We start from the raw sequence: 288,358 nt of genomic DNA on the forward strand, positions 1-288,358 counted from the left end.
AGAAGGCAGCCAAGAAAATGCATCCATATACTTTCTGCACTCTGCCTTGAAGGTAAGTTGAGAGTGTGTCTCACAGTTCCATTGAATGCAAGGAACAAACTGCAGGTACAATAAGTTGCCTTGATGCTGTTAGGCAGAGCTCTTCTCTATCGGATGCATCTCTTGTACAGTGGTAACTACTTCCGGAGCAGGTCCCCCCCCCCCCAGGAAGTTCCCACTCAGACAGCCCTGTTGCTGCTTGGTATACTTTCCAGCCATCTTGATGTCACTGGATATCAGTACTGCTGCATCACACAGAACATGTATGTGACAATACAAAATGCTTAGAGCTCTGCGAAAGTAGACTAGACTTGCTGGAACAAATGTATTAAACCTCTTCCTGCGTTGTACCACTTCATACTACAAGTGGGGGGGTGTTCTATACTGTATGCACAAAGCCACATGCAGAAAAATAAATAAATCCCTATAATGAGGAGGAAGCCCAGAGCTGAGGCAGCTAAAAACATCCATCATACAGTGACCACGATGTGGATGCTGCAGTTTTTGTACAGTGGTACCTCGGGTTACATACGCTTCAGGTTACATACGCTTCATGTTACAGACTCCACTAACCCAGAAATAGTACCTTGGGTTAAGAACTTTGCTTCAGGATGAGAACAGAAATCGTGCTCTGGCGGCGTGGCAGCAGCAGGAGGCCCCATTAGCTAAAGTGGTGCTTCAGGTTAAGAACAGTTTCAGGTTAAGAACGGACCTCCAGAACGAATTAAGTACTTAACCTGAGGTACCACTGTACTATGCAGAAATAAAATGCTGGCTGTTCTTGGTAATATATAGGACCTGCTCCCTGAACTTTGTGTGCATCATATATTAAAAAACGGGATTTGGCTTACTGTGTCAAATTTCTAGTGAGGAGCAGAGCTAAGAGGAAGATGCAGAGATCTTCATGCAGCTTCTGATGCTCTACTTCCTACGCAAGTCAGAGAACTTGTGAGCAAGGTCAGGTCAGCTCCAATACATTTTGCTGGCTGAGGCCTCAATATGCAATGCATTTAAGGCATGCAGACTAATCCTTTGAATGTTTACACAAGAGCAAGACCCCATGAGTTCAGTAGGCTTTCTTCTAGGTAAGTAGTCAAGTAGCTTTATATCCCTTTCAGCTCAGCTTAACTTACTCCCAAGTAAACTTGCCTAGGGTTGGGTTGCAAAATGTCCCACTCAAGTCAGACATACTTCTTAGTAAACAGGCTTGATATATAGCCATGTGTTTAAGACAGGCATCCCCAAACTCAGCCCTCCAGATGTTTTGGGACTACAGTTCCCATCATCCCTCACCACTGCTCCTGTTAGCTAGGGATGATGGGAGTGGTAGTCCCAAAACATCTGGAGGGCCTAGTTTGGGGATGCCTGGTTTAAGAGCTCAGGGATAGCATGAAATGTTAAGAGTGGGGTATAGTGAATATATAGTGATTGCCTCAAAATGGAGAGGCATTCAAATTCAGCTGTTGTGGGAAATTAAAGGAGCATCCAGCTGCAGCAACGGTTGTGATTATATGCGCAGTTACTTGGGGATAAATGCTTCTTCTTCTTACCTTGCTTTTCTGTTAAACACACACAAAGCGACTTCCAAGAGTTAGCAAAACAATAAAATAAGGAAATGGTATGGAAAAACAGAAATTTAAAAGGATTAATAAGCAGATAAAGAACAATTCTGCAAACAAAAAATTAACACTTTTTTTTAAACGGCAAGCACTGCATTGAAATATAAAAGCTCTTTAAGCATAAAGCTGAAAGCTAGAAGAGGAGGTGCCTAGTGGATTTCTGCTAGGAAGGTATTCCACAATCTTGCTATCTGGACTAAAAAAAGACCTGTCACTGTTTGATGTCACTTAGGTGAGACCAGCCTTCCAGAAAGGAGCAGAATCACTGCAAGGGGCAGCTAGTATTTGTGACTGGTGCATATGGGGATTATGTCCTATCAGTGCTGTGCATTTTTGGTTGTGGGGCCCCCTCCACATCCAGAGAATCCACAGAAGGTTCTCATGCTGGCATACACATGGCCGCCAGATGGGGCAGGGGCCTGAATCAGGCCCAGCCCATTATTTCCTTTGGGGTATGTCCATATATGCCCCTCCTTTGGATAGCATGGATCTGCCTGGCTGTAATGACATGGCAGCAGTCTGAGCAGGATTTACCGTAAATATGTATGTATCCTTCACTCCTGTGCATGCTGCATCCCCTTCATGTCTTCTTGTTTTGGACATTAATCCAAGCAGATCAATGGCAGGCAAGACTTCTGTCTGCCAGTAAGTGAATGGATTTCTACATTGTGTTTTCCACTGCTAGGGTGAGGGTATTTCTGCCAGTGGGGGCTCCCCATTGCCAAGGGAAGGGGTGGTTGCTCCATAGCCTAATCCTCTCCAACCTGGTGGATTTGGGGTTTGGACTGCATAGTAATTAGAAGGCAAGTGTTAGCTTATTAGTATGGAGTAAATCTCTATATACTCAATGGGACTTACTTTTGAGTAACATGCTTAAGAATGCCCTGTAACAAATCTACTAAGATGGCATACACTTTAGTGGACTAGAGCCAACTTCCTGAGATATATGAAATATTATCTCCATGAAGCTGAAATTTTGCAGAAACTTGCCCAGATCCAGTTGAAGTTAACATTTCATGTAACTGCTTAAAGCTGACTCTAACAGGTTTATGAAAGCATCCCCCACTCAAAAGACTGCAATCCTAAATGTACTTGGGAAATGAATTTTATTGGAACTTATTCCTGAGTAAATATCCTTAGGATTCCACTGTAACAGAGTAATACTATATAACCATGTATACTCATAAATGCCACTGTTTTCAGTAAAGCTTAAAGGTAAAGGGACCGCTGACTGTTAAGTCCAGTTGCAGACAACTCGGGTTGCGGCGCTCATCTCGCTTTACTGGCCGAGGGAGCCGACGTTTGTCCGCAGACAGTTTTTCCGGGTCATGTGGCCAGCATGACTAAGCCGCTTCTAGCGAACCAGAGCAGCGCATGGAAACGCCGTTTACCTTCCCACCGGAGTGGTACCTATTTATCTACTTGCACTTTGACGTGCTTTCGAACTGCTAGGCGGGCAGGAGCAGGGACCGAGCAATGGGTGCTTACCCTGTCGCGGGGATTCAAACCGCCGACCTTCTGATCGGTAAGCCCTAGGCTCTGTAGTTTAACTGCGCTGTAACCTGAAGCGTATGTAACCCGAGGTACCACTGTATAGGGTGCCTACATTCTGCATGTGTAAACGGCTTTAGATACCTATTAGGTCCGTAAATGACCATATAGCATATATTCAACACAAAAAACAGCGACAATTTGTTGTTGACAAATGACAGCTGGATATATAAAGGGCCCCATTACCTTTAGCAGCTCAGGGCCTCATCAAACCTAAATCCAGCCCTGCTCTTGGAAAGGATGCATCCGAGAAAGGATGCAAACCGAGGCTCGCGATGCAAATCTGCGAAGCCTTTTCTCAATAAACACAAAAACAACACCCCACCCGCAGGTTCTTCTGTGTTTCTGCGGGAGGCCGGACTCGGCCAGGGAGCGAGCTGCCCGGGGGTGAGTGAGGCTTCTCCTTCCTCGCCTCGGCCCGCCGACACTTCGCCCGCGCGGCCGGTGGGAGGCAGCGCGCGCCCACGAGAGAGCCGCCCGGCGGCCGCCTTCCCTTTCTCCGGCGCCGGCTGGTACCCACAATGCACGAAGAGCCCCTGCAGCCGGAGCGGGAGGAGGAGGAGGGAGCCGGCTGCGCGCCTGCATCACCCCCATCCTCCCTGCCCTTCCCAGGTAGCAACATGGCGAGGCCAGCCCAGCCGCCTCCTGAGGAGAAACGGCAGCCGTGAGCGGGGCGCCGCGGCAAGACGCCTCGCCTCTCTCGGCGCGCGCCCCGCCCTGCGCCCCGCCCCGGCCTGGCTGGCTGGCTGCCTGCCTGGCCGGCTTCCCTCCCTCCCTCGCCGCTTCCCTCGCTTCAGCCCGGAGGCGAAGAGCCGCTGCCATCGCGGCCGGCCGCCTGGAGCAGCCCCTGCAGCGCCGCTGCAGCCATGGCAGCGTCCGAGCTGTACACAAAGGTGAGCAGCGGGGGGGGGGGGGGGGAGAAACGGGCTCCAACGCGGCCTACGCTTTTCCCCTCAGCTTTGCAAAGGCGGGAATGAATGGCAAGGGGAGGCCGAGGCCGTCGCAGGGTGCTTGGCAACGCCGCGGGAGGGGTGTGGGCCTCGTTGCCAAGGGGACGGGTGTGTGTGTGTGTGGGGGGTGTGTGTGTGTGTGTGTGTAGTGAATGGGGCCAGGCCTTTGACGAGCGATGGTGGTGTCTATGAGTCACACACAGCAGTGATGGAGGAGACGGGACTTGGTCCCTATGAGCCATTTCTCTCCCTCATCTCTCTTTCTGCCACCCCCACCTTTTTTTTATTTTATTTTAGGATGTTGGGTTAGGGAAGGAGGAGCTGGCCTCCCTCACCAGCAGAGAGGTTGGGTGCTCCACCTGTCATGGGCGAGCTGGATTCCTGCATTGCAGGGGGTTGGACTAGATGACCCCGGGACCCTTCCGGCTCCCTGATGCTATTATACCTCCCTGTACATCCCGGGGGTGGCGGGGCTGGGATGGGCCGGTTGTCACCTTCCTGTCAGGGCCTCTGTGGCTGAGGAGCATCTCCCTTGCCTGCGTCTCCTTCCTCTCTCCTTCCTGGTGACCTGAAAGTGAAGAAAACAAAGGGACTGCTCCTCATTTGGAGCAGCTCGCTCACATGTTACCTTGTTTTATGTCCTCTTCCTCAGCTATTTCTCTCCACCCCCCCCCCCTTTAACATTTTCGCCACATGCTGTCATCTTGTGGCACCTGAAAGCCTAGCATCGTTTATTGCGGCTGGAGCTTTGGGTGGTGGAGGAGAGTTTGCTTTGTCGGTTGTATTGCTGCTTGCCTGATGAGGAATTCTGCTCATAATAATCCCAGCTACGTGCTCGCTCTCAAACCATTGCATTTTTACATCTTCTGTTAGATAAGCATGAGTCACGCTTGATTTCCTTACAATCAGACGGTGTTTGTTTTTGCACAGTAATGAAAACACTTGCAGTTTGGAAGGAAATAATGCAGAGTGCAGTCCTTGGCAGTGGTGGTTTTTAGGTTCCCTTGTTTTCCAGGGATGCGCAGCTGGTGGTGGATGAAAGCTAGGTTATGCCAAGGGAGGGAAGGGCAGGCGATGCAAGCTCCTTGTCTCTTAGCAGCCTGACTCGGCAGCTCCCTTGGGGAAGCTTCAGTGCTAATGAATTGGGCTGTGTGATGTGTTGGGATAACTCATACAAAGAACACTCTAATTGCAGCATGCAGCATCACGCTTGGTTCCCAAGCTAAACTTTAATTATGGCCATAGCTATAGACATGGAGCACACACATTGACTACATGTGTAGCCAAACCTCAGTCATGTGCCTCATGCTGTCGTTTGGAGGTTCTTTTTATTTATTTAAAAATGCCTGTGAGGAGGGAGATAACAGTTCCCCAGCTATTTCTCTTGTTCCATACAAATTGATGAGGGAAATATGCTATACAGAATAAGAGGAAAAGGGCTTGGTAGATGCATCATATGTCTCCGGTGATCACATTAGATATCATGATATGTGAAATATCAGCTTTTCAATATGTATAGATGTGGTATTGTCACAGAGTTCTCTAGCTCAGGGTGTTGTGGCCATGCTTCTTGAATATGCTTCTTAAATTAATCCCTAGCTTTGCTACCGATATTTTTTGTTTCTAGGCCTGATGGGGTTCTGTGAAGCCCAGAGATTGAGAATGTCAAATTCTCATCGCTAATGCATTTAAATTAATATCTATTTTAATCTCATTTATTGCATTCATAAGCTTGAATTCTAAGCTGTGTCTTCTGGCAAAACTTCACTGGGTCTCTTTGTATAGTCAACTTCATCTTCTGCTCTAATAACAAAGACAACTGAGCTAGCTAGGTAGTCATCAGGCCAGCCATACAATGCAATCCATTTCAATTTTTCTGTGAACAATATAGGTAGCATAGAATTTGGGTCTTGCCATTCAAAACAAATAACCTCTTATTCAATCTATGGAACATCATCTGAATGTTTTTCAGTCTAGGTTCTTCTTTTAATTCTGCTTGGTGGAATTCAGTTCGGGTTCATAAAGCTTGCAGTACAAGAACACAAGCTTTTTGTAAGTGTATATATTAATATTGTGTTTACCGTATTTTTCGCCCTATAGGACACACCAGCCCATAGGATGCACCTAATTTTTTGGGGGGGAAATAAAGGGAAAAAAAATTATTCCCCACCCCAGCCGCGGGGGAAGCCCGAGCTTTTAAAAACGCACCTACCGTAGTTTTTAGAGGAGAAAAGGATATCTTCCCGAAGCGCGGGGCGTTCTGTTTCAGAGCGCCCAGTGCTCCGGGCGGCAGGCTGCTATCCGCAGCCTAGGGAGCCTTGCGGGAACTCCCGCAGGGCTCCCTAGGCTGCGGATATCTGCCCGAAGCGTGGGGCGTTCTGCTTCAGAGCGCCCAGCGCTCTGGGCAGCAGGCTGCTATCCGCAGCCTAGGGAGCCCTGCGGGAACTCCCGCGGGCTCCCCAGGCTTGCTGATAGCTTCCTGAAGCCTGGAGTGCGAGAGGGGTCGGTGCGCACCGACCCATCTCGCTCTCCAAGCTTCAGCGAAAGCCTGCATTCGCCCCATAGGACGCACACAGATTTCCCCTTCATTTTTGGCGGGGCAAAAGTGCGCCCTATAGGGCGAAAAATACGGTACTTTTTAGCTTTGGGGTAGAGTCTGTACTTTTAACTGTGTGTGTTCTTGAACTAGCTATTATTTTATAACTCATTTTGGACACAATTTTAATTAGTGTTTGGCTTCTCTGGAAAAGCTTATCTCTGGTGCATGTGGAATCATTTGAAGTAGAAGAATAACAGTCCAGTGTAAGTAGGGACTGGGAGGTAAACTTCATGCTGAAGGTCTATAGTGATCTTATGAAGCCCATTCTTTTTGGGGGAGTGGAGAAGAGACTAACTATGCAATCCTATACATGTCTATTCAGAAGTAAGTCCAATTGAGTTCAGTGGGGTTGTTGTTGTTGTTTAGTTGTTTAGTCGTGTCCGACTCTTCGTGACCCCATGGACCAGAGCACGCCAGGCACTCCTGTCTTCGACTGCCTCCCGCAGTTTGGTCAAACTCATGCTGGTAGCTTCGAGAACACTATCCAACCATCTCGTCCTCTGTCGTCCCCTTTGCCTTGTGCCCTCCATCTTTCCCAACATCAGGGTCTTTTCCAGGGAGTCTTCTCTTCTCATGAGGTGGCCAAAGTCTTGGAGCCTCAGCTTCAGGATCTGTCCTTCCAGTGAGCACTCAGGGCTGATTTCCTTTAGAATGGATAGGTTTGATATTCTTGCAGTCCATGGGACTCTCAAGAGTCTCCTCCAGCACCGTTACTTTCATGTAAGTGCAGTTGAGACTTTTTGTAATTAAAAGCAACATTAAAGGACTTTGTGTGTTGGATTTATCTGAGCACCTGATTTTCCTGGATTGAAGGAGTCATAAAAATATGAACTGCCCGCTAGTGTTTTCTTTTTTGATACTATGAGCATGTAAGGCTTCATTTGTGTTTAAATCATACGAGAAATGCTAATGTGGAGATTGTAATTTACACAATTTGGTAATTGGTACAAAAGAAAACAAGGCATTATAGCATCCGGATCTTTTTTTTACTATAGTGGGCATTTATGCGTAAAGTGTTGTCAGACATGAATCACACCAGGAGCTATGCGCTAGCTGGAGTTGGCACTTTCTACAGACCAAGCAAACTAATGTTTGTGTGAAGTGATTATGGTGTATAGAAAAATATTCACATGTCAAAGAAGTTCCTCCACTCTTAGACCATATTCTATTTCCTAGGAATTACCCAGAAGAAAAAGCAAAGTGATCTAAATGCAGATGAATCAATATCTGAGTGTGTCTACAAGTCATATTTGTGTTTTTTCTGCAGAAAAGTACCTAGGCCTTATTTGTAGCCAGCAGGAGACTTAGTTAAAACTCCAAATAAATATAATGGGCTTCTCACTGAGATAAGTGTTCACATTAATGACATCATGCATTGACTTCAGTGGTGATAGATGCAAGTACAGCCACGAGCAAGCTGTTTAAAACTCATCATTTTCTAAAACAAGTGGTAGGAACCTTTGCTTACATTTTCTCGGGTAAGCACATCTCAAGTTGTGCTTTTCTAACTTCTCCCTACTTTTAAAAGACAATTTCTGTTTTTCTTTTAATAAGATGCTGCCCACTTCTGTGCTGTATCATCCTTCCAATAATATTAAATAATAAATAAAATATCATAAAATAATAGTAATAAAGGGAAGATGCTTCACTGTGTTTCTGCATTTTATTTTATATATGCTTTCAATGCTTAAAATGTATTAAGTTCTTGGATTTTATGTGTTGAGCTGTCCAGCATTTCCTGCGAATATATAATTGGAAAATAGTGGAGTTACCGCCCCACTGAATTTTGTATTTTTTTCAGACACCAATTAATAAATGACACTTTTTAAAGCAGGCTTTTAGTGGCTGATGAGTTCAGTCCTTTAATAGTATATTTAATTTTGCTTTTTATGTAATTAAATATTTTATGGAAATAATATAATATAATATAATATAATAATATAAATGTGTGTGTATGTAACCACATTGATAATTTTCAGTAAAGGATGGTATGGAAATCTATGTTATGCTAGCATTGGAAATAAATAAAGCTACTTTCAATTTACTGAAGTAAAGTAGCACTAGTCCACCATCTCTGTTAATTCAGTTACTGAAAAATGAAACACTTCTTCAAAATTACTATATGTAGTGCTTTTTGGAAATTTGATTCCCAGTCCCTGCAAAAAGATCTAGTCACTGCTACCCAATTCTTCTGTCTATCTTTTCCTTCCTGGTGGCTAGAAATACTTCATCATCACAGTTTTCAAGCTCAGTTATATGACAGCAGGAGCTGGTAGCCTAGAGAGAAACAGTTTTCTTGGAAAAACTTGCCATAAAATTGCAATAGCACAGCAAGACAGAAACAGGTTTGAGTCTTCCCAATTAAACCCAGACACTGTGTAAACAGTACCTAAGCTAACGGAAAATGTGAACTAAGCGAAAGAGTTTCCAATCAGCTTTGTAGACTGACAAGTCTGAAGCTGTGAAAAATTTGAGCAGATCAACTGCTAAATAGTGGTTTAGAGCGCTTCATCTGAACACTGAGTTTCTTCTGAGGAAATGAAATCAGCCTGGGCAGGGCTGCCTACTCTGGGAGATGGAGTTCTGTTCCTGGAAGTGTGTTCTTGCTCCACAAATCGGTCATAGGGGATGTATTTTGAAATGCATGTAGACTTGTACAGTTCAAAATTAAACTTATAATTTTTGCTCCACGAATAATAACCGTATTTTTCGCTCTATAAAACGCACCAGACCATAAGACGCACCTAGTTTTTGGAGGAGGAAAACAAGAAAAAAAGTATTCTGAATCTCAGAAGCCAGAACAGCAAGAGGGATCGCTGCGCAGTGAAAGCAGCAATCCCTCTTGCTGTTCTGGCTTCTGGGATAGCTGCGCAGCCTGCATTCACTCCATAAGACGCACACACATTTCCCCTTACTTTTTAGGAGGGAAAAAGTGAGTCTTATAGAGCAAAAAATACGGTATTTATTCATCCGGAGTTAATTAGTTGGGCTGTTTTTCACAGAGCAAGAAAAATGCAACAAAACCTCCCAAACACCCTTCAGAACAAACACCCTCACTTTTGTATTTAAAGCGGCTTGCTTAAATGACACTAATAAGAGCAGACATCCAGCAGAGCCAATTTAAATACGGCAGAGTGACAGCAGTTATTTCTTGTGTACATCTTGGGGTTATGGTGTTTCAAATGCACGCAAAGTAACAAGGAGTAAAGAAGGTTGTAAAGTCAATCATGGCTCTGTCCAGTATGGTTAGGTGTTCCGTGAAATACAATATAGAATCATAGACTTGTAGAGTTGGAAGGGACTCTGAGGATCATCTAGTCCAACCCCCTGCAATGCAGGAATACACACCTGTCCCATATGGGGATCAGACAAGATGGGTGACACCTGGCTTGAGAGCAGTACGTGTGAAAAGGATCTAGGAGTCTTGGTTGACCACAAACTTGACATGAGCCAACAGTGTGACGCGGCAGCTAAAAAAGCCAATGCAATTCTGGGCTGCATCAATAGGAGTATAGCATCTAGATCAAGGGAAGTAATAGTGCCACTGTATTCTGCTCTGGTCAGACCTCACCTGGAGTACTGTGTCCAGTTCTGGGCACCACAGTTCAAGAAGGACACTGACAAACTGGAACGTGTCCAGAGGAGGGCAACCAAAATGGTCAAAGGCCTGGAAACGATGCCTTATGAGGAACGGCTAAGGGAGCTGGGCATGTTTAGCCTGGAGAAGAGGAGGTTAAGGGGTGATATGATAGCCATGTTCAAATATATAAAAGGATGTCACATAGAGGAGGGAGAAAGGTTGTTTTCTGCTGCTCCAGAGAAGCGGACACTGAACAATGGATCCAAACTACAAGAAAGAAGATTCCACCTAAACATTAGGAAGAACTTCCTGACAGTAAGAGCTGTTCGACAGTGGAATTTGCTGCCAAGGAGTGTGGTGGAGTCTCCTTCTTTGGAGGTCTTTAAGCAGAGGCTTGACAACCATATGTCAGGAGTGCTCTGATGGTGGTTCCTGCTTGGCAGGGGGTTGGACTCGATGGCCCTTGTGGTCTCTTCCAACTCTATGATTCTATGATTCTAGGATTCTATGATTCTATGACTTGCAACCTTGGCGTTATCAGCACCATGCTCTAACCAACTGAGCCTGTGTGTTCCTTACCCTTGACACAGTTATCAGTCAGGCAATTTTTGGCCACGTCTATCCACAATTTAGGATGGAAAGCATGTGGGTGTTCATATGTGACATGCTTTTGGACTTTGATACCCACATTAGAAAATCATGTTAAGTCTTATAGCATGTGTCTGGCTTCATCCTGAAAGGCTTCCTTAACAATTTCCTAACAGTGGCACTTGTGCTTTGCTCTTAAATTCCTTTGCCACTTAAAGCAAAGCCAATTTACTCTGGGGTGTGGCAGATCGTTAGTAGATAAATGCTGAATAGGCTCAAATCTGAGAACCACTAACCACTCCCAGTATTCTGCTTCTTTGTGATGTGACACAGTACATGAATCAGCACTTTGTGAGATGGTTCAGCAGAATAGCTTAAAGAGGATTGGAAATGGAAAATTCCAGAGTTCTACTGCTGTGATGCTAAGTGTGGATTTGCACATACTGTACCTTTACAATGCAGATTTTTGAGTTTCTTCCGTATGCAGCATTCCCTCCACAATGTGTACCGATGCACATCTAAAAGGCTTAGTAGCAGTAACTTGTAAAGGTAAAGGGACCCCTGACCATTAGGTCCAGTTGTGACTGATTCTGGGGTTGCGGTGCTCATCTCGCTTTATTGGCCAAGGGAGCCGGCGTACAGCTTCTGGGTCATGTGGCCAGCATGACTAAGGTGCTTCTGCCGAACCAGAGCAGCGCACGGAAACGCCATTTACCTTCCCGCTGGAGCGGTACCTATTTATCTACTTGCACTTTGATGTGCTTTCGAACTGCTTGGTTGGCAGGAGCAGGGACTGAGCAATGGGAGCTCACCCTGTCACGGGGATTCGAACCGCCGGCCTTTTGATTGGCAGGTCCTAGTCTCTGTGGTTTAACCCACAGCGCCACCCGTGTCCCTTCAGCAGTAACTTGTACTTAGCTGTTATATGATAAAAAGCAGGTCCAAGCCAGGTACACCCTTGGCTACTTGTGTTCTCCTAAATCATTTATCATGGGACTATTTATTAAAATGGTAAAAAGTGTGCTATAAATGTGAAGTAAGTGGGAATATTATAGCAAGCAACCTCCTAATTTAGTCAAGCAACCTCCTAATTTAGGTAGGTTATAGAATACAAGCACTTAAAACAGATCAATCTTGTTTCTGTATCTTGAGGTGGCTTTTCTTAGCACCTTTCATAAATATTGTGGAGTCTTGCCTGTGTTTCTCTAGGTATGTTAGAACTGGAGAAACAAGATCCACGAAAGGCAGGTGCCTGGGAAATATGTTGTCTAAAGGTCTTGAGCTTTAAGCAGGGGAACAGTACAGTGGTACCTCGGGTTACAAATGCTTCAGTTTACAAACACTTCGGATTACAAACACCGCTAACCCGGAAGTAGTACCTCGGGTAGAGAACTTTGCCCCAGGATGAGAACGGAAATTGCGCACCGGCAGCGTGGCAGCAGCGGGAGGCCCCATTAGCGAAAGTGTGCATCAGGTTAAGAATGGTTTTGGGTGTAGAACGGACCTCCGGAATGAATTAAGTTTGTAACCCAAGGTACCACTGTATTGGCATTAAATGAATATGTAACTCTGGAGCTGTCGCATGACTAAAGAAATCTTTGTTCAGTATACATGTGGATTTTAGTAATTTGACATATGAGAAAACCCGTTAGTTCTAAAGAAAAAGCATGGTACTTTTGTTTTTAGATGATGGATGCAAGTGTTTGTAAGCGGCATCATCTTAAACGAGGTTACCTCCTTCCCTCCCATGTAAGAGGGAATTATTTCATTAGTATTCAATGCTAAAACATGATTTTGTATCACTAGGTAGAGCTTGCACACTTCTCCCTCTCTTCTGGTGCAGCTGCGAGATGTTCAGAATCTTTTGCTTCCGCTTTCAACTTATTGTCCTAACCTGGTCATAGTATTCTCCGTGGATAGTGGAAAGAAACCGACTTCAAACAATAGCTCACGAAGCTGGCTTGTTTTCACTAACCAAAGTTAAGACTAACCACAAGACCGCATGCTAAAGTGAGGTTCATCTAAAAGAGAACTTTCCTTATCTTCTCACAGCTGTACTGCAAGGAGAAGGAGGTGAGCCCAAAGTTCACTGTGGTTCATCTTTGTAATGCTAAACCATGACTCCATCGGACGTCAAGGAGATCAGTAACAATCAGTATAAGTATACAGTATTTAGAAGACATCTGAAGGCAGCCCTGTACAGTGGAACCTCGGAAAGTCGAATGCCTATGAAGTGGAATGTTTCGGCTCCTGGACGATCAAAAACAGGAAGTGATTGTTCTGGTTTTTGAATGAATTTAGGAAGTCGAATGTCTGGTGCGGCTTCCGATTGGCTGCGGGACGCTCCTGCAGCCAATCGGAAGCCGCGCCTTGGAAGTCAAACGTTTTGGAAGTCGAACGGACTTCCAGAATGGATTCGGTTTGACTTCCAAGGTACATCTGTATAGGGAAGTTTTTAATGTTTGATGATGTGGGAGGAAGCTCTTTTTAGTCTTGGTTCAGACCTGGTTTGTGGACAGAATCAACCTTGATCACCCTGATAGATGCTTTGCTTCAGCAGAGGGTTGGGTGGAGTATTACCTTGTTGCTTTTGCTTGATCTTTCAGTGGTTTTCAATACCATGGACCATGGCTTCCTTCTGAGCAACCTCCAAGAATTGGGAATTGGTGGCACTATATTTATTGCAGTTCCACTCCCTATTTACGGTGCTGTGTTCAGATAATAGCTTTGTGGCATTATGTATCTGCCCCTGGCAGTTTTGCTGTGGGGTTTCGCAGGGTACTATTTTGACCCCAATGTTGTTTGATATCTAGCTGAAGCAACTGGGAGCACCCATGAGGAGACTGGGGGCACTGCTCTATCAGTATGCAGATATTGCCCAGATTTGCTTCTCTGCTAAATCTGAATCATGAGAAGCTGTGGTTATTTGAACTGGTGTCTGGATGCAGTGGTGGGCTGGATGAGAGCCAAAAAACGCCCCCCGATCCTGAATCCTGGTAAGATGGAAACACTTCTGAGGTTTAGAAGTTTGGGAAATTCTGGATGAGGCTGTACTCCCTCTGAAGGAACGGGTATGTAGCTTGGGGGTGCACCTATATTTACCTTTGCTACTATTCATAAGCTGGTTTTGTCAGGGTATGGGAGCTATTCCATGCTAATGCCCCTATCTACCTGAGGATACATGTGTATCGTTTACTGTATCAACAATTTGGGATATGAATCTGATATGCAAATGTGCATCAGAATGCACATTGCAGTTTCGGTGCTGCTCTTTTGCGCTGTGTTATTTTACAGTGGGATGTGCATTCTATGGGATGTGCATTCTGTGAAGCATCCTCATCTATGCCCTGGCACAGCTAGTAATCTTTTAACCATTTTGACCGTTTTATAGGCGTGAATATAGATTTCCGGAATGATAGTCTTGTTGATAGCAATAGTGACTTAGTAGTCCTTTTGCAGAATTTGGGGTTGTTGTTGTTTTTTGCATATAATGGATGTAAGCAGGAGGTTAGAGAGGCAGGCCTGAGTGTGGGAGAGGTTGACAGGGGCTGGAAATAAAGAGTAAGAGAAACAGGGGGGAGGGCAATCATGAAGCCTTAACTTTTTTTTAAGCATCAGATTTTACTTCATGGTGCAAATTATGGAATATGAATATCCCTGTGAGCTTCCCTGTCTGTTAAATTATAATTTTAATGGAGGAAGTAATTGGGAGCCCATCATTTGATAAGATGTAAGAGCACTTAAAGCTCTCTGCTTACTCTAAATGGATAGAGGAACTTTTTTTTAATTGTTTTAAAAGTAATGTTTGGAGGAATGTTTTTGAATATCACCATTTGATGACTATCACAAGACAGTTGGGTTTTATCATTCTTCCAAGTGGCACGGAAAGAAAACACTCTCGCTCTTTGTGCTGCAAAGGAAGTCAAATTGCCCTGACAATGAAGGAATTCAGTGATCTGACATGGCTGTCAAACGTTGCCCTTTACAGGGGCGTTATGGTTGGTTTTTCTGTTGCTTTGAAAGTGGATAATATCCGTCTTGCAGACGAGCTGGGAGACGCCTGCTAGAGTCAGTCTGAACTGTGTGGCTGATCAGTTTGCCCACTCTCAGAAATACGTCTTTCTGCGTGGAGGACATATTGCTTGTGAAGGCGAAAATGCTTGCTGTTCAGATTACCAGGAGTTTGCACCACCAGAGATACTGGAAAAGTGGTGATGATTTGGACTATATGTATGTTAAAGTAAGTTTATCTTCTCTTCTCACACATAACTCAGCTGTGAATCTAGCACCATTATCTATGCTTGCTAACTTCTTGCTACTTTATCTAACATGGCCGCTATCCTATGTCCAGTTACACAAGAAACTTACTGGCTTCAATTGTAATTGGATACAAGATTGCATATAAATATACATTTTACACATATTGTGGGCAAGCCATAGGGCGTATGGTTTAGTTGTGTAAACAAGGTTAATAAGACTATATTAGGATTACTTTTATAGAGTGAAACTGTCTTTGGTATGTGTACTTTCTTCTTGTCGCTATACTATGTTTGGAATTGTCATGGCTTTTGAGGGAGGTTTCCCTCCCGCATGTTGTCAGTGAACTAATACTAAAACAAGTGATAAAATAAGCTTTTCAGCTTTGGAATGCTGATTTGCATTCTAATTATTTGCTTTTGGATAGTTCTGTAACATAATCCTTTGTAAGAAGGGAAACTTATCTAAGTATATGGTGATCAGCTAAGCTTTGAGAAAACTGAAGAGCAAGTATAAACAATTTGTTAGGTATTTTTCTATTTAAGCATACCTGAAGAGAGATTTAAGCTGCAGTCCTGTCCACATATACTTAGGCAGTGGTTCTCAAAGGGTGGGGCAGGAGAGGATGGAAAGTGTGGTGGGAAGAGTCAAGAACAACATTATATTTTGGGAATGATTCATGCGGCTGTGTTGTTTTATACTTTCTGCATGTCCCATGATCATATTATAGTTGTGTTCATGTTGTAAATCGAGCGTTGCTAGGAGTTGTTTCTTTTTGTTTCCCCGTGTATTTCTTACCAAGAAAAAAATTGGTGCGGCACAAGAAAGTTGTTGTTCTGAAAGTGTGGTCCAGAATACTTGGGTGTAAACCCGATAGAACAGCTAAGCCAGGGGTCAGCAAACATTTTCAGCAGGGGGCTGGTCCACTGTCCCTCAGACCTTGTGGGGGGCCGGACTATATTTTGAAAAAAATAATGTACGAATTCCTATGCCCCACAAATAACACAGAGATACATTTTAAATAAAAGGACAAGTTCTACTCATGTAAAAACACGCTGATTCCCGGACTATCTGCAGGCCAGATTTAGAAGGCGATTGGGCCGGATCCAGCCCCTGGGCCTTAGTTTGCCTACCCATGACCTAAGCTTTTCTTCTGAGTAAGTATTTGTAGGATTGGAATATAAGTCTCTCTGGCTTTTGAGCTGATCTTTCTCACTCGCCCCCATTACCTGCTATATCTTCCCTTTCAGCCTTGCAATATTTTGGAGGCTATAATCTGATTAGGTTATTGAATCTCCTGTGATTCTGCTTACTAACAGCTGAACTGAACTGAAAAAGAAGGTTCTCCAGAATGTGGTATCAGGCAGAACTTCCTGGTTAGACAACAAAGCAAACAAGTTATATTCCTCAGGGGTTTCTTCTCAGGGTGTGCCTGACTAAGAATGTGGAGAGAAAGTAATGGTTTTAAAATGAAGGTGTTCTAACAGAAAACACGCTTGTAGCTTCTGGGCAAGGACTCCTGTTTCCTTAAGAGTTTTTCCCAAGTCTGCTAATGAGCTATTTAATAGAGAGGTTCTCTGGGACTTCAAGCAGCAAAATGAATGTTTCAAAAACAAAAACGACTATCTACTTTCAAGTTCTGCTTGATACAACCGGGCATTTTGAAACATGATACACTTACAGTGGTACCTCAGGTTAAGTACTTAATTCGTTCCGGAGGTCCGTTCTTAACCTGAAACTGTTCTTAACCTGAAGCACCACTTTAGCTAATGGGGCCTCCTGCTGCTCCCGCGCCGCCGGAGCACGATTTCTGTTCTCATCCTGAAGCAAAGTTCTTAACCTGAAGCACTATTTCTGGCGTAGTGGAGTCTGTAACCTGAAGTGTATGTAACCTGAAGCATATGTAACCTGAGGTACCACTGTATTTGATTTAGTTTATTTAAATATTTTGCTCTGCTTTTAGGCCTCCAGAAAAACTCCCCCCCCCAATAATTTTTCATTGTTTTTCATTTAAATACAAGAACAACATAGAACGACAGTAACTTGTCCAGTGGTACATCCTTAAGTGTAATGTGCCATAGATGATCTGTGAGATTATGTTGATTATATTCTAAAACAGGATGAATGGCATCTACCTTTAAAGTAACCCTAATGGGATTGCTCCAAGAGCTGTCTAGCTCAGGAAAAGCCGGGGATAAGGATTTATTCTGTAATTTGAGTACGGCTGGACACACTTCAACCAGGTCAAACTTTCTGGTAGATGCCAGATATAAGAATCAAAAGTGTAATACTTGTCCATTTCCAGGTTATGATCAAGCTGTGGTTTTTTTCTGACGTATATCTTATTTCCCATGTTGGGAAAAGCAATATGAGAGATAGTCTCAAATGAGTGGTTTCAGTTCTGTTTAATGTCTTTTGACCTTTATATTTGTGATAATTAATTTTACCATTAGCTCTGTTTCCAGATGCTTTCATGGGCTCTGTTCTTTTTGAGAAGGCACAAATAACCTAAGCATATAATGTAAACAAATGCTACAAATACTGGTATATTTTCATAATTGCATTATATGATGTATTGGAATGTATTGGAATTCTTGAAATTGAGAGCTACCGTTGTGTATAGTCAAATCTTCTATATCCAGACATCTCGAGGGTGTATGTGGTTTATATAGCACGTTGTCAGGAAAAAGAGGAGAGATCTTAAGAATTGAACGGAACAGAGAAACTGTTTATCTAGCATTTGTATAGAGAAGACTAATTAAACATCTGGTCAGGAAGAGAGATGTGCAGTGTATTCAGCTTTGATCTCTTTGGAGTACCAGAGACTGGAACAATTAATGCATCATGAGATTCAAGTATTTGCATTTTGTCCCATGTATCAAAGACTGCTTCTGGAGACTTGCATTCCCAAAGAATTAGATATTATGAAATGATATTGCTGGATTGTTCTTAACTAGAGGTGTGGTTCACTTTCCCGCCCTTTAGTCTCTTTTTCTTTGGGCCCAGTAATAACTTCAGTGAACACGTGAACAGATAATAGTCAGAATTTGCTGCTTTGCCGCTCTTGAATGAAGATATTGTTCCTCCTTTTGTTACATGATTTCCTCAAAAACATTACTTCCGTATTAAATATATTACTATTTACTGAAAGAAGACATTTGGGAGCAAGATGGGTAAAACATTTTTTATCTCCGTTTTCAGTTGAAAAAGTACCTTCAAAGTACCTTACAAATATTGCTGATAAGCTGCGAAACACAAAATGAAAAGGGAGGGAGGACGGTAAAAGCAGACTCCGTCACTAAATCTTAGTTACAAGATTCATATAAAAACAAGCTGGAATTGAACAACTTGGAGAGCCAAAAGTTGCTGGTCTCTTAACAGAACTGCTGTATGGCAGTATGGTGTAATGTAATGACGATTGTGTGTGCAAATAAAGTATCCTGAAATAGATGTCAGATTCTTCTGACTTTTCTTTTAATGAGACAATAAAATCATCTTTGCACACTACAAAACTATTTGTAATGCCTCTCATTCTTTGTTGCAGCCAAGAGGGTTAGTGTGGCATTCATCTGTTACAAGGCAGTGTTAAGTTTGTAAAAAGGTGTTTCAGCAAGGTGTGGCTTCCCCAATCCTCTAAATCAGGCGTGTCCAACAGTTAGATCATGATCTACTGGTAGATCACTGGTGTTCCTCGTAGATCTTTGGCACCTCAGTTATCTCCCCCCCCCCCAAAAAAAAAATTGTGGGGTGGGGGGGGGGACTGCGGCTTCCTAAAAAAGCTCAACAACTTTGGTCCATCCAACAACAGTGGATAGATCACTGCCATTTTTTTAATGCTACGAGTAGATCACAGTCTATCTGGAGTTGTACGTCGCTGCTCAGAATGTATTAGGTACATTGAATAATCATTGCTGATTTCTACCCTTGCACTTCCTTCAGTGGAAAGTAAGCCAGGGGAAACGAGAGATAGACGCCAGGTAATAAATAAACGGGCTCAGGGGATTGGTCAAGAGTATAATTTGCTCTTTGTAATAGTTGCACTAGAGCCCTTCCATTAAGGCATGTCTTCCTTTTGTGCATAAATTTTATGCTGTAAATTGAAGAGGTTCGATTTGGCCCCTTGGATAATTTATAGAAAGGCGGGATATAAATCTTGATAATAAGCAAACACATGTGTGCTGCTTTGATCCAAGGCAATACCGTACTGTACTGTATTCAGCTGTTGCTGATGCAGTGATCACAGAAGGTGGAAGGGATTTACGTTAAACTGAGATAAATGCATAGGAAGTGTTTAAAAATGAAAACAAAACTAACCTCAGCTATATGGTATGTAATGTATGCTTGATGGCCTTTTGCAGTGGAGAGTTCTGTTTTAATGGCAGCTCTGTAAATACTGACTTCTCTCTGTTGACTTTTCTGCCAATGCATTCTTGGGAAACTAGTTTCAAATTGCAACCATAAATCATTGCTCCAATTTCTTACCATGAGTCTCCTTTAACTGTTTATGTTTTCCTATTGTGCCTATTACATCACAATGTGCCTATTACTAGTGCTCCAAAGTAAGCCCACTTGAGTTCACTTCTCCTAGAAAAGTGTGTATATAGTATTGCAGTCCAGCTGCAGGGTGACTTTTTGGGGGTCTTCTTTCTATTTTTCCTGTAAAAAGGTTAAGCGATCATAGCATTACATTGATGTTTCATTAAGCTACAAACACCAATATAAAAGAAGCTTCCTTTTTTGTAATTAGGAAACTAGTAATAACAAACAATTGCATTCATGATAGTCTAGCCTTTGCTCATATGTGGAATGCCTTTAAACATCTTATTGGGTCACTGCCTTTTTCAGCATAGGTCAGTTGAATTTCAAGTGGAATGTGATCTTCATCAGCCCATTTATATGGGGATTCTTGGCATTTTTTTAACTATTTGGTACTTTAAAAATCAGTAGTAAATGTGAGTAACTAAACTTGGGAGGGTCAGTTAACTTGAAGACTTTTAAGCGTAAGAAAAGCCCTACAGAATCAGACCAAATGTCCATCTTGCCACTTATTCTGTTTCCAACAGTGGCTTGCTGAATGCTTCTGGGAACCTCACCAGCAGGGATGAAGGCAACATCCCTTTCTGTTGTTTCTTCCCCAACTCCTGGAATTCAAAAGTAGACTTTCTCTGAGTTTGGTATTTCCATATTGCTGTCATAATGAATAGCAGTTGATAGAATTATAATTCATGGATATAATCTCCATTTAAAGTCATCTGTGGCACCATTACAAACCTGTGGCTGTCAAATTCTGTATGTCAGTTGTTATATATGGTATGAGAAAGTCCTTTTATTTGTCTTTTCTGAATTTGCTACCCATCAGTTTCACTGTACGTTTCCATATTCTTGTCTTATATGAAAGGGAGGGAAAATGTCTCTCCGCACTGTGAGACTTCTTAATATTTTTAACATTACACAAAACCAATGGGAGGTGTCAGTCAGAGAATTGGAGCACAATGCCACCAGTATGTGGACACACCCAGCTCTATTTCTTCATACCATCTGAATCAGGAGAGTGCAAGTACTGAAACAGTGCCTGGAGGCAGTGATGAACTGGATGAGGAACAATAAACTAAAGCTGAATCTTTATAAGTCTGAGACTTGTTCTTGGGCTTCCAAATTAGGCAAGCAGCCCATTCTGATGGGGTAGCACTTCCCATAAAAGAACAGTTCTCAGAGTGCTCACGGGCCACTGTGGCTAGGAGTGCCTCTGCTCCCCTGGTTCACCAATTATGGCTCCAGTTGGCTGCAGTTGCCCATGCTTCCATGAGCTCCCAATTTAACTAATGTAATACATTCTATGGCAGCGTTCGAAGTTCCCCAGGCGCTACTGACATGGGTCCAGTTGCAACTGTATGGAGATTTCTGGGTGCCAGGATGGTACCCACAGTTTAAAAACCTCTGCCTTAGTCCTTAGTTAATACCATTTCCACTTCCGCTGTGTGTGTTTCTCTTTCTTGCATACTGGGACAAGTGAATTGTTGTAAGAACAAGCTACAGTCAAGCAATGTAGTCGAGATCATTGAATTGTAATGTTGGAAGGTACCCTGAGGGTGATCTAGTCCAACCCTCTGGCGAATAGATAATTCTGTTGCAGCAATGGTAACCTACGTTTAAGCTGTCATCTGGCACGTGGCTTATATAAGTTTCTAACACTGCTCTATATGGGGCTTCCCTTGAAGATGAGCTGGCACAGAATGCTTCTGCTTGGTTGTTGTGTAAGGCATTGATATGGACGCACGTTGCACGGATTCTGAAAGCACTATATTGGCTGCCACTGAACATCAAGCCCAATTCTGGGTGCTGGCAGTAGCATACAGGGGAAGCCTGACTTGTGCTGCCTTCAATGAATGTGATCTAGACAGGTCACTTTATGAAACGGGGCCTTCTCAGTGGGCTAAGGCCGTGGAACTCCCTTGCTGCTGAAATTGGACTGTTCTTCAAATTATATGAGCTCAGGTAGCAATTCAAGTTGCTCCAACCAATCGTTGGAGCATAATAACAGTGACATCATCTGTATTTCTACTTGCATTTCTTTAATTAAATTTAATGCTGTCTGCTATACTTTTGGACTGCACCTTTACTTTGCTTTTAATTATACACCTTTTTGTTAGCAGCCTCGGGCTTGTGAGAGGTAAGGGGAAATATAATAGATAAAATAATGATAATGCTGTGCATTTTGATTCATTTGCCTAAGCTGCATGCTGTGCTATGGCCTAGCAAAGAGAGCAAATTTTCAGTCTTCATACATTCACCTTGAGGTCTCTGTTGATAGCAGAATCTGCCAAACTCTTACTGTTCATCAGTTTTCTTTCAGGAGGTGGCACTGGTGAAATAGATGAAATGTGTGTAGTTTAGTCATGCACAGAAAAACTAGTATGGGAGTGTTATGGAGACTGCTTTTTTAAGTATAGAGGAGTATCAAAAATATTATTCTCCACCTGCAGTCTGAAGTGATACAGTAAATTCAAGAACAGGCTAGTTAGAACCTTCTCTCTGCTGTGCTACAGGAAAGTGTTACAAAGCAATGTTAGCATTCTGTCTCTTTTCGCCTCCCTTCTTTCCTTTCTCACACTCCAGAACTTGTACAGGCACTGTAATCTTCCTTTCTGTTGTCTTCTTCCTGCAAATGTAAGGAAACTATCGGTTTCTGAATAATACAGCTAGAGTCTCTGGTGTCATCATTTTGTTAAGGTGCACTAGCCAATGCACCAGTGTTGTCACAAACTTGTCAAGGCAAAGGGCAAGTAAGCCTTTCCAAAATGCCTTGTGCTATTTTTGTTGTGGTCAGAAAAGCTCTGCTTTGTGTTTCTGTTGGGGCAGTGCTTCGCTACACTGTATTCTCTCACTTCTTTGATTGCATTAAAAGAAATTCTGTCCTGGCTGGGAAGAAGCATCATTATATTGTCGCATGTGGCTGCTGCTGCTCTCTGATGTTTCTTTTTGTGTCATTGTTTCTGCTGTGGAAAGCAACATGGGGCCATATACAGCTGAGTCCTGCACAGCGTAGACCCACTGAAAATTAATGGCCCTAAGTTAGTTGTGTTCATTTAATTTCAGTGGGTCTACATTTGATACAACCCACATAATCCAGAAACTGTATGAAAAGCTGTGCTGGGGCTCTGTCTCCAATGACTAGAAAGAAATGTGCTGTGGCATTCTGGGTGTTCAGCAGTCTCTGCCCTTTCAGCATGCAAAAAGCATCCTGGGCTCTGAGCTTGCACTGGATGGAGCAATAGCTAGTGGAGAGAAAGCTTGGCGAACTAGTGGTTAGAGTGCTAAAGGAGGACTGGGAAGACGTGGATTCAACCCCCAGCTTAGCCATGAAACTCACTGGGGGGCTTAGAGTCAACATTTATTAGCCTATAGCTAACCTTCTAGGGTGGTTGTTGGGCGGGTGTTTGTGTGTGAGTGCCGAGAACTATGTATGCCAACTCAGTGGCCTTGGAGGAAGAGTGGGATGAACTGGTAAATAATGGGCAATTGGGAAAGGGGCCTGGTACTTTCATGACCACCTCTGAATGGGTGAAAGCTGTAGCTGTGGGAGTGGCATCATTCATTCATTCATTCATTCATTCATTCACCCATCTATCCATTCATTTACAAACAACATTTATATGCCACCCAAAAACTTAAAAGCAATGGCTCGGGCAGGGGGGAACTATAGAACCAGCAAAACTCTCAGGAGGCACCGAAAATTTCCCAGCTCTTGAAAGATCAAAAATAGGCAAATTATTAAAAAACCTAGGGAGAACCCCCCCCCCCTTTATTTTAGTTCCAGAAAGAGCACTGTAGCTTCTGAGAGTAGTAGAGATGTGTGAGTTTTATGTCTTACAAATAGTACTTTGACATGCTGCACTGCTAAGTCTTGGAGCATATAACAGTTTCACTTCCTCGCCCAGAGAATTTAAAAAAGCTAAAAATAAAAAACAAGCCAGCTGCTAAGAAAAGGGATGTGCTAATCATGCTAAATAGCTGAAATATTTACATATTATGGAAATTGCCTCAGGACTGTGACCTGTGAGAGGAATTGAAAAGCACGTGGTAAATTTTGGCAGCTCAGTGTTTGAATTTCACCATTGCTTTTTAGAGCCCCAACTTCCTGCACATATGAATGTAGCAACCACCACCAAATCAGGAAGACTTGAGTAAAATGCAGGGAATTCATGTCTTCTGATAATATTCGAGCATGCACTCACCTGTGCTCCGAAATGATGCTGTCAGAGGAAGATTGCACCATATGCTATTCAGGACTTACAGATTGACTCTAAAATCATCTCCCTTAAAGAACGTGTACATATTTGGCCTAGTTTGTGCTCTGTGCTAAACCATAGTTTGTTTAAATGTCTAAACTCAACCCTGCAGACCAATTATTGCTTGTTTTCTGGCAACAAACAATGGTTTGCTTTTGGCTTAAGAATCATCCCTTATTTTAACTATAGTTAGGTGTTAATGTCCAAACTCAACAGCCATGCTTAACCATGGTTTCTTGGACTACTCCACCTCAGACTCTTGCTAAGCTGCAAAAGCATGAGACAAAATACCTGGAAAACAAATAAAGTTTTGGAGAAACAAGCTGTGGCTTTTTCTTCATTGATGAAAAGAGTCTTCCTTTGATGGAGGAAGACCAAGGTCATCTCATGTTTTGCCAACTGAGGCAAAGGACAAGACAGTCCCCTCTTCATTCCTCATTTTCCCTGTAAGATTTTATTAAAGGTTTTTCATAATACAATAAGATTAAAAAAACCAAATAAAAACAAAAGCAGAGAAAGCTCTTAACACTTGTCTCAGAAAGTGGTGGACCCTCCCATCTCTCACCTGGGAGCTTTCCTTTCTTTTCCCAGTCTCTCAGCATCCATCCATCCATCCATCGCCTCCATGTGTGTGTGATCCTTGGACCCAACATACAGAAGCCTACTATATTGGCAGCTGAATCTTACTTCAGTGCTGCTGATGGAATAGTATCGTGTGTGTGTGTGTGTGTGTGTGAGAGAGAGAGAGAGAGAGAGAGAGAACTGTTACTGCTACACTCCAGCATCTGCCACCTGAGGCAATTGCTCATTCTACTACCTAACAGTAGGTCTGACCCTGATGAAGACATTGGAGAAAGGGCATCTTTTTAGATTCTATGCACTGAGAACAACAATCCATTCTGCCATTACTTCCTTGGTAAAAGGATTAGTGTATAATCTGGCACTGGCACTTCATTTGTATGTGTGTCTGTGGTATTCTAGATGTGTGTTTTGTAGCTGAGGTTCAGTTACTTTCTGAAGAATAGATTTGCCTGTGTTATTTGGATGTCTATACTGTTATGTAGGCTGCTGTCTTCATTTCATATGCTCAGATATTCCTACATCACTGTAAGAAACTGAGTAAGCATTATTGAGGAGTCTGTTCTTTGGTTACTCCTTGCTTGAGTATAAAATGACAAAATGCTACTGTGAAATGTACTTATATAATTCCTGTGCATATTGATTGGAGCTGAGACGTTTCCAGGGCATTGTTTCCTAGGTGTACATTTTTTTGTTTTCCTTTTGTTGGTTTTCAGAACTTTTTTTAAAATTGAAACTTGGTTTCAAGCATTCACAGTCACAAGTAACAAGAGGAATGAACTTATTAACAATTTAACAGTAGTTTCCATATCTGTACAGTACATCCAATTTAAATAAAACACCCAACACATAGAAAATAAAGAAATACACATCCTAGGTGTTTGTTTTGAGAATTCCTGATGAAAAGCCAGCTTATTTCTAGTCATCACTGATGTTGTCAAGAGGTGAATGCCTCCAGTACATCTTGTGATGTGAATGTTTTGGTAGTTAATATGGTCTGATGATTTGTTCATGTGATCTCTGATGGTATCATAAAGTACAAGAGGAATCTTGCCCTAGTTCATGGTGTCTGCTCTTTCTGTGAGATAGAATTCCATCTATGCCTCATTCTGCCTCTCCACTATTTTTTTTTATTATGTTGTGTGCAAAAGAAAGAGTTGGGAAAATGTACTTGTTAATTGTTCTGCATAAATCTTGTCAAGTGTGTCTATGAGTGTTGCAAGGAGAAGCAGCAAAATTAGTTTAAAATTATTATTATTATTATTAGCCACTTCAAGTCAAAGTGACTTAAACAAACATTAAATAAGCACAAATGTACAAAAGGCCATAGATAATTAGAAGTCAAAGGCATGGTGAAAAATGAATGTTTTTGTCTGGTGCCTAGAGATAGGTAATGATGGTGCCAGGCAAGCCTCCCTGGGGAGAACATTCTACAAGCAAGGCGCCACCACTGAAAATGCCAACCTTTGGACCTCCTGTTGAGTGGGCACGTGAAGAAGGGCCTCAAATGATGATTGCAGGGTACAGGTTGGTTCATATAGGGAGAGGCAGTTCTTGAGGTGTTGCAATAATATAATAGATGCTATTTAGCAGTATCTTGGAATAAACAATTCATTTGTGTTTAATTTGTGGAAAACGTTCCGGCTTAGGGATTTCTTCGCAAAGATATCTCACGCCTGCCCAGTATTCAGCCAGTGAAACAGTCTCAAGTGAATCCTTGTGCTGACACTGTGTGTTATTTATCCTTTGCTAAAAAGAACCCCAACAATCCATCACCCTCGATCTGAGACCAGTGTATTATATTCATGGATGGTAGGGTTGGGGTTTTTTTTGGTAGCAGCTGCTGCTTTCTTCTCTATTCTAGACCAGCTTTAAGCCGTGCAGAACATCTGTGCTACTTTCCAGCTGCCATAGAATGTTTCCAAGAGTTCTCTCTTAGGTCTGGGTTTCAATAGCACATACCCTGGTGTGGAACTGCTAGGACAGTGTCACAGATCTGTAGCAGGGCATTACTACCCTGCTAAGCTTATATAATAAATACTACAGATTGCATGTTTGATATGAGTCGGTGTTCTGATTCTTCAGAATAGAGCTGGCTGTAATTCAGAATAAATGAGAGCAACATAATGTACAGCTTGGCCACCTCATGCAGCTTTATTATTAAAACAATTCTCTTTTGTGCTGTCTTAAGCAAGGATTGAAGTGTTATCTGTACTGTTGGTAAAACTACAGATGATCAAGCATGCATGTTTAAAACTACCATTTTCTGGTTGTGGTAGCAGGATCTTAATATCCCTTGAACTATCTCACGTGGAAGGCTCAGCTGGCTCTGGCAGTCTGGTTTCTATGGTGATCTGCAATCTGGTTTCCCCTTCTCTCTGTTGTTGCAAGGAGATAGTGTTTTGGTTTCGCAAGCAGAGATTCGAAAGGTGCTCCTTATGATATTGTGGCACGGCCTTATATATGAATGAGAAATGATACCCAGCTCCTGTTTTTATTTTTTAAAAGCATTCATACCCTGCCCTTCAGCTGAAAAGGCTCTCAAAACAGCTTACAAAAATCAGTACAAAGACAGTCTGTGACCTCAGGTACATTCTTAAAAATACATGACACATAAGGAAAAAGGATTGGGGAATAAATAAAGTTATAGTTGTTATACTGCAGTTATACAGTTCAGTCGGTGCAGATTCTGGCTGTCTAAATGAACAGCCCCTCGCTGATGTCATTGGTCTGAAAATATCAGACTGGGTGGCTTACAGTACATATAAAAACACAGTAAAAAGTCAAATATTTAAAACTTCCTGATACAGGGCTGCCTTCAGATGTCTTCTAAAAGTTGTGTAGTTCTTTATCTGCTTGACATCTGAGTAGAGAGCGTATTAAACAAGCCTTTCTGTGGAGTGTGTACTGCAGTGGTGCCTTTTCCCCAGTTTCCCCAGGGCCGGCCCATCCATGACCCAGCTGAGTCGGCCACCTCAGGCGGCCGGATCCACAGGGGTAGCAGTTCCCAATGTAGATCCACTAATCAGAATGCCAAAGCAGCAAAAATGTGCGCTCAGCTTCAAGCAGCTTCCATAGGAAAGGCACCAATATTAGTTTATTTTGCACAGAAATGTGGAACTTGCGGCTCTCCATATGTAGTTCAACCAAACCTCCCACCATCGCTGACTATTGGCCATACTAGTTGGGGCTAATGGGAGTTGGAATCTAACAACTGGAGGGTCACAAATTCCCAATCTCTGGATTAGCAGGTGCTGGTAGGCATGGTGACCTAAGTCTATATTTGGGTTTAAGATTGGGATGAGGGAGCTGTGGTTAGAGAATAAACTTCACATCTATTGGTGCTTCTGAGGCACATTTTTCTTCTTCCACTTCATTTTTCTTCTTGTCTCCAGCTGTCTCCATTGTGGAGGGCAGCTACAGAGTCTTGTGCTTGGCAGGCTGGGCAGGCTGTGAAACAATGAATCTTGAGTTCACTGAAGCTCCCTATTGTACTTGCATGAGAATACAGTAGACCCTCAACTTATGTACGTTTAACTTGTGCACATTCAGCTTCATCTGAAGATCATAGGATGGTTCGCCACAAAAAATACAAAATGAAAACATGGAATGCATACAAAACAAACCATTAACCCCCCCTCCCACAAATACATTTAAAAGCCCATATTCTATTCTATTGTTGTGGTGTGGTTCAATGCATGGCTTTCAGTTAGATGCTCTAAGTTCTGCTATGGAACACAATGGGTTTTTTATGAATACAGAAAAAGAAAACAAATGCTTGCTCTGTATTTGATGACAAGTAGTTCCTGGTTTTGTCTGCCATAAGCTTGTCCATTAAATCACGTGCAACCACTTTAGAAGTGGTTCCAAGAGTCATAAAGCTTCATAATTGTGGAGGAACTGTCTCTAGGTTATAGGTCCAGTTGTTCTTTTTTCTCTTTAGTGTGGTTAGCATTTATTTGACCCCCTTCCAGGATTACCCAGTCTACAGGCATTTCATAAGACTTCAACATCTGCTGTGCTATGTTTGAAGAACAGAAACTTTCCCTCCCAGTGCTTCATAGATATAACAGAACCCTTTTGCAATACTCGTATTCACACCAAGGATCACTTATCCTCTTCGGTTAGGGAACTGAAACCACCCTTTCGCCAATGATTTTCGACAACTCTGGTTTCAGCCAAAAAAGGCTCCCACAGTGGCTTTCAAAGATCAGGAAAGACACAGTAAAAAAAGGAAAAGGGATTGGGAAGGAAGAGGAAGAAGGAAGACTCAGACACTCGTTCTTAATTGTAGAGTTCTTACAACAACCAGCTGGGATGGAAAAAGTTAAAGATGAGGGGAAGCCAAAAGTTGCTTGTTTCTTGGTAGAGCCAATGGAGTGCTTCAGCCTGATGGAATGGCTGCTTCCAGATGGTTTCTAAGATTCATAAAGTGTTGGCTGCATAGTTTCAGGCATAGCTGCCTGCATGAATGCCCAGAATGCCACTTCCTTTTTAGTGTAGTTTGGCAAGAGCTATTCCAACTGAATTGCCCTTTTAGTGTAGTTTTGCAAGAGCTCTTCCAACTGAATTGCCTTTTTAGTGTAGTTTTGCAAGAGCTCTTCCAACTGAATTGCCTGCTGCATTTCTGTATTATCTAATCACATTTCTTAAACTGAGGGGTACTTCCTCCCTCACACCCAGGTATGTGCCAGCCTCTCCTCTACTTCCAGACTCAAGTGCAAAGGCACACAGTGGTTGCTCAGTGCAGGTCCATTCATGGGCAAGACCAGCCTGCTTGGCAGAGCACCCTAGGGGTGTAGCAGGAGCTGCCACGTTACTTCAGGAAACTGGCCATTGCACAACCAAGTATGCTTTGTCAGGAGTGCAGGGCTGGCTCAAGACATTTTGGTACCTGGGGTTGCCCCCGTCCCCACCAGGGAAGAAGGGGGGAGGGAAGATCTCATCAGGAACAAGGGAAAGGGGAAGAAAGATCAACATTGGGATCTGCTGCCCTGGTGGATCCTGCTGCCTGAGGCAGTCGCCTCATCTTGCCTCATAGATGGGCTGGTCCTACAGGAGTGGGTTTATATCCTATTGCTTTTGCTGCTATTTTACTAGTTGAATCTATAAAAAAGCGACTGGGGGTCCCAGAAAGTAGAATAGACTAGAAAGGCAGAGCCTCCAATATTTCACAGAAGAAAATCAGAGCTATACATGTGAAAGGTACATTCCTGAACCCACATCAACTCCTACACAGCATTGCATTTAGTCCTCAATAGCCTGTCATCCACTGATTTTAAAGCCAAGATGGCATTTGTTTCTTTTGGTTAAAAATATATTGGAAAATCATAATGGTCTGATAGTACGCTACCGCAGGTCAAAATATTTGCAGTAAGTGAAATGAAAAACTCTTTTGCATACTGCACTGATGTCACAGCGCATGGATTTATATGTGTGTGTTAACCACAAACGGTATGCTCTATCCCCACTCAGTAATGTAAGCTCTAGATTCCCTCGTGGTGGTAGAGTGAGCTGATTCCTAAAGCGTGGCAATTCTAGCAATTCACATTAAAACGATTTCAGCAAGGCAAAAATAGGGGCCATCATTTCTCAGAGACAGGTAACAAAAAATTGGTACTGTCCCTGGTAGGCAGGGACAGATGGAGTATATGGAAAGGCAGCCTTGCCACTTGAGAGTTTGTGAAATACGAGTGTTATCAAAATATCTGAATAGTCCTCTTGTCTGCCATCTGTATTTTCCACAAATTTTTAAAGAAACGTTGGACTCATTCTGATGCAGTGGCAAGCTATGGTTTGCTGCTCCATGACTACTCGTATGCTTAGTCTTCCCCTCCGGCTTCACCTGCTCGCATCCCCTCCTGATTTAGTGGCACAGCTGTTTGTTACAGCCAAATCATTTAGTGCAAAGCTGAGTTTGTCTGTAACCAGGACCTCAGAGCACAGTTTGTAATGATTTTTGGTGATGTTTGAGGTTAGGAAGAGAGGGTGCAACTTTTAAATGAATGACCTTAGTGCAACGTGTGAATTTATAACGGTTGTTTGTGTGGATGCATATGACAACAATGGTGCATTTTGTGGAGGGATGGGCACAATTTGGATTCTGATTTCAAGACCAGGATGTCTTGGACTGAATGTGTTGTATGAGAAAAGTTATATATGTGGGCGGGGAAAATAAATCTTTAGGAGTATGTCTTCTCTTTCCACAAGGAGTTTCCAGTTAGACCACTATATCATCTTTCTTCAAAAGAAAGTGCCTATTGCACTTCTAGATTAGAATCTTCAAATAAAAAACACGATGGATGATCTTCAGTCCTTGCCTTCAAGTCCTTTTGGTGGAGTCCATAGTGTCAGTACTTGGAGGCATTTTCCACTGCAGTAAAACCTAGGAGTCATTGGAGTGAAATTATAACAAAAATTCCCAAGCACTTTTTAATTTCCTAACAATCTGTATAGGCTACATCTGTTAATAAAGTTAAGTCAGTGCATGGAAGTAGTAGTTATTAAGTTAGCATTAATAAACAATTTCAGAAATTCTTCTCAAGTGGTGGTGGTAATAATTCCTGCCTGTCTTTGCCTTGAAGCATTCAATACATACCTGTGGGCATTGCATAATTTCCCTTGAGTTCCCTTGAGACACTTCCTAGATACCTTGTTTAGGATTGCATCCCTGATTTCAAATAAGTCCATAGGATTAACTGGGGATAAAAACTCAGTTCATTGGATTATTTCAATACAGTGTTCTCATTGAATTCAGCTGAAGACCATCATGTTTGCTGTAAATATTTCCCCCCATTACATGGCTGATAATTTTTAAAAGATAATGTTAGTGTGTGTGATTATTCTTATTATTTCAATACAAATTGCTGAGAAAATACAGCTGATCCTTTCTTAATTTTGTTTTGCAGTATGCAAGGATTTGGATACCTGATCCAGAAGTAGTCTGGAAATCAGCAGAACTTGTAAAAGATTATAAATCAGGAGACAAAGTCCTTCATCTTCGTGTTGAGGATGGCAAGGTAATGTTAACTCTTTTAATGTTTTTTTTTAAAATTTGCTATCATTTGCTGCAAAAGGTTACATGTTCATGGTCTTGTTTATTTGTAGTACAGGTGCCAACCATTTTGCACGGGGGTTCCATTTCCGGCCCCCGTGTACGTCGGCAGAGTGCGCTGCCCCGTAAGCTCTGCCCCACCCCATTCTGCCTCTACTCTGCCCTCTTCTGGATTCAAAAGGACCTGCACGGCGGCGATCGCACATCAATTAGACATGCCTGAAATTGTTGCAGCTTTTATTTATATTTTGCCTATTAACCCAAGTGCTCAATGTGGCTTACGGTATATTGTAAATAAAATTGGCAGTTATGTATGTGTACTCAACTATATCCATATACGTTTCTTTTAAAAAATGTATAGTGATGTGTTTGATCATTTTGGATGCATGTAATATATGCTCTTATTTAATTTCCAGGAACTTCAATATAGCCTTGATGCTAAGTCCAAGGAGCTACCGCCCCTGCGAAACCCTGACATACTTGTGGGTGAAAATGATCTGACAGCCCTCAGCTATCTCCATGAACCTGCTGTTCTTCATAACCTGAAAGTTCGGTTTATAGATTCCAAGCTCATATATACATATTGTGGTAAGCACAAAACCAGACTTTCTTATGTGGCTGGGCACGTCAGATAGCTATGGATATATTAAGTTATATGTTGCATTTAGGGCCCGTTAGTTTGTTTTTGGTTTCTTTTTCCAGAAATTTGTATAAATACTTTCTATTTATAAATAAAATCCTATGTAATAAAATTAAACCATAACATCCTGAAACTCATAAAATAGTAGAATACTATAACAGTACAAGACTAAAACAGCAGCACAAAGTAAAAACAAGCAGAACAGTTTAAAAACAGGTATAGAAAAAATAATAAGTCAAACTTCAGAAATTATTACCGATTTGTCACTGAAAATGTTAATCATATATGCAGTAATCCTTGTATGGGTTCCTTAACTGGAAACTGCCTTTCTGAAATGTAGGCTAAAAAACCTTAACAAATGTTTGTTTCCATTGGTTATAGGTAACAATTCTTTTTTTGCAGAAGAAATTCTGCTATTTAAATGTTAACATGTAAAATCAGATTATATGTCAACTACAAAATGACAAAAATAAGGTGTTTGGGAATCCCATAGAAGAGTCTGTTTTTAAAAAGTAATGTATTTAATTTTGAAAACCACTGTGGTATGTAAGCTTAGGGCTGATTCCAATGTTGGCAGAACATGGTAATGGGATAACATCATCTCTGCATGCTCAGGATATAATGTGGCTGTGCAAATGTTTGGCTGCACAGCAGCTTACAGAGCTGTGACACTGATGCAGATTCTTAGTACAGTCTAGCCAATTTACATGGGAAACAAATTTCACCACAACCATGTGGATTTTGAGCAGCAGTCAAGCTGTGTAAATAATGTTTGAAGTGGCCATACTTGGAACTAAATTCTCTTGAAATCTATTTTATTTGCATTCTATAAGTGTAGGATGCAATTCTTCCTTGGTGATGATTAGCACATAGTTGTGTTGGTTTTGCTCCATATAGCTTGACTTTCCTGTGTTCTGCCTTTGACTGTAGTAGCACCTGTAAATCAATATAGCAAATGATATATCTTGGCTAGAAGCCCCTCCATAAAGCCAAATGTAGCAGGGGCTGTTGCATTCAAATACTTAATTTAAACAAATATTATGCTATCACACTTTGGCATCTACTTTTGTAATAATAATAATTATAATAATAATAATTAATTATTTATTATTTGTACCCCGCCCATCTGGCTGGGTTTCCCCAGCCACTCTGTGCGGCTTCCAACAAAGATGAAAAATACACTAAAATGTCACATATTACAAACTACAAAGGTATTTTTGTTTTGATTTTGTTTGAAATCTCTTTAATGTTGTTCTGTAAAAACTGTCACAAGTGACACACTCCGAATTACAAAAATATATTTTTGGCATCAGTTTTTTAAATTCTTGGAGTATTTCTTTTGCAATAACTAGAATTAGAATGTTTTTAAACCACTGAAAGCTCTCATTTTTGGAATTCAGGTGCATATCCTAGTTGGTCATATAAAACTGCAGTGACCAGTTGGTTTTTAATACTGGTAGAGAAGACATGATCTTATCTATGCTGACACAGCCCTGAGCATATCTTGACTAGCAGGGCAAAATGTTAAACTCCTGATCTGCCATAGTAGAACAAAATAAACATAGACTTTTATGTGTTCTTAGGGATTTTATTCCAGAGATATTTCATCAGGCAAAAATATTAAAGTTACAGGTGTGCATACTTGGAAGTTAGTCCCATTGAGTTGAATGTGGCTTACTACCAAGTAATAGAGCAATCCGGAGTATCAGCATGTCACACTCTGAAGGGGTAATCCAAAAGAATGGGACCCTTTGGTTCCTCATATGTTGTTGGACTATAGCTCTACTCAACCTTGATGGTATTGCGCATGTTGGTTGGGGCTGATGCGGAGTGGAGTACAACATCTGTGGGCCACAGACTCCCCATCCCTGGGGATTATTGGAAAAACCAAGAGTTTATTAAAACAGTTCATTTTTCTTCAAGGCCTGAAATACATTTACACTTCCATTCTTTAAGCTATCCTTTGCAGGGAGAATGTTTTGGCTCTCTATCTTCTGAAATTAAAAAGAGAAACTTTTTAAAATGGGTTTTCAGTTTTAAGTGAATCTAGCCCATTCTATTTATAATTAGTTAGCAAGAACATTCTAACAACTGATAGAATTGAAAACTGTTTATTGAGTTGTACATAAAGCTACTTCAGTATATGTGTTCATTTTCACTAGAGCATTTCAAGAGGCCCTGGAGATACTTATTCCCTCTAACCTTTTGCATCTCTGCCTCAGAGCTGCAATCCTAATGATGTTGTTTTTTGAGAAAGGTGGAAGGTACCTGTTCACTGGGGATGCTTCACATGGAGCGGAAAAACAAACACTCTTTTCTTCCCAGGTGAACTGTGCCTACTTGCATGTTAGCACACCTGAATTGGCTCCTGGCATTCTCCTTTCAAATCAAACATTTATTTATAGATGATTGCATACCCTCCAACATTCCTGGGGGAAAAAAAATCAGGATGGTACTGCGTTGCTACATGGCTTGAGTCGGAGCCACTGCCTACCAAGGCTGGAGAAAGACGTTGGAAACAGGGAGCACAATAAACATATTTTGGGGCACAGAGATGTGTCCACTCCTTCCTCTCCGATCCTTCAATTTACCCCAGTATTGCAAGGGGTAAAGGTAAAGGTAAAGGGACCCCTCATCATTAGGTCCAGTCGTGACCGACTCTGGGGTTGCGGCGCTCATCTCGCTTTATTGGCTGAGAGAGCCAGCGTACAGCTTCCGGGTCATGTGGCCAGCATGACTGAGCCACTTTTGGCGAACCAGAGCAGCGCACGGAAACGCCATTTACCTTACCACCGGAGCGGTACCTATTTATCTACTTGCACTTTGACATGCTTTCAAACTGCAAGGTTGGCAGGAGTTGGGACCTAGCAACAGGAGCTCACCCCATCATGGGGATTTGAACCGCCGACCTTCTGATCGGCATGTCCTAGGCTCTGTGGTTTAACCCACAGTGCCACCCGCGTCCCTGTTGTAAGGGGAGCCTATCTCAAATCCCTTCCCAGCACCTGGATGAGTCAGAGCTCTAAGTCCCTCTTACAATGCCTGGGCTGTTCATTCCAAGTGCGGATTCCTCATGAGACTGTTCCCCCCACCATAACCCCCTGAGGTGGGAATTCCTTCAGAAGCACCGTTTGTTGTTTAGTCGTGTCCGACTCTTCGTGACCCCATAGACCAGAGCACGCCAGGCACTCCTGTCTTCCACTGCCTCCCACAGCTTGATCAAACTCCTGTTTGTAGCTTCCAGAACACTGTCCAACCATCTTGTCCTCTGTCATCCCCTTCTCCTTGTGCCCTCCATCTTTCCCAACATCAGGTTCTTTTCCAGGGAATCTTCTCTTCTCATGAGGTGGCCAGAGTATTGGAGCCTCAGCTTCAGGATCTGACCTTCCGGTGAGCACTCAGGGCTGATTTCCTTCAGAATGGAGAGGTTTGATCTTCTTATAGTCCGTGGGACTCTCAAGAGTCTCCTCCAGCACCATAATTCAAAAGCATCAATTCTTTGGCGATCAGCCTTTATGGTCCAGCTCTTGCTTCCATACATCACTACTGGGAAAACCATAGTTTTTACTATACGGACCTTTGTCAGCAAGGTGATGTCTCTGCTTTTTAAGATGCTTTCTAGGTTTGTCATTGCTTTTCTCCCAAGAAGCAGCCGTCTTTTAATTTCATGACTGCTGTCACCATCTGCAGTGATCAGGGAGCCCAAGAAAGTAAAATCTCTCACTGCATTTCTTCCCCTTCTATTTGCCAGGAGGCGATGGGACCAGTGGCCGTGATCTTAGTTTTTTTGATGTTGAGCTTCAAACCATATTTTGCACTCTCCTCTTTCACTCTCATTAAAAGGTTCTTTAATTCCTCCTCACTTTCTGCCATCAAGGTTGTGTCATCTGCATATCTGGGGTTGTTGATATTTCTTCTGGCAATCTTAATTCCGGTTTGGGATTCATTCAGCCCAGCCTTTCGCACGATGAATTCTGCATATAAGTTAAATAAACAGGGAGACAATATACAGCCTTGTCGTACTCCTTTCCCAATTTTGAACCAATCAGTTGTTCCGTATCCAGCTCTAACTGTTTTTATTTTGTGTTTCCCCAGAGTGGCTGGGGAAACTCAGCCAGATGGGCGGGGTATAAATAATAACATTATTATGATTGATTATTATTCTGTGGCTGTTCTGGCAGAATCAGGACTGTTGAACGGTATGTAATTGCAGTCTGTAACAAGGAGGCGTATCCTGTGAAACTGCAAAGCTCCACAGATGCATGGCACAGAGCATTTGTTACTTTAGAAGCTAATATGACTGACTGTTATTAAACACTAAATTTTATTATATATTACCGTATTTTTCGCCCTATAGAACACACTTTCCCCCCTCCAAAAATGAAGGGGAAATGTGTGTGCGTCCTATGGGGCGAATGAAGGCTTTCGCTGAAGCCTGGAGAGCAAGAGGGGTCGGTGCGCACCGACCCCTCTCGCTCTCCAGGCTTCAGGAAGCTATCCCCCCAGCTCGGCAAGCTCCTAGAGCGATGCCGAAGCTGCGTGCAGCTTCGCCATCACTCTGGGGTCGGGGGTCAGGGGAAGCTCGGGCTTCCCCAGCTCCGCGCCTGGGGAAAAAATATTTTTTCCCCCTTTATTCCCTCCCCCCAAAATCTAGGTGCGTCCTATGGGCTGGTGCGTCCTATAGGGTGAAAAATATGGTATTTAGCATTATATATAATTGATTATAATTTAGCCTTTAATGGCATGTAAGTGGCATATAAGTATATATAAAAATTTGCTTGTACCCACTGCATTGCTTCCCTGCAGATGCAATGATGAACAAATGGCAGGCCTCACAAGCCTGGAAGGACAATATGTCTTGAAATGCTCATCTAGATATGGTGTGAGCGTAATGGCAGAGAACCAATTATCTGTAGATGGTGTTCATAGTTACTCCTGTAGAAAACAATGCCAAAATAAACTTGCTAATTTTCTTGGTAATAACTGCATACAATGAGTTTCCAACTATGGGTGACTTTAAGTCGCATCTGCAAAGTGTGGTATGGGGCTGGGTATAGGGAAGAGCCTTAGTTGGTCTCTCTACTAACTATCTGCTGTTGGAAAGCTTCTCCCCACACCTAATTTTGGTGGCTGAAAGGGTACAACAGATCCACCTCATTCTCAAGTTGTTCCTTGGACCACATGAAAGATCATGTGGAGGCAACTATTTGAGGAAACAATGTAGGAAGAAAGAAAACAGTGGAAAGGTTATAAGGCATTGCAGTCAGTTAAGTGAATAAACAGCATTTGAAAAAGGTAGCTGGATCTCTAAAGCAGAGCAGGGGTCATCAAACTTTTTCAGCAGAGAGCCGGTCCGCTGTCCCTTAGACCTTGTGGGGGGCCGGACTATATTTTGAAAAAAATAATGAACGAATTCCTATGCCCCACAAATAACCCACAGATGCATTTTAATTAAAAGCGCACATTCTACTCATGTAAAAACATGCTGATTCCCGGACCGTCCGTGGGCCGGATTTAGAAGGCAATTGGGCTGGATCCAGCCCCCGGGCCCTAGCTTGTCTACCCATGGCTTAGAGCCTGTGGTTTGCTACACTCACTACATGTAGCCACATGCAGCCAAACTCTGGCTGGTGAGAGTTTTGAAGGGAGGCAGGCAGAGAAAGTTAATGGGGATTGTAAACCTAGGGGGAAGCAGGCGTCACCCGCCACTTATCTCCCTCTTTGTTTCTGTCCCTGTATCTCTCTGCGTAGCCTTCCAACTCCCAGGGGAAATTAGCTGGTAAGTGGAGAGAAAAACAGCTGCGGAAGCAAGGTGGTCTGCTGCCTTGTGTGCCTGTCTGTAGAAGAGCTCTTAGAATCAGACAGGCAGAACTTGGCTAAACATGGCTACTTTTGACCTATGAGTGTAGAATGTGCCTAGGGCTCTTGGAAAGGCTGCCTGCATATAGTTCCGATAGCCCCTTTGAAGGCTGACAAACAGGGTGGTTATCTAATAATAATCTATCTGGCAGCACCTCTTGCACAGATCATGGTATCTCTCCTTCATTTGGACTATAATTACATGAGCCTGTCTTACCCTGTGTCATACTGTTGGCCCCTCTAGTCCACTATTGCCTACTGTAGCGTTTAGCCCTGCTTGCCAAGGTCTCAGGCAGACGACTTTCCCAGCCCTGCTGCTTGAGATACTGTTGAACTGGAAATCGGATTCCCTGCATGCTGAGACTCTTCATCTCTCCCCAGTCTGTGGATAAGTCAAAGGTGCTGGAGTAGGCAGGAAACAGAAGGAGGTAATACAGCTCTTTCCCTGCCAATCAGCTACTTGAAATCTTTTTAAGCTGGGTGGGCTGTGACCTACTGTAAGTCATGAAGACTCAGAAGCCAGGAAAATGCTTTCAGCTGACACTCTGCATAGAAATTAGTCACCCTTTGTATGGTTTTCAGAGTGATAAATGGTCACCTATATACCTGTTTAGCTTTATATTCCTCATGACCTCTGTTTTCATGAAACAAATACAAAAGGGAGGAAAACAAGTTTTGGACAATTTCATGCAGAACAAATCTTTCTCTAAAATAGAACCCCCCACTTTCTTTTCTATTTAATATTTGCCAACAACATATCTCATAATTTTTCTCCCTAATTTTATTTTGCAGGTATAGTTTTAGTAGCCATAAATCCTTATGAACAACTGCCTATCTATGGCGAAGATATCATCAATGCGTACAGTGGCCAGAACATGGGGGATATGGATCCCCACATCTTTGCTGTGGCTGAGGAAGCATATAAACAAATGGCCAGGTTTGTGTGAAAGAGGCTTTCTTTCTTCCTGTCACAATAGCATAATTTTCTCCATCTGCGATATGTGTTTTCTGTGCGGAAAGGTTCTGAAAGGATTTTCCTTACATGTATGCTGTAATAAATATCACAGGGTTAACTGTTAATAATCCCAGTTGAAATGTCTGACAGGTTGCCCAAAATTTGGTTGGATACCTTAATAAATGTATAGCAAATAAACAACTTTCAAAAATATGCAGTGTACAGAGAATTAACAGAGAGAAACTCATTTACTCTTGAAGCACTAGAACTTTGGATCATTCAATGTTATTGATGGGTTTGGGACTAACAAAAGCAATTGCTGCTTCACATAATGTATATTTAAATTTTAGGTAGATCACCAGGGTCATAATAAAAATGTAGGGCTGACTAGATATTAGTCATGCAAGTTGAGTAGAAACTCCCGAGTATCTTGATCATTAGGTGAGCAGGACATCAGAGAAAGGTCATTTTTATGTGCTTTACAGGACACCTGGCATGCTGCTATTGGAGACAATGTCAAGAATCAGAGGTCCAGATATCACATAACACACTGCCAAACCATGGCTAAGCATGAGCGCGAGACCATGCAGGTTCTCTGAGGAAAAATCCTGGCTGCTTTGCTCCTCCCCTGACCCTGCTATTCAAAGTGAAACCATAATTTGGCTTAGTGTTACATCTAAACGGAGGCTCATGGCTTGTCTCTCTCCAGACAAACAATAAATTATAGCCAAGGCTTGTTCTTGAGTTATTGCTCATCATTTGTCTGGAGGAGACAAACCATAACCATGGGTTTGAATGTATTTTTTGAGCCATGCCTTGGGAAGTGCATCCAGGACCAGGGGAGAAGTCAAGATTTTTCCTTTGAGTACCTTTACATTCACCTGTTCATGCTTATGGTTTGGCTTGCGGAAGGGTAGGAAACCACACTGAGAAGTAGGACTGATCTGAAAAGTTATCTTACAGGCACCATCCCGGGGTCCAGAGCCAGTGTGGTGTAGTGGTTAAGAGCGGTAGACTCGTAATCTGGTGAACTGGGTTCGCGTCCCTGCTCATCCACATTCAGCTGCTGGGTGACCTTGGGCCAGTCACACTTCTCTGAAGTTTCTCAGCCTCATTCACCTCACAGAGTGTTTGTTGTGGGGGAGGAAGGGAAAGGAGATGGTTAGCTGCTTTGAGACTCCTTAGGGTAGTGATAAAGCGGGATATCAGATCCAAGCTCCTCTTCTTCTTTTACCTTTATCTTTGACCTTTTTATGGTGTAACATCAGGAGCCAGCAAGGCTGAGTGTTGGAGTAGGAGCAGGGAGGCTTAGGTTTGAATATCAATTCTGCCATGAGGAAGGAAAATATGAAATAGGATTTGGCTTGAATTAATCCGTGTTGGAGCAGCAATTAACCCCGCCATTTCAAAGGCCTATCCTGTAATGTGCAATCTTTGTCATCTATTATTTTTCAGTCGATATCCTAGAATTTGATAACTATTGTTGAATTTGACAATTTTCACACATTCCTTCTACCGAGGGCAAAAAGTTATAGCAGCTGGACATGGAAAGCCACTTTTAGCTGGGAATTGTGCCTAAGCTTCAGAATGAAGAGAAAATTAAATGAATTCACAACCATCCATACAATTTGCACTGGGCTAGGACTTCCGAGTTTGCTTTCTGTCTGATTTTGTAGCAGAGATGCTATGCAGACCCCTCATAGCGAGTTGCTTTCCACACAGACTGAGGTCAAATGTGGTTAGCATTGGAGCCTGAAGTTCATATGAGGTGCCCTGCTGGAAGCTGTTCACTGAGAATTAGCAGACTGTTGCAACAGTGACCTCAACGAAATAATCCTCAGGGAGTAACTTTCATCTTGCTGGCTCATTTTTTTTTTTGGTCCGGAATGCAATCTGTCATGATTTTGCAGATACTGATTATTTCCATTTGCATGTGTGCTTAGCTTTGTAGAAAGTGTTTGTACATTATCAGTTGTTCATTCTGCATATTTCAGCTGGGTCTGTGAGTAGAATGTGGGAGAGGGAGAAATGATACATTGCCAAATAAAAATGCATACGGTTCCATAAAATCTCTCTTAGCGCAGCCTTTCCCCAGTGTGGCACTGTCCAGATATTGTGTACTACAGCAACGCCCATCATCCCTGACCATTGTCCATGCTTGCTGGGGCTGAAGTCAGTTGTAGTCCGCAACATGTGGAGGGCACCAGGCTGTGGGAGGCTGGCTTAGAGCTTTTATCAAGCATCTGGTGCATTTAAGCCATGATTGATTAATAGCCCTAAGGAGCTTCAGTCCTTCGTGTTGGAAGGGGCGCCACTAAATCCTCGACAGGTTTGATTCAGAAGCAGCTCTCGCTTGTTGCTCCAGATGTTATCAGTCTTTGCGGTCAGCAGTTTTTCCGGAGGAGTGGGCTTAAAATTAGGACATGTTTTTTTAAACCCGTTACTAATGAAGTAAACCCCACTTATGTTAAGTAGCATGTGCTGTGTTTAGGGTTAGTGGTCCAAGTTTGACGCACCCTTAAATTATTCTAAAGCCCCAATCCAGTGGGAATTTCTCCTGTGCAATCCAGTGGGAATTTCTCCTGTGCAGTCTCCATTGGAACGCTGGGGACAAATGTGGTCTTGCATGGCTCCCCCTTCATTTCAGTGGGTTGTTGCATCTTGAAGAATAAAATCACCCGGGGAAATGTTGAGTGGATGAATCTGGGTGTGTCAGATGGGTGAACTACCCCTTTTGGATGAGGGGTGCTAGCTGCTGCTGGGTGTTTTGTTTTTTTTGGAGGGGGACGGGTTCAGAATTTTTTTAAAAACATCATTCATTCTTTAAATGGAAATGTCACCAATGGAAAGGCTTAAAAAACACACACTTAGACTGGGTGAATAAGTCCTCTAACTGAGGCCGTATATCACCAGCACCAGCCCAGCTATTGCTCAGCAATATTTTTTGCATTCTCCACTATAAAGTATTGCAAAGTTGTGCAGAATATAAGATTAAGGGCAGGCATGATGGTTGACTCTGAATATCTGAACAGTGGTCACACAGAAGATGGAGCAGACTTTAAGGGAAGCAGATTTTGGATAAATCCTAGGAGAAATTTCCTAATGGTATTGACAGGGGAAGAGACTAGATATCTTCAAATTCTGTGATTAAAACCATACTGTAACAAGGCACTCTGATCAGCCTGATCAGAGTCAGCTTTTTTCTGGTCCCCACTAAAAAGGTAAAGGTACCCCTGCCCGTATGGGCCAGTTGTGTCCGACTCTGGGGTTGTGTGCTCATCTCACTTAAGAGGCCGGGAGTCAGCGCTGTCCGAAGACATTTCCGGGTCACGTGGCCAGCGTGACGAAGCTGCTCTGGCGAGCCAGCACCAGAGCAGCACATGGAAACGCTGTTACCTTCCTGCTATAAAGCGGTACCTATTTATCTACTTGCACTTGGTGCTTTCGAACTGCTAGGTGGGCAGGAGCTGGGACCGAACGACGGGAGTTCACCCCGCCGCGGGGATTCGAACCGCCGACCATGCGATCGGCAAGTCCTAGGCACTGAGGTTTTACCCACAGCGCCACCTGCGTCCCGGTCCCCACTAGGTAATGTTAAAATACGTAGAGGCAAGTTAGTCCCAAGTTTGTAGATTTCCATGCTTTCTATACCTTGAATTGTGTGAGCTGTCATGTCTTAATCGGTGTTGTTTAACTGTGAGCTTTAATATCTTTTTAGCTTATTAAATATTAATGGCCTTTACAAAAACGGCACAGAAATTTCTTTTAAAATTCTTTTATATACACCATCCAATAGATAAAAAGAAAAAAATACATGCAAGTACCAGATTGTACCTTAGTTAGGGCATTCATTTTTATACATCACTTCTGGATTGGAGGTGCTTTAGGGTTCTTTAAATTTATTTTTTTGTTAATACTATTAAGCACTTTCTAAAAAGATTAACCAAATTACTTTTTGGCTATTACAGTGGTATCTCTGGTTACGTACTTAATTCGTTCCGGAGGTCCATTCTTAACCTGAAACTGTTCTTAACCTGAAGCACGACTGTAGCTAATGGGGCCTCTTGCTGCTGCTGCGCTGCTGCAGCACGATTTCTGTGCTCATCCTGAAGCAAAGTTCTTAACCCAAGGTACTATTTCTGGGTTAGCAGAGTCTGTAACCTGAAGCGTCTGTAACCTGAAGCGTATGTAACCCGAGGTACCACTGTATCACAATTCTTTAGGTTATTTAAAATACAGTATGACTTGTGGTGCAAGTCTGTCATTCATACTACTTCTGGCCATTAAAAACAATAATATCACATTATACCAAATGCATGGAAATTCAGAAACTTATTCATAGCTGCTTCTAGGAGTTCTACTATGGACATACTTAATCCAAGCTCATGTATAATACCATTATACGTAATACCATTAGCGTAAGATCCTACAAAATACTTTCTTTATTGCTACCAATGATGTGGAGCATAGGTGGCATACATAATTCATTGTTCTGTAGAGAAATCAATTTTGCATCTCCTTTCCTAGACAAGCTGTACATGGCAGTTTTGTGTAAGTGAACTTTATTGGTGGTGTGTGTTCTAGGAAACTGCTGATCAGCTCTGGCCAGTTTGCCTTGCAAATACTTTTTGAATTAATTGAAATGGTGGTTGTAACCTTTAAAACACAACATTAATATTAATATTTAAAAGAGGATTAGACAAATTCATTGAAGACATGTCTATCAGTGGTTCCTAGCCGTGATGGCAACGCTCTGCCTCCATGTTAGAAGCAGTAATAACCCAATATCTCAAAATTAACCTGGCTAATCATAATGCTTACTGAGTGCTTTTGCATCTATCAATCTTATGACACCTGATAGCTAATGCATCCACCCCACATCTCTGAAAGGAAGAGTACAACTTAATTATCCTATTTGGACCACAATTTATTGCACAGGCCAGTGCAAAAGGCAAAGCTTTCTTCTTGCTGTGTAACGACGTGCAAAGATGTGGCTTAGGATCAATTAAGGATCTTAATGGTCAATTTTATGAAGAAAGTAATTGACAAGATCCCAAAAGTACTTTATAAGAATTATGTTCTAGAGGCAGTGGACTGGAAGACAAAGCAAGATAATAAATTGCAAGTTCAGACTTTTTTTGTTTGCAGAATGTTCGTTAAAAACACCAGAAGAAAAGCAAGATGACAGGAGCGGAATGATAAGTGCAAATAACAGATTAGAAAATAGTACATCCTGTCTTCCTTCAAGATAGTAGGCATATAATTTGCTTGTTCATTACATTTTTTAACCCACTTCTTTCCAAGGAGCTAAAAATGAACACACGCTTAAACTCTCGCCTGTTTCATTCTTGCAGTAACTTTCTGAGGTAGCTTAGGCTAAGAGATGGTGACTGGTTCAAGGGTCATCCTGCCCACCTAGCAGTTCGAAAGCACGTCAAAGTGCAAGTAGATAAATAGGTAGCGCTCCGGCGGGAAGGTAAACGGCGTTTCCGTGCGCTGCTCTGGTTCGCCAGAAGCGGCTTAGTCATGCTGGTCACATGACCCGGAAGCTGTACGCCGGCTCCCTCGGCCAATAAAGCGAGATGAGCGCCGCAACCCCAGAGTCAGTCACGACTGGACCTAATGGTCCCTTTACCTTTACAAGGGTCATCATAGTTAAAGCATAAACTATGGAATTTGATCCCACAGGAGATAGTGATGGCCACCAACAAGGCAGTGATGACCTCCTCCTCCATATTATTATTGTTGTTGTTGTTGTTGTTATTATTATTATTGCAATTTATTACCTGCCTTTCACCTTAAGGTCCCAGGGTGTGTTACAAATTAATATTAATATTTAAAAGAGGATTAGACAATTCATGGAGGATAAGGCTATCAATGGGTCCTAGGCATCCTTATGCCCTGCTTCCATGGTCAAAGGCAGTAATGCTTCTGAATTATGAGTTGCTGGAAATGGCAAAAGGGGATAGCGCTCGTGTGCTTGAGTCCTCTTGTGGGTTTCTGCACAGGCATCTGGCTGACCACTGTGAGAACAGGATGCTGAACTAGGTGGGCCATTGGTGTGATCCAGTAGGCTCTCCCGAGCTTTGTAACTGAGTGGAGATTTGAGCCTAGGTCTCCCTGAGCCTAGTCTGACACTATCACCATTGCACCACACTAGGGTTTCACACTCAGGCACTGACCAGCCTCCAAACTGCTTGGTTTCAGCAGTGTTACCACATCATTTGTCTTCAGTTCATAGCCTTTCTCTTCTTCCTAATTTTAAAAGCGACAAGGAAGGATTTGGAAATACTGGATGTCTCAAGACAATTGTGACTTGAAAGGGCTTGAACAGCAGTCCAGACTTCTTTAAAGAGCAGTGCAGTTGCCTTTGTAAAAACCTGTCACTAGATTTTGCATATCTACCAGTTTTTATCCATTTCCTTGCCTGCAATAAAATAAGATTGCTGTCCATCCAGTTGCTAGTTGCACGATTGATGTCTTGCCTAGTCTCGCCTCCAGTCCCCACAGGTTTTGATGCTGGACTATCGCTGCGTGCTTCCCATTGTGCCGAACACCCCTTCTATCAGTAGCTCATTCGTAGCTATCCGTGGTTCTGTAACTCCTGGCCTACCTTTGCTGGACAGAGGTTGAAAGCAAACTGGATCTCTGCCCACCAAGGCTATCTCCCACAGGCTCCACCTCCTTTTGGAGAACTTAGCGTATTTTTCGCCCTATAGGACGCACCATCCTATAAGGCGCACCTAGTTTTTTGGGGGGAAATAAAGGGGGGAAAAATTATTTCCCCCCCAGGCGCGGGGCTGGGTCGGGGGAAGCTCGAGCTTCCCCCGACCCCAGCCCCCAGAACAGGCAACTCTCCGCAAGCCGCGGGAGCCCAGCGCCGGGCTCCCACGCATTGCGGAGAGCTGCGCCAAGCCTGGGCGCGCTGAGCTCAACGCGTGCAGAGTTTAGCTTGCAGGCAACTCTCTGAGCGCCGGGGTTTCGGGATAAGAGGCAGGTCTGTGCAAGCCGGGGGAGGGCTCCCGTGGCTTGCGCACAGCTACCCGAAGCCCTGGCGCGACTGCTCAGCGCGCCGGGGCTTCGGGATAAGAGACAGCTCTGTGCAAGCCGGGGGAGGGCTCCAGCGGCTTGCGCACAGCTACCGAAAGCCCCGGCGCGACTGCTCAGCGCGCTCGGGCTTCGGGGTGCAGGCAGCTCTGCACAAGGCAGGGGAGCCCGGGGGGGGGGGACTCCCGCGGGCTCCCAGGGCTTGCAGATAGCTTTCTGAAGCCTGGAGAGGGAGAGGGGTCAGTGCACACTGACCCCTCTCGCTCTCCATGCTTCAGCGAAAGCCTGCATTCGCCCCATAGGACGCACACACATTTCCCCTTCATTTTTGGAGGGGGAAAAGTGCGTCCTATAGGGCGAAAAATACGGTAGCTTCTTCTGTGCTGCTGTACCTAAGGGGAGATACTGTGAAAGCCAGTGGGTCCCTCAAGCCCAGGAGAAGACACCAGTGAAGTCTCCTGATCTCCAGCAGAAACTGGTCCAGCTCCTTATCTGGTGCCTATGCAACCATTGACTCTGTGTCTAGATTGCTGCTGGGCTCAGGATTCGTGCCACCAAGCTTGGCAAACTATCTATGGCTATGACTACAGGTATTCTATAACCTTAGATACTGAGAGGCACAGTTTTATTCATGAATCAATTCCAAAAATAATCACTTACAATTACAGTGGTACCTTGGTTTAAGAACAGCTTAGTTTATGAACAACTAGGATTAAAAGCTCTGCAAACCCGCAAGTAGGTGTTTTGGTTTGTGAACTTTGCCTTGAAATAAGAACATGTTTTGCTTCCTGTTGAGTGTGTTCCATTTGTAAACTGAGTTCCCCACTGCTATGGGAAAGCACGCCTTGGTTTAAGAATGCTTTGGTTTAAGAACGGATTTCTGGAATGGATTAAGTTAGTAAACCAAGGTACCACTGAATAGTCTTTGCTCTGATAAGTGATTATTAGAATCTGTGTGACATTATATCCTAAATTTAAATATAATCAAATTGCCCTGGATTGTAGAATCATGTTTCATATCACAAAACTAGCTTTCTGAATAAAAATGACACTGAGTCTGGTGGCATGAAGCCTTCTAAGCCTGGACTGGGGGGAAAGTTCAAGTTCAAGCTACGAAAATGCACAATGAATTCCTGTCTAGCATAGAGATTCACTGCAGAATAGACAGCACCAGCTGATTCTGCTTATATAGAGGCTGTCTGTGCCAGGTACTTGCCAGAGGGTGTTATAATAGGCTGCATACAGGGAATTTAATAGTGTATTCTGCATAGCCCTAGTGAGAGAAAGTGTGTGTGTGTGTGTAGGTGGGGTGGGGCCTATACTGATGTTAGTAAAGACTGCTAATGTGCTTTGAAGGGACTACAGAGTGCCTCTCAAATGTTTCCATCAGTAATATATAAATCCTTATCAAAATGACTTTTCAGGAAAGTTGTATTGCATTTAACCTAGAGGAAGAGCCATCTTGGTATACTAGACTTCCCTGTGCCCCAGCCTGTTAAAAACTATGTACTGATTGTAAGCACTGTGTATTCTAATAAGGTTTTGTATTGGGTTTAATCCTTGTCTTGTGTATGTTCTCCTTCCCTTTTTCTCTTCCCCTTTTAAACATGGAGCAATTGTGTGTTTCCCCAGAGCCTATTATAACTAGCTGCCCCTGTTTCTGCATTATTATTACAGTGGTACCTCAGGTTACATACGCTTCAGGTTACAGACTCCGCTAACCCAGAAATAGTGCTTCAGGTTAAGAACTTTGCTTCAGGATGAGAACAGAAATTGTGCTCCGGCGGCGCGGCAGCAGCAGGAGGCCCCATTAGCTAAAGTGGTGCTTCAGGTTAAGAACAATTTCAGGTTAAGTACAGACCTCCGGAACGAATTAAGTACTTAACCAGAGGTACCACTGTATTTTTAACAAATCTGCCCTGGCATGTTTAACTTGAGATTGCATGCAATGTATTAATATGGGAAAAGTTGGAGCTGGTTTCAGACCTTCTGCAAGAGCTGATCTCAGGCTTGAACATGAAGTGGATGTCTTTACAAACCTTCATTCTGAACCCCCAATCTCTTAAGCCTGCATTTCAACATATATTGTGCATTTTTTCTTCCCCCTGCTTGTTGAAGACTTGCAGGAGAGAAGGAGCCATTCACACCTCATGGAAAACTAACTTGTAAAAATACGTGCCATATTTCGCTGAGCTCTCTCCGTCACCAAGTCAACATCACATTGTTGTGTCATTCAGCTTTCCCGGGCTCCATAGAAACAGGTACTGGGGTCCAGCTAGATTTGTCTTTGGCATGCAGAAAGTCCTGAATGGGTATGCCAGTTTCCTTCCTGATGTCTTGCTCTTCAAGGGACATGTTGCATCTTACTTCGCCAAACCTTTATTAGGCATTGCAAGTATAGGCCATCATAAAACATCCATATATAAAAATTTAAAATATATACAAATAAACAGCCATGTAAAATATATAATGATGAGGATTTTCATTGGGATTTCTTCCCGCTCAATAGTGCCATTCACCACGTTAAGAGATACTATTGACAAAAACTCGGCCACCCTTACAGTTACTTCGGGATTAATGTCAGACAGATAAAATCTGATATTTTCATTGTGCCATGATGTTAGGCGACCCAAAAAATGGGATAGCATGCGTCTGCGTAGCTGGTTGTACAATGGACAGTAGAAAATGATACGTTTATTTACAGCTGACTCGATGTTTTGCTTTTCAATGAAAATAAAAGTGAGTTACTGCTGAGGAGATACGCTTTGCCTGTGTTATAGCACATGTGCAATGGTTTGACCAACCTGAGTTGCTCTGGAATAAAATCCCGAGATATCTGTGTATCTTTACTTGCACATTCAAAGAACATTCGCAATGTCTGTCATTTCTGGGGATGTTTACCGTATTTTTTGCTCTATAAGACTCACTTTTTCCCTTCTAAAAAGTAAGGGGAGATGTGTGTGCGTCTTATGGAGCGAATGCAGGCTGCGCAGCTATCCCAGAAGCCAGAACAGCAAGAGGGATTGCTGCTTTCACTGCGCAGCGATCCCTCTTGCTGTTCTGGCTTCTGAGATTCAGATTATTTTTTTTTCTTGTTTTCCTCCTCCAAAAACTAGGTGCGTCTTGTGGTCTGGTGCGTCTTATAGAGCGAAAAATACGGTAAATATCTGCCCTTGACAAAAGCTGAGGGGAAAACGTTCAGTCAGGCTAACATAAAGGTCCTGCATTGGACTGGAATTATTAATTTTGAGATATAAGTGACCCTGTTATCTGTTGTATTTAAACCATAGAACTTGGGGGAGCAAAATTTATTTACAGCTGACTCGATGTTTTGCTTTTCAATGAAAATAAAAGTGAGTTACTGCTGAGGAGATACGCTTTGCCTGTGTTATAGCACATGTGCAATGGTTTGACCAACCTGAGTTGCTCTGGAATAAAATCCCGAGATATCTGTGCATCTTTACTTGCTGGATTTCCTGCCCTCTTATTTTCCATTTCTCCAATTTCCGGGAATTAGAGAAGACCAGAATTTTTGCCTTCTCATAATTTATTGAAAGTTTATTGGCTTCACAATAGGAAACCAGGGAGAGTAAAAGATGTTTCAGACCAATCCTCATCAGAGATAATAAGGCCGCCTCATCCGCATACAGTAAAAGTGGGACCAGACATGTTGCACCATGGTGTGCGGCGTAGGGTCACGCTTAGGGTCAAGGCTTGTCCTTCAGTTGCACACCAATCTGCCTTAAATATGCATGCTAGTTTTAATTAGTTTTAATTCTGATGCCTCTGTGTTCAAGGGGGATATCAAAGTGGATGTGGAAGGTTGAGCTGATACTCTCTTTATTGCTGATTGGCACTTCTTCTTCTAGCTGCTTCTTACATTTTAAATTGCTCCAATTCCCGAGGAAGTCAGTGGAGCATAAACACGCAACTGTCTTTCAGTTACACTTATTTCATTGGGCACCACTGACTTCTGCTGGATTGCACCCCTCCTCCTGCAGTGAATGGACTGGCAAGAAAATAGCTAGCTGTACTTCTCCTCCACTGAGAGCCAGTGTGGTGTAGTGGTTAAGAGCAGTAGTCTCGTAATCTGGGGAACCGGGTTCGCGTCTCCGCTCCTCCACATGCAGCTGCTGGGTGACCTTGGGCTAGTCACACTTCTCTGAAGTCTCTCAGCCCCACTCACCTCACAGAGTGTTTGTTGTGGGGGAGGAAGGGAAAGGAGAATGTTAGCTGCTTTGAGACTCCTTAAAGGGAGTGAAAGGCGGGATATCAAATCCAAACTCTTCTTCTTCTTCTGTGCTCCATCATATTGCTTCATCATAGCCTCATATATCTTCTGAAATATGACAAAAGAATACATGTTGCTGCCCACCTCATTGTCACTAGGGTTGAACATTGGTCCTGCGTGCAGCCCAAATTCAAGGTGAATGGAGGTGATTCTTGTGATGCTTTCACATGCTTGAATCAACTTACACTAAAGTTTCTTGAGTCAGATCAGGGACTTCCTAAAGCTCATCCCTTCACTTCCTTCTCTCCATGGTGGAGGGGAGAAAGAATTTTTGTGGTGGCAGTCTCTGCAGCTGGGGACAGATGTCATCAGATCAAGGTGCTGTTTGCTTTCTCCCATTGATCCTGGCCTGCCAGTGTATATTTCTAATTGTCACACTGGAAAGAACAGTTGCGTGAATTATTTCTACATGTGGGAGAATCTCCCACTGGCCCCTCCTGGTGGTGCAGCAGTTAAACTGCTAGCACAGTTTTATATCTGGTATGGTTTCAAATTTCAGGGACGTGGGTGGCGCTGTGGGTTAAGCCACAGAGCCTAAGACTTGCCGATCAGAAGGTCAGCGGTTTGAATCCCCGCAACGGGGTGAGCGCCCGTTGCTCGGTCCCTGCTCCTGCCAACCTAGCAGTTCGAAAGCACGTCAAAGTGCAAGTAGATAAATAGGTACCGCTCCGGCGGGAAGGTAAACGGTGTTTCCGTGTGCTGCTCTGGTTCGCCAGAAGTGGCTTAGTCATGCTGGCCACATAACCCGGAAGCTGTAGGCCGGCTCCCTCAGCCAATAAAAGCATGATGAGCACCGCAACCCCAGAGTCGGTCACGACTGGATCTAATGGTCAGAGGTCCCTTTACCTTTATGGTTTCAAATTGGATGGGGGACTGACTGCGTGTTGAGATTCCTGTATTGCAGGGACTTGAACTAGATGACCCATGGGGTCTCTTCCAATTCTACGATTTTAGTTGCTTAATAGTAATCAGAATGAGAAGGGAAAACCCAATCTGGTGCAGCGTTTCTCAGACTGTGGGTTAATAGCCCTTGGTTCCCTTTCAGATGGGCTTCAGCATTGCAATCCATCCCTCACCCATGGAATGATAGAATTGAAGAGTTGAAAGGGACCACAAGAGCAGTGTTAAAAAAAGAGATATGAAAGCTAGGAGCTAAATGGCACCTTAGACCTAGGTTATGGGTACAACAACGGAATATCTAGGCACGCTTTTTTATAACAAATATAGGTAAAGGTAAAGGGACCCCTGACCATTAGGTTCAGTCGTGACCGACTCTGGGGTTGCAGCGCTCATCTCGCTTTATTGGCCGAGGGAGCCGGCGTACAGCTTCCGGGTCATGTGGCCAGCATGACTAAGCCGCTTCTGGCGAACCAGAACAGCGCACAGAAATGCCCTTTACCTTCCCTCCGGAGCGGTACCTATTTATCTACTTGCACTTTGACGTGCTTTCGAACTGCTAGGTTGGCAGGAGCAGGGACCGAGCAACGGGAGCTCACCCCGTTGTGTGTATTCGAACCGCCAACCTTCTGATCGCCAAGGCCTAGTATACAGAGCTGAAAATGAATGACCTGCTGCTAAAACATTACGTTCATTTTTTACATGGTCTAGTCCTTCACCTTCCCACTCCCCTAATATTCTTAAGAGGGTCTCTTTTCCAGTCTTCAGAGAGTAGCTGGAAGTGGGGAGGCAGAAAACGGTCCTCCTTTCCTTCCAATCTGCAGTTTATATCTGAAATCTCAGGCGCAGTAGTGTGCCCCGAGCTCAGAAACTGCTCGCACTAATGAAATTCCCGGTCGCAAAATGTGCCTAGAACAGTGGGAGTTTTGAACACTACACAAGGGTCATCTACTCCACCCCCTTGCAATGCAGGATTTTTTTTGGGTTCAAACCCACAACCCTGAGATCAAGATGTTGCATGCTAAGTTGAAGAGGAGGAGAGGGAAAAGAGAGAAGGAAAGAAAGGAAATGGTCAGAGTGTGCAGCCAAGTGTGAGGGAATGAAAAGAGAGAGAAAGAGAAAGATGGCGTCAAAAGGGGCATAATGAGCTGGGGGAGAGGATAAAGAAGCAATTTCCAAAGGGGGATGTCAGTGTTTGCCAACTGATTATGCCACACTCTGCCTCCATCTGTTGCCATTCTTTGACTGGCTCTGCCCTTGCAGTCATTTTATGACCAGTGGTCCTCAGTAATTTTCAGCCCTCTTCAAGTGGACCCTGGGGAGTTTGAGAACCCCTGATATCTAGGATATTGAGGGCAATTGGAATGCAGCTTTTTGTTTTAATGTTGAAATACATATTTTGTTCAAAGATTAGAATACAAAAGTATTCTTTCTTGCATAGCCTCATGTCTTGAATAGGAAAAAAGCTCTACCCCTGCATTTCTTGTAGATTCATACAACTGAGTTACTGATTTGCTTTCTTTGGTGAAATGTTTTGATGCTTTGTATAAGGAACTTTTGAATGCAAAATATTGCTATTCTATGTTCCATATGAAAACACCTGTATATATGTATGTATGTATGTATGTATGTATGTAAACAAGCTTTCTCCTTTAAAGTAACATTTATACGATTTTTAGGCTTCTACTTTCTTAGATTGTGTCTGCTTTGCATGTTATCCCAAACACAATATGCACACCCGAGTCAAGAGGGTTAAACATTAATACAACTGAAACTGATTTGTTTCAATTTCAGAGATGAACGGAACCAGTCAATTATTGTAAGTGGAGAATCTGGAGCTGGAAAAACAGTCTCTGCTAAATATGCTATGAGATATTTTGCCACTGTAAGCGGATCTGCAAGTGAAGCTAATGTCGAAGAGAGAGTATTGGCTTCCAATCCTATAATGGAGGTAAGACCAGGAACATGGTTACTTTAAGTCTCATGGAGGGTTCTTTTGCTAGTTGATTTGCCTTTGCTAAAGTGAAGCCAGGGCTTTGCAGGGAAATGTTGGTTGTCAAAGTAGTTTTATTACAAATGGAATATAATAACCCCACCCTAGCCCTGAAATATGGCGGGTTGAACTGTTGGCCTTTAGCTGGAAGAAAAGGAAATGATAAAAATATTTCAGGCAATATGGTCCCAATTTCTAGAGTGCTTTGCTTCACCGAATAGTATTTCTTAAAAGTTGAACATCACCTTTGGGTGCTCCCCTTTTTCTTGTTCATTTGCATCCTTCTAAAAAGTCGAGAGGAGCAGGTAACACAGTGAGTGACTAATTCTTTCTAATCTGAACTTCAGAGAATGAATGTCTGCTCATATAGTTATCATTTACCAGAATTTGCATGTGCTGTGCAATAAGGAGTGGGTTTGAAGCTTACGCATCGCCCCAACTCCCACTCTGTATTTTATTTGTTTTATTTTAAGATAGGATCTCCCTGTCCCTGGCACTCAAACCTTACTTCTTAGTGTATGACCCTCAGTCCTAATCTTATTATAATCTTGCAGGGTGAATATCCTCTGAATAGCCCTGGAGCTAGACAAAGACATTTTAGGGAGGTACCTAAACAATGCCTTTCACTAATACAATATTTTAGAGTTACACAAGCCTCTGAAAAAGAACCCTATTTAATAGAATGTCCCACTGTATTAAACTTTTATTTGTAGTTCTTAATTGCTTTTCTATTTTAAAAAGACGAAAGTGACATATAACATTAAAATCATGTCCTAAAGCATGTTATAGATGTCTTGGCAGAAAGATGGTATAGATAGAAAAACAATAAATAATAAAAGCATTAAGTAATTGACAACAAGCATCGTGATCATGCTAGTTAAGCTGGAATTCATTCCCTATGGTCTGGTATGGAATTTAATTTAGAGGAATGTCATAATTATAAACAAATTTCATGGGAATTGTTGACGTTGAATGAAGCTCCCTTTCTCCCTTGGTAATTTTTAAAAATATACCTTTTCCTTGTTTTAAGCATTTCTTGAAACAAACAAAAGCGGAGATGACACTGTCTGCCCTAATGCAACTTTGGCACAGTTTTTTTAAGTATTCAGAGATAAGGTAATTTTGCCTGGTTTGCTGTGTTGTGTGACATTACCAAACAATATTACTGAACACTTATCGGTATCAAATGCACTAACAAATGGGCATATATTTTCATTCTTGTAGCGTGATACAGCATTTTTATGGGGATAGTTCTAGGAAACTTGCAAAATGCTGTTTGTAGACCTGTAGAGCTGTTGCTAAATTTTGTCTCCAACATGCAAGGAACCACTGAGAACTATTTTGAAGGTAATTTCTGTAGGATTTGCAGTGTACAATTCCAATTCTCATCTCCTTTACTCTCACTTCTACCCTGTGATATGTTGATTATGTTGCAAGAGGCGCACCCAGAGCTTTGAGCCTGAGAATCGCAACCCTTTTTACTAGGCCAGAGATTGGGGAACTTGTGGCCCTCCTGTTGTTGTTGGCCTTCAACTCTCACCATCTCTGGCCATTGATGGGGCTGATGGGACTTTGTAATACTACAATATCTGGAGGGTTACAGGTACCAAGCCACGGAACGAGTAATCCAGTGCATTAGGAACATAGGAAACTTATACTGCATCAGATCACTGGTTTATTTGTCTCAGTACTGTCTAGACCAGAGCTTTCCAAACTGTGTGTCACGACATGTTAGCGTGTCGGCTGCAGCGTGTAGATGTCACGTGAATGCTTCCCACACTGCTTCTGGGGTTGGAAAGGGGTTAGTTTAACCTCTGGTTTGCTAGTAAAACTGACTTACTGTGTCGCGAAATGATGCATGTCTAAAAGGTGTGCCGCCAACATGAAGTGTTTGGAAAGCTCTGGTCTAGACTGATTCGCAGAAGCTCTCCAGGATTTCCAACAGAGGTCTCTCCCAGTCCTATCCAGAGATAGGAGGCGGAAGGCTGAACTTAGGAGCTTCTGTGTGCAAAGCATATGCATTTCCACTAAGCTATAGTCCTTACAAAGATGTCCCCACTACTTCAAAAGTCTTATATTTAACCAATTTGTGTCATATTATGCTTCTTGTGATATGCTGCCCCCTGCAACTCCGATGTGACAGGTGCAGGAATAAGGCAAGTGGCTTAGAAAGTAGTATTAGTTTGTGGATTTGTGCCATAGAGTGCCACTAACATGCAGGTAGTTGCAACAGAAATACATGTAGGAAACTCATCTTAAGAAAAGGAACTTCTTGCATACTGCTGTCTATATGTTTTTTAATGAATTGCTTTCATATTTACTGCTACTTTATCTTCCCACATAAAGAGGTCTGCTTGTGTCTGTAAATGACATGTGTGCATTTATTAATGTATTTTTGAGGAGAGGAGATATTATTCATGAAATTAGGGCTGCAGACTGAACAACTATTATTATTATTATTATTATTATTATTATTATTATTATTAATTATATCCTGCCTATCCAGCTAGGCTGCCCCAGCCACTCTGGACGGCTTCCAACATATATTAAAACATTACACATTAAAAGGCTTTCCTTTACAGGGCTGCCTTCAGTTGTCTTCTAAAGATTATATAGTTACTCATCTCCTTGACATCTGATGGAAGGGTGTTTCACAGGGTGGAATAATTAGATTAAATTTTCTTAATCGTATGAGTTTAGTCAGTTAATGGAATGATGTACTGATTAAATGTATATATTGGTAAAAACAATAGTTCTAGAGTAAGAAGCATTTCTTTTTAAATAATGCATGCATGTGTCAAAGCAGACTTATCTTGGAAGTATGTTTCTGAGAAAAAAAGGATGGAACCTACAGTTTTCATAAGTACTTGGTGTGTTTTTTTAACTGCTTGATGAATCCGGCACACATTTTTAGTCCATTAAATTAAAATAAGTTTTAGCTAATTAAGTCATGTAGCCAATGATTATATTAAACATCACAGCCAGTGTGAAAATCAATATTTAATAGTCGATAGGCTTCATTTGTGGTTCAGGTAATTTCTTGTAATGTAAATCAGCCACGTCTTCTCTTGTTGCAGGTAGATTCTTAACCGGGAAAGCTAAATAGTGACTGCCTCCTCACCCTCTTTTCCTTTCCCTTCCCCCTTCATTTTGGTTTTATTATTGTTTGGTTTTTTTGTTGTTATTGCTGTGTTTGTTGTATTGATATAAACAAACAACCCCCCCAAAAAAATTCTACAAAATCTTAAATTAAAAAAACTGTGCAAAATAAGGAAAAGTCTGTGCAATCCTTTGTATGTCCACTCAAAAGTAAGCCTCATTGAGTTCAGTGGGACTTACCCTCAGGTAAGTGTGTATAAGGTTGCAGCCTCAAATTGTTAATCCCTTTCTGTTTTCCCTCTCACAGTCTATTGGGAATGCCAAAACCACACGGAACGACAACAGTAGCCGCTTTGGAAAGTACATCGAAATAGGTTTCGATAAAAGGTTTCGAATCATTGGTGCCAACATGAGAACTTACCTCTTAGAAAAATCACGAGTGGTATTTCAGGTAAAATGAATGCAAACTTGTTTTTGCTTGTCCATGTAGGAGTTCCATTGTGGGTCGGTACATGATGGCATGCTTACATAACCTAGCATCCACGGAGGGCAAGGAATGGTGGCTTTGGAAATATTGAACGATAATGTGTCATGTCCAGCTACTTAATGCAGAATCGCTGCACGTCCATCTAGCATACTTAGGAGAAACAATGAGTTCCTTAGAAATGTGATGTTATTGAGAAATAGAGAGAGATCATTGAATCATAGAATCATAGAGTTGGAAGAGACCACAAGGGCCATCGAGTCCAACCCGCTGCCAAGCAGGAAACACCATCAGACCACTCCTGACATATGGTTGTCAAGCCTCTGCTTAAAGACCTCCAAAGAAGGAGACTCCACCACACTCCTTGGCAGCAAATTCCACTGTCGAACAGCTCTTACTGTCAGGAAGTTCTTCCTAATGTTTAGGTGGAATCTTCTTTCTTGTAGTTTGGATCCATTGCTCCGTGTCCGCTTCTCTGGAGCAGCAGAAAACAACCTTTCTCCCTCCTCTATGTGACATCCTTTTATATATTTGAACATGGCTATCATATCACCCCTTAACCTCCTCTTCTCCAGGCTAAACATGCCCAGCTCCCTTAGCCGTTCCTCATAAGGCATCGTTTCCAGGCCTTTGACCATTTTGGTTGCCCTCCTCTGGACACGTTCCAGTTTGTCAGTGTCCTTCTTGAACTGTGGTGCCCAGAACTGGACACAGTACTCCAGGTGACAAGATAACAAGGACTTTACTCCTTGAAAGCTGAACTATTTTGCCAGACCAGGAACTGTGCTTCAGTTCATGAAGCCAGGGGAAATGAGCAGAAACAAGAACATTTTCCCTCCACTTCAGCAATACTACAAGGGGTAGAGGGAGTGTTCAGGCAGTATGTACATCCTGAAAGACTAAGGAAGAGATGGATAACCCGTGATGCTAGATGTTGGTGGACTCCCAATTCCCATCTTGCTTGGGCTGAGGAAGGTTGAAGTGCAACAAAATATGGAGGGCCGCAGGTCCTCCATCCCTGGACTAGGGGAAGGAGGAGGAGGCTTCTGTACAGAAATACTGAGGGTGACATCCCCTCCCTCCCTTTCTCCATCATCTCCAGTTCCTCCATATGGGATACAATGGGAGCCTGATAAATCCTGCAGCTTGTACCTGTTAATCCAGGGAAAAGGAACCCTGGATTAACTGTGATCCTCCAGACGTCGTTGGATTCCAGATCCCATCGGCCCCAGCCACCATTGCCAGTAATCAGGGATGATGGGAGTTGTAGTCCAACAATATCTGGAGGGCTATAAGTTTCCCTACATTACGTTAATTGACAGCTGGTGACCTTTTTCCTTTAGCAGGCTTGCAGAGCAAATGAAATAAGGGAAGTATTTTGCTGAATTAATATATGTTTGTCCCTGGAGCGTTTAACATTATCCCTATTACTCCAGTGTCCATTCAGTTCTTCATTAAAGTACAAAATGGAATCATCTGTGTGTGTGTGTAAAGGTATTTATGTGTTTATAGATATGTTTTATTTCATTTTATTAAAGGCAGAAGAAGAGAGAAATTATCATATCTTCTACCAGCTCTGTGCTTCTGCAACGTTACCTGAATTTAAAACTTTGCGGTTAGGTATGAATGCACATCTGCTCCGTTTAATTATTCACATGACACGTTCCACAGTAGCATTACTATGTTTTGAGTAATGGGTTTTAAATAATTGCTTAAGTTTCTATAAATATGCTTTTTGAAAATAGAGCACACTAAATTGCAAATCTATAAAGGTGAATGAAATTTCCTTCTGGGTGTGTTACATGCTGCTGATATATTTGAGCACACAGTGTTGTAGTTAGTATTATATTGCTTATTATGGCTAAATTAAAACACAGTGAGGTAAAAACAAATAAACCCCTATTCTGTAAGAGAAAATCTTCGTTTGAAACATTGCTTTAAATTTCCTTTTAAAACTTTAGTTGTTGCTACCATTGGTATTACCATTGATTTATTAATTGCCTTCTAAACCATCTTAAGGTAAATCTCAAGGTGATTTACATATAAAATAATTAAAAACAGTTAAAAGCACAAAACAACAAGCACATTTAAAATAAAACCAAAACCCTAGCAAATGAACATTCTTGGTAAATACCTATTTATACAGCTGGATATTCTTATTGGAACAAAAATGTCTTCAATAGCAGACATCTCTTGTATCTTGCCTTCAGCCTACAAAAGGGGGGCATAAATCCTTGTACTAGGTAAACAAAAGTTTGGCTTATCAGTTTTACTAGAACACAGCATTATTCATTTTGCTGGTGTTTCTTTTAGTCTTTTAAGAGTTAAAACATCTTTGTAGAATGCATTTCTTCTTTGTATGTAAAGAAACTTTTGCTTGCTTGTTTATATTAGGAAATGCAAGCTATTTTCACTATACAAAGCAAGGAGGCAGTCCAGTCATTGATGGAATTGATGATGCTAAGGAGATGATGAACACCAGGCGGGCTTGCACTTTGTTGGGTAAGTCCTGGAAGCACATGAATTTCTTCAGGACTTTGAAATGGTGGCTATTGTGCCTAGTAGTACATTATTACCCACAGCATTAACACTTACAAACTGCTGTGTTTCACCATGCCAGTGGCATGCAAGCAGTTGGATGCTTCAGTGGATGTGTATTGAGAAGCCACAGAGGATGTATTTTAAGTAAGTTTGACAATTTCTGCCTTTTTATTGGGTAATTAAAATACCTCTTTATGAAGCGTGAAATTCTGAACCAGCTTGTGGCAGGTTCTGTCTGTCTATCTATCTATCTATCTATCTATCTATCTATCTATCTATCTATCATCTATCTATCTATATCTATCTATCTATCTATCTATCATCTATCTATCTATCTATCTAATTTGTACACCACCCTTCATCCAAAGATCACAGAGTGGTTTACAACATATTTATTGGAAAGCTTATTATCCCAGCTCTTCATACAAAGGTTCAGGGCAGCTTCCAGCATAACCAGCACAATCCTGTATGTTTATGCACCACAGAATTCACTGGGGTTTTCACCCAGATAAGTGGGAATAGAATTGGAGTGCAAAACAGTATTTAATAATAAACAGAAGAAATGGAGACAAATCTTTTTCAGGCATTGGGCTAACCTAGGGATGGAGAACCTTGGGCCCTACAGAAGTTGTTGGACTACAGCGCCAATAAACCCCATCCAGCATGGACAATGGTCAAGGATGATGGGAGTCGAGCAACAGGTTCCCCATCCTTGTTCTAATGATCCTTTCTTGAATTCATTCTAGTATGTGTGTTTAGACTAGAGACCTGTAGCCAATGAATTCGTTAGTTCAAATCCATTTGTAAAATTCAGCCTCTCCCTATTTCTTGGCCTACCTGTCCTCTGTTTCTTGGGCTGTAATCCCATACAGTGGTACCTTGGGTTAAGTACTTAATTCGTTCTGGAGGTCCATTCTTAACCTGAAACTGTTCTTAACCTAAAGCGCCACTTTAGCTAATGGGGCCTCCTGCTGCTGCCGCGTCACCAGAGCACGATTTCTGTTCTCATCCTGACGCAAAGTTCTTAACCTGAAGCACTATTTCTGGGTTGGTGGAGTCTGTAACCTGAAGCGTATGTAACCTGAAGCATATGTAACCCCAGGTTCCACTGTATTTCCCAAAGCAACCTCGTCCGCTTCCTTCCTAAGAAGCGCATACAGCCCTTCCTATTCTTTCATTCTGTGTGTCCACATTCCTGACAGGTTTACCATGAACAGTGAAAATATTTGTGACATAAATGACATCACAGCAAGCCGGCCAATGAGAGACAGGTGACAGACACAGTGTTGTGAGCAATTTGGCCAATTTTATGTATGTAATTTAGTACCTGATAGTCATATCTTCCTTTCCAAACCTCTCGTATTTTAATTAGCATTCAGACTTACTTATTGTATTTCTGGTTATGAGTAAAAAAAAATTGTACTTTTTGTGTTGAGTTTTGATGTCTCTTCTCTCTGTTGTCATGCTGGCTTGCTCTTAAGATCTTCAGGGGACCCTTCTTTTAGTTGCATTTTCTTTTTAAAAAGTTACCTTTTTTATCATACAGGGCCTGGTCTTTAATTTAGGCATTTAATAAATGTAAGACAGTGTTCTGGGTTCTACATGTTAAGTGGGGAATACACATGTACAGTGGAACCTCAGTTTTCGAACGTAATCCATTCCAGAAGACCGTTTGACTTCCAGAATGCTTGAAAACCAAAGCATGCATTTTCGGAAGCATTTACAGTGGTACCTTGGGATGCAAACGGGATCCATTCCGGAGCCCCGTTCGCATCCTGAACAGAACGTAAGACGTGACTGTGCGTGTGCGCAGGTCGCATTTTGCCGCTTCAGCACATGCGCATGACATCATTTTGACCGTCTGCGCATTCGCGAGCGGCGAAACCCAGAAGTAACGCGCTCCATTACTTCCGGTCGCCGTGGAGCGCAACCCGTAAATACTCATCCTGAAGCGTATTTATCCCAAGGTATGACTGTACTTACAGAAAACTCAGTGCGGAAGCCGTGTGGCACATTCGACTTCCAAAAATCGTTCGAAAACCAAAACATTTGACTTCTGAGGTGTTCAAAAACCTAGGTTCCACTGTAGTAGATTTATGCAGCTGGTTTTTTTATGTGGTAAAATTCCCTTTAAAATTTTAAGGTAAACATAGAAAAGTAATATTCTCATATGAACCCTGTCTGGGTGTTCTGATATATAATATGGGTATAACAAGAAATTAAGGCAATTCTCTGAGTAACAACTGAGATGTTAATGCAACACCTTCAGTTTGCACGACAGCTTGCAGCAGTGGCCCAGCATCTGTTGTTGGACCCCACCAGCCCAGGTGGCATGGCCAGTGGCCCAGGCAGATGGGAGCTGTGGTCCATTGAGATCTGAAGGACCACAGGTTTCCTATCTTGGCACTAAATGTGCATTTCAAGATAGTAGCTGATGCAAAAGGAGATACTACCTCACTATACAAATCTCCTTTGGGAGGCTTTTTTACCAATGAGATGCCAGCAGATATTCACTGAGAATTGAGTTTGAATGACATTTTCTCCACACAATGGCTAGTTCTTTTTTGTTGTCCATGTCACTCTTGTTCAGTTGCTTAATTGGACATTTGCATTTTAATCTCCGCAAAAGGAATACTGATTTCTTTTGTCTCCCCCACTCCCACCCAATATGATAGGTATTGCTGATTCCTGTCAGATGGGAATATTTCAGATCCTTGCTGCTATTCTTCACCTGGGCAATGTGGCATTCACATCTCGAGATGCTGACAGCTGTACAATACCAGTAAGTTCCAAATAAGTTCAAAGCAGCAAACATTGTAACATTTCTCATCTTCTTGGCCTGTTTTTGGGTCAGCGTGCTGAACCTGGGAAAATGCAACCAATTTCTGTTTCCCCACTGCCTTTACCTTCTTCTACATCTTCCTTCACACTGGCTCATGATAAAATGTCACAGTTCACATCTTTTAAGGAGCTATGTCAATATGTCTTGTTTGCAAGAGCATTGCATGAAATCGTTCTTTGTCTACCAGCAGTGCCTGTGAAGGAAAACATTTTGCCATGCATTAGGAAGTTTTGCAGAAATTTACTTTTCTTTGTGCAAGGCTGGCCTCAGCCAAGTACAGTGGTGCCTCGCAAGACGAAAAGAATCCGTTCCGCGAGTCTCTTCGTCTAGCGGTTTTTTCGTCTTGCGAAGCAACCCCATTAGCGGATTAGCGCTATTAGTGGTTTAGCGGCTATTAGCGGCTATTAAAGGCTTAAGGGATTAGCGGATTAGCTGCTAAAAGGCTATTAGCAGCTTAGTGCCTTAGAAAAAGGGGGTGGGGAGCGAAAAAAAATCGCAGGAACTCGCAAGACATTTTCGTCTTGCGAAGCAAGCCCATAGGAAATTCGTTCTGCGAAGCACCTCCAAAACGGAAAACCCTTTCGTCTAGCGGGTTTTCCGTCTTGCGAGGCATTCGTCTTGCGGGGCACCACTGTACAAAAGTAACATTGTTTTGCTCTCTGGTAGTCTATAGACATGTGGGATTAGGGTTAAGGAGGGTGGGCAGGTCCCAGGACAATTGTAATGATATCAACTTGTAGTGCTGGCTTCAAGTGCACCACATGATTGGGCACCTGACATGAGCCCCCTGGACTTTATGCCATGAGAAGGTCATCTTTGCTGAGGAAGTACCGTATTTTTCGCCCTATAGGACGCACCGTCCCATAAGACGCACCTAGTTTTTTGGGGGGGAAATAAAGGGGAAAAAATTATTTCCCCCCCAGGTGCGGGGTTGGGGCGGGGGAAGCCCGAGCTTCCCCTGACCCCAGCCCCCAAACAGGCAGCTCTCTGCAAGCCGTGGGAGCCCAGCGCTGGCGGAGAGGTGCCTCTCCGCTTGCGGAGAGGTGCGCGAAGCCTGCATTCGCCCCATAGGACGCACACACATTTCCCCTTCATTTTTGGAGGGAAAAAGTGTGTCCTATAGGGTGAAAAATACGGTAATGTGCGTTGAATTTTTCAACTTTCATATTCAAAAAAATGAGGGGTGCTCAAAAGTTGTAACATGACTTGGGAATTCAAAATATTAGGTAAAATGTGTGCAAAATTGCATAGAAATATGATTGCCAAGTATTTGTACTTATATTACAGTGGTACCTCGGGATGCGAACGGGATCCGTTTTGGAGCCCTGTTCGCATCCAGAAGCAAACGTAACTAGCGACGGTACGTCTGTGCATGTGCACGTCGCTTTTTGCTGCTTCTGCACATGTGCGTGACGTCATTTTGAGCGTCTGTGCATGCGTGAGTGGCGAAACCCGGAAGTAATGCGCTCCATTACTTCCGGGTTGTCGAGGTGCGCAACTCAAATGCGCTCAACATGAAGCATATTCAACCCGAGGTATGACTGTATATACATTCATACATTGGAACTCGAATGGAATCCGTTCCGGAAGTCCGTCCGACTTCCAAAACATTCGGAAACCAAAGCGCGGATTCTGATTGGGCCAATCGGAAGCTGTGGAAGCCCCATTGGACATTCGGGTTCCAAAGAACGTTCGCAAACCGGAACACTCACTTCCGAGTTTGCAGCATTCAAGAGCCAAAGCATCCCAAGTACAATGGTGCCTCGCAAGACGAAATTAATTCGTTCCGCCAATCTCTTTGTCTAGCGGTTTTTTCGTCTTGCGAAGCAACCCTATTAGCGGATTAGCGCTATTAGCGGTTTAGCAGCTATTAGCAGCTATTAAAGGCTTAAGGGATTAGCGGATTAGCTGCTAAAAGGCTATTAGTGGCTTAGCGGCTTAGAAAAAGGGGTTGGGGAGCGAAAAAAAATCTCAAGACTCGCAAGACATTTTTGTCTTGCGAAGCAAGCCCATAGGGAAATTCGTCCTGTGAAGCGCATTGAAAAACGGAAAACCCTTTCGTCTAGCGGGTTTTCCGTCTTGCGAGGCATTCGTCTTGCGGGGCACCACTGTACTAAGGCTTTCGGGATCCAAGGTACAACTGTATTATTATTACTATTGTTTGTTTATTTAGCATTCCCTGACATTTTTCAGAAGGTAAAATTAAAATTATTTGGTTTTGTGAAAGCAGTTTGTGTGCTTCCTCATCAGACATAGACTTGCCAAGCTAAATGTTGTCCAATAATAAAAATAATCGCAGATTTGAATTCCTCACACCCAAAAACATATTTTTAAGACCCCTCAATGAAGCAATGTGCAAAAAATAAGTTTCACTACCTAAAATGACACACCTTACGAGGGAGGGGGGACCCAGGGAAAATGTCTTGTCCAAGAGCCCGCCAAAAACTGAAGCCAGTGCTGTCAACCTCTTAAGCCGACCTTTCTATGCATTCACTAAAAGCAGAGATTGAAGTTAATATGAGATATTTCTTAACGCCTTCTCACCGCAAATCTAGAAAATGGTAGAAGGGTTTCTGCTTGCTTGGGGAGCATTAATGCATGCATTGTCAGTGGTCAATAATACTTTCAAATCTAAGGAGGTTATTGTCCTTGTAGGCCAAACATGAACCCCTCACCATCTTCTGTGATCTCATGGGAGTAGAATATGAACAGATGGCTCACTGGCTCTGCCACAGGAAGCTTGCTACTGCCACAGAGACCTACATCAAACCAATTTCCAAACTGCAGGCCATAAATGCCAGGGATGCTCTTGCAAAACATGTATATGCTAGTCTGTTTAACTGGATTGTCGATCATGTGAACGAAGCTCTTCATTCCACCATGAAACAACATTCTTTTATTGGCGTATTGGACATCTATGGGTGAGTTTCCTCTGAGTAGCTTGATGCAACAAAATGTAACAAAATGAAAAGTAAAAAAAAAAAAACAACCCAAAGAAAAATGCAAAATATAACAATATAACTTGGGTATGGGTATTATTGCCCAAGCTGCTAAGAACATCTGTATTTTAGAAGTATGGCAGTTTGTGTATGTCAACCCACTCTTGTACTATGTTGACATGATTTTTATCTTGCAAACATATACTCCTTTAATTTATGCTGGTGGTTGTCTTTGGTTTCCCCCCAGGTTTGAAACCTTTGAGATAAACAGCTTTGAACAGTTCTGTATAAACTATGCCAATGAGAAACTGCAGCAACAGTTCAATATGGTAAGTGAGAAGCAAGTTTTTCTGTGCTTTGACCCACTGATGGTCCATTTTGATAGCTAGATCCTCTGTGTGGCACTGAACCTCTCTTAAGAGCATGTACTCATCAGTTTCCTGGGATAGGTCCTAGTGACAGCTGGTGGAGTCTTCATTTTATCTTTCGCTAATTAGAGTTCCACTTCTTTTTGTTTTGCTGCTCCTACCTTGGTCTTTCTTGAGTGAGATAGTAATTTTAATCAAAATATTCCTTGGGATAGCTGGACAGACACACCAATAAGGTTAACCAGATTACCGTATTTTTTGCTCTATAAGACTCACTTTTTCCCTCCTAAAAAGTAAGGGGAAATGTGTGTGCGTCTTATGGAGCGAATGCAGGCTGCGCATCTATCACAGAAGCCAGAACAGCAAGAGGGATTGCTGCTTTCACTGCGCAGTGATTCCCTCTTACTGTTCTGGCTTCTGAGATTCAGAATATTTTTTTTTCTTGTTTTCCTCCTCCAAAAACTATGTGCGTCTTGTGGTCTGGTGCGTCTTATAGAGCGAAAAATACGGTACTTGCAAGTTGGATGTCAGCAGCCTGTTAAGCAGTAGACAGGAGTCTCCTAATTAGTAGGTTCACTGGTGGGTAATACAGCATTTCCCCCACCAATGGGTCAGGGTGAGAAGGAGGCAGACCAGTCCTTGCACTTCATCAAATATGCTGGTGGGGCTCCAATCTGTAAGACAGCAAACTGTTAACTGCCTATTGCTTACACATCCACCCATCATTTTATTTTATGCTGCCTTTCCATAGTTCAAACCATGCTCAAAGCAACTTTTGAGATGAAAAATAATAATAATCGCAATATAACAAAAGTAGTCATAAACAATAAAACACCAGTGAATACACAACCAAGTTGAACAACATCCAACTTGCTATTCTGAAGTCATGCCCACCCCACTCCTTTATAACAGGAATCCAGGTGTGGGGAGCATCATTTGCTGGATCAACATCTTGCCTTGCAGAGCCATGTCTGGCAAGCTGCTGTGCCTTCAACCCTTGCCTTGCTTGTGTCATGTACTGATTTGAGCAGTAACGTTTTTGGCAGAAAACATAATCCGATCCCTTCGTCCAGTGAGAGCCAGGACAGTTCCCTCACTATCGTTTGTTATTTAGTTTTATATAGATTTTATACTTAGTACTTGGAAAACTTTAAGTGCTTTACAAATTATGTGGTGAGGGGATGGTGATGATTATGATATTGATGAGAAGGATAAAAGCTTGGGGCATTGTCTATTTCTAAGCTTCTTATTCTGTCTACCTTATTTTGTAATTTTCTTGCTGCTTTCCCCCTACTAAAAGACATATTAATTTTGAACACGTTGTACAGATTCATTTGTCCACTTTGATCTGTACTTAGTAAATGGTGGGTTCAGTTTTAATTTGTGAGCAATTTAGTTAAATGTTTTGGGACGAAAACAATGAACTTTCTCTATTTACTGCTTCCCCTTCCTCTTATAGCATGTCTTTAAACTGGAGCAAGAAGAATATATGAGGGAACAAATTCCGTGGACCTTGATTGATTTCTATGATAATCAGCCCTGCATTAACCTCATAGAGGCCAAACTGGGTATTTTGGATTTGCTAGATGAAGAGTGTAAGGTAGGAGTTCAACAGATCTCACCTTTCTGTTGCATCAAGTTCTGTTGGTTTCCAGCTTCCTCCGTTGACTGTGTTAGTGCAAAACACTCTGCCAAAATGTGTGATAGACTTTAAACAAAACATTCATGCAGTTTGAGTACTCCTGTTTCGCTCTTCCTTTCCTTCAACTGGGAGCAACAAACCAGTTGGCTTAGCATCATGCCAGAAACAGCACTTCTGCTTCGTTTCTCTCCAAACCATGATGTCAAGCCAGTGTACCACACACCTTGGTTTAGTGTAGCGTGCAAAGCATGGGTTATATCCAACTTAAATCCTACTCATTGCAGACCCACTGAAAGGAATGAATCTGAGTTAGTTGTGTTCATTTCATTTAAGTGGATCTGCTCTGAGTAGGATTAACATTAGATATTACCCTGTGAATGCTGTTTTGAGTTGGAGGAAGAGAGAGGATCTCTGTCATGTCAATGTTCCTATGTGTTAAGCTATTATTAGTTTGAAACTATTATTTTCATCTGGACACGGGTGGCGCTGTGGGTTAAATCACAGAGCCTAGGACTTGGTAATCAGAAGGTTGGTGGTTCGAATCCCCGCAACGAGGTGAGCTCCCGTTACTTGGTCCCTGCTCCTGCCAACCTAGCAGTTCAAAAGCACGTCAAAGTGCAAGTAGATAAATACTTCCAGCAGGAAGATAAACGGCATTTCCGTGCGCTGTTCGCCAGAAGCGGCTTAGTCATGACCTGGAAGCTATACGCTGGCTCCCTCGGCCAATAAAGCGAGATGAGCGCCGCAACCCCAGAGTCGGTCACGACTGGACCTAATGGTCAGGGGTCCCTTTACCTTTACTATTATTTTCATCTAGACTCAAAACATGCCAATGTGTAAAGGGGTGTTAGATTACAAGACTATAAATGACCTCTCTTAGGAGGAAGCCCCATGCAGCTCATTGGGGCTTATTTGTGAGTAAATGTTGAAGATTGGATGAAAGCTCTTTCAGGCGCACAAGCATAGCCCCTGTGGGGCAGGGACAGTGTCCAGTTTTTACATCATGTTGAGCATCTAAATTTGATTAGTTTCCCCCCGTCTGAATTATAGTCCCCACCCTCACATAGCTTTTGTCCCCTTGCTCATACGGATAAGAAATGTAGTGTGTGAATCAGTCCAGCCTCAGCCACTTCTTGAGGGGCTTAATTATTTTCTATTTTGTTATTTTTATTGGAGCCTATCCCCAAAACAAGACTGGGAGTGGGTAACTCCTATGAATATGTAAAGTGGTATACAAACGAGGTATTTAAATGAGTATTCTTAGAAACTGATGGCGCATACATTTGTGGCCAACAACATTGTGAGCCATTAACTGCATCCTGGTTTTTTGAGTGGCTCAAATTCAGGTGAATTTTAGATGCCAAAACAAGATTTTCCATTTCTGTTGTAGACTAGCTTTCCTTGTTTCACTTTTTTGTAATAAATCAGGATGGTTAAAATCTATCTGTTCATTTTATCTCTCCGTTCGCTAGATGCCTAAAGGTTCAGATAATAGTTGGGCCCAGAAATTATACAATACTCACTTGAACAAGTCTGTTCTCTTTGAAAAACCCCGTATGTCAAACAAAGCATTTATCATCCAACACTTTGCAGATAAGGTAAGGGTTTCTGTGTTCTGCCTGATTTGGTAAACCTATTTGCTTGTGATGTTCTTGCACTTATCCATTCTGGAGTAATCAGTGGGAAAAATTGCGTATGATCCACAGCCCCACACACCGAGATAACTAAAAAAACTGGTGGTTCTTGCATGGGCTTAACAGGATGCTGCCTGTGAACTATTTCTAGCTGTATTTAAAAATGTCCTGTGGGCTTTTTTTAGTAGCAGTTCATTGAAGGATTTTAAATTTGAGATTGAGCCAGCCAATCTTTTAGTGACTGAGTAACAAATTAAGACACTTCAGATGGTGATCTTTAATTTGTTCACAGTGTGGCTGCCAGGTTAATTACATGCAAAATTGTTTATGGATAGATGTATTCAACTGTAGCCTGTTTTCACATAGCCTGGTCTATTCACAAAGTGCGTTGGAAATATATTGGTGAAGTTTGCCTTTGCATATGTTAAGACATAGGAAAGTGATATAGTCAAGTCTCAGAATCATCATTCCCTGTCTTTAAGTTCATTAAAGGTATAAAAAATCACAGTAGCAAGAACAGTGATTTTTAATACATATTTTTTCTAGATTTTGAGGTTGCAGGATGTATTTTTGCTTAGTGTAATGGTTCTAGGGGTTGCTCGTGCGTAAGCAGGTACCTATCTCCACGGCTGGGTGCAAACACCTGGCTGGGTTGCCAAAGTGAACCTTTTTCTGTCCGGACAGCCACTCACCCGTGGCTGACTCAATCGCTGGCAGAATCTGTGAGTGGGCGTTTCTTAAACTTCTTCCAGCAAAGAAGCTCTTTGATGCCTAGTCTCCTCCTACTCTCTCTGCGCGAAAGCCTTCTGCGCAAGGAGGGCGTGGGCAGCGGAGGACCCCTACTTTCCCCGCTGGTCCCCGGCAAGGAGTCATGGGACCGCCTCGCCACTTCCCCCACCTGCCCCCCTTCTCCACTGGTGCTGCGCTGATTCTCTTCCCCAGAAGATGGGCTGCTCCTCCCGATCCCTGGACGCTCTCTGGAATCCCTCTGGCTTTTGCTCTCCCCCTCCAGTACTGATGGCAGTTCCCTGACACTTAGATATATTACTCCTTCTGAATTTTCATTTTTTCCCCTTGTAAAATGAGATATTTTGTACTTCCAGGTGGAGTACCAGTGTGAAGGGTTTTTGGAAAAAAACAAAGATACTGTCTATGAAGAGCAGATCAAAGTTCTAAAATCAAGTAAGGTTAGTATTGAGATTCCCCCTTCCCCAGTACTAAAGGTTGAGTTCCAGATTATTTTAGCCCACTTAAATTAGATATTAATTCTATCCATTGATTTGACTCGGAGTAGCATTGAATCCCCTCTCCCCTGAAACTAGAGTTTGTCTGCTGATTTCTGCCTCGTGACTTGCCATTTGTACTTTATATCCTCAACCCAAAAGCCTGTTTTTAAATTTATTACATGAACTTTGTGTAATCAAGTCTAATTGCCCTCCGGATTGAACAACATACCTTCTAGTTGTTAAAACAATGTAATTTTAAGAACTGCTGCATTGGCTTGTTTTCTCTTCTCTTCTCTTCCCTTCCCTTTTTCCATTTGTGTCCCTTCGCTTTTTCCATTGTGCTTTTAAATTGTAAGCATGTGGGCAGGGACTGTCTTATTTTTCAATCTGTGTACGACACTTAGAAAATGTTAGGCACTTCATAGATGATTGATGATGGTGATAATTGACGAAGGTATTCTGTTTCTAAAGCTAGTTGTACCAAGTATGTTTAACATTTGCATTTTAAAATATGTGTACAAAAGCAATTTGACTTGGGTAATGCAGGCTGTAATTCTATGCACACATATTAGGGAGCAACCATTTAAGCTGCTCCCTCATATTTAAACCTTTTTTTAGTATTGTGCTTACAGAAATGTCACAATGAGTAGGCGATTATTCATGTTTGGCTGTATGAATTCGTTTTTTTATTTATAATCTCTCTGCCTTGTTTTTCACCATACATCTTCCCCAGAAGGTAATCCTAAAACCTAATGCATTGCTAAAAAATTTGGACACCTAAAGTGTGTCTAGACTAGCAGTATATATGCAGTTCTGCATTTATTTACTTTAAGCAAGGTGATACAGGCTGGGTGATATCCTCTTTTATTCCTCTTTATTACTGCATTTCTGGATTTCCCCCATATGAAAATATTTACCTTTCCTTGGACGGGTCTGGACAATCAAAACATTCTGCCTCCTTCTTTGCCCTTGTCCTGTTCCACCTACCATTATCAGAATATTTTTCTTTAAGCAGAAGGTCTGGTGAACTTGCACCCATTCACCTAGAACGGCTGATTTCTTATAGCAGAAGCCAAATGCATCTCCACCCGAGAGCAAGAGATTAAAGGAAGTGCAATTAAATGCTACAAAAGTGCTAGTCTGGATGCAGTCTTGGGCTGCCGTCTTGCATGTTAAGTGTGCGCAAGGCCCTTTGACTTCAGTTGGGCTGCACTTGAACTGTCTACACTTTTGCTGCCTTGGTTTCCACAAGCACAACAGCAGGTATGGGGAATTATTGGCCCTCCAGAGGTTGCTGAGCCACATCTCCCATCAGCTCCGGTTGTTCGCTTTACTTTCTGGTATTGATGGGAACAGCAGTTCAACCACGTCTGGAGGGCCAAAGATTTCCTACACCCAGGGGTGGAGGAAGGAGGGTGTGGGGGCGGCACGTCCCGGGTGTCATCACTGAGGGGGGTGACATTCAGCGCGCCACCCGCCCACGACTCCCAAGACTGCACTGAGCCGTTGGGGGAAGGGGCAGAGCTGTGCTGCCTTGCTGGCGGCTGTGATGGCCTGGGATTCGGACTCGGATGCTGAACCTGAGGGATCCCAGCCTGCACAGGATTCCCCGCCTCCAGAACCAGCTGAGCCAGGGCTGGGGCTTGATCCTGAAGGGTCCTCACCTGTGCTGGATCCTCAGGTGCAGGCATCAGCTGAGCCTGCTCTGGCTCCTGAGGTGATGGAGCACCCATTGCCTGCAGGTGCTCCACTCTCAGCCCCGTCAGGGGAAGCTGAGGTTGCCTCTGGGTCCGGTAACCCTCCAGCCTCTCCTGAGCTGCAGAGGCTCAGGGCAGAGAGGCGGAGGGAACTAAGTTCCCGCAGGAGGAGTGCTCGCCTCCAGGCCAGGAGAGGCAGGTCACTTGAGGATCGGGGCCGCCCTATGCCTCGGGGCAGATAAAAGCCAGCCAGCCCCAGTCCCAAGTTGCGGGAGCAACATTGTTGGTTGACAGTTCCTGCCTGAACCCTGTCCTGCTTTCCTGCCGGAGCTCCTGCTCCTGCACCTGACTCCCTGCCCTGCACCCAGCTTCAACTTCTATGGACTGCCTCCCTATTGCACCTTTGATCTCAGACTGGACTTGGACCTCGTCTCTCGGTTAGCCACGGGACCAGCACAGCGGCCTTCCCCCCTTCTTTCTTCATTTTGACAGCACAGGGGAGGCTTGGGAGTCACGGGCGTGCAGCATGCTGTTGCCCCCCACTCCTGGGCTGCGTCCTGGGGTGGGGGTGGGGAACCTCCCCTGAGCTGTCAAAAGGAAGAGGGAAGGGAGGAAGGCTGCTAGCAAAGTGGTGTGGCTTCTCCTCCCCCCCCCCCAGGAAGCAGCCCGCCATGGATGGCTCGCTCCACCCCCCATAGATGGCTCACTCCGCCTCCATGGGCACCTCGCCCCCTGGGAAGCTTGCCCCGCCCCATGGCCCCGCCCCCGGGTGCACAGCTTGTGCGCCGTTCCAGGTGCCAGAGCATCTAGCTACGCCTCTGCCTACATCTGCACTATAGCGATGTGAAACTGACAGTTGTGCAAGTGAAAATGGTCCTATTGGCAAACACAGGGCAAACAAGCTTCCCTGAATGCAGTTATATTAACTAAGGGTAGGTGTTTTGTGTTTGTTTGTTTTTTAAAGAAAACTGAGCTCTAATCCCTGCTTGCTTGCTTGCTTTCCTTTCTTATTGTCATCTGGCTTTAAATAGAAAGATATGTTCTAATATTTTGACTGCTAGCAACTCGGCTGCAATATTGCTTGACCTGGGGTGTGAGCATTGGTTTGTTTCCTCTAAACTGACATGTTTTCGTTGGCCTGTTCTGCAGTCTTTTGCTATTCGGTTCCTCCTCAATCCCCTTCAGTTATAGAATGCTATCCCATGCTACAGTGATGGTTCCATTATTTCCCATAGACTGCAATGAAAGGGATATATGCCCTACTGCCCAGAAATGGGGGAAATTGGAATCTCAAATTTGACAGCTTTAGGACTGTGCAGTTAAGCATCACTGTAGCACCACTCCTGGCTATAGCGATTTCAGCACATTGCATCAGTGGTGATGCCTCTAGTTTATTTGTGGGTTGTGTGATGCCTCACTTGCTATTTTATGCCCTCCCAGTGACTCTGTAGCCTGGTGCAAACATAACGTTCCTGACCTCTAAATCAAAGTTGAGAAGTTTGATATGTTGCAGCATTACCAGGCACTTGAAATCCAGTACAGTGGTGCCCCGCAAGACGAATGCCTCGCAAGACGGAAAACCCGCTAGACGAAAGGGTTTTCCGTTTTGGAGGTGCTTCGCAAAACGAATTTCCTATGGGCTTGCTTCGCAAGACGAAAATGTCTTGCGAGTTCCTGCGATTTTTTTTCGCTCCCCCCCCCCTTTTCTGACGTACTAAGCTGCTAATAGCCTTTTAGCAGCTAATCCGCTAATCCCTTAAGCCTTTAATAGCCGCTAATAGCCGCTAAACCGCTAATAGCGCTAATCCGCTAATAGGGTTGCTTCGCAAGACGAAAAAACCGCTAGACGAAGAGACTTGCGGAACGGATTCTTTTCGTCTTGCGAGGCACCACTGTAAATGCAACTGGATAGCAATAAATCAAAAGTGCTCCTTTTGAGTTTTGATAAGTTTTAGAGGAAGCAATTAACAAATGGAACTGAATAAATAAACTGTTTCCATTAGCATGCTTACTTAAACTTTTCATTCCTTACGTAAGTTTTCAAATTGGCAGCTGGAAAGTGGCAACGCTTCGGAAGTGCCATGATAAGCTATCCCTTCCTATTGGCTTTTGGTTCTCCCTTTTTATTGCATTTCCCTTGGGAAAGCCCTTCTCTTGTTAATATAGAGGTGTGCTTTTTATCCCCTGTTTCTGAACCAGTTTAAGATGCTGCCTGAGCTCTTTCGGGATGAGAAGCCCATCAGCCCCACAACAGCAACACCTTCTGGCCGTACGCCGTTGTCTCGTGCGGCTGTAAAACCATCAAAGTCTAAAACGGCCCAAACAAGCAAGGAGCATAAGAAAACAGTGGGCCATCAGGTGGGTGAATTTTGTTGCTGTGCTATTCAGGGATACCCCACCTGATAACAGGGCAGGAAGAGGGAAGAGGCACTGTAAGCATTTGTGGAGAAATGCTGTTGACCTTCTAAAAATCAAAGAGAGCTTTGTGGGTTATTAGCCAGTACAAGCACACACTAAATTCTTATTAAAAACCAAAAACATCAAGAACCAGGGTGTATGACTTCCTGGAATATTGAAGGTAAACTCTGAGCAAATCTATCCAATCAATATGAAAGATGCAGATCATCATTTTTTTTTTTGTAAATGGGTAGTATTACATTATTCATACATGTTGTTAAATAAAATAGTAAATATTGATGTTTTTAAATCTCGTTTTAGTTTACTGCTTATTTTAATTGTTTTTAATTACTACTTTTCTGTTTGTATCAGTAATTGTCTTATTCCTTGTAAACTTCTTTAAACAATAAATACAAAAAAATTAGTGGCATAACTTGTCTTTGCCTGATATTCTTAGATATTGTTGGGCTGAGGTTCAACTTGCAGAATTTGCTCAAAAATCAGAATGCTTCTGTGTCTTTGTTTTTTGTTTTGCAATTTCTCCCTTTTCATTTCTTTCCTATAGTTCAGAAATTCTCTGCATCTACTGATGGAGACCCTTAATGCCACAACTCCTCACTACGTGCGGTGTATTAAGCCAAATGATTTCAAGTTCCCATTTATGTAAGTCGTTTTGCACATAGCATCTAAAATGCAGTACTTGCTGCTCAAAATTACAGAGAGAAAACCTATCTATTTTCTCTGCTACTTGTTTTGGATGAAATAGGAAGGCTTCATGTGCTTGCTCATTTCATTCGATTCAGCTAAATGTTATCTTCTCAAACATTAAAGCTGTTTCCGATGTCATGATGAAACATGGGAAGGGTATATATTCCATGAGTACTTTTTGGACACATTGAAGAAGAAAATCTGGAAGCTACTTGCAGATTGGCCAAGATAGAACTAGGAATCCTCTTTCGTATTTTGATTTTTCATATCACGTGACTTGTGGGAGTACTTTTTGGCAAGTAAACATTACAACACATTAAAGAGAACGCACAAGCATTAAGGCAACCGTACAGTTGTAGGAAACAACTGTAGAACCTTACCAAAGTTTCTGCCTCAAATTAGCAATGTTTTCATCTCTAGGTTTGATGAAAAGCGGACCGTGCAGCAGCTCAGAGCTTGTGGTGTGCTGGAAACAATTCGAATCAGTGCAGCGGGCTTCCCTTCCAGGTGAGCCTGCTGGTGTTGTGATGTTTTGCTTGAATACAATATATACACAGGTAACTGTTTGTTTGCCTAACTCTGCTGCTTCTTGAAACCAGGTGGACCTATCAAGAATTTTTCAGTCGCTATCGTGTGCTGATGAAGCAGAAAGATGTCCTCAGCGACAGGAAGCAGACATGTAAAAATGTCCTGGAGAAACTTATTCTGGTAGTAGACTTTATGGTGCTTATTGTCTGTAAAGCTTGCTGAGCTCGCAAAATTATTATGGTGCTGGTTGGATCCGTTTCATTTAATAGAATAATCATGCTAGTGGCTGAGTTCTGTAGGGCAACAAAATAAGCCCCATATGGCTTTGCAAAGATGACTTCTTCCCGTTGGTTGAGCAAAGATGGCTTTCACTCCTTGTTTGAACTTTCCCCTACAGAGTATCCATATTGGTTTTCCATTTAAATCAACAGTCATGGCAGCTTTCTTTCTTTAAGATTCTTATAGTCCACTTTTCAGGCTTAATGGTACCAGTACACCGATTATTTCGGAAATTTTCTTTCTTACCTCTTCTCAAATTTGTTCATGAGATTATTCTTGAGTAGCCCTCTGGTGGCGGTTCAGGGAAGGAGCAGCTACCTGGAGCGAGATTATGGACAGCCCTCCTGGCTGTTCCGCCTTTGCTCTCACCTTCCCATAGGGCAAGGGAGCTGTCAGATGGCCCTGGGATGGCAGTTGAGAACATTGTTCTTTTGGTGAATACCTTCAAGCACTGTAAATAACACGGTCCAGGATTTTCTTGGCATATTAAAGTAACCTTTGTGGCTCAGAATAAAGCCACAGTCCATGTATTATTTCCCCTTCAAATCTCACAATGTTTTAATTACTTTACTTTTACATGGCTGGCTACAAGCTAAAAACAACAGGATTTTATATGCTTTTGCTCCTTTCATTTAACCTGATTTTCAGCATGTCCTTTCATGTTGTATAGCAGGGGAGGCTGCCTCCCCTAAAAAGGAGTTTTGTGACTCCCAAGGCTACCGCATTGCTATTTTAATAATAATAATAATAATAATAATAATAATAATAATAATAGTAGTAATAATAATAATAATAATAATAATAATAATAATAATGTTTTTTTAAGCATTCCCATGGGTCTCCTGTCTTGATCTCATGATTCCAAAAGGTTTTTGCGGCCCTCCAACTCCTCTTCCCATTTGTCTACATTTTTAAAAAAAGAAAACAATTTACTGAATTTCATAATTAACAATTAAAACAATGTAAATCAGCGTAGGCTAGCTGGTGGGAAAGGGACGCGGGTGGCGCTGTGGGTAAAATCTCAGTGCCTAGGGCTTGCCGATCGCATGGTCGGCGGTTTGAATCCCTGCGGCGGAGTGAGCGCCCGTCTTTCAGTCCCAGCTCCTGCCAACCTAGCAGTTTGAAAGCACCCCTAAGTGCAAGTAGATAAATAGGTACCGCTTTATAGCGGGAAGGTAAACGGCGTTTCCGTGTGCTGCGCTGGTGCTGGCTCGCCAGAGCAGCTTCGTCACGCTAGCCACGTGACCCGGAAGTGTCTCCGGACAGCGCTGGCCCCCGGCCTCTTAAGTGAGATGGGCGCACAACCCTAGAGTCGGATACGACTGGCCCGTACGGGCAGGGGTACCTTTACCTTTTAGCTAGTGGGAAAATCTTTTGGGAGGCAACCTTGAGGATTGTAGTTCTCGCCACACCCGCTTTAAACTTTAGCCACTCCCACTTTGATATGTAACATAAAAAGGTAAAGGACCCATGGACGGTTAAGTCCAGTCAAAGGCGGCTATGGGGTTGCGGCACTCATCATTGGCACTCAGGCCGAGGGAGCTGGCGTTTGTCCACAGACAACTTTCCAGGTCATGTGGCCAGCAGAGCTAAACTGCTTCTGGCACAACGGGACACTGTGACGGAAACCAGAGCGCAGGGAAACGCCATTTACCTTCCTGCCGCAGTGATACCTATTTATTTGCATTGGTGTGCATTTGATCTGCTTGGTTGGCAGGAGCTGGGACAGAGCAATGGGAGCTCACCCCGTAGTGTGGATTTCAACCGCTGACCTGATTGGCAAGCCCAAGAGGCTCAGTAGTTTAGACCACAGCGCCACCCGCTCCCGTGACTCCCAGGGGTCAACGTGTCCCTTTGTCTCAAAAGATTAGCCACCCCTGATTTAGAGGATGCCTGTTTCCTCTTTACCAATTCTAATGTCATTGAGTCTTGTTGTTATTATTAACCCTTTGTTACTTTCGGTCTGGTGCTGATTGTACATTTCTTCTGAAAACAGGATAAGGATAAGTACCAGTTTGGGAAGACAAAAATATTTTTCCGGGCTGGTCAGGTAGCTTACTTGGAAAAAATAAGGGCCGATAAACTGAGAGCTGCATGCATCCGCATCCAAAAGACCATCAGAGGATGGTTGTTGCGAAAGAAGTACCTGCGCATGAGGAAGGCAGCCATCACCATTCAGAGATATGTCCGAGGGTACCAGGCAAGATGGTAAGCTGACCCCTGAGAAAAGCCTGGGTTGCTTTAAACATAAAACTCAACTGAACCTTCCGTTTTTCCTGTACAGTGGTACCTTGGTTCTCAGACTTAATCTGTTCCAGAAGTCCTTTCCAAAACTAAAGCGTTCCAAAACTAAGGCGTGCTTTCCCGTAGAAAGTAATGCAAAATGGATTAATCCATTCCACACTTTAAAAAAACAACCCCTAAAACAGTGATTTAACATGAATTTTACTATCTTACGAGAACATTGATCCATAAAATGAAAGCAATAAACAATGTACTGCAGTCACATAATCAATCAACCAGTAGCTGAACTGGGTTTCAAACAGTCGCAAAATAAAATGAAAAGAGCCGCAAAAACAGACAGACCTCAGCGTAACACTCAAAATAGAAGCATGGCACTCAAAGCAGAGCACGTTCAGCTTCTAAAAAAAGTTCGCAAACCGGAACACTTCCGGGTTTGCAGTGTTTGGGTTCCAAGTTGTTTGAGTACCAAGGCGTTGAGAACCAAGGTACCACTGTACTGATCATGATGTTATAAGATCCAACTTGATAAACTTCCTGTTTTGCTTTCTGCCTGAGATTGCAAGGCTTGTATATCATGTATCCACTGTGCTATAATAGTGTCTAGTGAGCTACATTTGGCTTGGTGGGTCACAGGTTCACTGAGCACGATGATGTAGATTGTAAAGAACAGATCGTGGAGGATGCATATCCATGACCACTAGCATGTCAAGTGGGACCTGCAAGAAAATGTTAAGTGCTACTGTTGAGGATTCCCATTATTCCATTTCCCTCCTTTGTCAGTCAACATTTCACGCTCGCTGAGTATGCTTAGTCTTTATTGGGCTTGCTCCAGCTCCTGCCCCCAACAGATTACAAGCCTTGGGGTTCCCTCAAGCCTTCTGATGGTGCTGTTTTGGCTAAGGACAATCGACACTTGGAAAAACCAAGTTCATGTATGATGATAGCTATATGCATTATGCAGGTCTCACTTGCCTATGTGCAGCCTCCAGGGTAGAGGCAGTATGCCACTGAATACCAGTTGCTGGGGAGCATCAATGGGAGGGGCTGCTGCCTTGAAGCTCTGCTTTTGGGTTTCCCAAAGGCATTTGCTTGGCTAGACTAAATAAGACTATTGGTCTGATCCAGCAAGGATCCTGTTGTTGGAACATAGCTCCTGCTGTAGTTTTAGTAAATGTTGGTGCTGAAGTTCTTAAGATTCCACAACTGCTTTTGTTGGTCAACAGCATCTGCCTTTGTAGAGCAGCTGAACTGAAGGCAGGTTAGAAATATGTAAAATTATGCCAATGTTGGCTTTTCCCTGCAAAGTTATTCCCAGTAATTCAGAGTGACTGGATGGCTGATGTGAATGCAATGCGAACAATCCAGTTATTTAAAGAAAAAATATTTAAACCTTTTGCTAATGAACATGTACGCTCATCTTAAATCTTTTAAATGCACCATTGTTTTTGCAAGTTTGGGCCTACGAGTGTTGGGCTAATGTAACATGGGAAATGCATATCACTGCAAATTTTCAAAAAGGAGATAGGCCAGCAGTTAATATGTGACTAGTGCTCTCTGAGCCTTGCTTTTACAGGTTAGATGTTCCAATGACAATAATTTGGTGCATTGGCTGCAGTCCTAAACTCAGTAATTAGTGAATAAGGTTCCTTGAACTTGGTGGTTTAGCACTGTAATGTAAGCCTGGGGAGAAGTGTCTGATGCTATCGAGTTATCCAAAATTTTACCGTCATTGGGACCTTTGTAATAAAGTGTTAATGTTAAGAGACTACTTTGGAGTTTGTAAATACTGTCTTCTATCCCCTCATTTTTTCTTGGTCAGCCTTGCAACTTTCCTTAGACGAACCAAAGCTGCCATCATTATTCAGAAATTCCAGCGCATGTATGTTGTCCGCAAGCGATACCGTCGCACGCTAGCCGGCACTATCGTTCTCCAGTCATATTTGCGAGGTTATATTGCTAGGAAGAAGTATCAGCAGGTAAGAGAGTCTGTTACATGACTCCTGGTTCTGTTTCTTCTTCTTCTTCCTCCTCCTCTTCCTCTTCCTCCTCTTCTTCCTGGAATACATTATGTGGCTGTGTTTCTTCTAGGATGCTATAGAACATGAAATTTCACAATGTTATTTTTAGAGGTTCGTTTCTCAAGACATGCACCAATTTCACTGCCAAGGTGTGACTTCTAAAAATACAGGAAGCCACTCGTACTGATAATGTGCTTCAACTGTGAAATACTTAGGCGGAAAACTGTGGCTTTGGTATTGTACAGGCAACGACTGTTTTGCATGTGTTCAATATGTGTGTGACTGTGTGTGCGTGCATCACTGCAACCTAGAAGTGGCCAGAAAAGGGAGCAGGGATCGAGTGGGCTTATGTGCGTTCCACTAACGTGCATTGGGGTCAGGAACGTAACCCCAACACAAAACAGTTGTTTCCTGCATGTTAACCCTGTATATCTGTATCCACATGCTAAAATTATGGGAAGGGTTTGGGGCAAAGATACCTGCTTGTGTGATTGCTTACAGGTAGTTGTGATAAATGGCTGGAGTTCCCTTATCTGCTAGAACTTCTTGATTCATTGGCATGGAAAGACCTATTTTTGGTGCACAAGCTGGACCCTTGAAATGAGTGGGAAAACCAGAGCATAAAATAATTCCATTTGTAGCTCTGCTCTCACATGACACTTGAAAGTAGGAATAATATTATATACCAGTAACTGGAGTCATACCTTTAAACTTGTCAAATGTAAAGTAATTTGCTTTAAGTTAAAACATTTGATTTACAGTATGCCGGTTCTTCATACTTTAGCTATCATTAAACAAATATGGGATCTTGATTTCAATAACTGGACGCTTTTTGAAACTTCCTTGAACATGCTTTCTTTTATATAAAAGAAGTTTCAAGGTGACCTCCAGTAAAAGAATTGCAATTCATATGGGAAAAATTACACAAGAAAATTAAAAACACAGCTAATAAAGTACTAAAGGGATCTTATGCTACTTTTCAAAACAGCAGTAATTATTTTGAGAAGCATTGTATTTTAATAAGTTTAAAAAATACATTTCTTCTAGCGCAAAAATTAAACCACATCACCAGCTCAGCTGCTTTCTGGCTATGGAATTAAGGATGCTTCATCCATTATGTGTCATTTATAAGTTTTAATGTGGTGGTTCATTACTGGTCTTGTTTTGGAACATCTGTTTTTGTTAGCCTGTTGCATTTCCTTTGTGGTTATTGTAGTTACCACAGAGCTAGTCAGAACTAACTGTTGAAGGTAATCAATGAAAATTGCACAGTAATTGTACTGCAGCAGAAACATCAGTGCATGACAATAGCCATTACAGTTCAGTGTGGTATGATTTGAAGTTGCAGTTATTCCCAAGAGATATCAGTAGTGTTCAGATTTCAAATGGGTCAGTAGTGTTCAGATTTTCAAATGGGTCAGTTTTGATATTTGTGGATGCAGAGAAAGCCTTTGACAATATTTCTTGGAGTTTTATGAAAAAGAATTTACAGGGGATGGGGGTGGGTGAAGGTTTTGGAAACGGTATAGGTGCAATTTATGCAGAACAGAAGGCCAAACTAATTGTGAACAATGTGGTGACGGAAGAGTTTAAGATTGAGAAAGGAACGCGACAAGGGTGCCCAATCTCTCCACTGCTCTTTATATCGGTCCTGGAGGTTTTGCTAAATATGATAAGAAGGGACCAATCGGTTAAAGGTATACAAGTTGGGGCTAAACAGTACAAATTGAAAGCATTTGCTGATGATTTGGTACTAACTTTACAGGAGCCAGAATCTAGCACTAAAAGAGCATTGGAATTAACTCATCTGTGATGTTTTTGCATTTATTCTCCAAATGCACAAGTAGCAGCATAGAAACTATTGTGAGTAAATGTGTATTACAGGGAACCTAGTAGTTATTTACCTGGTTACTTTCCAGCAACAAAACTGGGACATGAATTCTATCTGATCATTATAAGAACTACTACTTAGGAATTGGTTCCTAATGTTGCTTTTTTCCTTTTCCCTCCATGTCCACATTTCCATTTGTGTCATGTATTTTGTAAACCTGTGGGCAGGTTGTTTTCATTGGTTGTATGTAAGCCACTCTGGGAGCCTTTTTGGAGTACAAATGTTCTAAATAAAGCGAATCCCTAATCAGCTGCACTAAAGGGGATGAAAGATGACTTGAGATATTTTCTACGGGGGCAAAATAGTGCAGACTTTCTAAGAATGTGGCTGAAGACTGTCAGGCAGGCAGTCTTCAGATGATGCGGAGAAGTGCCTTTTGTAAGGCCTGATTCTGCTGTGTGACTAAAAGAATACTTTCAGTTAGGAGGTGAGTGTTGTTATTGGAATGAGCCTTGTAGCAATTATAGTTTCTTCATCCTCTGAAGAATCTATTACATTCCTAATTATCCTAAATGATACTTTAAAACATCCTTTGAAAAATACTAGCCAAACAATCAACGAGTGTTTGGTGTCCCAACTTGATGGTTGTGGTGGGGTTCCATTTTTTATTATTTATCTCTGCCTCTTCCTTTAAGGGGTTCAAGGCAAGGTCCGTTGGGGTTTTTTCATAGTCAATTGAGAGGTCTGGGCCAAGGGCATTTGGTGAGCTTTTAGGCTGAGCAGGTCTTTGAATTCAGGTCTTTCTGGGGGAGGAGAGGGGAGAAAATCCTGTTGCATTGCAGGAACCCTTGCGCTGGCTTCTGCTAGCACGCTGGATTAGCAGAATCCGGCCCTTTGTCTCCTCCTCCTTGATGGGCCAGCTTTTGACACCATTTGACTTCTTTGTCGACCCACCTGTCAATCTTTGCCGGCAGGGGTGGGGATACTGCACAAAGCAGGGTTGAACTCTCCCTGCTTTCGCTGCATCTCTACATGCCCCACACCTAATCCCACATGTGATGTTGCATTTGGGGCAGGTGGGTGTGGTTTCATGAATGCAGTATTGCGAGCCAATGGGAGACCGGGCAGGCCAGGTTTGGCACATAGGCCATATGTTTCCCACCCCTGCTCTAATCAGAGCCCAATATCCTGTTCTCTATTTCTCATTTTGGGGACGCTGGTGGCGCTGTGGGTTAAACCACAGAGCCTAGGACTTGCTGATCAGAAGGTCGGCAGTTCAAATCCCCATGACGGGGTGAGCTCCCGTTGCTCGGTCCCTGCCCCTGCCAACCTAGCAGTTCGAAGGCACGTCAAAGTGCAAGTAGATAAATAGGTACCGCTCCGGCGGGAAGGTAAATGGCGTTTCCGTGCGCTGCTCTGGTTTGCCAGAAGCAGCTTATTCATACTGACGACATGACCCGGAAGCTGTATGCCGGCTCCCTCAGCCAATAAAGCGAGAAGAGCACCGCAACCCCAGAGTCGGCCACGACTGGACCTAATGGACAGGGGTCCCTTTACCTTTACTATGCCTCATTTACGTTTGATTTTCACTTCATTCATATTATTAAAAACTCTGTTACACCCTGATTGATGGATTGATTTCTGAGCCAAATCCTTCCTCTTTTTTCTTAATCTTTTGCAATGGACACCACCTAAGGATTACAAGGACACCCCAAGTATGAGAATTGTTACGGAGAAGCAATTTCAGTTGTTTTCTGTGCTTCAAATGGCTGCAGCCTTCTGGAACAGTGTCCTCTGCAACTCCGTCTATGTGGTTCTGTTAATATATCAGACCTGATCCAGATGTGTTGGCACATGGTGTCCTGTGACACATCAGTTGTGTTCCTGTAGTTAAAGATAGTTCCATTAACAAAACTACTTTTCTGGGGAAGCAATTGCAACAGGTGTCAGTAGCCATTATTAAACTGGTATGTTTAGTGGTCACGTGACTGTAATAAGGTGTCTGAAGGAGTTGAATCATCTGCTTCACATATTTTTGGGAGGTTCCTGGAAGAGATGCTGTTGTGATGCCTGTGAGTTTCACAGGAAGCTCCATTGGCTCCAGGTTTACATGTACTATATTGTAAACCACTTGGTGTCCTTAGTAAAATTTATAATATTTTGACCGTCTTTGGATGTACTTGGTTCACTTGTACTACCAGATGTGGATCTGCTATATCTCCTGAATCAAGGTATTTCTAGGACAATTTAAAAGCAGCGGATGTAGTTGAAATGTCACTGATAGTGTGTCATGTGTCATAGTATTGGTTAGTTACATGAAATGATATTAAAATGACTCGAGAGTTTAACCATTTTCTGTATTTTTAATCAATATACTGTTTTTAATAACATCTGTCTTTCTACATCTTTGGAAGTTTCGTATCATTATGGATAATTATTTTACTGTTTTTTGGCATCCTTCCTCAACTTGCTACCCTCCAGATGTTTTGGATTTCAACTTCTGATGTGTGAATTGTAGTCCAAAACATCTGGAGAGCTCCCAAGTTGGGGAAGACTGTTTTATGGAAGAAATACAGAAATCCAAATTGACAAATTCGCCAGTTGAACCTATCAATGTTTTAGTATAAACCGGTTTAGTCTGAGTTCTTTATGACATGTATAGGTTTTTCCCTCTATGACACATGATGTAACTTACTAGTGTGGTTAGAAACAACGTAAGGAGTTAATCAAGAATTTGCAAGCTGTTCATTATGCACCAACAAAAGAACATTAGATTGTGGTTCAAGAACTCTTAAACTGAAATAAGCGCCAAAAGCGATTAATGTATTATGATGGTTATAAGCTTTGGGGCTCTGCTGTGGGAAGTGCCTGGCATTGCCCAAAGGAAGAGTATTGAAATGCTCCACCTCCAAATGAAATTTGTGTAAGAGTGCACTGGGAGAAGGGAATATTGTGGAACAGTTTCACATGATTTACTTAACCCTAATCTATGGAGCAGTTAATATTATCCAGAGTTTGAAAAATCCAGATCCTTTTGATGACCCATAGTGTGCCATACATAGTGTCTGTGTGTGTGTGTGTGTGTGTGTGTGTGTAGGCACATATTCGTAACATCACATAAGGAATCTGCACTGTAGACTGCTGGAACATAGTCACCTTTCCATGTACCAAACAGGCAGTAGTATATTACTTACTTTATTTCTTGGCTTTAATTATCTTTAATTATCTTTATTTTTAAGTTTAAGTTTACTAGCCACAGTTCATGGTATCAGTTAATTATCCCTGATGCCAGTACAAGGCTCCTCATTGTGTGTGTGTGTTTTAATATGCAGATGCTTCGTGGGCACAAGGCCACCATTATACAGAAACATGTGCGTGGTTGGCTGGCTCGCGTGCGGTACCACAGATCTTTGGAGGCAATTGTCTATCTCCAGTGCTGCTTCCGGCGCATGATGGCTAAGAGAGAGCTGAAGAAGCTGAAGATAGAGGCACGCTCTGTGGAACACTACAAGAAACTCAACGTTGGCATGGAGAACAAGATCATGCAGCTGCAACGTAGAATTGATGAGCAGGTAAAGTGACATGTCTGTGGGTTGGATGGCTAGAAGCTTACGTCATCTGTGTTTTGAAATAAGGGCTATTTGGAGCACTATAGGGATGCGGGTGGCGCTGTGGGTTAAACCACAGAGCCTAGGGCTTGCCGATCAGAAGGTCAGCGGTTTGAATCTCCGTGACGGGGTGAGCTCCCGTTGCTTGGTTCCTGCTCCTGCCAACCTAGCAGTTTGAAAGCATGTTAAAGTGCAAGTAGATAAATGGCATTTCCGTGCGCTGCTCTGATTCGCCAGAAGTGGCTTAGTCATGCTGGCCACATGACCCGGAAGCTGTACGCCGGCTCCCTCAGCCAATAAAGCGAGATGAGCGCCGCAACCCCAGAGTTGGCCACGACTGGAGCTAATGGTCAGGGGTCCCTTTACCTTTACCTTTTATAAGCTGCTTTGGATACTATTGTAGAAAGGCAGAGTATCCCCATAAACTGACAACTGAGTTGAACTCCTTCATTCTAGAAGAAGAATGGGGAACTTGGAGCCCTCCAGATGTCGTTGGACTCCACCTCCCATCATTATTGGCCATTGGCCATGCTGACTGGGGCTGATGGGAGTTGCAGTCCAGTATCACCTTAAGGACCACAGGTTGTTCATATCAGCTTTAGCAAGTAAGAGTGCAATCAGATGCAGATTTCGCAAGTGATATCTAACTAGCTTGTGCCATAAAAACAACATGTAAGGTGCAAAAACATACCCACTATAAAATTTGCACTACCTGAAACTTCATGCAGATTGAAATGTGATCATCCTTCAAAATTCGCATTATTTTGCAATGCAGTTCTCCAACCAGTTAATATGTACAAAAAAAAATATTCTAGGAAAAGTTTGCACAAAATTGCATTACATTAGGGGAAATTGCTTGCAAAAATGAATATATCTGGCACAATTGCATATTAGAACCTTGTAGTAAAATGCTGATGAAATTGCATAAGGGCTTTTGGGGGGGGGGAAAAGAATTTGTAAACTGATGTGAAAATGAGAATTTAAGATTGAAAAATGAAAAACTGAGGGAAACAGACAATAACTGATTTGTCCATCCCTACTTACAACAGACATTTTCATTGTGTAAAGTTGTGCACATTCTGTGGATAGCTGAGAAATGATGATAAATAACACCTCTTTTCCTAGCCTGAAAGCTTAATGTTAAACTGAAATGCATTGCAAACATTGATCTCTATCATTTTTTGCTTTACGCAGACCAAAGACTCCAAATCCCTAATTGAGAAACTAAGTACTCTGGAAGCAGCATACACGTCTGAGACACAGAAGCTAAAGAATGATGTAGAACGACTTAAAATGAGCGAAGAAGAGGCCAAGAATGCCACCAACCGTGTCCTTAGCCTGCAAGAGGAGATTAGCAAGCTCAGAAAGGAACTGCACCAAACACAGACTGAGAAGAAGACGATTGAGGAACAAGCAGAAATATACAAACAAGAAACAGACCAGGTGAGTACGTCTTGCTTTGCAGCACAGAACTTTAGGAACAACCTGAAGGCGCATTTGTGCATAATCATAAGCCCAAACATATGTGAGATACCTAGGGCTGCATCCTGTATTGATGTTGCATGATAAGTTGGACTTGGACTCCCTGAGATGTAAATGGAGTCAGACTGGAAGTGGCTAGATGCCTAGTGTCCCCATGTCCTCCTCATTGCCTCGTAAGGTGCAGGAGCCACCAGAGAGAAAGAGAGAGAAGGCGCAGAGGACACAGAAGTCAGGGACAGAGAGGACAGGAGCAGAGACTCAGACATAGAGAGAGCAGAAGTGAAGGGAGAGTCAGATGACAGCCCAGGATGGGAGCTGAAGGCAGCATCTGAGAAGTCTCCTTCTGGACACATCATGGTGGAGAGCCAGAGACGGATCAGAAAGCTGCTGCAATGTAAGCTGGAGACTGGGTGGCCCTATTGCATTGGAGAAGGTGACGGAAAACGCAGCCTAAAACCCAAAAGGGAAAGCAGATGAGAAACAGAACTCTTAATCTGCGGTGATGAGCTGGGCGTTTTGTTTCTGGAAAAAAGAGCAAAATGGAACCAAACTCCAACTCTATGCTTCAAGAGAAGTAGGGGGCTTTGAGTGCTTAGAGAACTGCCAGTTATTTTTAAGATTCATCTTATAGAAATCACTGGTGATAGACACCCTCTTAGAAAAGGTAAGAAATGTGTTTTGTGTGGGCCTGATGTTCCCTTTACTGAGGAGATCACCTTAGTTGCACCTAGATTGGATTATTGCCATATGCTGTAACTGGGGATACAGAGGAAGCGTCTGTGGAACCTTCAGTTGGCATGGAATGTTAATGGGCCCTTGACATGGGACTGTTTTGCACATGTTCTGCATTGCCTGTGCTGGTTGTCAGTTTGTTTCTGGACACAATTCAAATGGTTGGTGATTACTTGAATGGCTTAGATCCAGCATACCTAAAGGACAGACATGTCTTATACTGGCCTGCCTCCCTGCTGCCTAAGATCTGATGGAGAGGCCCTTCTCTGTGTCTCACTTTGGCTGGAAGCATGGTTGGCAGAGGCTAGTGAGAGGGCCTTCTCTGTGGTGGTGCCCTGGTTGTGGATTTCCCCCTCCCTCCTTCCAAGATTCAGGTGGTCTCCTCTTTGGCTGTTTTCTACCAACTAGACCTTTCCATTTCCCTTGCCAGCTAGATAAATGTATTACGCCTGACCCTGTTGTAATTTAACTGATGCTGTAACTTTATTGTGAGATTGTAATTTTAATTGACTTAAGCCTCCTCGATTGACATGGAGGCATAAAAAAGCTGGCTAGCATTTCCCCCACTTATAAATAAGATATTAATTTATGCTTTCAGTGTAAATTCTCCTTTACAGAGCACACGAAGAGAGGTACAGGCTGAAAAAGCATTTCAGCCTATACTTAGGAAGAGAAGGGAAGTAGAGACTCTGGTAAGCAGAGAGTGAATATGCTCAGTTCAGTTTTGCATGGTTTTTGAATTTTCTCGGGAGTGGAGGTTGGTTGATTAGGGCAAATGGCACCCTGCTCCACCAACTTCAGTCTGCCTTCAGTCAGGCCCCACCTGCCAGCCTTCTTCTTTACTCCCAATCCACTGCTTATCAGCTTCCTCCTTAGTCTCAGTGTTGCCCTTGTAGAACTCAACTCAGTGAGGATAGGAACAAAACTCGGAATTGATTTTGCCTGTCATTGGCTCAGGCTCCACCTATGTTTGGCCTCTCAGCCTTCCACCCCATCAGTTCCAATGGGCACAGCCAACACTGTTTCAGTCTTATGCAGAGCATGATTTCCAATCAGATTTGATGAAAATGCTGTATATAGACAAGGCTGTGATAGCAGTAGATGTATCATCCATGCAGATTGACTGATTAGCTTTGTCTAGAATTGCCAGGGAAAAATTGTTTAATTTGTTACTCAAACAGTGTATTTGTTAAGATGGATTTTTTTCTGTTTCAGCTGTGAGCCTTTCCCAATACTATTTTTTTTCTTTTTTTAGTTGGTACTGGAATTAAAAGAGCAAAACACACTGCTTAAAACAGAAAAGGATGAGCTGAACCGTCGGATCCAGGACCAGGCCAAAGAGATAACAGGTAACCTTGGTTCAGAAGTTTGGTTTGGTTGATGGTTTTTGCATGCACACACACACACACACACACACACACACCCTTCTTCTCTCCCTTTCTCTCCTCTGCTTTTTTATCAATTAAGCAAAACTCTGTAACATGATGGGCCTCCACTTTGAATCACTGACCCCAAGGAACTCGGTATCATCACTCCCGGGAGAAAGCAGAGAGTGAAATGGGCTGTGTAAGCATCAAATTATCACCATGCAGAAAGGCTGTCTCTCTCTTTTCCCCATCCATTATTTGAGAGTAGGATATTGCACTGGTTCAGGGCTAGAGGCAATATCACATGGAGGATAAAATGTGCATAAGTGAGTCCTGAACCAGCATTACTGCCTCATTTGCATAGCATCGAATTGTGGGATTAGAATTTCTTTTTTTAAGAGAGCAGTTAAATGGTCTCTGAGCCTCAGATACTGAACTGTAGTGACGCTAAAGAAGTTGCTTAAATCTTACTGAGGAATTGACCATTCCACAGCTGGATGCACTAGCTGCTAATGTGGTTCAAGGACAGGAGCTTTGTAGCCATACTGTTTCAAATCTGGGAGCTGGCTACAATTCCTTACTTAGGCTGCAATCCTACACCCACTTACCTGGGAGAAAATCCCAGTGTTCAGTAGGATTTCTGAATACTGGTTTGATCCAGTATCATCTAACCTCCTTGCAAACAAATTGGAGTGAATTCTCTGTAAATGTCTAACATTGTTTAATTTCCCTGCAAACAAATCAGGATGAATTCTCAATAACAGGTCTTCTGGAAGCAACCATAGTCTCTAAAATGCATTGTTTCTTGCTGTACAAATGTAATACAGTCGTACCTTGGTTCTCGAACAGAATGTGTTCTGGGTGCAGGAGCGTCCTGCAGCCAATTGGAAGCTGCGATGGATGTTCGGCTTCTGAAAATCGTTTGAAAACCAGAACACTCACTTCCGGGTTTCGATCGTTCGGGAGCTGATTTTTTCGGGAGTCAAGGTGTTTGAGATCCAAGGTACGACTGTATATGTAAATTTGGATTTCATACTTTGTTTTACAGAGGTCATGGAGAAAAGGTTCACTGAGGAGACAAAGCAGCTAGACCTGGATTTGAACAATGAAAGGCAGAGATATCAGAATCTGCTTCAGGAGTTTAGCCGGTTAGAGGAGCGATATGATGACCTCAAGGATGAGATGAAGGTTATGGTGGTGAGTGGCTTAAAGGACCTGGAAAAGATTTCATTTGAAAAAGTTTCTAGGCTGAACAAGATCTTCCCTAGCAGACATGGGTCTGGAAACACAAATTGCGTCTGCACAGCTGAAAATTAGGGGGACGGACGGACGCAATTTGGAGTAGAAAGGTAGGAGATGCAGAGGCATTGCTCAATCCTTTACCAGCCCTAAACGACCTTTAAAGCCCTAAACGGCCTCGGTCCTGTATGCCTGAAGGAGCATCTCCACCCCCATCGTCCATCCTGGACACTGAGGTCCAGCGCTGAGGGCCTTCTGGTGGTTCCCTCACTGTTAGAAGCCATGTTACAGGGAACCAGGTAGAGGGCCTTCTCGGTAGTGGTGCCCGCCCTGTGGAACACGCTCCCAGCAGATGTCAAGGCAATAAGCATCTATTTTACTTTTAAAAGACAACTTCCCTGCTTAGGGAAGTTTTTAATGTTTGATGCTGTATTGATTTTAATATTTGGTTGGAAGCTTCCCAGAGTGGCTGGGGAAACTCACCCAGATGGGCGGGGTATAAAAAATAAATTGTTGTTGTTGTTGTTGTTGTTGTTGTTGTTGTTGTTGTTGTTATTATTATTATACCACCCTGCTACTTTCTTAGTCCCTCTCTTTCATTTGTCTTCGCATGACAGAGGCAAATCAGCCCCTGACTTCTACAAAGCACTCATGCATGAGATCTCTGGGGTTTGGAAGGGCTAAAGACAAAGAACTATCATATTTTCCTGCCCACTTTTCTTCCCCCCCAGAGCATCTCCAAGCCTGGACACAAGAGAACAGATTCCACGCATAGTAGCAATGAATCAGAATACACCTATAGCTCTGAGATCACTGAGGCAGAAGAATTTCCAATGAGAACAGAGGTAAGATCAAAGAATACAAAAGAATCAGAGTCTGTTTGAGACCACCATGGATTTCCCCCCCCTTCAAATTGTAAATCGCTACTGCAATATCAGTTTTTTACTATGCTGTTCTTATAGGAAGGGTATGCTATTTCTGTGGACTCGAGTGAATTTCTTTGAAATTGCGTATCTTGTTCCATGATAAACTGTGTGCACATGTACTATGTTTGACACACAACTGATAGCCAGGGTTTAACGATTACATCCTTGCAATCTAATTGCAACATGCATATATATAGCAGGGATAGTCCTGTAGATGCTGTGGAACTACAACTCCCATCAGCCCTAGCAAGCATGACCAGTAGTCAGGGGTGATGGAAGTTGTAGTCCAACAGCACCGGAAGGGTGCCATATTGGCAACCCCTAATATACAGTTACCCAGATCTGCTTGGCATGAGTAGCCTTTTGCTAGTCAGAATTAGAAGATGGGGTAGGAAGGAAAACTTGCAGCTGCAGGTAGTCAGCAGCTTTCAACCACATGCAAGTCCAACAGTGTCATACTTAATAACTTCAAATAGTTTTGGAACTCCAGGGTTCCTAGGAACATTTTATGAATATTACTTTTGTAAGGAACTGCTACTTCAGGATTCTTTTATACTGGTATCAGGAAACTTGTGTTTTATGGACTTAGGATTTCTGAAAATTCTGGTGGGTCTGGACTCCACCTGGTACCCCAAATTTACTACTCTGAGAATTCAAGAAATAAATAAGCCAACAAAGCAGGCAACAGAGCATTGCAACTTGAACCAACTAGTGGTTTAAAGCTTTGCAAAACATTGAACTAGCATGTTGTTTGGGCATTATTGTTCAGATAGGTGTCTTGACATCACAATATGGGTGAGCCCTTGAAATTTACTGGGATCAAATATTGTAACTTGTAAGGTAGTTTTCCAGTTTAGATGAATTGTCATCTTGGTGCTAGGGAGGGAGGGAGAGAACTATTTTTGAAGGGCACATTTTTAATGGCAGCTTGCTCTGCATTTTAAGTACTAGAAGGTTTGGGATATTTCCAGAATGATTACTCAGCTATGTTACTGCCTTAGGAAATGAGTATCAGTTATGAATAATTCAAATGTTGCTGCAGCTGCTTGATAATGGTTATATAGCACTAAATGAAAAATATTGGATGCTTATGGATGCATTATATGTTTTATGGTGGTGGAATTCATAAGCTGTTTTGTCTTATTTATTATTTGCTGCATATGGGTTTTAAAACGAGAAAAGGGAACCAAATACTTGCTTCGTAGAAGCGCAAACTTGCTGCGTTGGTTCTTGAAGGAGATGCTCCTCCAGCCATTTCTTGGGATAAGATTTCGCTTTCTGCTTGGCATAAGCCCCTATTGTCCCCTCTCTACCTGAAGAAGCGCTACCTGGCTAGATAACCACCTGACAAGACACACAGGAAGATTTTCTTTCCTTACCCTCTAATCATGGCGCTCGAGAACACAATCACTTGAAAGTGGGCAAAGTTTGTAAGGCAATTAATTGGTCCAGAACGCGTCTTGCCTACTTTGTCAGCTTAGGTACTAGGTATGGTCCAGACAACAAGCACTCTCACAACTCAGCAGAACTCCCTTCCATCCAATAGGCAGCTTTGTGATTGGTGTTATTGCTTCAACCTGTTCTCATACACCTGGGGGAAACTGATACAAAGGCGCTGTGAAGAACCTGTTGTGTCTTTGAAATGCAAGCTGCCCTCCCTACTTCTTCTGTTTGGGTTAGCAGTGGTGACTCTGAGAGCACCCACTAGGAAAGAGGGCAGCTGAGTTTTTCACTCCTCTCTTATGAGTGTGCTGTGCACAGCTTCAGAGTAACAACAAATAACTTCTCAGCCATCCCCATTTCTCAGCCTGTTGCACTATATAGCTAGGGCTCTAGTCAGTACATAGAAAGATGCCTGGTATTGTTGACTTCCTCAACCCGATGCTCTCCTGATATTTGGGACTACAACTCATGTAATCCTTGGCCATTAGCTATGCAAACTGTGGCTGATGAGAGTTGTAGTCCAAATCAATTGGAGGACTGCCGGCTGAGGTGACTGTGGCAGTGATGCTCTAGCCTCCCAGGAACAGGCTTTTCCAAATACCTGCTATTTGATCTCTTTGCACAAAAATGTCAGGAATTGAACCTGGCACTTTTGCCATGGACAGCATGTGCTCTACCATTGACAGCTGTGTGGAAGTATTTTGCTAGATAATAAGCTATAGCTGGAGGGACGCGGGTGGCGCTGTGGGTTAAACCGCAGAGCCTAGGGCTTGCTGATCAGAAGGTCAGCGGTTTGAATCCCCGTGATGGGGTGAGCTCCCGTTGCTTGGTCCCTGCTCCTGCCAACCTAGCAGTTTGAAAGCACATCAAAGTGCAAGTAGATAAATAGGTACCGCTCCGGCGGGAAGGTAAATGGTGTTTCCGTGCGCTGCTCTGGTTTGCCAGAAGCGGCTTAGTCATTCTGGCCACATGACCCGGAAGCTGTATGCTGGCTCCCTCGGCCAATAAAGCGAGATGAGCGCCGCAACCCCAGAGTTGTCTGCGACTGGACCTAATGGTCAGGGGTCCCTTTACCTTTACCTTAAGCTATAGCTGATGCCTAAAGACCAAGAGGGATGCTGATTTGTTCTGTCTCTCTTGTTTATTTTCTTTTCCCCTGAACGTTGTAGCTTCCCAAGGTAGGGGTGAACCCTTCTGTGCTCCCCAACCATTGTTCTTTGGATGCTAGCTGGAAAAAGTCTAGCTGAGGAACAGGGCACTAGGAGGAGGAATAGGGCATATTTATACCCCACTTTTTAAATTTGCACGGGGGTGGCCAAAGGGAGGGAGTTGCACAGTTCCTCTAGGGAAAGTGAACCTTAAGCTTTTCTCCATTTTCTTCAAACTTGACAAGACATATTGTATCATACTGAAAAAAATACATTGAGGACAGTTTAAATTTGTGTGGAGACCAGTCCTCTGTGCCATAGTTTCCCCTTCAACATAAAGTATATTTCATATCCTAGGTGGTCTGCCATGTGTTGAGTAGTGTCCAATGGGCTGTTGTGTCTTCTAATTAACTTATATCACTAGGGTATGAAAGCAATTGGTTATATGACCACTCCTTTGTGTTTTCGATAGGCCACACAAAAATGCAGAGATGAGCACATGCTGTCTTTGAATATCCAACCAAGTCATGCATTTCTGGGTATACGGAAATAATTCCAATTGCTTTCACATATTCACCCTGCTAGGTTATCTAATAGTAGATCCAAGTTTTTAAGCAATGGTGTTTATATCACTGCTCTTTGGTTACAGAAACTTACTGTGCTTCTTATTTTCTTTGAAACTAACTGCAAACCTACTGTTTTTTCCCTCCTCCCCTCCCCTTTCAAACAAATAAGAAGGAAAGGTATGATTGGTCATAGACCTTAAACCTTCTAGTTAGTTACTAGTTTTCTGCCTTTAAGGCTTTAGGATAGATGCTTTTTTATATTAGATTTATTTGTCAAAATGACTTTTTAAAGTTGTGATTTCAAAAATAACACTGGGAAAATTCTGGATGCCAGTAAATAGCTCTCCTAATCAAGTAACATTTATATACCTCTAGTCATTGCTTCCCTCCCATCCCTGCTTCTAAGAGACAGTCTGCATGTTAACATGCTCAATCGGAACCAGCTTGGAAAAGCATCCCCATGGCGTTCCCTTCATGTGGTGTGGTTCTTCCATTTTGCATGGACCATTTCCCTCTACAGATTCCTTGTCCGTGGCAAAGCTGATGCTATTGGAGAAACTCTTCATGCCAGGTGAAAGAACCATGGCCCACACCTTATGCTTTTGTTATGAAGGAACCATCAGCTTTCCAGCTTTCTCCTCAGGATGATAGCTAATGTGCAGACTGTCCCCCCCCCCAAAAAAAAATTCTCCCTTTTTGTAAGTTGGAAACATTCTGACCTGCCCACAATTTCCCTTGAATCAGGAGCCAAGCGAGAAGAAAGCACCTCTGGACATGTCTCTATTCCTTAAATTACAAAAACGGGTTACAGAGCTGGAGCAGGAAAAGCAATCGTTGCAGGATGAGCTGGACAAGAAAGAGGAACAAGCTCTCCGAACCAAGGCCAAGGTAAAGACCAAAATGGTTTGGCTTTGTTTATAATATTTGTTGTTGTTGTTGTTGTTTAGTTGTTTAGTCATGTCCGCCTCTTCGTGACCCCATGGACCAGAGCATGCCAGGCACTCCTGTCTTCCACTGCCTCCCACAGTTTGGTCAAACTCATGTTGGTGGCTTTGAGAACACTGTCCAACCATCTCGTCCTCTGTCGTCCCCTTCTCCTTGTGCCCTCCATCTTTCCCAACATCAGGGTCTTTTCCAGGGAGTCTTCTCTTCTCATGAGGTGGCCAAAGCTATCCCTAAATACTGGTGAAATTTGGGGTCTCATTCCAGCAATGGTGTCCTGGTAAAAAGGCTTGTCAGAATGCAAGAGGGACATACCTAAGGCAAGATGCAGGCTGTAACGCCTGAGTGCTTCTCTGGCTTTCCCATGTGGTGTCTTTATTGTGTCAAAGGCAGCAGTTGTGCGCTCCTTAATTCTGCATTGTGTTGATTGATTAATTGGTGTTGGAGGCTCAGAGGCTATCCTTGTTTTTAAGGACATTTTGCTTCCATGAGTAACTCTTGTGAACCTTAAAAATTGATTTGTTCCTGAATCTTCCTCTTACTTTAATTTTACATTACATTAATCAGCTAAACTGTCCATTTGGGGGGGGGGGGCATTTTTAAGCATGGGAGGTTACTTTAGGTCATTCTCCGTTCTCTTAGCATCTGTCTTCTGGTTGAGGTTGGTTTCTGGACTTGCTTGACTACGTGAAGTGGCAGCCACAGTGTAGTGTTTGGGGATATGCAAATTGGACTGTGGCTTGTCTTTACAGTACCACTGTAGAGCCCTATTGAACTTAGCAGGACTTGGTTCTGACCATATAATGCATAGGACTGCACTGTTAGAGAGGGTTTTTTTCAAAGCTGATCCTATTATGTGTGATTTTAATTGCCTCAGCTGTGAATATTTATGAACTATAAAAGCAATATAAGTATCAGATACACCAATAACATTGTATCACACACGCTCCCCAAAAAGTTTGTAAAATTAATCATGCTGTTCTTCCTGCTAATTTTCTGTTTTGCAGATGTAGCTAGTTCTGGCTAAAAGATAAAACTTTATCTCTGTCTTTTGTTTCCCCAGGAGGAAGAAAGGCCTCAGATGAGAGGTGCGGAGTTAGAGTACGAATCACTTAAGGTAATTCTGGATTTTTTAAAGTGACCCACTCCTATACATAGCCATAATTAAAAGAGCATATTACAATAGTATTTACAGAGGATTTTGTGTGTTCGCAAAGTTTCACAAACGCCATATATTACAGTAACCATTACCAGAACACCGTAAGCTAGGCTAGCTCACGATCAGTGAAGACTTTCCCCCCAAACCCCACTCCAAACCTTTCTAATTTGCATTTCTGGTGAATGAGAGAGCAACTGTGTTTGTGTTCCTCCCCCTTTGCTTCAGCGCCAAGAGCTTGAATCCGAGAATAAGAAACTCAAGAATGAGTTGAACGAGTTGAGGAAGGCCCTGATGGAAAAGAGCGCTCCTAACGTCACTGCCCCCGGTTCCCCAGCGTATAGGGTCCTCTTGGATCAGATGACCTCTGTCAGTGAGGAGCTGGAAGTACGTAAGGAGGAAGTCCTCATTCTGAGGTCTCAACTCATGAGTCAGAAGGAGGCAATTCAGCCTAAGGTAAGTAGCGGAAAGAAAAATTGGACCACATGAATTTTGATGAGAGAGCAGTTTGCTTGAGCAATGTAGCTTTTCCTCTCCCCAGCAGAATCCATTATTGACCTGAGTGTGCATCTGGATGCTGCCATGGAGAGGGGAAAATCTGACCCCACCATCTCCTGCAACACCACTGGCTGCATGTGAGATGCACCAGCTTTGAAATCACACCACAATCTCCTGCACTGTTGGAATACTCTCAGTGCTGTTGAAATAACATGATGCAAATAACATGGAATAACGGGGGTGGGGAACCTGTAGCGCCCACCAGATGTCGTTCTATTGCAACTCCCTACTGCAACTTAGCCAGCATGACCAATGGTCAGGGATGATGTGGGCTGCAATGCAGCAACACATGGAAGGCCTCGGCTCCCTTTCCCTGGTTTTGTAACGATAGATGTGGTTAAAATATGATTGTCACCAATAATGGCAGCATAACTTGCCAGCAGTATAGGCAAGAAGCTTGATTTGTTTGGAAAGTTGAACGTATCCTGGAGAAGTGTCTGGGAGCCTCCATTAATACCATCTAGCAGATACCACTTTCACAGCAGGAATTGGATATACAGCACATAGTTGAAATGTGTACCTGCCATGTATGATGTACAGTGGAACCTCGGGTTGCGAACGTGATCCGTGCAGGAGGCACATTCACAACCCGCAGCGCCGCATCTGCGCACACGCGGGTCGCGATTCGGCGCTTCTGCACATGCGCAAAGCGCGATTTAGCAGTTCTGCACATGTGCGAGCGCTGAAACCCGGAAGTAACCCATTCCAGTACTTCTGGGTTCGGCGCAGTGTGCAACCCAAAAACACGTAACCTGCAGCGTCTGTAACCCGAGGTACCACTGTAATGTGTTGTGATGGTGCTGTGCGTGAATGATTGTATGTCTGTAGGTTTGATTTGCATCATCTCTTTTTTGAGGAGGAAGAGTTGTTTAAATCAGGTTCATGCAGGTGTGGATGTATGTGTAGTTACCCCCTCACACACTACTGATTCTCTCTCTCTCTCTCTCTCTCTGTGTGTGCGTGTGTGTGTGTGTGTGTGAGAGAGAGAGAGAGAGAGAGAGAGAGAGAGAGAGAGTTATCCTCCCCAGGAGGAGGGAGATCCAATTTGCAAATCTATTCATTGCAATTTGGACCTGCCAGTGGAACTCTGTATGAACGGAGCAGTCTGTTTAAAAGTGATACTGGAACTGACTGGCAAGTCTTCTGGTGGTATATGCACGGGTTCATACAGGAGACTTGAAAATAAAAAGGGAAACTGGTGATCTTTAATGAGAACAAATATGAGTAACTAGGTTTGTTTGTTCCTTTCCCTGCTTGCAAATGGTTTACCAGGATGACAAGGTAACCTGATTTTCTTCTTGTTTGTTTGTTAAAAACATTTATGTATCATTTTTCATTTAAAAAATAATGATTCAGGGCAAGGTACCAGAAAATATCAGAACAAAGGTACCGCTGATACCTTTCCCGGGAAAATCAGAGGCTCACTATGTCAGGTTCCTATTGGAAGACCGGACAAATGCTAGAACATTAGCAGTGGTGAAGTTTTTATTGGTGGTTGCAAGAACCAATGATCCCTATCTTTAAGTCTGAACAAAATGCTTGTTTAACCTGGAGGTAGGCTGTCTGAATTGTGCATTGGTTTGTAACGATTTGTTGGGTCTCTGGACCGTAATAAAGATTGAGTGACTGACATTAAAATCCAAAATTACAATACATTAAAAAAGCAACAACCATCCAAGAAATGGTCAGTTTATTTTAAATGCTAGAATATTCACTGAACATCATGTAACTGGTTGATGTGCTTTAACAATTGCAGAGTTTACATATGTGTAAATGACACATATTGTTTTAAAATGTATTATTCATATTATATTTTTTGACTTCTTATATGACCAAGAATCTCTGAGAAATGGATCTCCATAAGAAGGTGCAGGCTTCTTCATGGGTCTCACAATCAGCCTGATTTCTTGCATTTTGGCTGGGCAACAGCAGTGTTGCTTTTATTCAGTCCTTAATTTTTTTTATCTGTACACCTCCTTCCAGGAGCTCAAGGTAGCCTGTCTGCCCTATACCCATTTTATCCCTGCAACAAACTTATGAGGTAGGTTAGGGCGGGAGAAAGAGAATGAGTGTCCCAAGATCATTTGGTGAGCTTCATAACTGCATGAGAATTTGAAGTTGGCACCCACCATCCATTCTGAAGGAAATCAGCCCTGAGTGCTCACTGGAAGGGCAGATCCTGAAGCTGAGGCTCCAATACTTTGGCCACCTCATGAGAAGAGAAGACTCCCTGGAAAAGACCCTGATGTTGGGAAAGATGGAGGGCATGAGGAGAAGGGGATGACAGAGGACGAGGTGGTTGGACAGTGTTCTTGAAGCTACCAGCATGAGTTTGACCAAACTGCGGGAGGCAGTGGAAGACAGGAGTGCCTGGTGTGCTCTGGTCCATGGAGTCACGAAGAGTCGGACACGACTAAACGACTAAACAACAACAATACCCACCAGTACTACTCCAATACACACTATATAAAGAGCCCAAGGAATTTCTATGGCGTGAGAAAAATAAATAATAATCACTAAACCGTTAGAGCATAAGAAAAGTCTTGCTGGATCAGGTGAAAGGCCCATATTATTCAGCATTCTGTTCTCACGGTGGTCAATGTGAAGCCTCTAGGAAGCCTAAAAGCAGGACAGAAGCACCAACGATATTCTCTTTGCTTGCGTTTCCCAGCAGCTGCAATACAGAGGCATGACACCTCCAGTACTAGAAGTGGCACACAGCTATCATATTTAGCAGCCATTGATAGCCGCATGACCTTGCCAAATTGCCTTCTGAATCTGTCCAAGTTGGCAGCCATTGCTACATCCTGTGGCAGAAAACTCCACCAGTTTTAACTATATATGGCATGAAGAACACCAGTATGTGTTTAGGCCACACACAACCTTCCCACAAAAAACTCTTTAAAAAGAAAGACTACCAAGGAAATGTAATAAACGAATAGAAAGAGAACCTGCTCAGTTGACGCTGACACAAAACTCCACATCCGCACTATACAAAAAGTATAGAAGCCTCACCCATCCCTTCTTCCCCAACCTTATACTGTACTTATAATGTCTTGCAACTAATGTAACTGATCTGTAAGAAAGACTGTGCAACCTGAAAAAAGAGACAAGGCTGTACTTTTGGAAACAAAGAAAATCTTAATTATTATTTTTTTAAAGAGTCTTCAGGTAATCTATTTTGTGCAACTGCTTTCTGTTAATTCTTTCCAGAACACCATGACAGACTCCACAATCCTTTTAGAGGATGTACAGAAGATGAAGGACAAAGGAGAGATAGCCCAGGCGTATATTGGTCTGAAAGAGACAAACAGGTATGTGTGCATTTACATTGTGCATCTATTTTGTACAGTTTGCTTCTTCCCTTGGCTGTAAACAAAACAGAATATCAATAATAATAATAATAATAATAATAATTAACTGCTCGGTGCTACTTGTGCAGTGGTTCTAATTTGCATTAGCAGAGTAGAAGTTGTTTTTTCTGGTTTAAGGAATTTGGAACAATGCTATCTTATCTGAATATATCCTGCTAACTTAATTTTCTCAGGCAAGTTGTCACATATACTTCCATTAACTTAGGCTGCAGTTCTATACACAGGTGCAAGCTCTATAGAACTCACTGGGGTGCTATTGTGTGCGCCTCTTGAATTATGTGGATAATCAGAGGAGCATTCAATCACAAGTTCCATATATACTAATGTCAGCCAGAATTGTGATTGTGAAAGTTCAAAAGGTCACTAATAAGCCTAATGAGAAAGAGAAGAGTTAGAAATCTATGGAAGCAGTTGACTTTGAAGGTGACAATAAAGTTATGAACATATGGGGAGTATAAAGAAAGATTAAATAATTGCAGGCCAGTTGTGAAATATATAAGAAAAGAGCTTGGAATAGCTGGGAAATATTTGTTATCGATATCTTTATATTTAGGCATATTTTTGTCATACGTTTACTTTTATGTGATTTCAATATTTGGAATCTATTAGGAGCTTGAAGATGAAATGATTAAAGAAAGAATAATAAAACATTTAAAAAATGAACCCACTGGGACTGACTTCTGTGAACACATGTATAGAATTGCGCTGTTAGACTACGATCTTATGCTCATTTAATGTAGGCAAAAGCCCCACGGAATTTAGTGGGGCTTGCTTCCGAGCAAACATGCATAGGGTTGCACCGCTGAAAAGTTTAGAATTGCAGTTGTGGAGATGAAGGTTTCCCCTTTTTAATAACACTTACTCAGCTTGCGTTGTCCTTTTAATTAGCATGCTACACCATCACCATCATGTATCCCTTTTTGTGTTTTTTGCATTTAAAAACAAAACAAAACAATTTGCTTGGAAGATCATCTCTTCAGGACTATCATATGCTGAATGAGGACGGAGAGCTGTGGCTGGTATATGAAGGGCTAAAACAAGCCAACAGGTTATAAAACTTCTCAGGACGGACCTCCTTGCATTCTCTCTCGTGTTACTAATATGCTGTAAACCTGCTTTTGCAATGCTGTTTCTTATTGTCATTTAACAAGACTGAATCCAAATGAGTTTTATTAAAACAAGGGAAGAATGGAACCCCCCCAAGGCTGGCACTTGAAATCAGTCTCAGCATTGGCAATTGGCATGGTGGGCGTTAGCTGGGCCCCACAATCTGGGGGAGGTCCACTATTGACCAGTTATATCCCAGATTTGCTGCGGTGGAAGTTCTGAATCATAAAAATAAAGATGCAGATGTGTCTGAGCTATAAATAATAAGACTTAGGACTTTTGCATATAGCAGGAGAGGGCTTGTAGTGATGGTAGTTGATTCTCCTTCTTAGCCAGGGAGCTCAGCTCGTCCACCCTCTCCCTGTGACGGCAAGGAAAAGAGGAGGAGGAAGAGCCACTGTTGGCCATCTATCTGCTTCCTGCTGATTTTTGTTTTCTTATGTGAAAACATGGTGGCTAAAGGACGAGAACCCAGCTCTCAGAGAGCCCCCCAAATCCTGGAGCCTGTTAAAAATGTCTACAAGCCATATTATTACATACACTGTCAACCCTCCCCCCCAAAAAAAAACCCAAATGACTAATAGTTCAGCACAAAATGGTTACCATGGTCTGAAATAGGCAGAGAGAAACACATAAAAATTAAAGCCATTCTTTATATGTTATTTGCCTGTTCTATTCATGGTGAATAAAGGAGACACTAGCAGATACCAAATAAAGAAAACAGCCATTTTTAAAAGCTGTAATGACATCAAGTGCGCATGACTGTCAGGTGCACCCACTCATTTAAAAGGCATCTTACTTTTTAAAAAACCTTCCTTGAGCACCCACTTCTCAGTTTGCTCTGAATTTAGTTACTTTAGCATTTAAATGACAAGAGTAGTTCATTGTACACTTTTACCAAACAAGTTAACCAACATAGGTTTTTTTTCGTTTTTTATTACAAATGCTATTTTAACCAGTGTCTTTTCTTTTCTTGTGCTAACAAAACACTAAACATTAACTACTGTGTTTGTAAGTCTGCTAGACGCTAACTTGCGAGTAGTTACCATGCTGCAGAGTAAGCGAGGGAAGAGGTGGCTCTGTAGCTTTTGTTTCTTTTGTCCGTGTTCTAGAAGCGAAAGGTTCTAGAGCAAGGGGCAGAGAAATGGAAGGTAAATTATTCATATTTACCTTTTATGTGCTTGGTCAATGTAGCTGTTAGCTGGTCTGCTTAGGTCTATTTAAACCCTGAACGTGTGTCTGATGGAGCCGCTCAGCTTGAGGTATGTGCTCATTTGTAGAAGATGCAATTTTAGCATTAATCTCAGTACTCCAGCGCCCCCATTCATTTCCTCTGTTCCTTCCCTCCTATAATTCACAAGCAGCAAATGAATTATTTGTTCGCATTCCCAAGCCCACACAGTGAATCAGCAGCACAGTCAGCATGATACTTTATTGCTTCCATCCGTATCCCTCTAGCAATACCTTTACTACATTCTTTTAGTTTTTTGGGTGGGATACTTCAGCTTCTTTCTGAGCAGCATAAATAAGACTTCCTCCTTTATGGCCTTGTTATGTGCCTTCACTTAAATACACCATGATTGGCATGTATTTTTGAGGTTGCAAGGGCGTTTATGGATTGATTAACAAAACCTTGAATCATAGGAACCAGAGACAGCCCGAGATACTGCATGCCCGAGGCAGAAAATCCAAATGCCTCTCCACCCCTTTCCCAGAGGTGGTAAAATATAATGTTAAACTAAATATTATTGTCCTTGCAAATGGTGCCCAAAAATCTCTTGCCTGAAATGGTACAGGCTTTGTAATTATGTATAATAGAGATCCTTTAAACAAATATGAAGCCAAGGCATTATAAACCCAAGTCAATTTTAATTTTGCTATACATCTCATTATTAGGCAAATGGGATTTTGGTCCAAATCACCTAAATGGGTTTAAAGAGTACTCTCTGGTTTTTTTTCTTTCTCCATATAAATGGGCTGGGCAGCGATATGTACACTTGAGCTTTGATGACAGTATTTAGACCTTTGGTGACCATCTTCAACACAGATTCTAAAAAAGTGTTTTCCTTCTTCCTCCTCATCTCCCCCTTTTCACTCTGCCTCCCCCAAATGCCCTTTGTTTTTCTGTGGCTTTGTAGGCTACTGGAATCTCAACTGCAGTCTCAGAAGAGGAGCCATGACAATGAACTGGAAGCCCTCCGTGGAGAGATTCAGAGTTTGAAGGAGGAGAACAATCGCCAGCAGCAGTTGTTAGCGCAGAACCTGCAGCTGCCCCCAGAAGCCCGTATAGAAGCTAGCCTACAACATGAGATCACCCGCTTGACTAATGAGAACCTAGTAAGTCAAATCTTAATAAACTGTGTGTGTGTTGAGAAGTCATTGCAAGCATGTGTGCAATAGGTTTTGAAGACAGCGACTGCCTCCAAAGCAAGAATCAATGTCTTGATTCTTTAGGTCTTCAGAAGGAGGGAGGAAGTGGCTTTTCTTGCTTTGGCGACTTATGTTCTTCCAAGGATGGTGAATAAAACTTGACGAGATTCTCTCTGCTTTTGGAAGTCTTAAGGCAAGGAGAAGATGAGGGATTCCAGTTCTCATCAGTCTCAGACAGGATGTCTAATAGAGGGCCACAGGTTCCCCAGCCCTGCCTAAGGGGCATTTTTAGACTATTGAGCGGGTTGGAGGGGGGCAACATTCCAGATTCCCAATTTTCTTGAGTGCAACACATGCTTAAAGGTAAAGGGACCCCTGACCATTAGGTCCAGTCGTGGCCGACTCTGGGGTTGTGGCACTCACCTCGCTTTATTGGCCGAGGGAGCTGGCATACAGCTTCCGGGTCATGGCCAGCATGACTAAGCCGCTTCTGGCGAACCAGAGCAGTGCACGGAAACGCCGTTTACCTTCCCGTCGGAGCGGTACCTATTTATCTACTTGCACTTTGACGTGCTTTCGAACTGCTAGGTTGGCAGGAGCAGGGACCGAGCAACGGGAGCTCATCCTGTCGTGGGGATTTGAACTGCTGACCTTCTGATCGGCAGGTCCTAGGCTCTGTGATTTAACCCACAGCGCTTACAAAGTTATAAAAGGAAGGTCCCTTTGATCCCTGTCATCCAGATGCTACTGGTTAGTCCTGAAGCTATTGTAGTACTTCTGCAGAATAGCTAAATAATCTTAGTGATGCAGCCAGCTGCACAAAAAACATCAAGCCTTTTTCAAGTTCCGTCTTGTAGGCTTGCACCTTCCGTTGCTGCTACTTCATTTATTTTAGGAACTTGGGGAGGAGGTGTGTTTTCAGGGATTGGAAAGCCGAACTTTGGCCAGTATTTTAGCAGGAGATTAGTCCATTCACTCAAGAACTCCAGCTGGCCCAGTGCTTGTCCCTCCTCCATACAGACCCAGTGCCAAGCTATGGTAGGTGTGTTGTGTTCTCCTCTGGAGACAATTCTCTTCCTCAGCAAACTTCCCATATCTAGCTTTAAAGTATTGGCATTCTTGCATTTCCACAACATCAAGTTTTCCTGCTGGTGCTTCATGAAGATTAACCCCATAATAACCAGTATTTATTATCATTCTTCAAACTGCCATTGTCTGTAGCATTGTTTATCGTATAGCCTAACTTCTTAGACAGCTTAATTGCAGTTGTAGGTGCCAATGCCATGCTGCAAGGGCTACATTCTTTAATGTACCTGCTGAAAGAAACTTAAAAAACCACACTTTCATTGATTTTCAAAGGAATGACTAAGACAGTTTATATAACTGTCCATCCTTCGGAGGACAATCCATGGCAATCAGAGAGTTGAAAAGTGGAAACTAAACGGCTTGTAGCTTCGGCATTTGAACAGAAGCACATAGTTTCTGATGTTGCCCCAAATGTGTAAACCACCTAGAAGGGGGATTAGTCCTTCCAGCCTTCACTTTTTTAGAAGAGTCCCCATTTTCCTTTTCATCTTTTTCTATGGTATGACACGAGAATTGACCACCATGACCCAGCTGGGTTTAAATATTCCTGACAGTACCCATTCTGAGGGTAGTAATCACTGAATGTTGTTGAGGCATTTTTATTTTCCGCCTGCTTGTGAGGTATATATTTTTAAAGCCATATTTTTCAGGGTTTTTTATAGTAATAAATGGACCATAAAACTTCCCTCCCCTCTGTTGTGTGCATCTTAAAGGCTGTGACTTTTGCATCCTGGTCTGTAGGGAGATTGACGCTGTTTTAATAGCCTAAGTCTGTCTCAAAATCAATGTAGCTAAACTTGCCTTTTCTTCTGAAGTTTGTTGACATGCTAGCGCCTTTAAAGAATGGGAAGAACCTATACTTTATACCTGTTTTTTCAGTATTGTGAGGAGTTATATGCAGATGATCCCATGAAGTATCAGTCGTACCGGATTTCATTTTACAAACGGATGATTGTATGTACTATGTACATTGTGCCAACTCTCTTTCTTTGATTGCTGCTCTGGAGCACTAACTGAAGAGCTGGCTGCCTTGCCCACTGTTGAAGGCAATCCTTTTCAGAAAACTTCATCAATGTCGTTCCTCTCCCAAGAGCTTTCTGTTGTGTCATTTGTGTCAGCGTCTTTGTTACTAATATGAACACAGCAGCATGACTGAAGCAGACTCTCTTAGCTGTGTACTTTGCCTTCTGAAAAAGAGATTCCAGATTTGCTCTTAGATATGCATTTAGATCAGGCGAAGGCAAACTCGGCCCTCCAGATGTTTTGGGACTACAACTCCCTTCATCCCTAGCTAACAGGACCAGTGGTCAGGGATGATGGGAATTGTAGTCTCAAAACATCTGGAGGGCCGAGTTTGCCTATGCCTGATTTAGATGGCATCCCTCAATATTAAAACGGATATCTAGTGGTACCAAAAACATTGGGGGATTTGTTGGGGAGGCTAGGCAATAATATTTGTAATTTAAATTATTAGTAGAGGGTGGCGTTAAAATGTACTTTGAAGAACGATATACTTCAGTCTCCCAACTCTGCAAAAATTGGTTCAAATGCTGTTGGGGGTTCCCTGCCCCTTGCTCCTTTGGTTCTACCCAGAGTGGGAGGGGGCTTCAGAATTCCCACTCTTTCATCAAGTCTCCTCTGTATGTCTGAAAAGTAATAAGTGGTTGTGGAATCTCCACAAGCCTAAAATAGACATGCCAATAGAACAGAGCTGGAAAACCTATGGCCTTCTGTGGAGGCTAACTTACATCATCCCTGACCTTTGGCCATAGTGGCTGGGAGATGGGAGTCCCAGGTCACATGCATGGCATATGTTCAAATCACATTAATGCCACTTGTCATGACTTCTCACAAATAACTTAGAAAATTGGCTGTAGATACAGTGGTACCTCGGTTTACGAACTTAATCCATTCCGGAAGTCCCTTCTTAAACCAAAGCCGTTCTTAAACGGAGGCGCACTTTCCCTAACGAGGCCTCCCACCGCCGGTGCCCTTCCACCGTTCGGCTTCCGTTCGTAGACCAAAGTAAAGTTCACTAACCGGGAACACTACTTCCAGTTTTGTGGAGTTCGTATACTGAATAGTTCGTAAACAGGGCTGTTCTTAAACCGAGGTACCACTGTATGTTGATATCCGTAAAATGTGCCTGCAGAAGAATTCTGTGTCTGTCATGCTGCACATGTTTCAACATACTTTATATAATTGTCTTGCTTATGTTCTAGGCAGCGTGCAGGCTTGCAAACTTCAGCCAGATGGCAGCATTGCCTTTCAGCTGTGCTCAGCTCCTCTTGTAGCACTAACAGTACTGGTTCTGCTCTGTCTGTCGTTATAGACAGCACTTTTAAGTACCTAATCCTTCCCTCTCAACTTTTATTGCTTAGGATTTAATGGAGCAGCTTGAAAAACAGGACAAGATTGTTCGCAAACTGAAAAAGCAGCTTAAAGTCTATGCAAAAAAGATTGATGAACTCGAAGGTACGGTATCTGTGTGTTGTCAAACTTTTTCTCTCTTGTCTGGCGGCGCAAATGTTGACCTGTTTTACTATATGAAAGAGGCAATAAGTCTCCAGCTGTTGACAAGTAGATACAATAACTAGAAAAATGTTGAACTTGTGTGTATATGCACATGATAGTATCCCGAAATAGTAATTAATGTGACTATGCTAAGGAAAGGGTATGGATTATCTTGGGATCTGAGTGCAAATGGGTTGTGAGTTGAAATTCATTTCGTTCTCTGTTTAATAAAGGGCAGTGTTTGATTTTTGCCAAGAGCAAGTACTTCAAACAAGAACAGCTGGCTAATAAGAAGGCTCTCATTTCTTTGAAATATGAGAATGTGGTGCCTCAGAATCTATAGTAAATTTTTTTGCTTATTGATTCTACCCCCTCCATTCCTATGATGGCCATCTCAGAAAAGACTGTATGTTTATTTGTTTGGACTCTTACCCACCTTTTAGCACAAAGTCCCAGAGTGGGTTACAGCAATAAAACACACAATTATATAAGAAACGAAACAGCTACATCTTTAAAACAAGTGAGATAATAATTAAACATATGAAAATAATAGAAATATTTAAAAACAAACCCACAGGTAAAAGCAGCCGTGATATGGATGCAGACCAGGATAAATATATCCACTTAGAAGGTTTGTTGAAAGAGGGAGGTGCCAAAAAGACAACAGAGATGGTGCCTTCCTACTATGTAACAGGAGGGACTTTCCAAGGGTAGCAAATTAAGAGCCCACAGTGGCATTGGAACTAGAATCCCTGAGTTGATGCATGGATTTCACCTTTAGAACTGCAATCAGGAGAGCTAGCACTTGCACCAGGAGAACTGGGAGGTTAGAGTACAATCTTAGCATCACTCAGATCTTAATGGTGGGGAAGGGTTGTTGGGATGGTGCATGGTCTTCTCTCCACCACCTTCCAGTGGTTCTCCCACTGATGGTAGGAAGTGGAAGGAGCCAAAAGAAGGAGTTGATCTTGCCATTGGCTTTGGACCCACTTAATCCAGATCCTGGGAATCCCCTATTGGCTTTGCTCTTGGGTCTCTCAGCTGTGCTAACCCTAGAATTGACATCACAAATTGGGAGGAACACCTTCTGCCCTGGCTGATACCGGCTGGAACATCTTCAGATGTGGCCGTGGACCCACTGCTCTGTTCTGCTGCTCCCTCAGTGGGATTAGTATTGCTCTGCTCTTGCCTCTTGCTCCTGTGGTACTGGCACTGGCAGAAGCCCTTCTGGAGAAGAGGAACACTGTCCTTGGAAGCTTTTACATGTGGAAATTTAGTAGAACAGCAATCTGCCCAAGGGGTCCTTTCTACCTTCACTACAACAGCTCTAAGTTCCTCCACCAGCACAGCTGCTCACCAGCTAAGAAGTCTAGCAAAGGAATATTAGCTATGGTTAGAAGCCTTCCCCAGGATGTCATTTTAAATAATTAAACCTTTGGATATTCAGTTATTAGTTTCCCATTTGAACACCATCATCCACAATGGTGAAAAGGACAATGTCGAGCAGAAGGTAAAAGTATTTCTCAATTTGCAGGAGGAGTCATTTGGAAGGCAATTTGAAAATACATGTGTGTGAGTGAGAGAGAGAAAAACAAAAACTTGCGGGATAAGCATCTTGTATTCACAAGTATTCAAGGTCAAATTGACTTTCCCCCCTGAAACATACTGTATTTAGAGGGTACATTGAAACAGTAGCACAGTAGATTGAGATCAAACTGATTCCAAGTGAACAAGGCCTTCTCTTCAAGGAACATACTGAATTCTTGCTCATTTGCTATTTTCCCTTGTAGGTTTGTGTGCAGTTTTCAGTTTACTCATACACTTTAATAGATGAAATAAATGCATCAATAATGCTCCCAATGCATCATGGAATTAAAATGCTAATGGGCATGGCCGTACCTTTAGCCTTGGTAATCATTGCCTTATAAATGCCTGTGCAAGAGGAAATCATGACTTCCCAGCTTAGTCATTTTGGCGGAAGACTTTGACCAATAAGTCATTGTCTGCCAGGTAGAATATTTACCGTGCAAGGTAAAATAGCTCCTTACCTTGGTGAAAACAGCTCCCTGCTTGCTTCATAGCCCCTCCCTCCTCCCTCCCTCAATTGTACTTTGCCTTTCAAGGAGGTAACATCGAGAAATCACAGATTTCTGTGTTTACTAAGCATTGTCTGCAGGAAGAACACCTTAAGAAGAAAAAAAGCTGCTCACCTACAGATTACATTGAGACCTTTCACTTGGTTAAGGGTTAGTAGGGAGTGGCTAAGTTCTAATTGTTGCCTTCCCTTTGCCATATTAAATATAGTCTTGAAGCATAGTCCATTTTTTAAGAACTCTGGGAGACTCACTCAGATTCTGATATCTTGTTTAAGTGATGACTTCTTATGGTACTGAAAAGGTAGCTAATCTTTTTCTGCCTCAATGCATATTAGGAAGCAGATGGTAAAGTACATTTTCTGTTGGCTCCTCTCTTAATCTTGTGTTTTCTTATTATGTTTTGTTCTTACTGTTTTAACTATCCTGTGTGTACAAACTATGACCATAATCTATCTATCTGAAGATAGGCACTGATCAGTGTGTTTTAGATGTTCACTTCCTGAATTGCACAGCGTACAGCCCCTTTCTCATGTAACAATAAGCCAAGCCATGGCTTAGTGTGAACGAGGAAATGTGCAGCTTCCTGGAGTGAAGATCGCAGCTGCTGTGCTCCTTCCTTGGTTCTGCTGGTGCTGTTCCACCCAGAGCTAATCCATGGTGTGGCTTAAGTGTTAATACCTGAACCTGGGCTTGTAGTTTGTCTCACTCCCAACCAAGGTTTGTTTTTGAACCCACATGTTTGCCTCATAGTGCTAAGCCACGGTCGGCTTAGCACTGCATGTTGAACTGGATCCAGGTATGAAGGCAAGATGTTGAAAAAATTTAAAACCACACAGCACTGTGATGTACTGGGGTGATGTGGACCGCCTTTGGCAGTTTTCTAATGGCTTTGTTGTTTTCTGTGGGTTCTAATGCTGTGGATTGACACAAGAATGAAAGATGGAGGAAAGTTTCTACAGTAGTTGTTCAGCATGCCAGATTTTGCTTGGGGGCAGTTTGCCGAGGGCATTCTTTTTAGCATACATTTTGGAAAAGGAATTTCTGGTTTTCAGTATTTCCTTAAACAGAGTCTAACCGACGTACAGCCCAATCCTATTCATGCTTACTCAGAAGTGTCCCACTGATTTTAGTAGTGTTTACTCCCAAGTAAGTGTGCATAGTATTGTAGCTTTAGAGTATATAAAAACCTCCTTTTGCTCCTTTATCCCTAGTAAGATCTCACCCTTTTTACTGTTCCAACTTTTTAAGGCATAAACACACATTATATGTAGACTGTAAACACTCTGGTTGTCCCCTTCCTGGTTGTATGCGCATGACATGAGAAAAGGAGATTGCCCAAGAGTTGTTGCTTTCAGTCTGTATTTAGTATCTTGCTTTTGTGAGGGGTGGGGGTACCTGTAGCTTGTTAGAAGTGAGCTGTGGCGCTTCCTTGCCTTGTATGTGCTTTAAAGGAAGCAGAGACCAGAAAGGGAAGAGAAAGAAGTCATGGAAGTGCTTATAGGATAACCAACAATAGTTTGCCAAGAGGAAGAAGGTTGTGATACCAGCAGTAGGTGAACTTACCTGAATGTCCAAAGTGACACCTGGACATAGAGCAAAGTCCTGTGCATTACCTTCTTTTCTAGAAGGGAATCTATACAAATTGGAATTTGTATATGTTTCACTAGTTTTTACTGATTGCAGTAGATGGCTCACTTATTTTATACAGACAAACCTTCCAGACTGGTTGCAGTATGCCTAAATAGAGCTTTGGAAAAGTAGAGGGAGTCCAAAGATCTTCAGCACAAACATTTTTTGATCCTGGGTTGCATGTCTTCACACATTGTGAGAAAGCTTCTATTCTCATGGTGAAGGACCCCTTAGAGGGGGGATTTATTTGCTTGACTACAACTGTGAATCCTGTCATATTGGGTGTGCGATGCAGCCTGAAAGATCTAATGTCCCATAACTATAGAAAGAATCATAAGTCTAATAACTTAATTTGAAAAGTACGCACTTACTCCTTTGGGAATACACCCTGTAGATGAGCTAGACAGCCAACATGCTGTGAAATGAATGGACAGATAATATTCCAGAATTCAGTATTAATCTTATTGTCTAAAACTGGGAGGTTCTGTGACAAATAGCTATTTTTATGAATCAATCTCCATTTCTCGATGTAGTGGGCCAGATGGATAACATTTCACCTGGACAAATAATTGATGAGCCAATCCATCCTGTCAATATTCCAAGGAAAGAAAAGGACTTCCAGGGGATGTTAGAGTATAAAAAGGAAGATGAGCCAAAGCTTGTCAAGAACCTGATTTTAGGTAAGAAGCCTTTCTGTTTATAAAATGAACCAGTCTTTTTGCCTATGAATGTGGAGTGTTTCTTGAAACTGGTCCAGTTTATCTAACGTTGGGGAAAAGGAAACAATCCCCATTCACCGAGAAAGTTCAGCTCTTCATATCAGTTGCATTACATATCTCTTTGTTTCCTTTTGTAACTTCACATTATTCTGTTCTGTTCTGGGCACAGATAATTTTTCACAGAAAACTGGAAGAGGAAACATAACTTTGAAATCAAATAAAAAGTATTAGTACTAACTTGTCCCAGAACAATTCTGGTAAATTGGAGAGCTGCAGTTTTACCAGGCCATATAAAACACAGCAAAGCTGTTTATGAATTTACATGTGCATACTGTTGTGTTCTTATTCAGATCTGAAGCCACGAGGTGTGGCAGTCAACCTGATCCCAGGATTGCCAGCATACATTTTGTTCATGTGTGTCCGCCATGCTGACTATCTTAATGATGACCAAAAAGTGAGGTCCTTGCTAACTTCGACTATTAATGGCATCAAAAAAATATTGAAGGTACGTTTATTATCTAATGACAATGTCAGTGTGGAGAATTAACACTTAGTGTTGCATAGCAAATGATATGGGGACAAGAGGAAAAAATGGCAGTTTTGTTTCCATACTTTATAAACATAGCAAGAAGAGACGGTGAAGGAAGATTGGAGGAAGTTTAAAGATTATTTAAATAAATAATTTATTTACAGAAATATTACAAGATTAATGAATGTTAGAATGACATCAGATGGAATGTAAAAGGTTATTAGTAAAAAGTTTAAAAATTAAAAGATCTAATATGTTAAGAGACAAGAAGATTAAGTTATATTAAGATATTAAAACTAAGATAAAAATTAATTAAGACAGAGGGAAGGGATTTGTTGTTCAATATATGACTTGGAATACAGGGAAGGGAGGTCTGGGGAAGTCGGAGAAATAAGTTAACGCAAGAAACATTATGAAGATAAAATTGTTTTTATTTTTGTCTTTTTTCTTTGTTATTTTAGTTGTTCTGTGTTTGTGTAATTTTGTATTTTTTCTGTTTTTGTTGCTGTTCACTTTTTGTTGTTTCTTTTTCTATGTAAAACTCAATAAAATATCTATAAATATATATATATATAAACATAGCAATTAAAGCAGTTAACTGTGACCATGTTTTCTTCCAATTGTCTTTTCATGCACGCTGTATTTATTTCTTCATCTGTTTTCAGAAAAGAGGTGATGACTTTGAAACAGTTTCCTTCTGGCTGTCTAACACATGCCGATTTTTGCACTGCTTGAAGCAGTACAGTGGTGAAGAGGTACGTCTTGCCATTTATGTTTTTCACTTTTACTTTTGACTTTGCATGTACAAAATGGGTGGAAGGCAAAATGGGTTGAAGGCATCTGCTTGTTCAAGATGAAAGCATGGCTTCTATTTGTAAGCCACAGCAGAGAGTATTGACAAGAGCAAGAGTTGTATCTATTCTTGGCAGTGGTGTAATGGTAAATTTTGATGTGCAGAAGCTAATCACGACAGTCCCCAAAGCCACACCCCAAAGAGTCCATAGCCACACCCCCAAGGAAAATAAAAAAATTGCCTGAACTGGTAAAGGCTTAGCATGTTGGACTTGGGCTGGGGAGACTTGGGTTCACATCCCTGATCACCATGAGGTTCACTGGGTAATCTTGGATCAGTCTCATTCCCACCCCCAACACCCCCAGGCTTACAGCACTGGCAAACGCCACTCCAGCAAATTACATCATTGCCCCCTGCTCTGAAAAAAGTACTGAGCCTCTGCTCCTTTGGAAGGCATTTGATGGCAAGGTTGGGAGGCAAGAGGGAACGGAACCCGTTGACTGTTTTTGAAACATGCTGCCCATCCAGAGTGTTTTGGATAACGTAATGGAAACACATAAATACAAACTGCAACAAATGTGCACCATTGTCTTCTTCAAATCCAGGGTTTTATGAAGCACAACACACCTCGTCAGAATGAACATTGCCTCACTAACTTTGACCTTGCTGAATACAGACAAGTGCTGAGTGACTTGGCCATTCAGATCTACCAGCAGCTTGTCAGAGTGTTGGAGAATATTCTGCAGCCAATGATTGGTAAGGCAAAATGAAGAGAGAGAAAAAATAGAAACCTGTGGTTTCCTTTTCTAATTAACTAGACATCTCTGCCGTTTACGCCTATGACTCCACTGTTAAAAGAAGAGCTTTTATTTCTAAGAGAGATGACATTATATATACTTTTTTCATTATAAACAGCAGTCAAAGCTTATTAAAAGAAGTCTGATTTACCTGGACAAGCGAAAATCAGAATGGGGAATTCAACAGTTGGGGGATTGGACAAATTTATAGAAGATAAGGTTGTGAGTCCCAATGGCTATACTGTATACTACCTCAGGATCAGAGGCCATATGCCTTTGAATACCAGTTGCTGGAGAACAACAGTGAGAGAGTACTATTGCTCTCAAATCTTGCCTGTGGGCTTCTTGGGGGCAATCTCAGTGATGATGTTGGGAAAAACGTGGACATTAGTTTGGGGATATCTTAATATGCATGCTGCTGTTGCCTTGATGGGTCCAGTACAGGATTTCATGGCTGCCATGACAGTTCATAACAGCTGCTGGAGCACATCATTGGCCCAAGACACATGGCAGGACATACCAATGACATGGCCTTTTCAGCTGACTGGTTGGTACACCACTCCATTGTCGTGGTCCAAGCCACTTCCTGTCAATCACCTGGCATCATAATGGTGTCAGGTGATGCTGTCCTTTGAAGTCTTGCTTGTTGGAACTATGTGGCAAAGCACTGCCTGAAAGCACTTTTGCAAAGGCTTTCACACAGTTACCCCAAACTACCCTGCTCTTGTTTGAGCCTCCAAAAACTGGGGGATTCAACAGAAATCCTGGGCCGCTTGAACTGAACAGGATTTAATCACCACTGATGATTGGGAGTTAAATCCTGCTGTCTTGGCTGCACAAGCCTGTTCCCTGCTTGTGTTTTAACCCCGTCTTCCCACCTATCACTGATGGGTGAGTGGGCGTGATTTGGGGAAATGTCCTCATGGGCCACATTGTTTTAATTCTATAGATTGTTTAATTACTGTATTTTTCGCTCTATAACACGCACCCGACCATAACACACACGTAGTTTTTAGAGGAGGAAAATCTGTAGGCATGCCACCCGTAGGCATTCCCTCCATAACACGCACAGACATTTCCCTTTACTTTCTAGGAGGAAAAAAGTGAGTGTTATGGTGCAAAAAATACAGTACTTTTAACCATGTTTTTAGCGATTTGTGTTTTATTTGTATTTGTTTTAATGTTGTGAGCCACGTTGAGTCTCAATTCTGGGAGAAAGGATATAAATAACTATCATCATCATCTTGTCAATCAGTTTCAGGAATGTTGGAGCATGAAACGATCCAAGGGGTGTCGGGGGTGAAACCAACTGGTCTCCGAAAGAGAACCTCCAGCATTGCTGACGAAGGGACGTACACGCTGGACTCTATCATCCGACAGCTGAATACCTTCCACTCCATCATGTGTCAGCATGGAATGGATCCAGAGCTGATCAAACAGGTAGTCAAGCAGATGTTCTACATCATTGGAGCAGTGACCCTCAATAACCTCCTCCTGCGGAAAGATATGTGCTCCTGGAGCAAAGGGATGCAGATAAGGTGAGGATATCTTCTGAAATGTTTTCAGCTCTTTTGGCTATACTTGCTGGGCATAATAGTGAATTCTTCCTGAACCAGGTGGTTGATTTTAAGGTTATTTTTAGACTTGGGAATTCACTACGTTAAAGAGAATTATTCTTGACAAGTTCACATACTTGCCAAACTGGTGATTTTCCTAAACGCAATGAGGCAGTGGGTTGTACACCCACTGTGCACAGTATCATATTACTTGAGTTATACACTTCTTTCATGTGTTCCTTCCTTTCAACCCCTATCTTCCTGAGGGTTAAGGATGGCCAGAACTGACCTTATGGTCTGGGTCACAAATGATGGCATACTGTGAGGAGGCAAGCAGTGAGCATGTTTTCTAAATGTATGCGTACATTAGGAGTAATGTAATGTAAGGTAAAGGGACGCGGGTGGTGCTGTGGGTAAAAGCCTCAGTGCCTAGGACTTGCCGATCGAAAGGTCGGCGGTTCGAATCCCCGCGGTGGGGTGCGCTCCCGTTGCTCGGTCCCAGCGCCTGCCAACCTAGCAGTTCAAAAGCACCCCCAGGTGCAACTAGATAAATAGGGACCGCTTACTGGCGGGAAGGTAAACGGCGTTTCCGTGTGCTGCGCTGGCTTGCCAGATGCAGCTTTGTCACGCTGGCCACATGACCCGGACGTGTCTCCGGACAGCGCTGGCCTCCGGCCTCTTAAGTGAGATGGGCGCACAACCCTAGAGTCGGACACGACTGGCCCGTACGGGCAGGGGTACCTTTACCTTTTTAATGTAAGGTAAGGGACGCGGGTGGCGCTGTGGGTAAAAGCCTCAGCGCCTAGGGCTTGCCGATCGAAAGGTCGGCAGTTCGAATCCCAGCGGCGGGGTGCGCTTCCGTTGTTCGGTCCCAGCGCCTGCCAACCTAGCAGTTCGAAAGCACTCCCGGGTGCAAGTAGATAAATAGGGAACGCTTACTAGCAGGAAGCTAAACGGCGTTTCCGTGTGCGGCTCTGGCTCGCCAGAGCAGCGATGTCACGCTGGCCACGTGACCCGGAAGTGTCTTCGGACAGCGCTGGCCCCCGGCCTCGTTGAGTGAGATGGGCGCACAACCCTAGAGTCTGTCAAGACTGGCCCGTACGGGCAGGGGTACCTTTACCTTTACCTTTAATGTAAGGTAAAGGTAAAGGGACCCCTGACCATTAGGTCCAGTCGTGACCGACTTTGGGGTTGTGGCACTCATCTCGCTTTATTGGCCGAGGGAGCCGGCGTACAGCTTCCGGGCCATGTGGCCAGCATGACTAAGCCGCTTCTGGTGAACCAGAGCAGCGCAAGGAAACGCCGTTTACCTTCCCACTGGAGCGGTACCTATTTATCTACTTGCACTTTGACATGCTTTCGAACTGCTAGGTTGGCAGGAGCAGGGACCGAGCAACGGGAGCTCACCCTGTTGCGGGGATTCAAACCGCCGACCTTCTGATCAGCAAGTCATAGGCTCTGTGGTTTAACCCACAGCGCCACTCACATCCCTTTAGGGGTAATGTAGGTCAGATCAATTGGCAGAAAAAGAGTTTCTTAACCATTTCCCTATTAGGCTTATTTTTGGTTTTGAAAATGGCTGGATGATAAGCAGGAAAGTTTTTAGGAGTGGTGGTGGAGGGGGCTGCTGTGCACAATGAAGGGAGGATTGTCTGCACATATACAGTCTGCTATCGAAGAGAACCCCACATTACAAAGAAAAGGGGAAGTGCCTTATAATCTGAAGTTCTGTCCTGAGTAAATGGAATTCTTGGGGGGCTTAATGGGGAAATTGCTTTTCTGCAAGCAAGGATTCAGGGACTAGCTCAGTCATGTTTTGTGGGTTAAGAAGCTATATGCATCACTCTGTTATGAGCTTGATGTGTAGCCCTGTCCGTGTTTGGTACGGCACAGCTGCTAAATTTAATTTTCATAGGGCAGATATTTATTTGCCAACTTTGGGCATTGGGATTCCTTAAGGGGGTGTGCTTAGTTTTTATTGATGAATGGTAAAAACAAAATTCTGCCCTATATATTTTTAAAAAGCAAGTAAAGAACTAGGTAAAGTGCTGGAGCTTTTGGATTTATATTCCTACTTAGTAAGTATTTTGCTTTCTAAAGGCATTGTGCATAATTTCCTGAACTGTGTTAGGGAGGAGCAGCAGGAGCTGCAGTCAGAAAAAGACATTTGTTAAATAATTTACAGAATATTGTGTGAAGGGAAATAATAAAGCAATAATGCATTTATAAAAAGTTTCCACCCACCATTTGTTCAGGCTGACTGAAAACCTTAAACACTGTGGTTTTTAATGTGTGCATGGGTTAAACTTAACAGGTACAATGTAAGTCAGCTTGAAGAATGGCTTCGTGACAAAAATCTGATGAATAGTGGGGCTAAAGAAACTCTGGAGCCTCTCATCCAAGCAGCGCAGTTGTTGCAGGTGAAAAAGAAAACGGATGAGGATGCCGAGGCCATTTGTTCCATGTGCAATGCCTTAACTACTGCACAGGTAAGCCAGCCTTTCTTACATTATAATCTGAGTTATGTCATTGTGGTGCTTCGACTGTGTGTCCATTCGCCATATTGGCAATTATTATTGAAATACTGTCATTGATAAAATGCTAACTTCAGAAGTTGTGAAATACGAAAACGGAATTCTGAAAAGGGAGCAAGCACTGCAAAACCTACATGCCAAATGCAGTTTTCTGTACGAGCAGTCATTACAAAAAATAAATTAAGTTTCGCCTTGTATTTTGGCTTTGTTTACAGGAGAATAAGGCATTATGCTAGAGGCGAAGTTCCAGGGTTTTATTATAGTTCAAGTATAGAATTTGGGTTCTGTTTTTGTTGTAGTGCTTGGGTGTGGTATTCTAATGTATTCTCAAATACATGCATTCCAGCATTGCTACTTACTGCAACCCAAGGTGATTTTCTTGAAGAATTATAAAGGTGTAAGACTTAAGCCAGCAAAGCAATTTAATTGGTGTGTATCTGAGAGGTTTGGAGAGGTATAATTTAAAATGCTGGTCTTCGGCTGATAGGCCAGGACCCACTACTGCTTTGCAGCCTGATCTGAGGTGGCTGCAACACCAGCCCTCCCACCATACAAATATATGGTTAAATAATTAAGAAACAGGGGTCCAAATGCCTGTTTGGGTTAAAAGCAGGCCCCGGTCTGGAAAAGTTGAAGATTGCTGATTTAAAACATTGCAAGGGTTAAATGAAAAGCAAGCACCTGTAAGTTACCAAGAGGGGAAGGGGAACAAACCAAAAATCTGTTTTTCTTACAGATTGTGAAAGTTTTGAACTTGTATACTCCTGTTAATGAGTTTGAAGAAAGAGTGTCTGTGTCCTTTATCCGGACGATACAGGTAAACCATTTTTTTTACTTTTCTCCTTTTTGCTTGTGTTAACGAAAGAAAAGAAAATATCACAGGTAGTGCAGTGGTGGTACAAACCAGGCCAAAGAGGAGGAAAAGGAGCACCCAGGTAGTTTCTGCCAATGAGGCACAAGCATCCCAGGCAGGGGATCATCTTTCTTCCAGCTTCCAGCTGGCAGTGAGGTGGTGAAAAGAGCATGCCTCATTTGATAGAAATTTGGGGAAAGTGGTTCATAGGGGGGAATTCTGAAGCATTTTTGTAAAAGAACATATGCATTATGTTATGTACTCATGTTAGCACATAAAGCCCTAAACAACGTAGACCCAAAATATCTGAAACACTGTTTCCTGGGTGCTAAAATCAGTGGAGGGGTCCATCTTGGTAGTCCCTCAGAATTTCCTGTGGCTGCCCCTAGGTTTTGGAACTTCCCCCCCATAGAATTGTGTCAAGCACCTTCACCATACATTTTTTTGTGATATGCTGAGCACACGCGTCTTTACCTTGGCCTTTGTTACTCTAGATAGATGTCTTTAGAACCCACCCTAATCCAGTGATTGCATTTTGCTTTAAACCGTTTTTAACGTTGAATTTTAAATTGTTGTGTCCCACCCTGGGATTTTAGGGTGAAGGGGGTGGGTATCAAATCATCATCATCAACAATACAGGAAATAAATTGAAATACTAACGTGATGCATTCTTATTTTTGCAGCTCCGTATGCGAGACAAGAAAGACTCTCCTCAGCTGCTAATGGATGCTAAGCATATTTTCCCTGTTACTTTCCCGTTTAACCCATCATCTCTTGCATTAGAAACCATCCAGATCCCAGCAAGTTTGGGCCTGGGATTCATCTGTCGTGTCTGAAGCAAGTGTACAGTTCGCTTTTGATCATGAGTGTGCTTACCTGTAATCTTAAAACAGTGGAGACACTGAAAAGCCATGGCTGGGGTGGGGAATGGAAGAAAGCTGGGGGAAATATTGTAGATGCCCTGAAAAGCATTGCAGAAAGCTGGAATGCTGCGTAACTGTCTCGAGCTGAAGGCTAACGGAGACATAAACATTTGTATAAACTCACTACTCTCATGCTGAGGTCTATAAAAAGTTTTCAGAATTAGGAATTTTTCAGTACGGATCATTCCCTGAACCTCCCCCCCCCCCCCCCGTTAGTCACAAGCTGTCTTTTATATTTGAGTTTGGCACTAGAGACATTCTGAGGAACAAAGCTTTTCTATTCCCTTTCCTCCGAGATCAAAAGTTCTGTTGCTGGTGGGCAAGGCAAAACTTTTATTGTACTTGGGACCACCGGAAGAGCAGTTTCCCCTAATTTAGCAAGGCTGAGGAACAAAATGTGCACCACTTAAGTTTGAAGCGGCCACCGATTGCAGCTCCCTGCTACACACACACACACCTGGTGTAAAAAGATGCATATAGCCACTTCCAATGTGATGGTGTCAGTGTGTACCCTCAATCTGTCTCTTTCTGATTCACATTGAGTTAGAGAAGGTCCCTTCCCATCAGGACTCTCTGGGAGCTGTGGTTGTGGCTCCGGTGCAACCTTGGCAGGGTTGGTCTCGCTTCCTCAGCCTTTGGCGTGGTGGGAGAGTACCAGCAGCCAGACACTGGCTAGAGGGGCTCAGTTTTTAGCAAGCTGGGGGCGTGGCTGGGGAGCGGACCTGAGAGAGAACTTCTCCCTGGTCCACTCCCTAGCTGTGGAAGCTGATAGAGAAGATATAGCTGAGAGGCCATTTTAACTCCTTATTAACTTACTTAAATGTAACTAAGTCATAGATTTGCTCGTAGACAGGGACCAGAGAGGACAGAAGAGTCCATTTTAAAGGTGTGATTTTTTTTTTAGTGAAGTATATAAGCATTTAGGGATTATCTGCTATATGTTAAAACATGTTAGAGACTGGAAAGTGTAATGCAAAAGGGCAGTAGAAAACAGAATATACCAGGCATTGGGTCTGTGCAAACCCATTGTAGTGAACAGAAGCTGCGGTTTCTTCAATGGGGCATGCACAGTAGACCTTCGTAGTAGATTGGACTCCAGGAGATAATCTGTCAAAATTATTCCTTATTTATGTCAGTGTGACATAAATGATGCGAAGTATCAAAAAAGTCTTCTGGCTTACAGTATGGTACAACATAGCTGTTCATTAGTTAGTACTGTTTCAAAACATATCCAAGTGCTGCTGTGTGCTGTGTTCTTATAAATGTACAGTAATAATCTTTAGGCAAGAGAAATAAGGATTTAAAAAAACAACAACTTTAATAGTCCAGTCTTTTAACAAGATTTATGTAAGAAGTAAGGAATATCGCTGGTAATAGGAAATGGTAACTAAGCACAAACAACAAACTGGAAGAGGCATAGTAATTGTATTTCAAATGTTTACTTAAAAGTATTGAAGACCCCGAGTTCAATGAACAAAACCCAAACATATTATATTTTTAGTATTTATTTATCATTCTGGTGTATGTTAGCTTCACACCTCGGGGGTTTTTTTAGTTGCCAGCTTAATGACAGTATGTATGCTTTAATATTATCCGTTTTGGAGTTGTTGTTTAAGATATTTTAGATATTTAAGATGACTCTCAAATGCTTAGGTGAGAGAGGAATTACTTTACTCCAAATCTCCTGAATACCTTAGGTCCTTCACATTCATTTTTCAAAATGTAAAACAAACTCTGATTTGGGTACACTTTGAAAAATAATACGAGTAACAGTAATACTCTGCTTCTGTATCTATGGGAATATTTCACTGGACACATTAAGAAGAAGGCTACTGCTTGATAACATTTTTGCTGGAATCTGTCGCGTTCTGAACACTTGCATCAATGTGGAACTGACAGTTCAAAATGTCTGTTTATTCTTGCTCACTGTTTTCTGATGTTGATTTTTTTTTAATACGGTCAGTGCTGATCAGATATACATAGGAAGAAATGACATATTTTGAGATTGCCATGTGCAATATTGTATTATAGCAATTGTAATGTATATTTATTTTAAAACATATCTTTATGCTGTAAAGGCATATTGTTTAAATTTCTCTGTACATCCTTAGAGCGACATTGCTCTCACTTGAGAAGACCAGTGATGTGCACCTGTCACCTGGTCACTGATAAAGTAAATAAAGTGAGCTGCTGTTTATTCTTCAGTACTGTTCTTAAAAAACTGATTTGGGTTATCTCTCTTTTTGGATTTTTGTTGTTGGCAGAGTATGATGGTTGTTTTAAGAAACATTCAGCTACTTCAACTCAAGCATTGTCTAATATATATTTTCTTTATGGCAAACGAACAGTTGTTTACTTGAATATGTTTACTTTACATCCGGCATAAAGTTTGCAAAAATGATTCCTAACAAGCCGTGCTTCTTCTAAAACAACTTTAAAATACTGTCAAAAACAGATATCCTCTGTGTCTGCAGCCAGGAAGGGTGCCATATCACCAAGGAGCCCTGAGCAAAAATGGGAAGACACACAATTTGCTACCCTAGAGGGGTACCCTAGAGTCGGAGATGATCACAGTTTTTTTTAAATTATGATAGAGTACACTATCTTCTCACATTTTCACTGGATTCTTAGTATATCATGTGATAATTGTAATGACACTGATGTAAAGCGACAGCAGCACTTTTAAAAATTAGAACCTCAACAAAAACAGAATTTCCACCATCTTCCTCCTGTGAATTAACTGAAATTCTGCCCTTTAAAATTCTTCTAGTAAGATAAAATTATCTCAAGAAACTTAACTACTTCAGAAACTATGCTTAAATGTATGAATCCTCCCTTTTGTTTACCTGTAAAAAAAGCCTTACTGTATTTACCAGAGTGATAGATGTTTATAGGCATTATCCTTATATTCAGTAGTCTAATACTACTTTCGGTCGCATTAAAATAGTATGCTGCTTCACATGTTTTAAAGGAAGATATTTCTAAGTTTAACTGGTATTTTCTAATTCATCTAATACTTTACATAGCAGTATTTTACATGCACTTTTCTTAGGTTAACATTTTTAGTACTGATACACAAATATAAAATGTTCAGTTTAGTTCTTCTGGTTTAGAATCCTTACGCCTAACACAATTCTGGTTATGCTTATTTCCCCTTCCTTTATAGCATGGTTATTGCTTTTTAATGTGGAAATGTCTTTATTTCTAATTTTGTCAATTTGATAAGGAATAGTCTCTCAATGCTGGGGGGGGGGGGACTTACAAGAACCCTTTTGAAATGTACAGACCTGAAGTATTGCACAAATATTACCTCATTAGGTTTCAGATATTTTCTTCTTCCAGTGATGAGTCCACTGATTCTGCAACATAACCTTCTGTCCAGATTTTAGCAAAACACTTCGCAGGCTTCAATTAGGGATGAACTTAAAAAAGATTTAAAGATTCGGTTTTGTTAAATATTAACTGATCAAGTATGCAATCTTGTGGGTGATTTTAGAGCCCCAGTTCAGTGGAACATATTTGCATGTGGTGTGCAGAGAATCACACCCCTAACCTTCATAAATAAAGAATAATATGCTATAGAAATACTTGCCTCAGTCTAAAGATCCTACTCCTGTTGCATGCATGGGATAGCTGCTCTGCTTGTACTTCTCCCCTTTTCCATGAAATCCCATGTGCTCATTAAATAAAGAATCCTATGATTGGTGGATTGGATCTGTTTTCATGTGCACATGGAAGCAGTCACAATAGCAGTGCACTGCAGATACCCAGCTTGTCCTCCAAAAAGAAGACACTCTGAATCTATGGGACAGTTTCTGGCGATGCTTTTTTGCTTTTGCATACAGATTTTTTTAAAATAACAGATCATCTCTGGTTCCGGGTCAGTACATGGACAGAAGTCCCTTTTATTCCAGTAAAGCTTTTATCCAAATTTGCTTGGGATAGTGGCATTTTGCCTTTTGGTTCCATATCTCGAAACCACCAGCATTTAGAAGCTGAAGGTCTCTTTTCAATTAAGATTTCAAAACCAGACACATTTCAAAAGATCACATAAAAATCCTTTGGAAATTACTATTTTTAAAATTGTAATTCTTTTTGAAACAAAGGTTTTGACAGACAATAGGTTTTCACTAGATATTGCTACTGTGCTTAGATGGAAACCAAAACGGTATCAGAATGAAATAAGCTCTGAACTGTCATAGTGTCTGACGTATTTAGTAAACGTATGCTTCATAAATGCTGTACCTTAGCTATCACTGAAATGTCCAAATAAAAATACAACTGTTAAGTCTTCTTCGGTGTCTCTCGTGTAAATACATTATTCCTGGAGTTATCAAGTGCAGTTGAATGTTCAACCTACAGATGTCAGTCATGCTGAGTTCAATGGGATTTACAAGTACGGTAACTTGAGGAGGACTGCAGCTCTGTTTATAGGCAATCTAGCAGGGAAACAAAGAATGGGTACAGCGTCCCTCAACTTACGAGACTTACATTTATTGCTGCACCATGGTAGCAGCTTCAATAAACGCACATTCCAAAATGGAGGATCCAAATGGAGGGCTGCAGGTCAACTTTAAACACTGCTTAAATATCTGCAACCCAAAAATCCTGAATCTTCACTAAAGCATAGAATTGTAGAGTTGTTAGGGAACCCCAAAGGTCAACTAGTTGAACCTGCTGCAATACAAGAACGACAACTTAAATAATCCCTGGCAGATGGATCATCCAATCTTGTTTAGAAACCTCCAGTGAAGGAATCCACCACCTTCCAAGGTATATTGCAATCCACTGTCAAACAGCTCTTGCCATCGGAAAGTTCTTCCTAATGTTTAGTTGAAATACCCTTGCTCCATCATCCATGTGACAGCCCTTCAGATACTTCCAGACCTTTTATCATCTTGGTCGACCTCCTCTGCTTGTCAATATCTTGCTTAAGCTGTGGTGCCCAGAAATGCACACAGTACTCGAGGGCAGGGTTTGACCATGGCAGAATAGAGTGGTACTATTTACTTCCCTTGATCTGCATACTATACTTCTAATAATAATAATAATAATAATAATAATAATAATACAACCACCCCACCCATCTGGCTGCACTCTGGGTGGCTTCCAGAATATAATATATATATAATACAATGAACGCTTGGGTTGCGAATGTGATCCATGCGGGATGCATGTTCGCAACCTGCAGAGTTCGCAACCTGCATCTGCACATGCACGGGTTGCGATTCTGCACATGCGCAAAGCACGATTTAGTGCTTCTGCACATGGGCGATCGCCGAAACCTGGAAATAACCCGTTCCGGTACTTCTAGGTTTTAGAGGTCCGTAACCTGAAAAAACGCAACCTGAAGTAGCTGTAACCCGAGGTATGACTGTATTAGCTTTTTTTTTTTTTTTTTTTTTGGTCACACTGTTGACTCTTGTTAAGCTTGTGGTCAACTAGGACACCTAGATCCTTTTTTTTTACATGTACTACTGTCCAGCCAGGCGTCCCTCCATCGGGTGGGGCCCATCCTAGAATTATGCATCTGATTATTCCAGCCTAAGTGCAGAATCTGATGCAAGGTCAGGGCTGCCAACTTGAACAAAATATTGGGGAGGGCAGATAAGCCCCGTCCCTGCATAATCCCTCGCAAAGACATGAACACCATTTGAATGGCAATGCCCAGCAACTTGGGCCATGATGGTGGTGATGGGGCAGCAGCTCCCTCTAAGATTTTATCAGGGCCAAACTGCCGCCAAAGAGACCTCTTTTCCTAGGAGTTGGCTCCTATGTGCATGGCCTTAAAAATGACCTGTGCCATCAAGCAACAACAACAACACCACATTGTTCCTAACAAGTGTCTTGCAGAGGTGGGGAAACCCAGCCAGATGGGCAGGGTATAAATAATAATAATAATAATAATAATAATAACAACAACAACAACAACAACAACAACACAGGAGTCAGAGGGGGGTGTTTATTGTGGCTAACAGGTGTCACCCCATCACCGCTACCTGCTATTTTTGACTCTTTTTAACCCCTTCAGCCTTTGCAACCTTCCTAGAAACCTGGTGGCTCCCCTCTTTTATAATAATAATAATGATGATGATGATGATGATGGTGATGATGATGGCTGGGTTTAAGTTTGATGAGGCCCTAAGCTACTGAAGGTAATGGGGCCCTTTATATGCCCAGATGCCCTTTGTCAAAAACAAATTGCCACTGTTTTTCTGTGTTGAATATATGCTATATGGTACTTTATCGACCTCATAGGTATCTAAAGCCATTTGCACATAACAAAATATGTATATTATTAAAGTAATTGATATAGAAATGAGCAAACCAGTGATATTTTAGGGAGCAGGCTAGCAGGCAGGCCCATTACTTACATCATGGGAGCCTACACAACACAAAACACTGTTGCTGTATGTAGATTTTATTTTAGATTTTTATCTTATATTTTGGAAATGTACATCAAGGTTTTTTTCCTTTAATTTTTTTTGGGTGGCCCCAAGAGAGTGGGGCCCTGAGCTATAGCTTGTTTAGCTTATATGTAAATCCGGCACTAATGATAATAATAATAATAATAATAATAATAACAACTGCGGGGGAACCTCAACTCTCAGCCCTCCCTTAAGCGGAAAAGGCCGCCCGGCGGCGGGCAAGCCAACAAACGTGGCGCTCCTGCCGTGGGAGGCATCGGCGCTTCCTCGCCCTCGGGCTCCACCTCTGCCCGGAGCCGCCCGCCGCGCGAGAGGAGCTGGGCTGAGGCAGCTCCGCCGACCGCCTCCGGGCCTCCTTCCTTCGGCGGGTCGGGGAGCCCCTTCTCCTTCCTTCCCCCTCAGCCTTCCGCCCACAAGCGGGGCCACAAGCGGGCGGCCAAATGGCGCTCAGCGACCTCTACACGCAGGTAAAGGGGGGCGAGAAAAGCGGGCGGAATCGCGGCCGAGGCAGGTGCCGCTCCAAGCCCGCCCTCCGCTGGGGGGCGCGAAGGGGGTTTCTTTTAATGGCCGCAAAGCTTTGCGGGTTGGCTGGCTGCAAAAGCCCCCGAGCGCCCCGCAGAAAGTATCCTCCGGGAACTGTAGTTTGCCCCTTCGAGGGAGCGACGGTTCCCACGAGACCCTTAGCAAACGGCAGTTCTCTACCCCCCCCCCCCCACACACTCTTTCCCCGTCGCCATATGGAGGGCAGAAGAAGCCCAGCAGCCGCCTCTGCCCGTATTGTGTGGGAAAGGAATGCGGGTCACGGGTCAGCCGGGGACGAGGGAATCCTGTTGTCTCGGTTTTCCCCGAGGAGATGGGGGGGGGGGAGAAATCTGGTGCGGGTGAAAGGTAAAAGTAATCGCTGGCTGAAGAAGTCGGGCGGAAGGAGGAAGGGTTTCTCTCTCTCGCTCTCCCTTCACACACGCAAAGGCGCGCACCGCGATCCTAAAAGCCACCCAGAGTTATTGAACTACGGCGCGGTGGCGCAGCAGAAGCAAACCCCAGACGGAAAGGACCCCTGACGTGGTTGGATGGCTGCAATCCTGCGCGCGGTTTACTTGGGACTCTGCGCGCAGTTGTGCTTGACAGCGCTGTATCTGCGCGGGTGCTTGCGCGGATGCGGGGAAGGGCCACTGAACTGAAGGGGATTGACTGCTGAGTAGCATGGATGTAGCTAAGGGGGGACAGGAGGCAGCTGGCCCCCCAAATCAATACAAATCTGAGGTCGTGTCCCCCCAACAAAAATCCTAGGGATGGTGAATGAGGAAGGCTGCAAACTCAACTCTACTGGCAAGGAGGAATGGATTATGGATGGGTTGGTTTTACTTTTATGCCGCTTTTCCGCAACTGACCTGTGCCCTAAGCCCATATTGCAAGCTTCGAAAATGTTAAAATAGCGAACATCAGGAATACAAATATGCAAAATACAGAGCATGTCCAGTAAATTGAAAATGGGACTGTGAGTGAGAGAGCACTGGGAGTAATTAAGGTGTCTATAATATTTGCTTCACTTGTGCACTGAGTGACTGAAGACTTCCTTGGTTTAATGGTAAACCATAATTTTACTTTTTGTCCAAGTTTAGAGACAGAAGCTTCTAATTTCTTTGTGTGTGTGGCGTGCATGAGCTCAAGGAGCCTCATGCTTGTAAGGTTAACCGTGGTGTCTAAAATGTAGCCGGTCCAAGATGTTTTGCTGCCTGACACAGAACGTCAAATGCTCCATTCATCAGATGCATAGTACCCAAAACTAGTCACTTTATTTTGGTGCCTGAGGCAGAAAACACCACACACCAGTGGCGAAGCGTGGGTTATCAGCACCCGGGGCAAGGCAAGTAATTTGCGCCCCTAACCCGTGGATTTGCGCCCCCTAACCCTAACCCCCAGATGTTGCGCCCGGTGCGGCCGGCCCCCCCTGCACCCCTCACGCTACGCTACTGCCACACACACACCTCCCTATGAGTAAAAATGCAAAAATAAAAGACTTAACAATGTTCTGCTCTTTTATGGTGCTCCTGAACATCATGAAATCCCTAATAGTAGGGCGAGCCCTGGGGAGAGTAGGTGGAAAAGAAGAAACCTAACCCTTTCTGCGCCCACTGATAAAACTAAGCAAATCCTGCCCTTCCCAGCCTGTTTTCTTTCAGCTGGGTGTTCCTTCAGTTTCAGAGACTTAACTGGTGGGAAAAACAAAAATAAGATAGATGGCTATGTCTTCTATTCCACATGGTTGTGGGTGGAGAGACACTTCTTATGGGCACTGGACCTGTTTGTTTACTTTCTCACAGGTATGCGGTGTTCTCCGGTTTCTCTTGCAACCATGCTTTTATTCTGTGCCAGTGCAGGTCCAAATCTAGATTTTTTTTATTCATTTGTTTTCATTATTTTTCCTGAGTGGCTCAAGAAAATTCTCCAGCATAGGAAGGAGGAGGTTGGGTGTAACTCAACAGGAAAGTAAACTCCATGTTTACTTGTAAGGCAGGGTTCACTGGCATGTAGATAGATGGCTCATTACATTTACCAATGGAGGTACCTGGAATAGACTTTTTAATGATTAGATCTAGTTAGAATATTTAGATATAAGAATCATGTGACAAAATGTGTATGTGTACATATTTAACATGCAGGGGACACACGCACGCACACTCTTAGTTTGATTGCCCCACTCCAGCAGAGGCTCCTTTGGGGGAGGGGGAGAGAGAGATAATTCTTGCTTATTTCAGTGTTGGCCACAGGTAAGCAGCAACATTTTTGGCTGGCATAGCGCTGAGATGCTTAAGGAATTTGATCTTAGCAAATTCCTATACAGAATGCCTTGCTCTGCACCTCTTAGACCTCTAATTAGGCCTGCCAGACCTCCGCTTTTGGCTTGTGAGACCATTTTGGCCCAGCCACACCCACCTGCCCTACACCTGATGGCTCAGCCAAAAGTGGGGCTAAACATACCCCAACTCCCTCAACTGTTTCTCATAAGACTTGGTTTCCAGATCCTTGATCATCTTGGTCGCCCTCCTCTGCACCTGTTCCAGTTTGTCAATATCCTTTTTAAATTGTGGCATCCAGAACTGGACTCAGTATTTTAGGTGTGGTCTGACCAAGGCAGAATAGAGCGGTACTATTACTTCCCTTGAATTCCCCGTATAAGAAGTCATGTTTCCCATAACAATGAATCTGAGCCTGCAATTCAGTTTTAGCAGCTGAATAAGTAGGGATATTGTGAACTGCGTTCACAAATTTAGAAATAAACTGCTGTAAGTTTCTCTGCGCCTGGTCTAAGCAAGCTACATCTTCCAGTGACTTTAACAGAAGACCAGAAGATGTGTAACTCTCTTGTGTCTAAATAAATTGGATTTGAAGTGCTCAGCTTTGACTAGATCATTTCCATAGTTAGTAGTAGAAAAACAACATTTTCTGAACACCTTGCAAAAGGTCTATACAATTTTTGCACCTTTCTAACCTTTGCAGCTTTGGAAGATATTTCCCTTTAGAAGCAAGGTTACTGATGTATTGACGTTTGAGTTTGGCTTTTTATGGGGACGGGGATATGCTATATATGAATTGTTTGCTTGCATATTTTATTATATGGTGATGACAATATATTTAAAAAACTCAGCAAAACTGTTGGTAGCCAAAAAAAAAGAAAAAGAAAGAAAGAAGAAGTGCTACTTATTAAAGTGAATTATTTTTGTTTTATTATTACAGTATAACAGAGTTTGGATTCCTGATCCTGAAGAAGTCTGGCAATCTGCTGAAATCACAAGAAACTATAAAAATGGAGAAGACCTACTTCATCTGCAACTAGAAGATGGCACGGTGAGCGAAATAGGTTATGTTATTAGCAGTACTGTGGTGTACGATACTTGCATGCATGCTGACACATAAACAATGACCTGCTGGATTTTTCATCTGATCTCGCTTTGAGTCTGATAGCCTCACCTTGGTTTTTACTCACATGCTAAGCTGGTGTCTGGGCTATATTACCATCTACAGGTGGGACTCGAAAACAGAAGCGGGAGTGGGAATTGCTTATTTGTCCCATGTCCAGAACACAAATCAATCCAGCAAATGTAACCAGCATATTCTGCTTTTACTTTCAGCCTGTGAATAGACCAGGTTTTCCCCCACCCCACTCCCATTGAAATGAGTGGAATAGCTGAATGGCCACTCAATCCTTCCTAGGTGGGTAGCAGGCCTTGCCTCTGTCCATCATCCCCAGCAGCGAAGGCCCGTGTGTTCCGTTGGCTGTTAGGGGAATTCCCCAGTCGGCAGAATCAAGGCACAGGGATTTCCCACCCAGGCGCTGGCTTCATTTGGGCCAATCAGAGGTCAGTTGGCTGGGCATTGGCTGCAGTCCATGTCTGGTCAGCCAGCAGCGCATAAAAGAGCAAATTATGTAATTAATTACAGTGGTACCTCAGGTTACATACGCTTCAGGTTACAGACTCCGCTAACTCAGAAATAGTGCTTCAGGTAAAGAACTTTGCTTCAGAATGAGAAGAGAAATCGTGCTTCGGCAGCACGGCAGCAGCAGGAGACCCCATTAGCTAAAGTGGTGCTTCAGGTTAAGAACAGTTTCAGGTTAATTACGGACCTCCGGAACGAATTAAGTACTTAACCCGAGGTAAAAAGGTAAAGGTAAAGGGACACCTGACCATTAGGTCCAGTCGTGACCGACTCTGGCGTTGCGGCGCTCATCTCGCTTTATTGGCCGAGGGAGCAGGCGTACAGCTTCCGGGTCATGTGGCCAGCATGACTAAGCTGCTTCTGGCAAACCAGAGTAGCGCATGGAAACGCCATTTACCTTCCCGCCGGAGTGGTACCTATTTATCTACTTGCCCTTTGACGTGCTTTCGAACTGCTAGGTTTAACCCACAGCGCCACCCGAGGTACCACTGTACATAAATTACGTAAGTTCCAACATTTCACCACACTGCAAGACACATTTCACCACAGTGCAAGACAAATAACATAGGTTTTGGCAGAAGATGAACTTCGGTGGACAAGAAGCATTGCTGCATGTGAGGATTACAGGGCAGAACATAGAATGATGCCTGCTTACATCCTTAGGCTCATGTAACATGCTAGCTTTCTACGTCTTCACCTCTCCCATTTACCAACAGGAATTGAAATATCCAGTTGATCCCAGAGCTTTACCTCCTTTGCGAAATCCAGACATACTTGTCGGTGAAAATGACCTCACCGCACTTAGCTATCTTCATGAGCCTGCCGTCCTACACAATCTGAAAGTCCGCTTTGTCGAGTCCAAGCTGATTTATACCTACAGCGGTAAGCGAACGTTCATGCTCTCCACATTTCTCATATATGAAGCATGTGTGATGCAACTCTTATTTCTATGTTGTGTGTTTTTCCCCCTTGCAGGGATAATTTTGGTTGCAATGAACCCCTACAAGCAGCTGCCGATATATGGAGATGCCATTATCCATGCCTATAGTGGACAGAATATGGGGGATATGGATCCACATATATTTGCTGTGGCAGAAGAAGCTTACAAGCAAATGGCAAGGTAGAGTCTGGGGAGTTTATAGTATGTTAACCTGTGGCCCTCCAGAATTTGTTGGACTCCAGCTCTCATCTTCCTAACCATTGGGCATGCTAGCCATGACTGATGGAATCCAATAACATCTTGAGGACCACAGGCCAGCCAGCCCTGCTTTAAAACCTCTGATTAAAAACCTGTCGCTTCCGTTTGTAAAATGTTGCTACATGCCTGACCCTTTCAAAAACGTTGGACCCATGTAGGTAAGTTTCTTAGAAATAAAATAATAATAATCAAACAAACGGCTTCATTGATTCATGAGGGATCCCCTGAAAAACTGTTCAGAGATTGCTGTGAATACTCTCGAAGCATCTACAAAGTTCCTGGAGGAATCAGGTGCCAACAGCAGAAAATGGCTTCACGCACCAGATCACAAAGTCGGGATACGTAAATAAAGCAGGCCATCTGTAGAGACATACATGATTTTTTTACATTAAAAAAAATAATTTTATTTGATAATGCATTTCCTCCTCACTTTAGGAACAACAAGAATCAATCTGTTATAGTCAGTGGAGAATCAGGAGCTGGGAAAACAGTTTCGGCTAAATATGCTATGCGATACTTTGCTACTGTCAGTAGATCTAGCAGCAACACGCAAATAGAGGATAAAGTCCTGGCATCGAATCCGATAACAGAGGTAAATTATGGATGGCTCTGTAAAGGGATGAAATCGCATATTTATTGAATCCTCTCATTCTAACATACTGAGCATCTGCAGCAGAAATTATCATGTTTGACCTTCTGATTTTGAAAACCTATGAAATATCTAAAATAGTGGACTACTTGAAAAGTATTTGTGAAGATCAGATGACGTTTGTAAGTTTGCAAGAAGTTTTGTGAGGAGTATTATTGGAAGTATGGCAAAATTGGAGAAGGGGAAGGATGATTTGTTAAGAGATGTAAAGGCAATATAAAGTTAAGAAATGCATAAGAAATGGTTAAAATGGTGGATCATCAGAGGTGCTGATGGAAGTCTAAAAAGATTGTATAAGTGATAAGTTTTGTGGTACATTTTATAATTTATATGTTAAAATCAATAAAAAAACTAAAATATATATATAAATTAGTTATAGCTAACAGTTCATTGGGACACGGGTGGCGCTGTTGGTTAAACCACAGAGCCTAGGACTTGCCGATCAGAAGGTTGGCGGTTCGAATCCCCACAACAGGGTGAGCTCCTGTTGCTCGATCCCTGCTCCTGCCAACCTAGCAGTTCGAAAGCACGTCAAAGTGCAAGTAGATAAATAGGTACCACTCTGGTGGGAAGGTAAACGGCGTTTCCGTGTGCTGCTCTGGTTCACCAGAAGCGGGTCAGTCATGCTGGCCACATGACCCGGAAGCTGTACGCCGGCTGCCTCGGCCAATAAAGCGAGATGAGCGCCGCAACCCCAGAGTCGGCCACGACTGGACCTAATGGTCAAGGGCCCCTTTACCTTTACCTAACAGTTCTTTGGCATCCCAGATCTGGTTTTGTTGACTGAACTGCACATGTTTGCTCTTTAATCTGCGCAGGTTATTCTGTTGTCACACTTGATTTTCTTAAATACCAAATGTTCACAAAGTTTATTTCCTATCTTAGTTGTTGCAGTAAAGCTTCCTCTTGTAGTCGTGGATAAATAACAGTTAGGCAATTCTATGATCTACTGTGGAAAATGGGAAAAAACCACCAGACTGGGTGTAATGATCGCTGCACCAAAGCAGCAATCGTAAGAACACAAGAAGAGCCTGCTGGATCAGACCGACTAAATGAGTCAGTGTAGTGTAGTGGTTAGAGTGTTGGACTAGGGCCTGGGAGTTGTTGTTGTTGTTTAGTCGTTTAGTCGTGTCCGACTCTTCGTGACCCCAAGGACCAGAGCACGCCAGGCACTCCTGTCTTCCACTGCCTCCTGCAGTTTGGTCAAACTCATGCTGGTATCTTCGAGAACACTGTCCCACCATCTCGTCCTCTGTCGTCCCCTTCTCCTTGTGCCCTCCATCTTTCCCAACATCAGGGTCTTTTCCAGGGAGTCTTCTCTTCTCATGTGGTGGCCAAAGTATTGGAGCCTCAGCTTCAGGATCTGTCCTTCCAGTGAGCACTCAGGGCTGATTTCCTTAAGAATGGAGAGGTTTGATCTTCTTGCAGTCCATGGGACTCTCAAGAATCTCCTCCAGCACCATAATTCAAAAGCATCAATTCTTCGGCGATCAGCCTTCTTTATGGTCCAGCTCTCACTTCCATACATCACTACTGGGAAAACCAGAGCTTTTACTATACGGACCTTTGTTGGCAAGGTGATGTCTCTACCTTTTAAGATGCTGTCTAGGTTAGGGCCTGGGAGACCAGGGTTCAAATCCCCATTCAGCTATGAAGCTCACTGGATGGTCTTGGGCCAGTCATTTCCTCTTTGCGTAACCTACCTCACAGGGTTGTTGTGGGGATTAAGCTTGATCTCCTTGGAGAAAAAGACAGGAGAGGAATATTCCTGTATTGGCAATGCAAGCTAGCAAAATGGCGCTGGTGGTTGTAGACTCTAACCCAGTAGGTGAGGCACTTACCTGGCGTATATATGGGGTCTATAGGAAGTGGTTCTTCAGCTCATGCTTGCTCACATGCTTTCCTCCTATCTCCCACCTTTTACTGCTGGGAGAAGTGAACAAGAAGGTTTAATCTTGCAGGGACTAGAATGGATAGGCATCCTTCCATGTCTTTTTCAAAACGGATTTTAAAAAATTAAATGACTTCTGCCAAACATCTGAAATTAATCCATTTTTTAATGGATCTCTTTTGACTCAGTGAGGCCTCTTGACCCTGGTGGGCTGCAGAAGATGTCATGAGGAGCAGCCCACAGCCTCACATGTGTTTTTGCACCTCCCTACCTGAACAAGACTCTCCCCATCACTGCTCTACTGCACATTATTACTTGGAAGGGGACAAGGTCCTGTTCACAATCCATTGTGCAATGAGTTTCCACCTGCAGTGTTGTGTAACACTAAAAACCACCCTCCAACTAGCAGAAGAGACCTGTTGGATATAGTCCATTGAAATTAACGGGCTTCAATTAGTTGTGTATGTTATTTTCAGCAGTCTGTTCTTCAGTAGGAATAACATTGGGCACCATTATTACCAGGGATGCAGGTGGCGCTGTGGTCTAAACCACTGAGCCTCTTGGGCTTGCCGATCAGAAGGTCGTGGTTCGAATAACCGTGATGGGGTGAGCTCCCATTGCTCGGTCCCAGCTCCTGTCAACCTAGCAGTTCGAAAGCACTTGTACGTTATTTTCATCAGGACTGTTCTTCAGTAGGAATAACATTGGGCACCATTATAAAGCATCCAGCTCACACATACATAAATTCTGACCAAGTCTGAAAACAATTCCCCAAATCACTGTGTTGTAAATATTTCATTTATTTATAAGAGCGTTTATAAGCGGCCAACTTATAAAATCGGTAACGTGCTAACAAATAGATGTATGTGCATTGAAATGATTCTCCATTTCATAGGCTGTCGGTAATGCTAAAACCACACGCAACGACAACAGCAGCCGCTTTGGAAAATACACAGAAATCAGTTTTGATAGGAGGTACCAGATCATTGGTGCAAATATGAGAACATACCTGCTTGAGAAATCCAGAGTTGTCTTCCAGGTAAGTAAAATTTGCCAGTGGAATTGCATTATATCTTTGCTAACAGACTGCCCTCAAGGCAAAATGGATTCTGTTGTGGACTTAGAAAGATCCAGCTGCTCAGCCCCATTTTGTATTTTTTATCTCTGAGGGTCTCGGTGGGAGCTGTTGCCTGGCTTGACACCGGGGAATACAAGGATGAGGGCTGGACATGCTGCTTAAATAATCCTGATTCTATATGGACATAATATGCAGTTCCTGTTCCTGCAGTAGTTTTAAGTGTCATTTTATTTTGTAAAGCACTTGGAGAGCCACTTGCTGCTATAAAGATATAAGTACTCTAAATAAATAAGGAATAAAATAAAGATAATGGGTTGTATCCAATGCTAGATCTACTAAGAGAAAACTTGAAATTAATGGACCTAAAGATGGTCATGTTCATTAATGTTAATGGGTCTTCTCTGAACAGGACTGACATTGAATGCAGGCCAATGCTCCACATATTAATCTTCTCATTAGTATGTCCTGTCACTTAGATCTTTGGGCTGGTATCCCCAAACTGTCCCAAGTTCTGGAGCAGTGAATTCTTGTGCTCCTTAATTGCAGGGTTGTTTCAGGTACAGGGTAAAAGTAAAGCTAACTTTTCAGGTAACTAAATAATCTGCAAGCTGATTTCCTAAAAAGGAGGTTTAGAGGAAACTTCTGGGTTTCTGTGAGCAATTTTTCAATTAGTGCTTCCTGGAGACATCATTATTATACTTGCCAGCTCTTGTCAGTTTTTAACTTGAGGCAATTACGAGAGCAACAGTTCTGGCAAGCGGCATTCAGCATTGTCTGATTTGGAGATGTGCACTCAGTAATAAGCTAAAACTGCTGCATTGAAATTTACAAGTTGCCACCATCTCTGGGATTTAATTTTCCTAGAGCTGTGATCGACATGCTATACCCAGTGCCAATTCTGCAATCAGTCTCGAGGGCTGGTGAGCTGTGAGGCTTTCTTGATTCCCAAAATGAGAGGAAAAACCTTTCTCTGATATGACACAGAATCGTAGAATTGTAGAGTTGGGACCACAAGGGTCATCTAGTCCAACCCCCTGCAATGTGGGAATTTTCGGCCCAACATGGGGTAATGAATCCATGACTCTGAGATTAAGAGTCACTATTGTCATGTTAGTCAAGTGGCCAAGCAGGCCAGAAGCTGTGGCAGGTGCGCCTCCTTCTACAAAATGAAAAATTTTTCTTCGTTTCTCGTTTTATCATCTTGTTTACTTTCATTGACAGTCGGAGAATGAAAGAAATTACCATATATTTTATCAGTTATGTGCATCAGCTCAGAGACCAGAATTTGAGCACCTTAAACTGGGTATGTCTTATTTCCTATTTTCATTGTTGTATTTTAACACAGTTTTTTTAAAACAACAACAACAACCAAGCAGCATATGCATTTTATTAAATAAATAAATAAGTTGCTCTTACTAAAGGACTTTTGTTGCATCATTTGGTCACTGATGGCCTATTCGTAGAAGTCTCCCAACGTAATATCCAGTCTATAACGTCACTATGTTTTGCTTTTCACCTGCAGCAAGCCCCGAAGAATTTAATTATACCAACATGGGTGGAAACGCTGTGATTGAAGGAGTGAATGACTATGCCAACATGATGGAGACTCAGAAGACATTCACCCTGCTAGGTAGATAAACTTTGCCTTTGATAAAGTAGCAAAATTATAACGATGGAAAATTTATTGGGATTACCGTTCTGAGAATAACTACTGATTAGACGTTACAGTATAACCATGTTCCTAATTTACTTCTTGAAATATGGCAACCGTATCATAGGGCAGAATTACTTGTACAGTGGTACCTCGGGTTAAGAACTTAATTCGTTCCGGTGGTCCATTCTTAACCTGAAACTGTTCTTAACCTGAAGCACCACTTTAGTTAAGGGGGCCTCCCACTGCCGCTGCGCCACTGCTGCGCAATTTCTGTTCTCATCCTGAAGCAAAGTTCTTAACCCGAGGTACTATTTCTGGGTTAGCGGAGTCTGTAACCTGAAGCGTCTGTAACCCGAGGTACCACTGCAATATTAATGTAGAGAGGGGGACATTTGCATGGGAGAATGGGTGGCTGGGAAAGGGGAGCATCCCACGCCAACCAATTCACTCCTGTACATCAAGAGTAAATCAAGAGTTGTCTCCTGGCCCTAGGTAAACCTCCCCTCTCCTGCTTGCTAGCTTCTTCCTGGAAATGCTCTTCTATGTCGCTATGTTCACACTGAGAAACACGGTTGCAAAAGGATTCCAATTGATGCTGCCACTCCCTGCTTGACTTGGCAGTAGAGCTGACACTTGGCTGAGGAGTGGGAGCCAGAACTGGTGTTTTGAGAAGGATATTGAGAGTGTCCTTTGAGAGAGCAAAAGGCAGCACCTGAGAGTGCTTTTTCTGGGCTCTGGTAGGCAGAGGAGGAGGGGTGTGGAGCCACAGCAGAGATATTCAGGCAATGAAATGAGTACTGTTTAGGAGCCAAGTGGAGAGATTTGGCAGAAAAGAAAGAGGAGGAAGAGGGAAAGGAGGCAAGTTGGAAAATGAATTTGGGCTGCCTCAGCAAGGGCAATGAGGAGGGGGAACAGGAAGAGGGTCTGGAGTTGTTATCTCTAGTGATAAGCCAGAAAGAGAGAGAAGGATGCTAAAGAAAGGAGAGGACACTGTACAAGGCAAGTCAGGCGGAGAGCTGTGCAGGAGAGAAAACATTGTATATAAAACTAATTGTATATAAAATTAGGGACACGGGTGGCGCTGTGGGTTAAACCACAGAGCCTAGGACTTGCCAATCAGAAGGTCGGCGGTTCGAATCCCCGCAACGGGGTGAGCTCCCGTTGCTCGGTCCCAGCTCCTGCCAACCTAGCAGTTCGAAAGCACGTCAAAGTGCAAGTAGATAAATAGGTACCGCTCTGGCAGGAAGGTAAACGGCGTTTCCATGCGCTGCTCTGGTTCACCAGAAGCGGCTTAGTCATGCTGGCCACATGATCCAGAAGCTGTACGCCGGCTCCCTTGGCCAATAAAGCGAGATGAGCGCCGCAACCCCAGAGTCGGCTATGACTGGACCTAATGGTCAGGGGTCCCTTTACCTTTTCCTATATAAAATTAATTGTAGAGTCCCTCAATTAAAGGGGGCAGAAGAACTGTGAGACCACCAGGAGTTCTGAAGACTCCTGGGACCAGAGGCAGAGATAGAGCTGACTCTTAGTTTGGGTGGTATAATAAAGAGATGATTTCACCCTGATATAACTAGTTCTGAATAATACAGGACTTCAGCATGGCGCTATGCTAACACGCAATGTGTGAAAGGGAGAGTTGCTTCTAATTTGTGTACTGTAACTTGCAACACCTAATGCCTGCATTTCTTCCTGTTCTTGGCTGTGTAATGTTGAATTGAGATTTATTCGTTTTCCTTTTAGGTTTGAAGGAAGATTTCCAGATGGACGTTTTTAAAATATTGGCAGCCATTCTGCACTTAGGCAATGTGCAAATAGCTCCTGTTGGTGATGAAAGATCTTCTGTTAGTGTAAGAATTGCCAGCAAAATATTTTGGGACTTATTTTCCCTTGGTGAACAATGGAAGAAGCCCTTGCCATGTTTTCCCATTTAGCTAGGGCACACGCGTAATCATGCTGCACTTTAGTCTTGCTGCACATTTCCTTCTTTGAGGATGCAACCCTTAAAGCCAATCGAGTTACCGTATTTTTCGCTCTATAGGACGCACCAGATGATAGTTGGGGGGAGGAAATAAGGGGGGGGGGGATTTTGAATCCCAGAAGCCAGAACAGCAAGAGGGATCTGGCTTCTGGGATAGCCTCTTGCTGTTCTGGCTTCTGGGATAGCTGCTGGGATAGCTGGTCTAGGTTTGCGCGAAGCCTCCGCAGGGCACGGGGAGCCTTCATCCCTGTGCCCTGCGGAGGCTTCTGGGACAGCCCGCAAAGCCTCCGGAGGGCAGCAGGATGAAGGCACCCCGCTGTCCTGCGGAGGCTTTGCGCCGCTAACCCCGAGGCTAGAACAGCAAGATGGAGCGCTGCGCAGCACTCCGTCTCGCTGTTCTGGCTTCTCGGGCAGCCTCCGCAGGGCAGTGGGGTGCCTTCATCCCGCTGCCCTGCGGAAGCTTTGCACAGCAAAGCCCGAAGCTAGAACAGTGAGACGAAGTGCTGCGCAGCGCTCCCTCTCCCTCTTCTGGCTTAGCCGCGCAGCCTGCATTCGCTCCATAAGACACACACACATTCTCCCTTACTTTTTAGAAGGGAAAAAGTGCGCCATAGAGCGAAAAATACGGTACTGTTTACTAAATGCATTTGTATCTTGCCCTTTCTCCAAGAAGCACTTTAGTTTCGCCAACTCCGGGGCTGAGGCTGGGCCAGTTTGCTTCATGGCTCAGTTAGGTTTTGGACCCGGGTTCTTCATAGCTAAAGTCAACACTTCAGTGTCCCTTACACCACACTGCTTTGTGTTGTGTAGCGCATTGGCTTTCCTGGTTTGCCATACAAGAAGGCACTGCACTTTCAGTTCTGTGCTGCAAGCCTTGTATTGAAGTTCTTCTTGTTCATGCATCCTCTGTGTGCCCTCCTTTTCATGATCCTCTTCAGTTTCTCAGTGGGGAGCAAATTGCCCCCTTTAAGATGTTTTCAGGTCAAGCCTTGCATGCTACGGGGATGAGTTCTGGCACCGGGAATAGTATATGGGACTGAATGATTTCCAGGTTTCAAATCTAGTAAACCCTGGGACCTCTTGACATTGCAGTGGATTGCGAAATGGGGCTCTTCTTGGGTTCTGCTCCTGCTTCCATCAGGGAATGAAACAAATAATGTAGTTTAAAATCTGGTCTTTTAAAATATGTGTTGGAATGTCTTGATACAGATGCGTGGAAATTTGTAGCTACCATATGTTGCTGGCAAATGTAAAATTTCATGTGAATGAGGAAACGTTAGGTTCCCCACCTGCCTACATTGATGGCAGTGTGTCACAAAGAATGCAGAGATGATACATACTCTTGTCAAATTCCCGTACCACCTTTGTAGTGTTTATTTTTAAATAAATTTTATTTTTGCATTTTTTATTTTACATAAACGGATGAATTAAAAACATAAACATATAATCCCTTCTGACTTCCCTTCACCCCTCATTGTGGATATTAATGTAATGATTTCCCCCTCTGCATCTCTATCATAACTCTATATTTATAAAATCTTTGTCAATCTATAGTTCAAATTTGAACTACAAATTTCCTGTCAATCCTAGCAATGTATGTAGTTGTTTACAATAGCTTTTCAAATAAATTGTAAACTTTCCCCATTTTTTATTAAAGACCTCCTCTTACTAGTTTCTAATTCTTCCTGTAAACCACCTTTGTAATGTTTAGTTTAATTTATTACATATGCTGATAACATTGTAATGTGCACTTCTCTAACCATGTTTATGGGTGTGTTATCTTAAAGGTAAAGGTAAAGGTACCCCTGCCCGTACGGGCCAGTCGTGTCCGACTCTAGCGTTGTGCACCCATCTCACTTAAGAGGCCGGGGGCCAGCGCTGTCTGGAGACACTTCCGGGTCACATGGCCAGCGTGACGAAGCTGCTCTGGCGAGCCAGCACCAGCGCAGCACACGGAAACGCTGTTTACCTTCCCGCTATAAAGCGGTACCTATTTATCTACTTGCACTTAAGAGTGCTTTCGAACTGCTAGGTGGGCAGGAGCTGGGACCGAACGACGGGAGCTCACCCCGCCGCGGGGATTCGAACCGCCGACCATACAATCGGCAAGTCTTAGGCACTGAGGTTTTACCCACAGCGCCACCCGCGGTCCCTGTGTGTGTTATCTTACTCCTCATTAAAATAGCACAAGGTTCTGGACTTAATAAAATGTGAGGATTTAGGCCAGGCATAGGCAAACTCTGGCCCTCCAGATGTTTGGGACTACAATTCCCATCATCCCTGCCCACTGGTCCTGTTAGCTAGGGATGATGGGAATTGTAGTCCCAAACATCTGGAGGGCCAGAGCTTGCCTATGCCCAATTTAGCCAATGGAGGCTGGTCCATTAGGGCAAATGGGGCCCTGACCCACTAACCTCAGCCAATCCCCAGCTGCCTCTTTTCTTACCTTCAACCAGCCCAGGGTGTGGCACTGCTTGTCCACTTCTTCCGCCTTACTCTCAGTGTTGCCTTTATAGTATTTAGCAAGGAGGAGGATGGGGACTGTACTAGAATTAGATGACTCTTCCTGTTATTGGCTCTGGCTCCACCTAGTGTTGGCCTCCCTGTCTTCTGCCCTACCAGATCTCATTAGGCACCAGCAACCACTGGGTTTAGATATCTGATGTGGAAATTTCATTGCTTGGCTGTCTTCCTCCTCACCCCCCCCCCTCAGTTTGGATGTTGTCCTATTACTATTATTAAAGTACGCAACATTCTGAAGCATGACTGCCTTATTATTGAAACCCTGGTTGTTGATTAATGATTTCTTTCTTCTTTTTCAAAGCCGGATGACAAACATCTCCACATATTCTGTGACCTACTGGATTTAGAAAGCGACAAAGTGGCACGGTGGCTGTGCCACAGAAAAATTGTCACCACCTCTGAAACTGTAGTGAAACCCATGACAAAACTCCAAGCCCTTAATGCCCGTGATGCTTTGGCAAAAAAGATTTATGCCCACCTTTTTGATTTCATCGTGGAACGAATTAACAAGGCACTGGAGTTTTCTGGCAAACAGCACACTTTTATTGGTGTTTTGGACATCTATGGGTAAGATGTTTATTTCTGAGAGAGAGAGAAAACTGCACGTTTATTTAATACAGTGGTACCTTGGGTTAAGTACTTAATTCGTTCCGGAGGCCGTTCTTAACCTGAAACTGTTCTTAACCTGAAGCACCACTTTAGCTAATGGGGCCTCCTGCTGCTGCCGCACCCCCAGAGCATGATTTCTGTTCTCACCCTGAAGCAAAGTTCTTAACCTGAAGCACTATTTCTGAGTTAGCGGAGTCTGTAACCTGAAGCGTATGTAACCTGAAACGTATGTAACCCGAGGTACCACTGTACTCTGTCTTATTTCAGCAAATGATTGGAAACAATCTCTTGTAGAATGGAGGAATGAGGTGCTAGAATACTTTGCTGGGAGGACTTATTGATAACTGAAGTTCTTTAGGCAGTATATAATTAAAATAGGCAATGGAGCACGATTTGCTAGCAAAAGTTCAGAAAAGTTTCTCCCGTACTTCTCCAATGCTCAAACTGCCACCTGAATCTCCTGGCATGGAAGCAGCAGATATTAGTCCCTCACAGGCCAAGGCTTCATCAAATAAAGATTAATAATTACATTTCCAACCATGTATTTCAGATTTGAAACTTTTGACATCAACAGCTTTGAACAGTTTTGCATCAATTATGCCAACGAAAAGCTGCAGCAGCAATTTAACCTGGTATGATATATCTTATGGATATTAGTAATTGGAATTCTTAAAAAACAACCTGTTTACTTTGTGAGTAACTTCTAGGAACTTGAAAATTTTGAAATTCTATTTCAGTCATGTGTTATCTTCTTATATCTAACATGCAACATCTCAAATAAACATGTAGCATGTTTTTTGTTTCTGAACAGCTGTCATTATAGCGCAAGGTGGCCCAGCATGGTGCTCTTGAACTAATAGGCATCTAATAATCTCAGTGCATCTTTTCTAAGGGTTATTGTCTACAAGAAAGAAACTTCCAACCAGTATGCGCTAGATTGGCTCATGCTGCCATGGCAATTGATTTCTTATTTGCATACTGTATTAGCCTTATGAAGTATTTTTTCCCCCATTTGTTTTACTTCTAAAAAAACTCTGTCTTTCTTGAAGATAGCTTGGGAGCTCCTTCAACATAGGTATTATATGTTGTCAATAGCCAATGCCTGATAACAACCTGTCTGCAGAGTTCTGCACCAGCTTCAGCTTCTGAACCAAACATGTTACATAGAGTCCATCCTCAAGTTTGCCTTTGCTGCCCTGATTTTGTTGTGACTGTATCTGACAATGTCATTATTAGCATGTCTTTAAACTTGAACAAGAAGAATACATGAAAGAAAATATCCCATGGACGCTCATTGACTTTTATGACAACCAACCAGTCATTGATCTTATTGAAGCCAAAATGGGCATTTTAGAGCTTCTGGATGAAGAGTGCCTGGTAAGTTTTTATTGTGTTTTTACTTTGCTGTTCTCAGTATAGTTGCTGTAGACCTACATCTTTGCTTTATTTTCTTCTTTTCTCCTCTTTACGCAACATTTATGCAGCCATGTCGGCAAGACGTCTCATTAATGTAAGAAAGAGCTCAAATATTTCTTTTTAATAAGTCTCTTTATACTTGTGCTGGCATACTCTCAAGTAAAAGGCATACCCTCCAACATTTCTCTGATGAAAATGTTGTTGTTGTTTAGTCGTGTCCGACTCTTCGTGACCCCATGGACCAGAAATAGGGAATTCCTATTCCATCCTCATCATCATCATAATTTTATTATTTATACCCTGCCTGGGTTGCCCCAGCCACTCTGGGTGGCTTCCAACATATATAAAAACATAATTAAACATTTAAAAAAACTTCCCTATACCTTTGAAGTTGAACGGAATCCATTCTGGAAGTCCATTCGACTTCCAAAATGTTCGAAAACCAAAGCGTAGCTTCTGATTGGCTGCGGGAAGCTCCTGCAGCCAATCGGAAGCCGTGGAAGCCCAATCGGACGTTCGGCTTCCAAAAATAGTTCGCAAACTGGAACAGTCACTTCTGGGTTTGCGATGTTCGGGAGCCAAAAGGTTCAGGAACTAAGCTGTTTGACTTCCAAGGTACAGCTGTACAGTATTGCCTTCAGATGTCTTATAAAGGTTGTGTAGTTACTTATCTCTCTGGCTCAGGGATCACATAACTCCATACCTTCCAACAATTCTCTGATGAAAATATAGATGTCCTAAGGAAAAGCAGGACATTCTGGGATCAAATTAGAAACCAGGATGGCTTCTGTAAATCCAGGACTGTCCTTGGGAAAATAGGGACACTTGGAAGGTCTGTATAAGGTACTAAACACAGGCTAGACTATAGGCCATGTCAGGGCCAGAAGTTTGGAAGTGAATCGGGAAAGTAGCAGGCAATTCAGGAAGTGTGCAGGGGTGGGCAATTTCAGGGTTCAGTCTGTTTCTGAGGTTGCTTACACTGAGAAGCCAAGTCAATGGTCACAGGTTTTGTAGGACAATGTGAAATCCTGTGACCCCTGCTGACCTGATAAGCTGACCATCTGCAGCAGTGGAGCTTAGCTCCCTCCTCTGGGAAGCTACCACAGTAGTTCAGAGAGTAAGATGCTTGGGTGCTGCTACTGGGGCAGCCAACTTGAAACCACTTTTGCCTTGCAAAACAGCAGCCCCGTTAATTGAATAATTGGCTAAAGTTATTTCGCACATCGCGTTTCACTTTTTATTTACAGTTACCTCAAGGAACAGATGAAAACTGGCTCCTCAAGTTATATAACAATTTTGGAAAGAATCCACTCTTTGAAGAGCCAAGAATGTCAAACTCTTCTTTTATAATCCAGCACTTTGCTGATAAGGTAAGGCATTCCTCTTGCCAGGGTGTTGCAACCTTCCCATATTTGGATACAATGTTTAGAATGTAAAATATCCTCTATAATGTAATGAATGTGTTTGCCTATGAAGTATACAGCAAACATTCTGGAAAATAAAGCTGTTTGCTTCAGTTACCTCCTGATTTACAAAGACAAAACAATTGGCAATATGAATTATAGATGTAAATGTGGATGCGGTGCTCCCCAGCCTGTAACCATGTTTAAGATTACAGGAATGGGTTATTGTGGGGTTGTGTTCTGACTCCCTCCTCCCTTCACCTGGAAGCAGGCTTTGATATTATTTCTGCAAATGGTCACCCTGGTTAATGCTAATCAGGGCCTGCTTCTAACCCAGGATTTTAAACCAGGGTTTCAAGCCACATTAATGAATATGTAAATGATGATGATACAGATGAAAATATATCTTGCTATTTTGCTTTGTGTATGTTGTTGTTGTTGTTTAGTCGTTTAGTCGTGTCCGACTCTTCGTGACCCCATGGACCAGAGCACGCCAGGCACTCCTGTCTTCCACTGCCTCCCGCAGTTTGGTCAGACTCATGTTTGTAGCTTCAAAGACACTATCCAACCATCTCGTCCTCTGCCGTCCCCTTCTCCTTGTGCCCTCCATCTTTCCCAACATCAGGGTCTTTTCCAGGGAGTCTTCTCATGAGGTGGCCAAAGTCTTGGAGCCTCAGCTTCAGGATCTGTCCTTCCAGTGAGCACTCAGGGCTGATTTCCTTCAGAATGGATAGGTTTGATCGTCTTGCAGTCCATGGGACTCTCAAGTGTCTCCTCCAGCACCATAATTCAAAAGCATAAATTCTTCGGCGATCAGCCTTCTTTATGGTCCAGCTCTCACTTCCATACTTCACTACTGGGAAAACCATAGCTTTTACTATACGGACCTTTGTGAATAGCTTTGTGTATAGCTGGCTCAAAAACAGTTTAGTATTGATTTCATCTATGTAATGACTACTGATTATATTAAGTAGGTTTGAATTCACTTCCCTTTACTGTAAACTGGTGTGTGAACTTCAGATGAAGGATAGTATATTAAAATAAAAAAACAAAAAAAACAAAAAAAAAGTATTCATGGTGGGTGAATGCGCTGCTATGTTAGGAACTTTCGTAGATGAAAATGGTTGGCAGTCAGAGCTAAGGTCTTCGTGTTATAGCTTAGGCAACTTCCTAAGTCTTATTTTCTGTTAATGAAGCTATGGATGTGGCTGTGTCTTTTTATCAGCTTGGGAACCGAAAAAAGTATGTTGTTTCTATAGCTTTACATGTTTCTTAGCAATTGTTGATTTCACCTTTCTCACACAGGTGGAGTATAAAAGTGATGGATTTTTGGAAAAAAATAGAGACACGGTATATGAAGTATTAATTGAAATCCTACGAAGCAGCAAGGTTTGTAAATAACCTGTTCTGTTCCTTCCTACTAATGAAACTGGTACACCTGCTGTCATATAGTATTTAAAAAGATGCTCTCATCTATTATTACATTCTTGAAATAGATAAAATGGCAGCCTAGATGCAAGTTCTTGTTTCTATTTAGATATTCTTTCCAAACATGTTTTCTATTTATAGTCATCTTTCCTGTTAGTAACAAATGAATATATGTAATAACCATCGCATGTAACTGTTGTTTCTCTTTAGTTTCGACTATGTGCAAACTTTTTTCAAGACAATCCAGTGCCTGTCTCCCCATTCAGCTCGGTGATCAAAGTTAAGTCTGCAAAAACAGTGATCAAGCCACCTAATAAGCAGTTCCGTACAACAGTTGGCAATAAGGTATTTTTAGATTCCTCTTAATTGATGATGAGTACAGTGGTACCTCGGGTTACATACGCTTCAGGTTACATACGCTTCAGGTTACAGACTCCGCTAACCCAAAAATATCACCTCGGGTTAAGAACCTTGCTTCAGGATGAGAACAGAAATTGCGCGGCGGCGGCGGCGGGAGGCCCCTTTAGCTAAAGTGGTGCTTCAGGTTAAGAACAGATTCAGGTTAAGAACGGACCTCCGGAATGAATTAAGTACGTAACCAGAGGTACCACTGTACATTTATACAGGCGGCAACCCTTTTGCGTGGGGGTTCTGTTCCTGGTCCCTGTATGCATTGGCAGAGCATGCATGCGCCCACTCTGCCCTGTTATCCCCCCGTTTCCCCAGCCCCCCTTTCCTGCTCTCTTCCTGGTCCAAAATGTGGTTGCACATCCAGCGATGGAGGAAGCCGCTCGGCGCCTAGGGCGGCCCGCCCAGGGGCGGGGTGAGGCGCACTGTGGGGGCACCTCCAGAGTCTGCCTGTCTCCTCCCACTCAGCCACCCTACAGCTGGGGGGGAGGCAGCGGGTGGGCCATTTGGGTAGCCACCATGTTGCTCCCAGGAGAGACGCATGGCTTGGGCGTGCTGCAGGCCCCGCGGTGAGTGCCGCCTGGCATTTTGTCACCCACCGCAGTGGTGACACCCAGGACGGATCGCACCCACCGCACCCCCCTTCCTCCGCCCCTGTGCACATTAGTAGGACAGGCCTGTATTTCATCTTTCTTTCAAGAAGCTGAAGGCAGTATACATGGCACTGGGAGAGGCTTAAGCAAGAGGGAGATATCAAGGAGATGATGGAGAGAATACAAAAATGCCCCGCCCCCCCCTTTTCAATCAAGTTTACCAACTCTTTCCTAGTTTGTAAATATTCAGTGGAATGCTCTCAGTAAGTATTGCTTTGTTGTTTCGTTCTGAAGGTTAAAGCAGGCAATGTTTTAATATTTTCTAGTTTCGTACTTCCTTATATTTACTAATGGAGACACTTAATGCAACCACACCTCACTATGTGCGATGCATCAAGCCAAATGATCAGAAGCTAGCATTTGAGTGAGTATTCAATTGAAATATACTCTTTGCTTTAACAGAAATGCGTTTCAGTATTACACTGAAGATGGATCGTGTTCTGCATGCCAGTTTATTAGGCAAAATCCCTCCCTTTTTAATTGTTGCTTTTAAAGTGGTATGGGTAGGAAATCTACTTTCCATAAAATTTCAGGTTTATTTTTCATGACTTACCCTTTGCTGGAATGGGGCTTTAAAAAATAATTATTGCCAAAATAAAAATTATTACATAGAAACTTCACTTTGCCTGTTAAAATAACCCACCATGATATATAGGCTATAGAATTAAAGGACTTAATCATTCATAAAAATGGCAGAAAACAACTGTTTTATTTGACTCCCATAGGTTCGATTCTAAAAGAGTGGTTCAGCAATTGCGAGCTTGTGGTGTTTTAGAAACAATTCGGATTAGTGCTCAAAGTTACCCATCTAGGTATGTAACAATTGCTGCGGGTTTCAGTGATTTTGATTTATAACAATTTAATTCACTAGTCCACCTGCTATTTTTATTTTATAGGTGGACTTACATTGAGTTCTACAGCCGTTACAGGATTCTCATGTCTCAGCATGAACTCTCCCTTACTGACAAGAAACAAATTTGCAAGATTGTTTTGCAGCGGCTCATTCAGGTCAGAGATTTCGTAACAATCCAAGGTGACAGGCTTCCATTCATATTTAATCACCCAGAATTCATTTGTCATCTGTAAATGAAAATACATTCTTGGTCTCAATATTGTACTGTTCCTTCATGACAACTAGAATTAAACATTTGTATCATGTTGCAATAGATTTGAAATATGTTTAACAAAGCCTTTTTTTGTTTCTCCCAGGATCCAACCCAATACCAGTTTGGTAGAACAAAAATTTTCTTCAGAGCAGGGCAGGTTGCTTATCTGGAAAAATTACGGTCAGATAAGTTGAGGCAAGCATGTATTGTGATTCAGAAGAATGCCCGAGGTTGGCTGCAGCGGAAGAAATTCCTCCATATCAGACAAGCAGCAGTTATAATACAGCAGTACTTCCGAGGACAACGGACTGTACGGTAATTTCAGGGACTAACCTAGTCAGGGGTTTGTTTAAATTTTTTTCTGAAGAATGTAAATATGTGGAAGGACTGGGATAATGCCTGGGATTCATGTCCATCTATTTGACATGTGTGGTGCCAGTGTGGTATAGTGGTTAAGAGCGGTAGACTCGTAATCTGGGGAACCGGGTTCGCGTCTCCGCTCCTCCACATGCAGCTGCTGGGTGACCTTGGGCCAGTCACACTTCTCTGAAGTCTCTCAGCCCCACTCACCTCACAGAGTGTTTGTTGTGGGGGAGGAAGGGAAAGGAGAATGTTAGCCGCTTTGAGACTCCTTAAAGGGAGTGAAAGGCGGGATATCAAATCCAAACTCTTCTTCTTCTTCTTCTTCTTCTTGTAGGAGAAGTTCTCATTTTCATATCTACAGATATGAAATCTAACAGAATGCTTCTAGAAGAGGTTTGAGATGCATTCAGCTAGCTAAGGGTGCCTTAGCATCTTCTACATGGGAAGTGGGAACTGCTGTCCTGTTGGTGTGCTGAAACAATAAGAATAATTTATTATTTATACCCCGCCCATCTGGCTGGGTTTCCCCAACTACTCTAGGCAGCACCCAACAGAATATTAATATTATTAATAATAAAGCGATACAACCTCAAACATTAAAAAAATCCCTAAGCAGGGCTGCCTTCAGATGTCTTCTAAAAGTCAGATAGTTGTTTATTTCCTTGACATCTGATGGGAGGGCGTTCCACAGGGTGGGCACCACTACTGAGAAGGCCCTCTGCCTGGTTCCATGTAGCTTCACTTCTCGCAGTGAGGGAAGCACCAGAAGGCCCTCAGAGCTGGACCTCAGTGTCCGGGCTGAACGATGGGGATGAAGATGCTCCTTCAGGTATACTGGACCGAGGCCGTTTAGGGCTTTAAAAGCCAGCACCAACGCTTTTTAATTGTGCTCAGAAACGTACTGGGGGCCAATGTAGGTCTTTCAGGACTGATGTTATATGGTCTCGGCGGCCACTCACCAGTCTAGCTGCCGCATTCTGGATTAGTTGTAGTTTCCGGGTCACCTTCAAAGGTAGCCCCACATAGAGCGCATTGCAGTAGTCCAAGCAGGAGATAACTAAAGCATGCACCACTCTGGAGAGACAGTCTGTGGGCAGGGAGGGTCTCAGCCTGCATACCAGATGGAGCTGGTACAGCTGCCCTGGACACAGAATTGACCTGCGCCTCCATAGACAGCTGTGAGTCCCAATCTTTGGGACAAGCAATGTTTCTCTAGGCTCACATTATCAACTGGTATAGTCATGGGGCCAGTCTGTTTTCCAGACAGTAATCTGGGAGCCAGCCATGCGTTTCATTGCAGAATCTGACCCTCATGGGTAGATCAGGCTCTGCAGTGAAGTTGCTGCCATCCAGTAGCACCTTCATAGTTGCGGAGCAGACTGAAGGAGTGCCTGAGGTTCTTTCAAGGGGGTGGGGCCTGGATGAAGCAGCCTGGAGACAGAGGAGTAAATGTCCTCAGTCTGCTCCCAACCTTGTTGCTCACCTGGACCTATCCATGGTCCTCCTGCCTTGCCGCTTTCCCCATGGTTTCCATCATTGACCCTAATGCTCTGACTCCATATAACACAGCTTTCTCTGTTCCTACGAAATCCTCCTGCAAAAGATTTTCCCTTTGCTACCAGGCTTGAGTTCAGGCCAGAGATACAACAGTACAATATCCTTTTGCAGGTACAGATCAGGATGCAAAAGAGGAATCAGAAACACACTACGTGTGCTTTACAGCCAAAAGTTGTCACCATAGGCTGCAAAGAAAAAGGCCCTCAACTTTTGGCTGCAAAGGAAGATTCAGTAGCACATTCCAGTGAGTTTCCACTTCTTCTTCCTGTAAGCTGTGGCTTGAAGGTTTGCCCAAAATGGCCTGGCAAGCCTGATTAAGCCCCCAGCCTGGATATCCCTCATTTCTGGTCTAGAACTCTGAGGGCCAATTGGTGGTAAGTGGGTTGGATTCTGTCCCTGAAGGAGTTTTATCTGGCCCCCGGTGACTCTACCATGCTGTGGTAAAAGGTTTGTCAACAGTTTCAGTCCAAAAAATTCTTTTAAAAGTGTTTTCAGGTAGTGAGAAATTGAGATATTCTACACTTTAAAGGAATATCACCTTTGGGTTTTGCAGCTACATTTGCGCAATTCCGTAGGCTCTCTCTTGGTGCACTGCCAAACTGGGGATGTGCGTGGTGCTTTTTCAGGCTTGGAGGAAGGTGCCTGTGAAGGTCCAAGATCCTAGCAGGTTCTGGGAGGTTCCTTTGGGAGTTCTTAGCCAACTGCCTCAGGCTTAATGGTCTCCCCATCTTCCACTGTCTTCTCTGAGCCCTAATGCAGCTCTAGCTCCTCATCTGGTGTCCCCACAGCCTCAGTCCCTGTGTCCAGATCACTGCTGAATACAGGGGTCATGACAATTGGTCCCTGAACTGTAGCTCAGTGTTGGCTACACTGATTGACGGTGGCTCTTCAAGATTTTAGAAAGGAGGCTTCGGGGATTGAACATGCGACCTTCTGTGTGCTCTTACCACTGTGTAGCTCTTACCACCGAGCGATGACACAAATACTAAGGGTAATTTAATTTCTCTTCAGACAAGCTATAACTGCAAGAGCCTTGAAAGAAGCATGGGCAGCTATCATTATCCAGAAGTACTGCCGGGGATATCTAGTACGTAGGCTTTGCCATCTTATCCGTGTGGCTGTTTTGACAATCCAAGCTTTCACTCGAGGCTTTCTGGCAAGGAGGAAATACAGAAAGGTACAAATAATTCACCAAATAATCTATATATTAGTTTCCTGTTCAGTGAAGAAATAAATATCTATGTTTGATAGGGCTGCTTCTTTTATAACATGTATATTTCTTGAAATATTGGTGCAGAATTGCAATACAAAGTCTGTCCTCAGCTTCACCGCCCTGAATTCTCAGTACTTTTATGTGTTGGTCAGAGAAACTCCACCATAAGTAGCCAAATGAGCATGCTATACCGTGATGGCTAAGAGTGTTAGCTGTGAACCAGGAAGTCCCCAGTTCAAATTGCACCTCCCATAGGAAACAATGGTCTCCTCAACTCAGCCTCCCAGTTAGCATATGGGAATAATAGTGTTGTTGTTGTTGTTGTTTAGTCGTTTAGTCGTTTCCGACTCTTCGTGACCCCATGGACCAGAGCACGCCAGGCCCTCCTGTCTTCCACTGCCTCCCGCAGTTTGGTCAAACTCGTGCTGGTAGCTTTGAGAACACTGTCCAACCATCTCGTCCTCTGTGATCCCCTTCTCCTTGTGCCCTCCATCTTTCCCAACATCAGGGTCTTTTCCAGGGAGTCTTCTCTTCTCATGAGGTGGCCAAAGTCTTGGAACCTCAGCTTCACGATCTTTCCTTCCAGTGAGCACTCAGGGCTGATTTCCTTCAGAATGGAGAGGTTTGACCTTCTTGCAGTCATGGGACTCTCAAGAGTCTCCTCCAGAATAATAGTAAATAATAGTAATATTGACCTACATTCTAATTATAGAGCTTTTGTAAGAATTACCGAGATAATGTATGTTGAAGCACTGGAGCCCTGTATAGCAGCGCTATAATTACTATGCACAGCCTTCTTTATGGTGTGTGTGTGTGTGTGTGTGTGTGTGTGAACAAACTAGTGAGCCAGAGTTCTACAGTGACACATGGTTTGTGCTTTTATACCACCATCTGCCATGTGAGAAGCAGGTGAGGAAGTAGCAGCGAGGAATTCTAAGCTGCGTTTGGCCAGTAGGGTTGTGGCATCTTGGTTGTTCACCATACAGTGACTTCCTGAGGATTTCTGCCTGTCTACATTCTGGTTATATACAGTGGTACCTTGATAGTCAAATGCTTTAGTTGTCTAACAAATTGGCTCCCGAACGTCACAAACTCGGAAGTGAGTGTTCCGGTTTGCGAATGTTTTTTGGAAGCCAAATGTCTGATGTGGCTTCCGAAGCGCCTGCAGCCAATTGAAAGCCGTGTCTTGATTTTCGAACCATTTCGGGAGTTGAACAGACTCCCAGTGTGGATTAAATTCAAGAACCAAGGTACAACTGTATCTGCTTGACTATACTTTGCTGAAGTCTTCAGTGCATATTTGTCAAGTGATAAGAAATTCCCTGAGCAATTGTTAAACTACTAGCTCTTCCCTCTAATTTCTTATAAAGATGGTTGAAGAACAGAAGGCTTTGGTCCTCCAAAAATATGCTCGAGCCTGGCTTGCTCGACGCAGATTCCAGAGCATCCGCCGTTTTGTATTGAACATCCAACTTTCATACAGGGTACAGCGGCTGCAGAAAAAACTAGAAGACCAGGTAATTAAAAGTGTTTATTAATGCTTTGCATTAACTTTAGGTGTATTTTAATCAAATAAAAAGTTTCATTACCTAAACTAATTGATGATTGATCCTGTGGGCAGGATATTTCATTCTTTTAATTTGGCAACCCCTATCCATTGTGACCATCTTCTGATCCTCTGTTCTGGGTGCCCCCTGCCATCAGAGGTTAGGCAGGGGGCAAAAGGCCTTTTAGGTGATAGTTCCCTGTCCTACAAAGATACATATCTTCTGCAAATAATATTGCCATCTTGGTGTCTAATGAAAAGAGCTTTATTTGCCAAACCATTTGATTGCTGGCGTGTTGTTGTTGTTGTTTTGTTTTGGTGCTTCTGTCCGTTTTAAGGACATTCCTGTCATTTTTTTTTTTTGGGGGGGGGGGTAAATCTTTTGGATTTCAGTTTTGAACGGGGCATGTTTATTTTACCAGTGGTAAAACAAAGCAACTAATCTAGGGTTGTATCCAATGTTGTCTGCCCTTTAGCATAAGAGCTATCGTGCTCGGAGATTGCAGAGTTTAAAGGTTGAACAGCAAAGGAATCCCTTGTTTTCCATTGCACATCTATTTCTGCCAGCACAGCAAGTATACCGCTAAGTGACTTTGACTTATCTCTACGTTTCTTACAACCCTGTAATACTTTGCTGATTTTATATTTATTTTAGAATAAGGAGAATAATGTTCTGTTGGAAAGATTGACCACTCTAGCCTCAAATCACTCCAGTGGTATAGAAACAATTCAGAAGCTTCAGTTGGATCTTGAAAAATTAGCTGCGCAAAAGAAAATGTCGGAAGAAAAAGAGAAGAAGCATAGAGAAGACTACGAACAGGTTACTTTTTATGGGGCTTACAGTGGTTCTGTTTGCATGTAATGCTAAATCAGAGCTGTGGAACTTCCATCCTGTGGGCCAGATCTGGTCCACAAGGTTTTATTCCCAAAGCACACCCACCTGCACCTAATGCCTTAAGTTCGCTATGGGGAACTTGATTGTGTAGCCAATCCCCACAGAAAGCAGTTTTTGCTGATGCTATGCTATGCTATGCTTGGTGCTTGTGGGACGCGGGTGGCGCTGTGGGTTAAAGCCTCAGCGCCTAGGGCTTGCCGATCGCATGGTCGGCGGTTCGAATCCCCGTGGTGGGGTGCGCTCCCGCTGTTCGGTCCCAGCGCCTGCCAACCTAGCAGTTTGAAAGCACGTCAAGTGCAAGTAGATAAATAGGGACTGCTTACTAGCGGGAAGGTAAACGGCGTTTCCGTGTGCGGCTCTGGCTCGCCAGAGCAGCGATGTCACGCTGGCCACGTGACCCGGAAGTGTCTTCGGACAGCACTGGCCCTTGGCCTCTTGAGTGAGAGAGATGGGCGCACAACCCTAGAGTCTGTCAAGACTGGCCCGTATGGGCAGGGGTACCTTTACCTTTATGCTTGGTGCTTGGGAAGCACTGAGTGTAGGGTTTGCAAAGCACTTTGTGCAGCACTTCCTCAATGCCCAGCAGCAGCCAGCTGGTTGTCAGGTGTTTAGGAAGTCTTATGCAAAGCGCTTTGCATGCCCTGTGCGCTATGCTTCCCAAGCTCCAAGCAGAGGGCTGGCAAAGAGGATGAACCACAAACTGTGCCAGCTTCAAATGAGCCACCTTCAACCAATTAGTTAATGGATGTTAAACAGCTGGTTTAACTAGAGTTTGTGGTCAGTCAGAAGCTTTGATTCATTCATAATACCATGCTGAGATTAAGGGAAAGTGGAACTAAATGCTGCTGAACTCCTTTCAGCTGCGTGGGGGAAAGGGGGTAGGCAGAGTTTGAAAGTCTCGATTTGCTCAGGGTTGCTCTAGCTTGAATCATAGAGTTGGAAGGGACCCTCAGGATCATCTGGTCCAACCCCTTGCAATTCAGGAGTACACAGCTGACCCCTATGGGGATCGAACCTGAAACCTTGGTGTTATCAGCACCATGCTCGTGCATGTAGTTTAGTGCTACATGTGAGCTTCGCCAATAAAGTAGCATCTCAAGAATTACTGTGACAACAAGTGGGGCTGGGGTTGGGAATGATGATGTGCTTTGGAGTAATCATGCATTAACTGAAATCCGTGAGTGCTATAAAGGATATCAAAGGTAAAGGGTAAAGGGACCCCTGACCATTAGGTCCAGTCGCGGACGACTCGGGTTGCGGCGCTCATCTCGCTTTATTGGCCGAGGGAGCCGGCGTACAGCTTCTGGGTCATGTGGCCAGCATGACTAAGCCGCTTCCGGCGAACCAGAGCAGCGCACGGAAACGTCGTTTACCTTCCCACTTGAGTGGTACCTATTTATCTACTTGCACTTGGGCGTGCTTTCGAACTGCTAGGTTGGCAGGAGCAGGAACCGAGCAATGGGAGCTCACCCCGTCACGGGGATTCGAACCGCCGACCTTCTGATCGACAAGTCCTGGGCTCTGTGGTTTAACCCACAGCGCCACCCACGTCCCCTAAAGGATATACAGTGGTACCTCAGGTTACATACGCTTCAGGTTACATACGCTTCAGGCTACAGACTCTGCTAATCCAGAAATAGTGCTTCAGGTTAAGAACTTTGCTTCAGAATGAGAACAGAAATCGTGCTCTGGCGGCGCGGCAGCAGGAGGCCCCATTAGCTAAAGTGGTGCTTCAGGTTAAGAACAGTTTCAGGTTAAGTACGGACCTCCAGAATGAATTAAGTACTTAACCCGAGGTACCACTGTAGTATTTGTTTTTTAACGCTTTTTGTCCCACCATTACTTTTGCCTTGCAGAAGGTGTCAAAACTTGAAAACCGCAATTCAGAGCTGCAGGAGCAGAAGAAGCAACTAGAAAAGGAACTTAAAGAGAAGAATGAGGAAATGAAAGGTGAAGTGATTCACATCACATCCATTAGTTTCGTTAGCTTCATTGTGGCAAGCAGAAAAAGGACACTAAAATATTGCCCCTGAGGAAGGCATGCTATCACTTTTGTGTTTTCAATTAAACTGGGTTCTGCTCCTTTTGGAACATTTCTTGTGCCTTAGATTTGTGGTTCTTCTTCCTAGCAGTGAACCAGAGGCACAAAGAGTGACTTTCCAATGATGAACAGAATGTGGCGAGAGGGCAGTAGAATTTGCTGTGCCCCCAAATAAACACTGGTGCATTGAATCCTGCCCAACTACTTAGTAATAATAGCCAGCCATTACAGGCTTGGTCTGTGGTCACAATCCATCACAGAGTTCTCTTGAGCAAGCCTATTGAAAGGAATGGGAGCTGTACAATATAATTTCCAGATAGACTGTATCCCCATGATATTATGCTACTATTTTAGGGCTTTGTGCCAAAGTTGCTGGCAGATACACCAGTCAAGATCCTCAGGATCTGGATGTTTATTTCACTTATCATTTGCAATATGGTGCCTAACCTGAAAATTAAGTTTGGATTAAGCAGCATTTTGGCTCCTCAAACCTTGCATGACATCTGTCCTATCTTATGTTGATTTCTGTGCAAAATTATCCATTTACAGTTAAAACTCTCTAAAAATTTGCTTATTAGTCTCTAACTTATGTGTGTGTTTGATGATTTCATGCTTTTATTTTGCATACATTTTTTTAAAAAAACAAACATTGTCTCTCTGCAGAGAAAATGGATGACCTGACAACACAGCTCTTTGCCGACGTTCAAAAAGGAGAAAGGCAACGGATGTATGAAATGTTAACTTGTGACTATAAAGTACTGTTTTATTACATTGTCTGATTTTGCTTGAACTGTAAAGGAATTAAATTTTTATTTATTTATTTATTTATTTATATACCCATATAATAAACAGATGGTTGTATTCAGCTAAGCTTTAATCAGAGTTGGCCCACTGAAATTACCGGATCTAAGTTAGCCCATTAATTTCAGTGGATTTGCTCTTGAGCCTGACAAGGGATATAACCCAAAGAATCTAGATGACTTGGATCCTAATGGAAGTTTGTACAAGGTGTTTTCCTATGCTCTAGGTCCTTGGAAAAGTACCTCCAAAAGAGCCAGGGGCTCCCCTAACTAGGGTAGAATGGGGTGTTGCTGGCAGAGGGTTGAATCACCAATAATAATAATAATTTTATTATTTATACCCTGCCCACCTGGCTGGGTTTCCCCAGCCACTCTGGGCAGCTCCCAACAGAATATTAAAAACATGATAAAACATCCAGCATTAAGAACTTCCCTAAATAGGGCTGCTTTCAGATGTCTTAGAAGACTGGTGTTGCATGGTCCCGGTGGCCACTCCCAGTCACCAGTCTTGCTGCTTCATTCTGGATCAGTTGTAGTTTCCAGGTCACCTTCAAAGGTAGCCCCACGTAGAGTGCATTGCAGTAGTCTAAGCAGGAGACAACTAGAGCATGCGCCACTCTGGCAAGACAGTCCGCGGGCAGGTAGGGTCTCAGCCTGCGTACCAGATGGAGCTGCCCTGGACACAGAATTGAGCTGCGCCTCCATGGACAGCCGTGAGTCCAAAATGACTCCCACGCTGTGCGCCTGGTCCTTCAGGGGCACAGTTACCCATTCAGGACCAGGGAGTCCTCCACACCTGCCCACCCCGCTTTCTCCCCAAAACAGTACCAAAAGCAGTTCCATAATTGGAAAGTGGCTTCTTAATTGAGCTCTGTTCATAGAGAGTAAAGGTAAAGGGACCCCTGACCATTAGGGCCAGTCGTGGACGACTCTGGGGTTGTGGCGCTCATCTCGCTCTCTAGGCCGAGGGAACTGGCGTTTTTCCGCAGACAGCTTCCAGGTCATGTGGCCAGTATGACTAAGCCACTTCTGGCGAACCAGAGCAGCACCTGGAAATGCCGTTTACCTTCCCGCCGGAATGGTACCTATTTATCTACTTGCACTTTGACGTGCTTTCAAACTGCTAGGTGGGCAGGAGCAGGGACCGAGCAACGGTCAAATCCCCCCATCGTGGGGATTTGAACCGCCGACCTTCTGATCGGTAAGTCCTAGGCTCTGTGGTTTAACCCACAGCACCACCCGTGTCCCCTTCATAAAGGGTACATCTACCTAATTTTGGAAGCTTCCATTCACTACCTGCATTGCATCCCATGGTGTTCAGGAAGGGTTCCCGTGTTATTCAATAGGCTATTTGGGAGGCAGGGGAGTTGGGAAAGTTTATGGCTAGGCTGTGTGTATGTGTATGCACCTCTCTCTGTATGCCAGGCCTCTGTGTATTTGATTGCATATACTGTAATAACTTCTCTTTATAAATATGCTGTTGTTTATAATAAATATCATAGCGATTTGTTTGTACTTAGAGATATGCGGAGAAAAACAAAGTTGTGGCCTTTTCTGTTGTTGTTGTTAATTTTTGCAGGATGCTTGAGAAGAACTTCCAGAACCAGAAACAAGACTATGAAGAAAAGATGGACTCACTCAAGGCAGAAATAAATTTTCTCAAAGATGAAAATGATCAGCTGCAAAAGAAAGTCAGGGAAAAACAGCAAATCGAAGATGGCTTAAAAATGGAAGTAGAAGAACTTTCAAACCAAGCAAGGGTATGGTAACAGACCAGTATTAATTAATGTGTTTGGCTCCAGACAAACCACAAGCTGTAGTCAATATTGTTCTTGGCTTATCAATCATTTTTCTTGTGAATGCATTCTGGTTTATCACTTAGCCGTGATTTGACTGTGCAGACTGGGTCATAGATGTCAATTAGGCATGCTCTAGACTGCAACCTTGTCTTCATCTTATTTCTGTCATTTACTTTGCCCCATTGAATTGCGCTTCATTTTTAAAACATTTAATGAACTTAGGCAATCCCTGAACTGCATAAAGAAATTGAACTGATTCAGTCTCAAAAACTGGATGTGGAGAAGCAACTACAGTGCCAGAAACGTGAAATGAGAGGTAATTCTGAAAATATTTCTCATTCAAATGGGTAAAATATATGGGTGATTCATGGGTTTGATTCATGCATTCTTCCATTTATTCAAGTTAAGACACCGGCTGTTCCATAATATGAAGCCGGCTTAGAGACTCTCCCCTCTCCTTTATTACCTTTAAAGGGAGATCTTGCTTTAAATCCTTATTTTCTTTGGTGAAAACTGATACTTTTCAATGCTGTTTTCGGCATCTCTTTGAGAGGGGGAAACAAGCTGAGTCCTTTTGTGGTATCTGCCATCATTTTGACACAGATCATGTCTTGAGTGACTGCCAGGCATTCAGAACAGTTAGTTTGGTTCTGCATCAGTTTAAACTCATTGATGCTGCAAAATGAGTTATTGCGGTGAAACAGTAAATACAGTTTATACAGCCTTTCTGCTAAAGTAGAATTTCAGTGTTCACTTTACATTTTATTTTTTCCTAGACAAGTTGTCAGACATTACAAAGCAACTCCGTGAGAGCTATGACTTCGCAGATGTAAGGAGCAGGTACAGATATAGTCTTTGTTGTTGTTGTTTAGTCGTTCAGTCGTGTCCGACTCTTCGTGACCCCATGGACCAGAGCATGCCAGGCACTCCTGTCTTCCACTGCCACCCGCAGTTTGGTCAGATTCATGTTTGTAGCTTCGAGAACACTGTCTAACCATCTCGTCCTCTGTTGTCCCCTTCTCCTTGTGCCCTCCATCTTTCCCAACATCAGGGTCTTTTCCAGGGAGCCTTCTCTTCTCATGAGGTGGCCAAAGTATTGGAGCCTCAGCTTCACAATCTGTCCTTCCAGTGAGCACTCAGGGCTGATTTCCTTAAGAATGGATGCGTTTGATCTTCTTGCAGTCCATGGGACTCTCAAGAGTCTCCTCCAGCACCATAATTCAAAAGCGTCAATTCTTCGGCGATCAGCCTTCTTTATGGTCCAGCTCTCACTTCCATACATCACTACTGGGAAAACCATAGCTTTTACTATACGGACCTTTGTTGGCAAGGTGATGTCTCTACTTTTTTTCATGGATCACTGCCTTGCCGTGGCGAAGGGGCTTGAAGAACTCAGAGAAGCTATGAACTATGCCGAGCAGGGCACCCAAGATAAACAAGTCATAGTGGAGAGTTTTGAGCAAACGTGATCCACCTGGAGCAGGAACCGGCAAGCCACTCCAATATCCCTGCCAAGAAAACTCCATGGACAAAGACAACAGATATAGTCTACATAGACCCTTTTTAAAGTGCGGCTTTGAAATTTCTTTTTCTAAATCACATGCTTGCCTGAGATTAGTCCTCCCATTTTTGTTTCCTCTTCTTGTTTTGTAACAGATTGTCTACTGAAGATTTGGAACATCTAAATGAAGATGGGGAACTTTGGTTTGCTTATGAAGGCCTGAAAAAGGCCACAAGGTTAGCTTTATTACCTGTTGTTTGCAAATGGTTTTGATTTGAAGGTGCCCCCAGGCCAAAAAAAAAACCAAGCTCAGCCTGTATTCTTGCACTATTAAATCATCTGGTACCTAGGTGAGGACAGCTTTCCGGGTCATGTGGCCAGCATGACTAAACTGCTTCTGGCTCAGTGGGACACCGTTATGGAAACTAGAGCGCACAGAAACACCATTTACCTTCCCACCACAGCGGTATCTATTTATCTACTTGCACTGGTGTGCTTTTGAACTGCTAGGTTGGCAGGAGCTGGGACAGAGCAATGGAAGCTCACCCCGTCACGGGGATTTGAACTGCTGACTTTCTGATTGGCAAGCCCAAGAGGTTCAGTGCCACAGTGCCACCCATATCCCTGCTGTTCATGCAATGGTGTTCTGATAGGAGAAAAGGCTACTGCCTTGGCTGGAAAAAAATTACAGAATTTATTGTAGTCTTGTTTTGTGGTACATATTCAAAAGTGACTTTTATTTATCACCGAAAGGACTTAGTTTGAAACATTTCATTTCAACAGTTCACATGTAAAAAGACTGGATCCACTGTTTTATCTCACCTTCCCACTTTTTAAAATAGTATATATTCAGCCTGCGTACATTAGGGGTTTGGTGCAATGGTCTTGTCTTAAACCCTTTCCAACACACTGACCCTTGAGGAAAATTTTAAAAAGGGGAAAAAAGAAAAGGGGTCATTTCATATGGATTGAGAAACCACCAGAATCATACCTAATGCAGCTTTAGAGAATGCAATTTAAATTTCAGCATTTTAAGCCAGATCAACTTTTTTCTAGTAGTATAGAATTCTAAACTTTTTTGGTAGTATGGTTGCTGGTGTTCCTTCTGTCTACGTGAATTGCAGTGAAAGTGCTTTGTTTTTTTACGTTACATGGTTCTTGGTCTTAAAAGGATCTTGTGTCAAGGATCTTGTACTGTTTATTTTACTGTTTATGTGTTTCCCTTCTCTCAACAGAGTATTGGAAAGCCATTTCCAGTCTCAGAAAGAGAACTATGAAAGGGAGATAGATGGTCTCAATTCTAAAACTGAACATCTTAGTCAAGAAATAAACCATTTGCAGAAACTGTTCAGGGAGGAAAATGACCTCAATGACAGTATCCGGCTCCAAGTTACCCGACTAACCTCGGAAAATATGGTGAGGACTGAATATAATTGAACATATTCTAGTAGCAAGCTTCTGAATATAAGCAGGGATCCTGTTTAGCAAAAGCAGCTACAGTCATACCTTCAGTTGAATGTGCTTCGAGATGAGCGCGTTCGAGTTGCGCTCTGCGGCAACCCGGAAGTAACAGAGCGTGTTACTTCCGGGTTTCACCACTTGCGCATGTGCAGGCGCTCAAAATGACATCATGCGCAGAAGTGGCAAAAAGCAACGCGCACATGCGCAGACGTGCCATTGCTGGTTACGTTTGCTTCTAGATGTGAACGGGGCTCTGGAATGGATCCCGTTTGCATCTAGAGGTACTATTGTACTGCGGAACATAATTATGAAGAATCCATCTTTAATGGAGTTACAAATTGCACATATGAAGAGAATTGCAGAGTTGGAAGGGACCCTGAGGATCATCTAGTCCAGCCCCCTGCAATTCAGGAATATTCAGCTGTCCCATATGGGGATCGAACCTGCAACCTAGGCATTATCAGCACCATGTTCTAACCAGCTGAGCTATCCAGGCATTTGCAGCCTGGGACCAGAGAAGAAAATAAATACTTAAAAAACTCTTCAAAAAAAATTAAGCCAAATGTGACTCTCTATTTGATTTTAGTCTTATCACCTTTTATTTCCTTTTGGGTCCAGGTAATTCAAACAATCCTGTTTATTTGTCCAACAGGGAAGTTCCTGGACACACAATGAGCAACTAATAAGCCATAGTCCTGTCTCAGAAGTTTTATTTGAACTGACACACACATATTACAAAGGAGATAAGCAATATAAGTCATGCTGTCTTATGTCTGAATGAGGGCATAGGTAGGTGCTTGTATGTGTAGCCTCATACTGATCAACAACAGACGAGGAGGAAAAGAAAAGACCCACAGAGCCATTGGCCCAAGCTGGGAGGGAAAGGATTGTTCGAGCTTTATAGGATCCCTTTGATAGTCCAGTCAGTGTGAGTCTCTTAATCTCAGGGTTGTGCATTTGTTTGGCAAGAGATTCCTGCATTGCAGCCGGTTGAACTAGATAAACCTTGTAGTCCCTTCCAGCTCTTAGAATTCTGAGATTCTATGAAAAGACCATAACAGGTATTTGAATCTAGAAGAGATCAAAATCTAGATTTGTGCAGGCCTTGCAGTAAAAGCAGCAGCTTCTAAGGACATCTGTTGATTGCTCATGAAATTTGTCAGTGACCTAAGAAGTATTCCTAGTCTTTGAAGTTGCAGTCAGCCAATTAAAACACAGGCATGAGGATCTTCCTCCTGACGGAGGCTGCAGTTCTCCCAGTCAGATGAGTTCTGGTAGTAAATGGGAAGGAATATTCCTTCCTAATGCTTATAGAATTCCACAGTTTTGACATACAACATTGATGCAAGATGTGAGTAGCTTCACTTTAATATTTCCTCCTTTCTCTGAAGATGATTCCAGATCTTAAGCAGCAGATTGCTGAGCTTCAGAAGCAGAAGACGGATCTTGAAAACCGTCTTCAAGAAGAAGCTGCAAAGAATAAAGGTAATTTTTCAACTAGGAGTTGTTCCATTTTCAATTTGATAAAGATAGCAACAGGATACCCCCCCCCCTTTATGGTATATAGTGCAGCTCACTATAATTACTTATCTCTATACAGTGGTACCTCTGGTTACGTACTTAATTCGTTCCGGAGGTCCGTTCTTAACCTGAAACTGTTCTTAACCTGAAGCTCCACTTTAGCTAATGGGACCTCCCGCTGCCGCCGCGTCGCCAGAGCACGATTTCTGTTCTCCTCCTGAAGCAAAGTTCTTAACCCGAGGTACTATTTCTGGGTTAGCAGAGTCCGTAACCTGAAGCATATGTAACCTGAAGCGTATGTAACCCGAGGTACCACTGTAGTGAATTCATTAAGTACATAGATTATACATTCAGGTAGGTAGCTGTGTTGGTCTGAACAGTAGAAATATATATAAAAAATTTAAAATTGTCCAGTAGCACATTAGAGACCAACTAAGTTTGTTCTTGGCATGAGCTTACGTAATCCGTTCTGGAGGTCCATCCATAAGTCAATCCGGGTTGCTGGTAGAAGCGCTGTTGTGTGCAAGTGTATTCGGCGGCAACGTGCTTCTGCGCATGTGCAGGCAGTGGCCACTTCTGCGCATGCGCAAACGGCAGAAGCCACTTGTGCACATGCGCGAATCGTGACGAACCTGGTATTTACTTCTGGGTTTGCCACAGTCACAACTTGGATCGGGCCCAAGTAGAGGCAGCCATAAGTAGAGGTTCTACTGTATCAGAATTGTATGCTGGAACATTCCAGAACTCTTAAATGCATTATTGCTTTTTTTTTGGCTGCTGTTGAAATGGCCAACGAATCATAAGACATAAGTATCCATTATGGTTTTTTTTTTAATTCTGTAATTTTTTAAAGGTTAATTATTTAATTATTAATTATATTTCCTTTTTCTGAGGTGTTTTGTATTGTTTATTATAACTCTTGCAGTGCCATTCATACAATTTCATATATTTAATGGAAATTTGTGGAAATGGTTGTGGCTTTCAGCTAATTTTAAGAATGTTTTACAATCTTAGCTTTCACTTTTAGCATTGCTTCACCAACTGATTTCTGTCTGACATGTTCAGTTGGGATCATGTTCTCTCTGTCCCTAAACTCTATTATAAAACAGGACTTTTAGATGGATTGTGTATTTTATAGTGCAACTTTGTATATGAGAACATGGATAATCTTACTGTAGTAAAACCTATAAATCCCAGTGTAGGTTGGTTTAGTAAAATTATGTTTATTGTTATTATTGAAGAGAAAATGGAAGAAAGGGCAGATCTGCTGCATCATAACCAGGAAAAAGAAGGAACACAAATAAGGTAATCTTTAAAAGCCTCTGAAAAATGTTGGGCATAGTTTATTTGAGTATTTAATTTCACAGAAAAGGAGGTAACACTCCAAATTCAATATATTGGTTTTTAATAAGATACTGAAACTGCTACATTTCTGAAAAGATTGCCAACCTTTGAAACAGCCCATATAGCTGCCCCCTTAACTGCCCTTTGATTTGCAGCAGTTAGAAAAGTGATCACAAGCATGTTTAGTTCCATGCCATGAAAACCTTCACTTGCCAATTTCTACGGAGGAGTCCCCTTTTAAAGGGAGACGGGCAGGCCAAACTGGTTTAATTTCTGACCCGTCGGCAGTTCTAGCTTCCAGGTAGGCTGAAGACAAAGTGCAGATGAGCTTCAAATGAACGGAAAGTTGGACTTGTGAGCCATTCTCAGGTTAGCACATGAGAACATCCACTTTGTGGGTTGTGCAACCGGGTTGCCTGCACCCACATTCAATATAAAATGCCTCAGTGGAAAACTCATTTGGCAGAAGAGTCCGACAGCACATGCTTTCATCCTAGGTGATCACCTGCTCAACTCACCCACCCTCACTTAATATGGATGACTGAGATGCAAACCTGAGAATGGAACATGGATCCATTTACTCTGCCTTCTAGGTTATCATCCTGAGCGACGCATGACCTTCCTACAATACAGGGCTGTCTATGATCATTCAGGCTAGTAACCTCACACAACTGCTCCCTTCCTCCTCTCAGGGGACTGTGATGTGTGGCCTCTGGTCTGCCATTTACTCCTAGGTTTTTGTAGCTATTGTCTTCATGCAAACTCTGTTTCCGATTGTGCATGGTCATGAATGGAAAACTGAGGTGGAAAGCAGAGGAGGGAAGGAAAGTTTAGTCCCACGCATGTTTTTGCCCATGCACGGATCCAGGAGCAGAGCTCACAACGTGGTTGGCTCAGCCTGCTAACCTGAAATTGCCCATTCATGATAAGTGAACCAGTGTTCCATTTTGTAGCAGCTCTTTGTTTTATGCACAGGGAAAGAATTGATACATTTTAATGCCTTTTTAGAGTGTTGCACGTTCAAAATGAAATACGCACAAAGGAAAAAGAAAGGCTGATAGCCACATCTGACGAGCTTCATGAGATAAATGATCATATGGAGAAGCAACACGAAGGAGATAATGAAACCAAGTATAAAATGTGGCAAGATATGGCATATCTTACTACAGAAAATACGGTGAGGAAGAAAAACGTTCCTGGTAATGGATTATTTTAAGCCTATGCATGCTTACTTTGAAGTAAGTCCCACTCAGTTCAATGGAACTTACTCTCAAGTACGTGTGATTGGGATCATAGCCTTATTTCCTTAAAATCACAAAGAGTTTCAACCCTTTGTGATATGTTGTACAAAAGGGGGAAACCAATTTGAGATTCTGTATTAAAATGATTTTTAAAAACGGGATGAGAACATGCGTCACTTGGCTCTTTTTCATAGTTTTTCACTAATGTGGCTTGTTGGGATGCCAACTATATGTTGAGCTCATTCCAAAGCTCTCTTCCTTCTGCAGCTCTCATGATACAAAGACACCTTGCATAGGAAAAGAGTTGAGTGAGCCCACAGATTGGGAACTGCAGTTTAGTGTCGATTTCCCCCCTAACAAATTTAAATGTTAAAATGTTAACGATGCCTTATGAGGAACGGCTAAGGGAGCTGGGCATGTTTAGCCTGGAGAAGAGGAGGTTAAGGGGTGATATGATAGCCATGTTCAAATATATAAAAGGATGCCATATAGAGGAGGGAGAAAGGTTGTTTTCTGCTGCTCCAGAGAAGCGGACACAGAGCAATGGATCCAAACTACAAGAAAGAAGATTCCACCTAAACATTAGGAAGAACTTCCTGACAGTAAGAGCTGTTCGACAGTGGAATTTGCTGCCAAGGAGTGTGGTGGAGTCTCCTTCTTTGGAGGTCTTTAAGCAGAGGCTTGACAACCATGTGTCAGGAGTGCTCTGATGGTGTTTCTTGCTTGGCAGGGGGTTGGACTCGATGGCCCTTGTGGTCTATTCCAACTCTATGATTCTATGATTCTAAGTTATGTAAGGCTAAGACATTCAGGTTCTGCAAAGGCAAGCAAGGCAACAATAGCCTGGTCATGATGGCTGCGTATATCTCTAATATCTGGATCTTGCCGATCAGAAGATCGGCGGTTTGAATCCCTGTGACGGAGTGAGCTCCCGTTGCTCTGTCCCAGCTCCTGCCAACATAGCAGTTCGAAAGTACGTCAGTGCAAGTAGATAAATACAGTATGTACCACTGCGGCGGGAAGGTAAACAGCATTTCTGTGCTCTCTGGTTTCTGTCACAGTGTCCCGTTGCGCCAGAAGCAGTTTAGTCATGCTGGCCACATGAGCCGGAAAGCTGTCTGTGGACAAACACTGGCTCCCTTGGCCTGAAAGCGAGATGAGTGCCACAACACCATAGTCACCTTTGACCGGACTTAACCTTTTTTGTAAACCTGCTGAGGATGATGAGCAGGAGAGTGCTATTGTGCTCATGTTCTCATGGGTTTCTCATAAGCATCTGGTTAGTCTCTGTGAACACAGAATGCTAGACTAGACAGGCCTTTGATCTGATCCAGTTGGGCTTTTCTTATGTTCTTCTCGTGTTTTTAACAAACAAGGCAAGGTCCAGGTTCCATGTAAAGCAGAGATAAGGCAAATCCAGCACTGTGGAGACATCTGGGGTCAGTCCTGATGTTCCTTCTGAATTTTGCCCTCATCCTCCAAAGTTGGGGAGTAGTGACAATCACAGCAGTGTCTACTAAGAAGTATTCATTTACAACAGTGGTTCCCAATTGGTGGCCTGCGGAACCCACCCAGGGGTTCATTCACATAACAAAAACTACCAGATAGATATTTAAATTTTCAGATGTGGTGGGTCTGTGACTTGGCTTTTGAAAAACAGTGGGTCCTCAGGACTTAGGTAATTGGGAGCCAATGCTTTATAGCATTGCTCAGAATCTAATTTTTTGTTTCTCCAGTGTAAGTAACAATGCCGTTTTTCTATCATGCCTATTATCGGCCAGTAATAAACCTGAATTTTGTCCTGCATAGAAGCATAGAATCATAGGTCCAGGTTCCATGTAAAGCAGAGATAAGGCAAATCCAGCACTGTGGAGACATAAACATTAGGAAGAACTTCCTGACAGTAAGAGCTGTTCGACAGTGGAATTTGCTGCCAAGGAGTGTGGTGGAGTCTCCTTCTTTGGAGGTCTTTAAGCAGAGGCTTGACAACCATATGTCAGGAGTGCTCTGATGGTGTTTCCTGCTTGGCAGGGGGTTGGACTCGATGGCCCTTGTGGTCTCTTCCAACTCTATGATTCTATGATTCATAGAATTGTAGAGTTGGAAGGGACCCTAAGGATTCCTGCAATGCAGGATTATGCAGCTGTCCCACATGCATGTAGGGATGCATTTGGTGTGTAAAGAAGTCAATATACTATATTGGGCAGAAGACCTTTTTTTAAAGGAGATCATTCTTTCTCAACTTTATTGGACACTGTAGGATCTAGAAGAGGAGATGGATAAGAAGGACAGAATAATAAAGAAACTTGAGGATCAGATCAAGACCCTTAGAAAGTCTATCGAAACAGGTGAGGGCATTAAATATATTCTTTAAAACTGTTTGAATGCGTGCTTCTTTGGAAACCACATGGAAGATGAGACCAACATTACGGTAATAATTATGAGAGTTCATAGGATCAAATTCATCGTGCAGTGCTGCCTGTTCACTGAAATCCTGCTGCAAAAGCCTGCCATAGAATACTAGAAGCATGGGGCTAAGACCTTGGTGGCTAACTTTTCCGGGGGTATGTTTATCTTTGGTGAATGGGGGTGGGGACACAGCTTTTGTGGGTGTGGCCAAAAGTGGGTACCTTTCTCTCCCTCCCTCCCTCCTTACCTCTCTCTCCCTCCCCCCTCCCCCCACACACATACAACCCCCTCCCAAGTCATCAAATGATTGATCTGAAAACTGATGCACTGACCCAAACCAACATGTTTATGTGCGATCCTAGTTGGTAGTGGTGGTTGATTTTTATTTTGTCTTTTTTAATAACTCTGTTCCAAAGCTTAACAGACCATGACTGCTGCAGAAAGCCTGATCATTTGTATTAAATAATTTGTCACACACAGTGATTTGTGTCATGGATCGTTCTTTCCAGCCTTCTAATGCCAATGTATTTTGCTGAAAGTAAATATATATTACTGTTTAACAGCCCATGAAGAACCCATGTTGTCCATGCCAAAAGAATACATTGGAATGTTGCAGTACAGAAAGGAAGACGAAGGAAAAATTGTTCAGAACCTGATTCTTGGTACTTCCATAACACTTTCAATTTCACCTAAGTATACTCATAAGCAATGCCAAATAGCTGTTGCTGGAAGTTTTGTAGTTGTGGCCAGTATTCATGTTTTTTCTCCTTCCTATCTTATCTGTTTTACTAAAAGCTCTATGATGCTTCTGTTTTACTAAAAGCTCTATGATGCTTCTGTTTTAGAACAGCTGTGGGGGGAAATGTGTGTGACATATTTGTGCTTTCTGTAACTTTCTTAAACTCTTCACTCTTGAGGCTAAATACTTGGAAGACTCCAGGGTCATGAGTTGGTTTTTTTTCTTCTCAGATCTGCTGTAAGTCACTATCTCTGAAATACATCTTGAAGTTAAAACTGGTGTCACCTCTGCTGAAATCTTTCCCTCTCACTGTGTTTTCACCATTTCTTCCTCAAATGGCCTTCACAAACCAGGCCCAAATATACCAGGTCTGTGTTTAATATATTCTTCTCTGCCTTTCTAGGAACTCTGTAACTACTGTGTCCCATCCACAATTTCCTCCTCATCTCTCTATTCTGTTGTTTTCCCAGACATTCATAAGGTCACAGAATGTCCCCTGCATGTTTCCCTCCTATTTTTTCTTGGGAAGTTTGGGTTTCATTTATACCTGAGCACACAACTGCAATGTTTTGCTTCTTTGCAGTTCACTTGCCATTCATTTTCAATCTGTAAATCTCCCTAGTAATCCACGTTAATATTTTGGGTTTACATGAGCTTTCGCTAACACAATTACTCACCTTGAAGAGTCTATTCTTTTCACTAAAGCTTTTTTGTGATATGTTTTTAGGCAAGCTAAAGACATAGCTTCTTTAAGACAACTTTGCTATGCGTTGAAGGACTTGTGAATTGCTAATATCTGTGGCTACTCATTCAGCCCTAACCAGTTTCTCTGTGGTTTTTATAGTGTGATTATCCAAAGTAAGTTGTTATCAAGAGACATAAATTGCAAAATGAAAGCAAGTAGCTCGTGCTAATTTTCTTATTTCTTGGTCCTTTGTGTATATTTTTAATTGTAGGGATCCAAAATAATGCATTTGGTTACAATTTCATTTCTTTTAAAAAGAATGGCTAACCTATAGAATATATTTAGTGCTCACTAAATAATCAACACCATTTGATTCATGCAGAACTGAAGCCCCGTGGAGTGGTGGTAAATATGATACCAGGACTTCCAGCTCACATCCTCTTCATGTGTGTGAGATATGCAGATTATCTGAATGATGATGGCATGCTGAAATCCTTCATGAATATGTCAATCAATAGTATCAAACAAGTAATTAAGGTAGGAACATTTTGCATGCAGTCTGCTTTCTTTCTGTACAGTTGGCATAGCCCAACAGAATGTTTTGCAGCTATAGGTTGACTAACGGAACGATTCCCATGCCATGACTGCTTACCAGAGAAATTGTGCTATTCAAATTGGTCATTCACTCTTCTTTCTTGCTTGCAGATAATTCCATTAAGTAGAACTCAATAAAATATCTACCTGCAAATTACATGGTGCCATATCGTGTCACAAATATAAAGTATATGATTGAAAGGAGTCATTTCATGGCTGCAAAGCATTATGTCATAGCTGTCTTTATTGCCGCCTGGTGTAGATTTTAAGCCTAGATTTACAGGACTAGTGCATTCAGAGCTTTGATTATGGTATCATGAAGGTCACATGAAACAAAAATAGCTGAGCATGTTTCATAGCTGAATCAATTCATGGTCAGCTACTTATGCAGGTTACGTATGCATATTCAGCTGAGTTCCTGTGATTTCCTGATTTGGTTCTTTCATGCTTATTATATCAGTTTGTGCCACAAGTCCTTTCACCTTAAGTCTCACATCTCTCCTATAAAGTTGTAGACATTGTGACTTTCCTGCTGGAATGAACTGGAATGAACTATACTTTCATTTGCAGTCACAGTGCCTGCTCTGGTTTCACCAGAAGCAGCTTAGTCATGCTGGCCACATGACCCAGAAAAACTGTCTGCAGACAAACGCTGGCTCCCTCAGCTAGTAAAGCGAGATGAGCACCGCAACCATGACTGGACTTAACTGTCAGGGATCCTTTAACTTTTTTAAGGCACAAGCTGCTTATATTGTAACTGGATTTGAGGTGTTTAATTAGCATTTTTGTGTAAAGACATTTAAAATGTAATCAGGACACATTATGTGCATTAGAATATGTGTCTCCTGAGACAGACAGATGCCAACCAAGCAAGTAGTAGACCTACTTCTGAGTATCAGTAATTGCATGTGTAAAAGTTAATTAAGTTATGCACAATTCTGAAGTTGTGTATTAGGACTGTAATCCCAGGCAAATCAATGGAAAAGGCTGATTTCCTTGTGAAGCGGCCGCCTGGGGTTGGGATAAGCCATTAGGAGTTCAAAGGGGGGCTAGGTGTGAAGACTAAACTTTCAAGGAATTTCCTTGAGGTAATGAGTCATTTCGCACATCAAAGGAGGGAGCTTCCTCTGGGTACAAAAGACCAGAGCTTCGGTTAGGGGGGAATCTTTTAGAGTTGGGGCTGCTGTGATGTAGGGTTACCAGACGCCCCCGGTTCCCGGGGACAGTCCCCAGATTTGCAAATCTGTCCCCAGACAAATTCCATCCCCGGAATGTCCCCAGATTTGCAAATCTGTCCCCGGGAAACAGGGCAGTGGCAGCCTTAGCAGCCCAGAGCCAGCTTGTTAGCGCAGTTGGCTCTGGCTGGCTTCAGGGGCTGCTCACTGCTGTGGTGCCCGGCATTTTTCCTGCACCACGGCAGCGAGCAGCTCCTGAAGCCAGCCAGAGCCAACTGCACTACCAGGCTGGCCCCTCCTGGGCAACGGCTGCCCCCCACCTGTGACTCCCAAGCCTCCCCTGATCTGACAAAACGAAAGGGAAGGGGGAAGGAGATCGGGGAAGGCTCGGGAGTCACGGGTGCGTGGTGCGCCGTTGCCCAGTTTTTAAAAAACCTCTGTGCATTTATGTTTCACAGGGTGCGAAAGAAGGGCTTTGCATCTTTATACAATATGCATGTCTTTTGCCTCACCATCCCCACTACTGACTCCCTGTTGCTACTCAGCTTCAAAAAAATTCCCTGGATTCCTTGAAAAAAATCTGGTAACCATAATGTAACCAGGAAGCTTTGGGGTTAGGGTAAGCTGAAAGGGCCCTGCAGAGCCAGAGATAGCTTGCAGAGAAAGGGATGTTGCAAAGGCAGAGCAGCATATGATGCTCTTAATATGAAATAGGCTGGTGTGTTTTGGGGTGCTGCTGCTATGAGCCCCTCCATAAGTAGACTCAGGCTGTCTATGTATGTAAAGAAACCAGATATGTAATAAAGAGACTAACCTCCATTGTGCATAATTTTCTGACTTCTCATGCAACCGCTTGCGAAGATTGAGGTGGTGTGGGTAAATATATGAAATATAAATTAAGCAAACACAGTGTCTTAATGTTTAGGAACATGTTGAAGACTTTGAGATGTTGTCCTTCTGGCTTTCAAACACATGCCATTTTCTTAACTGTCTGAAACAGTACAGTGGAGAAGAGGTAAGAATAATTTCACGCTCCCCATAAAATAGTTGAACATTGCAATACAGTTCATGATTAAAGAAAATATTGGCAAGTATCACCTATTGGAACCAACTTTCACCAGAAGACCTAGAAACCACATCCTTGTAGTCCATAGCCTTGTGAATCCATACGTGAAAGGTTTGGGCCTGGCCTGAGATAGCTCTTGTGTCCTGCACATTGTGAACATGCCCTTTCTCTTGTCAAGATCCACCATGGGTTGGACAGCATGTCTTGAAATTAAGAGTTATTCTTTGCAAAACAAAGCTACTGTCTTCCATTAAAATTACTACTAGCACTAGGTAAAAATGTTTGCATGTATACTTATTAACAGAGTGCATGAATAGCCTTTTGCTCTTCCGAATATATGTTTCTTTTTGTACTACTCTACTTAATATGCAGAAGTATAAAACCTGTATTATACTTATGGTCTTAAATGGCATATTGTTTATACATCTGGTTTTCAGGAATTTATGAAGCACAATACTCCACAACAAAATAAGAACAATCTGAAGCACTTTGACCTGTTGGAATACAGGCAGGTTCTTAGTGATCTAGCCATTCGTATTTATCATCAGTTTATCATTGTAATGGAGAACAATATTCAGCCAATGATAGGTAAGAAATAAATGCTGATAGTAGCACACATTCCAAGCTATTTCTAAACCTTGTGCATGGCTAAAAAAATATAGGAATGAATTATTAGTATTTTCTTGTTTCTTTATGCATGTCTGAAAAGTCTATTTACATGTATTCGTGGCTGAAATCTTATGTACTTTTCCCTGGGAGTAAGCACTGCTGAACACAGTGAGACTTCTGAATAGAGGTGCATAGGATTCATCAAGGCTAAAAACTAGCTGATTCCTCCAGTCCTATCAGTTGAACTGCTGTGATATTGAATTTTCAGGCACTCTCTAGCTGGGCTGCTGGTGAAAACATTCAGCAATCAAATGATGCAAAAACTGCAACTTGTTTTAAAGAGAAACCATGAACTCTGTTGTCAGGATTCAAGAAACCATCAAAGGCTTGGAAGATACTCGTGCTAATACCTATTTAAGTGATAATACAAATTCTGTGCACGGATTTGTTTTTTCTTTCTATATTATTTGCTTAAATACGAATAAGAGTGTGATGCAAAGGGTCAGTGCATCCGACTGTTATAACCAGAAGGTTGGTAGTGTGAGCCCACCCAGGGATGGCTATGGGCAGGATTCCTACATTGCAATTCTATGATTCTATGAATATATATTACACAAATGAGTAAGAATATGGACTTTGAATACAGCAATATTTTTGTTTTGTAAAATAAATTTTGCTACAAATATATGCATTTAGCAGATTAAACAGCATAAATGCAAAGAAAATTATTCCTAAACTTATTCAGTTTATTTCTCCCGCAGTAGCATATATGGGTTTATATCATCCTGCACTCTGTCATTCCAGTGTACTTGAGAGTCTGGTCTCTCTGTCACACACATATACTGTGTGTGTGTGTGTGTGTGTGTAAAATATACACCAGTCAAAAGATTGCATTATCAGTTTGTATGAATGCAGGTGCAGTTCTGTGAATAATGCAGTTGGAGAGGAGACATTCTGAATTTGATTCAAGGACTGCCTTGCTGGATTTCTTAGCATTTGTTTTTCCGCTATAACCTCAGTGTTCACTGAATAATGGAAATCTCAAAACGTAGCCCACCCAAATGCTTTTCTTTATTGCATTACTGCAATAATAAGTAAGCTGGTATTTAAAACCTTTAAACAGCACGACTGCTTTCCAGAGCCAAATAGCAGTGATAAAGGAACTTTATTCATTTATATTTTCTTCTTGCTTGCTGTGTTATCTTTTCCAGTGCCTGGAATGCTGGAGTATGAAAGCCTCCAGGGGATTTCTGGCTTAAAACCGACTGGATTCCGCAAGCGCTCCTCCAGCATAGACGACACAGATGCCTACACCATGACCTCCATCCTGCAACAGCTCAGCTATTTTTATACCACAATGTGTCAGAATGGCTTGGACTCAGAGCTTCTAAAGCAGGCCGTGAAGCAGCTTTTCTTTCTGATTGGAGCAGTTACCCTTAACAGTCTATTCCTTCGCAAGGATATGTGCTCTTGTCGAAAGGGGATGCAGATAAGGTGAATAATAAGAATAAGATTAGGAATAAGAATAGAACATGTCAGTTAAGAAAAGAAAAATCTCCATGGTTATGTTATAGGAACCAAAATACAATTAAAAATCAAATGGCATAAAGCATATCTGCAGATCGGAAAAAGCAGCAGAAACCTACAGGATAAACAAAATTTAGGCTGCAATCCTATAGCCACTAACTCTGGGAGTGAATGCCTTTAACCGAATGGGGGTTACTTCTGCATAGATACATAGAACCAGGGCACTCAAAAAAATAATTGTATGGTAGCTAAAAGTCAGCAGGGAGTCCACAGTTTGCATTATATTGTCCATCACTGATTCCTTTTTTGAATATTATTGTATTAAAAGACTTAGGTAAAGGTACCCCTGCCCGTACGGGCCAGTCTTGACAGACTCTAGGGTTGTGCGCTCATCTCACTCTAGACGCCGGGAGCCAGCGCTGTCCGCAGACACTTCCGGGTCACGTGGCCAGCGTGACGAAGCTGCTCCGGCGAACCGGCACCAGAGCAGCACACGGAAACGCCATTTACCTTCCCGCTATAAAGCAGTACCTATTTATCTACTTGCACTTAAGGGTGCTTTTGAACTGCTAGGTGGGCAGGAGCTGGGACCGAACGACGGGAGCTCACCGCCCGCTGCGGGGATTCGAACCGCCGACCATGCGATCGGCAAGTCCTAGGCGCTGAGGTTTTACCCACAGCGCCACCCGCGTCCCAAGACTTACATCTTGATAAAGTCTTGCACAGTGTATAGGGCAAGTGTTCCTATGCTAAGGTCACCAGATTTTTTTCAATGAATCTGGGGACACTTTTCAACTTCAGTGGATTTTGTATGGGGACTGATTAGTAAATCCAGGGACTGTCACCGGGAAACAGGGACGTCTGGTAACCTTATCCTATGCTGACGGAGCATGATCATAAAGAAACATTTTGAAAAGAACTTTCCAAATTTTATGAAATGGGGGGGGGGGAGCAATCTAAAATGGGAAAAATCACGTTGTTTTATAAATGGAATATTATTACATTCCCATATTTGCATGGCATATAAAGTATGCCAGACATTTTACTCTGCCATAGCACATTGCTCTGGGGCAGCAACTTGTATAACCAGCTTCTGAACAAAAGGGAGTTTAAACCAAATTATCTTTTCCTTCCCTAGGTGTAATATCAGCTATCTCGAAGAGTGGCTTAAGCAGAAGAATCTGCAGAGCAGCTCTGCCAAGGAGACGTTGGAACCTCTTTCCCAAGCAGCTTGGCTCCTTCAGGTTAAAAAGACCACAGATGAGGATGCCAAAGAGATTTATGAACGCTGCACATCCCTCACTGCTGTGCAGGTACTTAAACCTAGGGTCTTCCTCCCTTGCTTGGTAGATTCCTAAAATATCAGTTTATGAAACTGCCCTGGCTATACAGACAGTCTTATTTAATACCTGGTAAGCATTGTGCAAAAGGGACCCGGGTGGCGCTGTGGGTAAAAGCCTCAGCGCCTAGGACTTGCCGATCAAAAGGTTGGCGGTTCGAATCCCCGTGGCGGGGTGCGCTCCCGTCGCTCAGTCCCAGCGCCTGCCAACCTAGCAGTTCGAAAGCACCCCCGGGTGCAAGTAGATAAATAGGGACCGCTTACTAGCGGGAAGGTAAACGGCGTTCCGTGTGCTGCGCTGGCTCGCCAGATGCAGCTTGTCACGCTGGCCACGTGACCCGGAAGTGTCTGCGGACAGCGCTGGCTCCCAGCCTCTAGAGTGAGATGAGCACACAACCCTAGAGTCTGTCAAGACTGGCCCGTACGGGCAGGGGTACCTTTACCTTTTTAAGCATTGTGCAAGGGACGTGGGTGGCGCTGTGGGTTAAACCACAGAGTCTAGGACTTGCTGATCAGAAGGTCGGCAGTTTGAATCCCTGCGACGGGGTGAGCTCTCGTTGCTCAGTCCCAGCTCCTGCCAACCTAGCAGTTTGAAAGCACGTAAAAGTGCAAGTAGATAAATAGGTACCGCTCCAGCGGGAAGGTAAACGGTGTTTCCGTGCACTGCTCTGGTTCGCCAGAAGCGGCTTAGTCATGCTGGCCACATGACCTAGAAGCTGTACACAGGCTCCCTCGGCCAATAAAGCAAGATGAGCGCCGCAACCCCAGAGTCGGTCACGACTGGACCTAATGGTCAGGGATCCCTTTACCTTAAGCATTGTGCAAGCGAGCTCAGTTGTGCTGGTGAAATGCCATGCACTGCTTTTAAAGCGCAAGACATTTAATTAAAATTGCTTTTTTACCAGTTCCTTTTCTCTGTCTTTCCTCCACCCTCTTTTTTCTGGATTTTCTTTTTTCGTAATTGAAAATTTCCTATGCAGTCGTTGTCTCCATCTTCTGTGTCTCCATATTATTCCTTGGATTATAACAGGGTTTCTCTTTTTTGCTCACTTTGAAATTCGCTATGTCAGCCCCTCCTGACACCTCCCTTTCCCCTTGATGTTTTTCCATTCTGCTGCCCTGGGGGGGGGTAACCTCAATACATATTTAAGTTATGACTGTAGAATCATTACAGTTTTTACGTGTATCGAAAGTATTCATGTATTTCTTTAAATCGTCCCTACAGATAGTAAAAATCCTCAACTCCTACACACCCATAGATGATTTTGAGAAAAGGGTGACTCCATCATTCGTTCGTAAAGTGCAGGTATGGTTATTAAATCACAGTCTCATTCAGAAGACATGTACTTTCTATTCTTAAAAACCTGTTCCTGTTGGCAGCTTTAGCTCTTGTTACTTTAATCTTTTCTCTCTTTATTCTAATTCCAGGCTATGCTGAACAACAGAGAGAATTCTCCGCTGTTGATGCTAGATACGAAATATCTCTTTCAAGTGACATTTCCTTTCACCCCTTCGCCCCATGCTCTGGAAACGATACAGATCCCCAGCAGTTTCAAGCTTGGCTTTCTCACTAGAATATAACAAATACAGTGGTGCCTCGGAAGTCGATCGGAATCCATTCCGGAAGTCCGTTCGACTTCCAAAACATTCAGAAACCAAGGCTTGGTTTCCGAGTCACGTCGGACGTTCAGGTTCCAAAGAATGTTCGCAAACCAGAACACTCACTTCCGGGTTTGCGGCGTTTGGGAGCCAAAACGTTCAACTCGCAAGTCGTTCGGGATCCAAGGTACGACTGTAAACTAAAAAAGAATCAATCTCTTGAAGGATAAATGAACATCACTCATCTATGCGCTTCCTCAATCACTGTGAAGTAGTGTTTCTTAGAAGATAAAATTTTTAAAAACATTTGGAAATCAGGGTGTAAGAAATGGATTGCTGCATGTCCTATGGCCCATCCAAATGTCTTTAATCTTATTCCCTTTTGCAGATTGGACCTCATTGTAGCTTACAGGTGCTCAGCGTCGGGTTCCAGTCATGTTGAAGGCACTGGGGCCATGGTGGTTCTCTGTATTACTAAATAACTTTCTATAATGAAGGACTAACAAGATAATTCTTTGTAATATTTTACTGCGATACAGTATTTGTAACACTGTAAATTTACATGTCTGTATATGTATGTTTTATGGGAGCATTCATCTTGGTTATTTAATAAGTATGCATATAAATGATAAGACAAAATAGATGACGGTTATATCATGATTTTTATTGTGTCAGATTATTGTTACATATCTGGGTTCACACTCAAAAAACTCAGGTAAGGGAGGGAAGCTTGCTAAGATGCGTTCATTTGTTGCAAAAACAAATCCAAAATAGGCATCATATTCCCAGATGAATGTCAGGGGTATTTCCACACTAATCATTTTTTAGTGACACAGCTCACCAACACATTTATTCTGAAGAATCCAGATGTCATTTCTACGAAGCTGTTGCATTCTGACTTTTCCAGTGTCAAGGTTGTCGTCGTTGTCGTTTTATAAAATTATTATTATTATTATTATTATTTAAGTGCTGTGTTGTGGTGATTTTTGGAGCTTCTAGCATATACTCCTTTCAGATGTGAGCTCTAGCAACACAATAGTCTCATGGATGGTGCTTCATCTCACATTGGTCCTTACCTGACCATCCCTTTGGCTCACCTCTTCTTAGATCTGTTCCCTCTGCAGTGGACGTCCTGAAGACAGTGGCGTAGCGTGGGGGGTGCAGGGGGGGCCGGCCGCACTGGGCGCAACATCTGGGGGGGGGCGCACTTACACTCGCAGCTCTCTGCCCCTACCTGGCTCACTCACTCTCTCTCACTGCAGTGCTGGCTGTGCGAATCCGATCCGAGCCGCCGGGTCGCCGCCCACTGTGGAGGGGAGGGTGCCAGGCGTGCGGTGCGGAGAGAGAGCGAGGGACTATCTGGGGGAGGGACAGTGCAGTGTGTGTGGGGGGGGCAAATTACTTGCCTTGCCCCGGGTGCTGACAACCCACGCTACGCCACTGCCTGAAGATAAAACTGCAGTGAAATCTGCTGGAGTTTCTAGATATTATTTTTCTTTAGAAGATGTACAAGCCCATTTAAAATGCATTATATAGCTTGCTTACAGCCTGTCACCCCAAGGGAGTTCTTTCCCTCATCCTCGCTGCTAACTGATTCCAAGGACCTCCCCCCAACCTACTGTCATTCAAAGTTGAAACTCTAAACCTGCTCACTAGGTAAAGGTACCCCTGCCCGTCTTGACAGACTCTAGGGTTGTGCGCTCATCTCACTCTATAGGCCGGGAGCCAGCGCTGTCTGCAGACACTTCCGGGTCACGTGGCCAGCGTGACAAGCTGCATCTGGCGAGCCAGCGCAGCACACGGAACGCCGTTTACCTTCCTGCTGGTAAGCGGTCCCTATTTATCTACTTGCACCCGGGGGTGCTTTCAAACTGCTAGGTTGGCAGACGCAGGGACCGAACGACGGGAGCGCACCCTGCTGCGGGGATTCGAACCGCCGACCTTACGATCGGCAAGTCCTAGGCGCTGAGGCTTTTACCCACAGCGCCACCCGCGTCCCAGCATCCCCCAAAGAAGAAGCCCCTTTCCCCCTTACCTGGCAGACTTGCGATCTGATGGTTACCTTGATGGTCCATCTGCTAATGGCCCATCCAGCTAGCTCTGAGCTAGCTTGGCTTGTTAGCATAACAAAATCCAAGGCGTTTCCATGTTTGGCAAATTTAATCAAACTTTGATTAAGTCTAACTTTTACCAAATCTAGGAATTTTGGGGAGGAGCTGGCACCCAGGAATTAGGGGAATCTGGCCCCCCCATAACCCATCATAGTATGTAAGGGGTAAGACAAATCTTTCAGCTATCCTGGTCCCAAACTACAGTGGGTTTATACACCCAAACCAGCAGCTTAATCTTAGGCTGCAAGCTAATTGGCAGCCAGTGTTTGTAGAAGAGAGAGGCTGTTCTTGATGCTGCCCTCTGATGGGCTGGGGTTCTTAAAGCCAGAAGCAGCTGCAGGTCCTCTTTGCTGTAAGAGTGGGATGAAAACATTCAAAGCATTGGGGGTTTGCTGAGAGTTCCTCTTCTTCTCTGGCGATCACTCGTAGCCAAATAAGATTGTCTTCCATGAACACAGTTTTAACAGTGAGTCCGTAAGTGGCTGTGGAGGCCAATTCTGGATCCACACGTCCTTCCACAGTGGGGGGACACAGGTTTCCGGGCAGGAGTTGATCACGGTGAGGGTTTGCCAAGCGTGCCTTCCTCTTAGCACCTTTCTCCCTTTCGTCCTGAGTTCAGCTAGAGCCCTCGAGTCCCCACTCTCCTCTGGGGGTTTTTTGGGTGTGCGCTGAGCTCTAGCGCTGCCCTCCACGCCTTTCTGCCCGCTCTGTGTCGCGGACGACACTTAGCACACTGCTATTGTCCTCTGCAGCAGACCGGAAGTCCTAAAGCTTTGCCTTGAGACAGTCTTTAAATCTCTTTTGTTGACCAGTATTACGCTTTCCATTTGAAGTTTGGAATAGAGTACAGTGGTACCTCGGCGTTACAGACGCTTCAGGTTACAGACACTTCAGGTTACAGACTCCGCTAACCCAGAAATAGTACCTCGGGTTAAGAACTTTGCTTCAGGATGAGAACAAAAATCACGCGGCGGCAGCAGGAGGCCCCATTAGTTAAAGTGGTACCTCAGGTTAAGAACAGTTTCAGGTTAAGAATGGGCCTCCAGAACGAATTAAGTTCTTAACCCGAGGTACCACTGTAGTTGCTTTGGAAGATGATAATCAGGCATCCGCACAACATGACCAGTCCAACAAAGTTGATGTTGAAGAATCATTGCTTTGACACACCTGATTAAAGAAGCATGAGGTTGATTCTTCCAATGCGCTTCTTGTCTGTTTCATGTATCCAGTGATGTCAGTTGCTTAAGAGAGCCCTCAGTTTACCAGTTTGTTTCTATGTGATTTCAAGAGCTGTGACTGTGCAGCACAATCTTTTTTTATTGCTATCAAAAACTTCTACAGATATAGTACACCGTCCTGTTCATCAGATGACCAACCAAAGCAAGTTTATTGAATCACTCTATGCTGTTACAAACCAAACTATTACTGGGTCAGCTTTGTATCTGTACATTGGTTTCTGGGATGGCCTTATCCAGATACTTGCGGGGGGTGTGTGTGTGTCCACAGAGTTCTTGAAAATGCAGAATACTCCTCCGACTTACTTCAGAACAACGTTTATACTACTTTACTATCACTAAAAACCTTTTAAACTTTTGGTGGTCATCTGAGAATGGATTTCATTGGGGGAACGGATGCTAAAAGACTTAGCTCACAAGTAATGTGCACAATAACTCCCATTTTCTAAGCCCTGGCCTATAAAATAGATAGCATTGTAGAACAGATTAAAAGACACAGGCTAGATAAGTATGACTGCTGGGCTCATTTTAAGGAATAATTTCCCCCCTGCTTTGAAGCCTTTTGATCCGTTAATGGCTGACAGGAAACTGAATGCCATACAGATGGATTCAAAATGGCTCCCACTTTGATGCAAAGGCCTCGCTCGGGGGCCTTTTTGATTGATATCTGTAAGCATGTTTCATACAGAATAAAAGCATGTAAAGCCTGGAACCATGACTTTAAAAAGGGCACAATTTGACTGATGTGTAAAATTGGTATGCTGGGATTTTCTCTTGCACCCATGAGAGTTTTCCACTGAGAACAATTGTTCGTCTCTGGCACGTAAACCAGCAATGTGGAAGGTGCTACAATCCAAAAGTGCAGGCTTGTGTCTTAATACCCTCTAAGGAGATTACCTCAGCATTAAGCTTGTCCTTGTGCAATTCTACTTGCACAGAAGATTATTCCTTTGAAGTGTCTGGAAGGCAAAAGGTTTTTGCTCCAGGGAAAAGAAGGTAAGCAGTATGATATTTTGACTTGGAAGTCTCAAACCCCAAGCAATATAGCTAATTTTTACAGCAGATCAAAATACAGCGCTCTTTGGTTTGTTTTATTATTTTCTACCCTGCCTTTTAGGGTGAGCGCTTGCTAGGTGGCTTTTAATAGAAATGTAAAAAGTAAAACAACTTTGAAATGGTTACAATAGCAGTAAATAGATTGAGGAACGACCTCTTGCTTTTCCGTATTTGTATATTCCATATATTCCGAGATTCTTTGTTTTGTCGTCGTCCCAGCGTACTTTTTTCCTTGTCCCTGAAGGGCTGCATTCATTTAATGTACACCCCCCAAAAAAATAAGATTTCTAGGAACTATAGTTTACTACAAAGAACTACAATTCCCAGCACCCTTAACAAATTACACTTCCCAGGACTGTTTGTGTGGGGAGGTTTTACAGCCAGCGCTTCACAATCTAGAGTATTGCCGGAGCCTTTACTGATCGAATCCAAGGAAGGAAGGAACAAATGAACAGAAAAAAAGGAGGAGATATATTACAAAAAACCAAAGAAGTTGGCAATAGTGGAGAAAAAATATCTCTGCTGCGCCATCACAATGTCTTCTAATTAACATCCTTTCCCCACTTCTCAGCACTGTACGTTTAGCACAATATCCTACCAATTTAAACAGCCACTGCTTCCCCAAAGGAATCCTGGGAAATGGAGTTTGTTAAGGATGCTGAAAGTCAGAATTTTTTAAATTAATTTTCTAATTTAGATTTTAAAGTATTCATTTAAACAACGTTAAATCAATGACTTCCCTCCTCCTCCTCCTCCTCCTCCTCCTCCTCCTTCTCCCGGAGTTCAGTTTGCATACCATAAATCACTGCATATTTTACTATTGAATATTCCATTGTTACATCCATCAAAACTTATTTACACTGTCAAATTTATCTTAATGCTACCAGCGTTTTTAAATGTACACAGTTTTCACCCATATATTCAATAAACATTTCCCAATCTTCTTTAAACAGATGTTCTCCATCTTCTCCTATTCTATATGTTAAATCTGCAAGCTGTGCATATTCCATCGGTTTAAGTTGCCATTCTTCTTTTGTTTTCCATTCTTGGGCTAACAAAACACGGGCCGCAATAGTGGCATACATAAATAACCTTTTTTGACACCTGGGAATTTCCGTCTGATTTATCCCCCCCAAAATAAGCACCTTTTGGTCAGGTGGATCAAAAGGAGGGACATCCCAGGATCCAGTCAGAAGCCAAGATGGCTTCTGTAATTCTCTGATGTCCCACTTAAATCAGGGTTGTTGAGCAGTATGGAAGGGTGCTGGGAATTGCAGTTCTGTGAGGAGTAAACTGAAGTTCCCAGGATTCTTTAAGGGTGGAGGGAAGCCATGTGCTTTAAATGTGTGTTGTGTACAAATGTGGGCTGGGCCAGCCCTGGCAAAATGCTTCCTGCCTCATTCTCAAGCACCTACCTGTTTCACCCCCCTCTTGCCTCTTTCAGTTCCAACTCCCCGCAAAGATGTGTGACCAGACCTTTTTGGCCAATGTGTTTGGCCCATGCGACAGCTGTTCCAAAGACAGAGCCCTCAGGGAGGTATACCGCAAATCGGAAAAACTCAGCTACTGCTCGCTATGTGTGGAAATGGTATGTGGTTGTTTTCTATTTCACTGGGTTTTTAAAATGGTCTTCAACGAACTTATGCTGCATACTGATTTGGGGGGTGGAATGTGTGTGTGTGGAAGAGGAAGTGGTACAACATTGGGTTAAAAAAATTAGGAAGGTGGGGAACATATAAGAGACAGTGGACGCTCGGGTTGTGAACGTGATCCGTGGGGAGGCATGTTCGCAACCCGCACGCGCGGGTCATGATTCGGCGCTTACGCACAAACCGTGATTTTGTGTTTCTTCACATGCGCGAGCGCTGAAACCCGGAAGTAACCCGTTCCGGTACTTCCGGGTTTGGTGCGGTGTGCAACCCGAAAATGCATAACCTGAAGCATACCGAGGTATGACCGTAAACTGTAAATTTATCGGATAGAGCATATGTTTCCTTGGGACTCAGTCCCACTGGAAGTTTCCAAGTAGACATATGCCGCTATGAATTTATGAATTGCTTCCTGCAACAGAATGTCCCAAAGTGCTTTACGAAAATAAAATGCAATGAGAAAGAGGGAAAAAACCACATAAACCTAATAAAAACAAATCAGAGTATCACTTCAATAAGTATGGTTGTAAAAAAAAAAAATCGATTTTATTGTATTATCTTTTTGTTAATTGCTTTTTATTTTTTTAAAGCATCATTTATAAATTACGTGAAATAAAGAAAATAGGAAATAACTATTAAATCCTAAATCCTAGGATTTAAACTGAAGATATTTTTCTTCCGGCAGGCTTTACCAGCTGCAAAGGTGTGTCTTTGCCACCAGTGTCTATTTTGTATTATTTTTTTAAAATAGATCATTTCTTGGTATTTTTAACTGGTCTTTTGCTATTTTTCTTGTACATCACCTTGAGTATCACTTCAAGAGGGACATCTCAGAGTTGGAAAAGTTTCAGGAAAGAGCAATCAAAACAATTAAGGGGATGGAGCTACTCTATGAGAAAATGTTGAATTGAGGAAATTCTTGAATTGCCCCCCCCCTTAAAAACCAAATTGCCCCATGGGGCGTGTGCCCCACATTGGGAACCATGGGACTAGATGATCCCTTCCAAATCTACGATTCCATGCATAGGAGCCAGCTCCTAGGCACCGAGGGGCCTTGGGCCCCCGGTTAAATATTTGAGGGTGCTGGGCCCCCCAAAGTTAATGGGCAGTGCCATTCAAATAGTGTGTGTTATGTACTGAAGTTCTCACCCTGGGCCAGCAGGGTGTAGATAGTTTTCACTCAGGTCCACATATGCAAATAAGGGATTGAAAGTGACGTTCACTGATTGGATAGTTACAGAAAGTGGTTGCTGCTGCGTTGTGGTGGACCTCTATATAAGCAGGCTGGCTGAACCCTTCAGTTCTGTGAATAAACAAGAGCTGTTTGAAGAATTGCTGTGTCCTCTGACATGTTCACCCACAACTTAACAGTGCGCATGTGCCACATCAAAACAGCAATTATGGGGGGGGGGGGTATGTCCCAGCCTGCATAATTGCTCATATGATGCTCAAAGTAACCAAGTTCCCTCGCTGCTGGGTCCCTTCCCACTTAAGGTGCAGGGCGAAGATGCCTCCGCCCGCCCGGCCCTGCCTAGCCCGAGTGGGACAAGCGTCCGCCTTGCCTCGGGCGCGCCAATCAGCGTCGAGGAGGGCGGGGCCTCCCTCTTCCCTGCTCGCTGGGCGGCGGATCCGGAGCTGCTGTTGCGCCTCCTCCTCCTCACTGTCTCTTTCCCCCTCTCCTCCTTGCAAAGATGGCAACCGAGGGGCTGAAGGAGAACGAGACCCTGGCGTCGCTGAAGACCGAGGCCGAGAGCCTGAAGGGCAAGCTGGAGGAGGAGAGGGCCAAGCTGCACGACGTGGAGCGTGAGTCGGGGGCCGGGAAGGGGGTGGCGGGGGTGTCTGCCTTGGAGAGGCTGCCCTCCATCCGAAGCAGAGATGGCAGGAGAGGGAGAGAGACGGGAGCAGGGAGCTGCGCATCATAGGAGCAATTCTGGGGTGGGGTGGGGGGGTGGCCCAAGGATTCAGGGGGGTGGGGGGTTGCTGGGCTTGTTCGATCGGGGGCGGGGATCCGGGGATCCTGCCTCCCCCGCCCTCCGCATCCATCTCTTCCACCTGCCCCTCCCCATGTTGTGGTTCTTCCGAGCGTGGCTGCAAGGAAATCGCCCTTCGCATCATCATCCATCGCTAGCTGCTGCGTTTGCATCTGAAAGCCTGAAAATAAAGTGGGGCGGGGGCTATAAATAAAAGCTATTTATTTATCAAGGCAGGAGGAATGGACTATCCCCTGTCGTCGCTGGATGCTTGATCCTCAGAAGCAGATATGTGTTTATTCGTGGGGGGTGGGGGTGCTTGGTGAGATGTAAACATGCCAGGGAATGCAAGAGGCGGATGTGCGCGCAATGATGAGCTTGATGCTCGGTTCCTGTAATAATGGTAGCCAGATCCAGGCCCGGGGGGCGAGTATTTAAGGTGACCCACTGAAAAACAGGGGCAGGGGCAAGCCGCAGGGCACCTGTCTTTTATTTAACCGTTGCATTAAAAAAAGGAAGAAAATCCACTCAATTTCCCCCTCTGCTGTCTTAAAAGCCCTGCCTGATTAAATCCGTCTGCTGCTGTCTGCAAACATTGCAAACAGGATGGTAGATTGACTTCCTGAGAAGGAGAGGATTCCACAGCCTTGCTTGTTTCCAGAGCATCCCTTCGCCAACCCGTTAGCTGTGGTGCCTGGGGGCTGATGAGATTTACAGGCCAAAACATCTGGAGGGCGCCATGTTGGCAAAGGCTGCTTCTCAGGGCTAGAAGCTGGAGGAGGAGTTGCTATTTGGGAAGGCAGGGAAACTTTTAAGTTGGCTGAGAGGAATAACAGCATTCAGAGCTGTACTTTGGGAACCTGCGGCCCTCCAGATGTTGCTAAATCACAACTCCCATAATCCATGGCTCTAGGGGGCCATGCTGGCTGGGGCTGATGGGAGTTGTAGTCCAGCATCTGTAGGGTCACAGGATCACCATCCCTGCCATCTGTTTTTTAGATTTGCGTGGGGATGGCAGCACAACACTCACAGGTGTGCTTGCACCTGCAAGAGCCTGCTGGGTCCCATTCCCCTCACCCCACCTGCTGAAATTAGGCTTGAAAGCAGTTGCTCCCTTACCCAGCATTAATCCATCTGCCCCCAGATCCTACCAAGACCACAATTCATTTAATAATAAACATTGTATTGTAGACAATAGAATACTTTTTTCAAACCTAATTGCATGTTGTCCTACGCTGAACGTAACCAAAAGACTTTATAATCTCAACAACAAAAAAGAGACATTGCACGTCCCTTTGTATTTCTTGAAAATCTTTAATACTTTTTTTTTTTAAGACCCCATTGCTACTGGCTCTGTGTCCCTCTCATGCCCCTCTCGTGCTGCAATTAGACTTGAAAAAGCCTTCTGTTGGAGCCAATGAAAGACTTTTTTCGAAGCCTGGCTGATTGTTATGGGGTGTGGTGGGGTTTGATCTTCCTAGAAATTGCAGCTGGAGGAAAAAGGCTATTTCCCTCTCCCCCCTCTCTTTTCCACTCTTCTGTAAGATTAGCCCCTGCCTGCTGCACATGCCCAAAGAAGCTTGCAGGGGGGGACACCCAAATTACATTTTTAAGTGTCATTGATGGGAAGGGGGGCAAGAGGGAGGCTGCATGTTTGTGTGCATGGGATCCAGAACAGTCCCCCCCCCCCCGTTTGCAAATGGGCCCCCAAAGTTAGGGTGTACATGGTGATCAATTCATTCCTGCTTTCGGACTTTCTGGGGGCATCTGTCCAGCCTTTGTGGAAGCAGGACGCTGTTTTTACGTCCTTAAAGTGTCAGTATAAATATTCAATCCTATTGAGTCAAATGTGCTTTACTCCCAAGTAAGATGCAGGTGGTGCTGTGGGTTAAACCACAGAGCTTAGGGCTTGCCGATCAGAAGGTCGGCAGTTCGAATCCCTGCGATGGGTGAGCTCCCATTGCTCGGTCCCTGCTCCTGCCAACCTAGCAGTCTGAAAGCACATCAAAGTGCGAGTAGATAAATAGGTACCGCTCCGGCGGGAAGGTAAACAGCGTTTCCGTGCGCTGCTCTGCTTCACCAGAAGCGGCTTAGACATGCTGGCCACATGACCCGGAAGCTGTCTACGGACAAACGCCGGCTCCCTCGGCCAGTAAAGCAAGATGAGTGCTGCAACCCCAGAGTCGTCTGCGACTGGACCTAACAGGTGTCCCTTTACCTTTAAATGTGTATAGGGCTACAGCCTCAAGTATTTTATTACTATGTTGTTGTTGTTCAGATGAAATGAAGGCTTTATTTTTTTCCCTTTTTAATTACTGTTTTTTATTTTGACAAAGTAATAAGCATACATAAATAAGAATAAAAATGCGCACCCCACCCCCGAGACCATTCCATTGTAACTATCCAACCTTCCAGAATTTCAACACCTTTTGCGATGGTTTGAGCCCTTTCCATTTTAACAGTACAAATTCTACAAACACCCTCCATATCTGCTCAAAATAATTCCCCATCTTACCTTAATGGCACATGTTAATTTACCATTAATAGCTATATCCCACACCTCTTTATAGCATTCTTCCATTTTATATTCTGCTTGCCCCTTCCACTTCCTAGGTATCATAATTCGTGCAGCTGTCAATAAATTTGTGAGCATGTGAGCTTTAAACATACTTTCCTGTTAACCATCATTTCTTTATTTAATCAATTTGGAGGTTGCTTAATATACCAAAAAATCCCCCCCAAAACAAACAACCCTTCTAAAGTGGTTTGCCAAGCAAACAACAACAACTCATTAAAATCAAGGCTAGAATCCAATAAAGCATAAGAACTGTCAATAAAAATAATCAATCAAAATGCTAAGGAAAGTGTCATCCCACAGAGGGAAGGCAGCAAGGCAAGATCAGGAGATGCAGGACCATGGAGAGCGACAATCTTAGGGATTATTCCCACTTATCTATTGCCCTGACCTTTCCAGACACAAGTCTGAGTGTTTTGGGGTTTAATGCCCCCAAAGTTTCCCTGCAACAACCCTGCTCTTTAGCGCTCAATTGGAGCAAAAGACCATTCGGATTGCAGTTTGCTCCAATTGAGCTTTAAAGAGCAGGTTTTCGAGGGAAAAGCTCTGGGGCAAAAAGAAAAAAGAAAAAGGCTCAGTGTCCAAGCTTTAAAGTGTGGACCTTGCCTGGAAAGGTAAGTGTGGATAAGCCTTTTTATACCTGTGCTCAGACTCCCGTTTCCAGGCTCTGCTCTCTTGTGGATAACTAGAGCCTTAAAGCTTCACCGTCTGACTTGAAACATGGCCAGTGGTCAGGGATGATGGGAGTTGTAGTCCTATAACATCTAGGAAGCCACAAGCTCCCCACTCTGCTCTACCAGAAAATCTGCTTGCAAGGAAAATAGTTGCCCGGGTTTCTCCTAAACTTCAGAGATTTAGAACATACCAGTACTGGTTAACAATTTGCTACCGGGCCAGGTTCAAAGTGTGACTATTAACAACTTGGGACCAGTTTGTCTATCCCCACATGTGCCCACTTGACTGCTTCAAACGACAGAATTGGCACTGCTGCAGGTGCCACGTAATACCCATTCCATTGTTGCAAGAGCCCCATTGTATAATGAGGCAGCACCTACACTTCGGAACTCCTTACCTATTGAGATCAAGCAGGTGCCTTTACTGTACTCTTTTAAAGGTAAAGGGACCCCCGACCATTAGGGTCCAGTCGTGACCGACTCTGGGGTTGCAGCGCTCATCTCGCTTTACTGGCCGAGGGAGCCGGCATACAGCTTCCGGGTCATGTGGCCAGCATGACTAAGCCACTTCTGGTGAACCAGAGCAGCGCACGGAAACGCTGTTTACCTTCCCGCCGGAGCGGTACCTATTTATCTACTTGCACTTTGACGTGCTTTCGAACTGCTAGGTTGGCAGGAGCTGGGACCGAGCAACGGGAGCTCACCCCGACGCGGGGATTCGAACCGCCAACCTTCTGATCCGCAAGTCCTAGGCTCTGTGGCTTAACCCACAGCGCCACCCGCGTCCCTTGTACTCTTTTAGGCTGCTGCTAATAACATCCTTCTTCAGGCAAGCCTACCCAGATGCTCAGAAAGTTGAGGCGATTTGTTTTAGTATTTAAACTTTTGCTTGTTTTTAAGTATGATTGTAAAAATAAATAAATCACGATTTTATTGTTTTATCTTTTTGTAAACTGTTTTGATTTTTTTAAACCATCATTTATAAATTTTGTGAAATGAAGGAAATAGGAAATAACTATTAGACCCTCAGATCCTGAATCCCTGGGTTTAAATTGAAGACATTTTTCTTCTGGCAGGCCTTACCAGTTGCAAAGGTGTGTCTTTACCACCAGTGTTTATTTTGTATTGTTCTATTTTTTTAAATGGATCACTTATTTGTGTTTTTAACTGCTTTTTTTCTTGTACATCACCTTGAGATGATTGTGTAGAAGTATGTTAATAACAAAACAGGTATAGGAGGCGCTAGATATGGGAGCCACTAAATGCTACTTGGGAGTCGCTGAATATAGGCTTCTAATAGGTTCTAAGGCTTTATAGTTAGAAAATGGTTCAACGGTGGTCGTTGGCTGTGGCTTTTGCTATGCGGGGATGTTCTTCTCAGTTTTGCAGCTGAAAAGAGGATCTTTCCTACTTTCAGGGAGATGCAACTGAGTGCTTTCCTTTTAGGATGATGACTGAAAGGCTAATAAATCAATGAGTAACTTTAAAAAAAGAGGGATGAAAGGGTTGTTTGAGCTGCAGCCAAATAAGTCATACATAAAGCATTGCCCATCATTACTGGGTCCGGGTGTCCTGTCCAAAAATAAAATAAAATGACAGCCCTGCCAGTTCAGGAAATAACAGTTGGTGCCCAAACAGTATTTGGGACCATTGTGTTCCACCAGTAGAAAGCAGAGGCCTGCCTTGAACTTTAGGCATCCACACTTTGCTGAAGTTGTAAGCCAGAGGTTTGTGCTGCAACTTTAAATCCTGTAGTAAAAGGGGGAGATGAAGCAGCCGCAGCTGTCTCCCCCATGGAAGCCCCTCTTCTCCAAGTCTTTTTACCTGCCCCCTCACACTCCAGATCCAAAGGCGAGCAAGTGGGTCACAGTTTCAGTCAGTGAGTCAGTCAGTTTTATTGCGCATAGCCAAAGGCTGCCGCAATGTACACAGAATCATTCAACAAATAAAAGAAAATATACTGGATTGATACAGAAAACTTAAAACATTTATATTATCAAGACGTTACCTACTCTAAACAGAGCTATAAAAGTACCTTAATATACAAATTAAGACGTTAAACAATAAAATTTATAAGCTAAAATTATCACATGGCCACTAATATATTAAAAAATAATGTTAATTAATACAGTGTGCAATTATATTCGGAGTTTGGTGATAAAGATAGAATATAGCTTGATGTAAGGTAAAGGTAAAGGGACCCCTTACCATTAGGTGCGGTCGTGGCCGACTCTGGGGTTGCGGCGCTCATCTCGCTTTATTGGCCGAGGGAGCCGGCGTACAGCTTCCGGGTCATGACTAAGCCACTTCTGGCGAACCAGAGCAGCGCACAGAAACACCGTTTACCTTCCTGCCAGAGTGGTACCTATTTATCTACTTGCACTTTGACGTGCTTTCAAACTGCTAGGTTGGCAGGAATAGCTTGATGTAGATAGGGTCAAATAAATTCATTTCCTTTACAGTTGGTGTCTACCTTGGCTATATAATTTGCTCTAATTTTCCTAGCAGCATTTTCAAAGGGTGCTACACGCCAGGTCACATACTTATCTGTGTCTGCGAGGAGATATAAAATCAGGTCAGAGGGGTTCTGGCCAGGGGACCTTGTCATTATAGGTGCTAAATTTTTTTCTCTTGCCTCATTATATAAGGGGCAGCGCAAGATACACAGTTGTTTCATTGCCCACCATGCAAATCTCTGGGTTGCAACCCAGCAAGCCCAAAGCCTGCAGTGGAAGCAGGCAGGGACCTGGCCTCTTCACGGCTAATTCCAGACGCTTCCCTGAATCTTCAGCTTTCACACAAAAACAAAACAAAAATGCCCGCTGGGAAAAGAAGCTCATGGGGTGACCTCTCTCAGCCCAGCCTACCACACAGGGCTGTTGTGAGAAGGAAATGTGTGGGGGGGGGGGAGGGAATAAATTGTATACTACTCGGGGCTTCTTAGCGGAAGGACAAGACAAACCTTTAGATAAATAAAAGAGTCTGTTTACTTCTGAAGATAAAAGAAAAAGTGGGTGAACTATTACAGTGGTGCCTCGCAAGACGAAATTAGTTCGTTCTGCGAGCTTTTTCGTATTGTGAATTTTTCGTCTTGCGAAGCACGGTTTCCCATAGGAATTCATTGAAAATCAATTAATGCGTTCCTATGGTCAAAAAAAGTCCAAACAAAGCCAAATTTGGTACAAAAAGAGTTTATTAAGTGCTCTTTAAAGTCACACATACTGTAAAGAGCATTTCAAAAAGTGAAGGAACAATAATTTAAGTTTCTAAACATGACAGAAAAGCATGTTGCGAAGCAAGCCCATAGGGAAATTCGTCTTGCGAAGCAACTCAAAAAACGAAAAACTCTTTCGTCTTGCGAGTTTTTCGTCTTGCGAGGCATTCGTCTTGCGAGGCACCACTGTAATTAGAAATCAACCTATGTCTTCCACTGGGATAATTTAATTTCAGGGCGTCACCTTGGAGTAGGACTTAGTTGAGTACAACCACAGGCCTTTATTTCTCAATTTTATGAAATTACCCTTTTTTATACAAAGGTCATTTTATTTGTATGGATGGAGGAAACCATCAATTTTAGCTTCTCTCAATTTCTCATTTCCCCCAGTCTTCAAATCAGCTCTACACATTTCTGTCTGCAATTTGTGGCATTTATAATTTTTTTTAATCCTTATGAAAACTCAACAGCATTTTAGGGTGAATTTCTCTTGGCGTCTACATTTTTGAAAGCAGTTTCCCCTAATGCACTTGTGTATACATTGCATTGCAAAATTAGGAGAAATGTGAATTTCAAAGGGTGCGTTTCACTTCACATATTGGTTTGAGAAATGCAAATTGGGTAGTTTGTTCTTAAAATGCAAACAAAAATGGATTTCTCCCCCACTTCTTATTAAAGGTAAAGGTATCCCTGCCCGTACGGGCCAGTCTTGACAGACTCTAGGGTTGTGCGCCCATCTCACTCAAGAGGCCGGGGGCCAGCGCTGTCCGAAGACACTACCGGGTCACGTGGCCAGCGTGACATCGCTGCTCTGGCGAGCCAGAGCCGCACACGGAAACGCCGTTTACCTTCCCGCTAGTAAGCGGTCCCTATTTATCTACTTGCACCCGAGAGTGCTTTCGAACTGCTAGGTTGGCAGGCGCTGGGACCGAACAACAGGAGCGCACCCCGCCGCGGGGATTCGAACCGCCAACCTTTTGATCGGCAAGCCCTAGGCACTGAGGCTTTAGCCCACAGCGCCACCCGCGTCCCACTTCTTATTAGTATGCCATAAAATCATTTCTGTTTCATGCTCTGCAACAATTCCGGACCCCTGAGGCCACTTGGCCACAACAGTTAAGGCTTCAGGCCTGTTGACAACCTTTCCCTTAACTTGCGAGCATCATCTTGGAGCTTTGCATGCATTGCCAAAGCACACAGTGACTGTCTTGAATTCCCTGCAGTTCATCAGGTGGCGGAGCGTGTGGAGGCCTTGGGTCAGTTTGTGATGAAGACAAGAAGGACACTGAAAGGCCATGGCAATAAAGTCCTCTGCATGGACTGGTGCAAAGATAAAAGAAGAATTGTCAGCTCTTCCCAGGTAAAGAGAGATGACGTCATTGTCTTGAGGGTTTGTTACTATGCTGAGGAACAATCTAACTGGAAAGAAAATGTCTTACTTAGTCTTTAACGTTTGACGAGATTGTGTATTTATTTAGAAATGTAGGGCATTGCCTTCTTCCAGATACTTATTCTACAGTGTTGTCTGCACTAACCAGTAATAGCTTGCCATCCTCTGAGGCAATGTTTAACTCTTTCATAACTTCCACTGGTTTTCATGACATTTAGAGTGCTTTGGACTATATAAATAGTGCCTCAAACCAGCAAGTTAAGATTTGATTATCTGGGTCCTTTTGTACCCTAATTTATTTATCAAAATACTTATATGCTGCTTTTGCATATGTAATAATCAACAATGTGTAGTTGAAAATAGCCAAATGGTAAGGACGGCCAGCAAAGACCTCAACAAAATCATCATGTTTTCAGCAAATGCAGAAATGTCATGAATGCAAGCGTTTGCCTCAATTCAGAGGGCATAATGCACTTACTTTTCAAAACTCTTCTTTTTTTCCTAATTTGAGTTACAACAATTCTGTTTCATTTTGCTGATAACGAATCGATGATACCCAGCTTTCTTTCATGCCAGCTCACAAACCTCCTTGACTAACTGCTCTGAGGCAATTTTGTAAACACTGGCCGCATCTTCCTGTTTGTTCCTGGAACTGTTGGGCTTGTATTTTGAATGTGGTGTCGTGGTGTCGCAGCATCACACAGGGTACATGAAGGTATCGTGAAGACAGAATTCAGAGCGGGGACAAAGTTTCCTGCTCTCTTCCTGAATTGGTTAACACTTTTGCATCTGTTTCCTCTGCTAAAAATATTCGAAAGGGAGAAGTTTTTTCTCAGGGCAAAGGTTTTCATGAAAAGGACCCTACCTAACGGAAGTGATGGAGAGATGTGTGATTGATAGCATTTCCAGGGTGAAGTCTAGCGCCATCTTCCCAGGCTGACTTCAGTTGTGAGTCTAGTTTAGCATAGGGCCTTGGTGGTAGCCAGCCAAGGGCTTGGCTTAGAATAGACTGAGGGTAACCAGTGCTGTGTCCTCCGGTTGTTTTTGATTCATCTGACCATCGACCCTGCAGGCTGGGGCTGATGGGAGCTGGAAGTCCCACAAAATCAGGAGGGCAAAATGTGGGCTACCTATACGTTAGGCCTAGAAGACCTGATGTTGCATTTGAAGTGATTGTTACCACCATTTCATCCCTCCCGCACAAACCTTTTGATTTTAGGCAGGAACACGAACAGAGAGAACTGCAATAAGACTTCAAAATATACATCTCCTTGTTTGAGAAATTTATAATCCCTCTTTGCTTTTCATAGGATGGAAAGGTGATTGTTTGGGATGCCTTCACTACCAATAAGGTAAGTTCCTTGCGTTTCTGATTTCCCTCAAGGCCTAAAGAATAGATGCATTCGATGAATGTGGGAGGGCAACAGAAGGGTCTTTGTCCCTTTGTCTTCCATTCCATGTTGAAGACCTGCAAATTCTGGTTGGCCTTGGTAGTAGCCAGCCAGTTTGGGGGTATTTTTTGAAAAAAAATAAGTTGGTTCATTTCAATGTGAAGCTGAGCCAAGTGGGACAAACATTTCCATTCTGTTAGAGCAGGCATGTCCAACAGGTAGATAGTGATCTACCGGTAGATCCCCAGATGTGTGTGGTAGATCACGAGATGCTTAGTGAGCCCCCCACCACACACCAAAGAAAGCTTTGCCTACCCTAAAAAAAAGCTCAACAACTTTGCCTGTCAATAACAATGGGTAGATCACAGCCAGCATTTTTATAATGTGAGTAGATCACAATCTCTTTGGAGTTGGACGTGCCTGTGCTAGAGGGTCCAAAGGTCTGATGGAAAAAGGCTGTTGTTGATAAGTTTCTCCCGTGTTACAAACATCACACACTTGTAGTCACTTCCCATCTTTTAAAGTCAGTACAGTGGTACCTCAGGATGTGAACAGGATCTGTTCCGGAGCCCTGTTCGCATCCTGAATAGAATGTAAGGCACGACTACGCGTGCATGGGTCGCATTTCGCCACTTCCGCGCATGCGCGTGACGTCATTTTGACCGTCTGCGCATGTGCGAGCGGCGAAACCCGGAAGTAACGTGCTCCGTTACTTCTGGGTCACCATGGAACGCAACCCAAAAATACTTATCCTGAAGCATATTTATCCCGAGGTATGACTGTATAAGAGAATCCTACTTTACTATCATTTAGTGATATCCCGAGGTATGACTGTATAAGAGAATCCTACTTTACTATCATTTAGTGATATGGAAAGGATTTGCAAATTGACCCTTAAGATGCAAGAGATGATTTGTGTTTCAGGAACATGCGGTGACGATGCCTTGCACCTGGGTGATGGCATGCGCTTATGCCCCTTCAGGGTGTGCCATTGCTTGTGGGTAAGTGGGAGCCTCTTGATTAAAGCCATTTCTTATTGTTGCACTGAGCCAAGGGGGCTGTTTCCTTCCCTCCAGTATTCCTTAAAGCACCTGATGACAGTAACTTTGATGCTGACTTAGGTTGTGTATATTTTGATGACTGCTGGATTTGTTTTATTGTGTTTAGTGTGTGTGTTGTTAGCTACTTTGAGATTCTTTGGAAGATAAGGCAGGAGAGAATTGTTTTCATAAATAAATAATAGATTGCCTTAATAGGTAAATTAAAATAACTGAATTCCTGCCTTAGACCAGGAAAAAGCAAACCTGCTACGGAAGTGCAGGGAGATCTTCACAATATAATTGACCGACTTTTATGTTCTTGTTAGTGGTTTGTACCCAGCGCTCCTAGGAAATTCTAAGAGGCCAAAAAAATCACTGCAGTTTCAAAAGGTTCAGTACAGCATCTTGATTCAAAATGGCTTTTGGTTATATCCAAAGATAAGTGAAAATCTGCTCCTTGATCTTGGGAAACACGATGAAAAATTAGTTTATGATATCTTCAGAGGTGCCCAAATGCAAGCATACAGACAAAAACACACACAACCAAACCTTTCCCACGTGTGTCCAAAAGAGCAGCTTTTGATGAAAAAATAAAATCTCACTAGAAAGCCACAGTTAGAAAATGTTTTAGAAATTACAAAAGAAGAAGAAGCAAGAATTCGAAAGTAGCATTTTGGTGGTGAGAGAAATCCACAGATTACAGTAAATCTGGGTCGATCATGGTTTTACTGACTCCTTAAGTTCTCCTAAAGGAGTGGAACTGGCAGGTGTGTCTAGGGTAGGAAGGGAACGCCACAGGGACAGGTGCCACTGCAGAGCGAGAGCTTTGTTTCTTGCAGGCTCACTTCAGTTAGAAGTATCACCTGAAGATATATGTCTGTGGGGAGGGGGATGAAGTCACCCCCTAAGGCAAGGGTGGGGAATTTGTGTCCTTCCAGGTAGTGTATCGGACAAATAGGGTAAAAAATGCTCCTAGTCATCTCGTAGGGAGTAGATTTTTCTTCACTTCAGACTTCCCTTCCACCTCCTCAAGCCTTCCTTTAGGCCACATGTCCTCATTATTCCTTTTTTCCAGCTCCACTGCCTCGTTAGGCAGTAGCCAGTGAATGGGAACAGGGCCTTTCCCTGTGGGTCTGAGTTCCACAGGCAAACACACAGCAAAATGGAAACTGGACAGCCGGAAGCAAAACTTGCCAGCAGTTAGTGCTCATGCAACCCATGCTTAAGTGATATCTTTTTCTCTTACCATTTTTTTTTTAACTGTAGGGGTTTGGACAACAAGTGCTCTGTGTATCCACTGACATTTGAAAAAAATGAGAATATGGCGGCCAAGAAGAAATCAGTTGCCATGCACACCAATTACCTGTCGGCTTGCAGCTTCACAAATTCGGATATGCAGGCAAGTACACTCCAGTGTTAGAATCATAGTTGTCGAGTTAGAAGGGACCCCAAGGGCCATCTAGTCTAACCCCGTGCAATGCAGGAATCTCAACATGCAGTCCCTCATCCAATTGGAAACCATACTGGACCCTGCTTAGCTTTGCAAACGCTGGTTGTAAACAGCTGAGTACAGATTTATAGTGCCATACCTGTGCATGTGGGATGTGGGTGGTGCTGTGGGTTAAACCACAGAGCCTAGGGCTTGCCGATCAGAAGGTCGCCGGTTTGAATCCCCAGTGACGGAGTGAGCTCCCATTGCTCGGTCCCTGCTCCTGCCAACCTAGCAGTTTGAAAGCATGTCAAAGTGCAAGTAGATAAATAGGTACCGCTCCGGCGGGAAGGGAAACGGCATTTCCATGTGCTGCTCTGGTTCGCCAGAAGCGGCTTAGTCATGCTGGCCACATGACCTGGAAGCTGTATGCTGGCTCCCTCGGCCAATAAAGTGAGATGAGCACCGCAACCCCAGAGTCGGTCACAACTGTACCTAGTGGTCAGGGGTTCCTTGCATGAGAGATGGTGCAAGGTTTTATTTTGCTCTCAGGGAGCTATGTTGCATCCTCCTTGCCTTCACTCTTGTAAGCACAATGTATTGACTTCCTCTCCCTCCTCACCGTGTGATTTCCAAATAAAGGAACTGGTTAGTTGACAGAACCAGGATCTGAACCTGCAGAGTTAGAATAAATTCCAGTTTGCTGAGCTTAGGGTTGACAGGAAACCGCAGTTTATTAAAAAACCCAAAGTGGAAGCTTTCGATCTTATCTATTTCCCTTGCATACGAAGAAAGAGGAAGAAGGGGGTCCGTGAGAGTCTGAAATAGTTCGTGTTGAAGAAGACAGACCAGCAGCATGACCAGCGGTCACAGGCATTGGGAATTATAGTCTCCCACATCGGCAGAGCACAACATTGACTGTCTCCTCTATTGGCCTTGGGTCTTGCAAACATTACATTATTTATTCATTTGTAGGGATTTTGAGACAGCTCAGCATACAAAATACCAGGGTGAAGTAGACTAGATTTCAAAATAAAACACAAAAGCACAGAAAGCATTTTCAGGAGTAAGCACAATGCGGCTGAATCACACTACAGGGAAAGGCTTCGTGAATAAGGAAGTTTTAAGCAAGCGTCTAAAGATCACAAGATAGAGCAGTGGTTACCAAACGCCCCCTGCCCCACATACTACTTGAAAATTCCTGGTAGACTACTTAATTGTTTTTCTGTCTGTTGTATGAATTGTAATGCACTGTCCTGGGTGCGATGCGCTTTTTAATTGTATTTTGATTGCTTCTTTCGTTGATATAATATATTACAATTTGAATTTGCACAAAATTCAGATTGTAGTACAATAAAATACGATATAAGAAATAAACATATAAATAAAAATGCAATTGAAAATCAAAGTTAATACTTAATGTGACGGATGTGCCTCTTGTGTTAAACTTCGCTGCTGTTTCTCTCTGCAAAGCTTAATAACGCATTAAAATAATAACATGAAAGTAAGAGGCATTTGTTCTTTCTGGGCCTCATTGCTATCATTAAAAGCAATATTACCAAGATTAAATTTATTGATTCTGTCATCCTATTAACTTTATGATACATAATAAAACACAGATCACATCAGGGCCGGCCCATCCATGAGGCAAGGTGACTGCCTCAGGTGGCAGTAGCCATGGGGCAGCAGATCCCAATGTCAGTCTTTCTCCACCTCCCATGTTTGTTCCTAATGCAGATCTCCCCTTACCCTTTCTTCCCTGACAGGGAGCGGGTGCTATTTTGGGGTCTGCCTCAGGTGCCAAGATGTCTTGGACCGGTTCTGGGATCACCTGAATGAACTCTGCTGACTGCTGGAGGTCCATGGACCACAGTTTGGGAACCCCTGTAGAAGCTTGGGAGGTATCCAAAAGGAGGAAATTCCACAAAAGCCCTGCTCCAGGTCCCTCAATGTGGACTGGAACCACAGTGCAAGAAGTGGGGATTTAATCCTTTCCTTCCTAACCAAGACCACTGCCCTCCCATGCTGCCTTTAGCAATCCATGGTTAAAAAAGAGATTCTCAAATGCATGTGTGGGTTGAACGCAGGTCTTGGCTTTGGGAAGGTTGAAGCCTACTGTCCTAAATGGTTGATAACGTCCTAGGAAGCTGCATGCTATTCTCTCCCCCCTCTTCAAACTAGCTAATCTCAAAAAGAAAATCCAGATTTTAAAACAGGAAAAAATTGATTTGTAAAAAGAAAAAAGGAGCTTCAGCGTCATAGTCACAGAAATGTAGAGCTTGTGGTGGCAGAACCTTCTCAAGGATTTAAAAAATAATAATAAAAATAATCCAGAGGTTTTCAACCTTTTCAAGTCCATGTGTCCCTTGACCAACTTCATTCTTTCTGAGGCACCCCTGTGGGGCTCAGGAGCCCAGTGATGTCACCCCTTGCCTGCAGAGCTGGCTTGTTCTTGTTTAGTCGTTTAGTCGTGTCCGACTCTTCGTGACCCCATGGACCAGAGCACGCCAGCCACTTCTGTCTTCCACTGCCTCCCGCAGTTTGGTCAAACTCATGCTGGTAGCTTCGAGAACACTGTCCAACTATCTTGTCCTCTGTCGTCCCCTTCTCCTTGTGCCCTCAATCTTTCCCAACATCAGGGTCTTTTCCAGGGAGTCTTCTCTTCTCATGAGGTGGCCAGAGTATTGGAGCCTCTACTTCAGGATCTATCCTTCCAATGAGCATTCAGGGCTGATTTCCTTCAGAATGGATAGGTTTGATCATCTTGCAGTCCATGGGACTCTCAAAAGTCTCCTCCAGCGCCATAATTTAAAAACATCAATTCTTTGGCAATCAGTCTTCTTTATGGTCCAGCTCTCACTTCCATACATCAGCCCCTCACATTTTTTCGAACACCCTCCCTGGCGGAGTGTTCCCTCAGCCTCCTCTCCTTGAGAGTCCTTCGGGCTGCGTCCTTGGTCTCTGAGCTGCCACTCCTTGCCCCAAAGAGGGGTGCCTTCCAGAGGCACCATTCGTTCACCTGCGGCGCTTATAGCTGGGGCTGCTGCAATAAACAGCTGCACAAGCCTTTGGGAGGCAGAAATATGAGAGGGCATCAGAAGAGAGAAGGAAGGAAAGAGGGACAGAGGCCAGTGTTGCCCGCGGCACCCCGGACCATCCTTCAAGGTACCCCAGGGTGCCATGGCACACAGGTTGAAAACCACTGCCTTAATTCAAAGCTCCCATCAGAGCAATGGCCATTCTAGGGACATTCTGAGAAAGACAGTGAAACATAGTGGCCACTTATGTGAGTCAGTGTTGCCTTTCTAAACCAATTTCACTCTTCCTGATGGAGGGGGGGTCCACTTCCTTTTACCCCTGGCTCCCCTCTCGCAAATTGCAAGGCACAATTTCCCATTTGGAAGCCTTAATCGCAGTTCTGTGTTTTGTTTTGTTTTTGCTAGTTTTCCATTACAACTTTTCCTGACCGTTTGCGTATGCCCTTAGGTTTCGCATTGCTGTAAAAATTTCAAGTTGCAGGCTTTACAGTGGTACCTCAGGTTAAGTACTTAATTCGTTCCGGAGGTCCATTCTTAACCTGAAACTGTTCTTAACCTGAAGCACCACTTTAGCTAATGGGGACTCCCGCTGCTGCTGCGCCGCCGGAGCACGTTTTCTGTTCTCATCCTGAAGCAAAGTTCTTAACCTGAAGCACTATTGCTGGATTAATAGAGTCTGTAACCTGAAGCGTATGTAACCTGAAGCGTATGTAATCCGAGGTACCACTGTATTTTATTTTATTTTATTTTTATTTATGATTTTCAATTTTATACATTTCAATAATTTTATAATCATTTTAACATTTCAAACCTGACTTCCTTCCTCCTCTTTCTGCAATTCCTTAAATTTATTTTTAAATATTTTCTGCATATCCAAATTAACTTAATTTGCTCATTTATTCATCTGCTTTAAACATATATTCTTACAAAACTTCAGGTTATTACAATAATCCTGCCAATTTGTAAATATTCCATAAACCATTTCCATTCTTTCATTTAAAAATTGTTATCTGGATTTCTTGCTTTTCCGGTAAGTTTGGCCATTTCTGCATATTCTGTAAGTTTTTGTATCCATTCTTCTTTTGCTGAGACTTCTTCTTCTTTCCATTTTTGGGCAAGTAACATTCCTGCTGCTGTAGTGGCATACATGAATGAAATTCTATACAGTTTGGGGAGTTCTGTCCCCATAATACCCAAAGGTTGCGGGCTTTAGTGTCACATAGGTGTAAGCAGGGAAGACAGCACCCCAAGTCTACATCTCCATCTAATTTGGGCTCTGTGTTTGCTGTGATTACACCAGACACCTGCCTTTGAAGGCTACAATTTAAGCACCACAGGTGGATCTTTGACTCCAGTTTCTGTGGCAACAGATACTCCTCATCATCTCAGGTTTATTACTGGAAGCCTCAGAATGGGAAATAATAGCTTACCCTGAGCTTCTTGCATCCCAGAATAGCAGCAGCTGGAGCTTAAACAGCTGTTGAAGAGAGACATAAGCCTGTTCTTGATTTTGCAGCGAAAAACACTAAAATAGCACCTCACATATTCTTATATATTGCTCGCGGGCAGAGTGGGATGGGGGGTGGGAATCCATATTTAGGCAGACACCCGTTATAAAATGGAAGAGAGATTTACCGTATTTTTTGCTCTATAAGGCTCACTTTTTCCCTCCTAAAACGTAAGGGGAAATGTGTGTGCGTCTTATGGAGCGAATGCAGGCTGCGCAGCTATCCCAGAAGCCAGAACAGCAAGAGGGATTGCTGCTTTCACTGCACAGCGATCCCTCTTGCTGTTCTGGCTTCTGAGATTCAGAATATTTTTTTTCTTGTTTTCCTCCTCCAAAAACTAGGTGCGTCTTGTGGTCTGGTGCATCTTATAGACCGAAAAATACGGTATTTACTTTATTTAATAAATCTGTATCCTGTACCTTCACAGGGTGGCAACCAATTAATAACTGCCAGTATACATAACGGTGGCAGTTTCTTATGTAAACGCTTCAGTTTCTTATGTATTGCACTGTGTTGCATTACAATTTAAACTCGATGGAAATCAAAATAAAACAGAATAGATAGGAAAGGAAAGCTGCCATCAAAATGGCAATTAAAAAACATATCTTATCTAGCAGCGTGTATTACGATTTGTACAACCGGCAGAAGATCATTGTCTGTCAAGACCCTCAGCAATTTTCAAGGGATCTATGGAGGGGGGAGTTTAGGAGACACTGCTTTAGGGCATGCTATGGAACATGATTTATTGCCTGTGCTGTGGCTTATAGAACGGAGCCTTTATTGCAGCTGAAATCAAGAGGAATCAAACCATCTTTCCCAGGTATTCCTGACTGACTTGTTTGCTACGCAGTGTCTCTTTCAGTGCCCTGTCAATACAGTGGTACCGCGGGTTACAGATGCTTCAGGTTACAGATTCCGCTAACCCAGAAATAGTACCTCGGGTTAAGAGCTTTGCTTCAGGATGAGAACAGAAATTGCATGGCGGCGGCGCGGCAGCAGCAGGAGGCCCCATTAGCTAAAGTGGTACTTCAGGTTAAGAACAGTTTCAGGTTAAAAATGGACCTCCAGAACGAATTAAGTTCTTAACCCGAGGTACCACTGTATGTTGATTGCCAGGCAGAGGGAAAGTATTTTCATTTCAGCCCCCAAACCATCCCAGTGTTTTAGGGCTGCCTGTTTACAAAGCTGTTCAAGGAGCAGAGACATGACATCAGGCCCTTTTTTTAATGAGAGAAACGGTTTTAAAATGCAACCACAAGGGGGCAATTAGGGACGCAGTCTAACGATCTTGAGTTTTGCTGAGCTGCTGACAATGCAGGGATTATAAAACTGAAAGGCAAAATAGATGTTCACTAAATCTGTAGCCCTCATCGTTTCTCTCCCCCCACCCTTTGCTGGTTAAATGGGGGAGATAGTAGTCAGCCAAATAAATATTTTTATCTGAGTGCCATACTGGGCATTTCCATGGTAATGAGTTATTTGGAAGCAAACGTTTTGGAAACAAAAGAGAGTAAATATTCGGCTGATAACCTCAGTCTCGCCTTTTAAAGCCACAAAATATTTTATTATTAAAAGTGTGAATACCAGAAATTCCTATTTCGCCTTGAAAGAATAACAGGCGCTCCGGAATCACACAGACGTTTCCCATGTGTGAAATTAGAGCAATCCCATATTCTTTCCTTCTCGTACCACTTTTCTCCGCATCTCTCATGTTCTTAGATTGTAAATTATTTGGAGCAGGTTTGCTTTCTGTGAAGCAGAGTTGGAGGAATTGGTCTGAGTTCCCCAACACCATGCCTACTTGTCAAGGGCCTGATATCCGGTGACAATTCTCCCAACCCCCATGGTAGCATGGCAAGCTCCACTAGCAAGAGTAAGTTCAATCTAAGTTAGGTTTGAAGTTACCATCTATCAGTTATTAGGAGGTGAGCCTAGGCCTGTTTCCTAAAGGAATGGCTGGGCAGCCAATCCAGTGTTTTTCAAAGCTGTGGCATGCTACAGCTGTTAAATACAATTCGTATAATTTTTCCATGCTTTTAAAAAAAGAAAAGAAACAAATATCATTAAAAAACAACAACTACCTTTTAAACTAAGGTACCTTTTAAACTAAGGTAGTTTTAAAAACTAAGGGATGCGGGTGGCGCTGTGGTCTAAACCACTGAGTCTTGGGCTTGCTGATTGGAAGGTTGGCGGTTCGAATCCCCGCGACGGGGTGAGCTCCCGTTGCTCGGTCCCTGCTCCTGCCAACCTAGCAGTTTGAAAGCACATCAAAGTACAAGTAGATAGATAGGTACTGCTCTGGCAGGAAGGTAAACGCCGTTTCCGTGCGCTGCTCTGGTTCGCCAGAAGCAGCTTAGTCATGCTGGCCACAAGACCCGGAAAAACTGTCTGCGGACAAACATCGGCTCCCTCGGGCAGTAAAGCGAGATGAGCGCCAGAGTCATTCGCAACTGGACTTAACTGTCAGGGATCCTTTACCTTTTTAAAAACAAAAAGAGGAAGATTGTTGTGGTGTCAATGGTGCCAACTGCCTTAGTCATGGCGCCCCCTGCTGGTGGCTCCCACCCCACTAGCTGAAGACCAGACTTTTAACACAAACTGCTGCTTTAGCGTGAAACTGTGAGTCAAATGAATGAGAATAGAAAGGGAAATGACTCAGATACACCCGTGCTTTAAATGTGGAACAAAGAATCCAACTTTAACATGAATCAGTGGAGACAAATCTTTGACAAATCGTGTCTTTCTTTCTTTTTAATAACAGTTCTTTTCTTTTCTTTCCCCCTTCTCTCCTAAAGATCTTGACTGCTAGTGGAGATGGCACCTGTGCCCTCTGGGACGTTGAAAGCGGGCAGCTTCTCCAGAGTTTTCACGGCCACGGAGCGGATGTCTTGTGCCTGGACCTTGCTCCTTCAGAGACAGGGAACACGTTTGTGTCAGGGGTAAAAGCAGATTAATCTTTATGCAGGGTGGAGCGAGGGAATTGCAGGGGGAGACACGAAGCAAATGAAAATCTCTCCAAGTGGAAGAGAGTATTTCGTAATATTTTGCTGAGTGCCCTTTCTCCCGATTAAAGCAGGCATTGCTGTTGTCTCCCCAGCTGCACTAATGCAGAATGAGATTCAGGAGAATATAGCCCTTCTCATGGCTTACTGAAAGCAGGGCTGTGTTGCCTGTTAATCCTAGGAGCTGTGTCTGCTGCTTCTCGCAATCAAATGTTACTTCTTTTCTAGAAACTTTTATCTACCACTTTTCAGCCCCCATAAAGGCACCCAAGGAAAACACAATCCTGATACAACCAAAATTTAAGAACAGGAAAACCACTCTTAACAACGCACAGAATTAGAACCTCAAAACGGACACTGTCAGCAACATCAGCATATAGCAAAAAACCAGGAAAAGGCTGGTGAAATGCAGAACCTTTTGACTGCCCACCAAAAACCCGTCAATGGAAGGAGCCAGTCAAACCCCAAATTTCAACCACTGGGGTGTCATGTGACCCCCCCAGCTGCAGCTCCTTTGGCAGCCCAGCAGGGCTTCCAAGGATGGCTGTGATTTGATGGACGGTTCTTCAAACATCCTAGTCCCAAGCTATTGAGGACTCTTCAAGACCCAATTTGTCTTGAATTGGGCCCCAAAATAAATGGGGAGCTAGTGCAGATGGGACAGGCTTGGCATAATATGATCCAAAAAGAAGACAGCCCAAAGCGTTATGTCTGCTGCATTTTGCACCAGCTTCAGTTTCGGAATGTTTTCCAATAGCAGCCCCATACAGAATGCATTGCAGTAGACTAATCTGCAGCTGAACAGGGTCCATATAACTTTTGACTAGATCCACCTTCTTCAGGATGGCACAACTCGAGCCCCAGATGAAGCTGGGCAAATGCACAAATTCAGAGCAGACTATATGTCCTCCCTGAATCAGTTTGTCTGGATTAAGCCTTTGGTTAGCACATACCCAGTCCATCTCTGCACCCAGATAATCTCTGCACCTCCTTTGTAGTAACTGAAAAGGAAAGATGCCAGCATATTAATGGCACTCAATTAAAAAACTGAGGTTAGTGGATTGAACGGGGGCAGAGGGAGTGATGGTGGCATCTTCTTGTCCCAGCTTCCTCTAGAAGAAAATTACCCTCTGCATGATTCTTGCAGAGGAAACCTCCAGTGTTTCTTCTCTTACTAAAGATCAACGGCAGGTGTGCATACTTATGTACAGTGGTGCCTCGCAAGACGAAAAGAATCCGTTCCGCGAGTCTCTTCGTCTAGCGGTTTTTTCGTCTTGTGAAGCAACCCTATTAGCGGATTAGCGCTATTAGCGGTTTAGCGGCTATTAGCGGCTATTAAAGGCTTAAGGGATTAGCGGATTAGCTGCTAAAAGGCTATTAGCAGCTTAGTGCCTTAGAAAAAGGGGGTGGGGAGCGGGGAAAAAAACCCCAGGAATCGCAAGGCATTTTCGTCTTGCGAAGCAAGCCCATAGCAAATTCGTCCTGTGAAGCACCTCCAAAACGGAAAACCCTTTCGTCTAGCGGGTTTTCCGTCTTGCGAGGCATTCGTCTTGCGGGGCACCACTGTACCCAAAACAGTACCACCCAGGCACAACATGGAAATATCATCAGGCTCGAATGAACCCTGAGGTTTGCAGAAGTACCAACAGTCCTCAGCAGGGTAAGCAGAGGACAGAATAAAACTTCAAGAACTGCCCAGTGTGTTCTGAGCATGCTCCATTGCTGTGGAAGGCTTGCTGATTGTTGGCAGGTCAAACTTTGAGGCCCGTGGGACGGGTTTTCCACCAGTGATTTAGAAAAATAGCAGAGATCATCTGGGGTGGTGAAAAAGGCCTGTGGTTAATCTCACCCCTCCTGGTGAGGGGTGTCGCACAGCAGTTCTTCTTGTTGAAATAATTTGATATTTGGCATAAAACAGGTCTGAAAGCAGCTCAGCACTTTCTGGAATGCCCTTGGAATGTGGAAGGAAGCCAGCGCCATATTGATCTTCATATTCTAGTGGCAAAAAATGCAGAAGTAGGAAAACTATTCACAGAACCATCCCCACTGTTTAAAAATATATTTATTGATTTGGTGTGGGGTTTTTTTTTTAAAAAAAAATGCAAGCATAACAAAATGAAAGAAAACAAAGAATAAAAAATGCAAATCATAAAGGGACAAAGGACAAAAGGACAAAGATACAGTGCAGCTTCCAAGGGACAATAAAGTATTGACTCGTACAAAGTTTCCTTTTACAAATAATAAAGATACATGAAAATAAAAGTATTCTCCACCAGTGAGTTCAGTCATTTTTTTTTAATTAAATCCCTGTGCAGAGAACCATTGATATTTCCGCAGTTTGCCTTAGGCTCGGTATATGAGGGGGGTATTTCATTTTTCATCTTTCTGTGATGAAATTGAGACTGAAGACAACTTGCAAATAAAACTATAAATCGCAACAGACCTTCAAAATAAACCTGATGATTAAACGGTAAACAGCATCATAAAAACCACCATTGGTTCCATAAGGCACTCGATCTGTGTTGATTCTTATTGAGGATATAACTGAATCTTTATTGGCTTTTGTTTTTTAGGGGTGTGATAAAAAAGCCATGGTTTGGGACATGAGGACTGGCCAGTGCATTCAGTCATTTGAAACCCACGAATCGGATATCAATAGCGTCAGGTCAGTAGGTCCTGTTACCACACATTCATGCATCGAAAAATGGTTCATTAGTGCTGACTAGCAAAATACCTGTGAGGATAATGTACAAGCGGGAAAGTGGGAGGGTCAGCTTTCCTCTCCGCCTATCAAAGCTACCAGCGTCTCTAGCCAATGAAGGAACAGCACTGGCCCTGCGGAACAAATCTTTGCTTGCCAATAGCAGGGGTAGCCTGGTGGGTGGAAGGCCCCCCGCTACAGTGACCTCGTGGGCAGAGCCATTCCTATCCCTTTGTCACAATCCTGCACGACCAAGAGAAAATCCAAAGAGAACTGGTTTTTGATTACAGGATTGTTGCATTTTGCAGGCTTTGGCAATTAATTAATTACATGGCAGATTAAAACTCTTTCTCAGCATTCCCTAGTTTGCACCTCTGTGCTTTTGAAGCAGAGACATCACCTTGCCAACCAAGGTCCGTATAGTGAAAGCCATGGTTTTCCCATTAGTGATTTATGGAAGTGAGAGCTGGACCATAAAGAAGGCTGATCGCCGAAGAATTGATGCTTTTGAATGATGGTGCTGGAGGAGACTCTTGAGAGTCCCGTGGACTGCAAGAAGATCAAACCTATCCATTCTGAAGGAAATCAGTCCTGAGTGCTCATTGGAAGGTCAGATCCTGAAGCTGAGGCTCCAATACTTTGGCCACCTCATGAGAAGAGAAGACTCCCTGGAAAAGACCCTGATGTTGGGAAAGATGGAGGGCACAAGGAGAAGGGGACGACAGAGGATGAGATGGTGGGACAGTGAGGCTGACCAAACTGCGGGAGGCAGTGGAAAACAGGAGTGCCTGGCGTGCTCTGGTCCATGGGGTCACAAAGAGTCGGACATGACTAAACGACTAAACAACAACAACTTTAGAAGTCATAGACTTTGCTTTAAATGTACTTGTTTTACAGTCCGGCTGTCTCCTCAAAATGTTTTCTTACGAGCCACACAGAGTTGCTTTATTTATGTAGCAGGAATTAATGTAAAGTGGAACACAGAGTCAGCACCAGACAGGCAGTCGCTCTCCAGGGGTTCAGGCAGGAAATACAGAATTAGTGCATCATCACATTGCATCATGACATTGACAATATTTTTATAGCAAGCTTGTCATAATTATGGTTTATAGTAGTACTAATCACTTATAAAATTATCATGGCTTACCAGATCCACTATCATATGAGCAGAGGATTTTCTGTAAAGAAAACCCTATCTTAATATTAGCAATTTCCCTTTTTATAGCCTTTTATAAAAGTAAGGTATGGTGCATTTTTCTATTGCCTCTCTTTTCATTTTCATTTTCTATTGCCTCTCTTTTTCATTTACAAGCTTGATTACAATTAATGCAATGATTTGCATTCCTTTTGATTGAACTTGCACTGTATCATCCAAGTGAAATAATTTTGCAACAGATAATGTAAATAGATAAATACTAACAATTGCTATTTTAAAAAAAAAAACTGGAGAGGTGTTACATAGACATGTTATCAATACTAAATTACTAATTAATGTATGCTTTCTGGTATGTGACTTTGGGGGAGAAAATGAGATGTTACATTTTTCTTTGCTTGAAAAGACTGTGGGTTCTGGCTCAAAAATTCTGGTTTTGCATATGTGAAGAGCCAGAGCTTGCTGTCAACATTGGCTGTTTCTCTTTACCAAAATTAGAAGCAACAGTTTGAAACTTTATTCATTATGCAGAAATGAAAGCTGTTTGCATTGGGGTGGGTGGGTGTTACAGGTGTCTGAGCTGACCTGCCACCTCCTTTGAGACCATCTACAATTGCATGTGCCAGGTGGGCAGTGAAATCTGTCAGAGCTGCATTTCATAAATTTTGGGGCCATGATCCACTTTTACCTGTAAGAGAACCGCAGAAAGTGATAATTCAGTGTTCTAATTCTCAAGTCTTGATCATTTTAACTGTGGCAATTCCACTGCAACCCCAACCTATCCAAGTGAACTCTAGGGGAGGAGGTGGGTGGACAAATTTTGGTATTATTCATTTCTGCTTTTAGATGTTGAATTACCACTGCTACCTCATTTACCTCTATGTGTTCCTTGTTTTACTTACCTGCTACTGGATACCTGTAACGTTCCTGTATGCAGCATATAGAAAAGAAATAAAAGTTGGGAAAATATCTTTAATTCCTATATTTCTAACGCAACACACTTTCTGTTCTCTGCATAGGTACTACCCAAGTGGAGATGCCTTTGCCTCTGGCTCAGATGACGCCACAGTACGTTGCCTTATTTAATCTTCAAAAGCCTGGCCGTTTCCCAAATGAGGGCTGCGGGCAGGATCCTCAAATCACCCTGGCCATTCAGTATTTTATTATGGCTTGTTGATTTTGTACATTCTTTACTCACCTAATACTTGGTGGTCTCCAGAGGAGTTAGGTAAAGGTAAAGGTACCCCTGCCCGTACGGGCCAGTCTTGACAGACTCTAGGGTTGTGCGCCCATCTCACTCAAGAGGCCGGGGGCCAGCGCTGTCCGGAGACACTTCCGGGTCACGTGGCCAGCGTGACATCGCTGCTCTGGCGAGCCAGAGCCGCACACGGAAACGCCGTTTACCTTCCCGCTAGTAAGCGGTCCCTATTTATCTACTTGCACCCGGGAGTGCTTTCGAACTGCTAGGTTGGCAGGCGCTGGGACCGAACAACGGGAGCTCACCCCGCCGCGGGGATTCGAACCGCCGACCTTTCGATCGGCAAGTCCTAGGCGCTGAGGCTTTTACCCACAGCGCCACCCGCGTCCCAGAGGAGTTGCAGCCCTTTAAAAATGTACAAATGCGCTCTCTGCTCCCTGCAAAAAGGATGTGGTGTCTAGGAAGCGTACGATGGAACAATAGGGTGCCCATCTGTAGGTGTGGCAACCTGAACTAGCTGCAGGGGGCAAGGCTGATACATAATTGAGCCCATTGGCTTTTCCCCTTAGGGATAAGTGACCATTGTGATTGCAGGCATAAAGAGGTTAAAACTGGGTCACCCGAAGATATATTGTTGGACACCAAGGGCCTCTTCCACAGTGAATTATTTTAACGGCACTTAGAATATTTTGGTTTGGCAAGGTTCAAAGCTACCGCAAAACCTTTAACCTGGAGGCTTTCCCCAGAGTGTTTATTGTGTCATATGGATGCATAGCTAATCACAGGTCTACAGAATGGGTATAATGCAGGTCTACCCAAGACAGGTTTCTTATGCCACGTGAAGGTATGAGTTCATGTTCTATAGCATAGCTGTATGTCGTATAGCATAGCACAGCACGGCTCATCAGAGGCATAATGCATTTGTTCAGCAGCCTGGCAAGTGTGAAAGGGTCTCAACTGTGGCAGAAAAGCGGTTCTTAATGCTCAGAAGAGCGCATGGGAGGGTTAGAAGAATGGAGAGGGTGGCGGGGGGGACGGGACTTGGCATTGCTTTGCAGCCGATTTAGATTTCCGCCAAGGCCTATTCTAAAGGCTCAGTAGGCGGCTACAAATACATCCGCATCTCATTTGAACCTCACTGCAGCCCTGGGATGTAGCTGAGCAGAGAGAAATCTGCCCAAGACCACCCAGTGCGTTTTCTGGCTGAGCAGAGAGCTCCACTTTTGTCTTCCCCAGCATCCCAAAGCAACAGTGACTTGTCTTGACATCATGGCAGGCCAGATATTGTGTCTTCCCCCAATGCCCACAGGCTTGAACAGGTTGGACATCTGCTGTAATGATGTCAGGTGATTGACAGGTGGGCTGGACCAGCTACTGGTCCAAGTTTGCCTTCATGGGTGGGATGGGAGAGAGAGGTTGTTGTTTTTTATATATATATAAATATTTTATTAAGTTTTTGCATAAAAAATGAAACAACAAGAAAAGAAAAAAAAACGAACAACAAAAAAAGCAGAAAAAATGCAAAATTACACAAACACAAAACAGCAAAAAGTATCCACAAGAAAAACAAAAATAAAAACAATTCTATCTTCATGATATTTCTTGCATTTACTTATTTCTCCGACTTCCCCACACCTCCCTTCCCTGTATTCCAAATCATATATTTAATCAGCAAATCCCTTCCCTCTGTCTTAATTAGTTTTTGTCTTAATTTTGATATCTTAGTATAGCTTAATCTTCTTGTATCTTAAAATATTAAATCTTTAAATTTTTGAACTTTTTACTAATAACCTTTTACATTCAATCTGATGTCATTCTAACATTCATTGATCTTAGGGACGGGAGAGAGAGTTTTGTCCTGTTGGTATCTATCAATCTTATCAGAAATCAGCTTGTGCGTATTGGCCTTTGCCTGAGCACAGATACTGTTTCTCCTTTCTTTCCAGTGCCGTTTATATGACCTGCGGGCAGACAGAGAAGTGGCCATTTATTCCAAAGAGAGCATCATCTTCGGGGCATCCAGTGTCGACTTTTCCCTTAGTGGTGAGACATGAATTCTGACACACTTTTCTTTGGGGGGCAGGCGGGAAGAGCTGTGCTATAATCTCTTTTCAATGTGGCTTCGATTGTTGTCACAGCTACAGAACCGAGGGCACTTGCAGACTGTGCCTCCTCTGCGGATGGGATTACTGTATTTTTCGCTCTATAAGACGCACCAGACCACAAGACGCACCTAGTTTTTGGAGGAGGAAAACAAGAAAAAAAATATGCTGAATCCCAGAAGCCAGAACAGCAAGAGGCTGCACAGTGAAAGCAGTGATCCCTCTTGCTATTCTGGCTTCTGGGATAGCTGCGCAGCCTGCATTCGCTCCATAAGACGCACACACATTTCCCCTTACGTTTTAGGAGGGAAAAAGTGAGTCTTATAGAGCAAAAAATACAGTAATTCACATACTGACAAATTCAGGTTGCTCAATTATATTTAGTTGGGAGCTCTTGCACAGCAAACCCACTTCCCCAAAAGATAAAATTTATTGCAATAAGGAAAGTCGAAAGTCTGACAAAGTCTGCTTTGATGCATCTGCAGACAAATCAGGATGGGTGCTCATTGAATAGCCAGCGTTATCTAATCTCCCTGCAAATATATCAGGAAGGATGCTCAATGAACAGGTTGTCTGGAAGTCCCCTTAGCTGATGAAAGAAACTTGTAAAACTGCTGAATCGTTGCAGGCCTTCAATCTTCAAGTGGCTGCTCTTGAGCTTTGGTTTTGAGGCTAAGGCTGGTAGCTCATCTTTCATGAAAACAGTTCTTTGACCCCACTGCATTCGTTTGGGAAGGTGTTGCTTTAGCTGCTGTATCCCTCTTGGCTGAGGAAAATTGGTTATAGCTGGAGCCGCAACATTTCACTGATTTGAATCAGTTGGATTGGTTGATTTAGAAAGGTTCGATCTAAAAACAGTAGCAACACATTGGGTGCCTCCAATTAGTTGGGTATCATTTTATTAAAATATATTGTTGCGATGAGGACACTTTATGGAATTAGCGTGCCTTTTCTAAATATGTCAACATTAGCTCAAACCTTGAGGAACTATGCATAGTATTGTGCAGCAGGCAACTTGTTACTTGTTTTCTAACAGCACGACAAGTGTAGTTGCGCAACATGCACTTTGAGTGATGAAGGGCAGTTGCACATGCCAGCAAATTTTCACACCATCTGCTGCTGGTGGCTGTATGAGCAAGGCATACTCTTTTTCCACAGAACATCCTGGGAGCCCATTGCTATTTGCGTTCTGCTTCCTTGTTCTGTTATGCAAAAGCTCATTCCCTTTCTTGGAAGAGGCAGAAATGTTTTGCATGCTTGTCATGTGGACAATATCTTGGGTCTTGCTAGTGAAGAAGGAGACTCCCATCTGCTGTGCAGCAGGTCCCAGCCCAGGGTGTAAACCCAAGGCAGAACAGAACAAGTTTCAGGGTGGATGGGTGCAAGGCAAAGCAGGGTTCAGGCTAGGTTTGAAGTTGCTGCGGCAAGGAACAAGCTGAAATGGAGCCCTCAGAGTAGCAGAAGTGCAGCCTAATAGTAATACAGTGGTGCCTCGCAAGACAAAATTAATTCATTCTGCGAGTTTTTTCGTCTTGTGAATTTTTCGTCTTGCGAAGCACGGTTTCCCATAGGAAATGCATTGACAGTTTCCCATAGGAATGCATTGACGGTTTTAAGAAAAAGGCGCAAGACGTTTTCGTCCTGCGAAGCAAGCCCATAGGGAAATCCGTCTTGCGAAGCAACTCAAAAAACAAAAAACTCTTTCGTCTTGCGAGGTACCACTGTAATAACTATAACAATAACAACAACAACAATAATAACAAAACAAATATAACAATAACAACAATTTATTATTTATTACCATATTTTTTCTGTGTATAAGACTAGGTTTCTCCCCTAAAAAATAATGTCAAAAATTGGGGGGCCTCATACTCTGGGCCTCCCCCCATTTTCTTAAATCTGAGTCCCCAGAAATAAGGGGCGTCTTATACATGGGGGTGACTTATAGACGGAAAAATAGGGTACAGTGGTACCTCGGGTTAAGAACATAATTCGTTCCGGAGGCCCGTTCTTAACCTGAAACTGTTCTTAACCTGAGGTACCACTTTAGCTAATGGGGCCTCCCACTGCTGCTGCGCCGCCAGAGCACAATTTCTGTTCTCATCCTGAAGCAAAGTTCTTAACCCGAGGTACTATTTCTGGGTTAGCGGAGTCTGTAACCTAAAGCGTCTGTAACCTGAGGTACCACTGTATTTATACCCCTCCCATCTGGCTGGGTTTCCCCATCTGGCTGGGCGGCTCCCAACGGAACACTAAAAACACAATAAAACATCAAACATTAAAAAATTCCCTAAACAGGGCTGCCTTCAGATGTCTTCTAAAAGTCAGACAACTATCTGACTTTTAGAAGACATCTGAAGGGACATCTGATGGGAGGGCGTTCCACAGGGCGGGCACCACTACCGAGAAGACCTTCTGCCTGGTTCCCTGTAACCTCACTTCTCACAGGGAGGGAACCGCAAGAAGGCCCTTGGAGCTGGACCTCAGTGTCTGGGCTGGATGATGGGGGCAGAGACGCTCCTTCAGGTATACTGGGCCAAGGCCGTTTAGGGCTTTAAAGGTCAGCACCATCTGTGCCACAAGATGCTGCTCTGCTTTAAAGTGCCAGTAGTCGTCTTCTGCAGTGGAGCAGAGGAGCCTCAGCTCTTCCTAAGTCATCTGCAGCCGAGTTCTCCCAGGTCAGAGGATGGCAGTGCTGCCTTCTCAAACTCAGGCCCTGCACACCTTCCCTTCTGCTTCACAGCCCTTGAGGAGTCTGGCTGCAGAGTTGTGAGACTGTCATTTCCTTGATGTTCCTTTGCCTAGTCCCCATCAGTGATTGTTTGAAAGGAAGGCTTGAGCGGCTGAGCCCTTTCCTTCCTCAGAAATGGGTGGGGAAGGAAGACTCCATAACCCTTGAAATCATGACTTGGCAACTCTGTTCAATTCTTAATTTTAGTTACTGCTTTTTTTAAAACACACACAAAATGTTATTACAATTTATAATACAAAGCTCAGCAGCCTGAATTCATCAATCAATATACAAATGCTATATAAATTTTTAAAAACAACAACTACAAAAGCTTCTCATGTTATTCAGTGTTAACTCACCTGACGGGTACTCTTACTTTATAAAAATTACCACAGTTAAAAAAAAAGGGGGAGTCACTAAAACCAGGTCTATTTCACATACAACTGGACCTCAAATATTTCTAAATCTACACCCTTCCTTGTCCAGTATGATACCCATTTTTAGCCCCTGCTTTATGTGAGAACAGTAGTTTCTGTCACCAGTGGGTTGCATATGGAAGTCTGGTTTTGTTTTGCCTTTTTTTCTTTTTAAAAATATTTTTTTATATATAGCAAGTTATCAACAACAGAAAGAAAAAAATGGGGGAGAGGAAAAAGGAAACAGCAGCTCACATTAATAGTACATTAACCATCAAACATCCATCTCATTTTAAATATATAAGTTGATACACCATTCAGATGTCCTGAACAGATATCTTGATGAAGCTTGCATTTTTAAGAAATACCGTATTTTTTGCTCTATAAGACTCACTTTTTCCCTCCTAGAAAGTAAGGGGAAATGTGTGTGCGTCTTATGGAGCGAATGCAGGCTGCGCAGCTATCCCAGAAGCCAGAACAGCAAGAGGGATTGCTGCTTTCACTGTGCAGCGATCCCTCTTGCTGTTCTGGCTTCTGAGATTCAGAATATTTTTTTTCTTGTTTTCCTCCTCCAAAAACTAGGTGCGTCTTGTCGTCTGGTGCGTCTTATAGAGCGAAAAATACGGTACCTTCATTTGTAGCAGGGACAGTTAAAAGTCCTCAGACCATTGCATAGTAGATGGTCAGTGTGTTTGTAGCTGCCTTTGAATCTGTTTTTAATTGTGTTATTGTTATAATTTTTTTAACCACCTGTATCCTTGCTTGCACACCACATTAAGCCATAAACTAGGTTCACTAGCCATAATCACAAGTGATTTGTGCCCGCTTTGTTCCTCCCCAGAAAACAAATTATGATACATGGTTTTGCATTGTATCTAAACCAGGGCTTGTAGTTCATTTTGTTCCAACAAACCGCTTTCTGTAGCCACGTTTTGATCTGGGCTTGTCAATTGCTGGAGCAAAACGAAACCATGATCCCGGTTCAGCTGGGGGTCATGGTTTGTTTCCCAGCAGTGAGATCTAAGAGAAGTAGAACATCATTCAGCTGGTCTGCAGGATGTCTGTGGATCTGTGGATGGAGGCAGAAGATGCCGCATCCTTTACGTTAAATGTTCATATTGACTTTCAGTTGTATGCTAATTGCTTATTTTTTCTGCATAGGCTGTATTTTATTGTATGATTTGAATTCTATGGCTTGCAATAAAATACAATATAAAAGAAACAAAAGAAGCCATAAGGCAGAGCTATTCCACCTGGCTTTCAGTTTGAACTTAACCTGATCTTTTATTCTCCTTCCTTCCCCCCCCTCCCCTTTTTATAACGATTACCCACTCTGGGATCCCACAGCTAATTCTCCCCTGGTCTCCTCGCTGGCCCAAATAGGACTAATTTAGCCAGCTAGCCCTGGTGATCATCTAATGTTTATTGGATGGAATTTCCCCCTAAATTGATTTTTGAACTCTGAATTTATTGTTATTCATGTTTTATATTGTATTTTATCCTGTTTTTTGTTGCATCAATTAAGTGTTTTACATTTGTTGTTAAGCCGCCCTGAGCCTGGCTTTCTGAACTGGGAAGGGCAGGGTATAAAAAATAATTATTGTTGTTGTTGTTGTTGTTATTAAAAAAATACATGCAGGTGCACAGTGAATTTCAGTTGCTGCGCAACAAGCAGAAAAATCATTAAGTGGTACAGAAAAGAAAGAAAAAGTTGGGGAACCACTGGCTGACCAAGATGTGAAGATTCGGCCATTGTCTGTGCCCTTCCTTTGAAACATTATTTGCTAAAAATCAGGGAACAGTGGTACCTTGGTTTTCTAATGTAATCCATTCTGGAAGTCCGTTCGAGTTCTGAAATGTTCAAAAACTGAAAGTGGAAGCTTCAAAATGGAAGCCTCAATTCGGAAAACTCCAAATGGAAACTGCGTTTCCTTTTCGACTTCTGAGACGCATTCGGAAACCGAGGCTTTTACTTCCAGGTTTTCGGCTTTCGAGTTCTGAAATGTTCGACTGTGGAGGTGCTCGGAAACCGAGGTACCATTTATAAGCCCTGGAAATGTCATTGTTCATGTAATGCCATCATTCTTTATGAATTCCTCCTGCAGGCCGCTTACTGTTTGCTGGCTACAATGACTACACCATAAACGTGTGGGATGTTCTGAAAGGGGCTCGTGTCTCTATCCTGTTTGGCCATGAGAATCGAGTTAGCACTTTGAGGGTTTCGCCTGACGGGACAGCCTTCTGCTCAGGATCCTGGGATCACACTCTAAGAGTAAGGGCTCTTCGTTCTTCCGCTTCCTTCCCAAAATCACCATCTCTTACGATTAATGCAGAAATAGTATGATTAAATAAAATGCATTTATAGCCAGCTTCGTAGTGTAAAGTCGTTGAATCAGAGAACAAGAGAAATACAGGTTTTGAAAATCCATTTTAAGAAATTATTCAGTTATATAATTGTTGCATAAATGACTTGGTCACATCTCTGGCAAATCCTTCTTAAACAAAAATGTCTTTGGTAAGCACCTGTAATGGTTCTAGGGGTTGCTCGTGTGTAAATCAGCGCCACACCTGGGTGGGTTGCCTTTCTGTCTGGACAGCCACTCACCCGTGGCTGTCTCAATTGTTGGCAGAATCCGTCAGTGGGCGTTTCTTGAACTTCTTCCAGCATAAAAGTTCTTTGACGCCTAGTCGCCGCCTACTTTCCCTGCGCGGAAGCCTTCTGCGCAGGGAGGGTGTGGGCATCGGAGGACCCATGCTCTCCCCGCTGGTCCCCGGCGAGGAGTCTTGGAGCCACCTCGCTGATTCCCCCATCTGCCCCCCTCCTCCACTGGTGCTACGCTGATTTCCTTCCCCAGAAGATGTGCTGCTTCTCTCCCTCCCGGGACGCTCTCCGGAATCCCTCTGGAGCCCTCCCTCTCCCTCTGGCTCCAATGGCAGTTCCCTGACAGCACCTAAACACTGTAACATTAGTCACCTGCCTCAATTGTTTCTGGTAATCAGTTGCAGAGACCTGGAGCTTGCAACGCTAGACGCCCAGTTTCTGCTTATATATGCAGACACTGCAGAAAGTTTTATAATAGATCCTGAAATACACTATTTAAATTAATAATAATAAAAACCAGACTCCCAAGAGAGGTGGTAGACTCTCCTCTGTTGGAAGCTGTGAACCTTTGGCCTGTGGGTGATGCTAAACTACAACTCCCATCATCGCTGGTCGTTGGCCATGCTTGCTGGGACTGATGGGAATCATATTTCAGCCATATCTGGAAGGCCAAAGTTTTCCCAACAACAGCATCCTTAAGTGGATATATGAGTTAACCTAACAGAAGTGTTCCCGTTCCCATTGTAACATAAGCAGGTTGTTTTAGAAAACCGCAAGTCACCTTTTTTTGATGCTCATCATCGTTTGACTTCTCTCTCTCTCTTTCTCTCTCTCTCTGTCTAGATCTGGGCTTAACCCCGGTGCTGTTGGCAGATACGTGTTAAAATTGTAATGGGATGGGTAAAAAATGAACACCTCAGATCGGAAAAGGAAAAAGCTACAATAAGGAAAGGAAATGCAACAGGGTGATAATTGAAAGATTGAATGCGACATTGTCAGTGTTTTATCACGTTGTTGGCCAGAAACACTCACTATTGGTTAGAAAAGGTAATATACTTTTATCATACAGTGGGGGTGGGGAAATCTATGTGTGGTATACTAATAATAATAATAATAAGCTGTTTTTACTTCTGTTTTTGAAACTACCTTTTTTTTTAAAGAAATGGTTTAATAATTATCCGAGCCAGACCTCTGTCAAAATAACTGTTGGAACAGAATTTAGTATTTCATTGCACATTATGTATCTAGCACCTGCGTGTAATTGCTTTTCTTCCTGAAGTCAACTTGGAAAGAAAACCAGAGTATCTGAGGGTTCATTCTCTTGTTCCATAGAAAGCCACTAAGGGGGAAATATGAAGGATTGGACCTTCCTCTCCTTGTCCTTCTGGGTTTTCCATAATAAGAAGATCTCACACCAGGGTGTATGTCAAACTAGGCCCAAATCCCACCCCCTTAGCCAGGAATCTCTGGGTGAGCTGTGGCCATACATTATCTTTCAATCTACCCTACCTGACAGAGTTGTTGTGAAAATAAAATGGGAGAGTGTTATTGTGAGAAGAGTGCGTGGGCAGGTCATGATATGACACAACCTGCCCTCTTTCATATAAGACTTCACACCAGGAATGAGGAACCTGTGGCCCACCAGGTGTGGCTGGACAACAACCCCCATCATCCTGATCATTGCCTATGCTGGCTGGGGCTGATGGGATTTGGAATCCAGCAGTGTCTAGAGCAGGGTTTCCCAAAGTTGGGTCTCCAGTTGTTTTCGGACTACAGTTCCCATCATCCCTGACCACTGGTCCTGCTAGCTAGGGACGATGGGACTTGTTGTCCAACAGCACTGGAGACTCAAGTTTGGGAAACACCAGTCTAGAGTCTCACAGGAGACCCATCCCTGCTCCAAACAATTGTGAAGAAGAAGCACATTTTGTCACCCTTCTACACTGTCAGTTTATATGGAGCAATTAAATGAGCCCTGACTCTTGAAACATTCCTTGGTTGCGTATTGATTGTGAAGCTTTTTTAAAAAGAAAAACAATATTGCAATTCAGACTAATTTAAAAATCAATGGGTTTTCTTAGGCCGTTTGTTTCTGTTGGGTGTGGATTGCACTCAGTATCACAGCTGTCAACGTTTCCCTTTTTTAAAGGGAAATTCCCTTATTCTGAATAGGATTCCTCGCAAGAAAAGGGAAAAGTTGACAGCTATGCTCAGTATCAGCTGGTTGTTACTAAAAGGGTACGAAAATTGGGGCAGATCCTTCAGAAACTTACACCAAATGCAGACGTGCCATTTCCCCAATCTCTTTCACCACGGTTGAGAAATTCGAAAGCGAGACTTTGGCAGTACACTTTACTGCTTTGCTCAACTCAGTCACTTTAAAAATAAAGTAAGTTTGCATTTAAGTTAGCTATTTCCAGGATCCGATCCTACCAAGCCACAAAATTTCCTGTTGAAGATAATGGGTGTTATATAAAAGTGTATTTTTTTGTAAGAAGAATCCTTTCCGTCTCTTTTTTAACTGTTTATAGATGCAGCAATATAATCTTTGTGTTCTGAACTGCAACAACTTTTAAGCGTGCAGCAAAATTGAAATGAAAAGTACCGTAGTTTTCATGTATATGCTTGTGAAATGCTGGTCATGTGTTTCCTTGGAAAGTTTGCATTCTGTAGTTGGAGGGATTTTGTGTTCATTATAAAGATGCTAAATGCTAGGTACTCACTAAACCCATTTATGAGTCGACGGCACTAGAGTCATTGGCAAATAGTTATTGGAGAAATGTTACACAACACGTGGATATGAATGATTGATTGGCAAACAAAATTCCCTAAAGGGTAAACACACCAACCTAGTTAGAATTTGAGCACCCTACCTGGTCATTAGAGTGGCTGTATCTGGACATTGTGGCCTTACAGGAGTTGGACTACAACTCCTAACATCCCTGACTGGGCTTGATGGGAGTTGCAGCCCAAAAACATTTTTGAGGGCCACAACCTTCCCATCCCTACACACCATGAACAAGTCTGATTTCTTGAGTTCTGTTACACCTCCTTTCCTTCTTCTCTTGATGAACACTTAACTATAGTTAATTTTTAGCATGTGTGCTTCAGAAACTATGGTTTGACATTGAGCTTATCTGAAACTAGGTATGAAGTTTAGTATGAATCACATCTTGCTGCTCAAAAAAACATACAAATCACAATTAGCTACAGCTAACTTGATACAACTAACTAGATGCAGCTAACTAGGACGCAGGTGGTGCTGTGGGTTAAACCACAGAGCCTAGGACTTGCTGATCAGAAGGTCGGCGGTTCGAATCCCCGCGACGGAGTGAGCTCCCGTTGCTCGGTCACTGCTCCTGCCAACCTAGCAGCTCAAAAGCAGTGCAAGTAGATAAATAGGTACCGCTCCGGCGGGAAGGTAAAGGGCATTTCCGTGCGCTGCTCTGGTTCGCCAGAAGTGGCTTAGTCATGCTGGGCACATGACCCAGAAGCTGTACGCCAGCTCCCTCAGCCAATAAAGCGAGATGAGCGCCACAACCCCAGAGTCAGGCACGACTGGACCTAATGGTCAGGGATCCGTTTAACTTTACCTTAACTAGATACAAAAGCTCCCAAGCTCCCATCTTCTAGCCAAGCACACAGGCTCCTAAGGAGGCTAGACTTATCCACATCATGCTAAACTACAGTTCATTGTGAATGTGGCCTTTTGTAAAAGGGACTGGTGAATTAAGGTTCCTATCTTATTTATGAACAGAAGCTTTGTTCATAAGACACAGAGAATGAGGCACAGATTATTTGCAAAGTACAGGCTTTCTATGCAGAGTAGCATCTCCAAGAAGGATTGGGAAAGATGGCTGTCTAAAATCCTGGAAAGCCAGACAGTTTACGCCCCTTTAAGCTAGGTGGAGGGATGGGGGTGGTGCTGTGGGTTAAACCACAAAGCCTAGGACTTGCCAATCAGAAGGTTGGTGGTTCGAATCCCCGTGTCAGGGTGAGCTCCTGTTTCTCAGTCCCTGCTCCTGCCAACCTAGCAGTTTGAAAGCACGTCAAAGTGCAAGTAGATAAATAGGTGCCACTCCGGCGGGAAGGTAAACGGTGTTTCCGTGTGCTGCTCTGGTTCGCCAGAAGCGGCTTAGTCATGCTGGCCACATGACCCGGAAGCTGTACGCCGGCTCCCTCGGCCAATAAAGCGAGATGAGCACTGCAACCCCAGAGTTGGCCACGACTGCACCTAATGGTCAGGGGTCCCTTTACCTTTAAGGCAGGTGGACCAATGCTCAGACTCAGTCCTAGATGGGGAAAATCAACAAATGAGTAGTTCTCAGTCCTGCATCTTTCCATACTGAAAAAGCAATATCAGTTGTGAGCAGGGAAAAAGCAGGTTGCATGCCATTACTTTCCTGCTAGAGGCAGGGAGAAAGAAGACGACTCCCACTCCTTCCAGCTCAGCTGATAAAGCAGCATGGTAACCTGGTGCCTCTCATGAGCTGAAAATACAAGCAGAGAAGTACACCAGTCAAATGCCTCTGCAGTTAGTAACGTCATAGATGCTAGCCAATTGGTGCCCTCCACAACTGGCTTTTTCCTAGTTCAAGATTAACCAGGCTGCAGATTTTCAAAAAAACTGATTTTATTTTTTTCAGAAATTACCCTGGAAGTGAAAAAAAGTTATGTTTGCAGTGATGCAGTGAGGGCAGTTCTAAGACAGCACCAAAGTTCTCCAAATGCTAGCTGTTTGTAAAGGATACTGTCTAATAATATAGAAAGTGTAAATTATATTGCTTCAATCCAGATTTAAATTATTGAGCTTTTGGTAGCTGGTAGTTCAGCCCACAATCTGAAATTCACTAATAGGGCATAGTTGTTGTTGTTTTTTTATAAAGAAAAATTTAAATAGGAAAAAAAGGAGATGTAAATATACTGATACTAGATATGGAGGTTTCTAGCTGCATAAGCAAATATGTAGTGTAGCTGGTATTTTGTTGTTACATGGGAACATATTGAGTCTTCTGCAGACCTTGACAAATCACTTCCCACGGTTTTGGTTTGGAAAATGGATTTCTGTGCTTATGCCTGTAACAAATCAAAATGCACTATAAAAAACCTGTAAACGTTAAGAGTTCATTGTGCAATAACTAAGTCGACACACTGCACCCTCTGATTAGGCAGTATTTATTGATGATATATTTTGAGTTTTGAATGGAATATATTGTGTTGATAGTTACAAATGGCCTCAGTATAATAAATTGTATTTTACATATTGAGAATCTTTGGCTCTTTGATTGTTTCTGAATGCTTTTTGATGATGCAACGTTTTGTTTATTTTGCCATGTGTTCTCAATATGAAGACGGGGTTTTTTGGATCTTGTGCAACACAAGCCTATGCACGCCTTACAGAAGGAAGCCCAAATTCAGCAGGGCTTACTGCCAGATACCTTCGTATAGGATTGCAGCATTGTCTTAGTCTAGACTAAGGCTGTGTACATCCTATATTTTTAAAGCACGTCCCCCTCCAAATAATTCTGGGCACTGTAGAAGAAGAAGAGTTTGGATTTGATATCCCGCCTTTCACTCCCCTTCAGGAGTCTCAAAGCGGCTAACATTCTCCTTTCCCTTCCTCCCCCACAACAAACACTCTGTGAGGTGAGTGGGGCTGAGAGACTTCAAAGAAGTGTGACAGGCCCAGCAGCTGCATGTGGAGGAGCGGAGACGCAAACCCGGTTCCCCAGATTACGAGACTACCGCTCTTAACCACTACACCACACTGTAGTTCATTAAGGGTTTCTGGGAATTCTGTGAGGGCTAAACTACAATGCGCAGAATTCTTTGAGGAAAGAAAGTGTTTCAAGTGTGTTTTGAAGATATACAGAGAAAGTGAAATGCAACATTTTTAGGCTACAGTTGTATATACACTTACATGGGAGTAAATGTCATTGACCTCATTGAAACTTTGCTCTGAGGAATGCACTCTCAGCCAGTTAAACAGTTTGATTAACTGTTTGTTCCTAATGAATCAGTCACCGTATAATTCATCTTCAAATCATGCTCATACAAGTATAATATATGCTCATATAAGTATAAAAGCTGCAGACAGCAAGCACCGTGTTCAACGAGTCATTCCTTGCTTTGTGAAACAGTTGCTTGATGTGACTTGTACATGTATTATCTGGGGGGAAAGAGTTTTTGCCACTACAGTGGTGTCTTGATTCTCAAACGGCTTGTTGAGAACAAATCAGCTCCAAAATGCCAAAAACCCGGAAGTAAGTGTTCTGTTTTCAAACGTTTTTTCGGAAGCTGAACGTCCGATGCGACTTCCACTTGAGTTCAGGAAGCTCCTGCAGCAAACTGGAAGCCGTGCATTGGTTTTCCAATGGTTTCGGGAGTTGAACAGACTTCCGGAACGGATTAAGTTTGAGAACCAAGGTACCACTGTACTGGATTGGATCCACATGAACCTAGGTGCACATAAATGTCCCTGAAATCAAAGGCCTAGGGTTCAGTCCCCAGGAACTCCAGGCCCTTGGGAGTCCTTGTTCATCAGCTAGGCATTGTTGGAAGCACAACAGGGGCCATTCAGTTAGTAACGATGGGTTAATTGGCATGATCCTTGCTGAGGTAACACAAGTTCTTATTGTCTGTGTAGTTCTGAGGAGCTTTTCCACTGCATGTTAGTCGTATGTGTCTCTGCTATGGACTAGGCCTGAACTACTAAGAAAGACAAAACTTCCCTGTTTATTTCTCATATTACGTACTGGTTTTGGTCAGTAAAACATTGGTTTCTTTTCTTTCTGGACACTGTTTAAATCAGGCTTCCTCAACCTTGGCCCTCCAGATGTTTTGAGACTACAATTCCTATCATCCCTGACCACTGGTCCTGCTAGCTAGGGATCATGGGAGTTGTAGGCCAAAAACATATGGAGGGCCAAGGTTGAGGAAGCCTGGTTTAAATGATTCTGCTTACAGGCACTCCTGGCATCTAGCAGCTGGGTGAGCCTCCACCTGTAGGACTTGGTGGCTGCTTGGTATCCATCTCCAATTTCAGTCTATTGTCTTGATGGAGAGGTTGGGTTGGTAGGACTCCATGTCTGCCTCACAGTCCGTTGACACAGACTTCTCCTCAGGGATGTTTGCCCTGGGGAGCTCCTCGTCTTCCACTAAAGATGGACCCAGTCCTAGATTTACAGAAGCCATCCTGGGTTCTGATTTGATTCCAGAATCTCCCGCTTTTCGTTAAGGTAAAGGTAAAGGTACCCCTGCCCATACGGGCCAGTCTTGCCAGACTCTAGGGTTGTGCGCTCATCTCACTCTAGAGGCCGGGAGCCAGCGCTGTCCGCAGACACTTCCGGGTCACATGGCCAGCGTGACAAGCTGCATCTGCCGAGCCAGCGCAGCACACGGAAGCGCCGTTTACCTTCCCGCTGGTAAGCGGTCCCTTATTTATCTACTTGCATCAAACATCAAACATTAAAAACTTCCCTAAACAGGGCTGCCTTCAGATGTCTTCTAAAAGTCAGATAGTTGCTTATTTCCTTGACATCTGATGGGAGGGCATCCCACAGGGCGGGTGCCACCACTGAGAAGGCCCTCTGCCTGGTTCCCTGTAGCTTTGCTTCTTGAAGTGAGGGAACCATCAAAAGGCCCTCAGCGCTGGACCTCAGTGTCTGGGCAGAACGATGGGGGTGGAGACACTCTTTCAGGTATACTGGGCCAAGGCCTTTGAGGGTTTTAAAGGTCAGCACCCACACTTTGAATTGTGCTCGGAAAGGTACTGGGAGCCAATGTAGGTCTTTCAGGCCTGGTGTTATATGGTCTCGGCGGCCACTCCTAGTCACTTTCTTTTTCCCATGACTGTATGTGTAAACAAACCATATACCATAAAGACACCACACCTCCACTGTACCTCTTTCCCAAAGGAAACACAAACCTTGGGTAAGTACCTGGAAACCCCTGGAATGAATATATATATGTTTTTTAGTGTTCATTTTTATTTGCTTTTAACATAAAATAGAACTCGAATACAATATAACAGAGTGTCAGAAACTTATATACAATGTAGAGGTCCAATATAATGCAAAAGAATATCAAAACCATGTACAAAATAAAGTCAAAATATTAAACAAAATATCAAAACAATATATAAAATAAAAATACAGTATAAAGCAATCTCAAAATTTAACAAAATTTAACAAAGTTAAATACAACACGAAAGAAAACAATATGCCTAGCAGATCTCAAAAGTACAAAATATTAATGTTACTATTATATTAGCAACATTTAAAAATTGTAACCAATCACTTTATGAAACCATTATTATCTTGTTCTTATGTTACATTTACATGCTGCAGCAGCAGCAGCTGGAGCAGTTCAGACAAAGGAGAGTAACGAGTTAAGAAGGCAGGTTATTTAGGTCAAGACAATATATTGAAGGCCATCACCTGATTACAGCACTCTTAAAACCCATCTGCACTGTAAATTTAAAGCAGTCTTATACCACTTTAAACAGTCATAGCTCTTGCTAAAGAATCTTGGGGAACGTAAATTGTTTAGGTTGCTGAGAATTGTCAGGAGACCCCAGTGGCGTAGCGTGGGGGGTGCAGGGGGGGCGGCCGCACCAGGCGCAACATCTGGGGGTTAGGGTTAGGGGGCGCAAATCCACGGTTTAGGGGGCGCAAATTACTTGCCTTGCCCCGGGTGCTGACAACCCATGCTACGCCACTGGGAGACCCCCACCCCGGTTTCCTCCTGCCCACAACTACCTTTCCCAAAGTGGTTCAACCACCCATCCCTCTTCCCAGGGAACTCTGGAAATTGTAGGTCCGCGGAGGGAATAGGGGTCTCCCAGCAACTCTCAACACTCTAAACAAACTACAGTCCCCAGGATTCTTTGGGGGGAAAGCTTCAAATGCATAGTGCGGGTGAGGCCTTTAATCTGCTCATTGTAGGCACTGCAGTAATTTAATGTATTAGTTTAGAATATGCATACATTCCCTGTTATGAGAAAAATAACAGCCCTAAAGAGGAGGGAAGAACATGATTTTTGTTTTTGGATGTGGCCCAAATGTCACTGGAAATACAGTCTTCTCTCACTGGTGGTGCATGCCACCTGCAGCTTTTATAAACATCTGTAAAATTTGTTTTTTAAAAAAAGCCAGTGAATTGATTAACTGGGAACATCTTTTTACTGGATCAAAGCTTTCTTAATCGACTGATCTAACCTTCCCTAATCACTGCAACGTGACCTTGGGCCAGCCACCATTTCTTAGCCTAACCACGCACGCTACTTTAAACTCCTTGGAAGATGAAAGTGGTCTATAAATTTAATAAATGCAAGGAATAAGAGCCAGTATGGCGTAATGGTTTGAGCGTTGGGCTGGGACTTGGGAGACCAGGGTTCGAATCCCCACTCAGCCATGAAGCTCACTGGGTGACCTTCTGCCATTCACCGCCTCCTAGCCTGACCTACCTCACAGGATTGGTGTGAAGATGAAATGAGCAGGAGGACCATGGACACCTCCTTGAGATCATGAGAAGCTAAAGGTGGCATATAATTTAGCTTATGAACAACCCCCCCCCCACCCCCAGTAGTCAAGGTGCCAAATATCAGACGCACTCATCCTGGCCCTGAGGCATGGGCGGAGCCAAAGCGGGGGGGGGGGGCAATTGCCCCCCATCAAGAAAAACAATAGAAATACTTAACAGACCAATCAGGTCGGTTCTGAGCCCCCTAACCAAGTCCTGCCCCCCAACAAAAATCCAGTCTACGCCCATGCCCTGAGGACTTTGAAGGACAGCTCCTCGGCATCCCTTGTTCTTGGCGGAATTGGGTCCCAACGCACTGCAAGCAAAGCCGGCAGGTCTACTCAGAAGTAAACCCCCCCCCAGCTGAAGAGAATTAGGCACACTCCCAGGTACTTGCGCGCCCCTCCCCAAGACACCCAGCTTGTAAGCGCCCCCTCGCCCGGTCCAGGCGCCGCGGAGGGGACCCTTGCAGGCGTTTTCCGGCTGCCGCCGCCCCCCCCTCCTCCTCCTCCCCATCGCCTGCTGTTCTCCGCCTCGCCGCGGAGCAGAGAGGGAGGCGCTCCGCCCCTCGCGCCAGCCCTGCTGGGGAAACGAGAGACGGGGCGGAGCCGGCGCGCCGTGAAGCCGGCCGGGGACGCGTGGGCGGCTTCTTAGTCCGCCGAGGCGCCGGCACTGGGCCCCGTCGTCGCTCTTGCGCGCTCGCCTCACCCGCCGCCGCCTCAGCCGCGCCAGCCGAGGGGGCCGCCATGCCGGGCGCGCTGCGCGAGGAGACGGTGCAGCTGATGGCCGACTACTTGCAGCACCGGCTCGGCGGCGGCGGTGGCGGGGGCGCCGCGGTGCTGCCGCCCAGCCGCACGGCCGAGACGCTGCGGCGGGTGGCCGACGAGCTGGAGAGCCGCGAGCGGCCCTTCTTCCGCAGCGCCTGCACGGCGGCCGCCTTGCCGCAGGAGCCGGGCGAGGCGGCCGCGCTGCTGGGCCGGGTGGCGGCGCAGATGGAAGCCGAGGGCGGCCTCAACTGGGGCCGGGTGGTGGCGCTGGTCGTGTTCGCCGGCAACTTGGCGGCGGCGCTGGCCGAGCGCGGCGCTCGCGACCAGACGGCCGCTTTGGCGGAGGCGCTGGCCGCCTACTTGGCCGGGGAGAAGCGAGAGTGGCTGGAGGCGCACGGCGGCTGGGTAAGCGCACGGGAAAGGGGGCGGCCAGCCGGGCGGGCGGGAGGGCAGGCGCGACCCCCTTCCCTTCCCCACCCCGCCCCCGAGCGGCCTGCGCCCCCTCCCGCTCCTCCTGCGACATCCATGGCGCCCCCTCTCCATCATCACCATTCTTTTAGGCAACCTCCCGCTTTCGCCGCCGGCTGCGGAACGGACCGAGCCTTTTCTCGGCTCGCGCAGTAATGGCTGCGCTTCCGTCCCCGATCTGGCCTTGGCCGCTTTCCCTTTGCCCACCCTCCCTCCTCCTCCTCCTCGCTCCCCATGCCTTCAGCGCTGTGGGGTGGGAGGGTGAGGAAGATGAATCGGGTTCCCTCCCCCCCCATTGTTGCGCGCTACCGAGCGCAAAGGAGCGCGCAACCGTAGAAAGCCGTAGCGTTCCTTTGGGTACCCCTTTCTCTTCCGGAGGTTTGGGGGGGGCTGTGCACGCCTTATGGTGCTTTTGCAATCTCACCCGCTGCGCCCCGCTTCCTGTAGCAGAGCCGGCCCGATGCCCACCTCCCATTCTGCAGGGCCCACCGCCCGCCCGCCCGTCCCTTCCCAGTCCTGGACGCGGACTCCTCGCTGGGAATGACCTTGGCACGCGCGCTTCGCCAGCTGACTTCTCGCTCCGGCGCTTTAATACGCACATTACCTTCCCTCCTCCCGCCCCACCATCCTCTCCAAAAAAATCTAAGGCTTTTCTTTCCTATGGGGTGGCGAGCAGCGCCTCCTTTTGCTTCCCTCTCCCCATAACCCCAGTACAGACCACAAGGGGAGCAGCGACGTACAGGAGAAAGGGGGGGGGGCGAGAGAAAGAGGAATGACTGCTAGGGAGGCCTGGATAATTTTTTTCCCATATAAGGGAAGCAGAAGGCTGTGACAAACCGTGAGAAAGAGCTTTGATCGGGCGTCTGTTCTCATTTCTCTCTTCCCCGTCCCCCTTTTCCATTCCATATTGTGGTCTTTGTCCCTCTTAAATTAGGCTGTATCTTGGTCTTGCAGCAACCAAATGGGTGCCCTTGCTCAGAAACGATGCTCCATTTTGAGTTTTCGCTTCTGGGGCAACTGCACGGCATATGCCCAGCTGGCTAGCAATTTGCTGGGCGCTGGCACAGAGAGAGCTCAGGTTCTGCCCTTGAAATCAGTTGTACAACCAAAATGTATCTGTTTGACCTTAACACTTGGTTGGGCGTCTTCAGAACTTGGGATACTTTCAGAAGGACCTGGGTGGCAGGAAGACTTGAACTGAGGGGGAAGGTGTGAAATCGAGGTGCCCTGCAAAAGCTTGGCCTGTGTCGCCTCTTTCATTTTTGCTTTGCTTTGCTTTACGTTCTGCAAACCATGAGCATTTGAAACTTGCTTTAAAAAACAACAGCACAACAGTGCAAAGCTTTTTTTTCAAAGAAGCAAGCAGAATCTGCATAGATGCATGGGATTCGGGCAGCTCCATAGATAGAAGGTATTGGGAGTCTAGGCTGCTTGGCTACTAGCAATCTAATGATGGAAGGCAGTAAAAACTTTGCTCTGAGGGTCTGCCACTGGCACAGTTTCTGCGCTGTGTTTGTACTCTGATCTGTCAATCTGAAAACAGCAGTGCAAAGCCCCATGCTCTGTTCTCCTCTATCTGGACATGGTCTGGAGCAACAAGGTAGCTGCGTCCTTCAGCAGAGGCTGCTCCTGCAAATGTGCGTTGGTGCACCAGACATGGTGATCTCACCTGTCTGCACTGCAGATAGGGCCCCTGGGGTGGATTTACTGGCTTCTACATACATGTGGGGCATCCAGCATTCTGCATATCCTCTTGCTGGGTGTCCTCAAGAGGTGGACGCCTAGTCTTAAAAAACAACAGCATCCACCCAGTGGTAACTTCAAAGGTGGCTCTAGACGAGAGCTATGGCTTGCCTACAGGTTTTTTAGCCCAGCAGCAGGTGCAGTGCAGCTGGCTTGCATTAATTTCCTTCCCCCTGTTAATTTAGCCATGTTGTTCAAAGCCAGAGCCATGCCCCACAGGAAGTGTGGATGCCCTGGGGTCAAATGGTGGGTGGATCTTAGCCCTTCTTCCTTAGCAAAGGAGCGTCATTGTTATCTCTTGCTCAGTGCGTTCAATTATACAATCATTACGACCAGCTGCAAGGAAGCTCCCCTTGGCTGGCCGAAGTGGTTTTCCAAAAGAAGGCAGTAGAGGAACATGGGGAGCTGCTGTATTCTGAGTCAGGCCATTGGTCCATCTACCTCAATATTGTCTACACTGACTGGCAGCAGCTCTCTGGGGATTTGGGCAGGAGTCCCATTTCCCTTCCTAACCTGGGGGTTGAACTTGAACCCTTCTCCATGCAAAGCCAATGCTCTACCACTGAGGTATAGTCCTTCACCAAATGAAGGTGTAGCTTGATTTCTTAGCATGGATAGGTGTGTTGTCCTATAACAGAGTGGGGAACCTCAGGCCTGGGAGATCAGACGTGACCCTCCAGGCCCCTCTGTTTGGTCCTTGGGACTTTCCTCCAGGCCACATCACTCACAAGCCCTGCTTCAAACCTTCCTTGATTGTGTTTGCCTGCCTTGTCCTTGAATGCGGAGCATGTTGCTTGTGTGTCTGGAAGGTCAGATAAGAGAGCTGTTATGTCTTGAAACTAGCCTGTTGTGCAAAGGAATTTGCCTCCATTGCTCTGCCCACTTTTGACACTGACCTGCAGCCCCAAGAAGGTTGCAGAGAAGAGTGCATATATGATCCTCGGGCTGAAAAGGCTTCTCCATCCCTGCCCTGCAGGCTTTGGGGATGTATCTTTGCAAGGGAAGACTGGGAAATGTCTGAGCCACCTCTTCTTCATCCCATCACAGCTCGAATGAAGACTGCCCCTTTGAAGAGTGGGCTAGAAAGAGTGTGGCTGGTACCCTGTTTGTTTGATTTATTTCATAAAATTTATACACCGCTTGAATATAAAAAGAACAACAACCTTCAAAGCGGTTTACAAAAGATAAAACAACCCTGTTTTAAAACATACAAAAGTTAAAATACTAAAACAGATTAAAATTGCTCAACTTTCTAAGCATCTGGGTAGGCTTATCTCAACAGAAATATTTTTAGCAGGTGCTGAAAACAGTACACTGAAAGCACCACCTTGATCTCTAGGCAGGGAGTTAGAAAGTTGTAGGCGCTGCTAAACGATTTGAGTTATTACAAATTTGAAACGGGTATTTCATGGCACCTGTACACCAGGAAATACCTTGCATGTTGCCATTGTACTTGAGATCATAGAAAACTGAACTGGCATCTGAGTTCTACGAAATGGGTTCTTGTAATACTGATAGGAGCTATCGCAGTTTTGCCTAAACCTTGATTGCAGTGTTAGAAACTCAGATATATATTCTAGGCGCCAAATGGCTCCTTAAACCAGGGTTACACTTGCCAAAATGGACTGTCTGGTTGCTGATTTGAGGCCAGGTGGCTTGAAAGTTGTATTTTTCAAGACAACGTTTTGGTTCCTGAAATTCATTCTGATTGTTCAAATAAAATATAACGGACAGAATTCTACAGGATGTGTTGCTAGTGTGTGAAAGCAGTCAAGATCCAAGGATCCCCAGGCACGTACCTCCAGATGGTGGAGACGTCAAGCGCCATCCTGGCACCCAGACATCTTCACTTGGTCACAAGCAGCTGATAGCCAGCTGCAAAATGCGCCTGGCAAATTTCAAATGCTGGTTGACTGATGAAAGTTCTATGTAGCTGATCTCGTGTACATACATATAAGATGCTAAGATATTCAGGAGTCTGGCCATTTGGGGTTTAAAATACGAGTACGTTGGAAGCTTTATCTGGAACCATGTGTGTCACTAACATCTTGCAATCAACTTGGCTCCCTCTTGCTGCTGTTGCGCTTCAACAACTCCCATCAGCCCCAGCCATCTTGGCCAGTGGTAAGGGATGACTGGAGCCTAGTAGCAACAGCTGGAGGGCACCATGTTGGCTGTCCTGGGGCACAGAATAGGTGTTACAAGCTCAACAACCAGTCGTGTATGAACTGTATTCTGGACCAGCTGAAATGGCAGTGATGCGCTCAAGGGCCAAACCAATGGCAAGTCACCTACGTGCGGCTTGCAAGAGCCTAACTGTTGCACAGTTGGTCAAGGAAGCTTTGTTTTGTGCAAAGTGCTTTGTTGTTGTTGCCAAGTACAGAATGCTTTGTATAAATACACTAGCCGGCAACAACCGACTAGGGCTGGGCGATAACAGCTTTTCAGAATCGCGGTTTATCGCCAGCCAAACATCATGGTTTGATGTTACACCGCGATGCTGAAAAAACAAAGGTGCGTTGGCCTCTGCCCACGAGACACTGGGTGAAACTACTCCAGCTCTCACCCAGGCACTCTATGCACCACTCAGCTGGGGGGAGGGAAGGTTCCCCCTCCCCAGCTGAGACAGCCCTGGTGCTCTCGCCACTTGCAAGTGGAGCATCAGGGCTCCTTTAACTGCTTGCTGTAGGGAGTCCCCACTCTGCCACCGGCTTGTGGGAGCCAGCACTGTGCTGGGGGATCCTTTAACTACTGGACTGAGGCAAGGGTAGCTGCACAGTCCTAAGTTGAGCAATTTAAAGATGAAGAGGGAGGAACAAGCTGTATCGGCACCTCACAGCTTGTTTCTCCCTCTGCGCCATATGAGGGCAGAGTGGGATGGCGGTTTCACTCAGCAATGAAACCGCCGTCGCTCCTAAGTCCCTCTGCTCTTGGCGCCCGCTGGAGGAAGTAATTCTTGACTCCCTTCAGTGGACACTGCTAGCAGAGGGACTCGGGAGCTGTGGCAGTTTCACCAGCAATATACTGGTGAGTGAAGCCGACATTGCAGTCTGCTCCTCATACCGGTCCTGGGCGGATATATTGCCCAGGCTTACAACCGACTTAGCATGACTACTGGGTCTAGTCTCTGTGGAGCTACGAGTGTTGGGCATGGAGGGGGAATGGATCTGTGGCCAATATTAGAAACTCAGATATGTAAGCTAGTCACCAAATGGCACCTTAAACCCATGTTGCAGTCGCCACAACAGTATGTCTAGGCACCATTGCCTCCCCACCCCCAGTGGAGTTTATTATTATTAAATTCACTTCTATACTGCTTTATATTTTAAAGAAAAAAAATCTCAAAGTGGTTTATAACACATTAAAACAATCCAGAATAAAACAAATTTAAGCTCCAATGGAAATATTGCAGATCCGCCTCTAAGTGACATTTTCCTTTCCCCATATTTACACACCTACTTAATTTATATAGCTGCCCCACAGCAGAAGAACTCTAGGAAGGCAGTGTGGTGTAGTGGTTAGAGTGTTGGACTAGGAGCTGGGAGATAGGGGTTCATATCCCCAGTCAGTCATGAAGCTAAGGGGGTGACCTTGAGCCAGACACAGCCTCCTAACCTACCTCACAGGGTTGTTGTAGGGATTAACCAAGGAGGAGTGGTGAGCCATGTACTGCTTGTAGGAAAAGGGTGGGATATAAATGCAGTAAATAAGTTTATCTGCTTAGCTGTTTGAGAAAGCTGGAGGTGCCAGCCAGAGGGAGATCTCCTGAGATCACATGGTCACAGTTGGCACCTGGCGCCTGGCTAATTTCTAATGGTGCCTGTGGCCCTGGGCTTATGAGATGTAAGCAAGTGTCTAACTCTCCAAGGACAACCTTCCAACTTGTGCCCTTCGGCAGCTTGGGGTTCTGGAGGTCCCACGTGCTGTGCAATTCCTGGTCTTGATCCCGCAAGGAAAGGGTGAAGCTTGGGGGCAGAGCATCATTCTTGCACCCATCATCCACAGTCAGCAGGGGCAGCAGTCAGGGATGATAGTACAACATCTGGGAACCTGAGGTTGAGAGAGGCTGGTGTAGGCAATACTGACCAAGGGGATGACTCCATATAAGGCATGTTTCTATGAGTTAAGAGGGTACCTGCATGGAACAGGGTAGAGAGATGGGACTTCAGGATGGAATTCCATTCTGTCTGAGAGTTCTAGGTGGGGCACCATAGGCAGCATGCTGGGGAGCAGTGAGATCATGGAGCCGCTGCTGTCCTTGGGGGTTGTGTTGGTGTGTCGGTTCTCCCATGCTACCTCCTGCCTGCTTTATTGAGGCAGGGGAGTCTTGCGCTTTGAGCGGACGTCTTAACATCTGGCGCTGGAGCTCCCAAAGTAGGCCTGTGGTGATGTGGCCTTGCTCCCTGCCTTGCTGCCTAGCCCTGTAGTTTTCCTGCTGACACGTACGAAAGCCGCGAAACTGAAAGACCACAATTGGAATACATTATTCCAAGTAAGCTGATGAAGGCAGAAGCAGCTGGCAGTTCTTTTTGGAAGTTCCCTAGCTGAAGAAGCGCAGATTTATTTTTCTTCTTCATCATCATCTTCTGGGGCTCATGTGGGAGAGAGGTGCAGCAGGACCGGCTGGTCGTGCTGCCCCGGCTCTCATAAAAACCACGGGCCAAGCCTACGGCTGTTAAACTGGCTTATGGGAAGCTGCTTTGGATGCGAGTTTCTGTTGAGGCAGAGGAACGGCATTCCCCTGGGGCCCTGTTGAAAAGTTGTGTTTGTGCATCAGACCAGCGCATAAGCAGGGTTGCTCCGTGTGGCCGCGCCCCTGGGGTTGTGTGCGCCAGCCAGCCTTCCCCTGCAGCATGAATGTCTGCAGGAACACAGGAAGCCTTCGTGTTCCGTGACACGCCCTTGGTCCATGTAGCTCAGTATTGGCTACACTGACTGGCAGCAGCTCTCCAGGGTTTCAGGTAGGATTCTCTCAGCCCTGTCTGGAGGATCTACGGATTGAAGCTTCTGTGTGCAGGGCAAATGCTCTCACTTAGCTATGGGTCCTTCCACATAGGAGGAGGCCTTCGAGCATCCCTGGCAGAGAGCCAGTGTGGCGTAGTGGTTAAGAGCGGTAGTCTCGTAATCTGGGGAACTGGGCTCGCGTCTCCGCTCCTCCACATGCAGCTGCTGGGTGACCTTGGGCCAGTCACACTTCTCTGAAGTCTCTCAGCCCCACTCACCTCACAGAGTGTTTGTTGTGGGGGAGGAAGGGAAAGGAGAATGTTAGCCGCTTTGAGACTCCTTCAGGTAGTGATAAAGCAGGATATCAAATCCAAACTCTTCTTCTTCTGGGCGTGCAGGATGTGTGGCCGCCAGGGGATGGCACTGTTTGGCACATGGCACTCAGTGCCGCCTGCTCGCATGTTGTCCTTGCTTGTGTGTATACAGGCTCAAAGGGACTTGAGTATTGGGCGATGCAGGTTAAAGTGGGTCATGGTGCAATAGCCAGTACAAGTATTAGCTTCTCCCAGTGGCCAACTCCATGCCTAGTGGAAACCCCTGAGTGCAACTCTCCCCAGTTGTGATTCCCATGTCTCCAGCGGTGGAGGTCGGACAAAGCCAACACAGTTGTCTGTCACAGGCCTCTAGCAGCTTTGCTCTCCCTCCTTTCCCGGGAGAGAACACTGCCAACAAAAGCCTTTGTTTGGTCTTGGATATAATCGGAATGAGAGGGAGAGGGAGAATATTTTAGATTCTTAAGTGCTTGGCGTCCTTCCAAGCCTTGTTATAACTAAAGAACTCCAGCTTCCCACCGCCCCTTGACAGAGAGGCTTGTTGTGAGCATGTTCAGGAATTCCTGAGTTAACATAACTTTTTATATAGCCTTGAGCAAAACTCCTCTCTCTTGAATGTAACCGAGGTCATCATGAATGGGTACAAAAATAAAGGAAGGAGAAACATCCCTTGCTAATCTGATGGGTCAGCAATTATAAAGGAATGGCTTTCCTTATTGTTTTTTCCCCTGCCCCAAGCAGAAATGCCTCTTTCCTTATGTTAACTGTAAGGGGTTTCGGCTCTTTCTCCCGCCCCCACTCCTTTCAGTGTAGAGTTTCTTGCCTCTCCGAAGAATCTGGTGCTAACCATTGTTGAGTGGGTGAGGGTTTAAACCTCTGCCAGGAATGTTGAATAATCAACTTCAAAGCAACTATTTCCCACAGTACTGCGGGTAAAGAATACAGAGAAACCTGCATTCAGTTCTCGGTTTTCAAGCAGGCCAAGTAAAAAGTCCATTCAAAGCAGCTTCTTTGGCTGGATGAGGAATCTGCCCCACTTCACTCCCCACCAAAGCACCTTTGTAATCCTATTCTGCAGAGGACCAGTGCCCCAAAGCACCTACTTCACAAAGGAAGGCATAAAAGAATGTCGTGGACAAAAGCTTCTTTTTCTGTCCCCTGTGAAAGGTGTAACCAGATCCCATTTCCCGGCTATGCGCAAGGATCCGCTTTGAAGCTTGCAGATCCAGTCTGTGGCAGATGAGCTATGGGAGGGACATGTGTTCCTAGTCACATGGTCAGACCACATGACTGTCTCACATGTGTTTGGAAACCACTGTGCCCAGTACTTTCCAGCATACGCATGCACATGGCTGTGGTGCTCATGTGGATTTTGCACATGATGCTCTCTCATCTCTGCGCTATACCTATAAAGGAAATAGTATTCAGAGTCTTATGTGCCCTGCCCTATTTTGTGTTCCGCTGGTGCCATTTACTGCGTCAGTTCTGTAGCTTTGATTCCCAACAACGCTGGCCTTGTTCCAGAAGATGGCAGGTGGGATGGGGTTGCCATTGATTGTGGCAGAAAGGCAAGGCTTTGTGTGGCTCCTCTTTGTGCGCTGGGCTTCCAGCAGCAGCCCAGTGTGCTTGCTTGGTTGTGACTCTTACACAGAAGCAAGGCTTTGAGGTCAGTGCTCTTCACCCTCAGAGGCTGAGGGGGAAAGTTGAAGAAAAAAGTACTTACTAACTGCTGGGTCCTGCTCCTAGAAATTAATGCTAAAGGTTAGAAATCATAGAATTGTAGGGTTGGAAAGGGACCCTGATGATTATCTTGTCCAATGCAGGAATATGCAGTTGTCCCCATACAGGGACCGAACCTGCAACCTTGGCATTATCAGCACTATGCTCTAAGCAACTGAGCTAGAGAGGAGAACAAATACAGAAGCCCAGACTTTGTGGTTTTCAAATAAAATTGTTGGCTGTCGATCTCTTCTTGCCCTTAATGTCTTTTGGAACTTGCAGTTTCTCTTTTTAATCATAAAGCTCTTTAAAAACACAGCAAAACAGCAACACCCAAGGTTCAACTAATTGCCCTGCTGGTGATTCTTAAGCAGTTTGTGGCTGATTGTTACGGCAATAAAATGTGGAAGGGGGATCTTGTTTCCAAAACTCCTGTCTTAAGGATCTGGATTTTGATTCTGCTTTGGAAAATCCATTGTACGTCCAAGCAAGTAGCTGCAAAAGGTGGCTGGCTTAATTGTGCCCTCTCCATAGAGGAGCTGAGGCTTGACTCCCCTTCTGTAGGCAGCCCACCTGAATGCTAATGACCCCACAGCAGCTGCTGGCCAGGAGTGCAAACTGACATTCAGTGGAAAATGCCCCCATTGTTTGCACAAATTAAAGTGTAAAGAACAAAGTTCCGGAAGAAATTAAGAGCATAACTTGTTTACATAGACATCTGCCAAATAGGAGTTCAAACATGACCATCTGGAGTCGAATTACTGCTGTTCTTGATTATTCAGAAGAAAGATCTGGCCGTGCAGCTGCCAGTTCCTTTCTGTCATAGGGCAGCACTGAACTGAGTGGCTGATGGGCCTAAGCAGGGCTGGATTAACTATTTCGGCTGTCAGAGCGGAAGGGTCTTAGCTCAGTGGTAGATCATCTGTCTTGCATACAGAAGGCCCCAGGGAGGGCTGGGAGAGACCTCCCCCTCTGAAATCCTGAGGGCCGCTACTGGTTAGAGTTGATGATACTAAGGTAGAAGGACCAATGGTTTTGATTCGGTGTAAGGCAGGTTCCTGTGTTCCTTAGAAATTTTCGTGCCCTCAGTTTGCCAGCTGAGAGACAGGAGAAGAAGAAAAGAAGGAAATGAATGCAGATTATCTCTCTAATTTCAGTACACTTGGTAACTTTCAGATAAGTTGTTCTTGTTGCTGTATTTAGCCTCCAATTAGCCTCATGATCTTAATCTAGGCCTGAGTCCAGGGCACATGAAATGGTGGTGTTTGAGAGCAGTGTTTGAAGTTCACCAGGCACATCTTGCACCTGACCATCAACCACTTGTGACCAAATGGAGATTTCCGGGTACCAGGATGGCACCTGACTTCCCCACCATCTGGAGGTGCATGCCTAGGGGACAACTGAAACATTGACGGTTTTCACACATAGCAGCACATCCTGTAGAATTCTGTCCTTTACATTTTATCTGCACAATCAGAATGAATTTCGGGAACCAGAATGCGTTTTCTGTGCAGCCTGAGCAGGAGCAGTCAAGAAACGTTACTGTAAATTGTTGTGGCTTGTTTTCGCTTACCCCACTGCCCTGCTCACAGCTGTGATGAAGATTCTTACGTTATGAATGGTCTGTGTAACCATTAAGCAAAAGAGGTAGGGATAGGCCAGTATATATGTGGACTGTCCCTGGTTAAAGTGATTTTTCTTCTGTAAATTCTCAACCCCTCAAGGTTATCATCTGAACAAGCCACATATTTAACTGATAATCACAGTCAATCCATCATTTGAAAAATACTTTAGAGCCATCTTCCCCCAAAATGGCAAATAGACATTCCATTTTGGTGAATGTAACCTTGGTTTAAGGAGCACTTTGGCACCTAGCTTCTGTATTTTGAGTTTCTAGCACTGGTTTAGAAACTGTTGATTGGCTCGTTGCTTGTGCGTTTGCCGCCCTGGAAGCCTTTTGGAGGAAGAGCGGGCTATAAAGTTAATAAATAAATAAGACTTTGTTCTCTTCTTTCCTAGGATGGCTTCTATCACTTCTTCAACAAACATGGCTCGGATGCAGCTGACCAGAACAGTACCATAAGCAATGCTATAATGGCGGCAGCTGGCTTTGGCTTGGCTGGGCTGGCCTTCCTCCTGGCGGTGCGATAAAAGACTACATCAGTGGACTTGACTTACAGGAAGGAGGGCGAGGTGGAGAAAACTCTCTTCTAACACTGCCAACATGCTGGTGAAGAGTCCATTCTATATTTCTATAACGGTTGGAAGACAGAAGCATATATATATATATTTTTAACTATAAAGTCGGAGCAGAACATTGACAAGCACATAACATTCTAGCAGTACAAGTGAGAAACGAATGCCGCTTAGATTTTTGAGTCCTGAGGTTGGGCATCTTCTTGGATCTTGGTGCGTGTGAGAGCTGCGGTTGCCCCAGGTCATCCCGGCAACTGCTAAGCGCTGGATGTTATGCTAAATGTTAATGGTGGGCTTGCAATGGAACCCAAGTGAAGATGTGTTTGGATTTCTTCTTTGTGTGTTTGCGTGTATGTTGTGGGGGGCGGGGCGGGGCGGGGAGATGTTGCCTTGTGAAATGTGTGCCAGTATTAACAAGAATGAGGAGCTTAACTCCACCTGTGCTGCAATGCAAACATTCTGAGGCCACTCGTCAATATATAGCTGCCAGATCCGTATTGCACAGAGCATTATAGCTTACGTGTTTTTGTTATAATGACGTTAGTATAAGTTACACTACAAGTAGGCGACAAGAATGTTGATACCAAAACAGTAAAGTCTGCAGAACCAGTTCTTAACTATTGGAATGCTTGTTTGTTTGTTTTTAATTGGTCTATTTGGAAGTCCATGTGAAGGCTGGGATTTCTGTGGATTTCCTGTCAAATCCATAAACTCCATATAACTTAATATATTTTTTGAAATATTTATCATTGTATAATACTGGTAGCTGATTAACATCTATTTTTGTTAAATGCCTTTTTTTTTTTTTTAAGAAAACAAACAAAATGGAACAAGCTCTCCAAATTGCTTTCTTGGCTGTCCCTGTCGTCTACCTTGTTTAACAGTTCTAGTTTGGATATCTGTTATATTGCATATTGTAAAGAAATAGTCTTCGGAAGTGTTCGATGTCCTTTTCCTTTAGCTTGTACAGTTTTAATATGTGAATAAATATAACTGAATATTTTTATTTTAAATGAGCACCTGTTCTTGGCTTGACCTGACATTTCCATACATTGTTCTTGTTTACATGGGCACAAAGCACTTGTAAAACGATGCCTAGGAACCTGTCCTATATCAAATTGGACCTAGCCTATTATTGCCTACACTGATTGGCAGCGGCTCTTTGGGGTTTCAGGCCAGGAGTTTTTCCCCAGCCATATGGCCGGGATTGAACCTGGGAACTTTTGTGTGCAAAGCAGTGCCTTTGTGGGGGAAAGAAAAACGGTTCCTTGAGAAGTGAAAAGAAAAAAGGAAATGGTTCCTTGATATTTTTTTTTATGGTTTTTGCTACAGATGGAGATAAAAATGGTGGCAACTCACTAGTCACATTTTCTGCAAGCTGGGATAAGTTTTGACAACTACCCTTCTGGATGCATGGCAGATTCTTTGCAGCTAACTTGTCTGCTTGTGGAATGCTGGCTGCTGCCCTAGTACATCTTTGTCCAGAGATGACTCTAGCTCTGGGGGTACATTTATTTATTAGCTTTCTGCCCCTCCAAGGAGCTCTGGGTGGCAGCACATGGTTTTTACTCCTCCCTTAAACCACAGAGCCTAGGACTTGCCGATCAGAAGGCTCGGTCCCTGCTCCTGCCAACCTAGTAGTTTGAAAGCACGTCAAAGTGCAAGTAGATAAATTGGTACCGCTCCGGCGGGAAGGTAAACGGCGCTTCCGTCTGCTGCTCTGGTTCGCCAGAAGCGGCTTAGTCATGCTGGCCACATGACCCAGAAGCTGTACGCTGGCTCCCTCGGCCAATAAAGCGAGATGAGCGCCACAACCCCAGAGTCGGCCACGACTGAACCAAATGTTCAGGGGTCCCTTTACCTTTACATAACAACAACCCAGTGAAGTAGTTTAGGCTAAGACAGGCTTCTTCAACCTTGGCTTTCCAGATGTTTTTGGCCTACAACTCCCATGATCCCTAGCTAGAAGGACCATTGGTCAGGGATGCTGGGAATTGTAGTCTCAAAACATCTGGAGGGCTGAGTCTGAGGAAGCCTGGGCTCAGAGATGGTGACTGGCCCATGGTCACCCAGAGGAACTTCATGACCGAGTGGGGATGTTGAACCCTGGCCTCCCAGGTCCTAGTCCAGTGTTTCCCAAACTTGGGTCTCCAGCTGGTTTTGGATCACTGTTTCCATAATTCCTGACCACTGATCCTGCTAGTTAGGGATGCTGGGAATTGTAGTCTGAAACACTCTTAACGGCTGCAGCGTCATGCACCTTCTTTATTTTCTTTGTGAAGAGCCACATTGGTAGATCAGGTACAGGTTGAGGTTCATTAGCTTTGCCATTCTACAAGAGCAAGGTATGCATAGCAGGGTACAGTTGCCAAGTTGTGTAACCTAGAGCAGTGGTAGCCAATGGAACACCTTCTAGAGATCATGCTATTCTCTGGTTCCCAACAGCACCAACCAGCATGGTGAATAATCGGGGATGGTGGGAATCTCAGGGTCTGATAGTGGGGTCCATCAGCATCTGGAAGTCAACACATTGCTTACCCCAACATAGAGTTGGGGTGCTCCTTTTCTCTGTTTGCTGTGTACCAGTTAGAAAGGGAGGCCAGGTCAATGGTACTAGGAAAAGCTGACTTGCTTCTGCAAACATGGCGTGACCTATGGGTTGTGAAAATTCAGACTGTGCATTGAGGGATGAATGCAATGGAAGCCAAGGGATATGTTGTTGTTGTTGTTGTTTAGTCATGTCCGACTCTTCGTGACCCCATGGACCAGAGCACGCCAGGCACTCCTGTCTTCCACTGCCTCCTGCAGCTTGGTCAAACTCATGCTGGTAGCTTCGAGAACACTATCCAACCATCTCATCCTCTGCCGTCCCCTTCTCCTTGTGCCCTCCATCTTTCCCAACAGCAGGGTCTTTTCCAGGGAGTCTTCTCTTCTCATGAGGTGGCCAGAGTATTGGAGCCTCAGCTTCGCGATCTGTCCTTCCAGTGAGCACTCAGGGCTGATTTCCTTAAGAATGGAGAGGTTTGATCTTCTTGCAGTCCATGGAACTCTCAAGAGTCTCCTCCAGCACCATAATTCAAAAGCATCAATTCTTCGGCGATCAGCCTTCTTCATGGTCCAGCTCTCACTTCCATACATCACTACTGGGAAAACCATAGCTTTAACTATATGGACCTTTGTCGGCAAGGTGAGCCAAGGGATATACCTGGAGATTATTGCAGCTGCCCAATGGCCACACAGATCTCCAGCCACATTTATACAGTTCTTCTGAATGTTCAAAGCACTTTGCCTACATTATGTTGGTGTAATCCTTCCCAACAACCCTGTAAGATCGATCGGTATCCCACATGGTGCAATTCTAAGCCACTGTGTCTCACTTGGAGTCTTAAGGTTACCTACTACATTCATGGTAGAGATGAAATTTGAACCAAGGCCTTGTGGAGTTGTAGCTTTCCCTCTACACCAACTGTTTTCACTGCACCTGTCGCCTTCTATGAGTTTGTGTGCGCAGCACTGGAGAGCTTGCAGCTTAGGAGCATCCTGTGTCTGAGTAAAGTTCAGAATTTAGACCGCTGGACTTTCAGCAGTTGTGTAAAGTGAAACTGCCTAGGCTACTTTGGTTCAAATTGCACAGCTTGAAAGAAGAATGCATTTTCTGAAAGAAGGTTTGAAACAGGCTCATGCATCAATTTACCACTGCTGATGTATTAAAAAGTCCTTAACTAGGGCATTGTGACGCTTCTGTTTATCCAACACCTGTGTTAAACTTTAAATGCAAAACAAGCTTGATGGGGACAGAAGTCCAGGTTAACCATATACTGGCCCATTAGTTGTGTATAGTTGTGACAATACCGGGAAAGAACTGCAAATGGCAAGATCCCTGCAGTAGTAATGTATAAGAGGCTGGGCAAAGAATAATGCAGTAGGCAAGGCACATGTAACCTCGGGTTTATTTTAATTAGCCAAGGTGCATGAAACGGAACAAGGAAGTGATTAAAAAGTCCACAAGAGTACTTCAGTCACTTTTATTTTCTGGTTTTGAATCATTACATAGCCTTCACACTTTTTAATTTTCACTTTCTGGTTTGCTAACAAGAAACTAGGAAGTCATAGCAAGTTCCTATAGTTCCAGGTACTCTGGTTTTGCCTGGAAGAGCAGGGGAAGGTGTGGGGTTTTTTTTTGCAACCTCTCACATTACTACTAAGAAAAAGTGTCTTGTTTTGTAAGGGATATTGACATAACAACATTTCTGCTGCTGGTGAGCCTTATTGAGATTAATGGAGTCTGTGCAGCAGCAGCGATGATGGGTTGGATCCAGTCACTTGATGTGTGCAAATCCACAACACATGATACTTTAAAAAGTAGAGCCCTAGATAAGAACCGCCCCCAGTAAGTGCTTCAGAATGTTTCCATTCTGCTCTGGATCTCGTCTTCTAGATCATTTAGACTCATCGCATCAACTCACACACTCAGGGCAGTTCCTGTGTTTAATTTAGCACGTCCTTGTATTTATTTCTGAACAGAGGAGCCTCCTCCCATTGTAAACCTAGATTCGCAAGGAATAATGAAAGGAACTCCACACCCTTTCTTTTTTTAAAGTAAGAAAGTATTGTCTGTTTCACAGTGGTGCTAAGATAGCTAGCTCTCACGGGTGGTGCAGACAGAAGAGGGCTTGGGACATTCCTAACACAAGAGCAGGCAAGGTGTGGCGATGCTGAACATCCCTCACACATGGTCCACTCTAGCTCAGAGGTAGGACATCTGCCTTGTATGCCGAGAGTCTCTGGTTTGATCCCTGTTGCCTCCAAGTGGGACGGGAGAGCCACTGCCAGAATGGACAATACTTAGCTAGATGGACACATTGTCTGATTCCGTATAAGGCAGCTTCCTATTTACCATTAATTTTATGCGTCGGCTGTGTGCATTAGTACTGCAGCTTTAGCTGATTACTTTGATCCATTATTTGGGTTGGATCAAATAAAAAGGTGTCTCCGACCAGGAAGTTCACCTTAGATTGTGTTTTTTATATGAGTGCATAGCCAATTGACAGAGAGAAGCTGCTAGCACCACCCTGAAAGAGGTGTTCAGTTTATGCACACATTCAATTTGTGCATAGGCACATTGCACTGGAACCTGGAAGTGACCCAGAAACGTCACAAATGGGGTGGGGTGAGGGGGCGGAGGAACAGGGTGTTTACAGGCTTTTTCAATGGTATTTCAAATCTATGCGGTTTCACGTAAGCGCACGGTGCCCTGGAACATAAGGCAAAGGGTAAAGGGACCCCTGACCGTTAGGTCCAGTCGTGACCGACTCTGGTGTTGCAGCGCTCAACTCGCTTTACTGGCTGAGGGAGCCGGCGTACAGCTTCCGGGTCATGTGGCCAGCATGACTAAGCCGCTTCTGGTGAACCAGAACAGTGCACAGAAACACCGTTTACCTTCCTGCCAGAGCAGTACCTATTTATCTACTTGCACTTTGACGTGCTTTCGAACTGCTAGGTTGGCAGGAGCAGGGACCGAGCAACGGGAGCGAACCCCATCGCGGGGATTCGAACCACCAACCTGATCTGCAAGCCCTAGGCTCAGTGGTTTTAGACCACCCAGATCCCTTTTGCCCTGAAACATAAGCCCTGCATATACTGGGAATTGCCTGTACTGGGAAGAAGGCCTCTTTGATTTCAGGTTTTGCTTTATATTCTCCAGACATTTCAGTGCTTTGGAAGCAGGGACCCCGGGGGGGGGGGTAATCCCCTTTGTTTTAGCAGCGTCAGCTCTGGGACTTTACCTTGTGCCTGATACCAGGTGATTGACAGGTGCCTGGCCCTGCCCACCTGCCATATTTGACCTCTGAAGTCTATCCTGATAAGCAGTGCTTCTTTTTTTTCTTCAAAAAAAGATGTTTTGGGGTACTCTCATTTTGACTCAAGAAAATCACCCTTTTATAGTTCAAATAAATACAGTAAATGGACCAAAATACAAAGGTTCACAGAATCTGTGTCCCACCCTAGAAAAAAGCACTGCTGATAAGGATCTGACCGTGGAGTCAGAAATGCTTCCCACCCCTGCTTTAGAAGGCTGGTGAATCAAATAGAAACTCTTGAACAAATTCATAGGATTACCGTATTTTTCACTCTATAAGGCGCACCAGACCACAAGACGCACCTAGTTTTTGGAGGAGGAAAACAAGAAAAAAAATATTCTGAATCCCAGAAGCCAGAACAGCAAGAGGGATTGCTGTGCAGCGAAAGCAGCGATCCCTCTTACTGTTCTGGCTTCTGGGATAGCTGCGCAGCCTGCATTCGCTCCATAAGACGCACACACATTTCCCCTTACTTTTTAGGAGGGAAAAAGTGAGTCTTATAGAGCAAAAAATACGCTAATCAGTTTAAGATTTCTTTAACTGGGTAGCAGCATTAGTATTTATAGAAGGTTTTTCGGTCATAACAGTTCCCAAGGGGGATTACAGTAAAAACAGCTTTGGGTTCACAGGACTAACCAGAAAAATGACCTCCAAATGTGGTTGGACTACAACTCTCATGAGCCCCAGCCAGCATGGCCAGTGGTCAGGGATGATGGGAGGGGTTTCCATGTTATCCCTTCTGCTGCTGCTGCTGAAAACCAGCAAGAGTTTTTTCTGGCTTTTCCAGATGCAACCTGTGCCCATTGTATGCTTTTTAAAAATATTTTTAAAGCCAAATACATATACATGAATGTGAACCGAGGCATTTGATCAATGCATATGCAGGTAATTATGTATTTATTTGAGAAGAAATATTTACAACTTTCCCTTTCTGCGGCAGAAGCTGCAAGTAATCGCAGTTCAATTCGAACCACATCTGTAGGAGTGACTTGTAACATCTGGCCCTTGTTAGCGGTGCCAGCTAGTTCCCTTTTTGTGGAATGCAGGATGATTTCCCCATCTTGCCATTTCGGAATAGCATTGGGCTTAACCCCTTCAGCTGAAGCCTTGGAGCCCAATATCCTTAGACAATGTTTGGAGAAGAACCGTGGCTCAGGGGAAAGAGCATCTGCTTTGCATACAGAGGGTCCTGGGCCCCGTTTGCAGGTCGGGCTGGAAGAAACACCCACCTGAAACGTTGGGAAATTGCTGCCAGCTAGGGCAACACAGTATTGAGTTAGCTGGACTGTGTGCGCGCAAGGCAGCTTCCTATCTGTCAGGGCCTAGTGCAGGGGTCTGCAACCTATAAGACAAAAAGAGCCACTTGGACCCGTTTCCGAAGAAAAAAAACCTGGGAGCCGCAAAACCATTGCGACATTTAAAACAAATATATCTCCGGAGCTGCGATCTGACAGCGGGCGGGAAGGTGACGTCGGGACGGTGCGTGACTAACGCACGCACTGCCCCCATGCGACGTCACAGCCAGTACAGCGCCCGCCACAGTGGGGAGTGTCGGGGCGCACAATGCGCCTCCTCTCCTCGCTAGTATCCACCCTGGAGCCACGGCAAAGGGGTAAAAGAGCCACATGCGGCTCCGGAGCCTCGGGTTGCAGATCCCTGGCCTAGTGCAATCTGAACGTCCTGCTAGCTTTTGAAACTCTGTTCCTACAAACGGCACAACCTCGCCAATTTTAACAGACACAATTAAAACACGCCCAGATCCCAAAGCCCTGAGATGATTTGAGGGTGGTTGCTCTATTCGCTTTTATGTCATGTGAAAAAAGCCTCCCTGCAGTTCTTATTTGCATGCAGCTGTGTGTGGACGTTAGAGCCTTTTGTTTTCTTTGTATGACAGCGAGGTCCCTGGGAAACATTTTCTCCAGGGCAGAATAGGCCTGGGTGACATATCAATATATCGCCCAGGACCGGTATGAGGAGCAGACGGCCATGGCGGTTTCACTCAGCAGTATATCGCTGGTGAAACCGCCACCGCTCCTGAGTCCCTCTGCTAGCGACTTCCTCCAGCGAGCGTTGTTAGCAGAGGGACTCAGGAGCGGTGGCAGCTTCACCAGCGATACATCACTCAGTGAAACCACCATCCCACTCTGCCCTCATACTGTGCAGAGGGAGAAAAAAACTGCATTGGCCAGGCACTGATACAGCTTGTTCCTCCCTCTGCATCTTTAAACTGCTTGGCTGAGGAGTGGCGGGTGGCTGCTCCCCTTAGCTGAGCAGTTTAAGGATCCCCCAGACTGGCGCTGGCTCCCACACGGAGCACCAGGGCTGGCTCTGGCAGAAACGAGGAGCCCTCCCGCACCCCAGCTGAGCCGTACAAACACTTTATTGAACCAAGCCCGCTGGCACTGGGGTGAAACCCCCTTAGCTCCTGCGGTGAGAGCTGTGGCAATTTCACCCAGCGCCTCGCAGGCTGAGGTCAACGCAGCTTGTTTTTTCAGCACCGCATTATATCGCCGGACCGCGATGTTTAGCTGGTGATATACCGCGATGTTGAAAAGCCGCTATCGCCCAGCCCTAAGGCAGAAGCTAAGAGAGCTTACATGCTTCTTAACAGACCTGTGTCGTTGTTTTCAAATTGCAGGGAGTTCCAACATTTGCATTTTTTAAAAAGGGAAAAATTCTTAACATGAAAATGTGCTCTGTCATGAAAGATGGAAGAATTTCCTTAACTGGAAGTCTTTCGGGGTTTAAAAATAACCGTGATTCCTTAACTCTCACGTGTGACCTCGAAGCAGTTGCTATTTAAACAGCTTTTCTATTCTTTGCCACAAAACAGCTCGCCACGCCCATTTTCACCCTTGATTTAAGGAATGCAACTGTTCCCCTCAATTATCATGCACACTGGACTGAAAACCTCACTTCAGCCATGTACGCATGATCCTTAGGAGTACACATATTTGGTACCTATTAACCAGCATCTGTTTTCTTGACGGACCGGTTATCAAAGCTCTCGGAATGTGTATCTTTTTGCCTGGGTGCATTTTTGTGGGGGAACTTGGTGAACTGTGTGGTTTGGGTAGGTCAAAAGACTATGTGAAACGAGAAACCTGAGCTGAAGCACTCTACCATCTGGCGAAAATTTGATCCACTGTTATATGTGGGCTTCCCGTAATCGCCGATGCTCCATTGTTGCTTATGTGCATTGTTGGGAGGCTTTGAACTCGCACAAATTGCCACTGGAGAACTGCCCTGGATTTGCATTACCTCTCAGTAACAGGAACTGCCCTTCAGAAGCTCTTAACATAGCCCAGACTTAGCAGCTGAGGGGGTGTCTCTCTGCCTCTTTCCGTTTCTCAGCTGTCAGTCAGTGAAATGTAATAGTAGCTGCAAACCATATGAGCTTTGGAAAAATGGTAGAGACTTGATCATTATTACAGTTTCTAATGAATACAGCAGCTGCTGAGGACTGATCTAACTGATGCCAGCTGGTGTCACAAACCCAACGGCAGGCTGCTGACCCAGGACTGCTGGAGGACTTCGCACCGGGGGTGAGGGGGGAGCCTTTTTGTTCAGAGACAATGCGAGAGAAGGGTACGAAAACTAGGCGTAGAGCGGAGAAAGGGGATGGAGGAAAGGGGTTTTCTCCTCTCATAACACTAGAATTTGTGAACATCCAACGAACTGGCAGTTGGGAGTAATCAGGACAGTCAAAAGGAAGGACATCTTCTTGCAATAGAATTTGAACTATAGAATTTGCTCCCCCATAGGCGACAATAATGATGGCTACCAACTAGGGTGGCTTTAAAAGAGGATTAGACATTGGAGGTAGATTATTAAGGTAAAGGACGTGGGTGGTGCTGTGGTCTAAACCACAGAGCCTAGGGCTTACCAATCAGAAGGCCGGCGGTTCGAATCCCCGCGATGGGGTGAGCTCCCATTGCTCGGTCCCTGCTCCTGCCAACCTAGCAGTTGGAAGAACGTCAGAGTGCAAGTAGATAAATAGGTACCGCTCTGGCGGGAAGGTAAACGGCATTTCCGTGTGCTGCTCTGCTTTGCCAGAAGCAGCTTAGTCATGCTGGGCACATGACCCGGAAGCTGTATGCCGGCTCCCTTGGCCAATAAAGCGAGATGAGCGCTGCAACCCCAGAGTTACCTTTGACTGGTAGCCATACCTTCCATGAATTGACCAATTCCTCTTTTAAACCATTCAAATGGGTAACTCCTGCCTGCAGCCTGAAGACCATGCAAAGTGTTTTGTCTTTTTTTTTTTTAGTTCAGGCAGAAAAACCAGCAATGAGAACTTCAGGCCACCCAAAAGCAAATCTTCCTTTGGCTGCTCAGGCTGGCTTGGACCATCTGGAGTGTTGCAGATGGGAAGTCCACGACTGAATAATATCCGTCTGGAGGTTTACCCAGGAGGGCTTCCTAATTATATTTGGTGAACTTTTTTCGGTTAGCCCTGTTTACAGCACAGCAACCTTCCATTGTCTGCTGCTTCTAGCAGAGCTTCCATAGAGGATGTGCGGTTTTATTTACTGTCATTGGCAAAGGGAAGCAGTTCAAATTCCTAAAATCCTTCCAGCGCCAAATTTACAGCAAACATTGAAAGGGGGGGGGGGAGAGGAGCCCGGATGGATAAAGAAAGTACAAACACACACACACACACACACACACACACACACACACACACACAGACAACACACCATGTGACTCGCTGGCCTGTTTTGCATGGCATGCTAAGCCATACCTTAGAACCAAGGCTGTTCAAAGCGGTAAGGCCCTCTTTTAAAGGTGCCTTTCCAACAGGGAACAGGAGCCATGAGGATTAAACACATTTAATCCTCATGCTGTTTGTGCCTGCTGCCCTTAAACACCCAACCTGCTATTCCTGATGGGGGAGCAAACAGGTACCTGTAATCCACTGGCCATTTCTCCCCACCACACACTAATAGGGGATTTAGGATGGGAACGTAACCATGTCTACTCAAGAGATAAGCCCCATTCCATGGGACAAGGTAAAGGTAAAGGGACCCCTGACCATTAGGTCCAGTCGTGACCGACTCTGGGGTTGCGGCGCTCATCTCGCTTTACTGGCTGAGGGAGCCGGCAGACAGCTTCCGGGTCATGTGGCCAGCATGACTAAGCCGCTTCTGGCGAACCAGAGCAGCGCACGGAAACGCTGTTTACCTTCCCGCCAGAGCGGTACCTATTTATCTACTTGCACTTTGACGTGCTTTCGAACTGCTAGGTTGGCAGGAGCAGGGACCGAGCAGCGGGAGCTCACCCTGTTGCGGGGATTCGAACCGCCGACCTTCTGATCAGCAAGTCCTAGGCTCTGTGGTTTAACCCACAGCACCACCTGCGGCCCTCCATGGGACTTACACCCAGGAAAATGGGGTTGTGTCTGCAGTTTTCAGTCAGGAAAGTTCAGGGAAGAAAATGTAAGTACCCCCCTCGCCCAGTGCCACAGCCACAACCATTAGTGGCGCTGGAGATTTTAGAAAATGGAAGATGGGGGTTTGATCATTAAATTCCTGCGCTGCATTTCTTTTGACCCTCATTCTCCACGCCTTCCGCTTTTCTCCCATAAGTCAGTCAGCGAGGGCCTGCTGTTTCCTGCCCTCTGGTAAGCGGCTTGCCTGTACGCTCTTGGTTCCGGACCTATAATCAACCAGCAAATTCATCCACGGTTGCTGAGCATCACAGATCCACCGCAGACTTCACTGCTGGCCACAGTGGAAGGAAGTCAGAAGCCACCAAATACTGCACATTCCATTGGTGAATTCCTGGTCTGAGCACAAACGCGGCTTTTTCTCTCCCACCAAACCCTCCCCCCAATAGTTGATTTCTGTCTTCAATTATATGCTCCGCGTCTGCTCTCGCTCAACCACCAGTGTTGCAATTCGGCTATGGAATGTGCTCTCGCCCTCTAGGTTATGTGCAGGCAAAACATTGCTGCTACGAGCCTGCAGGTTTTCCATTTGTTTAATCGTCAAAAGAAATGCATTTTTCTTTTTAACGAAACCGTGTGTGTGTGTGTGTGTGTGTGTGTGTGTGTGTGTGTTACAGGAAGAGCTGCACATTACTGCAGGAGGCCAGGAAAAAGCAGCTTTGGAAAGGTAGACTCCACAAAGAGAGTGCTGAAGCTGATTTGGATGATGAGATTATCTGGTTTGGTTTGGGGTCATATATGGTTTGAGTGTTGGGCTCAGGCGGGGGGGGGGCAACTTGAAGAAAATATTGGGGGAGGGGCAGGTAAGGCCCACCTGCACAACTGATCTCAAGACATGGCACATGCACAGCATTTGAATGGCAACGCTCATCAACTTTGGGGGAGGGCAGCACCCTCAAATATTTTACGAAGGGACCTCAGCTCCTAGGAGTTGGCTCCTACGGACTCAGACCTGGGAGACCAGGCTTAAAGTCCCCACTCAGCCATGGAGCTCTCTGGGTGACCTTGGAGCAGTTCAGAATTTTTGCTCTCTTTGCCAAATTTAGTGATGTGTCCACTTTTCAGAGGACCTGTGGACCAGGTGTGAGTGGACTAGTATTGTAGAGAGAACTTGGGAGGTTTCAAGTACATATATATATTTATTAAATTTCCAACATTTCTCAAATTAGCTTCAAATTAGATAATTACATAACAACTTTGTTTCGTAGATTGACTTGCCACCCACACCTCCAGAGTGTTTTCTACTGCATTATATAATAAACTCTTATCTATTACAAAAAAACCCCTCTGTAATACAATTATTTTATCTTTTTTCTTCCACTGCTCATATCTTGAATCTGCCTGTGATTTCATTTGGCTATAATGCTTTTTCAAATAGTCCAAAAAAGGCCTCCAATCTTCTAAGGACTTGGGGGGGGGGGGTTAAGTTCAATTCACCTGGAAATCACAATTCTAGCCACTAACAGGAGAAAGAGGATTATTGGATTTTTCTGTAGGACTCCAAGATTGACCAAGCAGCAAACAAGAAGTGGAATAATTGCATATTATGAATGGACTGCTTTAAAATAAATATTGGGGGGGGGGGGGAGATCAGAACATATGACCACTAATACTGGGGAGGGTGAAATTTGCTATGAAGTTATGGACAAGTCCAGGGGTCAGCAAACTTTTTCAGCAGGGGGCCGGTCCACTGTCCCTCGGACCTTGTGGGGGGGGGCAGACAATATTTTGAAAATAAAACTAAAAATGAACAAATTTCTATGCCCCACAAATAACCCAGAGATGCATTTTAAATAAAAGCACACATAAAAACGTAAAAACACCAAGCAGGCCCCACAAATAACCCAGAGATGCTTTTTAAATAAAAGGATACATTCTACTCATGTAGACAGAAGTGCCTGGCGTGCTCTGGTCCATGGGGTCACGAAGAGTCGGACACGACTGAACGACTAAACAACAACAACAACAACATTCTACTCATGTAAAAACACACTGATTCCCGGACCGTCCGCAGGCCGGATTTAGAAGGTGATTGGGCCGGATCTGGCCCCCAGGCCTTAGCTTGCCTACCCATGGACAAGTCCCAAACCTCTGGAAAAGGCTAGTTCCTTCGAGACATTTGCATTTGCAGCCCGACCTTGTTATGGATCCAGATGTCATTATTGTTTTCCCTCTCTCAAAGCTTAATCCTGCTATCACTCATGTGAACCGTGTGGCTTTTCCTTTCCAGTTATGCAAAAGGACTGACTCGTGTGAACACTATCAGCCAAGTATTTCTTGTTGTAAGTTCCTTGCTTACATGCCTTTTCTTTCTTTTTTTAAATACCTGGAGCATATTTCAAAACCAGTGCAAAACTTCATATATATATTTTTGTTTTGTTGTTTAGTCGTTCAGTCGTGTCCGACTCTTCGTGACCCCATGGACCAGAGCACGCCAGGCACTTCTGTCTTCCACTGCCACCCGCAGTTTGGTCAGATTCATGTTTGTAGCTTCGAGAACACTGTCTAACCATCTTGTCCTCTGTCGTCCTCTTTTCCTTGTGCCCTCCATCTTTCCCAACATCAGGGTCTTTTCCAGGGAGTCTTCTCTTCTCATGAGGTGGCCAAAGTATTGGAGCCTCAGCTTCAGGATCTGTCCTTCCAGTGAGCACTCAGGGCTGATTTCCTTAAGAATGGATGCGTTTGATCTTCTTGCAGTCCATGGGACTCTCAAGAGTCTCCTCCAGCACCATAATTCAAAAGCGTCAATTCTTCGGCGATCAGCCTTCTTTATGGTCCAGCTCTCACTTCCATACATCACTACTGGGAAATATATATATATATATATATTTTTGTAGAGGTGGACAAATCTGTCCTTGATGATGTAAGATAACACAGGAAGCTGCCTGAGTCAGACCATTGGTCCAAGCAGCTCAGTATTGTCTAGTGACTGGCAGCGACTCACCAGCATTTTAGGCAAGGGGTCTTTGCAACCTGACCTGGAGATGCCAAGGATCAAACCCAGGGCCTTCTGCACACAAAGCAAACACTCAGCCACTGGAATGTGGCCGCCAAGACCATATCATACCAGTCCTGAAAGACCTACTTTGGCTCCCAGTACGTTTCCGAGCACAATCCAAAGTGTGGGTGCTGACCTTGAAAGCCCTAAATGGGCTTGTCCTAGTATACCCAAAGGAGCATCTCCACCCCCATCATTCAGCCCAGACACTGAGGTCCAGCTCAGAGGGCCTTCTGGCTGTTCCTTCCTTGTGAGGATACAAGGAACCAGGTAGAGGGCCTTCTAGGTGGTGGCACCAGCCCTGTGGAACACCCTCCCATCAGATGTCAAGGAAATAAACAACTATCTGACTTTCAGAAGACAGCTGAAGGCAGCCCTGCTTAGGGAAGTTTTTAATGTCTGATGTTTTATTGTGTTTTTAATATTCTGTTGGGAGCCGCCCAGAGTGGCTGGGGAAACCCAAGCAGATGGGCGGGGTATAATTTTATAATTATAATTTACACATCCGTTTGCAATTATTTTTTTCAAAATTCCTCATGAAAAGCAGCGTTTTAGTGCAAATTTCTCATAAAACACAATATTTTTTTTAGTATGCAATTTTGCCTACTATGCACATTTTTTTCAAAGCAATTTCCTCATAATATCTATTTGTTTTTGTATGTTATTTTCACTAATGCATTTTTATGCACATTTTACCCTAGAGAGAGAACTGCCAGAGAACTGCATTTCAAAACTTGGACAAGTGCACATTTCTAAGGTTGTGTGGGGCAACCCAGCCAGATGGGCGGCATATTAGTATTAGCATTATTCGTATTGTTTCTATTTGAATTTTGTTTAGGAAAATGTGAATCAGGTAGTTTTGTCTTCAAATGTCTTCAGTGAAAGCTGAATTAAATTCCCCTGCCAAATCCCTACAGGTTCAGATATATGCAATTGAAAAAGTTAAACAAATTCAGGTACTGTTTTATTTATTTTAAGAAAACATGTTTATTTTCAAAATAAAATACAGGCCTTATAAAGAACACACAGGAGAATTGCTTCAAAGCCCTTCTCAGAATATCCCCTCCATCCAATTAGTCCAAGTTGCAGAGATAATATAGCTCATCCCCAGCCTAACAAATCCTTCTACAGAGTGCCACGCTTGGAGGTAATCTATTTTATTTTTAATAGCATGTGATGCACCCTGAATGTTCAGGCTAGATAGAAGCTGATGCACATGAATAAAGCAATTGATGGACATTTACCCATTGACCAAATGGCTGTATAAAGATTAGAAAGGCAGCCTTTTGATCTGAGCTCTTGCCCGAGGGAAGTGGTGATCAATCTCCCCCTTTTCATTCCAAAAAGCCCTTTTATATATGTGTGAAAATGGTCAATATGTTTCTTTCCAAGTCTCTTCCCTCCAGGCTGAACATTTTCAGTATGTCTATAGGTCAATACACATTATTGAACAAATCTTAGTGTAAATGTACATAAGAATGAAAGCAAAAGTACTTTCATGTGTGCATCTTTGTCCCAACAGAACACATTTTTTTTAAAAAAGCATCCCTTTCCCTGGATGGGCATATGAGTGAAAGGGGATTGGTTTTCTAAAATGGAATCTGTTGTAGTAATAAAATATTCCTAAAAAGCAATGACAAACCTAAACAGCATCTTAAAAAGCAGAGACATCTCCTTGCCAACAAAGGTCCGTACAGTTAGAGTTATGGTTTTCCCAGTAGTGATGTATGGAAGTGAGAGCTGGACCATAAAGAAGGCTGATCGCCGAAGAATTGATGCTTTTGAATTATGGTGCTGGAGGAGACTCTTGGGAGTCCCATGGACTGCAAGAAGATCAAACCTCTCCATTCTGAAGGAAATCAGCCCTGAGTGCTCACTGGAAGGACAAATCGTGAAGCTGAGGCTCCAAGACTTTGGCCACCTCATGAGAAGAGAAGACTCCCTGGAAAAGACCCTGATGTTGGGAAAGATGGAGGGCACAAGGAGAAGGGGACGACAGAGGACAAGATGGTTGGACAGTGTTCTTGAAGCTACCAGCATGAGTTTGACCAAACTGCGGGAGGCAGTGGAAGACAGGAATGCCTGGTGTGCTCTGGTCCATGGGGTCACGAAGAGTCGGACACGACTAAAAGACTAAACAACAACAACAAAAGTCACCCAATGCACACAAAGAATAATTCAATGGCCCTCGCATTATATCTATGTGCAAAAGTCCTTGCATTTGGACATCCATCATACTTGATGAAAATGCTATTAAATTGGTTGAATTAACTGGTTATTTGGGTGGAATCCTGTACATGGCTACACATAAGTATGACCTGTTTAGTCCAGCAGGGTTTAGTGTACAGTGGTACCTCGGGTTACAGACGCTTCAGGTTACAGACTCTGCTAACCCAGAAATAGTACCTTGGGTTAAGAACTTTGCTTCAGGATGAGAACAGAAATTGTGTGGCGGCGGTGGGTTAAGAACAGTTTCAGGTTAAGAACGGACCTCCAGAACAAATTAAGTTCTTAACCCGAGGTACCACTGTAAAGGAAATGAGCTTAGGATTGGTGGTTTTAAATGCAAGAAGCTTAGACTAAATATGAGTGGAATAAAGAACCAATATAAAGAATGGTAAGTAGTAGGTTCCATCACCTGTCTCTCCAGAGTCACAGGGCTTGTACAGGTAACCTGTTTATTGAGCATGCACCTTGATTTGCTTGTGCAGAGCTCACACGGTAGTTAGACTATATCAGGCCTTTATTGAACTTTTGTTCTGATTTGTTTGTGGAGAGGTTATATGACAATGATTTGTTTGCTGGTGCTTATGCCTCATTCCACACTTTCTAGCGCACCTCCCTGTCACTTTTCTAACCGCGAAAAAGTGTGCTTCAGTTTTCTAAGTGGATTTGTTGCTCCAGAGTGAGAGAACACAAATACTTCCATTTCCTGGTATGTGCCTGAATCCCTTCTGTAAAATAATAACAATCTGAAAGTGCCCTTAGAAAGAAAAGGCTTTTTAAAAACACGCAAGCAAGCAAACAAACAAACAAACACCAGTAGGTTTGGCTGCAGCCATGACATTCCACAGCTGGTTGGAAACACCAGGTGAACCAGCCCAGGTGAGATCGTGGATGTAACAACATCAAGAATGGAGATTAAATGGAAAATAAAGTAAATAGGAATGTTTTTGCCTTATGCCTAAAGGTGTTGGAGCCATGCAGGTTTCCCTGGGGAGAGCATTCCATAATCAGGGAGCCACCATGGAAAAGACCCTTCCTCTTATTGCCACCCTTCACATCCCTTTTGGAGGAGGTCCACAGAGTCTCCATGAAAGTCTAGACCAACTTGTTGAGCCTGATGGTGGCCCTGTCTTTGACCTTTGGGCAAATATAGCTGTGCCTATAGAGGGATGCAGTGAGCCGGTAGGCCGTGCATTTCCACACATTCCCTCATATGCTATTTGTACTGGTTTATATTCTTCTGGTTTATATCCTTCTTGATGCTTTTGAATTATGGTGCTGGAGGAGACTCTTGAGAGTCCCATGGACTGCAAGAAGATCAAACCTCTCCATTCTGAAGGAAATCAGCCCTGAGTGCTCACTGGACGGACAGATCGTGAAGCTGAGACTCCAATACTTTGGCCACCTCATGAGAAGAGAAGACTCCCTGGAAAAGACCCTGATGTTGGGAAAGATGGAGGGCGCAAGAAGGGGACGACAGAGGACAAGATGGTTGGACAGTGTTCTCGAAGCTACTAACATGAGTTTGACCAAACTGCGGGAGGCAGTGGAAGACAAGAGTGCCTGGTGTGCTCTGTTCCCTGGGGTCACAAACAGTCGGACACGACTAAACGACTAAACAACAAATATTCTTCTCATTTATCATACTTCATACCAGTTGTTTCCTTCCTGGAGGAGAGGCTCCACCTCCCCCCAAAGAAAAAAAATCCATTGTAGTTGACATTTCAAGTTGACATTTAGGTGAAAGTTAAGAAGTCTTAACAGCAGTAACATCATGCCATTCAACAAAGCCAGGAACTTCTAATGGGAGGCAGGCTGACATGGAAGGGCCTTAAAAAAACACACCAAAACTTTATTTAACGCCAGAGTGATAGATTTTTAATTTCCTGGCTTGCTTGTTTTGCATCACACAGCATGAGACTCCCCATAGAAAGCTGACACTGTTCCCTTTTAAGCTTCAATTACTTTGCAAAGTCAGGTCCAGCCCCACGCTGAAACACCTCCCTGAGAAAAGGCCTGGTGAATGTAATTAAGAGAAGATGCACAGCTGTTGGCAGCTGGAGGCATTTGGAGTATTAGCTCATTACTGAAATCCAAACTTTGAAGAGGCGGCAAGCTCCCTCACGGAGAGATCTGAAATATAGCAGAGAGATCCGGCTTGTTTTGAAAAGGCCCTCAGCAGCTGTGGAAGGTAGCGGATCACAGCGACATTTGTAGGGGTAATTCCCAATCTAAGAACAATTTCTTAACCTCAAATGCTGGCTTTGTTTCCCAGGCAGAGGGTGGCTGTTAGATGTCATGGACTAGTTGGACGCAGAGGAATGGTGGTAGAAACCAGCTGGGGAACAACCAAGGGAAGAAGGCTCAGAGCCCAAAGAGTAGTGGTGAGACAATGATGAGAGGGAGAAGCCTGGGAAGAAGAGGTACCAGAAGCTGAAGGGGTAACAGGGCTTAGTGAGCAGGGAGAATCTGTGTCAGAGAGAAGTTCAGAATCAGAGGCAGGAGCTGAAGCAGGAACATGGGAGGAGGACGGCCAAGAGACAGAGATGAGTCATGGTAGGTATCTTCCACTCCTGCTGGGAGAAGCTCCCATCTCCCTTTGTCTCCCAGAACCAGAAGAGGCATGAAAAGGGCGGAGGAGAGGTTGGCTGCTCACAAATGCAGTCTCCGCTTGCTTGGAAAAAGCCCTAGAGGGGAGAGGAATTAGATGGCTGCAAGGAGGTGGGGACTCTCTGTCTTGGCGACTGATTTTCATGAAGTTAGACTCACAGAGAATGAGCTGCCTAACACTCAGCCAAGACTGTGGAGATCACGTTTTTGCTAATAAAGAGTTAACTCCAACTTAGATTCACTGCCGGCTTGCTCTTTGACCTTAGAGAAGACAGGGACATTCTGTCCAAGACAGTTTCTTGAGATACCCTTGGGGCACCATCCTATTGAACCACCTACCCAGTGGAGGCTGGTCCTTTACGGCAAGTGGGGCAGTGCCCCGATAACCTCAGTCAGTCCCCACCTGCCTGCTTCTTACAGCCAGTCCAGGTATGGCACTGCCTGAATGCTTCTTCCTCTCAGTGTTCCTGTGAAGAATTTGACAGAGAGGAGAATGGGGTCAAAACTAGAACAAATGGTCTTTGCCAGCCATTGGCTCTGGCTCCCCCTACTCTTCAGCTTCCCTGCCTTCTGTCTTACCAATCCCAGCAAGCAGCAGCCACCCTTGTAGCGCTCACTGCCAACAAGCCCCTGCCGGGTATTGCTTGACACAAAGGGGAATGAGGCATTAGGTCCTTTTTTTCTCTCAAGTTCCAGTTTGGCGGGTTGCGAGAAGCGTGGGATGTTGGCGGCAGCCAATAAGAGGCCATTCTAAGATGGATCTCCCTTCCCCACAGAAGTGCTTCATTTTACAGCTTTCGGTGAGTGCTGAAGATGCACCTCTTTAGTCTATCTTGTGACACTTGAGATACAGTGGTACCTCGGGTTACATACGCTTCAGGTTACAGACTCCGCTAACCCAGAAATAGTGCTTCAGGTTAAGAACTTTGCTTCAGGATAAGAACAGAAATCGTGCTCCGGCGGCGCGGCAGCAGCAGGAGGCCCCATTAGCTAAAGTGGTGCTTCAGGTTAAGGACAGTTTCAGGTTAAGTACGGACCTCTGGAACGAATTAAGTACTTAACCCGAGGTACCACTGTATATATTTTTAGGATCTACCTTCTTTCTGTGATTATGAGTTGTTTAAAACTATTTTTAGCATTGTGTTGTAACCTGTACTGAGACCTTAGGCAGCTAAATATTACTGCTAATAACCAGTGCTTTCGCTCCCTAAAAAATGTTTAGGGGTACTCTCATTTTGACTGAAGAAAATCAATATTTTATAGTTCAAATTGGGGGGGGGGAATACAGTAAATGGACAAAAGTACAAAGATTCACAAAATGTTTAGGAGTATGCGTACCCCTTCACCCCCCCAGAGCACTGCTAATAATGATAATATACACTGATAGGCAGTGGATCTCCACGGCCTCAGACAGTGGCTGTTCCTAGTCCTATCTGGAGTAGAGATGGACAAATTTGCCAATTTTGGTTCCTCTCAATTTTCCACTCTTAAGGTCAGTTCTTGACATTTCCACTTCAGCTTGTGCTTTTTTTTTTTTAAGTCCTCATGAAAATTCAGTAGCATTTTAGAGCAAATTACATACATCTTTGTATGCAATGTTGCCTGAAATACTAATTTTTACAAAGCAATTTCCCCTCACATAACACATTTTTATATGGTGTTTGCACTAATTGTATGCATAATTGTATGCACAGTGTATTTTAAAATGGGGTTTCAGAATTTTTAGGGGTTTTTGAAGGTTTTATGTAGTTTTACAGTTTCATTGTTGTGCATGGGACAATGACAATAAAGATATTGTATATCGCATAAAACACTTTAGAACATAGAATCATAGACGCACATTACTTGGTTGAAGAACTGTGTTGCAAAATTCAGATATTTGCAAATTTTGAATCGTGGCTGTGTTTCAGTCTGCATATTGTTTCGGAAAATGTGAATTATGGATGCAAATGGATTGAACCTGGGACCTTGTGCAGGCAAGCAAGGCAGATTCTCTTTCACTAAGCGACAGCTTTTCTCCCTCCTGGTATGCCCTTCCCACTGAAGTCAGTGGGAATTATTTCCAAGTAATAGGATGGTGCTGCAAAGTGCATAACTTTGGCTGGGTCACACCAAACAGTTCCATTCCTTTCTGAGTACAACTCCGGAGCCTTCACCCTGTTGTATGAAAGTGGCTTTATTTTATGCTGTCTTGTTAGCTTGCTAGCACGTTTATTTTTATCTGTCCCAAACACAAACATAATTCAGCTCCTTGGAGGTTGTTAACTAGCCACTAATCCATTGTGGAGGGACGCTTTTTGTAGACTTCCTGTCCACCTTCCAATTAACGTCAGCACTGCAAAGAGGCATGCTATTTTAATCTCAGGAATTTGTTTAGGATTTCACTTTTTATTTTGACTGTGCTAATCTTTTCCATCACAATGAACTTTACGGACAAGGCACAGCTCTTTATGGAAATCTATTCAACGAGAGCCCACATGGAAAAATGGAAAGAGTTTAAAAATACCAAACACAATGGTTAAGGGTGCCTGGCTAGAGAGAGAGTTAAAAGCTGTCCCTTGAATATTGTGCTCCCATATAAATGCAAAACAGAGAAGATTGTTCTTCCACCAAGGAAATGCTTGTGATAAACAAGATATGTACAGTCAAACTTCTGTCCCCGAACGCCTCCATTATCATACGTTTTGGCTACTGAACACCAAAAACCTGGAAGTAAATGCTTCGGTTTTCAAACGTTTTTCGGAAGCTGAATGTCCGACTCAGCTTCCGCTTGAGTGAAAGAAGCTCTTGCAACCAATCAGAAGCTGCGCTTCGGTTATTGAACATTTCGGAAACTGAACAGGCTTCTGGAACGGATTACCTTACATTTGACAGCCAAGGTTTGACGGTATTGAAATTCCACTACTGTTTTGCCCACTTCTGTTTGTTTGTGGGTATAGCTTCATCATTCATACTTAACAGATGAACATCTGGCTCATTAGATCTGCATTGTGTTTTTACATCAGAGCGGGGATGCCACACAATCAATCTATGTTGAAGATAACACAGAGTGATGTCATCTGAATCTAAAAAACATGCTCACTAGCAACAACCTACTTATTGAGCATTCAACTTGATTTGCTTGCATAAAGCTCACAAAATGGTTAGACTAAGGCCTCATTCACACCCTACATTTGAATCACTATGATACCACTATGAACAGTCATGGCTTCCCCCAAAGAATTCTGGGAGCTGTCATTTGTTAAAAGCTACAGTTCCCAGAATTCCCTGGGAAGAGGGATTGATTGTTAAACCATGTTGGGTATTGCAGCTCTGTGTTGCCTAGAAGGGGGTGGCCCCACCCTGATTTCCAGTTTCACTAGAAAGTTCAGTCATGCACATAAACAAATGTGCTAACCCAACAGCTTTTATTTTAGAGGAAATGCTGCTGTAGGCTCCAAGTCAGGATCTGTTCCCATTCTGGATTGGGTCCCTGTACTGGTTTTGTGATGGAAGTGAGAGCTGGACCATAAAGAAGGCTGATCGCCGAAGAATTGATGCTTTTGAATTATGGTGCTGGAGGAGACTCTTGAGAGTCCCATGGACTGCAAGAAGATCAAACACATCCATTCTTAAGGAAATCAGCCCTGAGTGCTCACTGGAAGGACAGATCCTGAAACTGAGGCTCCAATATTTTGGCCACCTCATGAGAAGAGAAGACTCCCTGGAGAAGACCCTGATGTTGGGAAAGATGGAGGGCACAAGGAGAAGGGGACGCCAGAGGACAAGATGGTTGGACAGTGTTCTCGAAGCTACTAACATGAGTCTGACCAAACTGCAGGAGGCAGTGGAAGACAGGGGTGCCTGGCGTGCTCTGGTCCAGGGGGTCACGAAGAGTCGGACACAACTAAATGACTAAACAACAACAACAACAACAACAACTGGTTTTGTGATTAACACCATACATTTAAAGCACAAGGCTTCCCTCAAAGAATCCTAGGAACTGTAGTTTGTTAAGTGTGCAGGGAATTATAGCTCTGTGCAGGGAAAACTAAGTTCTCAAATTTGGGGCAGCAACGTACTGTAAATGTGTGACTAAGGAAAAAACCCACCCAATTTAACAACCAACAGCACTTGATGGAAACTAGGTATGCCACACTTGCCATTAACAGCAAAATACAGCCACCACACACCAAACGCAGCCAGACGTGATGCAAATTCATAGACGACAAGGCTATCAAGGGCTGCTAACGAGGAATGGCTTTGCTCTGCCACTGCAGTCAGAGGCAGTATTGCTTTGGATTATCAGTTGTTGGAAACTGTAGGAGGGGAGAGAACTCCTAGCTCAGGCCCTGCTGGCAGGTTTAACACAGACACCTGGTTAGCCATTGTGAGAACAGGACACTGGACTAGATGGGCCATCGCCTTATTCTGCAGGTGCTTCTTATGTTCTTATGACTCAGTGTGAGGCAGCCTCCAGAGATACATCCTTAAGTTCATTTAGCATCATTCCTAGTTTGGCAGTAGGAGTTTCAGAAAACTGGCTTGAAAAACAGAGCATAAACATATTATTTCAACCCTGTGCATACTCTCTAACATTTCTCCGATGAAAATAGGGATGTCCTTTTTAATAATAATACAGTGGTACCTCGGGTTAAGTACTTAATTCGTTCCGGAGGTCCGCTCTTAACCTGAAACTGTTCTTAACCTGAAGCACCACTTTAGCTAATGGGGCCTCCTGCTGCTGCCGTGCTGCCGGAGCACAATTTTTGTTCTTATCCTGAAGCAAAGTTCTTAACCTGAAGCACTATTTCTGTATTAGCGGAGTCTGTAACCTGAGTCTGTAACCTGAAGCATATGTAACCCGAGGTACCACTGTAATAGGTAAATGTAAAATGGTAAAGGACCCCTTGACTGTTAAGTCCAGTCAAAGGCAGCTATGGGGTTGCGGCACTCATTTCGCTTCAGGTCAAAGGACCAGGCGTTTGTTCACAGACAGCTTTCCGGGTCATGTGGCCAGCAGGACTAAACCACTTCTTGCGCAATGGAACACCGTGACGGAAACCAGAGCGCACGGAAACACCCTTTACCTTCCCACCACAGTGGTACCTATTTATCTACTTGCACTGGTGTGCTTTAGAACTGCTAGGTTGGAAGGAGCTGGGACAGAGCAACAGGAGCTCATCCCACCATGGGGATTTGAACCGCCGACCTTCTGATCTGCAAGCCCAAGAGGTTCAGTGATTTAGACCACAGCACCACCCACTTCCTAACAACAACAGCAACAACAACAACAACATTTATACCCCACCCATCTGACTGGGTTGCCCCAGCCACTCTGGGCAGCTTCCAATATATATAAAAACATAATAAAACATTAAACATTAAAAAACTCCTCTATACAGGGCTGCCTTCAGATGTCTTCTAAAGGTTGTATAGTTACTTATTTCCTCAGTTCAGGGGTCGCATAACTCCATGCCCTCCAACATTTCTCCAGTGAAAATAGGGACATTCTACCACACCCTTCAACATTTCTTTGTTGAAAATAGGGACGTCCGAAGGAAAAGTGGGACATTCCAGGATCAAATCAGAGACTGGGATGGCTTCTGTAAAACTGGGACTGTCACTGGCAAATAGGGACACTTGGGCCATCTGTGCAAGGATCACAGTGGCTCTTCTAAGCCTCTGAAAACTGTTCCAGGAAAGGTTTAAGTATATATGCATGCAAGTCTACAAAGAAAAAGATAGCAGAAAAGAGGAGAGGACACCAGAGCAGTGGAATTTCCCATCTTCCCCAGCACAGTTGTTGCTTGTCAGCTTACAATGGGATTTCTAAAAGAGATCTGCAGGTTTTGCAAACTGCCCCCTTTCCATCACTAGAAACGGTTCTAAGCAAATGTGAGAAGGAGTTGCTCTCCCTTCTTGATGCCCATCCATATCCTTGGTTGACTTGGGCAGACACTGTGGCCAAAAGGTGCAGCGTGCAGGAAACTGAATAATGCTGCGGTTGTACCTTGTGCAAAAAGTAGTTTTTATAAAAATAGGGACCAGCTAAAAATATCTCCCTTATTTCATCTGGAAAAATACAGGTTTCACCAGAAGCATAAACAACACTGGCACGTAACAGAGAAGCTGGTTGCAAAACAGGGTTTGGGTTGCCTTTTTTATGGAGCTGTTGTGCGTTTCAGCCTAGTGAATATGCAGTTTGATCCTATGTCTGCTTCCTCAAAAATAATTCCTAATGAGTGCAATAGTATTACTGTTTACTCACATACAATAGTACTACAACCTTACATTATCTGAATAGCTTTAAATCATCTCATGTTGTCTCCTTTTACACAGACCATTCCTTTCCCACAGCAGCCAACCAGAAGCCTACAGAAAGCCAACATGGTACTTGTCTTGGTAACGGGCTTGGTCTCCTCTGATGTCACAGTCTGGGTTTTATTTAGGTCAGTGAAGCAACTAAGCCAACATGATGTCCAAACCCAGAATTGCAGCTGAGGTCTCTCCACCTTAACCACATATTATTTATTATTTTATTTTATTTTGAGCATGATTTGTACCTTGCTTTTCGGCTAAAAAAGTATCCCAGAGTGGCTTACATACAAGCAGAACAAGGCAGCCCCTGTTCACAGGTTTACAACCCAAAAAACCCCAAACACATAAGGGGACAGGGAGAAAAGATGAAAATAAAAACCGAGGCACCAATTTCTAAACAGTTGTTCCTATATTGACCAGCTGGCACAGTTCGGGGGCAGGAGGTGCATGATGGAGCTGAGCTTCTATAGAACCATAGAATTTTAGAGTTGGAAGGGACCCCGGGGATCATCTAGTCCAACCCCCTGCAATGCAGGAATATGGTGCGGGGAATAGAATCATAGAATCATAGAATCATAGAGTTGGAAGAGACCACAAGGGCCATCGAGTCCAACCCCCTGCCAAGCAGGAAACACCATCAGAGCACTCCTGACATATGGTTGTCAAGCCTCTGCTTAAAGACCTCCAAAGAAGGAGACTCCACCACACTCCTTGGCAGCAAATCCCACTGTCGAACAGCTCTTACTGTCAGGAAGTTCTTCCTAAGGTTTAGGTGGACTCTTCTTTCTTGTAGTTTGGATCCATTGCTCTGTGTCCGCTTCTCTGGAGCAGCAGAAAACAACCTTTCTCCCTCCTCTATGTGACATCCTTTTATATATTTGAACATGGCTATCATATCACCCCTTAACCTCCTCTTCTCCAGGCTAAACATGCCCAGCTCCCTTAGCCGTTCCTCATAAGGCATCGTTTCCAGGCCTTTGACCATTTTGGTTGCCCTCCTCTGGACACGTTCCAGTTTGTCAGTGTCCTTCTTGAACTGTGGTGCCCAGAACTGGACACAGTACTCCAGGTGAGGTCTGACCAGAGCAGAATACAGTGGCACTATTACTTCCCTTGATCTAGATGCTATACTCCTATTGATGCAGCCCAGAATTGCATTGGCTTTTTTAGCTGCCGCGTCACACTGTTGGCTCATGTCAAGTTTGTGGTCAACCAAGACTCCTAGATCCTTTTCACATGTACTGCTCTCAAGCCAGGTGTCACCCGTCTTGTATTTGTGCCTCTCATTTTTTTTTGCACAATATGGGGATCAAACCTGCAGCCTTGGTGAAGTGTAGGTGGGTTCCCACAAGGCAAGACACAGTGATAACAGCAAGAACTTTTATTGAACTAACAGAACTGGACAACAGGGGCAAAACAACTGCTTATATACATTTCTGAAGGCCTGGGCCACTCCCACTCCCAACGTGATTGGCTGTCTAAACTTCCCAGCTGCGAATCATGACTCAGAGTTCAAGGGCCAATGGCAGAGACCCAAATCCTGAAATGTTCTGTGATTGGATATCATGTATCGAATCAGAACACAGGGGCAAAGAATCCTTAGTCCAGACTCAAGCTCAGGCAAACACAGACCACTGAATACATAATACTTGGGAGGGTGCCACTAGGGGCGCATCGGAAGATGGCTGACAATAACATCTCTCCGACCCACACGAGGTAATTAGGAGGCTGTGATGGGAGTAAATAGCCTCCCTACCCCCCCCAAGGTTGTGGGGGGGGGCTGCCGTTGCCTGCTGTGCCCTACACCACCCCCGAATTTGTGGGGATGGGGGCACTAGGCAGAAAGCCCTCCTGTGGATCTCGGCGCTCCTGGACGCTGTCTCTGATCTGCGCCTCTAGCTGCAATAACTTCAAAAGAAACAATTAGGAGGAAGTGAATGCACATATTTCAAGGAAGGAGGGGGAGTAAAGACTGCTAACTGAAGAGATCTCTGATAAACAAGACGGGTCGGAGGAACAAGAATAAATCATGAGAAGATCACCAAGGCTTGGTATGGCAAAGGGACTGGATGGGGGAGGGGGAAAAAACTTTCCTTTCTTTCCTCTATGTGATTAACCAAGAATCCCCCCCCCCCCCCAAGTCAGAAATGCCGTTTTAATGACTTAAGCTGTGGATTTATGTCTGTGTGCAGATAATTTTCTAACCAAAGCATGCTTCAAGAAGATCATGGAAAGGATAAGAGCTTTGGAATGACGCAGTTAAAAATACCGTCGCCATGTTGGCAAGTTCTCTCGGAGGACTTAAGTCTGGGAGGAGGAACAGAGCTGTTTTTATATTGTGGGTGAGACTCTTCAGAGGGACTTAAGAGCGACAGATCTGCGAGATTAATGATGGAAAGAGCGATGTTATTTATGAAAGCGATGATATATGTAAACCATCTTGATATGAGGATTGGACGAATGGAAAATTCACACAGGATTATAATTGGTGTTTATCTGCTTAAGGAGATTATCAGAAGAGATCATAAATAAATAAATAAATAAATAAATAAATAAATAAATAAATATATGAACAAGATGAGATGTGGAAACAGCAAGATAAGACTGGATAGAATTATGAACATTATTTGGACTGATTTGGATATTAACGCAGTAGCAAGAAGATGATCGGAATCCCCCTTCGGAACTTGAAATATGGGTCCCCTCAACAAGAATTTAAAATTCGGCTTTGTAATTCAGAATTTATGTGATGTGATTTGATTTGATTTAAAATTCGGCTTTGTAATTCAGAATTTATGTGATGTGATTTGATTTGATTGGTCGGCTAATAAAAATTATTTTTTTTAAAAAAGAATACATAATACTTGGCATTGTCAACCCCACGTTCTAACTAACTGAGCTACCATGCTTCCTATCTTTCCCACTGAGACAGTCTGGTGGACAGGGGCAGCCCATCCTAGTTCATCACCTGAAGTGATACAGGAAGGTGACCCCCTGCCTCCCCCCCCCCCGCCTCATTTACTGAGGTTGTGCAGTGGTGGCTTCCGGCGAGATCTTATGAAACGTCACAAGAGTTCTGCAAGACTTTGCATGATCTTGCCGGAAACTTGTTGTTGTTGTTTAGTCGTTTAGTTGTGTCCGACTCTTCGTGACTCCATGGACCAGAGCACGCCAGGCACTCCTGTCTTCCACTGCCTCCCACAGTTTGGCCAAACTCATGTTTGTAGCTTCAAAGACACTATCCAACCATCTCGTCCTCTGTCGTCCCCTTCTCCTTGTGCCCTCCATCTTTCCCAACATCAGGGTCTTTTCCAGGGAGTCTTCTCTTCTCATGAGGTGGCCAGAGTATTGGAGCCTCAGCTTCACGATCTGTCCTTCCAGTGAGCACTCAGGGCTGATTTCCTTAAGAATGGATCGATTTGTTCTTCTTGCAGTCCATGGGACTCTCAAGAGTCTCCTCCAGCACCATAATTCAAAAGCATACATTCTTCAGCGATCAGCCTTCTTTATGGTCCAGCTCTGACTTCCATACATCACTACTGGGAAAACCATAGCTTTTACTATACGGACCTTTGTTGGCAAGGTGATGTCTCTACTTTTTAAGCTGCTACCACACAACTCCTGGCCCTGGCAGCAGGAGTGGGCAGGGCACCTGAGGAAATGCCACCCCATGCGATTCTGCTGCCCAAGGTAATTGCTTCAGTCAGCTCCTGGGAGGGCCGGCCCTGCTGATGGAACGGCTGCCCCCAGATGACACTTAAGGGGAGATGAGGCCCAATGGAGCTGGCCTGTCACAGCAGAGCCAATGGACTTCTAGCCAAAGTTTGTCCTTTGTTTATATCATGGGGTTAAGGAGGAGATACCTTAACTACAATTCAATATTTGGAAGGTACACTATCCAGAACTTTGGCCTAGGTGTCATCCTGCACTGCCATCAAACGCTAAGGGAAGAGCAAGCTCTGGCATACAGTGAAGTGCAGAGGTCAGTATATATTCCCCAGAACACTTTGAGTTCCTTGCATACTGGTTACAGGTAGGTGGGAATGTCCTGTGTGAACACAGCCCCCAGTTTCCTTTGCAAATGTCCACTCTTCTCCATCTGAGACCCTCTCGTGCTTCGATGCCCCCACAGATTTCCTGTGGCTGAGGCAATATAGCCCTAAAATAACTCAACCTCTCAACAATGTGCCTGCAGGATTGAAAAGGAGCGTAAATTTCATGCAACGCTGAAATATATCTGTCTTCTGCTAAGAGCTGCCAACAGCTGCGTAATGCCCTCAGTATACAACAGTGGGAAGTGGAGATGGAAATGGCAGCCAATGAAATTATGGGGGAACCGGAGCTATGCAGAATGCAATGAAGTGGGGCCGAGGTTGGCTTCTTAACACCAAGCTCAGCTTCCTTTTTCCGAGACAAATGATCTGGGATAGCCAGGGGACAAATGGCTAGGGGGATGTTTTGAGAAGTGCGGCATCCTCTACGACGCCGACGCAGATGAGAGAATTGGCAGGGCTAATTCCCATCTATTGCCCCATTCCCTACAAAAATCACTTGCCATTTGTTTCGTTCATTAATGCTGGCTGAAAGAACGGATGCTTCTTGAAAACACTGATGTTTTGGATTTGGAAGGTTTTAACAATGTATTCGGCTGGCATGCATACTTGTGGAATGACAAGGTTAAGGTCAATAGGGCCTTTAAGAACCATATTATCAGGAAAGCACTGTTTAATATTTGGATAAGGTATAAGGATTTGTTAGAAATTAAAACCCCAAGACGGTTGTCACCAATGGAAGCGAAAGCATTAAAAAAACTCAATATGGAGGCAAATGGCCGAAGTATTGGGAAATTCTGGAGCAAGAGGGAGACAGGCTAAAACTGCAGAGTTTTGAAAAATTAAAAAACAGAGTGAGAGATTGGCTCCATTATTATCAAATAATGGAGGCATATAAATTGGACAAAAAATTAGGCTTCCAGGTGGAAAAATCAAAATTGGAAACAGAATTGTTAGAACCCAAAGTTAAAAATTTGTCAAGAATGTATAACTTGCTGTTGAAATGGGATACTCAAGATGAAACGGTGAAATCTGCTGTGATTAAATGGGCACAAGATGTTGGACACAACATTATGATGGTTGACTGGGAACAGTTATGGACCACTGGTATGAAGTTTACAGCATGTAATGCCTTAAAGGAGAATTTAATGAAAATGATTTATAGGTGGTACATAACACCAGTCAAGTTGGCAAAAAATTATCATTTGCCTGATAACAAATGCTGGAAATGTTTCGTTCATTAATGAACACTGAACCAACAGGGCTTCCTTTGTTACAAACAAATGCACATCGTTGTTAACTACAGTCATTTGGGAAAGGGAGCCTGTGGCCCTCTGGATGTTGGGGGACATACAACCAAGGTCAGCCCAAGACATTTTGGCGTCTGAGGCGAACCACAAAACGCCACCTCCCTCCCTGCAAAGGAAAAGGGGTGAGTGAAGATTTACACCAGGAAGTAGAAGGGAAATAAAATCTGCTTCAGGATCTGCTGTCCCTGTGGATCCTGCTGCCTGAGGTGCTCACCTCACCTTGCCCCATGGGTGGGCCGGCCTTGCATACAACTCCCATCATCCCTAGTCATAGATATGCTGGCTGGTGCTGATGGGAGTGGGAGTCCAACAATATCTGGAAGGCAGCTAGTTGCTCAGCCACGTCATACATGCTTATTTTGTAGGAATGTAATCATAGGCCCTTAGGTGCTCACAGTAGGAAACTAACAGAAGTCAAGTTGCATTCTTCTACAAGGAGACGTTTTTACATCTGCCGTAACTGCAAATCACCTGCAAAACAGGAAATTCACGTATACAATTTGAGCTTGCAACCGGACACAGAGGAGACTTTGATCCCACTGAGTTTGAGACAGGTGCTGCAAAGCCCATGCAATTAAGAAACAAAAATAAATTTAAGCACAGCGCCGCTGTGTAGGTTGCAGACTGAAAGAAACATTCAGTGCTAGATGGACTTAAAATAAACACGGCTTTCTTTTCCTTAGAAAAAGTAGAAGGATATGAGTAATAAAATGTCACACAACACACCCTATTATCCCTCAGTGTAAACATCCTCTTTCTGGGCTCAGAGGCTGTGGCAATTTGCTACGCAGCAGGATCAATAAAGAGAGGCCCATTTTTTTATTTTTTTATTTTAGTACTGTGTCAGGAAAACATGCAATTTCCTTCCCCAGCTGCATAGTGCAGGGAACTGTCATCAGTCGGAAGCTCTCTGCATTCTGGGTTGCACCCGACTTTCCTTCAAAGTAGACCTATTGAAATGAATGGGCATGTCCAAATGAATGGACCAAAGTAAAGCAAAGCTCAATTTTACTTATTTATTTATGAACATATTGATTTATTGTCTCTCCCCCCCGCCCACCCCCACACCTCTCAAGGCAATGTACAAAGTATAATAAAACCAACTTTAAAACAATTAAAAACAACACAGAGAATAAGAGCAGATAAATATAAGTGCTTGTAGCCAAGTAAGTTCTACAGCCAAATGATGGTCTACTCTGAGCAGGAATAGCCTCAAAGCAATACAAAGTAGACATGCAGGGCGGAGATATATTTGTCCCACTGGGAAAGTTTTTCGAGCCAAAACTGTCTTCAACTGTTTCTGGAAAATGCTGATGGTGGGCACCTGTCATATCTCAAAAGAAACCCTGCAACGGGTCCTTCCTTCAAGAACACATTCCAGCCAGACCAAAGACCTCAAGGGTGTCATCGTCCCCCCAGGAAGCAGGCGTGTGGTCTGGGGAGAGGGCATTGCCTGAGAAGGGTCCTGAGGGCCACATAGGGAGGACGGGAGGGCCGCATTCAGGCCCTGAGCCTGAGGTTCCCCATGCCTGCACTATGCCATGCTGGATAGCATAGAACAATGATTAAAAGATTCTGGCTCAGAAAATGATTTGTCGCTGCCTGCCTTATCATTGCTGAAAAGCTAATGATTGAGAAGAATTGGAAAAAAGAAACATCTCCTGCTGAATCTGAAAAGATTGAGAAGATCTGGTCTAGATCAACAATGATCAAGCTGACCTCCTATAAGAGACCTTACAATCAACCCAATAGGTTTACGGAAAGATGGGGATTTTTTGTGTGTAACGCACCCCCCCCCCAACATTTTTCCGATGAAAATAGGGACGTCACATTCCATAAAAATAATTTTACTATTTATACCCCACACATCTTACTGGGTTGCCCCAGACACTCTGGGCTTCTTCCAACACACAGTGGTACCTCGGGTTACATACGCTTCAGGTTACAGACTCCGCTAACCCAGAAATAGTACCTCTGGTTAAGAACTTTGCTTCAGAATGAGAACAGAAATTGTGCTCCGGCAGCGTGGCAGCAGCGGGAGGCCCCATTAGCTAAAGTGGTGCTTCAGGTTAAGAACAGTTTCAGGTTAAGAACGGACCTCCAGAACAAATTAAGTACTTAACTTGAGGTACCACTGTATATAAAAATATTAAACATTAAAAAAAAAAACCTTCTCTGTACAAAATTGCCTTCAGATGGCTCAGGGGTCGGGTAACTCCATACCCTCCAACATTTCTCCAATGAAAATAGGGACATCCTAAGGAAAAGTGGGATGGGACACAGGTGGCGCTGTGGTCTAAACCACGGAGCCTCTTGGGCTTGCTGATCAGAAGGTCAGCGGCTCGAATCCCCATGACCTGGTGAGCTCCCGTGGCTCGGTCCCAGCTCCTGCTAACCTAGCCATTCGAAAGCATGCCAAAAAAAGTGCAAGTAGATAAATAGGTACCACTTCGGTGGGAAGGTAAACGGTGTTTCTATGCGCTGCTCTGGTTTGCCAGAAGAGGCTTAGTCCTGCTGGCCACATGACCTGGAAGCTGTCTGCGGACAAAAGCTGGCTCCCTCGGCCTATAAAGCGAGATGAGTACCGCAACCCCAGAGTCGACCGGACTTAACCGTCAGGGGTCCTTTAGCTTTACCTTTTTAAACGAAAAGTGAGACATTCTGGAATCAAACCAGAAACCAGGACTGCTTCTCTCAATCAGGGTCATCTCTGGAAAATAGGGACAATTGGAGGGTCTGGTAATGCCACTGAATAAGCCTCTGCTGTCTATAATTTACTATAATGTTATTAGTTATTCATTTGTTTTAAGGTTACTTGGTGGAAATGAATGAAATTGTAATAACAATGTAGCTCTTCTTCAAATGGTTTTGCAACTGGAAGACCTACTACACATAATGTTTCTAGTTTTTCGTTCCTTTTTTTAAAAAAAGGAAAATATTGTACAGAAGATACAGAAATGCTGTCAGCTGAGCAGCAAAGGTCGGAAGCAGGAGTCAGTGCAGCAAAACAACCTTAAAAAGGTAAAGGTACCCCTGCCCATACAGGCCAGTCTTGCCAGACTCTAGGGTTGTGCGCCCATCTCACTTAAGAGGCCGGGGGCCAGCGCTGTCCTGAGACACTTCCGGGTCACGTGGCCAGCGTGATGAAGCTGCTCTGGCGAGCCAGCACCAGCGCAGCACACGGAAACGCCGTTTACCTTCCCGCTAGAAAGCGGTCCCTATTTATCTACTTGCACCCAAGGGTGCTTTCGAACTGCTAGGTTGGCAGGTGCTGGGACCGAACGACAGGAGCGCACCCCGCCGCGGGGTTTCGAACCGCCGACCTTTCGATCGGCAAGCCCTAGGCACTGAGGCTTTAACCCACAGCGCCACCCGCGTCCCTTAAAAAGCAACCTTACAGCACTGCTATGTTTTGTGACACTTGTAACATCCCCGCTCCCCCACAAAGAAACCTGCTTGCCCATATTCTGCTGCCTGAAAGGATTGATTCAGCTTTGAAATACGAAGTTCCGCACGTGTCGTTCTTGTTTTCTTCACGGAAAAGCCTTGCTGGTAAATATTGCGAGAAGAAATGGAAAGAGAACCACGAACTGGTTAGGAGCAGCTCCGAATGGGAATATGATCAACAGTGATTGCGCTTGACCTGTGGTTACGCCTTAAGGGCATGACATGTGCTTATTTTGAGAAGAGAGAGTGGTAGCTAATGGGGGCCCAGGGCAAATGAGGTTTTATTGGATTGTTGTTGAGGCTGTGTGTGTGTGTGTGTGTTGGGGAGGGGGGGGGTTCAGTATTCTCAGGAAGAGAATTCATTTGCAGAACTAGGATGACTGAATTGGCTTGAGCTTTCAACACTCCCAGATCAATAGCAGTCAGGGTAATTTTATCTCCAGGAGCACACACGAAGCCAGCTGCATGATCTACACAGCATGTGTGCTGGTTCCATGCTTGTTGCTTGCTTTTAGGGCACTTATTTATTTATCAGTAAAGAAGAGGCTCAGGAGTAAACCCTACACAAATTCGGAACGGAGTCCCTAAGGCAGTTGGATGGCACTTTGCACGCCTCCGTCCGGCAACTCCTGCAGCCAAGCTGGTGCCAAATGTATTGCTCTGGGCTCTCTCTATCTTTTTTAAAAAAATTTATTTTTTGGAGCACATCAGCAAGGCTGGGGGGGGGGGGGTCTTGTCGACTGAGCAGCCCAGGACCTCCAGAAACACAGCCCAGGCTTCCACCTCAGGGAGGTCACTTTGGTGCTGCTAACACAGCCTAACCAATGTGGGAGGCAGCAGTTCTGAATGGTGGACAGACACTATATTGTTCAGTGTTCAAAGTGTTGGTGCTGACCTTTAAAGCCCTAAACAGCCTCAGCCCAGCGTACCTGAAGGAGCGTCTCCACCCCCGTCATTCAGCCCAGACACTGAGGTCCAGCTCCGAGGGCCTTCTGGCGGTTCCCTCACTGCAAGAAGCAAAGTTACAGGGAACCAGGCAGAGGGCCTTCTTGGTGGCGGCACCCGCCCTGTGGAACACCCTCCCATCAGATGTCAAGGAAATAAACAACTATTTGACTTTTAGAAGACATTTGAAGGCAACCTTGTATTGGGAAATGTTTAATGTTTGATGTTTTATCATGTTTTTAATATTCTGTTGGGAGCTGCCCAGAGTGTCTCGGGAAACCCAACCAGATGGGCGGGGTATAAATAATAAATTCTTCTTCTTCTTCTTCTTCTTCTTCTTCTTCTTCTTCTTCTTCTTCTTCGTCTGTCGGGGGGCAGACTACCCCAAATTCCTGGAATCAAATAAAGGGTTAGAATTTAATCAAAGTCCCTTAAACCCTAGATCCAACTGGGTTTCCATTGCTGGAATTGCCAGGCCAGCCTGATAAAGGCCACTTAGTATGAGTTGTTAACCTAACAAAGCAAGGTGATGAGCTCTTGAGAGGGACACTCCCTTCCCTGAGCTCTGAGATAGTTAGAAGACAATATCCGAGTTTTAGCTTTGACGTTCGCAGGAACGCAACACGGTAGTAAGGTAGCGAGCTGGAGAAAGAGGAAATGCAAAAGGGCTGTTGTCTGACTGATTCCTGGGCTCCTGTGGCTATGAGAGAACAAGAACCTCCGGGGCTGTACTACTGGGAGTCCTTCCATCATGGGCTCAGGTTGCATATATGTGTAAATAAACCCTATATGGTAAAGACACCACAGTCTCTGCTGTGCCTCATTTTCTAAAAGGAAACACAGGTCCCGGGTAACTACGCCTGGAATTCCTGGAATATGACACTGTTCAGAGACTGAGGTGACGTGCAACCATATTTTATTATTAGTTACACACTCTCTCACTTTTCTTCTAAAGAGCTCTAGGTGATTCCTCTTCCCTGCTTTTTATCTTCGCAACCACTATCCCGTGGGGCAGGTTTTGGGGGTGGCGGGGAGAGCAAATTCACTGAGGAAACGCTCCAAGCCACAGCTCCGGTGGTTCACCACAAGAGGCAGTTGACGGTTCTAGTCCCCAGTGACCTGATATGGATTTAAACTTGCCTAACAGTCCATACCTCTCACTCCAGAATTGTGGGAATTGTAGTTCTGCGAGGCAGACTTGGGCTCCCTGTCAGAGAATTCTAAGCATCCTCATCAAACCACAGTTCCAAAGCTTTGTTGTAATTTTTCATACTGTTCCAGAAAACTGAAATTTCTCAGAAGATGCCTTTGAGGATTCCTCGATGACCTTCCAGATCAGTCATGGCAGACGTATTTCCCTGAAAGTTAAATCAGCTAATTCTTCAACATGTAATCATAGGTGATTGTTGGGTGTGCTTCGCATGCATTCTCCATTGATGTAGACTGACAGTGAAGTCTAAGAGGCCTCATGTGAACTAAGGGTGTGGCTTGAAGATGCCCCAGAATTCTCCCCACTGTCTGTGGCTCTTTGGCAACAGAGCTGGTTCAAGGCATGGGGCTGCTGGAGATGAAGGAGATGAAGACCTCACTCCATGTAAAATCAATGAAGATACATGAGAATTAGGGTGGTTGGAGAAATCGTTGATGTTCATTTATTTGTCCTTGGTCTGGAATGGGAGCCAAGCAACTGGTATTCAATGTTGTTGTTGCAAATCTGCAAATGATACATAATTCCCCCTCCCGCCCTTTGCATTGTGTTTCCTTTGACTGGGACAACATAATGGCAACGTAACTTACAGAAGTTATGTACCGTATTTTTCGCTCTATAAGACGCACCAGACCACAAGACGCACCTAGTTTTTGGAGGAGGAAAACAAGTAAAAAAATATTCTGAATCTCAGAAGCCAGAACAGCAAGAGGGAGCGCTGTGCAGTGGAAGCAGCAATCCCTCTTGCTGTTCTGGCTTCTGGGATAGCTGCGCAGCCTGCATTCGCTCCATAAGACGCACACACATTTCCCCTTACTTTCTAGGAGGGAAAAAGTGAGTCTTATAGAGCAAGAAATACGGTAATTCCATTGCAGGGGACAGCAAGGTGAACAGTGTAGCTTTTCGCAGGAGACAGACAGAAGCAGAACAGAAATAGCGCTGCATGTGAAGAATACAGGGCGGAACAGAAAAAGATGCACAGCGCCATGGTGATTCTTAGGATGCAGTTTAATAATATCACTGGTGACTCTTATAATACAATCCATGGACAACAGTGTGGGGTTAATTTGTTTGTGGTTTGTGGGAGATACCTTTGTGAAAATCACAGGGATTTCTTCCAAGGGTCTACGTTTTGTGCCATGGTGGTGCCAACACTGGATCTGTGGCACTGCCTGCTCAGTCCATGGAGAAAGTTGTGTTCTGTGATTTAATGGTACACACTATTTTAACAGTCTTTCTTTTCTATGCCCTGCAGCACTCGTCTTATGACTGGCACTCGCAACAGTTTCTCATAATTCCATGTGTGCCCACAGGCTCCAGAGAGGCTGGAGGCTGCAGCAGCAGTTGCTGGGGTGTTGCCTTCAAGTCTTCTTGTTTAACGCAACACATTTATAATGGTTAAACAAAGGTGGCATTGTAGGAAATGGACATGAGGCCACTAGAGGGACCTTTGGCCCGAGCCAACAAATCTATTATTTTATGCTTGTTCTCAATGTGTAAACTTGCTGCACCAAGGGCAGAGAAATATTTTCAGCCTGAAGATTGCATTGCCTCAGAGGAAACAATCTGGGGTCCATATGCCTGTGGTGGGTGGAGACAATGGTGGGTGGAGCAACAGACATGGCATGCCAGTCATGGAGAGGCCAGAAGTTTCTCATTTCACCTGGTCACAATTCAAGGACACTTTCCAACCATGCTAAATCCACGAAGGAGGACTCAGGGCCTGGGTGGTGAGGGATGGAGCTGGGAAGAAAGGGTGTGACATGGGGAATGGGCTTTAGCTAAGGAAAGTCCCGAGGGCCACATACAGAGACCTGGGGGTCCACATTCAATTCTCCACCCCTGAGCTACACTGTGAGCTCTTTGACAGAAAACTAGAACCCAAAACAGACCAATTCCTCCTGTTAGAGCTGTCTGGGTGAGCTCTTGTTGAGATGGTAAGTGGTTTTTGGTGCTGCCCAGTCCTAAGCCAGGCTTGGTATTGATGGGCATCCAAATATTGTCATTAATTGACCAGAATTTCTTTGACAGAGTAAGCACCTTCCTCTTCACAGATGAACCCCCTTTTGCGGATTCTTCTTGCTTTGGAGTCTAATACACTGAAGAGAGGAAAGGAAGAGGCTGATTTTTAAGAAGAAAGCAACACTCTGAGCAGCCCGTTCAGAAATTAGTTCTGCCAAAGTTCTTCGTTTTGAGGAATTTTGGCCACTTCCTATTATCTGCTTTTTGTGTGTGTCTTGTGACTCTGACTAAATATATGACGTGATTTTTCTAGCATTAAGATTCTTTTTTTTTTGCACATCAGGGTGTTTTTTTTTAAGCGACCTTCTTGCTGAAACAGAAAATTTCCCCGAGATGTAGCAATGTTATGTTCTTGTAACCAAACACGGTCTAGAGGTCTGGCAGAAAACATTAAAAGCTTTCTTAGTTGGGTTCTCTGTTTACAACCAATGAGGGGTTATTTTTAATACCAGCTCCTATTTCAAAGTTAAGGTGTATTTTTTCTCTCTGGGCTACCATATAATGTCAGCCGAGAAGCTATACTGTGAACTTGGTTTCAATTGCTGTGTGAAAACGCCTCAGATTAAAGCAGAGCGATCATCAGGGCCTTGTCACATTAACTGGCGTTGATTGACAATTTCATGCTCAGTTATAGATGAAAATTCTAAAGATATGAACCAGGGACGGAGAATCTGGGGGCATTGGATTCCAGCTGCAACAACCTCATACCTTCCAACATTTCTCCAACGAAAATAGGGACATCCTATTCCATAATACTAATACTAATACTAATTTTATTATCTATACCCCACTCATTTGACTGGGTTGCCCCAACCACTCTGGGCGGCTTCCAACATATATAGTAAAGGTAAAGGGACCCCTGACCATTAGGTTCAGTCGTGGACGACTCTGGGGTTGCGGCTCTCATCTCGCTTTACTGGCCGAGGGAGCCGACGTACAGCTTTCAGATCATGTGGCCAGCATGACTAAGCTGCTTCTGGCGAACCAGAGCAGCACACAGAAACGCTGTTTACCTTACCGCTGGAGCGGTATCTATTTATCTACTTGCGCTTGACTTGCTTTCAAACTGCTAGGTTGGCAGGAGCAGGGACTGAGCAACGGGAGCTCACCCCTTTGCAGGGATTCGAACCGCCGACCTTCTGATCGGCAAGTCCTAGGCTCTGTGGTTTAACCCACAGCGCCACCCGCTTCCAACATATATAAAAGCATAATAAAACATTAAACATTAAAAACTTCGCTATTTAGGGCTGCCTTCAGATGTTTTCTAAAGGATGTATAGTAACTTATCTCCTTGGCTTGGGGGTCGCATAACTCCACACCTTCTGACAGTTCACCAGTGAAAATAGAGTTGTCCTACCATACTCTCCAACATTTTTTCTGATGAAATAGGGCTGTACTAAGAAATAGCAGGACATCCTGGGATCAGATCAGAAACCAGGATGGCTTCCGTAAATCTGGGACTGTCCCTGGAACTCTTGGAGGGTCTGCAACCTCAGCCAGCACGGCTAGTGGTCAGGGATAAGTGGTAGAGTCCATCAGCATTTGGAGCACCACAAGTTCTACATTCCTGATCTAAATTCTTCTGAAACTGCATTCAAAACGTTCCAGCAACTGTGGGAACAAAGTTTCCACAGCAGAATGCACGCAGTTCAGCTTGAGTGAGGTAAGGGTGCATTGTTGGTTTAGCTGGGATTAAGATGTAGAAAGCGCTGGGGACGAGGTGCAGCTTGGGAGACCCAAAGCAGGGACATTGCAGAGTGTGGCTGGAGCACAAAACCAGTAATTGGCAGCATAAGCCAGAAGAAAGGGCCATTGAGGTCAATGGGGCTTACTCCCAGGTAAGAGTGGATACGACCAATTAATGAAGGGCTGCCATATGTCTGGATGTCCTCCGACGTTACCAGGATTTCAAAGGCGCAAATGACCTTGGGGGAATTTCCGAAATGTGGTGCTTTGTCAATCAAAAAAATTGGAATTTGGAATTTTTGGTTTTTCCTTAAAAAAAGCTCAACAATTTTGGGGTCTTCCTAAAAAAGGGAAGTCAAGATTTCCTCACTTCCTGTTATTAAAGGTGGCAACCCCTAGGACCCAGAGGTGAGAGAGTAGGGAATTTCACAAAGCAATCTTGGTTTACCAGCCTGTTATTGGAACGCATGTGTCAGGGGTTCAGGAGCAGAGTCACTGGAGAGGGAAGAAACAGAGAGCGAGGGGGAGGAGTCGGAAGGAAATGTCAGCGGCGACAGTAGTCCAAGATCTCTGAGTCTCTCCAGTGACTCGGAGGATTCACAGAAAGGGGCCCCCATGGTCAGGGCAAGGGGAGTGCCCAGGGGGACACCTCGGGAAGAAGGGGACTCAGAGAGTAGCAGCTGGAAATCCGGACCAGCGTCCCCCCCAGAGTGCAGTAGGGGGGAGGAGTCCAAGGCATCGGGATCAGGGAGCGCGCAGGCAGAGGGAGAGCGTGAGGCAGGAGTGGCCACACCCTCGTCAGGGAGCGAGGAAACGGTCATCAGGAAAGTTAAACGCGCGCGCGCGCCAAGTTCAAATGTGCAGGAGGGCGGCAAGGTGGGCAGCCCGGGGAGGGAGCCAGGTCCTAAAGCACGCCGAAGAGAGGGGGAGGAGTCAGAGGGGTCCAGCTCTGCGTCAGAAGAGTCCAGGAGGGAAGAGACCCCGGGGGGTAGTAAGACCCAGAGGAAGAGAGAGAGAAGGAGGAGGTGGAGTAAGATTAGAGTTTTAAGCTGGTGCACAGGGGGCGGAGATCCAGATAGAGCTTCGCCGGTCTAAAGCTCAGACGTAGAGCTGGGACGCTGAGACTTGTAAATGGAGACTATTCTTCAATAAAGACTTTGATACTGTACTACCGGCTAGCGTTGGTCCTTGGTGAGCTGGGACCCGGAGCCAGCTCTGACAGTAAGCTCTATCTCCATTTTTAAAGTTTTGGCACCAAGAACCTCGCCACGTGAGTTGACGCAGCGAGGGCAGAGGAGGGGTGCTCCCAGAGCTCACAAAACTCAGGCAAGATGACGACGGAAGAGCAGATATCAGCCCTGCAAGAAGCTGTGACACGACTCAGCACGGAGGTAATTGCATCCAGAAAAAGAGAGGAGGAAATGAGTAGCGCCTACCGGGATCTCCAAGTAAGATTGGACGTGATTTCCAAACAGGGGCCACCTGGATCCAAAGCAGAGGGCATTGGATTGGGAAAGAGGGGAGGCAGCCTTGTATCCCATTTTGACGGGAGTTTACAGCAGTACCCCAACTTTAGAGCAGACCTGTTGTTTGCGCTGGATCTGCTTGACAAAGACTTTAGAGATGAAAGAGAGAAAGTGGGGTTTATCCTATCCCATTTGCATGGTGAAGCCAAAACGTGGCTGAGAAATTTATGGAGGGACAATGATCCGGCGCTCCAAGACGCGAAGGCTTTCATTAAAGCTATGGACTCGTGTTTTTTATCAAAGATAGACGTTGATATTGCCAGGAGAGACATACATGGACTTAAGCAAGGCAAAGCCAGCGTGCGTCAGTACCATACGCGTTTCTTCGGACTGGTTCATGCACTGGGATGGGACAAAGCGTCTGCGCCAGTGAGAGATCTCTTTTGGGAGGGCTTGAATACAGAAGTAAAAGCCGAGATTGGAAGGGGGGAGAGGCCAAGGAGCACCCAGGAAGTGGTCCAGAGGGCTCTGGAGATCGGGGTGCATCTGGAGGAACGTCCTTGCAACAGAGAAGAAGGACGTTGGGGAAGGGCACCAGCCAGAGCACCTCCCTTCTATCCCAAAGAAGCAGCGCGTGCGCAGTCCACGCCCTCGCAGGGAGGGGGAGAGGAACCGATGGAGCTCGGAGGTGCCAGGGCTCAGTCAGCTACCAGAGCCCTGACGCCGGGAGCAGTCAAGACGAAGCCTCCTAGAGGGAACAGGAAGTGCTACATCTGCGACAGTGCTCAACACATGGCGAAAGAGTGTCCCCAGAGGCTCCACAAGCACACTGCAGCATCGGCAACAGTGACAGAAGCAACGCAGCAGGGAAACGACAGAGTCTGGCTGGAGGAAGAGGTACTGGGGTCCAGCCAGACAAATCAATGAAACAATCCCCAGAGATTTTGCAGCCCACAGACCCCCTCCCACCCAAACCAGTGGTGCAGCTTACAGCGTCTCTCCAACTGCCCAACGGAAGCACTCTGGAAGTGCCGATCACCATTGACTCCGGCAGCAACGCCGACTTTATAGGACTGGATTTTATTCAGCAGCACAGAATCAGAACTTTATTAGCAAAGCCAACAGGCCACAGCTATGCAAGAATTAAAAATAAAACAAACTGAGAATAAAAGGAGGATAAGAACAAACAGAAGGAGGTCCGTCAGATGAACAAGTCTTTCACTCAGATGGTGGTCCTCAATTTCATAGCTCTCTCGATGTACCTCGCGACCTTCTCTGTTGTCTGACTATCCGTATCAGATAAGAGAAAAAACAGTATAATGTCCTGTGAGCGGCCAGGGTTGGGGAGAATGAGTGGAGTAATAATCTCATTCCTTAGGTCTTTGTAAAGGGGGCAGGATAGGAGGACGTGGGACACTGTTTCCGTATTACCATCTCTACATGGGCAGAGTCGTTTTTCAAATGGAGTCTTTTGGTAACGACCTTCGAGTACGGCAGAGGGAAGAACATCCCATCTAGCCAATGTAAAGGCACGTCTGTATTTTGGGATGGTTAATTTAAACAAATATGAAGCTGGAGAGTCAAAATGGGAAGGGTGATAGTAGGTATACCATGGGCACAGTTTCTTTAAGATAGTCAGGTTGTTTTGCCGTTCAATGTCTTTCAGGCGCTGGCCTATTAGACTCTTTGCTTTAATGAGGCCCATTGATAATAGGGATTGCGAATGCAGACCGCATGTAAGGAGTTTTTGATGCACAGTTTTGAACCACATGCTTTTATGAGGGTCTTGCATTACTAGAGGCAGTAGACCAGATGGATTTAAATTAAGACGAAGCCAATAGTTGAGTGTTCTTTGCCAGGTCTGAGTTTCTACAGATGGAAGGCAGGCCTCGAGTCGTAAAGCAGCGTTTGGAACACAGGAGGGGACGCCGAATATCTGCCTTAGGAATTTAGACTGAACAGTTTCAAGACTGGAGCAGTGGTTCCCCGTCCAGATTTGTGCCCCATACAGTAACTGCGCCAGAGGTTTTGCTTGGAAGACTTCAAAGGCTGCTGGGATGTATCTGCCCCCCTTCGTGTAGAAAAAGCGCGACAGCATCTTAATACTTTGAGCTGCTTTTTCTTTGGCATATTTTTGATGGGCATCCCAGGACCCGGTCGACTGGAAAACGATACCCAGATATTTGAAGGCTTTAACCTGTTCAATTATCTGGTCATCCATCCTCCAGCTGTACTGTCTGCATTTCCTTGCAAAAACCATGGTTTTGGTTTTCTGATAATTTATTGCCAGTTGCTCTCTCCTACAGTATGCTGAAAATTCACCTATGAGCCTATTTAAGCCTATTCTTGTTCGAGATAGGAGTATCGCATCATCAGCATACAAAAGCACGGATATTGGTTTGTCAGCCAGTTTGGGGGCATGGAAGTCCGGAGATGACAAACAGTTGACCATATCATTGATGTAAAAGTTGAATAGAACTGGGGCCAGGATGCAACCTTGCTTGACCCCCTTGCTGACAGGAACTGGTCCTATAAGGTGGCCGTTTAACGAAGTTCTTACATGCAGCACCGTGTCTTTATATAAACAGCTGATCAGAAATAATAGTCTTTTGTCTATACTTGATGTGCTCAATTTGTCCCAGAGTCTTGCACGTGGAATTGAATCGAAGGCAGCCTTTAGATCAATAAAGGCTGCGTATAGCACCCCACGGGATTTTTTGGCATATTTGTCAATTAAATAGGCTAGGGTGAAGCAATGGTCTATAGTGGATCTGCCCTGCCTGAAACCCACTTGCTCTTCCGCTAGAATAGCTTCGGTTTCCAGCCAGCTAGTTAGCTTAATATGAAGATGTTTGGCATATAGTTTGCTGGGTATAGGCAGAAGGCTGATTGGTCTATAGCTCGCCGGGTCTGGCATGGGTCCTTTTTTGTAGATTGGAATAACTATTGCCTCTGTCCAACCATCTGGAAGTAGACCCGTTGAGTCAATCCAAGAAAATAAAGAGGCCAGCAGGGGGGCCCACCAGCCCATATTGGACTTCAGAAGTTCGGCAGGGATGTAATCATTCCCTGGGGCCTTATTGTTCTTTAATTGTGCGATTAAGTTCTCAACTTCCTTTACAGTTACTGGTGGCCAATGAGGTAGGTCAGCAGCACAATATACCACTGCTGCCAGCCACACTGCCCCTGAAGGTTGTCACAGTGGATGGCAGGGACTTGCTAGGGGGGCAGGTGGTGCAACAAACGCAACCAATGGTGATGCGGATTGGAAATCACCGAGAAGTCATCAGCTTTAATGTCACACACCTGTCGGACACGCCGGTAGTCCTCGGCATGAGTTGGCTGCACAGGCACAGCCCAGCATTGGCGTGGTACCAACGCCAACTGACCTTCGGCTCCTCCTATTGCGCGGAACATTGCATCCTTCCTAGCCCGGAAGACGGAGGGGACGACCCGCAGCTACAATTGAGCACGCTGCAAGCAGTGCCACGCAAGTACGCAGCGTTTTTGGAGGTTTTCTGCGAGAAGGAAGCGGACAAGCTGCCCCCCCACAGGCCCTATGACTGCAAGATTGACCTCCTGCCAGGAGCGACGCTGCCAGCCGGGAAACTGTATTCCATGTCTGAGGATGAGCTGCAGGAGCTCAAGGAGTTCATAGACCTCAACTTGAAGCGCGGTTTCATCCGGGAGTCGAAGGCAGCGGGGGGCAGTCCTGTATTCTTTGTGAAGAAGAGGGACACGCCCCAAAAAAGACTTGTAGTGGACTTCAGAATTTTAAATTCCAGAACCAAGCCCGCGGCCTTTCCCATGCCCAAGATAGATGACCTGCTGGCGACGGCGAGGAAAGGACGCGTTTTTACAAAGTTGGATCTGCGAGGGGCGTACAACCTGATTCGCATACGGGAAGGAGACGAGTGGAAGACTGCCATGTTCACGCCCCTGGGCACATATGAATACAGAGTTATGCCCTTCGGTTTACAAAATGGCGCCCACTGTTTTCAAGCTTTCATGCATCACGTCCTGGCGGGTCTCCTCTACAAGACATGCGTCTGCTTCTTGGACGACATCCTGATATTCTCAGAATCGGAGGAGGCCCACGAAGGTGACGTCAAGGCAGTTCTGCAGAGACTGCAGGAGCATCGGCTGTATGCCAAGCTGGAGAAGTGCCAGTTCGACAGGACGGAGGTGGATTTCCTAGGCTACAAGCTGTCGGACAAGGGGCTTGCCATGGACAGCGCCAAGGTTCGCGCAGTGTTGGACTGGAAGAGCCCGCGCAATCGGAAGGAGGTCCAGCGGTTTGTGGGGTTCGCCAACTTTTACCGCAAGTTCATCAAGGGGTTCGCGATGCAGACGGCGGCCATTACTGACACGCTCAGCTCTAAGAAGAAGAAGTTCATCTGGACGGAGCAAGCGGAGCAGTCCTTTCAGAACCTTAAGCGTCTCTTCTCGTCCGAAGGGCAGCTACTGCATGTGAATCCCAGCAAACCGATGAGGGTTGAAACAGACGCCTCAGACAGAGCCGTGGGCGCCGTACTGTTGCAGGAGGACCCGCATGGGGACTGGAGACCGTGTGCCTTCTACTCTAGGAAGCTCAGCAAGTCGGAGCAAAACTACACCATCTGGGACAGGGAGTTGCTGGCCATTCATGCAGCATTCAAGGCGTGGCGGCACTTCCTCGTCGGGGCCAAGCACACCGTGCAGGTCCGCACGGATCATAAGAACCTGGAGTACTGGCGCACGGCAAGATTCCTAAACCAGCGGCACATCAGATGGGCGGAATTTTTCGCGGATTTCGACTTCAGGATAGAATACATCCCAGGCGACAACAACATCATGGCGGATGCACTGTCCAGGAAGCCGCAATACCTCGAAGAGGCGGCACCAGCAGCGGCCAAGCACATTTTCGCTCCGAAAGCGTGGGCGTGCGCTGCAGCAACCGTGGACTTGGAGGCGGTCCGTCGAGCACTGCAGAGGGACCCCTTTGCACAAGCCAAGATGGAGGAGGTGCACAAGGGCACGGTGAAGGACGACGAGTTCCAAGTACGAGACGGATTGCTCATCCGCAGAGGGGCCCTCTATGTACCGGGAGACGACCTCCGGGCGAAAGTACTGCAGCAGTTACACGACGCACCCACCGCCGGGCACTTTGGCAAGGAGAAGACGGCAGAACTCGTTGCCAGAGATTTTTGGTGGCCCAAGATGCGGGGGGAAGTCGCGGAGTACGTCTCGAGGTGCGACACCTGCCAAAGGGCCAAGTCCGTCCACAAACCTCCGGCGGGACTGCTCGAACCGCTGCAGACTCCGAGCGGACCGTGGGAGAGGGTGGCCCTGGACTTTGTCACGGATTTACCCAGCTCAAGGGGTAAAACGGCAGTGCTAGTGGTGGTGGACATGTTCACTAAAATGGCCCACTTCATTCCGTGCGCGAAGGTCGCCACGGCAGAACAGACCGCCAAACTGTTCATAGACCACGTCTTCAGAGTGCATGGACTGCCACGGTCTATCTTGTCCGACAGGGGGCGCCAGTTCATTTCGAGCTTCTGGCAGAAGCTGATGGGTTTCCTGAACGTCAAGATCAACCTAGCGTCGGCGAGACACCCGCAGACCAATGGACAAGCGGAACGCGTCAACGCCATCATGCAGCAGTACCTGAGATGCTACGCAAATCAACAGCCGACGACATGGGTGGACTACCTGCCGCTCGCTGAGTTCGCTTACAACAACACGAAGCACGTGTCCACAGGGGTGACGCCGTTCTTCGCCAACAACGGGAGGCATCCCAGAACCTTCCCGGGATTAGAGAGACTGGGGGAGGGGGAGCCACAGGCAGCGGAAGTCTTGGCGGCGGAATTGCAGGAAGTCCACGAGCAGCTTAGGAGGCAGTTAGAGCTGGCAAAGCACGCATACAAACTGCAGGCTGACAAGCACAGGAGGGTTGGTGAAGACATACAGGTGGGAGACTGGGTGTGGTTAGCGGCCCACGCAGTGCCGACCAGATCCTTAGCTAAAAAGAAACTCGGACATAAGCAGCTAGGACCTTACCTAGTTGAGGCACAGATCAATCCGGTGGCCTTCCGGTTGACACTTCCGGAAGGATCCAGAATGCACCCAGTATTCCATAGGTCGGTGCTCACGCCCTACAAAGCACCTCACCGATTTCAGGCGCAGGGCACGGCACCAGACCGGTATGAGGAGATCCCCCCAAGGAGGGAGTCGCCAAGAAGGGAACCCATCAACCAGGTCACAGAGATTTTGGACTCGAGATGGGGGGAAGAGGGAATAGAATATTTTCTCGCAAGGGAAGGTACCCCGGCCAGCGCCAACAGCTGGGTGCCGGACTATGCCCTGGACGAGCCTCTCCTCAAAGAGGAGTTTCATGCCTTGTTCCCACACAGGCCCATGCCAGCCGAGTATTTCGATGACTGGCTTTTCACACCCACGCTTTCTACCAGCACGTTCCAGGGATTTACCTCGGACGAAGAACCACCATTAGACACACGTTCACCGGAGGGCTCGCCCTCGGGGTTTGCCTCAGACCGCTCGTTTTGGTGGGACAATCGAGGAGAGGAGAGGTGGCTGAGGGGCCCTTGGCAGGCAACGGACCCAGAGGGGAACGAGGGTGAGAGGGACATGGACGTGATGGGGGAGGACGTTGGGTTCGAGCATGGCGGCACGGAGATGGAAGCAGAGGAGAACGAGGTCGGCGAAGACATGGAGGACGAGCCGGATTTCTCTAACTGGATGCACGCCACGGGGGACGAACTGTATCCACCATTCACCCCCACAACGATGGAGCACCCAGCACCCCCGCCGGAGGAAGGGGAGGGGGGAAGGGGGGGCTTCGAGGGGGGGATGGATGTCAGGGGTTCAGGAGCAGAGTCACTGGAGAGGGAAGAAACAGAGAGCGAGGGGGAGGAGTCGGAAGGAAATGTCAGCGGCGACAGTAGTCCAAGATCTCTGAGTCTCTCCAGTGACTCGGAGGATTCACAGAAAGGGGCCCCCATGGTCAGGGCAAGGGGAGTGCCCAGGGGGACACCTCGGGAAGAAGGGGACTCAGAGAGTAGCAGCTGGAAATCCGGACCAGCGTCCCCCCCAGAGTGCAGTAGGGGGGAGGAGTCCAAGGCATCGGGATCAGGGAGCGCGCAGGCAGAGGGAGAGCGTGAGGCAGGAGTGGCCACACCCTCGTCAGGGAGCGAGGAAACG

The 288,358-nt window shown here is 44.1% G+C and overlaps 4 protein-coding genes and 2 long non-coding RNA genes across 15 annotated transcripts in view; all 6 read left to right on the top strand.

Annotated features, from left to right (window-relative positions):
* The first annotated feature begins 3,667 nt into the window (after window positions 1-3,667).
* On the top strand, window positions 3,668-124,104 carry MYO5A (myosin VA). 8 transcript variants are annotated; one of them, XM_083411760.1, is made up of 41 exons: window positions 3,668-4,102; window positions 31,460-31,570; window positions 32,022-32,193; window positions 38,897-39,041; window positions 53,089-53,245; window positions 56,694-56,837; window positions 58,409-58,490; window positions 59,265-59,372; window positions 62,087-62,193; window positions 64,909-65,174; window positions 65,440-65,521; window positions 67,020-67,160; window positions 68,675-68,800; window positions 69,940-70,023; window positions 73,959-74,117; window positions 74,722-74,819; window positions 75,285-75,371; window positions 75,464-75,572; window positions 77,668-77,879; window positions 79,735-79,891; window positions 85,097-85,336; window positions 86,567-86,815; window positions 88,842-88,935; window positions 90,002-90,150; window positions 90,924-91,037; window positions 95,020-95,163; window positions 96,281-96,334; window positions 96,602-96,829; window positions 100,145-100,245; window positions 101,273-101,353; window positions 103,551-103,749; window positions 105,748-105,822; window positions 107,250-107,343; window positions 111,641-111,787; window positions 112,177-112,331; window positions 113,021-113,110; window positions 113,754-113,904; window positions 115,201-115,483; window positions 117,816-117,990; window positions 118,772-118,852; window positions 119,572-124,104. In XM_083411760.1, the coding sequence occupies exons 1-41, from the start codon at window positions 4,076-4,078 to the stop codon at window positions 119,722-119,724; spliced, it is 5,631 nt and encodes a 1,876-aa protein (XP_083267886.1). In that variant the 5' UTR covers window positions 3,668-4,075; the 3' UTR covers window positions 119,725-124,104. The 8 variants fall into 8 exon arrangements, with proteins under 8 accessions (XP_083267886.1, XP_083267889.1, XP_083267891.1 ...); XM_083411759.1 differs by lacking the exon at window positions 3,668-4,102 and adding an exon at window positions 14,779-15,166; XM_083411766.1 differs by lacking the exon at window positions 3,668-4,102 and adding an exon at window positions 14,852-15,156.
* A 2,332-nt stretch (window positions 124,105-126,436) lies between these two features.
* Window positions 126,437-178,660, top strand: MYO5C (myosin VC). 2 transcript variants are annotated; one of them, XM_083411797.1, is made up of 41 exons: window positions 126,437-126,706; window positions 129,978-130,088; window positions 131,396-131,561; window positions 131,655-131,799; window positions 132,313-132,469; window positions 135,313-135,456; window positions 136,717-136,798; window positions 137,018-137,125; window positions 138,893-138,999; window positions 141,955-142,220; window positions 142,813-142,894; window positions 143,499-143,639; window positions 144,926-145,048; window positions 146,387-146,470; window positions 146,720-146,854; window positions 147,837-147,934; window positions 148,296-148,382; window positions 148,467-148,578; window positions 148,780-148,991; window positions 151,608-151,773; window positions 153,180-153,326; window positions 154,011-154,175; window positions 156,107-156,200; window positions 156,955-157,018; window positions 158,671-158,851; window positions 159,113-159,206; window positions 159,667-159,730; window positions 160,547-160,627; window positions 161,627-161,807; window positions 163,244-163,337; window positions 164,615-164,678; window positions 165,726-165,894; window positions 168,219-168,306; window positions 168,931-169,029; window positions 170,174-170,328; window positions 172,486-172,575; window positions 173,064-173,214; window positions 174,447-174,729; window positions 175,901-176,075; window positions 177,327-177,407; window positions 177,530-178,660. In XM_083411797.1, the coding sequence occupies exons 1-41, from the start codon at window positions 126,680-126,682 to the stop codon at window positions 177,680-177,682; spliced, it is 5,226 nt and encodes a 1,741-aa protein (XP_083267923.1). In that variant the 5' UTR covers window positions 126,437-126,679; the 3' UTR covers window positions 177,683-178,660. The 2 variants fall into 2 exon arrangements, with proteins under 2 accessions (XP_083267923.1, XP_083267924.1); XM_083411798.1 differs by lacking the exon at window positions 131,655-131,799 and having other exon boundaries at window positions 126,494-126,706.
* A 4,889-nt stretch (window positions 178,661-183,549) lies between these two features.
* GNB5 (G protein subunit beta 5) lies at window positions 183,550-223,155 on the top strand. Of its 2 annotated transcripts, XM_083412243.1 has the most exons (12): window positions 183,550-183,690; window positions 185,443-185,554; window positions 193,408-193,544; window positions 194,885-194,926; window positions 195,890-195,966; window positions 197,272-197,404; window positions 204,776-204,919; window positions 207,556-207,647; window positions 209,856-209,904; window positions 211,981-212,077; window positions 217,389-217,555; window positions 218,729-223,155. In XM_083412243.1, the coding sequence occupies exons 1-12, from the start codon at window positions 183,565-183,567 to the stop codon at window positions 218,738-218,740; spliced, it is 1,188 nt and encodes a 395-aa protein (XP_083268369.1). In that variant the 5' UTR covers window positions 183,550-183,564; the 3' UTR covers window positions 218,741-223,155. The 2 variants fall into 2 exon arrangements, with proteins under 2 accessions (XP_083268369.1, XP_083268368.1); XM_083412242.1 differs by lacking the exon at window positions 183,550-183,690 and having other exon boundaries at window positions 185,369-185,554.
* A 4,849-nt stretch (window positions 223,156-228,004) lies between these two features.
* BCL2L10 (BCL2 like 10) lies at window positions 228,005-240,383 on the top strand. Its single transcript, XM_083412345.1, has 2 exons — window positions 228,005-228,579; window positions 239,400-240,383. The coding sequence occupies exons 1-2, from the start codon at window positions 228,154-228,156 to the stop codon at window positions 239,529-239,531; spliced, it is 558 nt and encodes a 185-aa protein (XP_083268471.1). The 5' UTR covers window positions 228,005-228,153; the 3' UTR covers window positions 239,532-240,383.
* A 33,869-nt stretch (window positions 240,384-274,252) lies between these two features.
* Window positions 274,253-278,006, top strand: LOC310663898. The gene is made up of 3 exons (XR_014504647.1): window positions 274,253-274,481; window positions 276,056-276,173; window positions 276,857-278,006. It is a non-coding gene; the product is annotated as an uncharacterized lncRNA (long non-coding RNA).
* Window positions 278,007-279,492: 1,486 nt separating this feature from the next.
* LOC310663943 overlaps window positions 279,493-288,358 on the top strand; it is an 18,765-nt gene continuing 9,899 nt past the window's right edge. The window contains exon 1 of the long non-coding RNA XR_014504702.1: window positions 279,493-279,666. This is a non-coding gene — a long non-coding RNA (uncharacterized lncRNA). The remainder of the gene's footprint in view (window positions 279,667-288,358) is intronic.

This window comes from Podarcis tiliguerta (genome assembly GCF_965153285.1).
Source record: "Podarcis tiliguerta genome assembly, chromosome: 14".
Classification (NCBI taxonomy): domain Eukaryota; kingdom Metazoa; phylum Chordata; class Lepidosauria; order Squamata; family Lacertidae; genus Podarcis; species Podarcis tiliguerta.

What these genes read in the sequence shown, in the direction of transcription:
- MYO5C (XM_083411797.1), top strand. Translation starts at nt 126,680, where the DNA reads ATGGCGCTCAGCGACCTCTACACGCAG. An exon ending in GCTTACAAGCAAATGGCAAG is followed by an intron (nt 131,800 to 132,312) that starts GTAGAGTCTGGG and finishes TCCTCACTTTAG; the next exon opens with GAACAACAAGAATCAATCTG. An exon ending in CGAAAGGGGATGCAGATAAG is followed by an intron (nt 174,730 to 175,900) that starts GTGAATAATAAG and finishes TTCCTTCCCTAG; the next exon opens with GTGTAATATCAGCTATCTCG.
- MYO5A (XM_083411759.1), top strand. Translation starts at nt 15,083, where the DNA reads ATGCTTGCTGTTCAGATTACCAGGAGTTTGCACCACCAGAGATACTGG. An exon ending in GATTTCAAGTTCCCATTTAT is followed by an intron (nt 74,820 to 75,284) that starts GTAAGTCGTTTT and finishes TTTCATCTCTAG; the next exon opens with GTTTGATGAAAAGCGGACCG. An exon ending in AGCAGTACAGTGGTGAAGAG is followed by an intron (nt 113,111 to 113,753) that starts GTACGTCTTGCC and finishes CTTCAAATCCAG; the next exon opens with GGTTTTATGAAGCACAACAC.
- GNB5 (XM_083412243.1), top strand. Translation starts at nt 183,565, where the DNA reads ATGTGTGACCAGACCTTTTTGGCCAATGTGTTTGGCCCATGCGACAGC. An exon ending in ATGCCTTCACTACCAATAAG is followed by an intron (nt 194,927 to 195,889) that starts GTAAGTTCCTTG and finishes TTTGTGTTTCAG; the next exon opens with GAACATGCGGTGACGATGCC. An exon ending in TCGGATATCAATAGCGTCAG is followed by an intron (nt 207,648 to 209,855) that starts GTCAGTAGGTCC and finishes TTCTCTGCATAG; the next exon opens with GTACTACCCAAGTGGAGATG.
- BCL2L10 (XM_083412345.1), top strand. Translation starts at nt 228,154, where the DNA reads ATGCCGGGCGCGCTGCGCGAGGAGACGGTGCAGCTGATGGCCGACTAC. An exon ending in TGGAGGCGCACGGCGGCTGG is followed by an intron (nt 228,580 to 239,399) that starts GTAAGCGCACGG and finishes CTTCTTTCCTAG; the next exon opens with GATGGCTTCTATCACTTCTT.